General features: G+C 69.1%; 1 long non-coding RNA gene across 1 annotated transcript; it reads right to left on the minus strand.

The window, feature by feature from the left end:
- Positions 1 to 155,187: 155,187 nt before the first annotated feature.
- Positions 155,188 to 155,956, minus strand: LOC129735184 (uncharacterized). Its single transcript, XR_008730603.1, has 3 exons — positions 155,886 to 155,956; positions 155,476 to 155,580; positions 155,188 to 155,214 (listed from the first exon to the last, which is right to left on the minus strand). It is a non-coding gene; the product is annotated as an uncharacterized LOC129735184 (long non-coding RNA).
- Positions 155,957 to 288,358: the final 132,402 nt, after the last annotated feature.

A 288,358-nucleotide genomic window follows, 5' to 3' on the forward strand; every position in this document is an offset into this window, starting at 1 on the left:
CCCGTCGCAGCCCGTCCCAGCTCACCACGGCCCGTCCCAGCCCGTCCCAGCCCACCACAGCCCGTCCCAGCCCACCACAGCCCGTCCCAGCCCACCACAGCCCACCACAGCCCGTCGCCGCCCACCACAGCCCGTCCCAGCCCACCACAGCCCGTCCCAGCCCACCACAGCCCACCACAGCCCGACTCAAGCTCACCAGAACCCACCACGCCCCACCACAGCCCAACACGGCCCGTCCCAGCCCACCACTGCCCACCACAGCCCACCACAGTTCACCACGGCCCAGCCCAGCCCACCACGGCCCGTCTCAGCCCATCCCAGACCACCACAGCCCGTCCCAGCCCACCACAGGGCACCACAGCCCGTCCCAGCCCACCAAAGCCCGTCCCAGCCCACCATATAAAGTACAAGCCCATAGAAGCCCACCACAGCCCGTCCCAGCCCACCACGGCCCGTCCCAGCCCACCACAGCCCACCACAGCCGGTTACAGCTTATCACAGCCCATCCCAGCCCACCACAACCCGTCCCAGCCCACCACAGACCGTCCCAGCCCACCACAACCCGTCTCAGCCCACCACAACCCGTCCCAGACCACCACAACCCACCACAGCCCCTCACAGCCCACCACTGCCCACCACAGCCCACCACAGTTCACCACGGCCCATCCCAGCCCACCACGGCCCGTCTCAGCCCACCACAGCCCGTCCCAGCCCATCCCAGACCACCACAGCCCGTCCCAGCCCACCACAGGCCACCACAGCCCGTCCCAGCCCACCACAGCCCGTCCCAGCCCACCAGAGCCCGTCACAGCCCGTCCCAGCCCACCACAACCCGTCTCAGCCCACCACAACCCGTCCCAGACCACCACAACCCACCACAGCCCCTCACAGCCCACCACTGCCCACCACAGCCCACCACAGTTCACCACGGCCCATCCCAGCCCACCACGGCCCGTCTCAGCCCACCACAGCCCGTCCCAGCCCATCCCAGACCACCACAGCCCGTCCCAGCCCACCACAGGCCACCACAGCCCGTCCCAGCCCACCACAGCCCGTCCCAGCCCACCAGAGCCCGTCACAGCCCGTCCCAGCCCACCATATAAAGTACAAGCCCATAGAAGCCCACCACAGCCCGTCCCAGCCCACCACGGCCCGTCCCAGACCACCACAGCCCACCACAGCCGGTTACAGCTTATCACAGCCCGTCCCAGCCCACCACAACCCGTCCCAGCCCGTCCCAGCCTACCACAGCCCGTCCCAGCCCACCGCAGCCAGTCACAGCTTGTCCCAGCCCACCACAGCCCACCACAGCCTGTCCCAGCCCATCCCAGCCCACGACAGCCCGTCACAGCCCGTCACAGCCCACCACAGCCAGTCCCAGCTTGTCCCAGACCACCACAGCCCGTCCCAGCCCACCACAGCCCGTACCAGCCCACCACATCAAGTACCAGTCCGTCCCAGCGCACCACGGCCCGTCCCAGACCACCACGGCCCGTCCCAGCGCACCACGGCCTGTCTCCACTCACCACAGCACGTACCAGCCTGTCTCAGCCTACCACAGCCCGTCCCCGCCCACCGCAGCCCGTCCCAGCCCACCGCAGCCCACCACAGCCCGTCCCAGCCCGTCTCCGCCCACCACAACCTGTCCTCGCCCACCACAGCCTGTCCCCGCCCAGCAAAATCTCTCCCCGCCCACCACAGCCCATCCCAGCCCACCACAGCTCACCACAAACCACCACAGCCCACCACAGCCCGTCACAGACCGTCCCAGCCCATCCCAGCCCACGACAGCCCGTCACAGCCTGTCCCAGCCCACCACAGCCCATCCCAGCCCACCACAGCCCGTACCAGCCCACCACATCAAGTACCAGTCCGTCCTAGCCCACCACGGCCCGTCCCAGCCCACCACCGCCCGTCTCTGCTCACCACAGAACGTACCAGCCTGTCTCAGCCTACCACAGCCCGTCCCAGCATGTCCCAGCCCACCTCAGCCCGTCCCAGCCCACCGCAGCCCGTCCCAGCGAACCGCAGCCCGTCCCAGCCCAGCGCAGCCCGTCCCAGCCCAGCGCAGCCCATCCCAGCCCACCGCAACCCGTCCCAGCCCATCCCAGACCACCACAGCCCGTCCCGGCTCACCACAGCTCGTCCCGTCCCAACACGGCCGACCACAGCCCATTACGGCCCACCACGGCCCGTCCCAGCCCACCACGGCCCGTCCCAGCCCACCACGGCCCGTCCCAGCCCACCACGGCTGACCACAGCCTGTCCCAGCCCACTACAGCCGCTGCCAGCCCACCACATCCCACCAGAGCCCGTCCCAGCCCACCACGGCCGGTCCCGGCCCACCACGGCCCACCACAGCCCGTCCCAGCCCACCACAACCCGTCCCAGCCCGTCCCAGCCTACCACAGCCCGTCCCAGCCCACCGCAGCCAGTCACAGCTTGTCCCAGCCCACCACAGCCCACCACAGCCTGTCCCAGCCCATCCCAGCCCACGACAGCCCGTCACAGCCCGTCACAGCCCACCACAGCCAGTCCCAGCTTGTCCCAGACCACCACAGCCCGTCCCAGCCCACCACAGCCCGTACCAGCCCACCACATCAAGTACCAGTCCGTCCCAGCGCACCACGGCCCGTCCCAGACCACCACGGCCCGTCCCAGCGCACCACGGCCTGTCTCCACTCACCACAGCACGTACCAGCCTGTCTCAGCCTACCACAGCCCGTCCCCGCCCACCGCAGCCCGTCCCAGCCCACCGCAGCCCGTCCAAGCCCACCGCAGCCCGTCCCAGCCCAGCGCAGCTTGTCCCAGCCCCGCGCAGCCCGTCCCAGCCCAGCGCAGCCCGTGCCAGCCCACCACAGCCCGTGCCAGCACACCACAGCTCATCCCAGCACACCACAGCCCGTCCCAGCCCACCACAGCCCACCACAGCCCGTCCCAGCCCGTCTCCGCCCACCACAACCTGTCCTCGCCCACCACAGCCTGTCCCCGCCCAGCAAAATCTCTCCCCGCCCACCACAGCCCATCCCAGCCCACCACAGCTCACCACAAACCACCACAGCCCACCACAGCCCGTCACAGACCGTCCCAGCCCATCCCAGCCCACGACAGCCCGTCACAGCCTGTCCCAGCCCACCACAGCCCATCCCAGCCCACCACAGCCCGTACCAGCCCACCACATCAAGTACCAGTCCGTCCTAGCCCACCACGGCCCGTCCCAGCCCACCACCGCCCGTCTCTGCTCACCACAGAACGTACCAGCCTGTCTCAGCCTACCACAGCCCGTCCCAGCATGTCCCAGCCCACCTCAGCCCGTCCCAGCCCACCGCAGCCCGTCCCAGCGAACCGCAGCCCGTCCCAGCCCAGCGCAGCCCGTCCCAGCCCAGCGCAGCCCATCCCAGCCCACCGCAACCCGTCCCAGCCCGTCCCAGCCCACCACAGCCCGTCCCGGCTCACCACAGCTCGTCCCGTCCCAACACGGCCGACCACAGCCCATTACGGCCCACCACGGCCCGTCCCAGCCCACCACGGCCCGTCCCAGCCCACCATGGCCCGTCCCAGCCCACCACGGCCCGTCCCAGCCCACCACGGCCCGTTCCAGCCCGTCCCAGCCCACCACAGCCCGTCCCAATTCACCACGGCCCGTCCCAGCCCACCACGGCCTGTCCCAGCGAACCACAGCCCGTCCCAGCCCACCATAGCCAGTCCCAGCCCACCACAGCCCGTCCAAGCCCACCACAGCTCGTGCCTGTCCATCCCAGCCCACCACAGCCCACCACAGCCCGTCCCAGCCAACCAGAAGCAGTCCCAGCCCACCACAACCCGTCCAAGCCCACCACAGGTCGTACCTATCCATCCCAGCCCACCACAGCCCACCACAGCCCGTCCCAGCCAACCAGAGCCAGTCCCAGCCCACCACAACACGTCCAAGCCCACCACAGGTCGTACCTGTCCATCCCAGCCCACCACAGCCCGTGTCAGCCCGTCCCAGACCGTCCCAGCTCACCACAACCCACCACAGCCCGTCCCCGCCCAGCAGAGCCCGTCCCTGCCCAGCACAGCTCGTCCCAGCCTGTCCCAGGCCTTCCCAGCCCACCACAGGCCGTCCCGGCCCACCACAGCCCGGTCCGGCCCACCACGACGCACCACAACCCACCACAACTTGTCCCAGCACACCACAGCCCGTCCTAGCCCACCACAGCCCGTCCCAGCCCACCACAGCCCGTCACAGCCCGTCCCAGCCCGTGCCAACCCGTCCCAGCCCACCACAGCCCGTGCCTACCCACCACAGCCCGTCCTAGCCCACCACAGCCCGTCCCAGCCCACCACAGCCCGTCCCAGCCCACCACAGCCCACCACAGCCCACCACAGCCCGTCTCCGCCCACCACAACCTGTCCTCGCCCACCACAGCCTGTCCCCGCCCAGCAAAATCTCTCCCCGCCCACCAAAGCCAATCCCAGCCCACCAGAGCTCACCACAAACCACCACAGCCCACTACAGCCCGTCCCAGACCATCCCAGCCCATCCCAGCCCACGACAGCCCGTCACAGCCCGTCCCAGCCCACCACAGCCCGTCCCAGCCCACAACAGCCAGTCCCAGCTTGTCCCAGCCCACCACAGCCCGTACCAGCCCACCACATCAAGTACCAGTCCGTCCTAGCCCACCACAGCCCGTCCCAGCCCACCACAGCCCACCACAGCCCGTCGCCGCCCACCACAGCCCGTCCCAGCCCACCACAGCTTGTCCCAGCCCGTCCCAGCCCACCACAGCCCGACTCAAGCTCACCAGAACCCACCACGCCCCACCACAGTTCACCACGGCCCATCCCAGCCCACCACGGCCCGTCTCAGCCCATCCCAGACCACCACAGCCCGTCCCAGCCCACCACAGGCCACCACAGCCCGTCCCAGCCCACCACAGCCCGTCCCAGCCCACCAGAGCCCGTCACAGCCCGTCACAGCCCACCATATAAAGTACAAGCCCATAGAAGCCCACCACAGCCCGTCCAAGCCCACCACAGCCCGTCTCCGCTCACCACAGCACGTACCAGCCTGTCTCAGCCTACCACAGCCCGTCCCAGCATGTCCCAGCCCAGCGCAGCCCGTCCCCGCCCACCGCAGCCCGTCCCAGCCCAGCGCAGCCCGTCCCAGCCCAGCGCAGCCCGTCCCAGACCACCGCAACCCGTCCCAGACCGTCCCAGCCCACCACAGCCCGTCCCGGCTCACCACAGCTCGTCCCGGCTCAGCACAGCTCGTCCCGTCCCAACACGGCCGACCACAGCCCACTACGGCCCACCACAGCCTGTCCCAGCCCACCACAGCCCACCACAGCCCACCACGGCCCGTCCCAGCCCGCCACGGCCCGTCCCAGCCCACCACGGCCCGTCCCAGCTCGCCACGGCCCGTCCCAGCCCGCCACGGCCCGTCCCAGCCCACCACAGCCCGTCCCAGCTCACCACAGACCGTCCCAGCCCACCACTGACCACCACAGTTCATCCCAGCCCACCACAGTTCGTCCCAGCCCGCCACGGCCCGGCCCGGCCCGCCACAGCCCGGCCCAGCCCACCACGTCCCGTCCCGGCCAACCACAGCCTGTCACAGCCCACCGCGGGCTGTCCCAGCCCACCACGGCCCGTCCCAGCTCACCACGGCCCGTCCCAGCCCGTCCCAGCCCGTGAAAGCCCGTCCCAGCTTACAACAGCCCATCACAGCCCACCACGGTCCACCACAGCCCACCACAGCCTGTCCCAGCCCACCATGGCCCATAACAACCCACCATGGCCTGTCCCGGCCCACCACGGCCTGTCCCGGCCTACTACGGCTCGTCCCAGCCCACCACAGCCTACCCCAGCCCACCACAGGCTACTACAACAGACCACAGCCCATCACAGCTCGCCCCAGCCCGGCACAGCTCGTCCCAGCCCTTCCCAGCCCACCACAGCATGTCCCAGGCCCCCACAGCCCACGACAGCCCGTCCCAGCCCACGACAGCCCGTCCCATCCCACGACAGCCCGTCCCAGCCCACCACAGACCACTACAGCACACCACAGCCTACCGCAGCCCGTCACAGCTCGTCCCAGCCCTTCACAGCTCGTCCCAGCCCGTCCCAGCCCACCACGGCCCGTCCCAGCCCACAACAGACCACCACAGTTCGTCCCAGCCCGCCACAACCCGTCCCAAACCGCCACGGCCCGTCCCAGCCCACCATGGCCCGTTCCGGCCCACCACGGCCCGTCCCGGCCCACTACGCCCCGTCCCGGCCCACCACGGCCCGTCCCAGCCCACCACGGCCCGTCCCGGCCCACCACAGCCTTTCCCAGCCCACCACAGCCCGTCCCAGACCACCACAGACCGTCGCAGCTCACCACAGAAAGTCCCAGCCCATCCCAGCCCACCACAACCCGTCCCAGCTTACCACAGCCCACCACAGCCCGTGTCAGCCCGTCCCAGCTCACCACAACCCACCACAGCCCGCTCCAGCCCGCCACAGCCCAACACAGCCCGTCCCAGCCCACCACGGCCCGTCCCAGCTTGTCGCAGCCCACCACAGCGCGTCCCAGCCCACCACAGCCCACCACAGCCAGTCCCAGCCCGTCCCAGCCCACCACAGCCCGTCCTAGCCCATCCCAGCCCACCACGGCCCGTCCCAGCCCACCACAGCACATCACAGCCCGTCCCAGCCCTCCACAGCACACCACAGCCCACTACAGCCCATCCCAGCGCACCACAGCCCGTCCCAGCCCACCACAGCCCACCACAACCCGTCCCAGCCTGTCTCAGCTCATCCCAGCCCACCATAGCCCACCACAGTTTGTCCCAGCCCACCACAGCCCGTCCCAGCCCACCACAGGCCACTACAGCACACCACAGGCCACTACAGCACACCACAGCCCGTCACAGCTCGTCCCAGCCCGTCACAGCTCGTCCCAGCCCTTCCCAGCCCACCACAGCATGTCCCAGGCCCCACAGCCCACGACAGCCCGTCCCAGCCCACGACAGCCCGTCCCAGTCCACGACAGTCCGTCCCAGCCCACCACAGCCCGTCCCAGCCCACCACAACCCGTCCCAGCCCATCACAGACCACTACAGCACACCACAGCCTACCGCAGCCCAACACAGCCCGTCCCAGCCCGGCACAGCTCGTCCCAGCCCACCACGGCCCGTACCAGCCCACCACAGACCACCACAGTTCGTCCCAGTCCTCCACAACCCATCCCAGCCCGCCACGGCCCATCCCAGCCCACCACGGCCCATCCCAGCACACCACGGCCCGGCCCGGCCCACCACGGCCCGTCCCAGCCCACCACAGCCTGTCCCAGCCAAACACAACCCGTCCCAGCCCACCACGGCCCGTCCCGGCCCACCACGGCCCGTCCCGGCCCACCACGGCCTGTCCCAGCCCACCAAGGCCCGTCCCGGCCCACCACGGCCCGGTACGGTCCACCACGGCCTGTCCCGGCCCACCGCAGCCCGTCCCAGCCCACCGCAGCCCGTCCCAGCCCACCGCAGCCCGTCCCAGCCCACCGCAGCTCGTCCCAGCCAACCACAGCCTGTCCCAGCCCACCGCAGCCAATCCCAGCCCGTCCCAGCCCGTCCCAGCCCACCGCAGACCGTCCCAGCCCACCGCAGCCCGTCCCAGCCCACCACAGCCCCTTCCAGCCGTCCCAGCAAATCCCAGCCCACCACAGCCCGTCTCAGCTCACCACAGCGCGTCCCAGGCCACCACACCCACCACAGCCCGTCCCAGCCCATTCCAGCCCACCACAGCCCACCGCAGCCGGTCCCAGCCCACCACAGCCCACCACAGCCCACCACAGCCAGTCCCAACCCACCACAGCCCACCACAGCCCGTCCCGGCCCACCAGAGCCCATCCCGGCTTACCACAGCCCGTCCCGGCCCACCACGGCCCGTCCCGGACCACCACGGCCCGTCCCGGCCCGTCCCAGCCCACAGCCCGTCCCAGCTCACCACATCCCGTCCCAGACCTTGCCAGCCCACCACAGCCCACTACAGACCGTCCCAGCCCGTCCCAGCCCGTCCAAGCCCACCACAGCACGTGCCCACCCACCACAGCCCGTCCCTGTCCACCACATCCTGTCCCAGCCCACCGCAGCCCATCCCAGCCCACCACAGTCGACCACAGCCCGTCCCAACTCACCACAGCCCACCACAGCCCGTCCCGGTCTACCAGAGCCCGTCCCGGATTACCATGGCCCGTCTCAGCGAACCACAGCCCGTCCCAGCACACCACAGCCCGTCCCTAGCCCAACAGAGCCCGTGCCAGCCCATCCCAGCCCGTCCCAGCCCACCACAGCCCGTCCCAGCCCACCACAGCCCGTCCCCGCCCATCCCAGCCCACCACAGACCAGCACAGCCCGTCCCAGCACACCACAGCCCGTCCCAGCCCGTCCCAGCCCGCCGCAGCCCGTCCCAGCCCGCCACAGACCGTCCCAGCCCACCACAGACCGTCCCAGCCCACCACAGACCGTTCCAGACCACCACAGCCCGTCCCCGCCCACCACAGCCCGTCCCATCCCACCACAGCCCGTACCAGCCTACCACAGCCCGTCCCAGCCCACCACAGCCCGTCCCAGCCCACCACAGCCCGTCCCAGCTCGTTCCAGCCCACCACAGCCCGTCTCAAGCTCAGCAGAACCCACCACAGCCCACCACAGCCCGTCCCAGCCCACCACAGCCCACCACAGCCCGTCCCAGCACACCACAGCCCGTCCCAGCCCGTCCCAGCCCGTCCCACCAAACCACAGACCGTCCCAGTCCACCACAGACCGTCCCAGCATGTCCCAGCCCGTCCCAGCCCATCACAGCCCGTTCCAGATCACCACAAACCGTTACAGCCCACCACAGCCCACCACAGCCCTTCCCAGCCTGTCCCAGCTCACTACAGACCGTCACCGCACACCACAGCCCGTCCCAGCCTGTCCCAGCCCACCACAGCCCGTCACCGCCAGCCACAGCCCGTCCCTGCACAACACAGCCCGTCCCAGCCCACCACAGTTCGTCCCAGCCCACCACAACCCGTCCCAGCCGACCACAGAATGTCACAGCCCGCCCCGGCCCACCACAGCCCGTCCCGGCCCACCACAGCCCGTCCCAGCCCACCACAGCCCGTGCCATCCCACCACGGCCCGTCCCAGCTTGTCGCAGCCCACCACAGCGCGTCCCAGCCCACCACAGCCCACCACAGCCAGTCCCAGCCCGTCCCAGCCCACCACAGCCCGTCCCAGCCCGTCCCAGCCCACCACGGCCCGTCCCAGCCCACCACAGCACATCACAGCCCGTCCCAGCCCTCCACAGCACACCACAGCCCACTACAACCCATCCCAGCGCACCACAGCCCGTCCCAGCCCACCACAGCCCACCACAACCCGTCCCAGCCTGTCCCAGCTCATCCCAGCCCACCATAGCCCACCACAGTTTGTCCCAGCCCACCACAGCCCGTCCCAGCCCACCACAGGCCACTACAGCACACCACAGCCCGTCACAGCTCTTCCCAGCCCGTCACAGCCCGTCCCAGCCCTTCCCAGCCCACCACAGTATATCCCAGGCCCCCACAGCCCACGACAGCCCGTCCCAGTCCACGACAGCCCGTCCCAGCACACCACAGACCGTCCCAGTCCACCACAGCCTGTCCCAGCCCATCACAGACCACTACAGCACACCACAGCCTACCGCAGCCCACCACAGCCCGTCCCAGACCGGCACAGCTCGTCCCAGCCCGCCCCAGCCCACCACGACCCGTACCAGCCCACCACAGACCACCACAGTTCGTCCCAGGCCTCCACAACCCATCCCAGCCCGACACGGCCCATCCCAGCCCACCACGGCCCGTCCCAGCTTGTCGCAGCCCACCACAGCCCGCTCCAGCCCGCTCCAGCCCGCCACAGCCCACCACAGCCCGTCCCAGCCGACCACAGCCTGTCCCAGCCGACCACAACCCGTCCCAGCCCACCACGGCCCGTCCCGGCCCACCACGGCCCGTCCCGGCCCACCACGGCCCGTCCCGGCCCACCAAGGCCCGTCCCGGCCCACCACGGCCCGTCCCGGCCCACCACGGCCCGTCCCAGCCCACCGCAGCCCGTCCCAGCCCACCGCAGCCCGTCCGAGCCCACCGCAGCTCGTCCCAGCCCACCGCAGACCGTCCCAGCCCACCGCAGCCAATCCCAGCCCGTCCCAGCCCGTCCCAGCCCACCGCAGACCGTCCCAGCCCACCGCAGACCGTCCCAGCCCACCACAGCCCGTCCCAGCCCGTCCCAGCCCAAGACAGCACGTCCCAGTCCACCATAGCCCGTCCCAGGCCATCACAGCTCGTCCCAGCCCACCACGGCCCACCGCAGCGAGCCACGGCCCACCACAGCCCACCATGGCCCGTCCCAGCCCACCACAGCCTGCCACATCCCACCACGGCCCACCACAGCCCACCCCGTCCCATCCAGGCCCAAAACGGCCCACCACAGCCCACCACGGCCCGTCCCTGCCCACCACGGCCCACCACAGCCCGTCCCGGCCCACCACAGCCCGTCCCAGCCCACCACAGCCAGACCCAGCACACCACAGCCCACCACAGACTGTCCCCGCCCACCACAGCCCGTCCCATCCCGTCCCAGCACACCACAGCCCGTCCCCGCCCGGCACAGCCCGTCCCCGACCACCACAGCCCGTCCCCGCCCGCCACAGCTCGTCCCAGCCCGTCTCAGCCCGTCCCAGCACACCACAGTCCACCACAGCCTGTCCCAGTGACCATAGCCCGTCCCAGACCGCCACAGCCCACCACAGCCCGTTCCGGCCCACCACGGCCCGTCTAGGCCCCCCAAAGACCGTCCCGGCCCACCACCCGTTTCAGCCCACCACAGCCCGTCCCGGCCCACCACAGCCCACCATAGCCCGTCTCAACTCACCACAACCCACCACAGCACACCACAGCCCGTCCCAGGTCACCACAGCCCACCACAGCCCGTCCCGGCCCACCAGTGCCTGTCCCAGCCCACCAGAGCCCGTCCCGGCCCACCACAGCACGTTCCGACCCATAACAGCCTGTCCCAGCCCACCACGACCCACCACGGCCCGTCCCCACCCACCAGGGCCCGTCCCGGCCCACCACGGCCCACCACGGTCCATCCCGGCCAACCACGGCCCATCCCGGCCTACCACAGCCCGTTCCAGCCCACCACAGCCCGTCCCAGCCCACCACACTCCACCACAGCCCGTCCCAGGCCACCACAGCCCATCCCAGCCCACCACGGCCCACCATAGCCCACCACGGCCCGTCCCGGCCCACCACGGCCCACCTCAGCCCGTCCCAAAACGTCCCAGCCCGTCCCAGCCCAGTACAGCCCATTCCAGACCACTAGAGCCCGTCCCAGCCCACCAACGCCCGTCCCCGCCCACCACAGCCCGTCTTCACCCAACAAAACCCCTCCCCGCCCACCACAGCCTGTCCCAGCCCACCACAGCCCGACCCAGCCCATCCCAGCGCGTCCCCGCCCACCACAGCCCGTCCCAGCACACCACAGCCCGTCCCGGACCACGACAGCCCGTCCCAGAACACCACAGCCCATCCCAGCCCACGACAGCCCATCCCAGCCCACCACAGCCCGTCCCGGACCACGACAGCCCGTCCCAGCCCACCACAGCCCGTCCCAGCCCACCACAGCCCGTCCCAGCCCACCACAGCCCGTCCCAGCCCACCACAGCCCGTCCCGGACCACCACAGCCCGTCCCGGACCACCGCGGCCCGTCCCGGACCACCGCGGCCCGTCCCGGACCACCACGGCCCGTCCCAGCCCACGACAGCCCGTCCCGGACCACCGCGGCCCGTCCTGGACCACCGCGGCCCGTCCCGGACCACCGCGGCCCACCAGGGCCCGGCCCGGCCCAGCACAGCCCGTCCCAGCCCACCTGTGTTAGGAAGAATATCTCACCTTCTTCATGTTGGCACCGCCTTTCCCTACGATGTTCTTGTGGAACTGTTTGCAGATGGGGACAGAAATAGAAAAGCTGTTTTCAACCTAAGGGAGAAAGGAAGGGAGAACTGAAGATTACACTGTCGTGGCAAGGGAGGCCCGACTTCAGGAGCTCTGATAAAGGAGCTTTTGAAAACAGACTCAAGGAAGTTCTCTATACGAGGGACTTTTGTAAGACTAAACAAAGGCAAGGACGTTCCCCTATAGCCTTCACATAACAGGTACTACCCCCTGCCTCCATTCAGCCAAAACAGCGCCGACAGCTCCCTCCTCTTGAGGTGTTTTAGCTCTACCCAAGCCAGTAGAGCTCTGCTTTGCCCCAGGGTTATCCAGGCACGTAGAAGGGAAGAGCAGGCAGACCTCCTTACCAGGTCTGCCACCATCTTTTCCATCGCAGCCCACCACAGCCCGTCTCAGCTCACCACAGCTCTTCCCAGCGCACCACAACCACCACGGCCCGTCCCGGCCCGTCCCGGCCCATCACGGCCCACCAGAGCCAGTCCCGGCCCATCCCAGCCTGTCCCGTCCCGTCCCAGCCCGTCCCGTCCCGTCCCAGAACAGCCCGTCCCAGCCTGTCCCGTCCCGTCCCAGCTCGTCCCGTCCCGTCCGAGGCCTTCCCAGCCAACCGCATCTCGTCCCAGCCCATCACAGCTCGTCCCAGCCCGTCCCAGACCACCACAGCCCGTCCCAGCCCATGAAAGCCCGTCCCAGCTTACCACAGCCCATCACAGCCCACCACGGTCCACCACAGCCCACCACAGCCTATCCCAGCCCATCACCGCCCGTCCCAGCCCGCCACGGCCAGTCCCGGCCCGCCATGGCCCGTCCCGGCCCACCACGGCCCTTCCCAGCCCACCACAGCCTGTCCCAGCCCACCGCAGCCCGTCCCAGCCCACCACAGCCCGTCCCATCACACCACAGTCCGACCCAGCCCACCACGGCCCATCACAGCTTGCCACGGCCCAGCCGAGCCCACCACAGCCCGTCCCAGCCCACCACGGCCCGTCCCAGCCCACCACGGCCCGTCCCAGCCCACCACGGCCCGTCCCAACCCGCCACGGCCCATCCCAGCCCGCCACGGCCCGTCCCAGCCCGCCACAGTTTGTCCCAGCCTACCACAGCCCGTCCCAGATCACCACAGCCCGTCCCAGGCCACCACAGCCCACCACAGTTCATCCCAGCCCACCACAGTTCGTCCCAGCCCGCCACGGCCCGTCCCGGCCCACCACGGCCCGTCCCGGCCCACCACGGCCCGTCCCAGCTCACCACGGCCTGTCCCAGCCCGCCACGGGCTGTCCCAGCCGACCACGGCCCGTCCCAGCTCACCACGGCCCGTCCCAGACCGTCCCAGCCCACGACAACCCGTCCCAGCCCACGAAAGCCCGTCCGAGCTTACCACATCCCGTCCCAGCTTACCACAGCCCATCACAGCCCACCACGGTCCACCAGAGCCCACCACAGACCACCACAGTTCGTCCCAGTCCTCCACAACCCGTCCCAGCCCGCCACAACCCGTCCCAGCCCACGACGGCCCATCCCAGCCCACCACAGACCGTCCCAGCCCACCACAGACCGTTCCAGACCACCACAGCCCGCCCCCGCCCACCACAGCGCGTCCCCGCCCACCACAGCCCGTCCCAGCCCACCACAGCCCGTCCCAGCTCGTTCCAGCCCACCACAGCCCGTCTCAAGCTCAACAGAACCCACCACAGCCCACCACAGCCCGTCCCAGCCCGTCCCAGACAACCACAGCCCACCACAGCCCGTCCCAGCACACCACAGCCCGTCCCAGTCCGTCCCAGCCCGTCCCACCAAACCACAGACCGTCCCAGTCCACCACAGACCGTCCCAGCATGTCCCAGCCCGTCCCAGCCCATCACAGCCCGTTCCAGATCACCACAAACCGTTCCAGCCCACCACAGCCCACCACAGCCCTTCCCAGCCTGTCCCAGCTCACTACAGACCGTCACCGCACACCACAGCCCTTCCCAGCCTGTCCCAGCCCACCACAGCCTGTCACCGCCAGCCACAGCCCGTCCCTGCACAACACAGCCCGTCCCAGCCCACCACAGCCCGTCCCAGCCCACCACAGAATGTCACAGCCCGCCCCGGCGCACCACAGCCCGTCCCGGCCCACCACAGCCCGTCACAGAATGTCCCAGCCCACCACAGAATGTCCCAGCCCACCACAGCCCGTCTCCGCCCACCACAGCCCGTCCCAGCCCACCACAGCCCATCCCCGCCCACCACAGTTCATCCCCCGCCCACCACAGCCCGTCCCGGCCCACCACAGCCCGTTCCAGACCACCAGAGCCTGTCCCAGCCCACCACAGAATGTCCCAGGCCACCACAGCCTCTCTCAGCCTATCCCAGCCTGTCCCAGCCCACCACAGCCCGTCCCAGCCCACCACAGCCCACCACAGCCCGTCCCAGCCCGTCCCAGCACACCACAGCACGTCCCAGCCCGTCCCAGCCCATCGCAGCCCGTCACAGCCCACCACAGCCTGTCCCAGCACACCACAGACCGTCCCTGTCCACCAGAGCCCACCACAGCCCGTCCCAGCCCGTCCCAGCCCACCACAGCCCGTCCCAGCACACCACAGCCCATCCCAGCCCGTCCCAGCCCATCCCAGCCCGTCGCAGCCCATCCCAGCCCGTCCCAGCACACCACAGACTGTCCCAGTCCACCTCAGACCGTCCCAGCATGTCCCAGCCCATCCCAGCCCGTTCCAGACCACCACAGCCCGTTCCAGCCCACCACAGCCACCGCAGCCCTTCCCAGCCTGTCCCAGCTCACCACAGACCGTCACCGCCCACCACAGACCGTCACCGCCCACCACAGCCCGTCCCAGCCCACCACACCCCATCCCTGCTCCTCCCAGCCCGTCCCAGCCCACCACAGAATGTCCCAGCCCACCACAGACCGTCCCAGGCCGTCTCCGCCCACCACAGCCCGTCTCCGCCCACCACAGCCCGTCCCCGCAAACCACAGCTTGTCCCAGCCCACCACAGCCCGTCCCAGCCCAACCACAGCTCGTTCCAGACCACCAGAGCCCACCACAGCCCACCACAGAATGTCCCAGGCCACCACAGCCTGTCTCAGCCTATCCCAGCCTGTCCCAGCCCGTCCCAGCCCGTCCCAGCCCACAGCAGCCCGTCCCAGCCAACCACAGCCCGTCCCAGCCCACCACAGCCCGTCCCAACCTGTCCCAGCCCGTCCCCGCCCACCACAGCCCGTCCCAGCCCACCACAGACTGTCCCAGCCGACCACAGACCGGCCCACCACAGCCCGTCCCAGCCCACCACAGCCCGTCCCAGCACACCACAGCCCGTCCCAGCCCGTCCCAGCCCAACACAGCACGTCCCAGTCCACCATAGCCTGTCCCAGCCCATCACAGCACGTCCCAGCCCACCACGGCCCACCGCAGCGAGCCACGGCCCACCACAGCCCACCACGGCCCGTCCCAGCCCACCACAGCCTGCCACATCCCACCACGGCCCACCACAGCCCACCCCTTCCCATCCAGGCCCAAAACGGCCCACCAGAGCCCACCACGGCCCGTCCCTGCCCACCACGGCCCACCACAGCCCATCACAGCCCACCACAGCCCGTCCCAGCTTACCACAGCCCACCACAGACCGTCCCAGCCCACCACAGCCCGTCCCAGCCCCTCCCAGCCCGTCTCAGCCCACCACAGCCTGTCCCAGGCTGTCCCAGCTCGTCCAAGCCTGTCCCAGACCCCCAGAGCCCGTCGCAGCCCACCACAGCCCGTCACAGCCCGTCCCAGCTCTCCACAACCCACCGCAGCCCGTCCCAGCCCACCACAGCCCGTCCCAGCCCACCACGGCCCACAAAAGCCCACCACAGCCCACCACGGCCCACAGCAGCCCGTCCCAGCCCACCACAAGCCGTCCTAGCCCACCACAGACCTCCAGAGCCCGTCTCAGCTCACCACAGCCTATCCCAGCCCACCACGGCCCACCACAGCACACCACGGCCCACCGCAGCCTATCCCAACCCGTCCCAGCCCACCACGGCCCGTCCCAGCCCACCACGGCCCGTCCCAGCCCACCACGGCCCGTCCCAGCCCGTCCCAGCCCACGACAGCCCGTCCCAGCCCACGACAGCCCGTCCCAGCCCACCGCAACCCGTCCCAGCCCACCACAGACCACCACAGGTCACCACAGCCCACCACCGGTCACCACAGCCCACCACAGGTCACCACAGCCTGTTTCAGCCCACCACGGCAAACCACGGCCCGTCCCAGCACAACACGGCCCGCCATGGCCCACCACAGCTCGTCCCAGATAAACACGGCGCACCACAGCCCACCACGGCCCGTCCCGTCCCACCACAGCCCGTCCCAGCACACCACAGCCCACCACAGCCCATCACAGCCCACCACAGACCGTCCCAGCTTACCACAGCCCACCACAGCCCGTCCCAGCTCACCACAGCCCACTATGGCCCACCACAGCCCGTCCCAGCCCACCACAGTCCGTAACAGCACACCACAGCCCGTCCCAGCTCGTCCCAGACCACCACAGCCTCTCACAGCACACCACAGCCCGTAACAGCCCACCACAGCAAGTACCAGCCCGTCCCAGCCCACCACGGCCCGTCTCAGCCCACCACGGCCCGTCTCAGCTCACCACAACCCGTCCCAGACGACCACAGCCCGTCCCAGCCCACCACAGCCCACCACAGCCCGTCCCAGCCCACCAGAGCCCGTCCCAGCCCACCAGAGCCCGTCCCAGCCTGTTTCAGCCCACCACGGCTAACCACGGCCTGTCCAGGCCCACCACGGCCAACCACGGTCCACCATGGCCCACCAGAGCACACCACGGCCCACCACGGCCCTTCCCAGTCCACCACAGCCCACCACAGCCTGTCCCAGCCCACCACGGCCCGTCGCAGCCCACCACGGCCCGTCCCAGCCCACCACGGCCCGTCCCAGCCCACCACGGCCCATCACAGCCCACCACAGTTCACCACAGCCCGTCCTAGCCCAGCACGGCCCGTCCCAGCCCACCACGGACCACCACGGCCCATCTCAGCCCACCACAGCCTGTCCAAGCCCAGCACAGCCCTCCACAACCCGTAACAGCCCGTCCCAACCCTCCACAGCTCATCCCAGCCTACCACAGCCCGTCACAGCCCAACACAGCTTATCCCAGCCCAGCGCAGCCCGTCCCAGCCCACCGCAGCCCGTCCTAGCCCACCGAAACCCGTCCCAGCCCACCGCAACCCGTCCCAGCCCACCACAGCCCACCACCGGTCACCACAGCCCACCACAGGTCACCACAGCCTGTTTCAGCCCACCACGGCAAACCACGGCCCGTCCCAGCCCACCACGGCCCGCCATGGCCCACCACAGCTCGTCCCAGATAAACACGGCGCACCACAGCCCACCACGGCCCGTCCCGGCCCACCACAGCCCGTCCCAGCACACCACAGACCACCACAGCCCATCACAGCCCACGACAGCACGTCCCAGCTTACCACAGCCCACCACAGACCGTCCCAGCTTACCACAGCCCACCACAGACCGTCCCAGCCCACCACAGACCGTCCCAGCCCACCACAGCCCGTCCCAGCCCACCACAACCGACCACAGCCCACCACAGCCCACCACGGCCGACCACAGCCCACCACGGCAGACCACAGCCCACCACGGCCCATCCAAGCCCACCATGGCCCATCCAAGCCCACCACGGTCCACCACGGCACGTCCCAGCCCACCACAGAGCACCACAGCCCGTCCCAGCCCGTCCCAGCCCACCACAGTATGTCCCAGACCACCACAGCCCGTCCCAGCCCACCACAGCCCGTCCCAGCCCACCACGGTCCACCACGGCACGTCCCAGCCCACCACAGAGCACCACAGCCCGTCCCAGCCCGTCCCAGCCCACCACAGTATGTCCCAGACCACCAGAGCCCGTCCCAGCCCACCACAGCCCGTCCCAGCCCACCACAGCCCACCACGCCCTGTGCCAACCCACCAGAGCCCGTCCCAGACCACAAGAGGTCGTCCCAGCCCTCCACTAACCCACCAAAGCCCGTCCCCGCCCACCACAGCCCGTCCCAGCCAACCACAGCGCACCACAGCCTGTCCCAACCCACCTGAGCCCGTCCCAGCTTACCACAGCCCACCACAGCCCGTCACAGCCCGTCCCAGCCCACCAGAGGTCGTCCCAGCTCACCACAACCCACCACAGCCCTTCCCAGCCCGTCCCAGCCCACCACAGCCCGTCCCAGCCCACCACGGCCGCCGCAGACCATCAGAGCCCGTCCCAGCCCACCACAATCCCGTCCCAGCCCACTATAGCCTGTCCCAGCCTACCACAACCCGTTCTAGCTCACCACAACCCACCACAGTGCACCATAGCCCACCACAGCCCACCACAGCGCACCAGAGTCTGTCCCGGCCCACCAGAGCCTGTCCCAGCCCACCACAGCCCGTCCCAGCCCACCGCAGCCCGCCACGGCCCGTCCCAGCCCACCACAGCCCATTCCAGACCACCAGAGCACTTCCCAGTTCACCACAGCATGTCCCAGCACACCACAGCCCACCACAGCACGTCCAATTTCACCACAGCCCGTCTTAGCTCACCACAACCCACCACAGCCCGTCCCAGCCCACCGCAGCCTATCCCAACCCGTCCCAGCCCACCACGGCCCGTCCCAGCCCACCATGGCCCGTCCCAGCCCGTCCCAGCCCACGACAGCCCGTCCCAGCCCACGACAGTCCGTCCCAGCCCACCACAGCCCACCAGAGCCCACCAGAGCCCACCACAGCTCGTCCCAGCCCACCACAGCCCACAAGAGCTTGTCACAGACCACCACAGCCCGTCCCAGCCCACCACAGCCCACTACGGCCCACCACAGCCCGTCCCAGCCCAACACAGCCCGTCCCAGCCCAACACAGCCCGTCCCAGCCCACCACAGCCTGTCCCAGCTCGTCCCAGACCACCACAGCCTCTCACAGCACACCACAGCCCGTAACAGCCCACCACAGCAAGTACCAGCCCGTCCCAGCCAACCACGGCCCGAATCAGCCCACCACGGCCCGTCTCAGCTCACCACAACCCGTCCCAGACGACCACAGCCCGTCCCAGCCCACCACAGCCCACCACAGCCCGTCCCAGCCCACCACGGCCCACCACAGACCGTCCCAGCTTACCACAGCCCACCACAGCCCGTCCCAGCCCACCACAGCCCGTCCCAGCCCACCAGAGCCCGTCCCAGCCCACCAGAGCCCGTCCCAGCCTGTTTCAGCCCAGCACGGCTAACCACGGCCTGTCCCGGCCCACCACGGCCAACCACGGTCCACCATGGCCCACCAGAGCACACCACGGCCCACCACGGCCCATCACAGCCCACCACAGACTGTCCCAGCCGACCACAGACCGGCCCACAACAGCCCGTCCCAGCCCACCAGAGCCCGTCCCAGCCTGTTTCAGCCCAGCACGGCTAACCACGGCCTGTCCCGGCCCACCACGGCCAACCACGGTCCACCATGGCCCACCAGAGCACACCACGGCCCGTCCCAGCCCACCACAGACTGTCCCAGCCGACCACAGACCGGCCCACCACAGCCCGTCCCAGCCCACCACAGACTGTCCCAGCCCACCACAGACCGTCACAGCCTGTCCCAGCCCACCACAGCCCGTCCCAGCACACCACAGCCCGTCCCAGCACACCACAGCCCGTCCCAGCCCGTCCCAGCCCAACACAGCACGTCCCAGTCCACCATAGCCTGTCCCAGCCCATCACAGCACGTCCCAGCCCACCACGGCCCACCGCAGCGAGCCACGGCTCACCACAGCCCACCACGGCCCGTCCCAGCCCACCACAGCCTGCCACATCCCACCACGGCCCACCACAGCCCACCCCTTCCCATCCAGGCCCAAAACGGCCCACCAGAGCCCACCACGGCCCGTCCCTGCCCACCACGGCCCACCACAGCCCATCACAGCCCACCACAGCCCGTCCCAGCTTACCACAGCCCACCACAGACCGTCCCAGCCCACCACAGCCCGTCCCAGCCCCTCCCAGCCCGTCTCAGCCCACCACAGCCTGTCCCAGGCTGTCCCAGCTCGTCCAAGCCTGTCCCAGACCCCCAGAGCCCGTCGCAGCCCACCACAGCCCGTCACAGCCCGTCCCAGCTCTCCACAACCCACCGCAGCCCGTCCCAGCCCACCACAGCCCGTCCCAGCCCACCACGGCCCACAAAAGCCCACCACAGCCCACCACGGCCCACCACAGCCCGTCCCAGCCCACCACAAGCCGTCCTAGCCCACCACAGACCTCCAGAGCCCGTCTCAGCTCACCACAGCCTATCCCAGCCCACCACGGCCCACCACAGCACCCCACGGCCCACCGCAGCCTATCCCAACCCGTCCCAGCCCACCACGGCCCGTCCCAGCCCACCACGGCCCGTCCCAGCCCACCACGGCCCGTCCCAGCCCGTCCCAGCCCACGACAGCCCGTCCCAGCCCACCGCAACCCGTCCCAGCCCACCACAGACCACCACAGGTCACCACAGCCCACCACCGGTCACCACAGCCCACCACAGGTCACCACAGCCTGTTTCAGCCCACCACGGCAAACCACGGCCCGTCCCAGCACAACACGGCCCGCCATGGCCCACCACAGCTCGTCCCAGATAAACACGGCGCACCACAGCCCACCACGGCCCGTCCCGGCCCACCACAGCCCGTCCCAGCACACCACAGCCCACCACAGCCCATCACAGCCCACCACAGACCGTCCCAGCTTACCACAGCCCACCACAGCCAGTCCCAGCCCACCACAGCCCACTATGGCCCACCACAGCCCGTCCCAGCCCACCACAGCCCGTAACAGCACACCACAGCCCGTCCCAGCTCGTCCCAGACCACCACAGCCTCTCACAGCACACCACAGCCCGTAACAGCCCACCACAGCAAGTACCAGCCCGTCCCAGCCCACCACGGCCCGTCTCAGCCCACCACGGCCCGTCTCAGCTCACCAGAACCCGTCCCAGACGACCACAGCCCGTCCCAGCCCACCACAGCCCACCACAGCCCGTCCCAGCCCACCAGAGCCCGTCCCAGCCCACCAGAGCCCGTCCCAGCCTGTTTCAGCACACCACGGCTAACCACGGCCTGTCCCGGCCCACCACGGCCAACCACGGTCCACCATGGCCCAACAGAGCACACCACGGCCCACCACGGCCCTTCCCAGTCCACCACAGCCCACCACAGCCTGTCCCAGCCCACCACAGCCCGTCGCAGCCCACCACGGCCCGTCCCAGCCCACCACGGCCCGTCCCAGCCCACCACGGCCCGTCCCAGCCCACCACGGCCCATCACAGCCCACCACAGTTCACCACAGCCCGTCCTAGCCCAGCACGGCCCGTCCCAGCCAACCACGGACCACCACGGCCCATCTCAGCCCACCACAGCCTGTCCAAGCCCAGCACAGCCCTCCACAACCCTCCACAGCCCGTCCCAACCCTCCACAGCTCATCCCAGCCTACCACAGCCCGTCACAGCCCAACACAGCTTATCCCAGCCCAGCGCAGCCCGTCCCAGCCCACCGCAGCCCGTCCTAGCCCACCGAAACCCGTCCCAGCCCACCGCAACCCGTCCCAGCCCACCACAGCCCACCACAGGTCACCACAGCCCACCACCGGTCACCACAGCCCACCACAGCTCACCACAGCCTGTTTCAGCCCACCACGGCAAACCACGGCCCGTCCCAGCCCACCACGGCCCGCCATGGCCCACCACAGCTCGTCCCAGATAAACACGGCGCACCACAGCCCACCACGGCCCGTCCCGGCCCACCACAGCCCGTCCCAGCACACCACAGCCCACCACAGCCCATCACAGCCCACCACAGCCCGTCCCAGCTTACCACAGCCCACCACAGACCGTCCCAGCTTACCACAGCCCACCACAGACCGTCCCAGCCCACCACAGACCGTCCCAGCCCACCACAGACCGTCCCAGCCCACCACAGCCCGTCCCAGCCCACCACAACCGACCACAGCCCACCACAGCCCACCACGGCCGACCACAGCCCACCACGGCAGACCACAGCCCACCACGGCCCATCCAAGCCCACCATGGCCCATCCAAGCCCACCACGGTCCACCACGGCACGTCCCAGCCCACCACAGAGCACCACAGCCCGTCCCAGCCCGTCCCAGCCCACCACAGTATGTCCCAGACCACCACAGCCCGTCCCAGCCCACCACAGCCCGTCCCAGCCCACCACGGTCCACCACGGCACGTCCCAGCCCACCACAGAGCACCACAGCCCGTCCCAGCCCGTCCCAGCCCACCACAGTATGTCCCAGACCACCAGAGCCCGTCCCAGCCCACCACAGCCCGTCCCAGCCCACCACAGCCCACCACAGTATGTCCCAGACCACCAGAGCCCGTCCCAGCCCACCACAGCCCGTCCCAGCCCACCACAGCCCACCATGCCCTGTGCCAACCCACCAGAGCCCGTCCCAGACCACAAGAGGTCGTCCCAGCCCTCCACTAACCCACCAAAGCCCGTCCCCGCCCACCACAGCCCATCCCAGCCAACCACAGCGCACCACAGCCTGTCCCAACCCACCTGAGCCCGTCCCAGCTTACCACAGCCCACCACAGCCCGTCACAGCCCGTCCCAGCCCACCAGAGGTCGTCCCAGCTCACCACAACCCACCACAGCCCTTCCCAGCCCGTCCCAGCCCACCACAGCCCGTCCCAGCCCACCACGGCCGCCGCAGACCATCAGAGCCCGTCCCAGCCCACCACAATCCCGTCCCAGCCCACTATAGCAAGTACCAGCCTACCACAACCCGTTCTAGCTCACCACAACCCACCACAGTGCACCATAGCCCACCACAGCCCACCACAGCCCACCACGGCCCGTCCCAGCCCACCACGGCCCGTCCCAGCCCACCAGAGCCCGTCCCAGCCTGTTTCAGCCCAGCACGGCTAACCACGGCCTGTCCCGGCCCACCACGGCCAACCACGGTCCACCATGGCCCACCAGAGCACACCACGGCCCTCCACGGCCCGTCCCAGCCCACCACAGACTGTCCCAGCCGACCACAGACCGGCCCACCACAGCCCGTCCCAGCCCACCAGAGCCCGTCCCAGCCTGTTTCAGCCCAGCACGGCTAACCACGGCCTGTCCCGGCCCACCACGGCCAACCACGGTCCACCATGGCCCACCAGAGCACACCACGGCCCACCACAGCCCGTCCCAGCCCACCACAGACTGTCCCAGCCGACCACAGACCGGCCCACCACAGCCCGTCCCAGCCCACCACAGACTGTCCCAGCCCACCACAGACCGTCACAGCCTGTCCCAGCCCACCACAGACCGTCCCAGCCCACCACAGCCCGTCCCAGCACACCACAGCCCGTCCCAGCCCACCACAGTATGTCCCAGACCACCAGAGCCCGTCCCAGCCCACCACAGCACGTCCCAGTCCACCATAGCCTGTCCCAGCCCATCACAGCACGTCCCAGCCCACCACGGCCCACCGCAGCGAGCCACGGCCCACCACAGCCCACCACGGCCCGTCCCAGCCCACCACAGCCTGCCACATCCCACCACGGCCCACCACAGCCCACCCCTTCCCATCCAGGCCCAAAACGGCCCACCAGAGCCCACCACGGCCCGTCCCTGCCCACCACGGCCCACCACAGCCCATCACAGCCCACCACAGCCCGTCCCAGCTTACCACAGCCCACCACAGACCGTCCCAGCCCACCACAGCCCGTCCCAGCCCCTCCCAGCCCGTCTCAGCCCACGACAGCCTGTCCCAGCCTGTCCCAGCTCGTCCAAGCCTGTCCCAGACCCCCAGAGCCCGTCGCAGCCCACCACAGCCCGTCACAGCCCGTCCCAGCTCTCCACAACCCACCGCAGCCCGTCCCAGCCCACCACAGCCCGTCCCAGCCCACCACGGCCCACAAAAGCCCACCACAGCCCACCACGGCCCACAGCAGCCCGTCCCAGCCCACCACAAGCCGTCCTAGCCCACCACAGACCTCCAGAGCCCGTCTCAGCTCACCACAGCCTATCCCAGCCCACCACGGCCCACCACAGCACACCACGGCCCACCGCAGCCTATCCCAACCCGTCCCAGCCCACCACGGCCCGTCCCAGCCCACCACGGCCCGTCCCAGCCCGTCCCAGCCCACGACAGCCCGTCCCAGCCCACCGCAACCCGTCCCAGCCCACCACAGACCACCACAGGTCACCACAGCCCACCACCGGTCACCACAGCCCACCACAGGTCACCACAGCCTGTTTCAGCCCACCACGGCAAACCACGGCCCGTCCCAGCACACCACGGCCCGCCATGGCCCACTACAGCTCGTCCCAGATAAACACGGCGCACCACAGCCCACCACGGCCCGTCCCGGCCCACCACAGCCCGTCCCAGCACACCACGACCCACCACAGCCGGTTACAGCTTATCACAGCCCGTCCCAGCCCAACACAGGCCGTCTCTGCTCACCACCAGAGCCCGTCCCAGCCCACCACGGCCCGTCCCAGCCCACCACGGCTCTCCACAGCTCTCCATAGCCCAGTCCAATCCTCCACAGCCCGTCCCAGCCCAACACAGCTTATCCCAGCCCACCACAGCCCGTCCCCGCCCACCACAGCCCGTCCCCACCCACCACAGCCCGTCCCCGACCACCACAGCCCGTCCCCGCCCACCACAGCCCGTCCCAGCCCACCACAGCCCGTCCCAGCCCACCACAGCCTACCACAGCACGTCCCGGCCCACCAGAGCCAGTCCCAGCCCACCACAGCCCGTCCCAGCGCGTCCCAGCCCATCTCAGCTCACCACAACCCACCACAGCCCGTCCCAGCCCTTCCCAGCCCACCACAGCACGTCCCAGCCCACCACAGAGCATCCCAGCCCACCACAGCCCGTTTCAGCCCACCACAGCCCCCCAAAGCTTGTCCCAGCCCACCAGAGCCCGTCCCAGCCCACCACAGCCCACCACAGCTTGTCCCAGCACACCACAGTCCGTCCCAGCCCACCGCAGCCCGTCCCAGGACACCACAGTCCGTCCCAGCCCACCACAGCCCGTCCCAGCCCAACACAGCCCACCAGAGCCCGTCCCAACCCACCACAGCTCGTCCCAGCCCACCACAGCCCACCAAAGCACGTCCCCGCTCACCACACCCCGTCCCCGCTCACCACAGCCCGTCCCCGCCCACCACAGCCCGTCCCCGCCCACCACAACTTGTCCCCGCCCACCACAACTTGTCCCCACCCACTACGGCCCTTCCCGGCCCACCACGGCCCGTCCCAGCCAACCAAGACCGGTCCCGGCCCACCACGGCATGTCCCAACCCACCACGGCCCAGCCCAGCCCACCACAACCCACCACAGCCCATTACAGCTTACCACAGCCCGTCCCAACCCACCACAGCCTTTTCCAGCCCACCACAGACCGTGCCCGCCCACCACAGCACATCCAAGCCTGTCCCAGCCCACCACAACCTGTCCCAGCCCATCTCAGCCCGTCCCAGCCCACCAGAACTCGTCCCAGCCCACCACAGCTCGTCCCAGCCCACCACAGCCCGTCCCAGCCCACCAAAGCCCGTTCCAGCCCACCACAGCCCACCAAAGCCCGTCCCAGCCCACCAAAGCCTGTTCCAGCCCACCACAGCCCATCAAAGCCCGTCCCCGCCCACCAAAGCCCGTCCCCGCCCACCACAACCCGTCACTGCCCACCACAACCCGTCCAAGGCGTCCCAGCCCGTCCCAGCCCATGTCAGCTCGTCCCAGCCCACCACAACTCGTCCCAGCCCACCACAGCCCGTCCCACCCTGTCCCAGCCCACCACAGCCCGTCCCAGCCCACCACAGGCCACTACAGCACACCACAGCCTACGGCAGACCACCACAGCCCGTCACAGCTCGTCCCAACCCATCACAGCCCGTCACAGCCCGTCTCAGCCCACCACAGCCCGTCCCAGCCAAACACAGTCCGTCCCAGCCCACCACAGCCTGTCCCAGCCAACAACAGACCATTCCAGACCAGCAGAGCCTGTCCCTGCCCACCAGAGCCTGTCCCCGCCCACCACAGCCCTTTCCCGCCCACCACAGCCCGTCCCCGCCCACCACGGCCCATCCCCGCCAACCACGGCCCGTCCCAGCCCACCACGGCCCATCCCAGCCCACCACGGCCCGTCCCAGCCCACCACGGCCCGTCCCAGCTCACCACAGCTCGTCCCAGCCCACCGCAGCCCATCCCAGCTCACCACAGCCCGTCCCAGCCCGTGCCAGCCCACCACAGCCCACTACAGACCGTCCCAGCACTTCCCAGCCCGTCCCAGCCCACCACAGCCCATTCCAGACCACCAGAGCCCGTCCCCACCGACCACAGCTTGTCCCGGCCCACCACAGCCCGCCCCGGCCCTACACAGCCCGGCCTGGCCCACCACAGCCCGCCCCGGCACACCACAGCCCGTCCCAGCACACCACAGCCCGTCCCAGCCCACCACAGCTTCTCCCAGCCCACCACAGCTTGTCCCAGCCCACTAAGTCCCACCACAGCCCACCACAGCACACCACAGTTCACCGCGGCCCACCACGGCACGTCCCAGCCCACCATAGCCCGTCTCAGCTCACCACAGCCTGTCCCAGCCCACCACGGCCCACCGCAGCCCGTCCCAGCCCACCACGGCCCGTCCCAGCCCACCACGGCCCGTCCCAGCTAGTGCCAGCCAATACCAGTCCACCACAGCCCGTGCCAGCCTGTCTCAGCCCACCACAGCCCGTCCCAGCCCACCACAGCCCACCACAGCCCGTCCCAGCCCGCCACAGGCCACTACAGCACACCACAGGCTACCGTAGACCACCACAGCCCGTCCCAGCCCACCACAGCCCGTCCCGTCCCACCACAGCCCACCACAGCCCGTCCCAGCCCGCCACAGCCCGTCCCAGCCCACCACAGCCCACCATAGCCCAATACAGCCCACCACAGCCCGTCCCAGCCCATCTCAGCTCACCACAACCCACCACAACCCGTCCAAGCCCACCACAGCCCATTACAGCTCGTTCCAGCCCGTTCCAGCCCAGCAGACCCCTTTCCAGCCCACCAGAGCCCACCAAAGCACTTCCCCGCCCAACACAGCCCGTCCCCGCTCACCACAGCACGTCCCAGCCCACCACAGCCCTTCCCTGCTCACCACAGCCTGTCCCCGCCCACCACAGCCCGTTTCAGCCCACCACAGCCCACCACAGCTTGTCCCAGCCCACCAGAGCCCGTCCCAGCCCACCAGAGCCCACCACAGCTTGTCCCAGCCCACCACAGTCCGTCCCAGCCCACCGCAGCCCGTCCCAGCCCACCACAGTCCGTCCCAGCCCACCACAGCCCGTCCCAGCCCACCACAGCTCGTCCCAGCCCACCACAGCCCACCAAAGCCCGTCCCCGCTCACCACACCCCGTCCCCGCCCACCACAGCCCGTCCCTGCCCACCACAACTTGTCCCCGCCCACCACAACTTGTCCCCACCCACTACGGCCCTTCCCGGCCCACCATGGCCCGTCCCAGCCAACCAAGACCGGTCCCGGTCCACCACGGCACGTCCGAACCCACCACGGCCCAGCCCAGCCCACCACAACTCACCACAGCCCATTACAGCTTACCACAGCCCGTCCCAACCCACCACAGCCTGTTCCAGCCCACCACAGACCGTGCCCGCCCACCACAGCACATCCAAGCCCGTCCCAGCCCACCACAACCCGTCCCAGCCCATCTCAGCCCGTCCCAGCCCACCAGAACTCGTCCCAGCCCACCACAGCTCGTCCCAGCCCACCACAGCCCGTCCCAGCCCACCACAGCCCGTCCCAGCCCATCTCAGCTCACCACAACCCACCACAGCCCGTCCCAGCCCTTCCCAGCCCACCACAGCACGTCCCAGCCCACCACAGCGCATCCCAGCCCACCACAGCGCATCCCAACCCACCACAGCCCGTTTCAGCCCACCACAGCCCACCACAGCTTGTCCCAGCCCACCAGAGCCCGTCCCAGCCCACCAGAGCCCACCACAGCTTGTCCCAGCCCACCACAGTCCGTCCACGCCCACCGCAGCCCGTCCCAGGACACCACAGTCCGTCCCAGCCCACCACAGCCCGTCCCAGCCCACCACAGCCCGTCCCAGCCCACCACAGCTCGTCCCAGCCCACCACAGCCCGTCCCAGCACACCACAGCCTACAACAGCACGTCCCGGCCCACCAAAGCCCGTCCCAGCCCACTACGGTCCACCACGGCCAGTCCAGGCCCATCACCGCCCATCCCGGCCCACCATGGTCCGTCCCGGCCCACCGCGGCCCACCTCAGCCCACCACAGCCCTTCCCAGCCCACCACTGCCCGTCCCAGCCCACCACTGCCCGTCCCAGCTCGTCCCAGCCCACCACAAGCCTTCCCAGCCCCTCCCAGACCCCCAGAGCCGGCCCAGCCCGTTTCAGCCCCTCCCAGACCGTCTCAGCTCACCACACCCCACCACAGCCCTCCCCAGCCCACCACGGCCTGTTCCAGCCCAGCAGAGGCCGTCCCAGTCCACCAGAGCCCGTCCCAACCTACCACAGCTTGTCGCGGCCCACCATAGCCCGTCCCAGCCCACCACAGCCCGTCCCAGCCCACTGCGACCCGTCCCAGCCCACCACAGCCCGTCTTAGCCCGACCCAGCCCCCCACAGCCCGTCCCAACCCACCACAGTTCACCACGGCCCGTCCCAGCCCAAAACGGCCCACCACGGCTCACCACAGCCCGTCCCGGCCCACCGCAGCCCGCCCCGGCCCACCGCAGCCCGCCCCGGCCCACCACGGCTCGCGACAGCCCGCCCCAGCCCACCACGGCTTGCCCCGGCTCACGACAGCCAGCCCCAGCCCACCACGGCTCGCCCCGGCTCACGACAGCCCGTCCCAGCCCACCACAGCCCGCCCCAGCCCACCACGGCCCGCCCCAGCCCGCCCCGGCCCACGACAGCCCGCCCCGGCCCACGACAGCCCGCCCCGGCCCACGACAGCCCGCCCCGGACCACGACAGCCCGCCCCGGACCACGACAGCCCGCCCCGGACCACGACAGCCCGTCCCAGCCCACGACAGCCCGTCCCGGACCACCGCGGCCCGTCCCGGACCACCGCGGCCCACCACGGCCCGTCCCGGCCTAGCACAGCCCGTCCCAGCCCACCTGTGTTAGGAACAATATCTCACCTTCTTGATTTTGGCACCGCCTTTCCCTACGATGTTCTTGTGGAACTGTTTGCAGATGGGGACAGAAATAGAAAAGCTGTTTTCAACCTAAGGGAGAAAGGAAGGGAGAACTGAAGATTACACTGTCGTGGCAAGGGAGGCCCGACTTCAGGAGCTCTGATAAACGAGCTTTTGAAAACAGGCTTAGACCCAAGGAAGTTCTCTATACGAGGGACTTTTGTAAGACTAAACAAAGGCAAGGACGTTCCCCTATAGCCTTCCCATAACAGGTACTACCCCCTGCCTCCATTCAGCCAAAACAGCGCCGACAGCTCCCTCCTCTTGAGGTGTTTTAGCTCTACCCAAGCCAGTAGAGCTCTGCTTTGCCCCAGGGTTATCCAGGCACGTAGAAGGGAAGAGCAGGCAGACCTCCTTACCAGGTCTGCCACCATCTTTTCCATCGCAGCCCACCACAGCCCGTCTCAGCTCACCACAGCCCTTCCCAGCCCTCCACACCCACCACAGCCCGTCCCACCCCACCACGGCCCATCCCGGCCCGTCCCGGCCCACCAGAGCCAGTCCCGGCCCATCCCAGCCCGTCTCGTCCCGTCCCAGCTCGTCCCGTCCCACCACAGCCCGTCCCGTCCCAGCCCACCACAACCCGTCCCGTCCCTTCCCAGCACAGCCCGTCCCAGCCTGTCCCGTCCCGTCGCAGCTCGTCCCGTCCCGTCCCAGGCCTTCCCAGCCCACCGCAGCCCGTCCCAGCCCGTCACAGCTCGTCCCAGCCCGTCCCAGGCCTTCCCAGCCCACCCCAACCCGTCCCCGCCCACCGCAGCCCGTCCCCGCCCACCACAACCCGTCCCCGCCCACCGCAGCCCTTCCCCGCCCACCGCAGCCCTTCCCCGCCCACCGCAGCCCGTCCCCACCCACCGCAGGGCGTCCCCGCCCACCGCAGGCCGTCCCCGCCCACCGCAGCCCGTCCCAGCCCACCGCAGCCCGTCCCAGCCCACCTTAGCTCGTCCCAGCCCACCACAGCCAGTCCCAGCCCGTCCCAACCCACCGCAGCCCGTCCCAGTCCACCGCAGCCCGTCCCAGCCAACCACAGCCCCTTCCAGCCGTCCCAGCAAATCCCAGCCCACCACAGCCCGTCTCAGTTCACCACAGCGCGTCCCAGTCCACCACACCCACCACAGCCCGTCCCAGCCCAATCCAGCCCACCACACAACACCGCAGCCGGTCCCAGCCCACCACACACAACCGCAGCCCGTCCCAGCCCACCACAGCCCGTCCCACCACACCAGAGTCCGTCCCAGCCCACCACGGCCCGTCCCAGCCCGTCACGGCCCGTCCCACCACACCAGAGTCCGTCCCAGCCCACCACGGCCCGTCCCAGCCCGTCACGGCCCGTCCCAACCTGCCACGGCCCGTCCCAATCCACCACGGCCCGTCCCAGCTCGCCACGGCCCGTCCCGGCCCGCCACGGCCCGTCCCAGCCCACCACAGCCCGTCCCAGCTCACCACAGCCCGTCCCAGCCCACCACTGACCACCACAGTTCATCCCAGCCCACCACAGTTCGTCCCAGCCCGCCACGGCCCGTCCCAGCCCACCACGGCCCACCACGGCCCGTCCCAGCCCACGAAAGCCCGTCCCAGCCCACGAAAGCCCGTCCCAGCTTACCACGGCCCGTCCCAGCTTACCACGGCCCATCACAGCCCACCACGGTCCACCACAGCCTGTCCCAGCCCACCACAGCCCTTCCCAGCCCACCACGGCCCGTCCCGGCCTACTACGGCTTGTCCCAGCCCACCACAGCCTACCCCAGCCCACCAGAGCCCGTCCCAGCCCACCACCGCCCGTCCCAGCTCACCACGGCCCGTCCCAGCACGTCCCAGCCCACCACAGCCCGTCCCAGCCCACCACAGCCTGTCCCAGCCCACCACAGCCCGTCCCAGCCCACCACAGCCCGTCCCAGCTGTCCACAGGCCACTACAGCACACCACAGGCCACTACAACACACCACAGCCCGTCACAGCTCGTCCCAGCCCTTCCCAGCCCACCCCAGCATGCCCCAGGACCCCACAGACCACGACAGCCCATCCCAGCCCAAGACAGCCCGTCCCAGCCCACCACAGCCCGTCCCAGCCCACCACAGCCCGTCCCAGCCCACCACAGACCACTACAGAACACCACAGACCACTACAGAACACCACAGCCTACCGCAGCCCACCACAGCCCGTCCCAGCTCGTCCAAGCTAGTCCCCGCCCACCACAGCCCGTCCCAGGCCTTCCCAGCCCACCACAGCCCGTCCCGGACCACGACAGCCCATCCCGGACCTACCACAACCCGTCCCCGACCACCACAGCAGGTCCAAGCCCACCACAGCCTGTCCCAGTCCACCACAGACCGTCCCAGCTCTCCACAGCTCTCCATAGCCCGTCCCAATCCTCCACAGCCCATCCCAGCCTAATACAGCCCGTCCCAGCCCAACACAGCTTATCCCAGCCCACCACAGCCCGTCTCAGCTCACCACAGCCTGTCCCAGCCCACCACGGCCCACCACAGCCCGTCCCAGCTAAACACAGTCTGTCCCAGCCCGTCCCAGCCCACCACACTCACCACAACTCGTCCCAGACCGTTCCAGCACAGCACAGCCCATCCAAGCCCACCACAGCCCGTCCCAGCTCACCACAGCCCACCACATCTGGTCATAGCCCAACACAGCCTGTCCCAGCCCATCCCAGCCCACGACAGCCCGTCACAGCCTGTCCCAGCCCACCACAGCCCGTCCCAGCCCACCACCGCTTTTCCCAGCTTGTCCCAGCCCACCGCAGCCCGTCCCAGCCCACCGCAGCCCGTCCCAGCCCACCACATCAAGTACCAGTCCGTCCCAGCCCACCACAGCCCGTCCCAGCCGTCCCAGCAAATCCCAGCCCACCACAGCCCGTCTCAGCTCACCACAGCCCGTCCCTACCCACCACAGCGCGTCCCAACCCACCACAGCCCACCACAGCCCTTCAGAACCCACCACAGCCCACCACAGCCCGTCCCAGCCCACCACAGCTCGTCCCAGGCCACCACAGACCACCACAGCCCACCACAGCACGCCTCAGCCAACTACAGCCCGTCCCAGCCCACCACAGCCCGTCCCAGCCCACCACAGCCCACCACAGCTTGTCCCAGACCACCACAGCCCGTCCCAGCCCACCATAACCAACCACAGCCTATCCCAGCCCATCCCAGCCCACCACAGCCCGTCCCATCACACCACAGCCCACCACAGCCCGTCCCAGCCAACCACGGCCCGTCCCAGCCCACCACAGCCCGTCCCAGCCCACCACGGCCCACCACGGCCCATCCGGGCCCAACACAGCCCACCAAGGCGCACCACAGCCCATCCCAGCCCATTACAGCATGTCGCAGACCACCAAATCCCATCTCAGCCCACCACAGCCCATCCCAGCCCACCACAACCGACCACAGCCCACCACAGCCCACCACGGCCGACCACAGCCCACCACGGCCGACCACAGCCCACCACGGCCGACCACAGCCCACCACGGCCCATCCAAGCCCACCACGGTCCACCACGGCACGTCCCAGCCCACCACAGAGCACCACAGCCTGTCCCAGCCCGTCCCAGCCCACCACAGTATGTCCCAGACCACCACAGCCCGTCCCAGCCCACCACAGCCCACCACGCCCCGTGCCAACCCACCAGAGCCCGTCCCAGCTCACCACAGCCCACCACAGCCCGTCCCAGACCACCAGAGGTCGTCCCAGCCCACCACTAACCCACCAAAGCCCGTCCCCGCCCACCACAGCCCGTCCCGGCCAACCACAGCCCACCACAGCCCGTCCCAACCCACCTGAGCCCGTCCCAACTTACCACATCCCGTCCCAGCTTACCACAGCCCATCACAGCCCACCGCGGTCCACCACAGCCCACCACAGCCCGTCCCAGCCCACCACGGCCCATAACAACCCACCACGGCCCGTCCCGGCCCACCACGGCCTGTCCCGGCGTACTACGGCACATCCCAGCCCACCACAGCCTGTCCCAGCCATCCAGAGCCCGTCCCAGCCCACCACGGCCCGTCCCAGCTCACCACGGCCCGTCCCAGCCCGTCCCAGCCCACCGCAGCACGTCCTAGACCACCAAAGCCCGTCCCAGCCAACCGCAGCCCGTCCCAGCCCACCGCAGCCCGTCCCAGCCAACCGCAGCCCGTCCCAGCCCACCGCAGCCCGTCCCAGCCCGTCCCAGCCCACCGCAGCCCGTCCCAGCCGTCCCAGCAAATCCCAGCCCACCACAGCTAGTCTCAGCTCACCACAGCGCGTCCCAGTCCACCACACCCACCACAGCCCGTCCCAGGCCATTCCAGCCCACCACAGCCCACCGCAGCCAGTCCCTGCCCACCACAGCCTCCGCAGACGGTCCCAGGCCACCATACCCCACCGCAGCCTATCCCAGCCCACCACAGCCCGTCCCACCACACCAGAGTCCGTCCCAGCCCACCAGGGCCCGTCACAGCTTACCACGGCCCACCACGGCTTGCCACGGCCCATCCCAGCCCACCACAGCCCTTCCCAGCCAACCACGGCCCACCACAGCCTGTCACGGCCCGTCCCAGACCGTCCCAGCCCACCACAGCCCGTCCCAGCCCACCAGAGCCCGTCCCAGCCCGTCTCAGCTCACCACAGCCCGTCCCACCCCACCACAGCCCACCAGAGGCCGTCCCAGACCACCACAGCCCGTCCCAGCCCACCACAGTGCGTCCCCACCCAACACTGCCCGTCCCAGCCCCTCCCAGCCCGTCTCAGCCCACCACAGCCTGTCCCAGCCTGTCCCAGCTCGTCCAAGCCTGTCCCAGACCCCCAGAGCCCGTCGCAGCCCACCACAGCCCGTCACAGCCCGTCCCAGCTCTCCACAACCCACCACAGCCCTTCCCAGCCCGTCCCAGCCCACCACAGCCCGTCCCAGCCCACCACGGCCCACGAAAGCCCACCACAGCCCACCACGGCCCACCACAGCCCGTCCCAGCCCACCACAAGCCGTCCCAGCCCACCACAGCCTATCCCAGCCCACCATGTCCCACCACAGCACACCACGGCCCACCGCAGCCTATCCCAACCCGTCCCAGCCCACCACGGCCCGTCCCAGCCCACCACGGCCCGTCCCAGCCCACCACGGCCCGTCCCAGCCCGTCCCAGCGCACGACAGCCCGTCCCAGCCCACCACAGTTGGTCCCAGCCCATCAGGGCCCACCAGAGCCCACCACAGCTCGTCCGAGCCCACCACAGCCCACAAGAGCTTGTCGCAGACCACCACAGCCCGTCCCAGCCCACCACAGCCCACTACGGCCCACCACAGCCCGTCCCAGCCCACCACAGCCCGTCCCAGCCCACCACAGCCCGTCCCAGCTCGTCCCAGACCACCACAGCCTCTCACAGCACACCACAGCCCGTAACAGCCCACCACAGCAAGTACCAGCCCGTCCCAGCCCACCACGGCCCGTCTCAGCCCACCACGGCCCGTCTCAGCCCACCACGGCCCGTCTCAGCTCACCACAACCCGTCCCAGACGACCACAGCCCGTCCCAGCCCACCACAGCCCACCATAGCCCGTCCCAGCCCATCACAGCCCGTCCCAGCCCACCAGAGATGGTCCCAGCCTGTTTCAGCCCAGCACGGCTAACCACGGCCTGTGCCGGCCCACCACGGCCAACCACGGTCCACCACAGCCCGTCCCAGCTCACCACAGCCCGTCCCAGCGCACCACAGCCCATCCCAGCCCGTCCCAGCCCACCACAGCCCGTCCCAGCCCACCACAGCCCACTACGGCCCACCACAGCCCGTCCCAGCCCACCACAGCTTGTCCCAGCCCACCACAGCCCGTCCCAGCCCACCACAGCCCACCACAGCCCGTCCCAGCCCACCACGGCCCGTCTCAGCCCACCACGGCCCGTCTCAGCCCACCACGGCCCGTCTCAGCTCACCACAACCCGTCCCAGACGACCACAGCTCGTCCCAGCCCACCACAGCCCACCACAGCCCGTCCCAGCCCACCAAAGCCCGTCCCAGCCCACCAAAGCCCGTCCCAGCCCAGCACAGACCGTCCCAGCCTGTTTCAGCCCACCACGGCTAACCACGGCCTGTCCCGGCCCACCACGGCCAACCACGGTCCACCATGGCCCACCAGAGCCCACCACGGCCCACCACGGCCCTTCCCAGTCCACCACAGCCCACCACGGCCTGTCCCAGCCCACCACGGCCCGTCCCAGTCCACCACGGCCCACCCCAGCCCACCACGGCCCGTCCCAGCCCACCACGGCCCGTCCCAGCCCACCACGGCCCATCACAGCCCACCACAGTTCACCACAGCCCGTCCTAGCCCAGCACGGCCCGTCCCAGCCCACCACGGACCACCACGGCCCATCTCAGCCCACCACAGCCTGTCCAAGCCCAGCACAGCCCTCCACAACCCTCCACAGCCCGTCCCAACCCTCCACAGCTCATCCCAGCCTACCACAGCCCGTCGCAGCCCAACACATCTTATCCCAGCCCAGCGCAGCCCGTCCCAGCCCACCGCAGCCCGTCCTAGCCCACCGAAACCCGTCCCAGCCCACCGCAACCCGTCCCAGCCCACCACTGCCCACCACGGCCGACCACAGCCCACCACGGCAGACCACAGCCCACCACGGCCCATCCAAGCCCACCACGGCCCATCCAAGCCCACCACGGTCCACCACGGCACGTCCCAGCCCACCACAGAGCACCACAGCCTGTCCCAGCCCGTCGCAGCCCACCACAGTATGTCCCAGACCACCAGAGCCCGTCCCAGCCCACCACAGCCCATCCCAGCCCACCACAGCCCACCACGCCCCGTGCCAACCCACCAGAGCCCGTCCCAGCTCACCACAGCCCACCACAGCCCGTCCCAGACCACAAGAGGTCGTCCCAGCCCACCACTAACCCACCAAAGCCCGTCCCCGCCCACCACAGCCCGTCCCAGCCAACCACAGCGCACCACAACCTGTCCCAACCCACCTGAGCCCGTCCCAGCTTACCACAGCCCACCACAGTCCGTCACAGCCCGTCCCAGCCCACAAGAGGTCGTCCCAGCTCACCACAACCCACCACAGCCCTTCCCAGCCCGTCCCAGCCCACCACGGCCGCCGCAGACCATCAGAGCCCGTCCCAGCCCACCACAATCCCGTCCCAGCCCACTATAGCCCGTCCCAGCCCACCACAACCCGTTCTAGCTCACCGCAACCCACCACAGCGCACCATAGCCCACCACAGCCCACCACAGCGCACCAGAGTCTGTCCCGGCCCACCAGAGCCTGTCCCAGACCACCGCAGCCCGTCCCAGCCCACCGCAGCCCGCCACGGCCCGTCCCAGCCCACCACAGCCCATTCCAGACCACCAGAGCCCTTCCCAGTTCACCACAGCCCACCACAGCCCGTCCAATTTCACCACAGCCCGTCTCAGCTCACCACAACCCACCACAGCCCGTCCCAGCCCACCGCAGCCTATCCCAACCCGTCCCAGCCCACCACGGCCCGTCCCAGCCCACCACAGCCCTTCCCAGCCCACCACGGCCCGTCCCAGCCCGTCCCAGCCCACGACAGCCCGTCCCAGCCCACGACAGTCCGTCCCAGCCCACCAGAGCCCAGAAGAGCTTGTCACAGACCACCACAGCCCGTCCCAGCCCACCACAGCCCACCACAGCCCATCACAGCCCACCACAGCCCGTCCCAGCCCACCACAGCCCGTCCCAGCCCACCACTGCCCGTCCCAGCCCACCACTGCCCGTCCCAGCCCGTCCCAGCTCGTCCCAACCCACCACAACCCGTCCCAGCCCACCACAGCCCACCACAGCCCACCACAGCCCACCACAGCCCACCGCAGCCCATCCCAGCCCACCACGGCCCGACCCAGCCCGTGCCAACCCGTCACAACACACCACAGCCCACCACAGCCCACCAAAGCTCGTCCCAGCACACCACTGCCCACCACAGCCCATCACAGCCCACCACAGCCCGTCCCAGCTTACCACAGCCCACACCAGACCGTCCCAGCCCACCACAGACCGTCCCAGCCCACCACAGCCCACTACGGCCCACCACAGCCCGTCCCAGCCCACCACAGCCCGTCCCAGCCCACCACAGCCCGTCCCAGCCCACCACAGCTCGTCCCAGCCCACCACAGCCCACCACCGGTCACCACAGCCCACCACAGGTCACCACAGCCTGTTTCAGCCCACCACGGCAAACCACGGCCCGTCCCAGCCCACCACGGCCCGCCATGGCCCACCACAGCTCGTCCCAGATAAACACAGCGCACCACAGCCCACCACGGCCCGTCCCGGCCCACCACAGCCCGTCCCAGCTTACCACAGCCCACCACAGACCGTCCCAGCCCACCACGGCCCGTCCCAGCCCACCACAGCCCGTCCCAGCCCACCACAGCCCACCACAGTCCGTCCCGGCCCACTACAACTCGTCCCAGCCCACCACAGCCCACCACAGCCCGTCCCAGCCCACCACAGCCCGTCCCTGAGCACCACAGCCCGTCCCAGCCCACCACGGCCCGTCCCAGCCCACCACAGCCCACCACAGCCCGTCCCAGCCCACCACAGCCCACCGCAGCCCGTCTCAGCCCACCACAGCCCGTCTCAGCCCACCACAGCCCACCCAGCCCTTCCCAGCCCACCAGAGGCCGTCCCAGCCCACCACAGCCCAATACAGCACACCACAGCCCGTCACAGCCCATCAGAGGCCACCAGAGCTTGTCCCGGCCCACCAGAGTCCGTCCCAAGCCACCACGGCCCGTCCCAGCCCACGACAATTGACCACAGGCCGTCCCAGCCCACCACGGCCCATCCCAGCCCACCACAGACCACCACAGCCCGTCCCAAACCACCACAGCCCTTCCCAGCCCACCACAGCCCACCACAGTCTGTCCCAGCCCAGTACAACTCGTCCCAGCCCACCACAGCCCACCACAGCCCATCCCAGCCCACCACAGCCCGTCCCTGAGCACCACAGCCCGTCCCAGCCCACCACGGCCCGTCCCAGCCCACCACGGCCCATCCCAGCCCACCACGGCCCGTCCCCGCCCACCACAGCCCGTCCCAGCCCACCACGGCCCGTCCCAGCCCACCACGGCCCGTCTCAGCCCACCACGGCCCGTCCCAGCCCACCACTAGCCCGTCCCAGCCCACCACAGCCCGTCCCAGCCCGTCCCAGCCCACCACAGCCCATCCCAGCCCACCACAGGCCGTCCCCGCCCATTACAGCCCATCCCAGCCCGTCCCAGACCACCACAGCCCGTCTCAAGCTCACCAGAACCTACCACAGCCCACCACAGCCCGTCCCAGACCACCACGGCCCACCACAGCCCACCACGGCCCGTCCCAGCCCACCACGGCCCGACCAAGCCCACCACGGCCCGAACAAGCCAACCACGGCCCGAACAAGCCCACCACGGCTCGTAGCGGCCTACCACAGCCCGTCGCGGCCCACCACGGCCCACAGCGGTCCGTCCCGGCCAACCACGGTCCGTCGCAGCCGACCATGGCCCACCTCAGCCCACCACGGCCCTTCCCAGCCAACCACGGCCCGTCCCAGCCCACCACAGCCCGTCCCAGCCCACCACAGCCCACCACAGCCTGTCCCAGCCCACCACAGAACCCGCCTCAACCCAAAACAGCTCTTCCCAGGCCACCACAGCCCGTCCCAGGCCACCACAGCCCGTCCCAGCCCACCACAGCCCGTCCCAGCCAGTGTCAGAACGTACCAGCCCACCACAGCCCGTGCCAGCCCGTCCCAGCTCGTCCCAGCCCACCACAGCCCGTCCCAGCTTGTCCCAGCCCACCACAGCCCGTCCCAGCTCGTCCCAGCCCACCACAGCCAGTCCCCGTCGACCACAGCCCGTCCCAGCCCACCACGGCCCGTCTCAGCCCACAACGGCCCGTCCCAGCCCACCACGGCCCGTCTCAGCCCACAACGGCCCGTCCCAGCCCACCACGGCGCGTCCCAGCCCACCACGGCCCGTCCCAGCCCACCACGGCCCGAAACAGCCCACCACGGCCCGAACAAGCCCTGCACGGCCCGAACAAGCCCAGCACGGCCCGAACAAGCCCAGCACGGCCCCAACAAGCCCACCACGGCTCGTAGCGGCCCACCACAGCCCGTCGCGGCCCACCACGGCCCACAGCGGTCCATCCCGGCCAACCACGGTCCGTCGCAGCCCACCATGGCCCACCTCAGCCCACCACGGCCCTTCCCAGCACACCACAGCCCGTCCCAGCCCGTCCCAGCCCACCACAGCCCGCCCCAGCCCACCACAACCCACCACAGCCTATCCCAGCCCACCAGAACCCGCCTCAACCCAAAACAGCTCTTCCCAGGCCACCACAGCCCGTCCAAGCCCACCACAGCCCGTCCCAGCCCACCACAGCCCGTCCCAGCCAGTGTCAGACCGTACCAGCCCACCACAGCCCACCACAGCCCGTCCCAGCCCACCACAGCCCACCGCAGCCCGTCCCAGCCCACCACAGCCCGTCCCAGCTCGTCCCAGCCCACCACAGCCCGTCCCAGCTCGTCCCAGCCCACCACAGCCCGTCCCAGCTCGTCCCAGCCCACCACAGCTGGTCCCAGCCTGTCCCAGCCCACCACAGCCCGTCCCAGCCCACCACAGCCCGTCTCAGCCCACCACAGCCCACCACAGCCCACCGCAGCCCGTCCCAGCCCACCGCAGCCCGTCCCAGCCCACCGAAGCCCGTCCCAGCCCACCGCAGCCCGTCCAAGCCGTCCCAGCAAATCCCAGCCCACCATAGCCCGTCTCAGCTCACCACAGCGCGTCCCAGTCCACCACACCCACCACAGCGCATCCCAGCCCATTCCAGCTCACCACAGCCCACCGCAGCCAGTCCCAGCCCACCACAGCCCACCGCAGCCGGTCCCAGCCCACCACACCCCACCGCAGCCCATCCCAGCCGACCACAGCCCGTCCCACTACACCAGAGTCCGTCCCAGCCCACCACGGCCCGTCACAGCTTACCACGGCCCACCACGGCTTGCCACGGCCCATCCCAGCCCACCACAGCCCGTCCCAGCCAACCACGGCCCACCACAGCCCGTCCCAGCCCAGCGCAGCCCGTCCCAGCCCAGCGCAGCCCGTGCCAGCCCACCACAGCCCGTCCCAGCACACCACAGCTCGTCCCAGCACACCACAGCCCGTCCCAGCCCACCACAGCCCGTCCCAGCCCACCACAGCCCACCACAGCCCGTCCCAGCCCACCACAGCCCGTGCCTACCCACCACAGCCCGTCCTAGCCCACCACAGCCCGTGCCAGCACACCACAGCCCGTGCCAGCACACCACAGCCCGTCCCAGCACACCACAGCCCGTCCCAGCCCACCACAGCCCGTCCCAGCCCACCACAGCCCGTCTCCGCCCACCACAACCTGTCCTCGCCCACCACAACCTGTCCCCGCCCAGCAAAATCTCTCCCCGCCCACCAAAGCCAATCCCAGCCCACCACAGCTCACCACAAACCACCACAGCCCACTACAGCCCGTCCGCAGACAATCCCAGCCCATCCCAGCCCACGACAGCCCGTCACGGCCCGTCCCAGCCCACAACAGCCAGTCTCAGCTTGTCCCAGACCACCACAGCCCGTCCCAGCCCACCACAGCCCGTACCAGCCCACCACATCAAGTACCAGTCCGTCCTAGCCCACCACGGCCCGTCCAAGCCCACCACAGCCCGTCTCCGCTCACCACAGCACGTACCAGCCTGTCTCAGCCTACCACAGCCCGTCCCAGCATGTCCCAGCCCACCGCAGCCCGTCCCAGCCCATCACAGCTCGCCCCAGCCCGTCACAGCTCGTCCCAGCCCTTCCCAGCCCACCACAGCATGTCCCAGGCCCCCACAGCCCACGACAGCCCGTCCCAGCCCACGACAGCCCGTCCCATCCCACGACAGCCCGTCCCAGCCCACCACAGCCCACTACAGCACACCACAGACTACCGCAGCCCACCACAGCCCGTCCCAGCCCGTCACAGCTCGTCACAGCTCGTCCCAGCCCGTCCCAGCCCACCACGGCCCGTCCCAGCCCACAACAGACCACCACAGTTCGTCCCAGCCCGCCACAACCCGTCCCAAACCGCCACGGCCCGTCCCAGCCCACCATGGCCCGTCCCGGCCCACCACGGCCCGTCCCGGCCCACTACGCCCCGTCCCGGCCCACCACGGCCCGTCCCGGCCCACCACGGCCCGTCCCGGCCCACCACAGCCCGTTCCAGCCCACCACAGACCGTCGCAGCCCACCACAGAAAGTACCAGCCCATCCCAGCCAACCACAACCCGTCCCAGCTTACCACAGCCCACCACAGCCCGTGTCAGCCCGTCCCAGCTCACCACAACCCACCACAGCCCGCTCCAGCCCGCCACAGCCCGTACCAGCCCACCACAGCCCGTCCCAGCCCACCACAGCCCGTGCCATCCCACCACGGTCGTCCCAGCTTGTCGCAGCCCACCACAGCGCGTCCCAGCCCACCACAGCCAACCACAGCCAGTCCCAGCCCGTCCCAGCCCACCACAGCCCGTTCCAGATCACCACAAACCGTTCCAGCCCACCACAGCCCACCACAGCCCTTCCCAGCCTGTCCCAGCTCACTACAGACCATCACCGCACACCACAGCCCTTCCCAGCCTGTCCCAGCCCACCACAGCCCGTCACCGCCAGCAACAGCCCGTCCCTGCACAACACAGCCCATCCCAGCCCACCACAGCCCGTCCCAGCCCACCACAGCCCACCACAGAATGTCACAGCCCGCCCCGGCCCACCACAGCCCGTCCCGGCCCACCACAGCCCGTCCCAGCCCACCACAGCCCGTCACAGAATGTCCCGGCCCACCACAGCCCGTCACAGAATGTCCCAGCCCACCACAGCCCGTCCCAGCACACCACAGCCCGTCCCGGACCACCGCGGCCCGTCCCGGACCACCGCGGCCCGTCCCAGCCCACGACAGCCCGTCCCGGACCACCGCGGCCCGTCCCGGACCACCGCGGCCCACCAGGGCCCGGCCCGGCCCAGCACAGCCCGTCCCAGCCCACCTGTCTTAGGAACAATATCTCACCTTCTTCATGTTGGCACCGCCTTTCCCTACGATGTTCTTGTGGAACTGTTTGCAGATGGGGACAGAAATAGAAAAGCTGTTTTCAACCTAAGGGAGAAAGGAAGGGAGAACTGAAGATTACACTGTCGTGGCAAGGGAGGCCCGACTTCAGGAGCTCTGATAAAGGAGCTTTTGAAAACAGACTCAAGGAAGTTCTCTATACGAGGGACTTTTGTAAGACTAAACAAAGGCAAGGACGTTCCCCTATAGCCTTCACATAACAGGTACTACCCCCTGCCTCCATTCAGCCAAAACAGCGCCGACAGCTCCCTCCTCTTGAGGTGTTTTAGCTCTACCCAAGCCAGTAGAGCTCTGCTTTTCCCCAGGGTTATCCAGGCACGTAGAAGGGAAGAGCAGGCAGACCTCCTTACCAGGTCTGCCACCATCTTTTCCATCGCAGCCCACCACAGCTCGTCTCAGCTCACCACAGCTCTTCCCAGCGCACCACAACCACCACGGCCCGGCCCGGCCCATCACGGCCCACCAGAGCCAGTCCCGGTCATCCCAGCCTGTCCCATCCCGTCCCAGCCCGTCCCGTCCCGTCCCAGAACAGCCCGTCCCAGCCTGTCGCGTCCCGTCCCAGCTCGTCCCGTCCCGTCCCAGGCCTTCCCAGCCCACCGCAGCCCGTCCCAGCCCGTCACAGCTCGTCCCAGCCCGTCCCAGCCCACGACAGCCCGTCCCAGCTCATGAAAGCCCGTCCCAGCTTACCACATCCCGTCCCAGCTTACCACAGCCCATCACAGCCCACCACGGTCCACCACAGCCCACCACAGCCTGTCCCAGCCCACCATGGCCCGTCCCAGTCCACCACGGCCCGTCCCGGCCCGCCATGGCCCGTCCCAGCCCACCACGGCCCGTCCCAGCCCACCCCAGCCTGTCCCAGCCCACCACAGCCCGTCCCAGCCCACCACAGCCCGTCCCAGCCCACCACAGCCCGTCCCATCACACCACAGTCCGACCCAGCCCACCACGGCCCATCACAGCTTACCACGGCCCACCACGGCTTGCCACGGCCCAGCCCAGCCCACCACGGCCCGTCCCAGCCCACCACGGCCCGTCCCAGCCCGCCACGGCCCGTCCCAACCCGCCACAGTTTGTCCCAGCCCGCCACAGTTTGTCCCAGCCTACCACAGCCCATCCCAAATCACCACAGCCCGTCCCAGCCCACCACAGACCACCACAACCCGTCCCAGCTCGCCACGGCCCGTCCCAGCCCACCACGGCCCGTCCTGGCCCACCACGGCCCGGCCCGGCCCACCACGGCCCATCCCAGCCCACCACAGCCTGTCCCAGCCCACCACAGCCTGTCCCAGCCAAACACAGCCTTTCCCGGCCCACCACGGCCCGGCCCGGCCCACCACGGCCCACCACAGCCCGCCACAGTTTGTCCCAGCCTACCACAGCCCGTCCCAGATCACCACAGCCCGTCCCAGCCCACCACAGCCCACCACAGTTCGTCCCAGCCCGCCACGGCCCGTCCCGGCCCACCACGGCCCGTCCCGGCCCACCACGGCCCGTCCCAGCTCACCACAGCCCGTCCCAGCCCACGACAACCCGTCCCTGCCCATGAAAGCCCGTCCCAGCTTACCACATCCCGTCCCAGCTTACCACAGCCCATCACAGCACACCACGGTCCACCACAGCCCACCACAGCCCGTCCCAGCCCACCACGGCCCATAACAACCCACCACGGCCCGTCGCGGCCCATCACGGCTCGTCCCAGCTTACAACGGCTCGTCCCAGCCCACCACAGCCTGTCCAAGCCCACCAGAGCCCGTCCCAGCCCACCACAGCCCGTCCCAGCCCACCACAGCCCGCCCCAGCCCATCCCAGCCCACCCGGCCCGTCCCAGCCCACCACGGCACACTACAGCCCGTCCCAGCCCTCCACAGCCCACCACAGCCCACTACAGCCCGTCCCAGCCCACTACAGCCTGTCCCAGCCCACCACAGCCCATCCCAGCCCACCACAGCCCGTCTCAGCCCTTCCCAGCCTGTCCCAGCTCATCCCAGCCCACCACAGCCCACCACAGTTTGTCCCAGCCCACCACAGCCCGTCCCAGCCCACCACAGGCCACTACAGCATACCACAGGCCACTACAACACACCACAGCCCGTCACAGCTCGTCCCAGCTCGTCACAGCACGTTCCAGCCCACCACAGCCCACCCCAGCGTGTCCCAGGCCCCCACAGCCCACGACAGCTCTTCCCAGCCCACGACAGCCCATCCCAGCCCACCACAGCCCGTCCCAGCCCACCACAGACCACTACAGAACACCACAGACCACTACAGAGCACCACAGCCTACCGCAATCCACCACAGCCCGTCCCAGCTCGTCCCAGCCCATCCCCGCCCACCACAGCCCGTCCCCGCCCACCACAGCCCGTCCCAGCTCGTCCCAGCCCGTCCCAGGCCTTCCCAGCCCACCACAGCGCGTCCCGGACCACGACAGCCCGTCCCGGACCTACCACAACCCGTCCCCGACCACCACAGCAGGTCCAAGCCCACCACAGCCTGTCCCAGCCCACCACAGACCGTCCCAGCTCTCCACAGCTCTCCATAGCCCGTCCCAATCCTCCACAGCCTGTCCCAGCCTAACACAGCCCGTCCCAGCCCAACACAGCTTATCCCAGCCCACCACAGCCCGTCCCAGCCCACCACAGCCCGTCCCAGCCCACCACAGCCCCACCCAGCCCATCACAGGCCACTACAGCACACCACAGCCTAGCGCAGACCACCACATCCCGTCCCACCCCGTCACAGCTCGTCCCAGCCCGACACAGCCCACCACAGCCCGTCTCAGCTCACCACAGCCTGTCCCAGCCCACCACGGCCCACCACAGCCCGTCCCAGCTAAACACAGTCCGTCCCAGCCCGTCCCAGCCCACCACACTCACCACAACTCGTCCCAGACCGTTCCAGCACAGCACAGCCCATCCAAGCCCACCACAGCCCGTCCCAGCCCACCATAGCTGTTCTAGCCCGTCCCAGCCCACCACAGCCCTTCCCAGCCCCCCACAGCCCACCACAGCCCCTCCCAGCCCTACACAGGCCGTCCCAGCCCGTCCCAGCCCACCACAGTGTGTCCAAGTCCGTCCCAGCCCACCAGAGCCCGTGCCAGCCCTCCACAGCCCACCAGAGCCTGTCCCGGCCCACCCCGGCCCATCACAGCCCGTCTCAGCTCATCACAGCTCGTCCCAACCCACCACAGCCCGTCCCAGCCCACCAGAGCCCGTCCCAGCCCACCACAACCAACCACAGCCCGTCCCCATCCCACCACAGCCCGTTCCAGCCCACCCCAGCCTGTCCCAGCCCACCACAGCCCGTCCCAGCCCACCACAGGCCACTACAGCATACCACAGGCCACTACAACACACCACAGCCCGTCACAGCTCGTCCCAGCTCGTCACAGCACGTCCCAGCCCACCACAGCCCACCCCAGCATGTCCCAGGCCCCCACAGCCCACGACAGCTCTTCCCAGCCCACGACAGCCCATCCCAGCCCACCACAGCCCGTCCCAGCCCACCACAGACCACTACAGAACACCACAGACCACTACAGAGCACCACAGCCTACCGCAATCCACCACAGCCCGTCCCAGCTCGTCCCAGCCCATCCCCGCCCACCACAGCCCGTCCCAGCTCGTCCCAGCCCGTCCCAGGCCTTCCCAGCCCACCACAGCGCATCCCGGACCACGACAGCCCATCCCGGACCTACCACAACCCGTCCCCGACCACCAGAGCCCGTCCCAGCCCACCGCAACCAACCACAGCCCGTCCCCATCCCACCACAGCCTGTCCCAGCCCACCACAGCCCGTTCCAGCCCACCCCAGCCTGTCCCAGCCCACCACAGCCCGTCCCAGCCCACCACAGCCCGTCCCAGCCCACCACAGGCCACTACAGCATACCACAGGCCACTACAACACACCACAGCCCGTCACAGCTCGTCCCAGCTCGTCACAGCACGTCCCAGCCCACCACAGCCCACCCCAGCGTGTCCCAGGCCCCCACAGCCCACGACAGCCCTTCCCAGCCCACGACAGCCCATCCCAGCCCACCACAGCCCGTCCCAGCCCACCACAGACCACTACAGAACACCACAGACCACTACAGAGCACCACAGCCTACCGCAATCCACCACAGCCCGTCCCAGCTCGTCCCAGCCCATCCCCGCCCACCACAGCCCGTCCCCGCCCACCACAGCCCGTCCCAGCTCGTCCCAGCCCGTCCCAGGCCTTCCCAGCCCACCACAGCGCGTCCCGGACCACGACAGCCCGTCCCGGACCTACCACAACCCGTCCCCGACCACCACAGCAGGTCCAAGCCCACCACAGCCTGTCCCAGCCCACCACAGACCGTCCCAGCTCTCCACAGCTCTCCATAGCCCGTCCCAATCCTCCACATCCTGTCCCAGCCTAACACAGCCCGTCCCAGCCCAACACAGCTTATCCCAGCCCACCACAGCCCGTCCCAGCCCACCACAGCCCGTCCCAGCCCACCACAGCCCGTCCCAGCCCACCACAGCCCCACCCAGCCCATCACAGGCCACTACAGCACACCACAGCCTAGCGCAGACCACCACAGCCCGTCCCACCCCGTCACAGCTCGTCCCAGCCCGACACAGCCCACCACAGCCCGTCTCAGCTCACCACAGCCTGTCCCAGCCCACCACGGCCCACCACAGCCCGTCCCAGCTAAACACAGTCCGTCCCAGCCCGTCCCAGCCCACCACACTCACCACAACTCGTCCCAGACCGTTCCAGCACAGCACAGCCCATCCAAGCCCACCACAGCCCGTCCCAGCCCACCATAGCTGTTCTAGCCCGTCCCAGCCCACCACAGCCCTTCCCAGCCCCCCACAGCCCACCACAGCCCCTCCCAGCCCTACACAGGCCGTCCCAGCCCGTCCCAGCCCACCACAGTGCGTCCAAGTCCGTCCCAGCCCACCAGAGCCCGTGCCAGCCCTCCACAGCCCACCAGAGCCTGTCCCGGCCCACCCCGGCCCATCACAGCCCGTCTCAGCTCATCACAGCTCGTCCCAACCCACCACAGCCCGTCCCAGCCCACCAGAGCCCGTCCCAGCCCACCACAACCAACCACAGCCCGTCCCCATCCCACCACAGCCTGTCCCAGCCCACCACAGCCCGTTCCAGCCCACCCCAGCCTGTCCCAGCCCACCACAGCCCGTCCCAGCCCACCACAGGCCACTACAGCATACCACAGGCCACTACAACACACCACAGCCCGTCACAGCTCGTCCCAGCTCGTCACAGCACGTCCCAGCCCACCACAGCCCACCCCAGCATGTCCCAGGCCCCCACAGCCCACGACAGCTCTTCCCAGCCCACGACAGCCCATCCCAGCCCACCACAGCCCGTCCCAGCCCACCACAGACCACTACAGAACACCACAGACCACTACAGAGCACCACAGCCTACCGCAATCCACCACAGCCCGTCCCAGCTCGTCCCAGCCCATCCCCGCCCACCACAGCCCGTCCCAGCTCGTCCCAGCCCGTCCCAGGCCTTCCCAGCCCACCACAGCGCGTCCCGGACCACGACAGCCCATCCCGGACCTACCACAACCCGTCCCCGACCACCAGAGCCCGTCCCAGCCCACCAGAGCCCGTCCCAGCCCACCGCAACCAACCACAGCCCGTCCCCATCCCACCACAGCCTGTCCCAGCCCACCACAGCCCGTTCCAGCCCACCCCAGCCTGTCCCAGCCCACCACAGCCCGTCCCAGCCCACCACAGGCCACTACAGCATACCACAGGCCACTACAACACACCACAGCCCGTCACAGCTCGTCCCAGCTCGTCACAGCCCACCCCAGCCCACCACAGCCCACCCCAGCATGTCCCAGGCCCCCACAGCCCACGACAGCTCTTCCCAGCCCACGACAGCCCATCCCAGCCCACCACAGCCCGTCCCAGCCCACCACAGACCACTACAGAACACCACAGACCACTACAGAGCACCACAGCCTACCGCAATCCACCACAGCCCGTCCCAGCTCGTCCCAGCCCATCCCCGCCCACCACAGCCCGTCCCCGCCCACCACAGCCCGTCCCAGCTCGTCCCAGCCCGTCCCAGGCCTTCCCAGCCCACCACAGCGCGTCCCGGACCACGACAGCCCGTCCCGGACCTACCACAACCCGTCCCCGACCACCACAGCAGGTCCAAGCCCACCACAGCCTGTCCCAGCCCACCACAGCCCGTCCCAGCTCGTCCCAGCCCGTCCCAGGCCTTCCCAGCCCACCACAGCGCATCCCGGACCACGACAGCCCATCCCGGACCTACCACAACCCGTCCCCGACCACCAGAGCCCGTCCCAGCCCACCGCAACCAACCACAGCCCGTCCCCATCCCACCACAGCCTGTCCCAGCCCACCACAGCCCGTTCCAGCCCACCCCAGCCTGTCCCAGCCCACCACAGCCCGTCCCAGCCCACCACAGGCCACTACAGCATACCACAGGCCACTACAACACACCACAGCCCGTCACAGCTCGTCCCAGCTCGTCACAGCACGTCCCAGCCCACCACAGCCCACCCCAGCGTGTCCCAGGCCCCCACAGCCCACGACAGCCCTTCCCAGCCCACGACAGCCCATCCCAGCCCACCACAGCCCGTCCCAGCCCACCACAGACCACTACAGAACACCACAGACCACTACAGAGCACCACAGCCTACCGCAATCCACCACAGCCCGTCCCAGCTCGTCCCAGCCCATCCCCGCCCACCACAGCCCGTCCCCGCCCACCACAGCCCGTCCCAGCTCGTCCCAGCCCGTCCCAGGCCTTCCCAGCCCACCACAGCGCGTCCCGGACCACGACAGCCCGTCCCGGACCTACCACAACCCGTCCCCGACCACCACAGCAGGTCCAAGCCCACCACAGCCTGTCCCAGCCCACCACAGACCGTCCCAGCTCTCCACAGCTCTCCATAGCCCGTCCCAATCTTCCACATCCTGTCCCAGCCTAACACAGCCCGTCCCAGCCCAACACAGCTTATCCCAGCCCACCACAGCCCGTCCCAGCCCACCACAGCCCGTCCCAGCCCACCACAGCCCGTCCCAGCCCACCACAGCCCCACCCAGCCCATCACAGGCCACTACAGCACACCACAGCCTAGCGCAGACCACCACAGCCCGTCCCACCCCGTCACAGCTCGTCCCAGCCCGACACAGCCCACCACAGCCCGTCTCAGCTCACCACAGCCTGTCCCAGCCCACCACGGCCCACCACAGCCCGTCCCAGCTAAACACAGTCCGTCCCAGCCCGTCCCAGCCCACCACACTCACCACAACTCGTCCCAGACCGTTCCAGCACAGCACAGCCCATCCAAGCCCACCACAGCCCGTCCCAGCCCACCATAGCTGTTCTAGCCCGTCCCAGCCCACCACAGCCCTTCCCAGCCCCCCACAGCCCACCACAGCCCCTCCCAGCCCTACACAGGCCGTCCCAGCCCGTCCCAGCCCACCACAGTGCGTCCAAGTCCGTCCCAGCCCACCAGAGCCCGTGCCAGCCCTCCACAGCCCACCAGAGCCTGTCCCGGCCCACCCCGGCCCATCACAGCCCGTCTCAGCTCATCACAGCTCGTCCCAACCCACCACAGCCCGTCCCAGCCCACCAGAGCCCGTCCCAGCCCACCACAACCAACCACAGCCCGTCCCCATCCCACCACAGCCTGTCCCAGCCCACCACAGCCCGTTCCAGCCCACCCCAGCCTGTCCCAGCCCACCACAGCCCGTCCCAGCCCACCACAGGCCACTACAGCATACCACAGGCCACTACAACACACCACAGCCCGTCACAGCTCGTCCCAGCTCGTCACAGCACGTCCCAGCCCACCACAGCCCACCCCAGCATGTCCCAGGCCCCCACAGCCCACGACAGCTCTTCCCAGCCCACGACAGCCCATCCCAGCCCACCACAGCCCGTCCCAGCCCACCACAGACCACTACAGAACACCACAGACCACTACAGAGCACCACAGCCTACCGCAATCCACCACAGCCCGTCCCAGCTCGTCCCAGCCCATCCCCGCCCACCACAGCCCGTCCCAGCTCGTCCCAGCCCGTCCCAGGCCTTCCCAGCCCACCACAGCGCGTCCCGGACCACGACAGCCCATCCCGGACCTACCACAACCCGTCCCCGACCACCAGAGCCCGTCCCAGCCCACCAGAGCCCGTCCCAGCCCACCGCAACCAACCACAGCCCGTCCCCATCCCACCACAGCCTGTCCCAGCCCACCACAGCCCGTTCCAGCCCACCCCAGCCTGTCCCAGCCCACCACAGCCCGTCCCAGCCCACCACAGGCCACTACAGCATACCACAGGCCACTACAACACACCACAGCCCGTCACAGCTCGTCCCAGCTCGTCACAGCCCACCCCAGCCCACCACAGCCCACCCCAGCATGTCCCAGGCCCCCACAGCCCACGACAGCTCTTCCCAGCCCACGACAGCCCATCCCAGCCCACCACAGCCCGTCCCAGCCCACCACAGACCACTACAGAACACCACAGACCACTACAGAGCACCACAGCCTACCGCAATCCACCACAGCCCGTCCCAGCTCGTCCCAGCCCATCCCCGCCCACCACAGCCCGTCCCCGCCCACCACAGCCCGTCCCAGCTCGTCCCAGCCCGTCCCAGGCCTTCCCAGCCCACCACAGCGCGTCCCGGACCACGACAGCCCGTCCCGGACCTACCACAACCCGTCCCCGACCACCACAGCAGGTCCAAGCCCACCACAGCCTGTCCCAGCCCACCACAGACCGTCCCAGCTCTCCACAGCTCTCCATAGCCCGTCCCAATCCTCCACAGCCTGTCCCAGCCTAACACAGCCCGTCCCAGCCCAACACAGCTTATCCCAGCCCACCACAGCCCGTCCCAGCCCACCACAGCCCGTCCCAGCCCACCACAGCCCGTCCCAGCCCACCACAGCCCGTCCCAGCCCACCACAGCCCCACCCAGCCCATCACAGGCCACTACAGCACACCACAGCCTACCGCAGACCACCACAGCCCGTCCCACCCCGTCACAGCTCGTCCCAGCCCGACACAGCCCACCACAGCCCGTCTCAGCTCACCACAGCCTGTCCCAGCCCACCACGGCCCACCACAGCCCGTCCCAGCTAAACACAGTCCGTCCCAGCCCGTCCCAGCCCACCACACTCACCACAACTCGTCCCAGACCGTTCCAGCACAGCACAGCCCATCCAAGCCCACCACAGCCCGTCCCAGCCCACCATAGCTGTTCTAGCCCGTCCCAGCCCACCACAGCCCTTCCCAGCCCCCCACAGCCCACCACAGCCCCTCCCAGCCCTACACAGGCCGTCCCAGCCCGTCCCAGCCCACCACAGTGCGTCCAAGTCCGTCCCAGCCCACCAGAGCCCGTGCCAGCCCTCCACAGCCCACCAGAGCCTGTCCCGGCCCACCCCGGCCCATCACAGCCCGTCTCAGCTCATCACAGCTCGTCCCAACCCACCACAGCCCGTCCCAGCCCACCAGAGCCCGTCCCAGCCCACCACAACCAACCACAGCCCGTCCCCATCCCACCACAGCCTGTCCCAGCCCACCACAGCCCGTTCCAGCCCACCCCAGCCTGTCCCAGCCCACCACAGCCCGTCCCAGCCCACCACAGCCCGTCCCAGCCCACCACAGCCCCACCCAGCCCATCACAGGCCACTACAGCACACCACAGCCTACCGCAGACCACCACAGCCCGTCCCACCCCGTCACAGCTCGTCCCAGCCCGACACAGCCCACCACAGCCCGTCTCAGCTCACCACAGCCTGTCCCAGCCCACCACGGCCCACCACAGCCCGTCCCAGCTAAACACAGTCCGTCCCAGCCCGTCCCAGCCCACCACACTCACCACAACTCGTCCCAGACCGTTCCAGCACAGCACAGCCCATCCAAGCCCACCACAGCCCGTCCCAGCCCACCATAGCTGTTCTAGCCCGTCCCAGCCCACCACAGCCCTTCCCAGCCCCCCACAGCCCACCACAGCCCCTCCCAGCCCTACACAGGCCTTCCCAGCCCGTCCCAGCCCACCACAGTACGTCCAAGTCTGTCCCAGCCCACCAGAGCCCGTCCCAGCCCTCCACAGCCCACCAGAGCCTGTCCCGGCCCACCACGGCCCATCACAGCCCGTCTCAGCTCATCACAGCTCGTCCCAGCCCACCACAGCCCGTGCCAACCCGTCCCAGCCCGTCCCAGCCCACCACAACCAACCACAGCCCGTCCCCATCCCACCACAGCCTGTCCCAGCCCACCACAGCCCGTTCCAGCCCACCCCAGCCTGTCCCAGCCCACCGCAGCCTGTCCCAGCCCACCATGGCACACCACAGCCCACCACAGCCCGTCCCAGACCACCACAGCCCACCATGGCTTACCACGGCCCACCACAGCCTGTCCCAGCCCATCCCAGACCACCACAGCCCGTCACAGCCCGTCCCAGCCCACCACATAAAGTACCAGACCATAGAAGCCCACCACAGCCCGTCCCAGCCCACCACGGCCCGTCAAGGCCCACCCCAGCCCACCAAAGCCCACCACAGCCCATCTCAGCTCACCACAACCCGTACCAGACCACCACAGCCCACCACAGCCGGTTACAGCTTATCACAGCCCATCCCAGCCCACCACAGCCCGTCCCAGCCCACCACAGACCGTCCCAGCCCACCACAGCCGACCATGGCTTACCACGGATCACCACAGCCTGTCCCAGCCCATCCCAGACCACCACAGCCCGTCCCAGCCCACCACGGCCCGTCCGAGCCCACCCCAGCCCACCAAAGCCCACCACAGCCCATCTCAGCTCACCACAACCCGTACCAGACCACCACAGCCGGTTACAGCTTATCAGAGCCCATCCCAGCCCACCACAGCCCGTCCCAGCCCACCACGACCCGTCCCAGACCGCCACGGCCCGTCCCAGACCGCCACGGCCCGTCCCAGACCGCCACGGCCCGTCCCAGCCTACCACAGCCCGTCCCAGATCACCACAGCCCGTCCCAGGCCACCACAGCCCACCACAGTTCATCCCAGCCCACCACAGTTCGTCCCAGCCCGCCACGGCCCGTCCCGGCCCACCACGGCCCGTCCCGGCCCACCACGGCCCGTCCCAGCTCACCACAGCCTGTCCCAGCCCGCCACGGGCTGTCCCAGCCGACCACGGCCCGTCCCAGCTTACCACGGCCCGTCCCAGACCGTCCCAGCCCACGACAACCCGTCCCAGCCCACCACGAAAGCCCGTCCCAGCTTACCACATCCCGTCCCAGCTTACCACAGCCCATCACAGCCCACCACGGTCCACCACAGCCCACCACAGACCACCACAGTTCGTCCCAGTCCTCCACAACCCATCCCAGCCTGCCACGGCCCGTCGCAGCCCACGACGGCCCGTCCCGGCCCACCACGGCCCGTCCCAGCCCACCACAGCCTGTCCCAGCAAAACACAGCCTTTCCCGGCCCACCACGGCCCGTCCCGGCCCACCACTGCCCGTCCCAGCCCGCCACAGTTTGTCCCAGCCTACCACAGCCCGTCCCAGCTCACCACAGCCCGTCCCAGCTCACCACAGCCCGTCCCAGCCCACGACAACCCGTCCCAGCTTACCACATCCCGTCCCAGCTTACCACAGCCCATCACAGCACACCACGGTCCACCACAGCCCACCACAGCCCGTCCCAGCCCACCACGGCCCATAACAACCCACCACGGCCCGTCGCGGCCCATCACGGCCCGTCCCAGCTTACAACGGCTCGTCCCAGCCCACCACAGCCTGTCCAAGCCCACCAGAGCCCGTCCCAGCCCACCACAGCCCGTCCCAGCCCACCACAGCCCGCCCCAGCCCATCCCACCACGGCACACTACAGCCCGTCCCAGCCCTCCACAGCCCACCACAGCCCACTACAGCCCGTCCCAGCCCACTACAGCCTATCCCAGCCCACCACAGCCCATCCCAGCCCACCACAGCCCGTCTCAGCCCTTCCCAGCCTGTCCCAGCTCATCCCAGCCCACCACAGCCCACCACAGTTTGTCCCAGCCCACCACAGCCCGTCCCAGCCCACCACAGGCCACTACAGCATACCACAGGCCACTACAACACACCACAGCCCGTCACAGCTCGTCCCAGCTCGTCACAGCACGTCCCAGCCCACCACAGCCCACCCCAGCGTGTCCCAGGCCCCCACAGCCCACGACAGCCCTTCCCAGCCCACCACAGCCCATCCCAGCCCACCACAGCCCGTCCCAGCCCACCACAGACCACTACAGAACACCACAGACCACTACAGAGCACCACAGCCTACCGCAATCCACCACAGCCCGTCCCAGCTCGTCCCAGCCCATCCCCGCCCACCACAGCCCGTCCCCGCCCACCACAGCCCGTCCCAGCTCGTCCCAGCCCGTCCCAGGCCTTCCCAGCCCACCACAGCGCGTCCCGGACCACGACAGCCCGTCCCGGACCTACCACAACCCGTCCCCGACCACCACAGCAGGTCCAAGCCCACCACAGCCTGTCCCAGCCCACCACAGACCGTCCCAGCTCTCCACAGCTCTCCATAGCCCGTCCCAATCCTCCACATCCTGTCCCAGCCTAACACAGCCCGTCCCAGCCCAACACAGCTTATCCCAGCCCACCACAGCCCGTCCCAGCCCACCACAGCCCGTCCCAGCCCACCACAGCCCGTCCCAGCCCACCACAGCCCCACCCAGCCCATCACAGGCCACTACAGCACACCACAGCCTAGCGCAGACCACCACAGCCCGTCCCACCCCGTCACAGCTCGTCCCAGCCTGTCCCAGCCCACCACAGCCCGTCTCAGCTCACCACAGCCTGTCCCAGCCCACCACGGCCCACCACAGCCCGTCCCAGCTAAACACAGTCCGTCCCAGCCCGTCCCAGCCCACCACACTCACCACAACTCGTCCCAGACCGTTCCAGCACAGCACAGCCCATCCAAGCCCACCACAGCCCGTCCCAGCCCACCATAGCTGTTCTAGCCCGTCCCAGCCCACCACAGCCCTTCCCAGCCCCCCACAGCCCACCACAGCCCCTCCCAGCCCTACACAGGCCGTCCCAGCCCGTCCCAGCCCACCACAGTGCGTCCAAGTCCGTCCCAGCCCACCAGAGCCCGTGCCAGCCCTCCACAGCCCACCAGAGCCTGTCCCGGCCCACCCCGGCCCATCACAGCCCGTCTCAGCTCATCACAGCTCGTCCCAACCCACCACAGCCCGTCCCAGCCCACCAGAGCCCGTCCCAGCCCACCACAACCAACCACAGCCCGTCCCCATCCCACCACAGCCTGTCCCAGCCCACCACAGCCCGTTCCAGCCCACCCCAGCCTGTCCCAGCCCACCACAGCCCGTCCCAGCCCACCACAGGCCACTACAGCATACCACAGGCCACTACAACACACCACAGCCCGTCACAGCTCGTCCCAGCTCGTCACAGCACGTCCCAGCCCACCACAGCCCACCCCAGCATGTCCCAGGCCCCCACAGCCCACGACAGCTCTTCCCAGCCCACGACAGCCCATCCCAGCCCACCACAGCCCGTCCCAGCCCACCACAGACCACTACAGAACACCACAGACCACTACAGAGCACCACAGCCTACCGCAATCCACCACAGCCCGTCCCAGCTCGTCCCAGCCCATCCCCGCCCACCACAGCCCGTCCCAGCTCGTCCCAGCCCGTCCCAGGCCTTCCCAGCCCACCACAGCGCGTCCCGGACCACGACAGCCCATCCCGGACCTACCACAACCCGTCCCCGACCACCAGAGCCCGTCCCAGCCCACCAGAGCCCGTCCCAGCCCACCGCAACCAACCACAGCCCGTCCCCATCCCACCACAGCCTGTCCCAGCCCACCACAGCCCGTTCCAGCCCACCCCAGCCTGTCCCAGCCCACCACAGCCCGTCCCAGCCCACCACAGGCCACTACAGCATACCACAGGCCACTACAACACACCACAGCCCGTCACAGCTCGTCCCAGCTCGTCACAGCCCACCCCAGCCCACCACAGCCCACCCCAGCATGTCCCAGGCCCCCACAGCCCACGACAGCTCTTCCCAGCCCACGACAGCCCATCCCAGCCCACCACAGCCCGTCCCAGCCCACCACAGACCACTACAGAACACCACAGACCACTACAGAGCACCACAGCCTACCGCAATCCACCACAGCCCGTCCCAGCTCGTCCCAGCCCATCCCCGCCCACCACAGCCCGTCCCCGCCCACCACAGCCCGTCCCAGCTCGTCCCAGCCCGTCCCAGGCCTTCCCAGCCCACCACAGCGCGTCCCGGACCACGACAGCCCGTCCCGGACCTACCACAACCCGTCCCCGACCACCACAGCAGGTCCAAGCCCACCACAGCCTGTCCCAGCCCACCACAGACCGTCCCAGCTCTCCACAGCTCTCCATAGCCCGTCCCAATCCTCCACAGCCTGTCCCAGCCTAACACAGCCCGTCCCAGCCCAACACAGCTTATCCCAGCCCACCACAGCCCGTCCCAGCCCACCACAGCCCGTCCCAGCCCACCACAGCTCGTCCCAGCCCATCACAGGCCACTACAGCACACCACAGCCTACCGCAGACCACCACAGCCCGTCCCACCCCGTCACAGCTCGTCCCAGCCCGACACAGCCCACCACAGCCCGTCTCAGCTCACCACAGCCTGTCCCAGCCCACCACAGCCCACCACAGCCCGTCCCAGCTAAACACAGTCCGTCCCAGCCCGTCCCAGCCCACCACACTCACCACAACTCGTCCCAGACCGTTCCAGCACAGCACAGCCCATCCAAGCCCACCACAGCCCGTCCCAGCCCACCATAGCTGTTCTAGCCCGTCCCAGCCCACCACAGCCCTTCCCAGCCCCCCACAGCCCACCACAGCCCCTCCCAGCCCTACACAGGCCGTCCCAGCCCGTCCCAGCCCACCACAGTGCGTCCAAGTCCGTCCCAGCCCACCAGAGCCCGTGCCAGCCCTCCACAGCCCACCAGAGCCTGTCCCGGCCCACCCCGGCCCATCACAGCCCGTCTCAGCTCATCACAGCTCGTCCCAACCCACCACAGCCCGTCCCAGCCCACCAGAGCCCGTCCCAGCCCACCACAACCAACCACAGCCCGTCCCCATCCCACCACAGCCTGTCCCAGCCCACCACAGCCCGTTCCAGCCCACCCCAGCCTGTCCCAGCCCACCACAGCCCGTCCCAGCCCACCACAGCCCGTCCCAGCCCACCACAGCCCGTCCCAGCCCACCACAGCCCCACCCAGCCCATCACAGGCCACTACAGCACACCACAGCCTACCGCAGACCACCACAGCCCGTCCCACCCCGTCACAGCTCGTCCCAGCCCGACACAGCCCACCACAGCCCGTCTCAGCTCACCACAGCCTGTCCCAGCCCACCACGGCCCACCACAGCCCGTCCCAGCTAAACACAGTCCGTCCCAGCCCGTCCCAGCCCACCACACTCACCACAACTCGTCCCAGACCGTTCCAGCACAGCACAGCCCATCCAAGCCCACCACAGCCCGTCCCAGCCCACCATAGCTGTTCTAGCCCGTCCCAGCCCACCACAGCCCTTCCCAGCCCCCCACAGCCCACCACAGCCCCTCCCAGCCCTACACAGGCCGTCCCAGCCCGTCCCAGCCCACCACAGTACGTCCAAGTCTGTCCCAGCCCACCAGAGCCCGTCCCAGCCCTCCACAGCCCACCAGAGCCTGTCCCGGCCCACCACGGCCCATCACAGCCCGTCTCAGCTCATCACAGCTCGTCCCAGCCCACCACAGCCCGTGCCAACCCGTCCCAGCCCGTCCCAGCCCACCACAACCAACCACAGCCCGTCCCCATCCCACCACAGCCTGTCCCAGCCCACCACAGCCCGTTCCAGCCCACCCCAGCCTGTCCCAGCCCACCGCAGCCTGTCCCAGCCCACCACGGCCCACCACAGCCTGTCCCAGCCCATCCCAGACCACCACAGCCCGTCACAGCCCGTCCCAGCCCACCACATAAAGTACCAGACCATAGAAGCCCACCACAGCCCGTCCCAGCCCACCACGGCCCGTCAAGGCCCACCCCAGCCCACCAAAGCCCACCACAGCCCATCTCAGCTCACCACAACCCGTACCAGACCACCACAGCCCACCACAGCCGGTTACAGCTTATCACAGCCCATCCCAGCCCACCACAGCCCGTCCCAGCCCACCACAGACCGTCCCAGCCCACCACAGCCGACCATGGCTTACCACGGATCACCACAGCCTGTCCCAGCCCATCCCAGACCACCACAGCCCGTCCCAGCCCACCACGGCCCGTCCGAGCCCACCCCAGCCCACCAAAGCCCACCACAGCCCATCTCAGCTCACCACAACCCGTACCAGACCACCACAGCCGGTTACAGCTTATCAGAGCCCATCCCAGCCCACCACAGCCCGTCCCAGCCCACCACGACCCGTCCCAGACCGCCACGGCCCGTCCCAGACCGCCACGGCCCGTCCCAGCCCGCCACGGCCCGTCCCAGCCTACCACAGCCCGTCCCAGATCACCACAGCCCGTCCCAGGCCACCACAGCCCACCACAGTTCATCCCAGCCCACCACAGTTCGTCCCAGCCCGCCACGGCCCGTCCCGGCCCACCACGGCCCGTCCCGGCCCACCACGGCCCGTCCCAGCTCACCACAGCCTGTCCCAGCCCGCCACGGGCTGTCCCAGCCGACCACGGCCCGTCCCAGCTTACCACGGCCCGTCCCAGACCGTCCCAGCCCACGACAACCCGTCCCAGCCCACCACGAAAGCCCGTCCCAGCTTACCACATCCCGTCCCAGCTTACCACAGCCCATCACAGCCCACCACGGTCCACCACAGCCCACCACAGACCACCACAGTTCGTCCCAGTCCTCCACAACCCATCCCAGCCCGCCACGGCCCGTCGCAGCCCACGACGGCCCGTCCCGGCCCACCACGGCCCGTCCCGGCCCACCACGGCCCGTCCCAGCCCACCACAGCCTGTCCCAGCCAAACACAGCCTGTCCCAGCAAAACACAGCCTTTCCCGGCCCACCACGGCCCGTCCCGGCCCACCACTGCCCGTCCCAGCCCGCCACAGTTTGTCCCAGCCTACCACAGCCCGTCCCAGCTCACCACAGCCCGTCCCAGCCCACGACAACCCGTCCCAGCTTACCACATCCCGTCCCAGCTTACCACAGCCCATCACAGCACACCACGGTCCACCACAGCCCACCACAGCCCGTCCCAGCCCACCACGGCCCATAACAACCCACCACGGCCCGTCGCGGCCCATCACGGCCCGTCCCAGCTTACAACGGCTCGTCCCAGCCCACCACAGCCTGTCCAAGCCCACCAGAGCCCGTCCCAGCCCACCACAGCCCGTCCCAGCCCACCACAGCCCGCCCCAGCCCATCCCAGCCCACCCGGCCCGTCCCAGCCCACCACGGCACACTACAGCCCGTCCCAGCCCTCCACAGCCCACCACAGCCCACTACAGCCCGTCCCAGCCCACTACAGCCTATCCCAGCCCACCACAGCCCATCCCAGCCCACCACAGCCCATCTCAGCCCTTCCCAGCCTGTCCCAGCTCATCCCAGCCCACCACAGCCCACCACAGTTTGTCCCAGCCCACCACAGCCCGTCCCAGCCCACCACAGGCCACTACAGCATACCACAGGCCACTACAACACACCACAGCCCGTCACAGCTCGTCCCAGCTCGTCACAGCACGTCCCAGCCCACCACAGCCCACCCCAGCGTGTCCCAGGCCCCCACAGCCCACGACAGCCCTTCCCAGCCCACCACAGCCCATCCCAGCCCACCACAGCCCGTCCCAGCCCACCACAGACCACTACAGAACACCACAGACCACTACAGAGCACCACAGCCTACCGCAATCCACCACAGCCCGTCCCAGCTCGTCCCAGCCCATCCCCGCCCACCACAGCCCGTCCCCGCCCACCACAGCCCGTCCCAGCTCGTCCCAGCCCGTCCCAGGCCTTCCCAGCCCACCACAGCGCGTCCCGGACCACGACAGCCCGTCCCGGACCTACCACAACCCGTCCCCGACCACCACAGCAGGTCCAAGCCCACCACAGCCTGTCCCAGCCCACCACAGCCCGTCCCAGCTCTCCACAGCTCTCCATAGCCCGTCCCAATCCTCCACAGCCTGTCCCAGCCTAACACAGCCCGTCCCAGCCCAACACAGCTTATCCCAGCCCACCACAGCCCGTCCCAGCCCACCACAGCCCGTCCCAGCCCACCACAGCCCCACCCAGCCCATCACAGGCCACTACAGCACACCACAGCCTAGCGCAGACCACCACATCCCGTCCCACCCCGTCACAGCTCGTCCCAGCCCGACACAGCCCACCACAGCCCGTCTCAGCTCACCACAGCCTGTCCAAGCCCACCACGGCCCACCACAGCCTGTCCCAGCTAAACACAGTCCGTCCCAGCCCGTCCCAGCCCACCACACTCACCACAACTCGTCCCAGACCGTTCCAGCACAGCACAGCCCATCCAAGCCCACCACAGCCCGTCCCAGCCCACCATAGCTGTTCTAGCCCGTCCCAGCCCACCACAGCCCTTCCCAGCCCCCCACAGCCCACCACAGCCCCTCCCAGCCCTACACAGGCCGTCCCAGCCCGTCCCAGCCCACCACAGTGCGTCCAAGTCCGTCCCAGCCCACCAGAGCCCGTGCCAGCCCTCCACAGCCCACCAGAGCCTGTCCCGGCCCACCCCGGCCCGTCACAGCCCGTCTCAGCTCATCACAGCTCGTCCCAACCCACCACAGCCCGTCCCAGCCCACCACAACCAACCACAGCCCGTCCCCATCCCACCACAGCCTGTCCCAGCCCACCACAGCCCGTTCCAGCCCACCCCAGCCTGTCCCAGCCCACCACAGCCCGTCCCAGCCCACCACAGGCCACTACAGCATACCACAGGCCACTACAACACACCACAGCCCGTCACAGCTCGTCCCAGCTCGTCACAGCACGTCCCAGCCCACCACAGCCCACCCCAGCATGTCCCAGGCCCCCACAGCCCACGACAGCTCTTCCCAGCCCACGACAGCCCATCCCAGCCCACCACAGCCCGTCCCAGCCCACCACAGACCACTACAGAACACCACAGACCACTACAGAGCACCACAGCCTACCGCAATCCACCACAGCCCGTCCCAGCTCGTCCCAGCCCATCCCCGCCCACCACAGCCCGTCCCAGCTCGTCCCAGCCCGTCCCAGGCCTTCCCAGCCCACCACAGCGCGTCCCGGACCACGACAGCCCATCCCGGACCTACCACAACCCGTCCCCGACCACCAGAGCCCGTCCCAGCCCACCAGAGCCCGTCCCAGCCCACCGCAACCAACCACAGCCCGTCCCCATCCCACCACAGCCTGTCCCAGCCCACCACAGCCCGTTCCAGCCCACCCCAGCCTGTCCCAGCCCACCACAGCCCGTCCCAGCCCACCACAGGCCACTACAGCATACCACAGGCCACTACAACACACCACAGCCCGTCACAGCTCGTCCCAGCTCGTCACAGCCCACCCCAGCCCACCACAGCCCACCCCAGCATGTCCCAGGCCCCCACAGCCCACGACAGCTCTTCCCAGCCCACGACAGCCCATCCCAGCCCACCACAGCCCGTCCCAGCCCACCACAGACCACTACAGAACACCACAGACCACTACAGAGCACCACAGCCTACCGCAATCCACCACAGCCCGTCCCAGCTCGTCCCAGCCCATCCCCGCCCACCACAGCCCGTCCCCGCCCACCACAGCCCGTCCCAGCTCGTCCCAGCCCGTCCCAGGCCTTCCCAGCCCACCACAGCGCGTCCCGGACCACGACAGCCCGTCCCGGACCTACCACAACCCGTCCCCGACCACCACAGCAGGTCCAAGCCCACCACAGCCTGTCCCAGCCCACCACAGACCGTCCCAGCTCTCCACAGCTCTCCATAGCCCGTCCCAATCCTCCACAGCCTGTCCCAGCCTAACACAGCCCGTCCCAGCCCAACACAGCTTATCCCAGCCCACCACAGCCCGTCCCAGCCCACCACAGCCCGTCCCAGCCCACCACAGCTCGTCCCAGCCCATCACAGGCCACTACAGCACACCACAGCCTACCGCAGACCACCACAGCCCGTCCCACCCCGTCACAGCTCGTCCCAGCCCGACACAGCCCACCACAGCCCGTCTCAGCTCACCACAGCCTGTCCCAGCCCACCACGGCCCACCACAGCCCGTCCCAGCTAAACACAGTCCGTCCCAGCCCGTCCCAGCCCACCACACTCACCACAACTCGTCCCAGACCGTTCCAGCACAGCACAGCCCATCCAAGCCCACCACAGCCCGTCCCAGCCCACCATAGCTGTTCTAGCCCGTCCCAGCCCACCACAGCCCTTCCCAGCCCCCCACAGCCCACCACAGCCCCTCCCAGCCCTACACAGGCCGTCCCAGCCCGTCCCAGCCCACCACAGTGCGTCCAAGTCCGTCCCAGCCCACCAGAGCCCGTGCCAGCCCTCCACAGCCCACCAGAGCCTGTCCCGGCCCACCCCGGCCCATCACAGCCCGTCTCAGCTCATCACAGCTCGTCCCAACCCACCACAGCCCGTCCCAGCCCACCAGAGCCCGTCCCAGCCCACCACAACCAACCACAGCCCGTCCCCATCCCACCACAGCCTGTCCCAGCCCACCACAGCCCGTTCCAGCCCACCCCAGCCTGTCCCAGCCCACCACAGCCCGTCCCAGCCCACCACAGCCCGTCCCAGCCCACCACAGCCCGTCCCAGCCCACCACAGCCCCACCCAGCCCATCACAGGCCACTACAGCACACCACAGCCTACCGCAGACCACCACAGCCCGTCCCACCCCGTCACAGCTCGTCCCAGCCCGACACAGCCCACCACAGCCCGTCTCAGCTCACCACAGCCTGTCCCAGCCCACCACGGCCCACCACAGCCCGTCCCAGCTAAACACAGTCCGTCCCAGCCCGTCCCAGCCCACCACACTCACCACAACTCGTCCCAGACCGTTCCAGCACAGCACAGCCCATCCAAGCCCACCACAGCCCGTCCCAGCCCACCATAGCTGTTCTAGCCCGTCCCAGCCCACCACAGCCCTTCCCAGCCCCCCACAGCCCACCACAGCCCCTCCCAGCCCTACACAGGCCGTCCCAGCCCGTCCCAGCCCACCACAGTACGTCCAAGTCTGTCCCAGCCCACCAGAGCCCGTCCCAGCCCTCCACAGCCCACCAGAGCCTGTCCCGGCCCACCACGGCCCATCACAGCCCGTCTCAGCTCATCACAGCTCGTCCCAGCCCACCACAGCCCGTGCCAACCCGTCCCAGCCCGTCCCAGCCCACCACAACCAACCACAGCCCGTCCCCATCCCACCACAGCCTGTCCCAGCCCACCACAGCCCGTTCCAGCCCACCCCAGCCTGTCCCAGCCCACCGCAGCCTGTCCCAGCCCACCACGGCCCACCACAGCCTGTCCCAGCCCATCCCAGACCACCACAGCCCGTCACAGCCCGTCCCAGCCCACCACATAAAGTACCAGACCATAGAAGCCCACCACAGCCCGTCCCAGCCCACCACGGCCCGTCAAGGCCCACCCCAGCCCACCAAAGCCCACCACAGCCCATCTCAGCTCACCACAACCCGTACCAGACCACCACAGCCCACCACAGCCGGTTACAGCTTATCACAGCCCATCCCAGCCCACCACAGCCCGTCCCAGCCCACCACAGACCGTCCCAGCCCACCACAGCCGACCATGGCTTACCACGGATCACCACAGCCTGTCCCAGCCCATCCCAGACCACCACAGCCCGTCCCAGCCCACCACGGCCCGTCCGAGCCCACCCCAGCCCACCAAAGCCCACCACAGCCCATCTCAGCTCACCACAACCCGTACCAGACCACCACAGCCGGTTACAGCTTATCAGAGCCCATCCCAGCCCACCACAGCCCGTCCCAGCCCACCACGACCCGTCCCAGACCGCCACGGCCCGTCCCAGACCGCCACGGCCCGTCCCAGCCCGCCACGGCCCGTCCCAGCCTACCACAGCCCGTCCCAGATCACCACAGCCCGTCCCAGGCCACCACAGCCCACCACAGTTCATCCCAGCCCACCACAGTTCGTCCCAGCCCGCCACGGCCCGTCCCGGCCCACCACGGCCCGTCCCGGCCCACCACGGCCCGTCCCAGCTCACCACAGCCTGTCCCAGCCCGCCACGGGCTGTCCCAGCCGACCACGGCCCGTCCCAGCTTACCACGGCCCGTCCCAGACCGTCCCAGCCCACGACAACCCGTCCCAGCCCACCACGAAAGCCCGTCCCAGCTTACCACATCCCGTCCCAGCTTACCACAGCCCATCACAGCCCACCACGGTCCACCACAGCCCACCACAGACCACCACAGTTCGTCCCAGTCCTCCACAACCCATCCCAGCCCGCCACGGCCCGTCGCAGCCCACGACGGCCCGTCCCGGCCCACCACGGCCCGTCCCGGCCCACCACGGCCCGTCCCAGCCCACCACAGCCTGTCCCAGCCAAACACAGCCTGTCCCAGCAAAACACAGCCTTTCCCGGCCCACCACGGCCCGTCCCGGCCCACCACTGCCCGTCCCAGCCCGCCACAGTTTGTCCCAGCCTACCACAGCCCGTCCCAGCTCACCACAGCCCGTCCCAGCCCACGACAACCCGTCCCAGCTTACCACATCCCGTCCCAGCTTACCACAGCCCATCACAGCACACCACGGTCCACCACAGCCCACCACAGCCCGTCCCAGCCCACCACGGCCCATAACAACCCACCACGGCCCGTCGCGGCCCATCACGGCCCGTCCCAGCTTACAACGGCTCGTCCCAGCCCACCACAGCCTGTCCAAGCCCACCAGAGCCCGTCCCAGCCCACCACAGCCCGTCCCAGCCCACCACAGCCCGCCCCAGCCCATCCCAGCCCACCCGGCCCGTCCCAGCCCACCACGGCACACTACAGCCCGTCCCAGCCCTCCACAGCCCACCACAGCCCACTACAGCCCGTCCCAGCCCACTACAGCCTATCCCAGCCCACCACAGCCCATCCCAGCCCACCACAGCCCATCTCAGCCCTTCCCAGCCTGTCCCAGCTCATCCCAGCCCACCACAGCCCACCACAGTTTGTCCCAGCCCACCACAGCCCGTCCCAGCCCACCACAGGCCACTACAGCATACCACAGGCCACTACAACACACCACAGCCCGTCACAGCTCGTCCCAGCTCGTCACAGCACGTCCCAGCCCACCACAGCCCACCCCAGCGTGTCCCAGGCCCCCACAGCCCACGACAGCCCTTCCCAGCCCACCACAGCCCATCCCAGCCCACCACAGCCCGTCCCAGCCCACCACAGACCACTACAGAACACCACAGACCACTACAGAGCACCACAGCCTACCGCAATCCACCACAGCCCGTCCCAGCTCGTCCCAGCCCATCCCCGCCCACCACAGCCCGTCCCCGCCCACCACAGCCCGTCCCAGCTCGTCCCAGCCCGTCCCAGGCCTTCCCAGCCCACCACAGCGCGTCCCGGACCACGACAGCCCGTCCCGGACCTACCACAACCCGTCCCCGACCACCACAGCAGGTCCAAGCCCACCACAGCCTGTCCCAGCCCACCACAGCCCGTCCCAGCTCTCCACAGCTCTCCATAGCCCGTCCCAATCCTCCACAGCCTGTCCCAGCCTAACACAGCCCGTCCCAGCCCAACACAGCTTATCCCAGCCCACCACAGCCCGTCCCAGCCCACCACAGCCCGTCCCAGCCCACCACAGCCCGTCCCAGCCCACCACAGCCCCACCCAGCCCATCACAGGCCACTACAGCACACCACAGCCTAGCGCAGACCACCACATCCCGTCCCACCCCGTCACAGCTCGTCCCAGCCCGACACAGCCCACCACAGCCCGTCTCAGCTCACCACAGCCTGTCCAAGCCCACCACGGCCCACCACAGCCTGTCCCAGCTAAACACAGTCCGTCCCAGCCCGTCCCAGCCCACCACACTCACCACAACTCGTCCCAGACCGTTCCAGCACAGCACAGCCCATCCAAGCCCACCACAGCCCGTCCCAGCCCACCATAGCTGTTCTAGCCCGTCCCAGCCCACCACAGCCCTTCCCAGCCCCCCACAGCCCACCACAGCCCCTCCCAGCCCTACACAGGCCGTCCCAGCCCGTCCCAGCCCACCACAGTGCGTCCAAGTCCGTCCCAGCCCACCAGAGCCCGTGCCAGCCCTCCACAGCCCACCAGAGCCTGTCCCGGCCCACCCCGGCCCGTCACAGCCCGTCTCAGCTCATCACAGCTCGTCCCAACCCACCACAGCCCGTCCCAGCCCACCACAACCAACCACAGCCCGTCCCCATCCCACCACAGCCTGTCCCAGCCCACCACAGCCCGTTCCAGCCCACCCCAGCCTGTCCCAGCCCACCACAGCCCGTCCCAGCCCACCACAGGCCACTACAGCATACCACAGGCCACTACAACACACCACAGCCCGTCACAGCTCGTCCCAGCTCGTCACAGCACGTCCCAGCCCACCACAGCCCACCCCAGCATGTCCCAGGCCCCCACAGCCCACGACAGCTCTTCCCAGCCCACGACAGCCCATCCCAGCCCACCACAGCCCGTCCCAGCCCACCACAGACCACTACAGAACACCACAGACCACTACAGAACACCACAGCCTACCGCAATCCACCACAGCCCGTCCCAGCTCGTCCCAGCCCATCCCCGCCCACCACAGCCCGTCCCAGATCACCACAGCCCGTCCCAGGCCTTCCCAGCCCACCACAGCGCGTCCCGGACCACGACAGCCCGTCCCGGACCTACCACAACCCGTCCCCGACCACCAGAGCCCGTCCCAGCCCACCACAACCAACCACAGCCCGTCCCCATCCCACCACAGCCTGTCCCAGCCCACCACAGCCCGTTCCAGCCCACCCCAGCCTGTCCCAGCCCACCACAGCCCGTCCCAGCCCACCACAGGCCACTACAGCATACCACAGGCCACTACAACACACCACAGCCCGTCACAGCTCGTCCCAGCTCGTCACAGCACGTCCCAGCCCACCACAGCCCACCCCAGCATGTCCCAGGCCCCCACAGCCCACGACAGCCCTTCCCAGCCCACGACAGCCCATCCCAGCCCACCACAGCCCGTCCCAGCCCACCACAGACCACTACAGAACACCACAGACCACTACAGAGCACCACAGCCTACCGCAATCCACCACAGCCCGTCCCAGCTCGTCCCAGCCCATCCCCGCCCACCACAGCCCGTCCCAGATCACCACAGCCCGTCCCAGGCCTTCCCAGCCCACCACAGCGCGTCCCGGACCACGACAGCCCGTCCTGGACCTACCACAACCCGTCCCCGACCACCAGAGCCCGTCCCAGCCCACCAGAGCCCGTCCCAGCCCACCACAACCAACCACAGCCCGTCCCCATCCCACCACAGCCTGTCCCAGCCCACCACAGCCCGTTCCAGCCCACCCCAGCCTGTCCCAGCCCACCACAGCCCGTCCCAGCCCACCACAGGCCACTACAGCATACCACAGGCCACTACAACACACCACAGCCCGTCACAGCTCGTCCCAGCTCGTCACAGCCCACCCCAGCCCACCACAGCCCACCCCAGCATGTCCCAGGCCCCCACAGCCCACGACAGCTCTTCCCAGCCCACGACAGCCCATCCCAGCCCACCACAGCCCGTCCCAGCCCACCACAGACCACTACAGAACACCACAGACCACTACAGAGCACCACAGCCTACCGCAATCCACCACAGCCCGTCCCAGCTCGTCCCAGCCCATCCCCGCCCACCACAGCCCGTCCCCGCCCACCACAGCCCGTCCCAGCTCGTCCCAGCCCGTCCCAGGCCTTCCCAGCCCACCACAGCGCGTCCCAGACCACGACAGCCCGTCCCGGACCTACCACAACCCGTCCCCGACCACCACAGCAGGTCCAAGCCCACCACAGCCTGTCCCAGCCCACCACAGACCGTCCCAGCTCTCCACAGCTCTCCATAGCCCGTCCCAATCCTCCACAGCCTGTCCCAGCCTAACACAGCCCGTCCCAGCCCAACACAGCTTATCCCAGCCCACCACAGCCCGTCCCAGCCCACCACAGCCCGTCCCAGCCCACCACAGCCCGTCCCAGCCCACCACAGCCCCACCCAGCCCATCACAGGCCACTACAGCACACCACAGCCTAGCGCAGACCACCACAGCCCGTCCCACCCCGTCACAGCTCGTCCCAGCCCGACACAGCCCACCACAGCCCGTCTCAGCTCACCACAGCCTGTCCCAGCCCACCACGGCCCACCACAGCCCGTCCCAGCTAAACACAGTCCGTCCCAGCCCGTCCCAGCCCACCACACTCACCACAACTCGTCCCAGACCGTTCCAGCACAGCACAGCCCATCCAAGCCCACCACAGCCCGTCCCAGCCCACCATAGCTGTTCTAGCCCGTCCCAGCCCACCACAGCCCTTCCCAGCCCCCCACAGCCCACCACAGCCCCTCCCAGCCCTACACAGGCCGTCCCAGCCCGTCCCAGCCCACCACAGTACGTCCAAGTCTGTCCCAGCCCACCAGAGCCCGTCCCAGCCCTCCACAGCCCACCAGAGCCTGTCCCGGCCCACCACGGCCCATCACAGCCCGTCTCAGCTCATCACAGCTCGTCCCAGCCCACCACAGCCCGTGCCAACCCGTCCCAGCCCGTCCCAGCCCACCACAACCAACCACAGCCCGTCCCCATCCCACCACAGCCTGTCCCAGCCCACCACAGCCCGTTCCAGCCCACCCCAGCCTGTCCCAGCCCACCGCAGCCTGTCCCAGCCCACCATGGCACACCACAGCCCACCACAGCCCGTCCCAGACCACCACAGCCCACCATGGCTTACCACGGCCCACCACAGCCTGTCCCAGCCCATCCCAGACCACCACAGCCCGTCACAGCCCGTCCCAGCCCACCACATAAAGTACCAGACCATAGAAGCCCACCACAGCCCGTCCCAGCCCACCACGGCCCGTCAAGGCCCACCCCAGCCCACCAAAGCCCACCACAGCCCATCTCAGCTCACCACAACCCGTACCAGACCACCACAGCCCACCACAGCCGGTTACAGCTTATCACAGCCCATCCCAGCCCACCACAGCCCGTCCCAGCCCACCACAGACCGTCCCAGCCCACCACAGCCGACCATGGCTTACCACGGATCACCACAGCCTGTCCCAGCCCATCCCAGACCACCACAGCCCGTCCCAGCCCACCACGGCCCGTCCGAGCCCACCCCAGCCCACCAAAGCCCACCACAGCCCATCTCAGCTCACCACAACCCGTACCAGACCACCACAGCCGGTTACAGCTTATCAGAGCCCATCCCAGCCCACCACAGCCCGTCCCAGCCCACCACGACCCGTCCCAGACCGCCACGGCCCGTCCCAGCCCGCCACGGCCCGTCCCAGACCGCCACGGCCCGTCCCAGCCTACCACAGCCCGTCCCAGATCACCACAGCCCGTCCCAGGCCACCACAGCCCACCACAGTTCATCCCAGCCCACCACAGTTCGTCCCAGCCCGCCACGGCCCGTCCCGGCCCACCACGGCCCGTCCCGGCCCACCACGGCCCGTCCCAGCTCACCACAGCTTGTCCCAGCCCGCCACGGGCTGTCCCAGCCGACCACGGCCCGTCCCAGCTTACCACGGCCCGTCCCAGACCGTCCCAGCCCACGACAACCCGTCCCACCCCACGAAAGCCCGTCCCAGCTTACCACATCCCGTCCCAGCTTACCACAGCCCATCACAGCCCACCACGGTCCACCACAGCCCACCACAGACCACCACAGTTCGTCCCAGTCCTCCACAACCCATCCCAGCCCGCCACGGCCCGTCGCAGCCCACGACGGCCCGTCCCGGCCCACCACGGCCCGTCCCGGCCCACCACGGCCCGTCCCAGCCCACCACAGCCTGTCCCAGCCAAACACAGCCTGTCCCAGCAAAACACAGCCTTTCCCGGCCCACCACGGCCCGTCCCGGCCCACCACTGCCCGTCCCAGCCCGCCACAGTTTGTCCCAGCCTACCACAGCCCGTCCCAGCTCACCACAGCCCGTCCCAGCTCACCACAGCCCGTCCCAGCCCACGACAACCCGTCCCAGCTTACCACATCCCGTCCCAGCTTACCACAGCCCATCACAGCACACCACGGTCCACCACAGCCCACCACAGCCCGTCCCAGCCCACCACGGCCCATAACAACCCACCACGGCCCGTCGCGGCCCATCACGGCCCGTCCCAGCTTACAACGGCTCGTCCCAGCCCACCACAGCCTGTCCAAGCCCACCAGAGCCCGTCCCAGCCCACCACAGCCCGTCCCAGCCCACCACAGCCCGCCCCAGCCCATCCCAGCCCACCCGGCCCGTCCCAGCCCACCACGGCACACTACAGCCCGTCCCAGCCCACCACAGCCCACTACAGCCCGTCCCAGCCCACTACAGCCTGTCCCAGCCCACCACAGCCCATCCCAGCCCACCACAGCCCGTCTCAGCCCTTCCCAGCCTGTCCCAGCTCATCCCAGCCCACCACAGCCCACCACAGTTTGTCCCAGCCCACCACAGCCCGTCCCAGCCCACCACAGGCCACTACAGCATACCACAGGCCACTACAACACACCACAGCCCGTCACAGCTCGTCCCAGCTCGTCACAGCACGTCCCAGCCCACCACAGCCCACCCCAGCGTGTCCCAGGCCCCCACAGCCCACGACAGCCCTTCCCAGCCCACCACAGCCCATCCCAGCCCACCACAGCCCGTCCCAGCCCACCACAGACCACTACAGAACACCACAGACCACTACAGAGCACCACAGCCTACCGCAATCCACCACAGCCCGTCCCAGCTCGTCCCAGCCCATCCCCGCCCACCACAGCCCGTCCCCGCCCACCACAGCCCGTCCCAGCTCGTCCCAGCCCGTCCCAGGCCTTCCCAGCCCACCACAGCGCGTCCCGGACCACGACAGCCCGTCCCGGACCTACCACAACCCGTCCCCGACCACCACAGCAGGTCCAAGCCCACCACAGCCTGTCCCAGCCCACCACAGACCGTCCCAGCTCTCCACAGCTCTCCATAGCCCGTCCCAATCCTCCACAGCCTGTCCCAGCCTAACACAGCCCGTCCCAGCCCAACACAGCTTATCCCAGCCCACCACAGCCCGTCCCAGCCCACCACAGCCCGTCCCAGCCCACCACAGCCCGTCCCAGCCCACCACAGGCCACTACAGCACACCACAGCCTAGCGCAGACCACCACATCCCGTCCCACCCCGTCACAGCTCGTCCCAGCCCGACACAGCCCACCACAGCCCGTCTCAGCTCACCACAGCCTGTCCAAGCCCACCACGGCCCACCACAGCCTGTCCCAGCTAAACACAGTCCGTCCCAGCCCGTCCCAGCCCACCACACTCACCACAACTCGTCCCAGACCGTTCCAGCACAGCACAGCCCATCCAAGCCCACCACAGCCCGTCCCAGCCCACCATAGCTGTTCTAGCCCGTCCCAGCCCACCACAGCCCTTCCCAGCCCCCCACAGCCCACCACAGCCCCTCCCAGCCCTACACAGGCCGTCCCAGCCCGTCCCAGCCCACCACAGTGCGTCCAAGTCCGTCCCAGCCCACCAGAGCCCGTGCCAGCCCTCCACAGCCCACCAGAGCCTGTCCCGGCCCACCCCGGCCCATCACAGCCCGTCTCAGCTCATCACAGCTCGTCCCAACCCACCACAGCCCGTCCCAGCCCACCACAACCAACCACAGCCCGTCCCCATCCCACCACAGCCTGTCCCAGCCCACCACAGCCCGTTCCAGCCCACCCCAGCCTGTCCCAGCCCACCACAGCCCGTCCCAGCCCACCACAGGCCACTACAGCATACCACAGGCCACTACAACACACCACAGCCCGTCACAGCTCGTCCCAGCTCGTCACAGCACGTCCCAGCCCACCACAGCCCACCCCAGCATGTCCCAGGCCCCCACAGCCCACGACAGCTCTTCCCAGCCCACGACAGCCCATCCCAGCCCACCACAGCCCGTCCCAGCCCACCACAGACCACTACAGAACACCACAGACCACTACAGAGCACCACAGCCTACCGCAATCCACCACAGCCCGTCCCAGCTCGTCCCAGCCCATCCCCGCCCACCACAGCCCGTCCCAGATCACCACAGCCCGTCCCAGGCCTTCCCAGCCCACCACAGCGCGTCCCGGACCACGACAGCCCGTCCCGGACCTACCACAACCCGTCCCCGACCACCACAGCCCGTCCCAGCCCACCAGAGCCCGTCCCAGCCCACCACAACCAACCACAGCCCGTCCCCATCCCACCACAGCCTGTCCCAGCCCACCACAGCCCGTTCCAGCCCACCCCAGCCTGTCCCAACCCACCACAGCCCGTCCCAGCCCACCACAGGCCACTACAGCATACCACAGGCCACTACAACACACCACAGCCCGTCACAGCTCGTCCCAGCTCGTCACAGCACGTCCCAGCCCACCACAGCCCACCCCAGCATGTCCCAGGCCCCCACAGCCCACGACAGCCCTTCCCAGCCCACCACAGCCCATCCCAGCCCACCACAGCCCGTCCCAGCCCACCACAGACCACTACAGAACACCACAGACCACTACAGAGCACCACAGCCTACCGCAATCCACCACAGCCCGTCCCAGCTCGTCCCAGCCCATCCCCGCCCACCACAGCCCGTCCCAGCTCGTCCCAGCCCGTCCCAGGCCTTCCCAGCCCACCACAGCGCGTCCCGGACCACGACAGCCCATCCCGGACCTACCACAACCCGTCCCCGACCACCAGAGCCCGTCCCAGCCCACCAGAGCCCGTCCCAGCCCACCACAACCAACCACAGCCCGTCCCCATCCCACCACAGCCTGTCCCAGCCCACCACAGCCCGTTCCAGCCCACCCCAGCCTGTCCCAGCCCACCACAGCCCGTCCCAGCCCACCACAGGCCACTACAGCATACCACAGGCCACTACAACACACCACAGCCCGTCACAGCTCGTCCCAGCTCGTCACAGCCCACCCCAGCCCACCACAGCCCACCCCAGCATGTCCCAGGCCCCCACAGCCCACGACAGCTCTTCCCAGCCCACGACAGCCCATCCCAGCCCACCACAGCCCGTCCCAGCCCACCACAGACCACTACAGAACACCACAGACCACTACAGAGCACCACAGCCTACCGCAATCCACCACAGCCCGTCCCAGCTCGTCCCAGCCCATCCCCGCCCACCACAGCCCGTCCCCGCCCACCACAGCCCGTCCCAGCTCGTCCCAGCCCGTCCCAGGCCTTCCCAGCCCACCACAGCGCGTCCCAGACCACGACAGCCCGTCCCGGACCTACCACAACCCGTCCCCGACCACCACAGCAGGTCCAAGCCCACCACAGCCTGTCCCAGCCCACCACAGACCGTCCCAGCTCTCCACAGCTCTCCATAGCCCGTCCCAATCCTCCACAGCCCGTCCCAGCCCAACACAGCCCGTCCCAGCCCATCACAGCCCGTCCCAGCCCACCACAGCCCGTCCCAGCCCACCACAGCCCGTCCCAGCCCACCACAGCCCCACCCAGCCCATCACAGGCCACTACAGCACACCACGGCCTAGCGCAGACCACCACAGCCCGTCCCACCCCGTCACAGCTCGTCCCAGCCCGACACAGCCCACCACAGCCCGTCTCAGCTCACCACAGCCTGTCCCAGCCCACCACGGCCCACCACAGCCCGTCCCAGCTAAACACAGTCCGTCCCAGCCCGTCCCAGCCCACCACACTCACCACAACTCGTCCCAGACCGTTCCAGCACAGCACAGCACATCCAAGCCCACCACAGCCCGTCCCAGCCCACCATAGCTGTTCTAGCCCGTCCCAGCCCACCACAGCCCTTCCCAGCCCCCCACAGCCCACCACAGCCCCTCCCAGCCCTACACAGGCCGTCCCAGCCCGTCCCAGCCCACCACAGTACGTCCAAGTCTGTCCCAGCCCACCAGAGCCCGTCCCAGCCCTCCACAGCCCACCAGAGCCTGTCCCGGCCCACCACGGCCCATCACAGCCCGTCTCAGCTCATCACAGCTCGTCCCAGCCCACCACAGCCCGTGCCAACCCGTCCCAGCCCGTCCCAGCCCACCACAACCAACCACAGCCCGTCCCCATCCCACCACAGCCTGTCCCAGCCCACCACAGCCCGTTCCAGCCCACCCCAGCCTGTCCCAGCCCACCGCAGCCTGTCCCAGCCCACCATGGCACACCACAGCCCACCACAGCCCGTCCCAGACCACCACAGCCCACCATGGCTTACCACGGCCCACCACAGCCTGTCCCAGCCCATCCCAGACCACCACAGCCCGTCACAGCCCGTCCCAGCCCACCACATAAAGTACCAGACCATAGAAGCCCACCACAGCCCGTCCCAGCCCACCACGGCCCGTCAAGGCCCACCCCAGCCCACCAAAGCCCACCACAGCCCATCTCAGCTCACCACAACCCGTACCAGACCACCACAGCCCACCACAGCCGGTTACAGCTTATCACAGCCCATCCCAGCCCACCACAGCCCGTCCCAGCCCACCACAGACCGTCCCAGCCCACCACAGCCGACCATGGCTTACCACGGATCACCACAGCCTGTCCCAGCCCATCCCAGACCACCACAGCCCGTCCCAGCCCACCACGGCCCGTCCGAGCCCACCCCAGCCCACCAAAGCCCACCACAGCCCATCTCAGCTCACCACAACCCGTACCAGACCACCACAGCCGGTTACAGCTTATCAGAGCCCATCCCAGCCCACCACAGCCCGTCCCAGCCCACCACGACCCGTCCCAGCCCGCCACGGCCCGTCCCAGACCGCCACGGCCCGTCCCAGACCGCCACGGCCCGTCCCAGCCTACCACAGCCCGTCCCAGCCTACCACAGCCCGTCCCAGATCACCACAGCCCGTCCCAGGCCACCACAGCCCACCACAGTTCATCCCAGCCCACCACAGTTCGTCCCAGCCCGCCACGGCCCGTCCCGGCCCACCACGGCCCGTCCCGGCCCACCACGGCCCGTCCCAGCTCACCACAGCTTGTCCCAGCCCGCCACGGGCTGTCCCAGCCGACCACGGCCCGTCCCAGCTTACCACGGCCCGTCCCAGACCGTCCCAGCCCACGACAACCCGTCCCACCCCACGAAAGCCCGTCCCAGCTTACCACATCCCGTCCCAGCTTACCACAGCCCATCACAGCCCACCACGGTCCACCACAGCCCACCACAGACCACCACAGTTCGTCCCAGTCCTCCACAACCCATCCCAGCCCGCCACGGCCCGTCGCAGCCCACGACAGCCCGTCCCGGCCCACCACGGCCCGTCCCGGCCCACCACGGCCCGTCCCGGCCCACCACGGCCCGTCCCGGCCCACCACGGCCCGTCCCAGCCAAACACAGCCTGTCCCAGCAAAACACAGCCTTTCCCGGCCCACCACGGCCCGTCCCGGCCCACCACGGCCCGTCCCGGCCCACCACTGCCCGTCCCAGCCCGCCACAGTTTGTCCCAGATCACCACAGCCCCTCCCAGCCCACCACAGACCACCACAGTTCATCCCAGCCCACTACAGTTCGTCCCAGCCCGCCACGGCCCGTCCCGGCCGACCACGGCCCGTCCCAGCTCACCACAGCCTGTCCCAGCCCACCACAGCCCACGACAACCCGTCCCAGCCCATGAAAGCCCGTCCCAGCTTACCACATCCCGTCCCAGCTTACCACAGCCCATCACAGCCCACCACGGTCCACCACAGCCCACCACAGACCGTCCCAGCCCACCACGGCCCGTCGCGGCCCATCACGGCCCGTCCCAGCTTACAACGGCTCGTCCCAGCCCACCACAGCCTGTCCAAGCCCACCAGAGCCCGTCCCAGCCCACCACAGCCCGTCCCAGCCCACCACAGACCATTCCAGACCACCACATCCCGTGCCCGCCCACCACAACCCGTCCCAGCCTGTCTCAGCTCATCCCAGCCCACCATAGCCCACCACAGTTTGTCCCAGCCCACCACAGCCCGTCCCAGCCCACCACAGGCCACTACAGCATACCACAGGCCACTACAACACACCACAGCCCGTCACAGCTCGTCCCAGCTCGTCACAGCACGTCCCAGCCCACCACAGCCCACCCCAGCCTGTCCCAGCCCACCACAGCCCGTCCCAGCTCTCCACAGCTCTCCATAGCCCGTCCCAATCCTCCACAGCCTGTCCCAGCCTAACACAGCCCGTCCCAGCCCAACACAGCTTATCCCAGCCCACCACAGCCCGTCCCAGCCCACCACAGCCCGTCCCAGCCCACCACATCCCCACCCAGCCCACCACAGCCCGTCCCAGCCCACCACAGCTCGTCCCAGCCCATCACAGGCCACTACAGCACACCACAGCCTAGCGCAGACCACCACAGCCCGTCCCACCCCATCACAGCTCGTACCAGCCCGACACAGCCCACCACAGCCCGTCTCAGCTCACCACAGCCTGTCCCAGCCCACCACAACCAACCACAGCCCGTCCCCATCCCACCACAGCCTGTCCCAGCCCACCACAGCCCGTTCCAGCCCACCACAGCCCTTTCCAGCCCACCACAGCCTGTCCCAGCCCACCATGGCACACCACAGCCCACCACAGCCCGTCCCAGCCCACCACAGCCCACCATGGTTTACCACGGCCCACCACAGCCTGTCCCAGCCCATCCCAGACCACCACAGCCCGTCACAGGCCGTCCCAGCCCACCACATAAAGTACCAGCCCATAGAAGCCCACCACAGCCCGTCCCAGCCCACCACGGCCCGTCCGAGCCCACCCCAGCCCACCAAAGCCCACCACAGCCCATCTCAGCTCACCACAACCCGTACCAGACCACCACAGCCCACCACAGCCGGTTACAGCTTATCACAGCCCATCCCAGCCCACCACAGCCTGTCCCAGACCAACACGACCCGTCCCAGCCCGCCACGGCCCGTCCCAGCCCGCCACGGCCCGTCCCAGCCCTCCACGGCCCGTCCCAGCCCTCCACGGCCCGTCCCAGCGCGCCACGGCCCGTCCCAGCCCGCCACGGCCCGTCCCAGCCCGCCACGGCCCGTCCCAGCCCGCCACAGTTTGTCCCAGCCTGCCACAACCCGTCCCAGATCACCACAGCCCGTCCCAGGCCACCACAGCCCACCACAGTTCATCCCAGCCCACCACAGTTCGTCCCAGCCCGCCACGGCCCGTCCCGGCCCACCACGGCCCGTCCCAGCTCACCACAGCCTGTCCCAGCCCGCCACGGGCTGTCCCAGCCGACCACGGCCCGTCCCAGCTCACCACGGCCCGTCCCAGACCATCCCAGCCCACGACAACCCGTCCCAGCCCACGAAAGCCCGTCCCAGCTAACCACATCCCGTCCCAGCTTACCACAGCCCATCACAGCCCACCACGGTCCACCACAGCCCACCACAGACCACCACAGTTCGTCCCAGTCCTCCACAACCCGTCCCAGCCCACGACGGCCCGTCCCTGCCCACCACGGCCCGTCCCGGCCCACCACGGCCCGTCCCAGCCCACCACAGCCCGTCCCAGCCAAACACAGCCTGTCCCAGCCAAACACAGCCTTTCCCGGCCCACCACGGCCCGTCCCGGCCCACCACGGCCCGTCCCAGCCCGCCACAGTTTGTCCCAGCCTACCACAGCCCGTCCCAGATCACCACAGCCCGTCCCAGCCCACCACAGACCACCACAGTTCATCCCAGCCCACCACAGTTCGTCCCAGCCCGCCACGGCCCGTCCCGGCCCACCACGGCCCGTCCCGGCCCACCACGGGCCGTCCCAGCTCACCACGGCCTGTCCTAGCCCACCACAGCCCACGACAACCCGTCCCAGCTCATGAAAGCCCGTCCCAGCTTACCACATCCCGTCCCAGCTTACCACAGCCCATCACAGCACACCACGGTCCACCACAGCCCACCACAGCCCGTCCCAGCCCACCACGGCCCATAACAACCCACCACGGCCCGTCACGGCCCATCACGGCCCGTCCCAGCTTACAACGGCTCGTCCCAGCCCACCACAGCCTGTCCAAGCCCACCAGAGCCCGTCCCAGCCCACCACAGCCCGTCCCAGCCCACCACGGCCCGTCCCAGCCCACCACGGCCCCTCCCAGCCCACCACAGCCCGTCCCAGCACACCACAGCCCGTCCCAGCCCACCACAGCCCGCCCCAGCCCACCACAGCCCGCCCCAGCCCACCACAGCCCGTCCCAGCCCATCCCAGCCCACCCGGCCCGTCCCAGCCCACCACGGCACACTACAGCCCGTCGCAGCCCTCCACAGCCCACCACAGCCCACTACAGCCCGTCCCAGCCCACCACAGCCCGTCCCAGCCCACCACAGCCCGTCTCAGCCCGTCCCAGCCTGTCCCAGCTCATCCCAGCCCACCACAGCCCACCACAGTTTGTCCCAGCCCACCACAGCCCGTCCCAGCCCACCACAGGCCACTACAGCATACCACAGGCCACTACAGCACACCACAGCCCGTCCCAGCTCGTCACAGCACGTCCCAGCCCACCACAGCCCACCCCAGCCTGTCCCAGCCCACCACAGACCGTCCCAGCTCTCCACAGTTCTCCATAGCCCGTCCCAATCCTCCACAGCCCATCCCAGCCTAACACAGCCTGTCCCAGCCCAACACAGCTTATCCCAGCCCACCACAGCCCGTCCCAGCCCACCACAGCCCACCACAGCCCCACCCAGCCCATCACAGGCCACTACAGCACACCACAGCCTAGCGCAGACCACCACAGCCCGTCCCACCCCGTCACAGCTCGTCCCAGCCCGACACAGCCCACCACAGCCCGTCTCAGCTCACCACAGCCTGTCCCAGCCCACCACGGCCCACCACAGCCCGTCCCAGCTAAACACAGTCCGTCCCAGCCCGTCCCAGCCCACCACACTCACCACAACTCGTCCCAGACCGTTCCAGCACAGCACAGCCCATCCAAGCCCACCACAGCCCGTCCCAGCCCACCATAGCTGTTCTAGCCCGTCCCAGCCCACCACAGCCCTTCCCAGCCCCCCACTGCCCACCACAGCCCCTCCCAGCCCTACACAGGCCGTCCCAGCCCGTCCCAGCCCACCACAGTGCGTCCAAGTCCGTCCCAGCCCACCAGAGCCCGTCCCAGCCCTCCACAGCCCACCAGAGCCTGTCCCGGCCCACCCCGGCCCATCACAGCCCGTCTCAGCTCATCACAGCTCGTCCCAGCCCACCACAGCCCGTCCCAGCCCACCACAGCTCGTCCCAGCCCACCCCAGCCTGTCCCAGCCCACCGCAGCCTGTCCCAGCCCACCATGGCACACCACAGCCCACCACAGCCCGTCCCAGACCACCACAGCCCACCATGGCTTACCACGGCCCACCGCAGCCTGTCCCAGCCCATCCCAGACCACCACAGCCCGTCACAGGCCGTCCCAGCCCACCACATAAAGTACCAGCCCATAGAAGCCCACCACAGCCCGTCCCAGCCCACCACGGCCCGTCCGAGCCCACCCCAGCCCACCAAAGCCCACCACAGCCCATCTCAGCTCACCACAACCCGTACCAGACCACCACAGCCCACCACAGCCGGTTACAGCTTATCACAGCCCAGCCCAGCCCACCACAGCCCGTCCCAGCCCGCCACAGCCCGTCCCAGCCCGCCACGACCCGTCCCAGCCCGCCACGGCCCGTCCCAGCCCTCCACGGCTCGTCCCAGCCCGCCACAGTTTGTCCCAGCCTACCACAGCCCGTCCCGGATCACCACAGCCCGTCCCAGCCCACCACAGACCACCACAGTTCATCCCAGCCCACCACAGTTTGTCCCAGCCCGCCACGGCCCATCCCGGCCCACCACAGCCCGGCCCGGCCCACCACGGCCCGTCCCAGCTCACCACAGCCTGTCCCAGCCAAACAGAGCCTGTCCCAGCCCACCACGGCCCGTCGCAGACCGTCCCAGCCCACGACAACCCATCCCAGCCCACGAAAGCCCGTCCCAGCTTACCACATCCCGTCCCAGCTTACCACAGCCCATCACAGCCCACCACGGTCCACCACAGCCCACCACAGACCGTCCCAGCCCACCACGGCCCACAACAACCCACCACGGCCCGTCGTGGCCCACCACGGCCCGTCCCAGCCTACTACGGCTCGTCCCAGCCCACCACAGCCTGTCCAAGCCCACCACGGCCCGTCCCAGCCCACCACGGCCCGTCCCAGCCCACCACGGCCCGTCCCAGCCCACCACGGCCCGTCCCAGCCCACCACGGCCCGTCCCAGCCCACCACAGCCCGTCCCAGCCCACCACAGCCCGTTCCAGCCCACCACAGCCCTTTCCAGCCCACCGCAGCCTGTCCCAGCTTACCATGGCACACCACAGCCACCACAGCCCGTCCCAGACCACCACAGCCCACCATGGCTTACCACGGCCCACCACAGCCTGTCCCAGCCCATCCCAGACCACCACAGCCCGTCACAGCCCACCACATAAAGTACCAGACCATAGAAGCCCACCACAGCCCGTCCCAGCCCACCACGGCCCGTCCGAGCCCACCCCAGCCCACCAAAGCCCACCACAGCCCATCCCAGCTCACCACAGCCCGTACCAGACCACCACAGCCCACCACAGCCGGTTACAGCTTATCAGAGCCCATCCCAGCCCACCACAGCCCGTCCCAGCCCACCACAGACCGTCCCGGACCTACCAGAACCCGTCCCTGACCACCACAGCAGGTCCAAGCCCACCACAGCCCGTCCCAGCCCACCACAGCCTGTCCCAACCAACCACAGCCCATTCCAACCCTTCCCAACCCACCACAGCCGGTTTGAGACCACCAGAGCCCGTCCCCGCCCACCACAGCCCGTCCCCGCCCACCACAGCCCGTCCCAGCTCGTCCCAGCCCGTCCCAGGCCTTCCCAGCCCACCACAGCGCGTCCCGGACCACGACAGCCCATCCCGGACCTACCACAACCCGTCCCCGACCACCACAGCAGGTCCAAGCCCACCACAGCCTGTGCCAACCCACCACACACCGTGCCAGCCCACCACAGCCCATTCCAGCCCTTCCCAGCCCACCACAGCCCGGTCCATACCACCAGAGCCCGTCCCAGCCCACCACGGCCCGTCCCAGCCCACCACAGACCACCACAGTTCGTCCCAGCCCGCCACAACCCGTCCCAGCCCACCACAGCCCGTCCCGGCCCACCACGGCCCGTCCCGGCCCACCACGGCCCGTCCCGGCCCACCACGGCCCGTCCCAGGCCACCACGGCCCGTCCCAGGCCACCACGGCCCGTCCCAGGCCACCACAGACCACCACAGTTCGTCCCAGTCCGCCACAACCAGTCCCAGCCCACCACAACCCGTCCCAGCTCGCCACAGCCCGTCCTGGCCCACCGCGGCCCGTCCCGGCTCACCACAGCCCGTTCCAGACCACCACAGACCGTCGCAGCTCACCACAGAAAGTCCCAGCCCGTCACAGAACACCACAACCCGTCACCGCCCACCACAGCCCTTCCAAGGCGTCCCAGCCCGTCCCAGCCCACCACAACCATCCACAGCCCGTCCCCGTCCCAGCCCACCACAGCCCACCACAGCCCGTCCCAGCCCACCACAGCCGACCATGGCTTACCACGGCCCACCACAGCCTCTCCCAGCCCATCCCAGACCACCACAGCCCGTCCCAGCCCACCACAGGCCACCACAGCCCGTCCCAGGTCACCACAGGCCACCACAGCCCGTCCCGGCCCACCACAGCCCGTCCCAGGTCACCACAGGCCACCACAGCCCGTCCCGGCCCACCAAAGCTTGTCCCAGCTCATACCAGCCAACCACAGCCCGTCACAGCCCGTCCCAGCCCACCACATAAAGTACCAGCCCATAGAAGCCCACCACAGCGCGTCCCAGCCCACCACAGCCCGTCCCGGACCTACCAGAACCCGTCCCTGACCACCACAGCAGGTCTAAGCCCACCACAGCCCGTCCCAGCCCACCACAGCCTGTCCCAACCCACCAAAGCCCATTCCAGCCCTTCCCAACCCATCACAGCCTGTTTGAGACCACCAGAGCCCGTCCCAGCCCAGAACAGCCCGTCCCAGCCCACCACAGCCCGTCCCAGCCCACCACAGCCCGTCCCAGCCCACCACAGCCCGTCCCAGCCCACCACAGCCCGTCCCAGCACACCACAGCCCGTCCCAGCACACCACAGCCCGTCCCAGCACACCACAGCCCGTCCCAGCACGGCCCAGCACACCACAGCCCGTCCAAGCCCACCACAGCCTGTCCCCGCCCACCATAGCCCGTGCCCGCCCACCACAGCCCGTCCCAGCCCACCACAGCCCGTCCCCGCCCACCACAGCCCGTCCCCGCCCACCACAGCCCGTCCCAGCCCATCACAGCCCGTCCCAGCTCGTTCCAGACAACCAGAACTCGTCTCAGCCCGTCCCAGCCCACCACAGCCCGTCTCAAGCTCAGCAGAACCCACCACAGCCCACCACAGCCCGTCCCAGCCCGTCCCAGACCACCACAGCCCGTCCCAGCACACCACAGCACGTACCAGCCCGTCCCAGCCCACCACAGCCCGTCCCAGCCCCTCCCAGCCCACCACAGCCCACCACAGCTCGTCCCAGCCCACCACAGCCCGTCCCAGCCCACCACAGCTCGTCCCAGCCCACCACAGCCCACCACAGCCTGTCCCAGCCCACGACAGCCCGTCACAGCCCGTCCCAGCCCACCACAGCCCGTCCCAGCCCACCACAGCCCGTCCCAGCCCACCACAGCCCGTCCCAGCCCACCACAGCCCGTCCCAGCCCACCACAGCCCGTCCCAGCCCACCACAGCCCGTCCCAGCCCACCACAGCCCGTCCCAGCACACCACAGCCCGTCCCAGCACGGCCCAGCACACCACAGCCCATCCAAGCCCACCACAGCCCGTCCCAGGCCACCACAGCCCGTCCCAGCCCACCACAGCTCGTCCCAGCCCACCACAGCTCGTCCCAGCCCACCACAGCTCGTCCCAGCCCACCACAGCCCGTCCCAGCCCGTCCCAGCCCACCAGAGCCCGTCCCAGCCCGTCCCAGCCCACCACAGCCCGTCTCAAGCTCACCAGAACCCACCACAGCCCACCACAGCCTGTCCCAGACCATCACAGCCCACCACAGCCCATCCCAGCCCACCACGGCCCACCACAGCCCACCACGGGCCATCTCAGACCACCATGACCTGTTCCAGGCCACCACGGCCCACCACAGCCCATCCCTTCCCATACCGGCTCAAAACGGCTCACCACGGCCCACCACAGCCCACCACGGTTCACTACGGCCCGTCCCAGCCCACCACGCCCCACCACAGCCCATCCCTGCCCACCACAGCCCGTCCCAGCACACCACAGACCATCCCAGTCCACCACACACCGTCCCAGCATGTCCCAGCCTGTCCCAACCCACCACAGCCTGTTCCAGACCACCACAGCCCGTCCCAGCCCACCACAGCCCGTCCCCGCCCGTCCTAGCCCACCACAGACCAGCACAGCCCGTCCCAGCCCACCACAGACCAGCACAGCCCGTCCCAGCCCACCACAGCCCGTCCCAGCACACCACAGCCCGTCCAAGCCCACTACAGACCGTCCCAGCCCACCACACACCATTCCAGACGACCACAGCCCGTCCCCGCCCACCACAGCCCGTTCCAGGCCACCACAGCACGTCCCAGCTCGTTCCAGACCACCAGAACTCGTCTCAGCCCGTCCCAGCCCACCACAGCCCGTCTCAAGCTCATCAGAACCCACCACAGCCCACCACAGCCTGTCCCGGCCCGTCCCAGCCCACCACGGCCCGTCCCAGCCCACCACGGCCCATCCCAGCCCACCACGGCCCATCCCAGCCCACCACGGCCCGTCCCAGCCCGTCCCAGCCCACCACGGACCATAACAACCCACCACGGCCCGTCCCGGCCTACTACGCCTCGTCTCAGCCCACCACAGCCCGTCCCAGCCCACCACGGCCCGTCCCAGCCCGTCCCAGCCCACCACAGCCCGTCCCAGCCCCCCACAGCCCTCCACAGCCAGTCCCAGCCCGTCCCAACCCGCCCCAGCCCACCATGGCCCGTCCCAGCCCACCACGACCCGTCCCAGCCCACCACGGCTCTCCACACCTCTCCATAGCCCGGTCCAATCCTCCACAGCCCGTCCCAGCCCAACACAGCCCGTCCCAGCCCACCACAGCCCGTCCCCGCCCACCACAGCCCGTCCCCACCCACCACAGCCCGTCCCAGCCGTCCCAGCAAATCTCAGCCCACCACAGCCCGTCTCAGCTCACTACAGCGCGTCCCAGTCCACCACACCCACCACAGCCCGTCCCCGCCCACCACAGCCCGTCCCCGCCCACCACAGGCCACTACAGCACACCACAGCCTACCGCAGACCACCACAGCCCGTCCCACCCCGTCCCAGCCCGTCCCAGCCCACCACACGCACCACAACTCATCCCAGACCGTTCCAGCACGGCACAGCCCATTCCAGCCCACCGCATCCCGTCCCAGCTCACCACAGCCCACCGCAGCCGGTCCCAGCCCACCACAGCCCACCGCAGCTGGTCCCAGCCCACCACAGCCCACCGCAGCCGGTCCCAGCCCACCACAGCCCATCCCAGCACACCACAGCACGTCCCAGCACACCACAGCCCACCAGGGCCTGTCCCATCCCAACACGGCCCACCGCAGCCCGTCTCAGTTCATCACAGTCCGTCCCAGCCAACCACAGCCCGTACCAGCCCACCACAACCAACCACGGCCCGTCCCTGCCCACCACAGTCCGTCCCCGTCCCACCACAGCCCACCACGGCCCGTCCCAGCCCATCACGGCACACCACAGCCCACCACGGCGCGTCCCAGCCCACCACGGCCCGTCCCAGCCCACCACGGCACACCACAGCCCACCACGGCACACCACAGCACACCACAGCCCACCACGGCACACCACAGCACACCACAGCACACCACGGCACACCACGGCCCGTCCCAGCCCATCACGGCACACCACAGCCCACCACGGCCCGTCCCAGCCCATCACGGCACACCACAGCCCACCACGGCCCGTCCCAGCCCACCACATCAAGTACCCGGCCCGTCCCAGCCCACCCCGGCCCGTCCCAGCCCACCCCGGCCTGTCCCAGCCCACCACAGCACACCACAGCCGGTTACAGCCTGTCCCAGCCCGTCCCGGCCCACCGCGGCCCGTCCCGGCTCACCTGTGTTAGGAACAGTATCTCACCTTCTTGATTTTGGCACCTCCTTTCGCTATGATGTTCTTGTGGAACTGTTTGCAGATGGGGACAGAAATAGAAAAGCTGTTTTCAACCTAAGGGAGAAAGGAAGGGAGACATGAAGTTTACACTGTCGTGGCAAGGGAGGCCCGACTTCAGGAGCTCTGATAAACGAGCTTTTGAAAACAGGCTTAGACCCAAGGAAGTTCTCTATACGAGGGACTTTTGTAAGACTAAACAAAGGCAAGGACGTTCCCCTATAGCCTTCCCATAACAGGTACTATCCCCCTGCCTCCATTCAGCCAAAACAGAGCTGACAGCTCCCTCCTCTTGAGGTGTTTTAGCTCTACCCAAGCCAGTAGAGCTCTGCTTTGCCCCAGGGTTATCCAGGCACGTAGGAGGGAAGAGCAGGCAGAAGACCTCCTTACCAGGTCTGCCACCATCTTTTGCATGTACTCGGTGCACTTCTCCACCTCGTTTTTGGGACCTCGGAGTTGGACGATGTCACTCTTGTGTGCAGGGTCTGGGAAGCTGATGATAACCTGCAGGAGCGGTCATTTCTAGTTAGCTCAAGCAAAAGCAAGAACCCTTGTGTCAGACACATGCAAAGGTTGGGGGGATCCTACTCATGCCCTTTTCCCATTCAGAAACGGGGAACCGTGTTAGCGGCCTCTGGCTAAAAGAACTATCTTCTCAGACACTTGCGCTACAGAGCCACTAAAGTTACGACTTCTGTGACGACAGGCCTACTACCCATGTAGGAAATATCCCCTCTGGATTCCTCCTCTCCTACAAAGCCTTACCTCTGGGAATTGCTCCCGGATTTCCCAGACCCGCTCAGCCTTCTGCCCAATGATGGTCCGGTGGAATTTCTGCTCAACGATTAGGTCCGCAGCGTGTTCATTTTCCTGATGGGAACAGAGGGCACACTGAGTGTTCAGCCGGAGAGCCATCTACTTTGACTTAGCGGTTTGCTGCCCGACGGTTTACTTGCCAGCACTGTCCCTCTTTTCTCCAGACAAAATTCACTCTGCGTTGACAGAGAAAGGCTACCCGAGGGAACAGGGGAAGACATTTGTGAAGAGGAACTTGCACTTGTCATGAGATCCAAGTGCTCGGTGGGCAAGGGGCACACACTCGCACCAGAAGGTTACAAGGGAACACGAGAGCGCAAACCCTGCAGTCTCCCAAACATCACGTCCTACCCACTCACCATACGGGAAGCGAGTTCCAACAGCTCATTCTTGGCCTGTGGGACCCCCTGTGGGTCTCCTTCCATTCTGATCGGGTTGCTCTTCTCGTTGTCCGGGGGAATGCGCACAGACACCTTGTACAGATCCTTCATCCTGTTAACTTCGAGGCAAGGACTGTGGTGACGCCATCTGCTAGGCAAAGACCTGGAAGCAAGGCACCTTGATTATCACTGCTCAGAGGCTGTTGAAGAAGTAAAGCCGCCTCTGGGAAGGGCTCAGCGGGGTAGGGTTGAGACAGGGGAAATTGCCTCTTCCCCCTGGAGTTCACTGAGAGCAGACCTGTGCCACACGAGAGCCTGTCCAAGTAAATACCGTGGCATCTACAGAGCCCATTGTTCCCTTGTCAGAGCGAGGCGTGTTTCTTCCCCAAACAGTATCACATTTAGAGCAGAGGATAATCGTTCCTTTCTACCCCAAACTCTTGGCTGGGGTCACGTTGCAGTGCTATCAAACTAGCAGACCGCAACAAGGCTTTACCGTTGACCATATTCTACTGCCGGTGCTGTAGCACCTTCCTCCAGAGGCCAGACCACACTGCTCCTCCTCCAGCTGACACCCTCTCCCACAAGCCACAGGGCTATTTAACCCCTTAGCGGGAACCAGCTACACCTGCATGTCATCCACGTCAATCAACCCACTGCCTCTGAGGCAAGGCCACAGCTGCGTGTTATCAATGCTAATCAACCCACCGCCTTCATTCCTCTACAGGGAGAAGCTCACCAAGCACATTTCCACCACCCACAACTGGCTGCTAAAATGTCATTCGCACAGAGAAGTAATTCCACTACTGTTCAGGCTCCCAAGGTACTTTCACCCGTTAAAGCCATCGCAAGGCCTCACGGCCCATTTCTCTCCTTGTACCACCACCACTCCAGGAAAGCAGAGGAAACGTGATGGAGACAGCACACTGGGTGAGCTACAGAGCCCCTGATACCATCTACTAAACACGAAGAGTGTGAGCATGGGAAGGACTAGAAAGGCACTCCACTTACCGTTTAGCTGCGTTCTTGCCAATGAGGTGTCGGTGGAATTGGTGGTCAGCCTTGATTATTGCGTAATCCATCCCGTGGATCTAAAAAGAATTATATTTTTATATCTATATCTATATATGTATGTATGTCCACTATTATATATTATATTATATAGGGCCAGGTAGGACAGGCCACCGCTTCTGTCTCGTGCCCTAAGTAACTGCCTACTGCCAGTATTGGCACTGACTCACCAGCGGTCAGCTACAAGCACTTCTGCTCTTAAGCAGAGCACAAGCATTCCTCTGCTTTGAGAAGAGAGCATTGTGCTCATGAAACATCGAAAAGACTCACTTCTATGCCTCTCCAGCTATAACCAAGAGAATCCTTCCTTCTCCGCACCAAAAAAATTAATGCTGACTTTTCAAGGATGCTATGGATGACCAAGGGGTGTCATCCACCTGCCACACAATTTGTCTCCTGCAAGTTCGATTAAGCATGCCAAGACATCCTATGGATGTGACAAACACCTCATCACCTCTGCTCTGTTGCCCCTTCTTCCCCCAGTTTCTTACTGGAACTAGTAACTGCAGCTCACCAGTTCCTTGAGCACGGCTTCAATCTGTTCCTGAGCCACATGCACATCTTCTGTAGGTCCTTCCAAAGTGATGTTATCCTCTCCTCCAGTGAATTTGATGTGAACCTTGAGGTGAAGGACAATGAATCTCTTCAGAATTTGCCAAGATCCAAGCCAGGCCAATGCTTTTGGTCAGGCCTACACCATCGATCCCTGCCACCGAGAGATGTGCTCCTTCCCAAAAAGCCCAGACCAAATCCCCACAATTTTACAAGTCAGAAACTTAACAATTTCGGCCATATGGCAGTGCCTAGAGCCCAAGGCTCTGGTGCCGTCCCGGTTTCTGCAAGGGCTTTGGAGAAGTTTACTCATCTAGCCTTTATCTAGATACCGTCTAACTCCCCAGGGAGAAGCCTTGCTGCACTCGCCATTTCCAGGTATCCTACTACATCAGTTCTCAAAACAGCACCACATAAAGCTTCCTTGGAAGGGCTCAACCCATGACAATAACATAGGAGGAGCACTGTTTGCAGCAGTAAAAGAGAGGGTTCCCTTGAACAGCAAAGATCTGTGTCATTTCCCCCTGGTTTTACCCACGCTAGAATACACCTCTCTCTTTCGTGACGAGTGATCTGGACTAAACCTTTTTCTACGCCGGGGGTGCTAAGCTAACCAGCTCACCCATACCTTTGGCATCTGCTGAGTTATTTTGGCCAGGTTCTGTCCTTTCTTTCTAATAATGAAACGATGAAGCCAAGAGGGGGCAGAGACCGAGGAGACGGTAAAACTGTTGGCCTGAGAGACAGAAAAACAGAGAAGCTGTTTGATGGACAAACCACAGCACACCACAGCAAGTCCCAGCCCACCACAGCCCGTCCCAGCCACCCACAGCCCGTCCCAGCCCGTCCCAGCTCACCACAGCCCATCCCAGCCCACCACAGCTCACCACAGCCCGTCCAGGACCACCACAGTCCGTTCCAGCCCACCACAGCCTGTCCCCGCCCAACACAGCCCGTCCCAGACCACCACAGCCCGTCCCAGCCCCTCCCAGCCCGTCTCAGCCCGTCCCAGCCTGTCCCAGCCTGTCCCAGCCCACCACAGCCCGTCGCAGCCCACCACAGCCCGTCACAGCTCTCCACAACCCACCACAGCCCGTCCCAGCCCGTCCTCGCCCACCACAGCCCGTCCCAGCCCACCACAGCCCACGAAAGACCACCACGGCCCACCACAGTTCACCACAGCTTGTCCCAGCCAACCACAGCCCTCCAGAGCCCGTCTCAGCTCACCACAGCCTGTCCCAGCCAACCACAGCCCACCGCAGCCCATCCCAGCCCACCACGGCCGGTCCCAGCCCGTGCCAACCCGTCACAACCCACCACAGCCCACCACAGCCCTTCAGAACCCACCACAGCCCACCACAGACCGTCCCAGCCCACCACAGACCACCACAGCCCACCACAGCCCGTGCCAGCCTACCACAGCCCGCCTCAGCCCACTACAGCCCGTCCCAGCCCACCACAGCCCGTCCCAGCCCACCACAGCCCACCACAGCTTGTCCCAGACCACCACAGCTCCTCCCAGCCCACCATAACCAACCACAGCCTATCCCAGCCGATCCCAGCCCACCACAGCCCGTCCCATCACACCATAGCCCACCACAGCCCGTCCCAGCCAACCACGGCCCGTCCCAGCACACCACAGCCCGTCCCAGCCCACCACGGCCCATCCGGGCCCAACACAGCCCACCAAGGCGCACCACAGCCCATCCCAGCCCATTACAGCCTGTCCCAGACCACCACATCCCATCTCAGCCCACCACAGCCCGTCCCAGCCCACCACAACCGACCACAGCCCACCACAGCCCACCACGGCCGACCACAGCCCACCACGGCCCATCCAAGCCCACCACGGCCCATCCAAGCCCACCACGGTCCACCACGGCACGTCCCAGCCCACCACAGAGCACCACAGCCCGTCCCAGCCCGTCCCAGCACACCACAGTATGTCCCAGACCACCAGAGCTTGTCCCAGCCCACCAAAGCCCGTCTCAGCCCACCACAGCCTGTCCCAGCCTGTTCCAGCTTGTCCAAGCCTGTCCCAGACCCCCAGAGCCCGTCGCAGCCCAACACAGCCCGTCACAGCCCGTCCCAGCTCTCCACAACCCACCGCAGCCCGTCCCAGCCCACCACAGCCCGTCCCAGCCCACCACGGCCCACAAAAGCCCACCACAGCCCACCACGGCCCACCACAGCCCGTCCCAGCCCACCACAAGCCGTCCTAGCCCACCACAGACCTCCAGAGCCCGTCTCAGCTCACCACAGCCTATCCCAGCCCACCACGGCCCACCACAGCACACCACGGCCCACCGCAGCCTATCCCAACCCGTCCCAGCCCACCACGGCCCGTCCCAGCCCACCACGGCCCGTCCCAGCCCGTCCCAGCCCACCACAGCTCGTCCCAGCCCACCACAGCCCACAAGAGCTTGTCACAGACCACCACAGCCCGTCCCAGCCCACCACAGCCCACTACGGCCCACCACAGCCCGTCCCAGCCCACCACAGCCCGTCCCAGCCCACCACAGCCCGTCCCAGCTCGTCCCAGACCACCACAGCCTCTCACAGCACACCACAGCCCGTAACAGCCCACCACAGCAAGTACCAGCCCGTCCCAGCCCACCACGGCCCGTCTCAGCTCACCACAACCCGTCCCAGACGACCACAGCCCGTCCCAGCCCACCACAGCCCACCACAGCCCGTCCCAGCCCACCACGGCCCGTCCCAGCCCACCACATCCCGTCCCAGCCCACCAGAGCCCGTCCCAGCCTGTTTCAGCCCACCACGGCTAACCACGGCCTGTGCCGGCCCACCACGGCCAACCACGGTCCACCATGGCCCACCAGAGCACACCACGGCCCACCACGGCCCTTCCCAGTCCACCACAGCCCACCACAGCCTGTCCCAGCCCACCACGGCCCGTCCCAGCCCACCACGGCCCGTCCCAGCCCACCACGGCCCGTCCCAGCCCACCACGGCCCATCACAGCCCACCACAGTTCACCACAGCCCGTCCTAGCCCAGCACGGCCCGTCCCAGCCCACCACGGACCACCACGGCCCATCTCAGCCCACCACAGCCTGTCCAAGCCCAGCACAGCCCTCCACAACCCTCCACAGCCCGTCCCAACCCTCCACAGCTCATCCCAGCCTACCACAGCCCGTCGCAGCCCAACACAGCTTATCCCAGCCCACCGCAGCCCGTCCCAGCCCACCGCAGCCCGTCCTAGCCCACCGAAACCCGTCCCAGCCCACCACAGCCTGTCCCAGCCTGTCCCAGCTTGTCCAAGCCTGTCCCAGACCCCCAGAGCCCGTCGCAGCCCAACACAGCCCGTCACAGCCCGTCCCAGCTCTCCACAACCCACCGCAGCCCGTCCCAGCCCACCACAGCCCGTCCCAGCCCACCACGGCCCACAAAAGCCCACCACAGCCCACCACGGCCCACCACAGCCCGTCCCAGCCCACCACAAGCCGTCCTAGCCCACCACAGACCTCCAGAGCCCGTCTCAGCTCACCACAGCCTATCCCAGCCCACCACGGCCCACCACAGCACACCACAGCCCACCGCAGCCTATCCCAACCCGTCCCAGCCCACCACGGCCCGTCCCAGCCCACCACGGCCCGTCCCAGCCCGTCCCAGCCCACCACAGCTCGTCCCAGCCCACCACAGCCCACAAGAGCTTGTCACAGACCACCACAGCCCGTCCCAGCCCACCACAGCCCACTACGGCCCACCACAGCCCGTCCCAGCCCACCACAGCCCGTCCCAGCCCACCACAGCCTGTCCCAGCTCGTCCCAGACCACCACAGCCTCTCACAGCACACCACAGCCCGTAACAGCCCACCACAGCAAGTACCAGCCCGTCCCAGCCCACCACGGCCCGTCTCAGCCCACCACGGCCCGTCTCAGCTCACCACAACCCGTCCCAGACGACCACAGCCCGTCCCAGCCCACCACAGCCCACCACAGCCCGTCCCAGCCCACCACGGCCCGTCCCAGCCCACCACATCCCGTCCCAGCCCACCAGAGCCCGTCCCAGCCTGTTTCAGCCCACCACGGCTAACCACGGCCTGTGCCGGCCCACCACGGCCAACCACGGTCCACCATGGCCCACCAGAGCACACCACGGCCCACCACGGCCCTTCCCAGTCCACCACAGCCCACCACAGCCTGTCCCAGCCCACCACGGCCCGTCCCAGCCCACCACGGCCCGTCCCAGCCCACCACGGCCCGTCCCAGCCCACCACGGCCCATCACAGCCCACCACAGTTCACCACAGCCCGTCCTAGCCCAGCACGGCTCGTCCCAGCCCACCACGGACCACCACGGCCCATCTCAGCCCACCACAGCCTGTCCAAGCCCAGCACAGCCCTCCACAACCCTCCACAGCCCGTCCCAACCCTCCACAGCTCATCCCAGCCTACCACAGCCCGTCGCAGCCCAACACAGCTTATCCCAGCCCACCGCAGCCCGTCCCAGCCCACCGCAGCCCGTCCTAGCCCACCGAAACCCGTCCCAGCCCACCACAGCCCGTCCCAGCCCACTACAGCCCACCACAGCACACCACAGCTCGTCCCAGCTCACCACAGCCCACCACAGCCCGTCCCAGCTCACCACAGCCCGTCACAGCCCGTCCCAGCCCGTCCCAGCCCACCACAGCCTGTCCAAGCCCATCACAGCCTGTCCCAGCCCGTCCCATTCCACCACACCGAGTCCCAGCCCACCACAGCCCATCCCAGCACGTCCCAGCCCGTCCCAGCCCGTCCCAGCTCGTCCCAGCCCGTCCCAGACCACCAGAGCCCCTCCCAGCCAACCACAGGCCGTCACAGCCCATCCCAGCTCTCCACAACCCAGCACAGCTCGTCCCAGCCCACCATAGCCCGTCTCAGCCCACCACAACCCGTCCTAGCCCACCACAGCCCGTCCCAGCTTACCAAAGCTCACCACAGCCCGTCGCAGCCCACCACAACCCGTCGCAGCCCACCACAACCCGTCCCAGCCCACCACAGCCCGTCCCCGCCCACCACAGCCCGTCCAAGGCCATCCCAGCCCACCACAACCCGTCCCAGACCACCAGAGCCCGTCGCAGCCCACCACAGGCCGTCACAGCCCATCCCAGCTCTCCACAACCCACCACAGCTCGTCCCAGCACACCACAGACCGTCCCAGCCCGTCCCCGCCCACCACAGCCCGTCCCAGCCCACCGCAGCCCACCACAGCCCATCCCAGCCCATCCCATTCCACCACGGCCCGTCCCAGCCCACCACAGCCCATTGCGGCCCGTCCCAGCCAACCGCGGCCCGTCCCAGCCCACCACGGCCCACCACAGCCTGTCCCAGCCCACCACAGCCCGTCCCTACACACCGCAGCCCACCACAGCCCGTCCCAGCCCACCACGACCCGTCCCAGCCCACCACGGCCCGTCCCAGCCCACCACAGCCCGTCCCAGCCCACCACGGCCGCCGCAGACCATCAGAGCCCGTCCCAGCCCACCACAATCCCGTCCCAGCCCACTATAGCCCGTCCCAGCCAAACCACAACCTGTTCTAGCTCACCACAACCCACCACAGCGCACCATAGCCCACCACAGCCCACCACAGCGCACCAGAGTCTGTCCCGGCCCACCAGAGCCTGTCCCAGCCCACCGCAGCCCGTCCCAGCCCACCGCAGCCCATTCCAGACCACCAGAGCCCTTCCCAGTTCACCACAGCATGTCCCAGCACACCACAGCCCACCACAGCTCGTCCAATTTCACGACAGCCCGTCTCAGCTCACCACAACCCACCACAGCCCGTCCCAGCCCACCACAGCCCACCACAGCCAGTCGCAGCCCACCACAGCCCGTCCCAGCCCACCACGGCCCACGAAAGCCCACCACAGCCCACCACGGCCCACCACAGCCCGTCCCAGCCCACCACAGCCCGTCCCAGCCCACCACAGCTTGTCCCAGACCACCACAGCTCCTCCCAGCCCACCATAACCAACCACAGCCTATCCCAGCCGATCCCAGCCCACCACAGCCCGTCCCATCACACCATAGCCCACCACAGCCCGTCCCAGCCAACCACGGCCCGTCCCAGCACACCACAGCCCGTCCCAGCCCACCACGGCCCATCCGGGCCCAACACAGCCCACCAAGGCGCACCACAGCCCATCCCAGCCCATTACAGCCTGTCCCAGACCACCACATCCCATCTCAGCCCACCACAGCCCGTCCCAGCCCACCACAACCGACCACAGCCCACCACAGCCCACCACGGCCGACCACAGCCCACCACGGCCCATCCAAGCCCACCACGGCCCATCCAAGCCCACCACGGTCCACCACGGCACGTCCCAGCCCACCACAGAGCACCACAGCCCGTCCCAGCCCGTCCCAGCACACCACAGTATGTCCCAGACCACCAGAGCTTGTCCCAGCCCACCAAAGCCCGTCTCAGCCCACCACAGCCTGTCCCAGCCTGTTCCAGCTTGTCCAAGCCTGTCCCAGACCCCCAGAGCCCGTCGCAGCCCAACACAGCCCGTCACAGCCCGTCCCAGCTCTCCACAACCCACCGCAGCCCGTCCCAGCCCACCACAGCCCGTCCCAGCCCACCACGGCCCACAAAAGCCCACCACAGCCCACCACGGCCCACCACAGCCCGTCCCAGCCCACCACAAGCCGTCCTAGCCCACCACAGACCTCCAGAGCCCGTCTCAGCTCACCACAGCCTATCCCAGCCCACCACGGCCCACCACAGCACACCACGGCCCACCGCAGCCTATCCCAACCCGTCCCAGCCCACCACGGCCCGTCCCAGCCCACCACGGCCCGTCCCAGCCCGTCCCAGCCCACCACAGCTCGTCCCAGCCCACCACAGCCCACAAGAGCTTGTCACAGACCACCACAGCCCGTCCCAGCCCACCACAGCCCACTACGGCCCACCACAGCCCGTCCCAGCCCACCACAGCCCGTCCCAGCCCACCACAGCCCGTCCCAGCTCGTCCCAGACCACCACAGCCTCTCACAGCACACCACAGCCCGTAACAGCCCACCACAGCAAGTACCAGCCCGTCCCAGCCCACCACGGCCCGTCTCAGCTCACCACAACCCGTCCCAGACGACCACAGCCCGTCCCAGCCCACCACAGCCCACCACAGCCCGTCCCAGCCCACCACGGCCCGTCCCAGCCCACCACATCCCGTCCCAGCCCACCAGAGCCCGTCCCAGCCTGTTTCAGCCCACCACGGCTAACCACGGCCTGTGCCGGCCCACCACGGCCAACCACGGTCCACCATGGCCCACCAGAGCACACCACGGCCCACCACGGCCCTTCCCAGTCCACCACAGCCCACCACAGCCTGTCCCAGCCCACCACGGCCCGTCCCAGCCCACCACGGCCCGTCCCAGCCCACCACGGCCCGTCCCAGCCCACCACGGCCCATCACAGCCCACCACAGTTCACCACAGCCCGTCCTAGCCCAGCACGGCCCGTCCCAGCCCACCACGGACCACCACGGCCCATCTCAGCCCACCACAGCCTGTCCAAGCCCAGCACAGCCCTCCACAACCCTCCACAGCCCGTCCCAACCCTCCACAGCTCATCCCAGCCTACCACAGCCCGTCGCAGCCCAACACAGCTTATCCCAGCCCACCGCAGCCCGTCCCAGCCCACCGCAGCCCGTCCTAGCCCACCGAAACCCGTCCCAGCCCACCACAGCCTGTCCCAGCCTGTCCCAGCTTGTCCAAGCCTGTCCCAGACCCCCAGAGCCCGTCGCAGCCCAACACAGCCCGTCACAGCCCGTCCCAGCTCTCCACAACCCACCGCAGCCCGTCCCAGCCCACCACAGCCCGTCCCAGCCCACCACGGCCCACAAAAGCCCACCACAGCCCACCACGGCCCACCACAGCCCGTCCCAGCCCACCACAAGCCGTCCTAGCCCACCACAGACCTCCAGAGCCCGTCTCAGCTCACCACAGCCTATCCCAGCCCACCACGGCCCACCACAGCACACCACAGCCCACCGCAGCCTATCCCAACCCGTCCCAGCCCACCACGGCCCGTCCCAGCCCACCACGGCCCGTCCCAGCCCGTCCCAGCCCACCACAGCTCGTCCCAGCCCACCACAGCCCACAAGAGCTTGTCACAGACCACCACAGCCCGTCCCAGCCCACCACAGCCCACTACGGCCCACCACAGCCCGTCCCAGCCCACCACAGCCCGTCCCAGCCCACCACAGCCTGTCCCAGCTCGTCCCAGACCACCACAGCCTCTCACAGCACACCACAGCCCGTAACAGCCCACCACAGCAAGTACCAGCCCGTCCCAGCCCACCACGGCCCGTCTCAGCCCACCACGGCCCGTCTCAGCTCACCACAACCCGTCCCAGACGACCACAGCCCGTCCCAGCCCACCACAGCCCACCACAGCCCGTCCCAGCCCACCACGGCCCGTCCCAGCCCACCACATCCCGTCCCAGCCCACCAGAGCCCGTCCCAGCCTGTTTCAGCCCACCACGGCTAACCACGGCCTGTGCCGGCCCACCACGGCCAACCACGGTCCACCATGGCCCACCAGAGCACACCACGGCCCACCACGGCCCTTCCCAGTCCACCACAGCCCACCACAGCCTGTCCCAGCCCACCACGGCCCGTCCCAGCCCACCACGGCCCGTCCCAGCCCACCACGGCCCGTCCCAGCCCACCACGGCCCATCACAGCCCACCACAGTTCACCACAGCCCGTCCTAGCCCAGCACGGCTCGTCCCAGCCCACCACGGACCACCACGGCCCATCTCAGCCCACCACAGCCTGTCCAAGCCCAGCACAGCCCTCCACAACCCTCCACAGCCCGTCCCAACCCTCCACAGCTCATCCCAGCCTACCACAGCCCGTCGCAGCCCAACACAGCTTATCCCAGCCCACCGCAGCCCGTCCCAGCCCACCGCAGCCCGTCCTAGCCCACCGAAACCCGTCCCAGCCCACCACAGCCCGTCCCAGCCCACTACAGCCCACCACAGCACACCACAGCTCGTCCCAGCTCACCACAGCCCACCACAGCCCGTCCCAGCTCACCACAGCCCGTCACAGCCCGTCCCAGCCCGTCCCAGCCCACCACAGCCTGTCCAAGCCCATCACAGCCTGTCCCAGCCCGTCCCATTCCACCACACCGAGTCCCAGCCCACCACAGCCCATCCCAGCACGTCCCAGCCCGTCCCAGCCCGTCCCAGCTCGTCCCAGCCCGTCCCAGACCACCAGAGCCCCTCCCAGCCAACCACAGGCCGTCACAGCCCATCCCAGCTCTCCACAACCCAGCACAGCTCGTCCCAGCCCACCATAGCCCGTCTCAGCCCACCACAACCCGTCCTAGCCCACCACAGCCCGTCCCAGCTTACCAAAGCTCACCACAGCCCGTCGCAGCCCACCACAACCCGTCCCAGCCCACCACAGCCCGTCCCCGCCCACCACAGCCCGTCCAAGGCCATCCCAGCCCACCACAACCCGTCCCAGACCACCAGAGCCCGTCGCAGCCCACCACAGGCCGTCACAGCCCATCCCAGCTCTCCACAACCCACCACAGCTCGTCCCAGCACACCACAGACCGTCCCAGCCCGTCCCCGCCCACCACAGCCCGTCCCAGCCCACCGCAGCCCACCACAGCCCATCCCAGCCCATCCCATTCCACCACGGCCCGTCCCAGCCCACCACAGCCCATTGCGGCCCGTCCCAGCCAACCGCGGCCCGTCCCAGCCCACCACGGCCCACCACAGCCTGTCCCAGCCCACCACAGCCCGTCCCTACACACCGCAGCCCACCACAGCCCGTCCCAGCCCACCACGACCCGTCCCAGCCCACCACGGCCCGTCCCAGCCCACCACAGCCCGTCCCAGCCCACCACGGCCGCCGCAGACCATCAGAGCCCGTCCCAGCCCACCACAATCCCGTCCCAGCCCACTATAGCCCGTCCCAGCCAAACCACAACCTGTTCTAGCTCACCACAACCCACCACAGCGCACCATAGCCCACCACAGCCCACCACAGCGCACCAGAGTCTGTCCCGGCCCACCAGAGCCTGTCCCAGCCCACCGCAGCCCGTCCCAGCCCACCGCAGCCCATTCCAGACCACCAGAGCCCTTCCCAGTTCACCACAGCATGTCCCAGCACACCACAGCCCACCACAGCTCGTCCAATTTCACGACAGCCCGTCTCAGCTCACCACAACCCACCACAGCCCGTCCCAGCCCACCACAGCCCACCACAGCCAGTCGCAGCCCACCACAGCCCGTCCCAGCCCACCACGGCCCACGAAAGCCCACCACAGCCCACCACGGCCCACCACAGCCCGTCCCAGCCCACCACAAGCCGTCCCAGCCCACCACAAGCCGTCCCAGCCCACCACAGCCCTCCAAAGCCCGTCTCAGCTCACCACAGCCTATCCCAGCCCACCACGGCCCAGCACAGCACACCACGGCCCACCGTAGCCTATCCCAACCCGTCCCAGCCCACCACGGCCCGTCCCAGCCCACCACGGCCCACCACAGCCTGTCCCAGCCCACCACAGCCCGTCCCTACACACCGCAGCCCACCACAGCCCGTCCCAGCCCACCACGACCCGTCCCAGCCCACCACGGCCCGTCCCAGCCCACCACAGCCCGTCCCAGCCCACCACGGCCGCCGCAGACCATCAGAGCCTGTCCCAGCCCACCACAATCCCGTCCCAGCCCACTATAGCCCGTCCCAGCCAAACCACAACCTGTTCTAGCTCACCACAACCCACCACAGCGCACCATAGCCCACCACAGCCCACCACAGCGCACCAGAGTCTGTCCCGGCCCACCAGAGCCTGTCCCAGCCCACCGCAGCCCGTCCCAGCCCACCGCAGCCCATTCCAGACCACCAGAGCCCTTCCCAGTTCACCACAGCATGTCCCAGCACACCACAGCCCACCACAGCTCGTCCAATTTCACGACAGCCCGTCTCAGCTCACCACAACCCACCACAGCCCGTCCCAGCCCACCACAGCCAGTCGCAGCCCACCACAGCCCGTCCCAGCCCACCACGGCCCACGAAAGCCCACCACAGCCCACCACGGCCCACCACAGCCCGTCCCAGCCCACCACAAGCCGTCCCAGCCCACCACAAGCCGTCCCAGCCCACCACAGCCCTCCAAAGCCCGTCTCAGCTCACCACAGCCTATCCCAGCCCACCACGGCCCAGCACAGCACACCACGGCCCACCGTAGCCTATCCCAACCCGTCCCAGCCCACCACGGCCCGTCCCAGCCCACCACGGCCCGTCCCAGCCCGTCCCAGCCCACGACAGCCCGTCCCAGCCCACCACAGCCCGTCCCAGCCCACCAGAGCCCACCAGAGCCCACCACAGCTCGTCCCAGCTCACCACAGCCCACCACAGACCGTCCCAGCTCACCACAGCCCGTCACAGCCCGTCCCAGCCCGTCCCAGCCCGTCCCAGCCCACCACAGCCTGTCCCAGCCCGTCCCATTCCACCACACCGAGTCCCAGCCCACCACAGCCCGTCCCAGCACGTCCCAGCCCGTCCCAGCCCGTCCCAGCCTGTTCCTGCACACCACAGCCCGTCCCAGCACACCACAGCTTGTCCCAGCCCACCACAGCCCACCAGAGCCCACCACAGCTCGTCCCAGCCCACCACAGCCCACAAGAGCTTGTCACAGACCACCACAGCCCGTCCCAGCCCACCACAGCCCACTACGGCCCACCACAGCCCGTCCCAGCCCAACACAGCCCGTCCCAGCCCACCACAGCCCGTCCCAGCCCACCACAGCCTGTCCCAGCTCGTCCCAGACCACCACAGCCTCTCACAGCACACCACAGCCCGTAACAGCCCACCACAGCAAGTACCAGCCCGTCCCAGCCCACCACGGCCCGTCTCAGCCCACCACGGCCCGTCTCAGCTCACCACAACCCGTCCCAGACGACCACAGCCCGTACCAGCCCACAACAGCCCATCCCAGCCCACCACGGCCCGTCCCAGCCCACCACAGCTTGTCCCAGCCCGTCCCAGCCCACCACATCCCGTCCCAGCCCACCACAGCCCGTCCCAGCCTGTTTCAGCCCACCACGGCTAACCACGGCCTGTCCCGGCCCACCACGGCCAACCACGGTCCACCATGGCCCACCACAGCCCTTCCCAGTCCACCACAGCCCACCACAGCCTGTCCCAGCCCACCACGGCCCGTCCCAGCCCACCACGGCCCGTCCCAGCCCACCACGGCCCGTCCCAGCCCACCACGGCCCATCACAGCCCACCACAGTTCACCACAGCCCGTCCTAGCCCAGCACGGCCCGTCCCAGCCCACCACGGACCACCACGGCCCATCTCAGCCCACCACAGCCTGTCCAAGCCCAGCACAGCCCTCCACAACCCTCCACAGCCCGTCCCAACCCTCCACAGCTCATCCCAGCCTACCACAGCCCGTCGCAGCCCAACACAGCTTATCCCAGCCCACCGAAACCCGTCCCAGCCCACCGCAACCCACCACAGGTCACCACAGCCCACCACCGGTCACCACAGCCTGTTTCAGCCCACCACGGCAAACCACGGCCCGTCCCAGCCCACCACAGCCCGCCATGACCCACCACAGCTCGTCCCAGATAAACACGGCGCACCACAGCCCACCACGGCCTGTCCCGGCCCACCACAGCCCGTCCCAGCACACCACAGCCCACCACAGCCCATCACAGCCCACCACAGCCCGTCCCAGCTATACCACAGCCCACCACAGACCGTCCCAGCCCACCACAGCCCGTCCCAGCCCCTCCCAGCCCGTCTCAGCCCACCACAGCCTGTCCCAGCCTGTCCCAGCTCGTCCAAGCCTGTCCCAGACCCCCAGAGCCCGTCGCAGCCCACCACAGCCCGTCACAGCCCGTCCCAGCTCTCCACAACCCACCGCAGCCCGTCCCAGCCCACCACAGCCCGTCCCAGCCCACCACGGCCCACAAAAGCCCACCACAGCCCACCACAGCCCGTCCCAGCACAGCACAGGCCGTCCTAGCCCACCACAGACCTCCAGAGCCCATCTCAGCTCACCACAGCCTATCCCAGCCCACCACGGCCCACTGCAGCCTATCCCAACCTGTCCCAGCCCACCACGGCCCGTCCCAGCCCACCATGGCCCGTCCCAGCCCACCACGGCCCGTCCCAGCCCACCACGGCCCGTCCCAGCCCGTCCCAGCCCACGACAGCCCGTCCCAGCCCACGACAGCCCGTCCCAGCCCACCAGAGCCCACCAGAGCCCACCAGAGCTCGTCCCAGCCCACAACAGCCCACAAGAGCTTGTCACAGACCACCACAGCCCGTCCCAGCCCACCACAGCCCACTACGGCCCACCACAGCCCGTCCCAGCCCACCACAGCCCGTCCCAGCTCGCCCCAGACCACCACAGCCTCTCACAGCACACCACAGCCCGTAACAGCCCACCACAGCAAGTACCAGCCCGTCCCAGCCCACCACAACCTGTCTCAGCCCACCATGGCCCGTCTCAGCCCACCACGGCCCGTCCCAGCCCACCACAGCATGTCCCAGCCCACCACAGCCCGTCCCAGCACACCACAGCCTGTCCCAGCCCACCACAGCCCGTCCCAGCCCACCACGTCCGACCACAGCCCACCACGGCCCACCACAACCCACCACGGCTTACCACAGCCCACCACAGTTCACCACGGCACACCACGGCACGTCATAGCCCACCACAGCCTGTCCCAGCCCACCACGGCCCACCGCATCCCGTCCCAGCCCACCACAGCCCGTCCCAGACCACCACAGCCCGTCCCAGGCCTCCACAGCCCGTCTCAGCCCACCACAGCCCACCACAGCTTGTCCCAGCCCACCACAGTCCGTCCCAGCCCACCACAGCATATCCCAGCACACCACAGCCCATCCCAGCCCTTCCCAGCCCGTCCCAGCCCGTCCCAGCCCACCACAGCCCGTCCCAGCCCACCACAGCTTATCCCAGCACACCACAGCCTACCACAGCACGTCCCGGCCCACCAGAGCCAGTCCCAGCCCACCACAGCCCATCCCAGCCAACCACAGCCCGTCCCAGCCCACCACAGCCCGTCCCAGCCCTTCCCAGCCCACCACAGCACGTCCCAGCCCACCACAGCGCATCCCAGCCCACCACAGCGCGTCCCAGCCCACCACAGCGCATCCCAGCCCACCACAGCGCATCCCAGCCCACCACAGCCCACCACAGCTTGTCCCAGCCCACCAGAGCCCGTCCCAGCCCACCACAGCCCGTCCCAGCCCACTAGAGCCCACCACAGCTTGTCCCAGCACACCACAGTCCGTCCCAGCCCACCACAGCCCGTCCCAGGACACCACAGTCCGTCCCAGCCCACCACAGCCCGTCCCAGCCCACCACAGCCCACCACAGCCCACCACAGCCCACCACAGCCCGTCCCAGCCCACCACAGCTCGTCCCAGCCCACCACAGCACACCACACCCCGTCCCCGCCCACCACAGCCCATCCCCGCCCACCACAGCCCGTCCCTGCCCACCACAACTTGTCCCCGCCCACCACAACTTGTCCCCACCCACTACGGCCCTTCCCGGCCCACCACGGCCTGTCCCAGCCAACCAAGACCGGTCCCGGCCCACTACGGCACGTCCCAACCCACCACGGCCCAGCCCAGCCCACCACAACCCACCACAGCCCATTACAGCTTACCACAGCCCGTCCCAACCCACCACAGCCTGTTCCAGCCCACCACAGACCGTGCCCGCCCACCACAGCACACCCAAGCCCGTCCCAGCCCACCACAACCCGTCCCAGCCCACCACAACCCGTCACCGTCCACCACAGCCCGTCCAAGGCGTCCCAGCCCGTCCCAGCCCATCTCAGCCCGTCCCAGCCCACCAGAACTCGTCCCAGCCCACCACAGCTCGTCCCAGCCCACCACAGCCCGTCCCAGCCCACCAAAGCCCGTCCCCGCCCACCAAAGCCCGTCCCCGCCCACCACAACCCGTCACCGCCCACCACAACCCGTCCAAGGTGTCCCAGCCCGTCACAGCCCATGTCAGCCCGTCCCAGCCCACCACAACTCGTCCCAGCCCACCACAGCCCGTCCCAGCCTGTCCCAGTCCATTGCGGCCCACCACGGCCCACCACAGCCCGTCCCAGCCCACCACAATTCGTCCCAGTGCACCACAGCGCGTCCCAGCCCACCATAGCCCGTCCCGGCACACCACAGCCCATCCCGTCCCACCACAGCCCGTCCCGTCCCACCACAGCCCGTCCCGTCCCACCACAGCCCGTCCCGTCCCACCACAGCCCGTCCCAGCCCACCACAGCCCGTCCCAGCCCACCACAGGCTACAATAGACCACCACAGGCTACCGTAGACCACCACAGCCCGTCCCAGCCCACCACAGCCCGTCCCAGCCTGCTACAGCCCGTCCCAGCCCGCCACAGCCCAATACAGCCCACCACAGCCCAATACAGCCCACCACAGCCCGTCTCAGCTCACCACAACCCACCACAGCCCGTCCAAGCCCACCACAGCCCATTACAGCTTACCACAGCCCGTCCCAGCCCACCAGACCCCGTTCCAGCCCACCAGAGCCCACCAAAGCCCGTCCCCGCCCACCACAGCCCGTCCCCGCTCACCACAGCCCGTCCCAGCCCGTCCCAGGCCACCACAGCCCTTCCCTGCTCACCACAGCCTGTCCCCGCCCACCACAACTTGTCCCCGCCCACTACAGCCCGGCCCGGCATGGCACACCAAGGCTGGTCCTGGCCCACCACAGCCCGTCCCAGCCCTTCCCAGCCCACCGCAGCGCGTCCCAGCCCACCACAGCGCGTCCCAGCCCACCACAGCGCGTCCCAGCCCACCACAGCCCGTCCCAGCCCACCACAGCCCGTCCCAGCCCACCACTGCCCGTCCCAGCCCACCACTGCCCGTCGCAGCCCACCACTGCCCGTCCCAGCCCGTCCCAGCTCGTCCCAGCCCACCACACGCCTTCCCAGCCCCTCCCAGACCCCCAGAGCCGGCCCAGCCCGTTTCAGCCCCTCCCAGACCGTCTCAGCTCACCACACCCCACCACAGCCCATCCCAGCCCACCACGGCCTGTTCCAGCCCACCAGAGCCCGTCCCAGTCCACCAGAGCCCGTCCCAACCTACCACAGCTTGTCCCGGCCCACCATAGCCCATCCCGGCCCACCACAGCCCGTCCCGGCCCACCAGAGCCCGTCTCAGCACACCACAGCCTGTCCGGGCTCACCGCAGCCCGTCCCGTCCAACCACAGCCCACCACAGCCCGTCCCAGCCCACCACAGCCCGTCCCAGACCACCACAGCCTCTCACAGCACACCACAGCCCGTAACAGCCCACCACAGCAAGTACCAGCCCATCCCAGCCCACCACGGCCCGTCTCAGCCCACCACAGCCCGTCCCAGCCTGCTACAGCCCGTCCCAGCCCGCCACAGCCCAATACAGCCCACCACAGCCCAATACAGCCCACCACAGCCCGTCTCAGCTCACCACAACCCACCACAGCCCGTCCAAGCCCACCACAGCCCATTACAGCTTACCACAGCCCGTCCCAGCCCACCAGACCCCGTTCCAGCCCACCAGAGCCCACCAAAGCCCGTCCCCGCCCATCACAGCCCGTCCCCGCTCACCACAGCCCGTCCCAGCCCGTCCCAGGCCACCACAGCCCTTCCCTGCTCACCACAGCCTGTCCCCGCCCACCACAACTTGTCCCCGCACACTACAGCCCGGCCCGGCCCACCACGGCCCGTCATGGCCAACCAAGGCCGGTCCTGGCCCACCAGAGCCCGTCCCAGCCCTTCCCAGCCCACCGCAGCGCGTCCCAGCCCACCACAGCCTGTCCCAGCCCACCACAGCCCGTCCCAGCACACCACAGCGCGTCCCAGCTCACCACAGCCCGTCCCAGCCCACCACAGCCCGTCCCAGCCCACCACAGCCTACAACAGCACGTCCCGACCCACCAAAGCCCGTCCCAGCCCACTACGGTCCACCACGGCCCGTCCAGGCCCATCATCGCCCGCCACGGCCCACCATGGTCCGTCCCGGCCCACCGCGGCCCACCTCAGCCCACCACTGCCCGTCCCAGCCCACCACAGGCCACTACAGCACACCACAGGCTACCGTAGACCACCACAGCCCATCCCAGCCCACCACAGCCTGTCCCGTCCCACCACAGCCCACCACAGCCCGTCCCAGCCCGCCACAGCCCGTCCCAGCCCACCACAGCCCACCATAGCCCAATACAGCCCACCACAGCCCGTCCCAGCCCGTCCCAGCCCATCTCAGCTCACCACAACCCACCACAGCCCGTCCAAGCCCACCACAGCCCATTACAGCTTACCACAGCCCGTCCCAGCCCACCAGAGCCCGTTCCAGCCCACCAGAGCCCACCAAAGCCCGTCCCCGCCCACCACAGCCCGTCCCAGCCAAGAACAGACCATTCCAGACCAGCAGAGCCTGTCCCTGCCCAACAGAGACTGTCCCCGCCCACCACAGCCCTTTCCCGCCCACCACAGCCCGTCCCCGCCCACCACGGCCCGTCCCTGCCCACCACGGCCCGTCTCAGCCCACCACGGCCTGTCCCAGCCCACCACAACCCATCCCAGCCCACCACTGCCCGTCCCAGCTCACCACGGCCCGTCCCAGCTCACCACGGCCCGTCCCAGCTCACCACAGCTCGTCCCAGCCCACCACAGCCCATCCCAGCTCACCACAGCACGTCCCAGCCCGTGCCAGCCCACGACAGCCCACTACAGACCGTCCCAGCACTTCCCAGCCCGTCCCAGCCCACCACAGCCCATTCCAGACCACCAGAGCCCGTCCCCACCGGCCACAGCTCGTCCCGGCCCACCACAGCCCGCCCCGGCCCTACACACCCTGGCCTGGCCCACCACAGCCCGCCCCGGCCCACCACAGCCCGTCCCAGCCCACCACAGCTTCTCCCAGCCCACCACAGCTTGTCCCAGCCCACTAAGTCCCACCACAGCCCACCACAGCACACCACAGTTCACCACGGCCCACCACGGCACGTCCCAGCCCACCATAGCCCGTCTCAGCTCACCACAGCCTGTCCCAGCCCACCACGGCCCACCACAGCCCGTCCCAGCCCACCACGGCCCGTCCCAGCCCACCACAGCCCGTCACCGCCCACCACAACCCGTCCAAGGTGTCCCAGCCCGTCCCAGCCCATGTCAGCCCGTCTCAGCCCACCACAACTCGTCCCAGCCCACCACAGCCCGTCCCAGCCTGTCCCAGTCCATTGCGGCCCACCACGGCCCACCACAGCCCGTCCCAGCCCACCACAATTCGTCCCAGTGCACCACAGCGCGTCCCAGCCCACCATAGCCCGTCCCGGCACACCACAGCCCATCCCGTCCCACCACAGCCCGTCCCGTCCCACCACAGCCCGTCCCGGCCCACCATAGGCCATCCCGGCCCACCACAGCCCGTCCCGGCCCACCAGAGCCCGTCTCAGCACACCACAGCCTGTCCTGGCTCACCGCAGCCCGTCCCGTCCAACCACAGCCCACCACAGCCCGTCCCAGCCCACCACAGCCCGTCCCAGCCCACCACAGGCCACTACAGCACACCACAGGCTACTGTAGACCACCACAGCCCGTCCCAGCCCACCACAGCCTGTCCCGTCCCACCACAGCCCACCACAGCCCGTCCCAGCCCGTCCCAGCCCATCTCAGCTCACCACAACCCACCACAGCCCGTCCAAGCCCACCACAGTGCATCCCAGCCCACCACAGCCCAATACAGCCCACCACAGCCCACCACAGCTTGTCCCAGCCCACCAGAGCCCGTCCCAGCCCACCACAGCTCATCCCAGCCAACCAGAGCCCACCACAGCTTGTCCCAGCCCACCACAGTCCGTCCCAGCCCACCGCAGCCCGTCCCAGGACACCACAGTCCGTCCCAGCCCACCACAGCCCGTCCCAGCCCACCACAGCCCACCACAGCCAACCACAGCCCGTCCCAGCCCTTCCCAGCCCACCACAGCGCGTCCCAGCCCACCAGAGCGCATCCCAGCCCACCACAGCCCGTCCCAGCCCACCAGAGCCCACCACAGCTTGTCCCAGCCCACCGCAGTCCGTCCCAGCCCACCACAGCCCGTCCCAGGACACCACAGTCCGTCCCAGCCCACCACAGCCCGTCCCAGCCCACCACAGCCCACCACAGCCCACCACAGCCCGTCCCAGCCCACCACAGCCCACCACACCCCGTCCCCGCCCACCACAGCCCATCCCCGCCCACCACAGCCCATCCCCGCCCACCACAGCCCGTCCCTGCCCACCACAACTTGTCCCCGCCCACCACAACTTGTCCCCACCCACTACGGCCCTTCCCGGCCCACCACGGCCTGTCCCAGCCAACCAAGACCGGTCCCGGCCCACCACGGCACGTCCCAACCCACCACGGCCCAGCCCAGCCCACCACAACCCACCACAGCCCATTACAGCTTACCACAGCCCGTCCCAACCCACCACAGCCTGTTCCAGCCCACCACAGACCGTGCCCGCCCACCACAGCACACCCAAGCCCGTCCCAGCCCACCACAACCCGTCCCAGCCCACCACAACCCGTCACCGTCCACCACAGCCCGTCCAAGGCGTCCCAGCCCGTCCCAGCCCATCTCAGCCCGTCCCAGCCCACCAGAACTCGTCCCAGCCCACCACAGCTCGTCCCAGCCCACCACAGCCCGTCCCAGCCCACCAAAGCCCGTCCCCGCCCACCAAAGCCCGTCCCCGCCCACCACAACCCGTCACCGCCCACCACAACCCGTCCAAGGTGTCCCAGCCCGTCACAGCCCATGTCAGCCCGTCCCAGCCCACCACAACTCGTCCCAGCCCACCACAGCCCGTCCCAGCCTGTCCCAGTCCATTGCGGCCCACCACGGCCCACCACAGCCCGTCCCAGCCCACCACAATTCGTCCCAGTGCACCACAGCGCGTCCCAGCCCACCATAGCCCGTCCCGGCACACCACAGCCCATCCCGTCCCACCACAGCCCGTCCCGTCCCACCACAGCCCGTCCCGTCCCGCCACAGCCCGTCCCAGCCCACCACAGCCCGTCTCAGCACACCACAGCCCGTCCCAGCCCACCACAGCCCGTCCCAGCCCACCACAGGCTACCGTAGATCACCACAGCCCGTCCCAGCCCACCACAGCCCGTCCCAGCCTGCTACAGCCCGTCCCAGCCCGCCACAGCCCAATACAGCCCACCACAGCCCAATACAGCCCACCACAGCCCGTCTCAGCTCACCACAACCCACCACAGCCCGTCCAAGCCCACCACAGCCCATTACAGCTTACCACAGCCCGTCCCAGCCCACCAGACCCCGTTCCAGCCCACCAGAGCCCACCAAAGCCCGTCCCCGCCCACCACAGCCCGTCCCCGCTCACCACAGCCCGTCCCAGCCCGTCCCAGGCCACCACAGCCCTTCCCTGCTCACCACAGCCTGTCCCCGCCAACCACAACTTGTCCCCGCCCACTACAGCCCGGCCCGGCATGGCACACCAAGGCTGGTCCTGGCCCACCACAGCCCGTCCCAGCCCTTCCCAGCCCACCGCAGTGTGTCCCAGCCCACCACAGCGCGTCCCAGCCCACCACAGCGCGTCCCAGCCCACCACAGCCCGTCCCAGCCCACCACAGCGCGTCCCAGCCCACCACAGCGCGTCCCAGCCCACCACTGCCCGTCCCAGCCCACCACTGCCCGTCCCAGCCCACCACTGCCCGTCCCAGCTCGTCCCAGCCCACCACACGCCTTCCCAGCCCCTCCCAGACCCCCAGAGCCGGCCCAGCCCGTTTCAGCCCCTCCCAGACCGTCTCAGCTCACCACACCCCACCACAGCCCATCCCAGCCCACCACGGCCTGTTCCAGCCCACCAGAGCCTGTCCCAGTCCACCAGAGCCCGTCCCAACCTACCACAGCTTGTCCCGGCCCACCATAGCCCATCCCGGCCCACCACAGCCCGTCCCGGCCCACCAGAGCCCGTCTCAGCACACCACAGCCTGTCCTGGCTCACCGCAGCCCGTCCCGTCCAACCACAGCCCACCACAGCCCGTCCCAGCCCACCACAGCCCGTCCCAGCCCACCACAGGCCACTACAGCACAACACAGGCTACTGTAGACCACCACAGCCCGTCCCAGCCCACCACAGCCTGTCCCGTCCCACCACAGCCCACCACAGCCCTTCCCAGCCCGTCCCACCCCATCTCAGCTCACCACAACCCACCACAGCCCGTCCAAGCCCACCACAGCGCATCCCAGCCCACCACAGCCCGTTCCAGCCCACCACAGCCCACCACAGCGCGTCCCAGCCCACCAGAGCCCGTCCCAGCCAACCACAGCTCATCCCAGCCCACCAGAGCCCACCACAGCTTGTCCCAGCCCACCACAGTCCGTCCCAGCCCACCACAGCCCGTCCCAGGACACCACAGTCCGTCCCAGCCCACCACAGCCCGTCCCAGCCCACCACAGCCCACCACAGCCAACCACAGCCCGTCCCAGCCCACCACAGCCCGTCCCAGCCCTTCCCAGCCCACCACAGCGCGTCCCAGCCCACCACAGCGCGTCCCAGCCCACCACAGCCCGTCCCAGCCCACCAGAGCCCACCACAGCTTGTCCCAGCCCACCGCAGTCCGTCCCAGCCCACCGCAGCCCGTCCCAGGACACCACAGTCAGTCCCAGCCCACCACAGCCCGTCCCAGCCCACCACAGCCCACCAAAGCCCGTCCCTGCTCACCACAATTCGTCCCAGTGCACCACAGCGCGTCCCAGCCCACCACAGCCCATCCCGTCCCACCACAGCCCGTCCCGGCCCACCAGAGCCCGTCTCAGCACACCACAGCCCGTCCTGGCTCACCACAGCCCGTCCCAGCCCACCACAGGCCACTACAGCACACCACAGGCTACCGTAGACCACCACAGCCCGTCCCCGCCCACCACAGCCCGTCCCGTCCCACCACAGCCCACCACAGCCGGTCCCAGCCTGCCACAGCCCGTCCCAGCCCGCCACAGCCCAATACAGCCCACCACAGCCCAATACAGCCCACCAGACCCTGTTCCAGCCCACCAGAGCCCACCAAAGCCCGTCCCCGCCCACCACAGCCCGTCCCCGCTCACCACAGCCCGTCCCAGCCCGTCCCAGGCCACCACAGCCCTTCCCTGCTCACCACAGCCTGTCCCCGCCCACCACAACTTGTCCCCGCCCACTACAGCCCAGCCCGGCATGGCCAACCAAGGCTGGTCCTGGCCCACCACAGCCCGTCCCAGCCCTTCCCAGCCCACCGCAGCGTGTCCCAGCCCACCACAGCGCGTCCCAGCCCACCACAGCGCGTCCCAGCCCACCACAGCCCGTCCCAGCCCACCACAGCCCGTCCCAGCCCACCACTGCCCGTCCCAGCCCACCACTGCCCGTCCCAGCCCACCACAGCCCGTCCCCGCCCACCATAGCCCGTCCCAGCCCACCACAGCCCGTCCCAGCTCGTTCCAGACCACCAGAACTCGTCTCAGCCCGTCCCAGCCCACCACAGCCTGTCTCAAGCTCAGCAGAACCCACCACAGCCCGTCCCAGCCCACCACAGCCCGTCCCAGCCCACCACAGCATGTCCCAGCCCACCACAGCCCGTCCCAGCCCACCACAGCCCGTCCCAGCCCGTCCCAGCCATTCCCAGCCCGTCCCAGCCCGTCCCAGCCCAACTCAGCCCATCCCAGCACACCACAGCCCATCACAGCCCAACACAGCCCGTCCCAACCCGTCCCAGCCCACCGGAGCCTGTCCCAGCCCGTCCCAGCCCACCACGGCCCGTCCCAGCCCACCACGGCCCACCACAGCCCACCACAGTTCACCACGGGCCATCTCAGCCCTCCATGACCTGTCCCAGCCCACCATGACCTGTCCCAGCCCACCACAGCCCACCACAGCCCATCCCTTCCCATACCGGCTCAAAACGGCCCACCACGGCCCACCACAGCCCACCACGGTTCACCACGGCCCGTCCCAGCCCACCACGCCCCACCACAGCCAATCCCTGCCCACCACAGCCCGTCCCAGCACACCACAGACCATCCCAGTCCACCACACACCGTCCCAGCATGTCCCAGCCTGTCCCAACCCACCACAGCCTGTCCCAACCCACCACAGCCCGTCCCAACCCCGCCACAGCCCGTCCCACCACACCACAGCCCGTCCCTAGCCCGCCACAGCCAGTCCCTAGCCCGCCACAGCCCGTCCCAGCCCACCACAGCCCGTCCCAGCCCACCACAGCCCGTCCTCGCCCACCACAGCCCGTCCCAGCCCACCACAGCCCACGAAAGCCCACCACGTCCCACCACAGTTCACCACAGCCCGTCCCAGCCCACCACAGCCTTCCAGAGCCCGTCTCAGCTCACCACAGCCTGTCCCAGCCCACCACAGCCCACCGCAGCCCATCCCAGCCCACCACGGCCCGTCCCAGCCCGTGCCAACCCGTCACAACACACCACAGCCCACCACAGCCCGTCCCTACCCACCACAGCGTGTCCCAACCCACCACAGCCCACCACAGCCCTTCAGAACCCACCACAGCCCACCACAGCCCGTCCCAGCCCACCACAGACCACCACAGCCCACCACAGCCCGTGCCAGCCCACCACAGCCCGCCTCAGCCCACTACAGCCCATCCCAGCCCACCACAGCCCGTCCCAGCCCACCACAGCCCACCACAGCTTGTCCCAGACCACCACAGCTCTTCCCAGCCCACCATAACCAACCACAGCCTATCCCAGCCGATCCCAGCCCACCACAGCCCGTCCCATCACACCACAGCCCACCACAGCCCGTCCCAGCCAACCACGGCCCGTCCCAGCCCACCACAGCCCGTCCCAGCCCATCACGGCCCACCACGGCCCATCCGGGCCCAACACAGCCCACCAAGGCGCACCACAGCCCATCCCAGCCCATTACAGCATGTCCCAGACCACCACATCCCATCTCAGCCCACCACAGCCCGTCCCAGCCCACCACAACCGACCACAGCCCACCACAGCCCACCACGGCCGACCACAGCCCACCACGGCAGACCACAGCCCACCACGGCCCATCCAAGCCCACCACGGCCCATCCAAGCCTACCACGGTCCACCACGGCACGTCCCAGCCCACCACAGAGCACCACAGCCCGTCCCAGCCCGTCCCAGCCCACCACAGTATGTCCCAGCCCACCAGAGCCCGTCCCAGCCCACCACAGCCCGTCTCAGCCCACCACAGCCTGTCCCAGGCTGTCCCAGCTCGTCCCAGCCTGTCCCAGACCCCCAGAGCCCGTCGCAGCCCAACACAGCCCGTCACAGCCCGTCCCAGCTCTCCACAACCCACCGCAGCTCGTCCCAGCCCACCACAGCCCGTCCCAGCCCACCACAGCCCACAAAAGCCCACCACAGCCCACCACGGCCCACCACAGCCCGTCCCAGCCCACCACAAGCCGCCCTAGCCCACCACAGACATCCACAGCCCGTCTCAGCTCACCACAGCCTATCCCAGCCCACCACGGCCCACCACAGCACACCACGGCCCACCGCAGCCTATCCCAACTCGTCCCAGCCCACCACGGCCCGTCCCAGCCCACCACAGCCCGTCCCAGCCCACCACGGCCCGTCCCAGCCCGTCCCAGCCAACGACAGCCCGTCCCAGCCCACCAGAGCCCACCAGAGCCCACCACAGCCCGTCCCAGCCCACCACAGCCGGTCCCAGCCCACCACAGCCCGTCCCAGCCCACCACAGCCCGTCCCAGCCCACCACGGCCCACAAAAGCCCACCACAGCCCACCACGGCCCACCACAGCCCGTCCCAGCCCACCACAAGCCGTCCTAGCCCACCACAGACCTCCAGAGCCCGTCTCAGCCCACCACAGCCTATCCCAGCCCACCACGGCCCACCACAGCACACCACGGCCCACCGCAGCCTATCCCAACCCGTCCCAGCCCACCACGGCCTGTCCCGGCCCACCACGGCCAACCACGGTCAACCATGGCCCAACAGAGCACACCACGGCCCACCACGGCACTTCCCAGTCCACCACAGCCCACCACAGCCTGTCCCAGCCCACCACGGCCCGTCCCAGCCCACCACGGCCCGTCGCAGCCCACCACGGCCCATCACAGCCCACCACAGTTCACCACAGCCCATCCTAGCCCAGCACGGCCCGTCCCAGCCCACCACGGACCACCACGGCCCATCTCAGCCCACCACAGCCTGTCCAAGCCCAGCACAGCCCTCCACAACCCTCCACAGCCCGTCCCAACCCTCCACAGCTCATCCCAGCCTACCACAGCCCGTCACAGCCCAACACAGCTTATCCCAGCCCACCGCAACCCGTCCCAGCCCACCGCAGCCCTACCCAGCACACCACAGGCCACCACAGGTCACCACAGCCCACCACCGGTCACCACAGCCCACCACAGGTCACCACAGCCTGTTTCAGCCCACCACGGCAAACCATGGCCCGTCCCAGCCCACCACGGCCCGCCATGGCCCACCACAGCTCGTCCCAGATAAACAAGGCGCACCACAGCCCACCACGGCCCGTCCCGGCCCACCACAGCCCGTCGCAGCACACCACAGCCCACCACAGCCCATCACAGCCCACCACAGCCCGTCCCAGCTTACCACAGCCCACCACAGACCGTCCCAGCCCACCACAGACCGTCCCAGCCCCTCCCAGCCCGTCTCAGCCCACCACAGCCTGTCCCAGCTCGTCCAAGCCTGTCCCAGACCCCCAGAGCCCGTCGCAGCCCACCACAGCCCGTCACAGCCCGTCCCAGCTCTCCACAACCCACCGCAGCCCGTCCCAGCCCACCACAGCCCGTCCCAGCCCACCACGGCCCACAAAAGCCCACCACAGCCCACCACGGCCCACCACAGCCCGTCCCAGCCCACCACAAGCCGTCCTAGCCCACCACAGACCTCCAGAGCCCGTCTCAGCTCACCACAGCCTATCCCAGCCCACCACGGCCCACCACAGCACACCACGGCCCACCGCAGCCTATCCCAACCCGTCCCAGCCCACCACGGCCTGTCCCAGCCCACCACGGCCCGTCCCAGCCCACCACGGCCCGTCCCAGCCCGTCCCAGCCCACGACAGCCCGTCCCAGCCCACGACAGCCCGTCCCAGCCCACCAGAGCCCACCAGAGCCCACCACAGCTCGTCCCAGCCCACCACAGCCCACAAGAGCTTGTCACAGACCACCACAGCCCGTCCCAGCCCACCACAGCCCACTACGGCCCACCACAGCCCGTCCCAGCCCACCACAGCCTGTCCCAGCTCGTCCCAGACCACCACAGCCTCTCACAGCACATCACAGCCCGTAACAGCCCACCACAGCAAGTACCAGCCCGTCCCAGCCCACCACGGCCCGTCTCAGCCCACCACGGCCCGTCTCAGCTCACCACAACCCGTCCCAGACGACCACAGCCCGTCCCAGCCCACCACAGCCCACCACAGCCCGTCCCAGCCCACCACGGCCCGTCCCAGCCCACCACAGCCCGTCCCAGCCCACCAGAGCCCGTCCCAGCCTGTTTCAGCCCACCACGGCTAACCACGGCCTGTCCCGGCCCACCACGGCCAACCACGGTCCACCATGGCCCACCAGAGCACACCACGGCCCACCACGGCCCTTCCCAGTCCACCACAGCCCACCACAGCCTGTCCCAGCCCACCACGGCCCGTCCCAGCCCACCACGGCCCATCCCAGCCCACCACGGCCCGTCCCAGCCCACCACAGCCCATCACAGCCCACCACAGTTCACCACAGCCCGTCCTAGCCCAGCACGGCCCGTCCCAGCCCACCACGGACCACCACGGCCCATCTCAGCCCACCACAGCCTGTCCAAGCCCAGCACAGCCCTCCACAACCCTCCACAGCACGTCCCAACCCTCCACAGCTCATCCCAGCCTACCACAGCCCGTCGCAGCCCAACACAGCTTATCCCAGCCCACCGCAGCCCGTCCCAGCCCACCGCAGCCCGTCCTAGCCCACCGAAACCCGTCCCAGCCCACCGCAACCCGTCCCAGCCCACCACAGCCCACCACAGGTCACCACAGCCCACCACCGGTCACCACAGCCCACCACCGGTCACCACAGCCTGTTTCAGCCCACCATGGAAAACCACGGCCCGTCCCAGCCCACCACGGCCCACCATGGCCCACCACAGCTCGTCCCAGCTAAACAAGGCGCACCACAGCCCACCACGGCCCGTCCCGGCCCACCACAGCCCGTCCCAGCTTACCACAGCCCACCACAGCCCGTCCCAGCCCACCACAGCCCGTCCCAGCTTACCACAGCCCACCACAGACCGTCCCAGCCCACCACAGACCGTCCCAGCCCACCACAGCCCGTCCCAGCCAACCACTGCCCGTCCCAGCCGGTCCCAGCCCGTCCCAACCCTCCAAAGCCCGTCCCAGCACACCACAGCCCACCACAGCCCATCACAGCCCACCACAGCCCGTCCCAGCTTACCACAGCCCACACCAGACCGTCCCAGCCCACCACAGACCACCACAGCCCACCACTGCCCGTCCCAGCCCACCACTGCCCGTTCCAGCCCGTCCCAGCCCGTCCCAACCCACCACAGCCCGTCCCAGCCCACCACAGCCCACCACAGCCCACCGCAGCCAATCCCAGCCCACCACGGCCCGTCCCAGCCCGTGCCAACCCGTCACAGCACACCACAGCCCACCACAGCCTGTCCCAGCCCACCACAGCGTGTCTCAACCCACCACAGCCCACCACAGCCCGTCCCAGCCCACCACAGCACGTCCCAGCTCACCACAGACCACCACAGCCCACCACTGCCCGTGAAGCCCACCACAGCCCGCCCCAGCCCACCACAGCCCGTCCCAGCCCACCACAGCCCACCACAGCTTGTCCCAGACCACCACAGCTCTTCCCAGCCCACCATAACCAACCACAGCCTATCCCAGCCGATCCCAGCCCACCACAGCCCGTCCCATCACACCACAGCCCACCACAGCCCGTCCCAGCCAACCACGGCCCGCCACAGCCCACCACAGCCCGTCCCAGCCCACCACGGCCCACCACAGCCCACCACGGCCCATCCGGGCCCAACACACCCCACCAAGGCGCACCACAGCCCATCCCAGCCCATTACAGCCTGTCCCACACCACCACATCCCATCTCAGCCCACCACAGCCCGTCCCAGCCCACCACAACCGACCACAGCCCACCACAGCCCACCACGGCCGACCACAGCCCACCACGGCAGACCACAGCCCACCACGGCCCATCCAAGCCCACCACGGCCCATCCAAGCCCACCACGGTCCACCACGGCACGTCCCAGCCCACCACAGAGCACCAGAGCCCGTCCCAGCCCGTCCCAGCCCACCACAGTATGTCCCAGCCCACCAGAGCCCGTCCCAGCCCACCACAGCCCGTCCCAGCCCACCACAGCCCACCACGCCCTGTGCCAACCCACCAGAGCCCGTCCCAGCTCACCACAGCCCACCACAGCCCGTCCCAGACCACAAGAGGTCGTCCCAGCCCACCACTAACCCACCAAAGCCCGTCCCCGCCCACCACAGCCCGTCCCAGCCCACCACAGCACACCACGCCCCGTGCCAACACACCAGAGCCCGTCCCAGCCCACCACAGCCTGTCCCAGCCCGTCACAGCCCACCAGAGGTCGTCCCAGCTCACCACAACCCACCACAGCCCTTCCCAGCCCGTCCCAGACCACCACAGCCCGTCCCAGCCCACCACGGCCGCCGCAGACCATCAGAGCCCGTCCCAGCCCACCACAATCCCGTCCCAGCCCACTATAGCCCGTCCCAGCCCACCACAACCCGTTCTAGCTCACCACAACCCACCACAGCGCACCATAGCCCACCACAGCCCACCACAGCGCACCAGAGCCTGTCCCAGCCCACCACAGCCCGTCCCAGCCCACCACAGCCCATTCCAGACCACCAGAGCCCTTCCCAGTTCACCACAGCATGTCCCAGCACACCACAGCCCACCACAGCCCGTCCAATTTCACCACAGCCCGTCTCAGCTCACCTCAACCCACCACAGCCCGTCCCAGCACACCGCAGCCTATCCCAACCCGTCCCAGCCCACCACGGCCCGTCCCAGCCCACCACGGCCCGTCCCAGCCCACTACGGCCCGTCCCAGCCCACGACAGTCCGTCCAAGCCCACCAGAGCCCACCAGAGCCCACCACAGCTCGTCCCAGCCCACCACAGCCCACAAGAGCTTGTCACAGACCACCACAGCCCGTCCCAGCCCACCACAGCCCACTACGGCCCACCACAGCCCTCCAGAGCCCACCACAGCCCGTCCCAGCCCACCACAGCCCGTCCCAGCTCGTCCCAGACCACCACAGCCCGTCCCAGACCACAAGAGGTCGTCCCAGCCCACCACAGCCCACCACGGCCCGTCCCAGCCCACCACATCCCGTCCCAGCCCACCAGAGCCCGTCCCAGCCTGTTTCAGCCCACCACGGCTAACCACGGCCTGTCCCGGCCCACCACGGCCAACCACGGTCCACCATGGCCCACCAGAGCACACCACGGCCCACCACCGCCCTTCCCACTCCACCACAGCCCACCACGGCCCGTCCCAGCCCACCACGGCCCACCCCAGCCCACCACGGCCAGTCCCAGCCCACCACGGCCCGTCCCAGCCCACCACGGCCCATCACAGCCCACCACAGTTCACCACAGCCCGTCCCAGCCCACCACAGCCCGTCCCAGCCCACCGCAGCCCGTCCCAGCCCACCGCAGCCCGTCCCAGCTCGTCCCAGACCACCACAGCCTCTCACAGCACACCACACCCCGTAACAGCCCACCACAGCAAGTACCAGCCCGTCTCAGCCCACCACGGCCCATCTCAGCCCACCACGGCCCGTCTCAGCTCACCACAACCCGTCCCAGACGACCACAGCCCGTCCCAGCCCACCACAGCCCACCACAGCCCGTCCCAGCCCACCACGGCCCGTCTCAGCTCACCACAACCCGTCCCAGACGACCACAGCCCGTCCTAGCCCACCACAGCCCACCACAGCCCGTCCCAGCCCACCACAGCCCGTCCCAGCCTTTCCCGGCCCACCACGGCCAACCACGGTCCACCATGGCCCACCAGAGCACACCACGGCCCACCACGGCCCTTCTCAGTCCACCACAGCCCACCACAGCCTGTCCCAGCCCACCACGGCCCGTCCCAGCCCACCACGGCCCGTCCCAGCCCACCACAGCCCATCACAGCCCACCACAGTTCACCACAGCCCGTCCTAGCCCAGCACAGCCCGTCCCAGCCCACCACGGACCACCACGGCCCATCTCAGCCCACCACAGCCTGTCCAAGCCCAGCACAGCCCTCCACAACCCTCCACAGCCCGTCCCAACCCTCCACAGCTCATCCCAGCCTACCACAGCTCGTCGCAGCCCAACACAGCTTATCCCAGCCCACCGCAGCCCGTCCCAGCCCACCGCAGCCCGTCCTAGCCCACCGAAACCCGTCCCAGCCCACCGCAACCCGTCCCAGCACACCACAGCCCACCACAGCCCATCCCAGCCCACCACAACCCGTCCCAGCTTACCACAGCCCACCACAGACCGTCCCAGCCCACCACAGACCGTCCCAGCCCACCACTGCCCGTCCCAGCCCACCACTGCCCGTCCCAGCCCGTCCCAGCCCGTCCCAACGCACCAAAGCCCGTCCCAGCACACCACAGCCCACCACAGCCCATCACAGCCCACCACAGCCTGTCCCAGCTTACCACAGCCCACACCAGACCATCCCAGCCCACCACAGCCCGTCCCAGCCCACCACTGCCCGTCCCAGATCACCACAGCCCGTCCCAGATCACCACAGCCCGTCCTAGCCCAGCACAGCCCGTCCCAGCCCACCACGGACCACCACGGCCCATCTCAGCCCACCACAGCCTGTCCAAGCCCAGCACAGCCCTCCACAACCCTCCACAGCCCGTCCCAACCCTCCACAGCTCATCCCAGCCTACGACAGCCCGTCGCAGCCCAACACAACTTATCCCAGCCCACCGCAGCCCGTCCCAGCCCACCGCAGCCCGTCCTAGCCCACCGAAACCCGTCCCAGCCCACCGCAACCCGTCCCAGCACACCACAGCCCACCACAGCCCATCCCAGCCCACCACAGCCCGTCCCAGCTTACCACAGCCCACCACAGACCGTCCCAGCCCACCACTGCCCGTCCCAGCCCACCACTGCCCGTCCCAGCCCACCACTGCCCGTCCCAGCCCGTCCCAGCCCGTCCCAACGCACCAAAGCCCGTCCCAGCACACCACAGCCCACCACAGCCCATCACAGCCCACCACAGCCTGTCCCAGCTTACCACAGCCCACACCAGACCATCCCAGCCCACCACAGCCCGTCCCAGCCCACCACTGCCCGTCCCAGCCCACCACTGCCCGTCCCAGCCCGTCCCAGCCCGTCCCAACCCACCACAGCCCGTCACAACACACCACAGCCCACCACAGCCCACCGCAGCCCATCCCAGCCCACCACGGCCCGACCCAGCCCGTGCCAACCCGTCACAACACACCACAGCCCACCACAGCCCACCACAGCCCGTGCCAGCCCACCACAGCCCGTCCCAGCACACCACAGCCCACCACAGCTTGTCCCAGACCACCACAGCTCTTCCCAGCCCACCATAACCAACCACAGCCTATCCCAGCCGATCCCAGCCCACCACAGCCCGTCCCATCACACCACAGCCCACCACAGCCCGTCCCAGCCAACCACGGCCCGTCCCAGCCCACCACAGCCCGTCCCAGCCCACCACGGCCCACTACAGCCCACCACGGCCCATCCGGGCCTAACACAGCCCACCAAGGCGCACCACAGCCCATCCCAGCCCATTACAGCCTGTCCCAGACCACCACATCCCATCTCAGCCCACCACAGCCCGTCCCAGCCCACCACAACCGACCACAGCCCACCACAGCACACCACGGCCGACCACAGCCCACCACGGCCGACCACAGCCCACCACGGCCCATCCAAGCCCACCACGGCCCATCCAAGCCCACCACGGTCCACCACAGCACGTCCCAGCCCACCACAGAGCACCACAGCCCGTCCCAGCCCACCACAGTATGTCCCAGACCACCAGAGCCCGTCCCAGCCCACCACAGCCCGTCCCAGCCCACCACAGCCCACCACGCCCCGTGCCAACCCACCAGAGCCCGTCCCAGCTCACCACAGCCCACCACAGCCTGTCCCAGACCACAAGAGGTCGTCCCAGCCCTCCACTAACCCACCAAAGCCCGTCCCCGCCCACCACAGCCCGTCCCAGCCAACCACAGCGCACCACAGCCTGCCCCAACCCACCTGAGCCTGTCCCAGCTTACCACAGCCCACCACAGCCCGTCACAGCCCGTCACAGCCCACCAGAGGTCGTCCCAGCTCACCACAACCCACCACAGCCCTTCCCAGCCCGTCCCAGACCACCACGGCCGCCGCAGACCATCAGAGCCCGTCCCAGCCCACCACAATCCCGTCCCAGCCCACTATAGCCCGTCCCAGCCCACCACAACCCGTTCTAGCTCACCACAACCCACCACAGCGCACCATAGCCCACCACAGCCCACCACAGCGCACCAGAGTCTGTCCCGGCCCACCAGAGCCTGTCCCAGCCCACCACAGCCCGTCCCAGCCCACCGCAGCCCGCCACGGCCCGTCCCAGCCCACCACAGCCCATTCCAGACCACCAGAGCCCTTCCCAGTTCACCACAGCCCACCACAGCCCGTCCAATTTCACCACAGCCCGTCTCAGCTCACCACAACCCACCACAGCCCGTCCCAGCCCACCACAGCCTATCCCAACCCGTCCCAGCCCACCACGGCCCGTCCCAGCCCACCACGGCCCATCCCAGCCCGTCCCAGCCCACGACAGCCCGTCCCAGCCCACGACAGTCCGTCCCAGCCCACCACAGCAAGTACCAGCCCGTCCCAGCCCACCACAGCTCGTCCCAGCCCACCACAGCCCACAAGAGCTTGTCACAGACCACCACAGCCCGTCCCAGCCCACCACAGCCCACTACGGCCCACCACAGCCCGTCCCAGCCCACCACAGCCCGTCCCAGCCCACCACAGCCCGTCCCAGTACCTCCCAGACCACCACAGCCCGTCCCAGCCCACCACAGCCCGTCCCAGCCCACCACAGCAAGTACCAGCCCGTCCCAGCCCACCACAGCCCGTCCCAGCCCACCACGGCCCGTCCCAGCCCACCACAGCCCGTCCCAGCCCACCACAGCCCGTCCCAGCCTGTTTCAGCCCACCACGGCTAACCACGGCCTGTCCCGGCCCACCACGGCCAACCACGGTCCACCATGGCCCACCAGAGCACACCACGGCCCACCACGGCCCTTCCCAGTCCACCACAGCCCACCACGGCCCGTCCCAGCCCACCACGGCCCGTCCCAGCCCACCACGGCCCACCCCAGCCCACCACGGCCCGTCCCAGCCCACCACGGCCCGTCCCAGCCCACCACGGCCCGTCCCAGCCCACCACGGCCCATCACAGCCCACCACAGTTCACCACAGCCCGTCCTAGCCCAGCACGGCCCGTCCCAGCCCACCACGGACCACCACGGCCCATCTCAGCCCACCACAGCCTGTCCAAGCCCAGCACAGCCCTCCACAACCCTCCACAGCCCGTCCCAACCCTCCACAGCTCATCCCAGCCTACCACAGCCCGTCGCAGCCCAACACAGCTTATCCCAGCCCACCGAAACCCGTCCCAGCCCACCGCAACCCGTCCCAGCCCACCACAGCCCACCACAGGTCACCACAGCCCACCACCGGTCACCACAGCCCAACACAGGTCACCACAGCCTGTTTCAGCCCACCACGGCAAACCACGGCCCGTCCCAGCCCACCACGGCCCGTCCCAGCCCACCACAGCTCGTCCCAGATAAACACGGCGCACCACAGCCCACCACGGCCCGGCCCGGCCCACCACAGCCCGTCACAGCCCGTCCCAGCTCTCCACAACCCACCGCAGCCCGTCCCAGCCCACCACAGCCTGTCCCAGCCCACCACGGCCCACAAAAGCCCACCACAGCCCACCACGGCCCACCACTGCCCGTCCCAGCCCACCACAGCCCGTCCTAGCCCACCACAGACATCCACAGCCCGTCTCAGCCCACCACAGCCTATCCCAGCCCACCACGGCCCACCACAGCACACCACGGCCCACCGCAGCCTATCCCAACCTGTCCCAGCCCACCACGGCCTGTCCCGGCCCACCACAGCCAACCACGGTCAACCATGGCCCAACAGAGCACACCACGGCCCACCACGGCCCTTCCCAGTCCACCACAGCCCACCACAGCCTGTCCCAGCCCACCACGGCCCGTCCCAGCCCACCACGGCCCGTCGCAGCCCACCACGGCCCGTCCCAGCCCACCACGGCCCATCCCAGCCCACCACGGCCCATCACAGCCCACCACAGTTCACCACAGCCCGTCCTAGCCCAGCACGGCCCGTCCCAGCCAACCACGGACCACCACGGCCCATCTCAGCCCACCACAGCCTGTCCAAGCCCAGCACAGCCCTCCACAACCCTCCACAGCCCGTCCCAACCCTCCACAGCTCATCCCAGCCTACCACAGCCCGTCGCAGCCCAACACAGCTTATCCCAGCCCACCGCAGCCCGTCCCAGCCCACCGCAGCCCGTCCTAGCCCACCGAAACCCGTCCCAGCCCACCGCAACCCGTCCCAGCCCACCACAGCCCACCACAGGTCACCACAGCCCACCACCGGTCACCACAGCCCACCACCGGTCACCACAGCCTGTTTCAGCCCACCACGGCAAACCACGGCCCGTCCCAGCCCACCACGGCCCGCCATGGCCCACCACAGCTCGTCCCAGATAAACACGGCGCACCACAGCCCACCACGGCCCGTCCTGGCCCACCACAGCTTGTCCCAGCTTACCACAGCCCACCACAGACCGTCCCAGCCCACCACAGCCCGTCCCAGCTTACCACAGCCCACCACAGACCGTCCCAGCCCACCACAGCCCGTCCCAGCCCACCACAGCCCGTCCCAGCCCACCACAGCCCGTCCCAGCCCACCACTGCCCGTCCCAGCCCGTCCCAACCCTCCAAAGCCCGTCCCAGCACACCACAGCCCACCACAGCCCATCACAGCCCACCACAGCCCGTCCGAGCTTACCTCAGCCCACACCAGACCGTCCCAGCCCACCACAGACCGTCCCAGCCCCCCACAGCCCGTCCCAGCCCACCACAGCCCACCGCAGCCCATCGCAGCCCACCACGGCCCGTCCCAGCCCGTGCCAACCCGTCACAACACACCACAGCCCACCACAGCCCGTCCCTACCCACCACAGCGTGTCCCAACCCACCACAGCCCACCACAGCCCTTCAGAACCCACCACAGCCCACCAAAGCCCGTCCCCGCCCACCACAGCCCGTCCCAGCCAACCACAGCGCACCACAGCCCGTCCCAACCCACCTGAGCCCGTCCCAGCTTACCACAGCCCACCACAGCCCGTCACAGCCCGTCCTAGCCCACCAGAGGTCGCCCCAGCTCACCACAACCCACCACAGCCCTTCTTAGCCCGTCCCAGCCCACCACAGCCCGTCCCAGCTTACCACAGCCCACCACAGACCGTCCCAGCCCACCACAGCCCGTCCAAGGCCATCCCAGCCCGTCTCAGCCCACCACAGCCTGTCCCAGCTTGTCCCAGCTCGTCCAAGCCTGTCCCAGACCCCCAGAGCCCGTCGCAGCCCACCACAGCCCGTCCCAGCCCGTCCCAACCCACCAAAGCCCGTCCCAGCACACCACAGCCCACCACAGCCCATCACAGCCCACCACAGCCCGTCCCAGCCCCTCCCAGCCCGTCTCAGCCCACCACAGCCTGTCCCAGCCTGTCCCAGCTCGTCCAAGCCTGTCCCAGACCCCCAGAGCTTGTCGCAGGCCACCACAGCCCGTCACAGCCCGTCCCAGCTCTCCACAACCCACCGCAGCCTGTCCCAGCCCACCACAGCCCGTCCCAGCCCACCACGGCCCACGAAAGCCCACCACAGCCCACCACAGCCCGTCCCAGCCCACCACAAGCCGTCCTAGCCCACCACAGACCTCCAGAGCCCGTCCCCGCCCACCACAGCCTGTCCCAGCGCACGACAGCCCGTCCCAGCCCACCACAGCCCGTCCCAGCCCACCACAGCCCCTCCCAGCCCCCCACAGACAATCCCAGCACACCACAGCCCGTCCCAGCTTACCACAGCCCACCACAGCCCGTCCTGGCCCACTACAACTCGTCCCAGCCCACAACAGCCGACCACAGCCCGTCCCAGCCCACCACAGCCCGTTCCTGAGCACCACAGCCCGTCCCAGCCCACCACAGCCCGTCCCAGCCCACCACAGACCACCACAGCCCGTCCCAAACCACCACAGCCCGTCCCAGCCCACCACAGCCCACCACAGTCCGTCCCGGCCCACTACAACTCGTCCCAGCCCACCACAGCCCGTCCCATCCCACCACAGCCCGTCCCTGAGCACCACAGCCCGTCCCAGCCCACCACGGCCCATCCCAGCCCACCACAGCCCGTCCCAGCCCACCACATCCCGTCCCAGCCCACCACAGCCCACCACAGCCCGACTCAGCCCACCACAGCCCGTCTCAGCCCACCACAGCACACCACAGACCGTCCCAGCCCACCAGAGCCCGTCCCAGCTTACCACAGCCTACCACAGCCCGTCTCAGCCCACCACAGCCCGTCCCGGCCCACTACAACTCGTCCCAGCCCACCACACGCCACCAAAGCCCACCCAGCCCGTCCCAGCCCACCACAGGCCGTCCAAGCCCACCACAGCCCAATACAGCACACCACAGCCCGTCACAGCCCGTCAGAGGCCACCAGAGCTTGTCCCGGCCCACCAGAGTACATCCCAAGCCACCACGGCCCGTCCCAGCCCACGACGACTGACCACAGGCCGTCCCAGCCCACCATGGCCCGTCCCAGCCCACCACAGCCCGTCCCAGCCCACCACAGACCACCACAGCCCGTCCCAAACCACCACAGCGCTTCCCAGCCCACCACAGCCCACCACAGTCTGTCCCAGCCCAATACAACTCGTCCCAGCCCACCACAGCCCACCACAGCCCATCCCAGCCCACCACAGCCCGTCCCTGAGCACCACAGCCCGTCCCAGCCCACCACGGCCCGTCCCAGCCCACCACGGCCCATCCCAGCCCACCACGGCCCGTCCCCGCCCACCACAGCCCGTCTCAGCCCGTCCCAGCCCGTCCCAGCCCACCACGGCCCATCCCAGCCCACCACGGCCCGTCTCAGCCCACCACAGCCTGTCCCTGAGCACCACAGCCCGTCCCAGCCCACCACGGCCCATCCCAGCCCACCACGGCCCGTCCCAGCCCACCACAGCCCGTCCCAGCCCACCACGGCCCGTCCCAGCCCACCACGGCCCGTCTCAGCCCACCACAGCCCATCTCAGCCCACCACAGCACACCACAGACCGTCCCAGCCCACCAGAGCCCGTCCCAGCTTACCACAGCCCACCACAGCCCGTCTCAGCCCACCACAGCCCGTCCCGGCCCACTACAACTCGTCCCAGCCCACCACACGCCACCACAGCCCACCCAGCCCGTCCCAGCCCACCACAGGCCGTCCCAGCCCACCACAGCCCAATACAGCACACCACAGCCCGTCACAGCCCGTCAGAGGCCACCAGAGCTTGTCCCGGCCCACCAGAGTCCGTCCCAAGCCACCACGGCCCGTTCCAGCCCACGACGACTGACCACAGGCCGTCCCAGCCCACCACGGCCCGTCCCAGCCCACCACAGCCCGTCTCAGCCCACCACAGCCCGTCCCAGCCCACCGCAGCCCGTCCCAGCCCAGCGCAGCCCGTCCCAGCATACCACAGCCCGTCAAACCGTCCCAGCAAATCCCAGCCCTCCATAGCCCGTCTCAGCTCACCACAGCGCGTCCCAGTCCTCCACACCCACCACAGCCCATCCCAGCCCATTCCAGCCCACCACAGCCCGTCCCAGCTCACCACAGCCCACCGCAGCCGGTCCCGGCCCACCACACCCCACCGCAGCCCGTCCCACAGAGCCCGTCCCACCACACCAGAGTCCGTCCCAGCCCACCACAGCCCGTCCCAGCCAACCACGGCCCACCACAGCCCGCCACGGCCCGTCCCAGCCCGCCACGGCCTGTCGCAGCCCGTCTCAGCTCACCACGGCCCGTCCCAGCCCGTCCCAGCCCACCACAGCCCGTCCCAACCCACCACAGCCCGTCCCAGACCACCACAGCCCGTCCCAGCCCACCACAGCCCACCACAGCCCGTCGCCGCCCACCACAGCCCGTCCCAGCCCACCACAGCTTGTCCCAGCCCGTCCCAGCCCACCACAGCCCGACTCAAGCTCACCAGAACCCACCACATCCCACCACAGCCCAACACGGCCCGTCCCAGCCCACCACTGCCCACCACAGCCCACCACAGTTCACCACGGCCCATCCCAGCCCACCACGGCCCGTCTCAGCCCACCACAGCCCGTCCCAGCCCATCCCAGACCACCACAGCCCGTCCCAGCCCACCACAGGCCACCACAGCCCGTCCCAGCCCACCACAGCCCGTCCCAGCCCACCAGAGCCCGTCACAGCCCGTCCCAGCCCACCATATAAAGTACAAGCCCATAGAAGCCCACCACAGCCCGTCCCAGCCCACCACGGCCCGTCCCAGACCACCACAGCCCACCACAGCCGGTTACAGCTTATCACAGCCCATCCCAGCCCACCACAACCCGTCCCAGCCCACCACAACCCACCACAGCCCGTCCCAGCCCACCACAACCCGTCCCAGCCCGTCCCAGCCTACCACAGCCCGTCCCAGCCCACCGCAGCCAGTCACAGCTTGTCCCAGCCCACCACAGCCCACCACAGCCTGTCCCAGCCCATCCCAGCCCACGACAGCCCGTCACAGCCCGTCACAGCCCACCACAGCCAGTCCCAGCTTGTCCCAGACCACCACAGCCCGTCCCAGCCCACCACAGCCCGTACCAGCCCACCACATCAAGTACCAGTCCGTCCCAGCGCACCACGGCCTGTCTCCACTCACCACAGCACGTACCAGCCTGTCTCAGCCTACCACAGCCCGTCCCCGCCCACCGCAGCCCGTCCCAGCCCACCGCAGCCCGTCCAAGCCCACCGCAGCCCGTCCCAGCCCAGCGCAGCTTGTCCCAGCCCCGCGCAGCCTGTCCCAGCCCAGCGCAGCCCGTGCCAGCCCACCACAGCCCGTGCCAGCACACTACAGCTCGTCCCAGCACACCACAGCCCGTCCCAGCCCACCACAGCCCACCACAGCCCGTCCCAGCCCGTCTCCGCCCACCACAACCTGTCCTCGCCCACCACAGCCTGTCCCCGCCCAGCAAAATCTCTCCCCGCCCACCACAGCCCATCCCAGCCCACCACAGCTCACCACAAACCACCACAGCCCACCACAGCCCGTCACAGACCGTCCCAGCCCATCCCAGCCCACGACAGCCCGTCACAGCCTGTCCCAGCCCACCACAGCCCATCCCAGCCCACCACAGCCCGTACCAGCCCACCACATCAAGTACCAGTCCGTCCTAGCCCACCACGGCCCGTCCCAGCCCACCACCGCCCGTCTCTGCTCACCACAGAACGTACCAGCCTGTCTCAGCCTACCACAGCCCGTCCCAGCATGTCCCAGCCCACCGCAGCCCGTCCCAGCCCACCGCAGCCCGTCCCAGCAAACCGCAGCCCGTCCCAGCCCAGCGCAGCCCGTCCCAGCCCAGCGCAGCCCATCCCAGCCCACCGCAACCCGTCCCAGCCCGTCCCAGCCCACCACAGCCCGTCCCGGCTCACCACAGCTCGTCCCGTCCCAACACGGCCGACCACAGCCCATTACGGCCCACCACAGCCTGTCCCAGCCCACCACGGCCCGTCCCAGCCCACCACGGCCCGTCCCAGCCCACCACGGCCCGTCCCAGCCCGTCCCAGCCCACCACAGCCCGTCCCAATTCACCACGGCCCGTCCCAGCCCACCACGGCCTGTCCCAGCGAACCACAGCCCGTCCCAGCCCACCATAGCCAGTCCCAGCCCACCACAGCCCGTCCAAGCCCACCACAGCTCGTGCCTGTCCATCCCAGCCCACCACAGCCCACCACCGCCCGTACCAGCCAACCAGAAGCAGTCCCAGCCCACCACAACCCGTCCAAGCCCACCACAGGTCGTACCTATCCATCCCAGCCCACCACAGCCCACCACAGCCCGTCCCAGCCAACCAGAGCCAGTCCCAGCCCACCACAACACATCCAAGCCCACCACAGGTCGTACCTGTCCATCCCAGCCCACCACAGCCCGTGTCAGCCTGTCCCAGCCCGTCCCAGCTCACCACAACCCACCACAGCCCGTCCCCGCCCAGCAGAGCCCGTCCCTGCCCAGCACAGCTCGTCCCAGCCTGTCCCAGGCCTTCCCAGCCCACCACAGGCGGTCCCGGCCCACCACAGCCCGGTCCGGCCCACCACGACGCACCACAACCCACCACAACTTGTCCCAGCACACCACAGCCCGTCCTAGCCCCCCACAGCCCGTTCCAGCCCACCACAGCCCGTCACAGCCCGTCACAGCCCGTGCCAACCCGTCCCAGCCCGTCCCAGCCCACCACAGCCCGTGCCTACCCACCACAGCCCGTCTTAGCACACCACAGCCCGTCCCAGCACACCACAGCCCGTCCCAGCCCACCACAGCCCACCACAGCCCGTCTCCGCCCACCACAACCTGTCCTCGCCCACCACAGCCTGTCCCCGCCCAGCAAAATCTCTCCCCGCCCACCAAAGCCAATCCCAGCCCACCACAGCTCACCACAAACCACCACAGCCCACTACAGCCCGTCCCAGACCATCCCAGCCCATCCCAGCCCACGACAGCCCGTCACAGCCCGTCCCAGCCCACCACAGCCCGTCCCAGCCCACCACAGCCCGGCCCAGCCCACCACAGCCCGTCCCAGCCCACCACAGCCCGTCTCCGCCCACCACAACCTGTCCTCGCCCACCACAGCCTGTCCCCGCCCAGCAAAATCTCTCCCCGCCCACCAAAGCCAATCCCAGCCCACCACAGCTCACCACAAACCACCACAGCCCACTACAGCCCGTCCCAGACCATCCCAGCCCATCCCAGCCCACGACAGCCCGTCACAGCCCGTCCCAGCCCACCACAGCCCGTCCCAGCCCACCACAGCCCGGCCCAGCCCACCACAGCCCGTCCCAGCCCACCACAGCCCGTCCCAGCTCACCACAGCCCGTCCCAGCCCACCACTGACCACCACAGTTCATCCCAGCCCACCACAGTTCGTCCCAGCCCGCCACGGCCCGGCCCGGCCCGCCACAGCCCGGCCCAGCCCACCACGTCCCATCCCGGCCAACCACAGCCTGTCACAGCCCCTCCCAGCCCCTGTCAGCCCACCACAGCCCATCCCAGCTCACCACAACCCACCACAGCCCTCTCCAGCCCGCCACAGCCCACCACAGCCCGTCCCAGCCCACCACGGCCCGTCCCAGCTTGTCGCAGCCCACCACAGCGCGTCCCAGCCCACCACAGCCCACCACAGCCAGTCCCAGCCCGTCCCAGCCCACCACAGCCCGTCCTAGCCCATCCCAGCCCTCCACGGCCCGTCCCAGCCCACCACAGCACATCACAGCCCGTCCCAGCCCTCCACAGCACACCACAGCCCACTACAGCCCATCCCAGCGCACCACAGCCCGTCCCAGCCCACCACAGCCCACCACAACCCGTCCCAGCCTGTCTCAGCTCATCCCAGCCCACCATAGCCCACCACAGTTTGTCCCAGCCCACCACAGCCCGTCCCAGCCCACCACAGGCCACTACAGCACACCACAGGCCACTACAGCACACCACAGCCCGTCACAGCTCGTCCCAGCCCGTCACAGCTCGTCCCAGCCCTTCCCAGCCCACCACAGCATGTCCCAGGCCCCCACAGCCCACGACAGCCCGTCCCAGCCCACGACAGCCCGTCCCAGCCCATGACAGTCGGTCCCAGCCCACCACAACCCGTCCCAGCCCATCACAGACCACTACAGCACACCACAGCCTACCGCAGCCCACCACAGCCCGTCCCAGCCCGGCACAGCTCGTCCCAGCCCACCACGGCCCGTACCAGCCCACCACAGACCACCACAGTTCGTCCCAGTCCTCCACAACCCATCCCAGCCCGCCACGGCCCATCCCAGCCCACCACGGCCCATCCCGGCACACCACGGCCCGGCCCGTCCCACCACGGCCCGTCCCAGCCCACCACAGCCTGTCCCAGCCAAACACAACCCGTCCCAGCCCACCACGGCCCGGCCCGGCCCACCACGGCCCGTCCCGGCCCACCACGGCCTGTCCCAGCCCACCAAGGCCCGTCCCGGCCCACCACGGCCCGGTCCGGTCCACCACGGCCTGTCCCGGCCCACCACGGCCCAGCCCAGCCCACCGCAGCCCGTCCCAGCCCACCGCAGCCCGTCCCAGCCCACCGCAGCCCGTCCCAGCCCACCGCAGCTCGTCCCAGCCAACCACAGCCTGTCCCAGCCCACCGCAGCCAATCCCAGCCCGTCCCAGCCCGTCCCAGCCCACCGCAGACCGTCCCAGCCCACCGCAGCCCGTCCCAGCCCACCACAGCCCCTTCCAGCCGTCCCAGCAAATCCCAGCCCACCACAGCCCGTCTCAGCTCACCACAGCGCGTCCCAGGCCACCACACCCACCACAGCCCGTCCCAGCCCATTCCAGCCCACCACAGCCCACCGCAGCCGGTCCCAGCCCACCACAGCCCACCACAGCCCACCACAGCCAGTCCCAACCCACCACAGCCCACCACAGCCCGTCCCGGCCCACCAGAGCCCATCCCGGCTTACCACAGCCCGTCCCGGCCCACCACGGCCCGTTCCGGCCCACCACGGCCCGTCCCGCCCCGTCCCAGCCCACAGCCCGTCCCAGCTCACCACATCCCGTCCCAGACCTTGCCAGCCCACCACAGCCCACTACAGACCGTCCCAGCCCGTCCCAGCCCGTCCAAGCCCACCACAGCACGTCCCCACCCACCACAGCCCGTCCCTGTCCACCACATCCCGTCCCAGCCCACCGCAGCCCATCCCAGCCCACCACAGTCGACCACAGCCCGTCCCAACTCACCACAGCCCACCACAGCCCGTCCCGGTCTACCAGAGCCCGTCCCGGATTACCATGGCCCGTCCCAGCGAACCACAGCCCGTCCCAGCACACCACAGCCCGTCCCTAGCCCAACAGAGCCCGTCCCAGACCGTCCCAGCCCATCCCAGCCCGTCCCAGCCCACCACAGCCCGTCCCAGCCCACCACAGGCCACTACAGCACACCACAGGCCACTACAGCACACCACAGCCCGTCACAGCTCGTCCCAGCCCGTCACAGCTCGTCCCAGCCCTTCCCAGCCCACCACAGCATGTCCCAGGCCCCCACAGCCCACGACAGCCCGTCCCAGCCCACGACAGCCCGTCCCAGCCCACGACAGTCCGTCCCAGCCCACCACAACCCGTCCCAGCCCATCACAGACCACTACAGCACACCACAGCCTACCGCAGCCCACCACAGCCCGTCCCAGCCCGGCACAGCTCGTCCCAGCCCACCACGGCCCGTACCAGCCCACCACAGACCACCACAGTTCGTCCCAGTCCTCCACAACCCATCCCAGCCCGCCACGGCCCATCCCAGCCCACCACGGCCCATCCCGGCACACCACGGCCCGGCCCGTCCCACCACGGCCCGTCCCAGCCCACCACAGCCTGTCCCAGCCAAACACAACCCGTCCCAGCCCACCACGGCCCGGCCCGGCCCACCACGGCCCGTCCCGGCCCACCACGGCCTGTCCCAGCCCACCAAGGCCCGTCCCGGCCCACCACGGCCCGGTCCGGTCCACCACGGCCTGTCCCGGCCCACCACGGCCCATCCCAGCCCACCGCAGCCCGTCCCAGCCCACCGCAGCCCGTCCCAGCCCACCGCAGCCCGTCCCAGCCCACCGCAGCTCGTCCCAGCCAACCACAGCCTGTCCCAGCCCACCGCAGCCAATCCCAGCCCGTCCCAGCCCGTCCCAGCCCACCGCAGACCGTCCCAGCCCACCGCAGCCCGTCCCAGCCCACCACAGCCCCTTCCAGCCGTCCCAGCAAATCCCAGCCCACCACAGCCCGTCTCAGCTCACCACAGCGCGTCCCAGGCCACCACACCCACCACAGCCCGTCCCAGCCCATTCCAGCCCACCACAGCCCACCGCAGCCGGTCCCAGCCCACCACAGCCCACCACAGCCCACCACAGCCAGTCCCAACCCACCACAGCCCACCACAGCCCGTCCCGGCCCACCAGAGCCCATCCCGGCTTACCACAGCCCGTCCCGGCCCACCACGGCCCGTTCCGGCCCACCACGGCCCGTCCCGCCCCGTCCCAGCCCACAGCCCGTCCCAGCTCACCACATCCCGTCCCAGACCTTGCCAGCCCACCACAGCCCACTACAGACCGTCCCAGCCCGTCCCAGCCCGTCCAAGCCCACCACAGCACGTGCCCACCCACCACAGCCCGTCCCTGTCCACCACATCCCATACCAGCCCACCACGGTCGACCACAGCCCGTCCCAACTCACCACAGCCCACCACAGCCCGTCCCGGTCTACCAGAGCCCGTCCCGGATTACCATGGCCCGTCCCAGCGAACCACAGCCCGTCCCAGCACACCACAGCCCGTCCCTAGCCCAACAGAGCCCGTCCCAGCCCGTGCCAGCCCATCCCAGCCCGTCCCAGCCCACCACAGCCCGTCCCAGCCCACCACAGCCCGTCCCCGCCCGTCCCAGCCCACCACAGACCAGCACAGCCCGTCCCAGCACACCACAGCCCGTCCCAGCCCGTCCCAGCCCGCCGCAGCCCGTCCCAGCCCACCACAGACCGTCCCAGCCCACCACAGACCGTCCCAGCCCACCACAGACCGTTCCAGACCACCACAGACCGTCCCGGCCCACCACAGCTCGTCCCATCCCACCACAGCCCGTACCAGCCCACCACAGCCCGTCCCAGCCCACCACAGCCCGTCCCAGCTCGTTCCAGCCCACCACAGCCCGTCTCAAGCTCAGCAGAACCCACCACAGCCCACCACAGCCCGTCCCAGCCCACCACAGCCCACCACAGCCCGTACCAGCACACCACAGCCCGTCCCAGCCCGTCCCAGCCCGTCCCACCAAACCACAGACCGTCCCAGTCCACCACAGACCGTCCCAGCATGTCCCAGCCCGTCCCAGCCCATCACAGCCCGTTCCAGATCACCACAAACCGTTCCAGCCCACCACAGCCCACCACAGACCTTCCCAGCCTGTCCCAGCTCACTACAGACCGTCACCGCACACCACAGCCCGTCCCAGCCTGTCCCAGCCCACCACAGCCCGTCACCGCCAGCCACAGCCCGTCCCTGCACAACACAGCCCGTCCCAGCCCACCACAGTTCGTCCCAGCCCACCACAGCCCGTCCCAGCCCACCACAGAATGTCACAGCCCGCCCCGGCCCACCACAGCCCGTCCCGGCCCACCACAGCCCGTCCCAGCCTACCACAGCCCGTGCCATCCGACCACGGCCCATCCCAGCTTGTCGCAGCCCACCACAGTGCGTCCCAGCCCACCACAACCCACCACAGCCAGTCCCAGCCCACCACAGCCCGTCCCAGCCCGTCCCAGCCCACCACGGCCCGTCCCAGCCCACCACAGCACATCACAGCCCGTCCCAGCCCTCCACAGCACACCACAGCCCACTACAACCCATCCCAGCGCACCACAGCCCGTCCCAGCCCACCACAGCCCACCACAACCCGTCCCAGCCTGTCCCAGCTCATCCCAGCCCACCATAGCCCACCACAGTTTGTCCCAGCCCACCACAGCCCGTCCCAGCCCACCACAGGCCACTACAGCACACCACAGCCTGTTACAGCTCTTCCCAGCCCGTCACAGCTCGTCCCAGCCCTTCCCAGCCCACCACAGCATGTCCCAGGCCCCCACAGCCCACGACAGCCCGTCCCAGCCCACGACAGCCCGTCCCAGCACCCCACAGACCGTCCCAGTCCACCACAGCCCGTCCCAGCCCATCACAGACCACTACAGCACACCACAGCCTACCGCAGCTCACCACAGCCCGTCCCAGACCGGCACAGCTCGTCCCAGCCCACCACAGCCTGTCCCAGCCCACCGCAGCCAATCCCAGCCCGTCCCAGCCCGTCCCAGCCCACCGCAGATCGTCCCAGCCCACCGCAGACCGTCCCAGCCCACCACAGCCCGTCCCAGCCCGTCCCAGCCCAACACAGCACGTCCCAGTCCACCATAGCCCGTCCCAGCCCATCACAGCACGTCCCAGCCCACCACGGCCCACCGCAGCGAGCCACGGCCCACCACAGCCCACCACGGCCCGTCCCAGCCCACCACAGCCTGCCACATCCCACCACGGCCCACCACAGCCCACCCCTTCCCATCCAGGCCCAAAACGGCCCACCACAGCCCACCACGGCCCGTCCCTGCCCACCACGGCCCACCACAGCCCGTCCCGGCCCACCACAGCCCGTCCCAGCCCACCAACGCCCGTCCCCGCCCACCACAGCCCGTCCTCACCCAACAAAACCCCTCCCCGCCCACCACAGCCTGTCCCAGCCCACCACAGCCCGACCCAGCCCATCCCAGCGCGTCCCCGCCCACCACAGCCCGTCCCAGCACACCATAGCCCGTCCCGGACCACGACAGCCCGTCCCAGAACACCACAGCCCATCCCAGCCCACGACAGCCCATCCCAGCCCACCACAGCCCGTCCCGGACCACGACAGCCCGTCCCAGCCCACCACAGCCCGTCCCAGCCCACCACAGCCCGTCCCAGCACACCACAGCCCGTCCCGGACCACCGCGGCCCGTCCCGGACCACCGCGGCCCGTCCCAGCCCACGACAGCCCGTCCCGGACCACCGCGGCCCGTCCTGGACCACCGCGGCCCGTCCCGGACCACCGCGGCCCACCAGGGCCCGGCCCGGCCCAGCACAGCCCGTCCCAGCCCACCTGTGTTAGGAAGAATATCTCACCTTCTTCATGTTGGCACCTCCTTTCCCTACGATGTTCTTGTGGAACTGTTTGCAGATGGGGACAGAAATAGAAAAGCTGTTTTCAACCTAAGGGAGAAAGGAAGGGAGAACTGAAGATTACACTGTCGTGGCAAGGGAGGCCCGACTTCAGGAGCTCTGATAAACGAGCTTTTGAAAACAGACTCAAGGAAGTTCTCTATACGAGGGACTTTTGTAAGACTAAACAAAGGCAAGGACGTTCCCCTATAGCCTTCACATAACAGGTACTACCCCCTGCCTCCATTCAGCCAAAACAGCGCCGACAGCTCCCTCCTCTTGAGGTGTTTTAGCTCTACCCAAGCCAGTAGAGCTCTGCTTTGCCCCAGGGTTATCCAGGCACGTAGAAGGGAAGAGCAGGCAGACCTCCTTACCAGGTCTGCCACCATCTTTTCCATCGCAGCCCACCACAGCCCGTCTCAGCTCACCACAGCTCTTCCCAGCGCACCACAACCACCACGGCCCGGCCCGGCCCGGCCCGGCCCATCACGGCCCACCAGAGCCAGTCCCGGCCCATCCCAGCCTGTCCCGTCCCGTCCCAGCCCGTCCCGTCCCGTCCCAGAACAGCCCGTCCCAGCCTGTCCCGTCCCGTCCCAGCTCGTCCCGTCCCGTCCGAGGCCTTCCCAGCCCACCGCATCTCGTCCCAGCCCGTCACAGCTCGTCCCAGCTCACCACAGCCCACGACAGCCCGTCCCAGCCCATGAAAGCCCGTCCCAGCTTACCACATCCCGTCCCAGCTTACCACAGCCCATCACAGCCCACCACGGTCCACCACAGCCCACCACAGCCTATCCCAGCCCACCATGGCCCGTCCCAGCCCGCCACGGCCAGTCCCGGCCCGCCATGGCCCGTCCCGGCCCACCACGGCCTGTCCCAGCCCACCACGGCCTGTCCCAGCCCACCGCAGCCCGTCCCAGCCCACCACAGCCCGTCCCATCACACCACAGTCCGACCCAGCCCACCACGGCCCATCACAGCTTGCCACGGCCCAGCCCAGCCCACCACAGCCCGTCCCAGCCCACCACGGCCCGTCCCAGCCCACCACGGCCCGTCCCAACCCGCCACGGCCCGTCCCAGCCCGCCACGGCCCGTCCCAGCCCGCCACAGTTTGTCCCAGCCTACCACAGCCCGTCCCAGATCACCACAGCCCGTCCCAGGCCACCACAGCCCACCACAGTTCATCCCAGCCCACCACAGTTCGTCCCAGCTAGCCACGGCCCGTCCCGGCCCACCACGGCCCGTCCCGGCCCACCACGGCCCGTCCCAGCTCACCACGGCCTGTCCCAGCCCGCCACGGGCTGTCCCAGCCGACCACGGCCCGTCCCAGCTCACCACGGCCCGTCCCAGCCCGTCCCAGCCCACGACAACCCGTCCCAGCCCACGAAAGCCCGTCCGAGCTTACCACATCCCGTCCCAGCTTACCACAGCCCATCACAGCCCACCACGGTCCACCAGAGCCCACCACAGACCACCACAGTTCGTCCCAGTCCTCCACAACCCGTCCCAGCCCACCACAACCCGTCCCAGCCCACGACGGCCCATCCCAGCCCACCACAGACCGTCCCAGCCCACCACAGACCGTTCCAGACCACCACAGCCCGCCCCCGCCCACCACAGCCCGTCCCAGCCCACCACAGCCCGTCCCAGCTCGTTCCAGCCCACCACAGCCCGTCTCAAGCACAACAGAACCCACCACAGCCCACCACAGCCCGTCCCAGCCCGTCCCAGACCACCACAGCCCACCACAGCCCGTACCAGCACACCACAGCCCGTCCCAGCCCGTCCCAGCCCGTCCCACCAAACCACAGACCGTCCCAGTCCACCACAGACCGTCCCAGCATGTCCCAGCCTGTCCCAGCCCATCACAGCCCGTTCCAGATCACCACAAACCGTTCCAGCCCACCACAGCCCACCACAGCCCTTCCCAGCCTGTCCCAGCTCACTACAGACCGTCACCACACACCACAGCCCTTCCCAGCCTGTCCCAGCCCACCACAGCCCGTCACCGCCAGCCACAGCCCGTCCCTGCACAACACAGCCCGTCCCAGCCCACCACAGCCCGTCCCAGCCCGTCCCAGCCCACCACAGAATGTCACAGCCCGCCCCGGCGCACCACAGCCCGTCCCGGCCCACCACAGCCCGTCACAGAATGTCCCAGCCCACCACAGAATGTCCCAGCCCACCACAGACCGTCACAGCCCACCACAGCCCGTCCCAGCCCACCACAACCCGTCTCCGCCCACCACAACCCGTCTCCGCCCACCACAGCCCATCCCCGCCCACCACAGTTCATCCCCGCCCACCACAGCCCGTCCCGGCCCACCACAGCCCGTTCCAGACCACCAGAGCCCGTCCCAGCCCACCACAGAATGTCCCAGGCCACCACAGCCTGTCTCAGCCTATCCCAGCCTGTCCCAGCCCACCACAGCCCGTCCCAGCCCACCACAGCCCACCACAGCCCGTCCCAGCCCGTCCCAGCACACCACAGCACGTCCCAGCCCGTCCCAGCCCATCGCAGCCCGTCACAGCCCACCACAGCCTGTCCCAGCACACCACAGACCGTCCCTGTCCACCAGAGCCCACCACAGCCCGTCCCAGCCCGTCCCAGCCCACCACAGCCCGTCCCAGCACACCACAGCCCGTCCCAGCACACCACAGCCCATCCCAGCCCGTCCCAGCCCATCCCAGCCCGTCGCAGCCCATCCCAGCCCGTCCCAGCACACCACAGACTGTCCCAGTCCACCTCAGACCGTCCCAGCATGTCCCAGCCCATCCCAGCCCATCCCAGCCCGTTCCAGACCACCACAGCCCGTTCCAGCCCACCACAGCCACCGCAGCCCTTCCCAGCCTGTCCCAGCTCACCACAGACCGTCACCGCCCACCACAGCCCGTCCCAGCCCACCACACCCCATCCCTGCTCCTCCCAGCCCGTCCCAGCCCACCACAGAATGTCCCAGCCCACCACAGACCGTCCCAGGCCGTCTCCGCCCACCACCAGCCCGTCTCCGCCCACCACAGCCCGTCCCCGCAAACCACAGCTCGTCCCAGCCCACCACAGCCCGTCCCAGCCCAACCACAGCTCGTTCCAGACCACCAGAGCCCACCACAGCCCACCACAGAATGTCCCAGGCCACCACAGCCTGTCTCAGCCTATCCCAGCCTGTCCCAGCCCGTCCCCAGCCCGTCCCAGCACACAGCAGCCCGTCCCAGCCAACCACAGCCCGTCCCAGCCCACCACAGCCCGTCCCAGCTGACCACAGCCTGTCCCAGCCCGTCCCCAGCCCACCACAGCCCGTCCCAGCCCACCACAGACTGTCCCAGCCGACCACAGACCGGCCCCACCACAGCCCGTCCCAGCCCACCACAGACTGTCCCAGCCCACCACAGACCGTCACAGCCTGTCCCAGCCCACACACAGACCGTCCCAGGCCACCACAGCCCGTCCCAGCACACCACAGCCCGTCCCAGCCCGTCCCAGCCCACCATAGCCTGTCCCAGCCCATCACAGCACGTCCCAGCCCACCACGGCCCACCGCAAGCGAGCCACGGCCCACCACAGCCCACCACGGCCCGTCCCAGCCCACCACAGCCTGCCACATCCCACCACGGCCCCACCACAGCCCACCCCTTCCCATCCAGGCCCAAAACGGCCCACCAGAGCCCACCACGGCCCGTCCCTGCCCACCACGGCCCACCACAGCCCATCACAGCCCACCACAGCCCGTCCCAGCTTACCACAGCCCACCACAGACCGTCCCAGCCCACCACAGCCCGTCCCAGCCCCTCCCCAGCCCGTCTCAGCCCACCACAGCCTGTCCAGCCCTGTCCCAGCTCGTCCAAGCCTGTCCCAGACCCCCAGAGCCCGCCGCAGCCCACCACAGCCCGTCACAGCCCGTCCCAGCTCTCACAACCCACCGCAGCCCGTCCCAGCCCACCACAGCCCGTCCCAGCCCACCACGGCCCACAAAAGCCCACCACAGCCCACCACGGCCCACAACAGCCCGTCCCAGCCCACCACAAGCCGTCCTAGCCCACCACAGACCTCCAGAGCCCGTCTCAGCTCACCACAGCCTATCCCAGCCCACCACGGCCCACCACAGCACACCATGGCCCACCGCAGCCTATCCCAACCCGTCCCAGCCCACCACGGCCCGTCCCAGCCCACCACGGCCCGTCCCAGCCCGTCCCAGCCCACGACAGCCCGTCCCAGCCCACCGCAACCCGTCCCAGCCCACCACAGACCACCACAGGTCACCACAGCCCACCACCGGTCACCACAGCCCACCACAGGTCACCACAGCCTGTTTCAGCCCACCACGGCAAACCACGGCCCGTCCCAGCACACCACGGCCCGCCATGGCCCACCACAGCTCGTCCCAGATAAACACGGCGCACCACAGCCCACCACGGCCCGTCCCGGCCCACCACAGCCCGTCCCAGCACACCACAGCCCACCACAGCCCATCACAGCCCACCACAGACCGTCCCAGCTTACCACAGCCCACCACAGCCCGTCCCAGCCCACCACAGCCCACTATGGCCCACCACAGCCCGTCCCAGCCCACCACAGCCCGTAACAGCACACCACAGCCCGTCCCAGCTCGTCCCAGACCACCACAGCCTCTCACAGCACACCACAGCCCGTAACAGCCCACCACAGCAAGTACCAGCCCGTCCCAGCCCACCACGGCCCGTCTCAGCCCACCACGGCCCGTCTCAGCTCACCAGAACCCGTCCCAGACGACCACAGCCCGTCCCAGCCCACCACAGCCCACCACAGCCCGTCCCAGCCCACCAGAGCCCGTCCCAGCCCACCAGAGCCCGTCCCAGCCTGTTTCAGCCCACCACGGCTAACCACGGCCTGTCCCGGCCCACCACGGTCCACCATGGCCCAACAGAGCACACCACGGCCCACCACGGCCCTTCCCAGTCCACCACAGCCCACCACAGCCTGTCCCAGCCCACCACGGCCCGTCGCAGCCCACCACGGCCCGTCCCAGCCCACCACGGCCCGTCCCAGCCCACCACGGCCCATCACAGCCCACCACAGTTCACCACAGCCCGTCCTAGCCCAGCACGGCCCGTCCCAGCCCACCACGGACCACCACGGCCCATCTCAGCCCACCACAGCCTGTCCAAGCCCAGCACAGCCCTCCACAACCCTCCACAGCCCGTCCCAACCCTCCACAGCTCATCCCAGCCTACCACAGCCCGTCACAGCCCAACACATCTTATCCCAGCCCAGCGCAGCCCGTCCCAGCCCACCGCAGCCCGTCCTAGCCCACCGAAACCCGTCCCAGCCCACCGCAACCCGTCCCAGCCCACCACAGCCCACCACAGGTCACCACAGCCCACCACAGGTCACCACAGCCTGTTTCAGCCCACCACGGCAAACCACGGCCCGTCCCAGCCCACCACGGTCCGCCATGGCCCACCACAGCTCGTCCCAGATAAACACGGCGCACCACAGCCCACCACGGCCCGTCCCGGCCCACCACAGCCCGTCCCAGCACACCACAGCCCACCACAGCCCATCACAGCCCACCACAGCCCGTCCCAGCTTACCACAGCCCACCACAGACCGTCCCAGCCCACCACAGCCCACCACAGACCGTCCCAGCCCACCACAGACCGTCCCAGCTCACCACAGCCCACGACAGCCCACCACAACCGACCACAGCCCACCACAGCCCACCACGCCGACCACAGCCCACCACGGCAGACCACAGCCCACCACGGCCCATCCAAGCCCACCATGGCCCATCCAAGCCCACCACGGTCCACCACGGCACGTCCCAGCCCACCACAGAGCACCACAGCCCGTCCCAGCCCGTCCCAGCCCACCACAGTATGTCCCAGCCCACCACAGCCCGTCCAGCCCACCACAGCCCGTCCCAGCCCACCACGGTCCACCACGGCACGTCCCAGCCCACCACAGAGCACCACAGCCCGTCCCAGCCCGTCCCAGCCCACCACAGTATGTCCCAGACCACCAGAGCCCGTCCCAGCCCACCACAGCCCGTCCCAGCCCACCACAGCCCACCACGCCCTGTGCCAACCCACCAGAGCCCGTCCCAGACCACAAGAAGTCGTCCCAGCCCTCCACTAACCCACCAAAGCCCGTCCCCGCCAACCACAGCGCACCACAGCCTGTCCCAACCCACCTGAGCCCGTCCCAGCTTACCACAGCCCACCACAGCCCGTCACAGCCCGTCCCAGCCCACCAGAGGTCGTCCCAGCTCACCACAACCCACCACAGCCCTTCCCAGCCCGTCCCAGCCCACCACAGCCCGTCCCAGCCCACCACGGCCGCCGCAGACCATCAGAGCCCGTCCCAGCCCACCACAATCCCGTCCCAGCCCACTATAGCCCGTCCCAGCCTACCACAACCCGTTCTAGCTCACCACAACCCACCACAGTGCACCATAGCCCCACCACAGCCCACCACAGCGCACCAGAGTCTGTCCCGGCCCACCAGAGCCTGTCCCAGCCCACCACAGCCCGTCCCAGCCCACCGCAGCCCGCCACGGCCCGTCCCAGCCCACCACAGCCCATTCCAGACCACCAGAGCACTTCCCAGTTCACCACAGCATGTCCCAGCACACCACAGCCCACCACAGCACGTCCAATTTCACACAGCCCGTCTTAGCTCACCACAACCCACCACAGCCCGTCCCAGCCCACCGCAGCCTATCCCAACCCGTCCCAGCCCACCACGGCCCGTCCCAGCCCACCATGGCCCGTCCCAGCCCACGACAGCCCGTCCCAGCCCACGACAGTCCGTCCCAGCCACCACAGCCCACCAGAGCCCACCAGAGCCCACCACAGCTCGTCCCAGGCCACCACAGCCCACAAGAGCTTGTCACAGACCACCACAGCCCGTCCCAGCCCACCACAGCCCACTACGGCCCACCACAGCCCGTCCCAGCCCACCACAGCCCCGTCCCAGCCCACCACAGCCCGTTCCAGCCCACCACAGCAAGTACCAGCCCGTCCCAGCCCACCACGGCCCGTCTCAGCCCACCACGGCCCGTCTCAGCTCACCACAACCCGTCCCAGACGACCACAGCCCGTCCCAGCCCACCACAGCCCACCACAGCCCGTCCCAGCCCACCAGAGCCCGTCCCAGCCCACCAGAGCCCGTCCCAGCCTGTTTCAGCCCACCACGGCTAACCACGGCCTGTCCCGGCCCACCACGGCCAACCACGGTCCACCATGGCCCACCAGAGCACACCACGGCCCACCACGGCCCTTCCCAGTCCACCACAGCCCACCACAGCCTGTCCCAGCCCACCACAGCCCGTCGCAGCCCACCACGGCCCGTCCCAGCCCACCACGGCCCGTCCCAGCCCACCACGGCCCGTCCCAGCCCACCACGGCCCATCACAGCCCACCACAGTTCACCACAGCCCGTCCTAGCCCAGCACGGCCCGTCCCAGCCCACCACGGACCACCACGGCCCATCTCAGCCCACCACAGCCTGTCCAAGCCCAGCACAGCCCTCCACAACCCTCCACAGCCCGTCCCAACCCTCCACAGCTCATCCCAGCCTACCACAGCCCGTCACAGCCCAACACAGCTTATCCCAGCCCTCCACAGCCCGTCCAGCCCACCGCAGCCCGTCCTAGCCCACCGAAACCCGTCCCAGCCCACCGCAACCCGTCCCAGCCCACCACAGCCCACCAAAGGTCACCACAGCCCACCACCGGTCACCACAGCCCACCACAGGTCACCACAGCCTGTTTCAGCCACCACGGCAAACCACGGCCCGTCCCAGCCCACCACGGCCCGCCATGGCCCACCACAGCTCGTCCCAGATAAACACGGCGCACCACAGCCCACCACGGCCCGTCCCGGCCCACCACAGCCCGTCCCAGCACACCACAGCCCACCACAGCCCATCACAGCCCACCACAGCCCGTCCCAGCTTACCACAGCCCACCACAGACCGTCCCAGCTTACCACAGCCCACCACAGACCGTCCCCAGCCCACCACAGACCGTCCCAGCCCACCACAGCCCGTCCCAGCCCACCACAACCGACCACAGCCCACCACAGCCCACCACGGCCGACCACAGCCCACCACGGCAGACCACAGCCCACCACGGCCCATCCAAGCCCACCATGGCCCATCCAAGCCCACCACGGTCCACCACGGCACGTCCCAGCCCACCACAGAGCACCACAGCCCGTCCCAGCCCGTCCCAGCCCACCACAGTATGTCCCAGACCACCACAGCCCGTCCCAGCCCACCACAGCCCGTCCCAGCCCACCACGGTCCACCACGGCACGTCCCAGCCCACCACAGAGCACCACAGCCCGTCCCAGCCCGTCCCAGCCCACCACAGTATGTCCCAGACCACCAGAGCCCGTCCCAGCCCACCACAGCCCGTCCCAGCCCACCACGCCCTGTGCCAACCCACCAGAGCCCGTCCCAGACCACAAGAGGTCGTCCCAGCCCTCCACTAACCCACCAAAGCCCGTCCCCGCCCACCACAGCCCATCCCAGCCAACCACAGCGCACCACAGCCTGTCCCAACCCACCTGAGCCCATCCCAGCTTACCACAGCCCACCACAGCCCGTCCCAGCCCGTCACAGCCCACCAGAGGTCGTCCCAGCTCACCACAACCCACCACAGCCCTTCCCAGCCCGTCCCAGCCCACCACAGCCCGTCCCAGCCCACCACGGCCGCCGCAGACCATCAGAGCCCGTCCCAGCCCACCACAATCCCGTCCCAGCCCACTATAGCCCGTCCCAGCCTACCACAACCCGTTCTAGCTCACCACAACCCACCACAGTGCACCATAGCCCACCACAGCCCACCACAGCGCACCAGAGCCTGTCCCAGCCCACCACAGCCCGTCCCAGCCCACCGCAGCCCGCCACGGCCCGTCCCAGCCCACCACAGCCCATTCCAGACCACCAGAGCACTTCCCAGTTCACCACAGCATGTCCCAGCACACCACAGCCCACCACAGCACGTCCAATTTCACCACAGCCCGTCTTAGCTCACCACAACCCACCACAGCCCGTCCCAGCCCACCGCAGCCTATCCCAACCCGTCCCAGCCCACCACGGCCCGTCCCAGCCCACCATGGCCCGTCCCAGCCCACCATGGGCCCGTCCCAGCCCGTCCCAGCCCACGACAGCCCGTCCCAGCCCATGACAGTCCGTCCCAGCCCACCACAGCCCAACAGAGCCCACCAGAGCCCACCACAGCTCGTCCCAGCCCACCACAGCCCACAAGAGCTTGTCACAGACCACCCACAGCCCATCCCAGCCCACCACAGCCCACTACGGCCCACCACAGCCCGTCCCAGCCCACCACAGCCCGTCCCAGCCCACCACAGCCTGTCCCAGCTCGTCCCAGACCACCACAGCCTCTCACAGCACACCACAGCCCGTAACAGCCCACCACAGCAAGTACCAGCCCGTCCCAGCCCACCACGGCCCGTCTCAGCCACCACGGCCCGTCTCAGCTCACCACAACCCGTCCCAGACGACCACAGCCCGTCCCAGCCCACCACAGCCCACCACGGCCCGTCCCAGCCCACCACGGCCCGTCCCAGCCCACCAGAGCCCGTCCAGCCTGTTTCAGCCCAGCACGGCTAACCACGGCCTGTCCCGGCCCACCACGGCCAACCACGGTCCACCATGGCCCACCAGAGCACACCACGGCCCACCACGGCCCGTCCCAGCCCACCACAGACTGTCCCAGCCGACCACAGACCGGCCCACCACAGCCCGTCCCAGCCCACCACAGACTGTCCCAGCCCACCACAGACCGTCACAGCCTGTCCCAGCCCACCACAGACCGTCCCAGGCCACCACAGCCCGTCCCAGCACACCACAGCCCGTCCCAGCCCGTCCCAGCCCAACACAGCACGTCCCAGTCCACCATAGCCTGTCCCAGCCCATCACAGCACGTCCCAGCCCACCACGGCCCACCGCAGCGAGCCACGGCCCACCACAGCCCACCACGGCCCGTCCCAGCCCACCACAGCCTGCCACATCCCACCACGGCCCACCACAGCCCACCCCTTCCCATCCAGGCCCAAAACGGCCCACCAGAGCCCACCACGGCCCGTCCCTGCCCACCACGGCCCACCACAGCCCATCACAGCCCACCACAGCCCGTCCCAGCTTACCACAGCCCACCACAGACCGTCCCAGCCCACCACAGCCCGTCCCAGCCCCTCCCAGCCCGTCTCAGCCCACCACAGCCTGTCCCAGCCTGTCCCAGCTCGTCCAAGCCTGTCCCAGACCCCCAGAGCCCGTCGCAGCCCACCACAGCCCGTCACAGCCCGTCCCAGCTCTCCACAACCCACCGCAGCCCGTCCCAGCCCACCACGGCCCACAAAAGCCCACCACAGCCCACCACGGCCCACAACAGCCCGTCCCAGCCCACCACAAGCCGTCCTAGCCCACCACAGACCTCCAGAGCCCGTCTCAGCTCACCACAGCCTATCCCAGCCCACCACGGCCCACCACAGCACACCACGGCCCACCGCAGCCTATCCCAACCCGTCCCAGCCCACCACGGCCCGTCCCAGCCCACCACGGCCCGTCCCAGCCCACCACGGCCCGTCCCAGCCCGTCCCAGCCCACGACAGCCCGTCCCAGCCCACCGCAACCCGTCCCAGCCCACCACAGACCACCACAGCCCACCACCGGTCACCACAGCCCACCACAGGTCACCACAGCCTGTTTCAGCCCACCACGGCAAACCACGGCCCGTCCCAGCCCACCACGGCCCGCCATGGCCCACCACAGCTCGTCCCAGATAAACACGGCGCACCACAGCCCACCACGGCCCGTCCCGGCCCACCACAGCCCGTCCCAGCACACCACAGCCCACCACAGCCCATCACAGCCCACCACAGCCCTTCCCAGCTTACCACAGCCCACCACAGACCGTCCCAGCTTACCACAGCCCACCACAGACCGTCCCAGCCCACCACAGACCGTCCCAGCCCACCACAGACCGTCCCAGCCCACCACAACCGACCACAGGCCACCACAGCCCACCACGGCAGACCACAGCCCACCACGGCCCATCCAAGCCCACCATGGCCCATCCAAGCCCACCACAGTCCACCACGGCACGTCCCAGCCCACCACAGAGCACTACAGCCCGTCCCAGCCCGTCCCAGCCCACCACAGTATGTCCCAGACCACCAGAGCCCGTCCCAGCCCACCACAGCCCGTCCCAGCCCACCACAGCCCACCACACCCTGTGCCAACCCACCAGAGCCCGTCCCAGACCACAAGAGGTCGTCCCAGCCCTCCACTAACCCACCAAAGCCCGTCCCCGCCCACCACAGCCCGTCCCAGCCAACCACAGCGCACCACAGCCTGTCCCAACCCACCTGAGCCCGTCCCAGCTTACCACAGCCCACCACAGCCCGTCACAGCCCGTCCCAGCCCACCAGAGGTCGTCCCAGCTCACCACAACCCACCACAGCCCTTCCCAGCCCGTCCCAACCCTTCCCAGCCCGTCCCAGCCCACCACGGCCGCCGCAGACCATCAGAGCCCGTCCCAGCCCACCACAATCCCGTCCCAGCCCACTATAGCCCGTCCCAGCCTACCACAACCCGTTCTAGCTCACCACAACCCACCACAGTGCACCATAGCCCACCACAGCCCACCACAGCGCACCAGAGTCTGTCCCGGCCCACCAGAGCCTGTCCCAGCCCACCACAGCCCGTCCCAGCCCACCGCAGCCCGCCACGGCCCGTCCCAGCCCACCACAGCCCATTCCAGACCACCAGAGCACTTCCCAGTTCACCACAGCATGTCCCAGCACACCACAGCCCACCACAGCACGTCCAATTTCACCACAGCCCGTCTTAGCTCACCACAACCCACCACAGCCCGTCCCAGCCCACCACAGCCCGTTCCAGACCACCACAGCCTGTCCCAGCCCGTCCCAGCCCGTCCCAGCCCACCACAGCCCGTCTCAAGCTCACCAGAACCCACCACAGCCCATCACGACCCGCCACAGCCCACCACGGCCCGTCCCAGCTTACCACGGCCCACCACAGCCAACGCCTTCCCATCCCGGCCCAAAACGGCCCACCACGGTTTACCACGGCCCGTCCCAGCCCACCACGGCCCACCACAGCCCGTCACAGCCCACCACGGCCCGTCCCCGCCCACCACAGCTTGTCCCAGCCCACAACGGCCCGTCCCAGCCCACCACGGCCCGACCCAGCCCACCACGGCCCACCACAGCCCGTCCTCGCCCACCACAGCTTGTCCCAGCCCACAACAGCCCGTCCCAGCCCACCACGGCCCACCACAGCCCGTCCCAGCCCACCGCATCCCGTCCCAGCCCACCGCAGCCCGTCCCAGCCCGTCCCAGCCCACCACAGCCCGTCCCATTCCACCACGGCCCGTCCCAGCCCACCACAGCCCGTCCCAGCCCACCACAGCCCGTCCCAGCACGTCCCCGCCCACCACAGGCCGTCCCCACCCACCACAGCCCATCCCTGCCCACCACAGCCCATCCCCGCCCACCACAGCTCGTCCCAGCCCGTCCCAGCACACCACAGCACGTCCCAGCACACCACAGCCCGTCCCAGCCCACCACAGCCCGTCCCAGCCCACCACAGCCCGTCCCAGCCCACCACAGCCCGTCCCAGCCCACCACAGCCCGTCCCAGCCCACCACAGCCCGTCCCAGCCCACCACAGCCCGTCCCAGCCCACCACAGCCCGTCCCAGCCCACCACGACTCGTCCCAGCCCTCCACGGCCCACCACAGCCCACCCCTTCCCATCCCGGACCAAAACGACCCACCACGATCCACCACAGTCCACCACGGCCCACCACAATTCACCACGGCCCGTCCCAGCCCACCACGGGCTACCACAGCTCATCCCAGCAAACCACAGCCCGTCCCAGCCCACCACAGCCCGTCCCACCCCGTCCCAGGCCGTCCCAGCCCTCCGCAGCCCGTCCCAGCCCACCACAGCCCATTGCAGCACATCACAGCTCGTTCCTGACCACCACAGCCCGTCCCAGCCCGTCCCAGCCCACCTCAAGCTCACCAGAACCCACCACAGCCCACCACAGCCCGTCCCAGCCCACCACGGCCTGTCCCAGCCCACCACGGCCACCACGGCCTGTCCCAGCACACCACAGCCCGTCCCAGCCCGCCACAGCCCGTCCCAGCCCGTACCAGACCACCACAGCCCGTGCCAGCCCACCACAGCCCACCACAGCTTGTCCCAGCCCACCACATCTTATACCCGCCTACCACAGCCCGTCCCAGGCCACCACAGCTTGTCGCAGCTCACCAAAGCCCGTCCCAGCTCACCAGAGACCGTCCCAGCCCACCATGGCCCGTCCCAGGCCACCACAGCCCGTTCCAGCTCAACAAAGCCTTTCCCAGCCCACCACAATTTGTCCCAGCTCACTACAGACCACCACAGCCCGTCCCAGACCGACACAGCTCATCCCAGCCCACCAAGGCCTGTCCCCGCCTGCCACGCCCCGCCACGGCCTGCCACGGCCCACCAGAGCCCACCACGGCCCGTCCCAGCCCGCCACGGCCCGTCCCAGCCCATCCCAGCCCGTCCCAGCCTGCCACAGCCCATCCCAGCCCACCACAGCCCGTCCCAGCCCGCCACATTTAGTCCCAGCCCGCAACACCGCACCACAGCCCGTCCCAGCCCGCCACAGCCCACCACAGCCCATCCCACCTCACCAAAGGCGACCACAGCCCACCACAGCCCGTCCCAGACCACCACAACCCGTCCCAGCCCACCACGGCCCGTCCCAGCCCACCACGGCCCGTCCCAGCCCACCACGGCCCGCCTCAGACCGTCCCAGCCCGCCTCAGACCGTCCCAGCCCGCCTCAGACCGTCCCAGCCCACCACAGCTTATCTCAGCCCGTCCCAGCCCACCACAGCCCGTCCCAGCTCACCAATGGCGACCACAGCCCACCACAGCCCGTCCCTGACCACCACAACCCGTCCCAGCCCACCACGGCCCGTCCCAGCCCACCACGGCCCATCCCAGCACACCACGGCCACCACGGCCTGTCCCAGCACACCACAGCCCGTCCCAGCCCGCCACAGCCCGTCCCAGCCCGTACCAGACCACCACAGCCCGTGCCAGCCCACCACAGCCCACCACAGCTTGTCCCAGCCCACCACATCTTATACCCGCCTACCACAGCCCGTCCCAGGCCACCACAGCTTGTCGCAGCTCACCAAAGCCCGTCCCAGCTCACCAGAGACCGTCCCAGCCCACCATGGCCCGTCCCAGGCCACCACAGCCCGTTCCAGCTCAACAAAGCCTTTCCCAGCCCACCACAATTTGTCCCAGCTCACTACAGACCACCACAGCCCGTCCCAGACCGACACAGCTCATCCCAGCCCACCAAGGCCTGTCCCCGCCTGCCACGCCCCGCCACGGCCTGCCACGGCCCACCAGAGCCCACCACGGCCCGTCCCAGCCCGCCACGGCCCGTCCCAGCCCATCCCAGCCCGTCCCAGCCTGCCACAGCCCATCCCAGCCCACCACAGTCCGTCCCAGCCCGCCACATTTAGTCCCAGCCCGCAACACCGCACCACAGCCCGTCCCAGCCCGCCACAGCCCACCACAGCCCATCCCACCTCACCAAAGGCGACCACAGCCCACCACAGCCCGTCCCAGACCACCACAACCCGTCCCAGCCCACCACGGCCCGTCCCAGCCCACCACGGCCCGTCCCAGCCCACCACGGCCCGCCTCAGACCGTCCCAGCCCGCCTCAGACCGTCCCAGCCCGCCTCAGACCGTCCCAGCCCACCACAGCTTATCTCAGCCCGTCCCAGCCCACCACAGCCCGTCCCAGCTCACCAATGGCGACCACAGCCCACCACAGCCCGTCCCTGACCACCACAACCCGTCCCAGCCCACCACGGCCCGTCCCAGCCCACCACGGCCCATCCCAGCACACCACGGCCCGCCTCAGACCGTCCCAGCCCACCACAGCCCATCCCAGCTTACAACAGCCCACCACGGCCCGGCCCGGCCCGCCACGGCCCGTCCGAGCCCACCACGGCCCGTCCCAGCCCGCCGCGGCCCGTCCCAGCCCACCACGGCCTGTCCCAGCCCACCGTGGCCCGTCCCAGCACACCACAGCCCGTCTCAAGCTCACCAGAACCCACCGCGGCCCGCCACGACCCACCACAGCCCACCAGAGCCCACCACGGCCCGCCACTACCCACCACGGCCCACCACTGCTCGTCCCAGCCAACCACAGCCCACCACGGCGCACCACAACCCACCACAGCCTGTCCCAGCCCACCACTGCCCGTCTCAGCCCGTCCCAGCCCACCACAGCCCTTCCCAGCCCGCCAAAGCCCTCCACAGCACACCACAGCCCGTCCCAGCCACCCACAGCCCACCACGGCCCGTCCCGGCCTGCCACGGCCCACCACGTCCCGCCACGGCCCACCACAGCCTGTCCCAGGCACCACAGCCCATCCCAGACTACCACAGCCCATCCCAGTGCACCACGGTCTGCCAGAACCCGCCATACCCCGCCACAGCCCGTCCCAGCCCGCCACAGCTCGTCCCAGCTCGCCACAGCCCGTCCCAGCCCACAACAGCCCGTCCCAGCCCACAACAGCCCACCACAGCCCGTCCCAGCCCACCACAAACCATCCCAGCCTACCACAGCCCGTCCCAGCCCAGTACAGCCTGCAACGGTCCACCACGGCCTGCCACAGCCACGGCCCATCACAGCCCGACACAGCCCGACACAGCTTACCACAGCCCATCACAGCCCATCCCAGCCCACCACAGCTTGTCCCAGCCCACTACAGCCCTCCACAGCTTGTCCCAGCCCACCACAGCCCGTCGCAGCCCACCACAGCCCGTCCCAGCCCACCACAGCCCTCCACAACACGTCCCAGCCCACCACGGTCCACCACAGCCGCCACGGCCCACCACAGCCTACCACGGCCCACCATAGCCAACCACTGCCTGTCCCTGCCCACCACGGCCTGCCACAGCCCGCCACAGCCCGTCCCATCCCGCCACAGACTGTCCCAGCCCACCAAAGCCCGCCCCAGCCCGCCACAGCTAGTCCCAGCCCACCACAGCCCGTCCCAGCCCGTCCCAGGCCACCACAGCCTGTCGCAGCTCACCGAAGCCCGTCCCACCTCTACGACAGCCCGTCCCAGCCCACCACAGCCCACCACGGCCCACCACGGCCCACCACTGCAAGCCACGGACCATTACAGCCCGCCACAGCTAGTCCCAGCCCATCACAGCCCACCACAGCCCACCACAGCGCTTCACAGCCCTCCACAGCACTCCACAGCCCGTCCCAGCCCACCACGGCCCACCACAACCCACCACAGCCCAGCACGGCCCGCCAAGGCCCACCACAGCCCACCACGGCACGCCACGGCCCACCACTGCCCGCCACGGCCTACCACGGCCCACCATGGCCCGTCACAGCCCATCCCAGCTCGCCACAGCCCGCAACAGCCCACCACAGACCGTCCCAGCCTACCACAGCTTATCCCAGCCCACCACAGCCCAACAAAGTCCACCACAGCCCTTCACAGCCCACCACAGCCCGTCCCAGCCCACCACAGCCCGTCCCAGCCCACCACAGCCCGTCCCAGCCCACCACAGCCCGTCCCAGCCCACCACAGCCCGTCCCAGCCCAACACAGCCCGTCCCGGCCCACCACGGCCCGTCACGGCCCACCACGGCCTGCCACAGCCCACCACAGCCCTCCACAGCTCTCCACAGCCCTCCACAGCCCTCCACAGCCCAGCACGGCCCACCACGGCCCGCCAAGACCCACCACAGCCCACCACGGCCCACCACAGCCCACCACGGCCCACCACGGCCCACCAATGTCCGGCCCGGCCCGTCACTGCCCACCACGGCACACCACGGCCTACCACAACCCACCACAGCCCGCCAGACCCCAACATAGCCCGTCACAGTCCGTCCCAGACCGCCACAGCAAGTCTTGGCATGCCACAGCCCATCCAAGACCGCCACAGCCCGTCCCAGCCCACCACAGCCCACCACAGCCCAAAACAGCCCGTCCCAGCCCACCACACCTTATCCCAGCCCATCACAGCCCGTGCCAGCCCGTCCCAGGCCACCAGAGCCTGTCGCAGCTCACCAAAGCCCGTCCCACCTCACCACAGCCAACCACGGCCCACCACGGCCCACTACGGCACACCACTGCCATCCACAGCCCATTACAGCCCGCCACGGCCCACCACGGCCCGTCACAGCCCACCACAGCCCGTCCCAGCCCACCACAGCCCGTCCCAGCCCACCACAGCCCGTCATAGCCCACCACAGCCCGTCCCAGCCCAAAACAGATGGTCCCAGCCAACCACAGCCCGTCCCAGCCCACCACAGATTGTCCCAGCCAAGCGCAGCCCGTCCCAGCCCACCACAGCCCGTCCCAGCCCGTCCCAGACCACCAGAACTCGTCTCAGCCCGTCCCAGCCCACCACAGCCCGTCCCAGCCCACCACAGCCCGTCCCAGCCCACCACAGCCCGTCCCAGCCCATCCCAGCCCGTCCCAGCCCATCCCAGCCCACCACAGCCCGTCCCAGCCCATCCCAGCCCGTCGCAGCCCATCCCAGCCCGTCGCAGCACACCACAGACCGTCCCAGCATGTCCCAGCCCGTCCCAGCCCATCACAGCCCGTTCCAGACCACCACAGCCCGTTCCAGCCCACCACAGCCCACCACAGCCCTTCCCAGCCTGTCCCAGCTCACTACAACCGTCACCGAACACCACAGCCCTTCCCAGCCTCTCCCAGCCCACCACAGCCCGTCACCGCCAGCCACAGCCCGTCCCCGCACAACACAGTCCATCCCAGCCCGTCCCAGCCCACCACAGAATGTCCCAGCCCGTCCCAGCCCGTCCCGGCCCACCACAGCCCGTCCCGGCCCACCACAGCCCATCCCGGCCCACCACAGCCCATCCCGGCCCACCACAGCCCATCCCGGCCCACCACAGCCCACCACAGAATGTCCCAGCCCACCACAGAATGTCCCAGCCCACCACAGAATGTCCCAGCCCACCACAGCCCGGCCTAGCTCACCACAGACCGTCCCAGTCCACCACAACCCGTCTCCGCCCACCACAGCCCATCCCCGCCCACCACAGTTCATCCCCACCCACCACAGCCCGTCCCGGCCCACCACAGCCCGTTCCAGACCACCAGAGCCCGTCCCAGCCCACCACAGAATGTCCCAGGCCACCACAGCCTGTCTCAGCCTATCCCAGCCTGTCCCAGCCCACCACAGCCCGTCCCAGCCCACCACAGCCCACCACAGCCCGTCCCAGCCCATCCCAGCCCACCACGGCCCGTCTCCGCCCACCACGGCCCGTCCCAGCCCACCACGGCCCACCAGAGCCCGTCCCAGCCCACCACGGCCCGTCCCAGCCCACCACAGTTCACCACGGGCCATCTCAGCCCACCATGACCTGTCCCAGCCCACCACGGCCCTCCACAGCCCATCCCTTCCCATACCAGCTCAAAACAGCCCACCACGGCCCACCACAGCCCACCACGGTTCACCACGGCCCGTCCCAGCCCACCACGCCCCACCACAGCCCGTCCCTGCCCACCACGGCCCGTCCCTGCCCACCACGGCCCGTCCCGGCCCACCACGGCCCGTCCCGGCCCACCACGGCCCGTCCCGGCCCGTCCCGGCCCACCACGGCCCGTCCCGGCCCGTCCCGGCCCACCACGGCCCATCCTGGCCCACCACGGCCCACCACGGCCCGTCCCGGCTCACCTGTGTTAGGAACAGTATCTCACCTTCTGGATTTTGGCACCTCCTTTCGCTATGATGTTCTTGTGGAACTGTTTGCAGATGGGGACAGAAATAGAAAAGCTGTTTTCAACCTAAGGGAGAAAGGAAGGGAGACATGAAGTTTACACTGTCGTGGCAAGGGAGGCCCGACTTCAGGAGCTCTGATAAACGAGCTTTTGAAAACAGGCTTAGACCCAAGGAAGTTCTCTATACGAGGGACTTTTGTAAGACTAAACAAAGGCAAGGACGTTCCCCTATAGCCTTCCCATAACAGGTACTATCCCCCTGCCTCCATTCAGCCAAAACAGCGCCGACAGCTCCCTCCTCTTGAGGTGTTTTAGCTCTACCCAAGCCAGTAGAGCTCTGCTTTGCCCCAGGGTTATCCAGGCACGTAGGAGGGAAGAGCAGGCAGAAGACCTCCTTACCAGGTCTGCCACCATCTTTTGCATGTACTCGGTGCACTTCTCCACCTCGTTTTTGGGACCTCGGAGTTGGACGATGTCACTCTTGTGTGCAGGGTCTGGGAAGTTGATGATAACCTGCAGGAGCGGTCATTTCTAGTTAGCTCAAGCAAAAGCAAGAACCCTTGTGTCAGACACATGCAAAGGTTGGGGGGATCCTACTCATGCCCTTTTCCCATTCAGAAACGGGGAACCGTGTTAGCGGCCTCTGGCTAAAAGAACTATCTTCTCAGACACTTGCGCTACAGAGCCACTAAAGTTACGACTTCTGTGACGACAGGCCTACTACCCATGTAGGAAATATCCCCTCTGGATTCCTCCTCTCCTACAAAGCCTTACCTCTGGGAATTGCTCCCGGATTTCCCAGACCCGCTCAGCCTTCTGCCCAATGATGGTCCGGTGGAATTTCTGCTCAACGATTAGGTCCGCAGCGTGTTCATTTTCCTGATGGGAACAGAGGGCACACTGAGTGTTCAGCCGGAGAGCCATCTACTTTGACTTAGCGGTTTGCTGCCCGACGGTTTACTTGCCAGCACTGTCCCTCTTTTCTCCAGACAAAATTCACTCTGTGTTGACAGAGAAAGGCTACCCGAGGGAACAGGGGAAGACATTTGTGAAGAGGAACTTGCACTTGTCATGAGATCCAAGTGCTCCGTGGGCAAGGGGCACACACTCGCACCAGAAGGTTACAAGGGAACACGAGAGCGCAAACCCTGCAGTCTCCCAAACATCACGTCCTACCCACTCACCATACGGGAAGCGAGTTCCAGCAGCTCTTTCTTGGCCTGTGGGACCCCCTGTGGGTCTCCTTCAATTCTGATCGGGTTGCTCTTCTCGTTGTCCGGGGGAATGCGCACAGACACCTTGTACAGATCCGTCATCCTGTTCACTTCGAGGCAAGGACTGTGGTGACGCCATCTGCTAGGCAAAGACCTGGAAGCAAGGCACCTTGATTATCACTGCTCAGAGGCTGTTGAAGAAGTAAAGCCGCCTCTGGGAAGGGCTCAGCGGGGTAGGGTTGAGACAGGGGAAATTGCCTCTTCCCCCTGGAGTTCACTGAGAGCAGACCTGTGCCACACGAGAGCCTGTCCAAGTAAATACCGTGGCATCTACAGAGCCCATTGTTCCCTTGTCAGAGCGAGGCGTGTTTCTTCCCCAAACAGTATCACATTTAGAGCAGAGGATAATCGTTCCTTTCTACCCCAAACTCTTGGCTGGGGTCACGTTGCAGTGCTATCAAACTAGCAGACCGCAACAAGGCTTTACCGTTGACCATATTCTACTGCCGGTGCTGTAGCGCCTTCCTCCAGAGGCCAGACCACACTGCTCCTCCTCCAGCTGACACCCTCTCCCACAAGCCACAGGGCTATTTAACCCCTTAGCGGGAACCAGCTACACCTGCACGTCATCCACGTCAATCAACCCACTGCCTCTGAGGCAAGGCCACAGCTGCGTGTTATCAATGCTAATCAACCCACCGCCTTCATTCCTCTACAGGGAGAAGCTCACCAAGCACATTTCCACCACCCACAACTGGCTGCTAAAATGTCATTCGCACAGAGAAGTAATTCCACTACTGTTCAGGCTCCCAAGGTACTTTCACACGTTAAAGCCATCGCAAGGCCTCACGGCCCATTTCTCTCCTTGTACCACCACCACTCCAGGAAAGCAGAGGAAACGTGATGGAGACAGCACACTGGGTGAGCTACAGAGCCCCTGATACCATCTACTAAACACGAAGAGTGTGAGCATGGGAAGGACTAGAAAGGCACTCCACTTACCGTTTAGCTGCGTTCTTGCCAATGAGGTGTCGGTGGAATTGGTGGTCAGCCTTGATTATTGCGTAATCCATCCCGTGGATCTAAAAAGAATTATATTTTTATATCTATATCTATATATGTATGTATGTCCAATATTATATATTATATTATATAGGGCCAGGTAGGACAGGCCACCGCTTCTGTCTCGTGCCCTAAGTAACTGCCTACTGCCAGTATTGGCACTGACTCACCAGCGGTCAGCTACAAGCACTTCTGCTCTTAAGCAGAGCACAAGCATTCCTCTGCTTTGAGAAGAGAGCATTGTGCTCATGAAACATTGAAAAGACTCACTTCTACGCCTCTCCAGCTATAACCAAGAGAATCCTTCCTTCTCCGCACCAAAAAAATTAATGCTGACTTTTCAAGGATGCTATGGATGACCAAGGGGTGTCATCCACCTGCCACACAATTTGTCTCCTGCAAGTTTGATTAAGCATGCCAAGACATCCTATGGATGTGACAAACACCTCATCACCTCTGCTCTGTTGCCCCTTCTTCCCCCAGTTTCTTACTGGAACTAGTAACTGCAGCTCACCAGTTCCTTGAGCACGGCTTCAATCTGTTCCTGAGCCACATGCACATCTTCTGTAGGTCCTTCCAAAGTGATGTTATCCTCTCCTCCAGTGAATTTGATGTGAACCTTGAGGTGAAGGACAATGAATCTCTTCAGAATTTGCCAAGATCCAAGCCAGGCCAATGCTTTTGGTCAGGCCTACACCATCGATCCCTGCCACTGAGAGATGTGCTCCTTCCCAAAAAGCCCAGACCAAATCCCCACAATTTTACAAGTCAGAAACTTAACAATTTCGGCCATATGGCAGTGCCTAGAGCCCAAGGCTCTGGTGCCGTCCCGGTTTCTGCAAGGGCTTTGGAGAAGTTTACTCATTTAGCCTTTATCTAGATACCGTCTAACTCCCCAGGGAGAAGCCTTGCTGCACTCGCCATTTCCAGGTATCCTACTACATCAGTTCTCAAAACAGCACCACATAAAGCTTCCTTGGAAGGGCTCAACCCATGACAATAACATAGGAGGAGCAGTGTTTGCAGCAGTAAAAGAGAGGGTTCCCTTGAACGGCAAAGATCTGTGTCATTTCCCCCTGGTTTTACCCACGCTAGAATACACCTCTCTCTTTCGTGACGAGTGATCTGGACTAAACCTTTTTCTACGCCGGGGGTGCTAAGCTAACCAGCTCACCCATACCTTTGGCATCTGCTGAGTTATTTTGGCCAGGTTCTGTCCTTTCTTTCTAATAATGAAACGATGAAGCCAAGAGGGGGCAGAGACCGAGGAGACGGTAAAACTGTTGGCCTGAGAGACAGAAAAACAGAGAAGCTGTTTGATGGACAAACCACAGCACACCACAGCAAGTCCCAGCCCACCACAGCCCGTCCCAGCCACCCACAGCCCGTCCCAGCCCGTCCCAGCTCACCACAGCCCATCCCAGCCCACCAGAGCCCACCAGAGCCCGTCCAGGACCACCACAGTCGGTTCCAGCCCACCAGAGCCCGTCGAAGCCCACCACAGCCCGTCCAAGCCCACCACAGCCCGTGCCATCCCGTCCCAGTCCGTGCCAGCTCGTTCCAGCCCGTGCCAGCTCGTGCCAGCCCGTGCCAGCCCGTGCCAGCCCGTCCCAGCTCACCACAGCCCACCACAGCCCGTCACAGCCCACCACAACCCTTCACAGCCTGTCCCAGCATACCACAGATTATCCCAGCCCACCACAGCCCGTCACAGCCCACCACAGCCTGTCCTAGCATACCACAGCCCACCACAGCCCGTCCCAGCCACCCACGGCCCACCACGTCCCGCCACAGCCCACCATGGCACGCCACAGCCCGTCACAGCCCATCACAGACTATCCCGGCCCGCCAAATCCCCTCCCAGCCCGCCACAGCTAGTGCCAGCCCACCACAGCCCGCCAAAGCCTGTCCCAGACCACCACAGCCCGTCCCAGCCCACCACAGCGCACCACTCCCCACTGCAGCCCGCCAAGGCCCACCACAGCCCACCACGGCACACCACAGCCCGCCACGACCCACCACGGCCTGCCAGAGCCCACCACGGCCCGTCACAAACCGTCCCAGCCCACCACAGCTTGTCCCTACCCACCACAGCCCGTCCTAGCCTGCCACAGACCATCCCAGCCCGCCACAGCTAATCCCAGCCCACCACAGCCCTCCACAGCCCGCCACTGCCCACCACAGCCCACCACAACCCTTCACAGCCCGTCCCAGCCCACCGCGGCCCGCCACGGCCCACCACAGCCCGCCAATGCCCACCAAAGCCCACCACTGCACGTCCCGGCCCGCCACGGCCCACCACGACCCACCACGGCCCACCAGAGCCCACCACAGCCCACCACGGCCCGCCACTACCCACCACGGCCTACCACAGCTCGTGCCAGCCAACCACAGCCCACCACGGCCCGCCAAGGCCCACCACAACCCACCACAGCCTGTCCCAACCCACCACTGCCCGTCTCAGCCCGTCCCAGCCCACCACAGCCCTTCCCAGCCCACTACAGCCCTCCACAGCACACCACAGCCCGTCCCAGCCACCCACAGCCCACCACGGCCCGTCCCGGCCTGCCACGGCCCACCACGGCCCGTCTCAGCTCACCACAGCCCGTCCCAGCCCACCACAGCCCGTCCCAGCCCACCACAGCCCGTCCCAGCCCGTCCCAACCCACCACAGCCCGTCCCAGCCCACCACAGCCCGTCCCAGCCCACCACAGCCCGTCCCAGCCCTCCACAGCCCGTCCCAGCCCACCACAGCCCGTCCTAGCCCACCACAGACTGTCCCAGCCCACCACAGACCGTTCCAGCCCACCACAGCCACCAAAGCCCGTCTAAGCTCACCAGAACTCACCACAGGCCACCACGGCCCGTTCCAGCCCACCACGGCCCACCACGGCCATTTCCAGCCCACCAAGGCCCGTCGCAGCCCACCACGGCCCGTCCCAGCCCGTCCCAGCCAACGACAGTCCGTCCCAGCCCACCACAGCCCACCACAGCCCGTCCCAGCCCACCACAGCCCGTCCCTGAAGCACTACAGCCCGTCCCAGCCCACCACAACCCGTGCCAGCCCACCACAGCCCGTCCAAGCCCACCACAGACCACCACAGACCGCCCCAGCCCACCACGGCCCATCCCAGCCCACCACAACCCGTCCCAGCCCACCACAGCCCGTCCCAGCCCACCACAGCACACCACAGCCCACCACAGTACGTCTCAGCCCACACCAGCACGTCCCAGCCTGTCCCAGCCTGTTCCACACGACCACAGCCCACCATAGCCCGTCCCAGCTCATCCCAGCCCACCACAGCCTGTCCAAGCCCACCACAGCCCACCACAGCCAGTGCCAGCCCACCACAGATTGTCCCAGCCCACCACAGCCCGTCCCGGCCCACCACAGCCCACCACCGACTGTCCCAGCCCACCAAAGCCCATCCCAGTTTACCACAGCCCACCACAGCCGGTCCCCGCCCACCAGGGCCCGTCCCCGCCTAACACAGCCCACCACGGCCCACCTCAGACCACCACAGCCCGTCCCAGCCCACCACAGCCCGTCCCAGCCCACCACAGCCCGTCCCAGCCCACCACAGCCCGTCCCTGCCCACCACAACTTGTCCCCGCCCACTACGGCCCTTCCCGGCCCACCACGGCCCTTCCCGGCCCACCACGGACCGTCCCGGCCAACCACGGCCCGTCCCGGCCAACCAAGACCGGTCCCGGCCCACCACGGCCCGTCCTAACACACCACGGCCCAGCCCAGCCCACCACAACCCACCACAGCCCATTACAGCTTACCAGAGCCCGTCCCAACCCACCACAGCCCGTTCCAGCCCACCACGGACCGTGCCCGCCCACCACAGCCCGTCCCCGACCACCACAGCACGTCCAAGCCCGTCCCAGCCCACCACAACCCGTCAACGCCCACCACAACCCGTCACCGCCCACCACAACCCGTCTAAGGCGTCCCAGCCCATCTCAGCCCGTCCCAGCCCACCAGAACTCGTCCCAGCCCACCACAGCTCGTCCCAGCCCACTACAGCCCACCACAGCCCGTCCGAGCCCACCACAGCCCGTCCCAGCCTGTCCCAGCCCACCACAGCCCGTCCCAGCCCGTCCCAGCGCGTCCCAGCCCGTCCCGGCCCACCACAGCCCGACCCAGCCCGTCCCAGCTCACCACATCCCGTCATAGCCCCCCACAGCTCACCACAGTTCACCACGGCCCGTCCCAGCCCAGAACGGCCCACCACGGCACACCACAGCCCGTCCCAGCCCACCACTGCCCGACCCGGACCACAACATCCCGTCCCAGCCCACCGCAATTCGTCCCAGCCCACCACGGCCCGTCCAAGCCCACCATGGCCCGTCCCAGCCCACCACGGCGCGTCCCAGCCCACCACAGCCCGTCCCAGCCCATGCCAGCCCATCCCAGCCCACCACAGCCCGTCCCAGCCCACCACAGCCTACAACAGCACGTCCCGGCCCACCAAAGCCCGTCCCAGCCCACTACGGTCCACCACGGCCCGTCCAGGCCCATCACCGCCCGTCCCGGCCCACCATGGTCCGTCCCGGCCCACCGCGGCCCACCTCAGCCCACCACAGCCCGTCCCAGCCCACCACTGCCCGTCCCAGCCCACCACAGCCTGTCCCAGCCCACCACAGCCCGTCCCAGCCCACCACAGCACGTCCCAGCCCGTCCCAGCTCGTCCCAGTCCACCACAGCCCGTCCCAGCCCACCACGGCCCGTTCCAACCCACCAGAGCACGTCCCAGCCCACCACAGCCTGACCCAGCCTATCCCAGCCCACCACAGCCCGTCCCAGCCTGTCCCAGCTCACCACATCCCACCACAGCCCGTCCCAGCCCACCACAGCCCGACCCGGACCACGACATCCCGTCCCAGCCCACCACAATTCGTCCCAGCGCACCACGGCCCGTCCCAGCCCACCACGGCCCGTCCCAGCCCACCACGGCCCGTCCCAGCCAAACACGGCCCGTCCCAGGCCACCACAGCCCACCCCAGCACGTGCCAGCCAATACCAGCCCACCACAGCCCGTGCCAGCCTGTCCCAGCCCACCACAGCCCACTACGGCCCACCACAGCCCGTCCCAGCCTACCAGAGCCCACCACAACCCGTCCCATTCCACCAGAGCCCACCACAGCTTGTCCCAGCCCACCACAGCCCGTCCCAGCCCACCACAGCTTACCACAGACCGTCCCAGCCCACCAGAGCCCGTCCCAGCTACCACAGCCCACCACAGCCTGTCCCAGCCTGTCCCAGCCCTCCACAGCCCGTCCCAGCCCACCACAGCACACCACAGCCCACCACAGTACGTCTCAGCCCACCACAGCACGTCCCAGCCTGTCCCAGCCCGTTCCACACGACCATAGCCCACCACAGCCCATCCCAGCCCACCACAGCCTGTCCAAGCCCACCACAGCCCACCACAGCCCGTCCCAGCCCACCACAGCCCGTCCCAGCCCACCACAGCCCGTCCCAGCACACGACAGCCCGTCCCAGCCCTCCACAACCCATCCCAGCACACCACAGCCTACCACAGCACGTCCCGGCCCACCAGAGCCCGTCCCAGCCCACCACAGCCCATCCCAGCCAACCACAGCCCATCGCAGACCACCACAGCCCGTCCCAGCCCTTCCCAGCCCACCACAGCGCGTCCCAGCACACCACACGCGTCTCAGCCCACCACAGCCCGTCCCAGCCCACCACAGCCCGTCCCAGCCCACCACAGCCTACAACAGCACGTCCCAGCCCACCAGAGCCCGTCCCAGCCCACTACGGTCCACCACGGCCCGTCCAGGCCCATCACCGCCCGTCCCGGCCCGCCATGGTCCGTCCCGGCCCACCGCGGCCCACCTCAGCCCACCACAGCCCGTCCCAGCCCACCACAGCCCGTCCCAGCCAACCACAGCCCGTCCCAGCCCACCACTGCCCGTCCCAGCCCACCACAGCCCGTCCCAGCCCGTCCCAGCTCGTCCCAGCCCACCACAAGCCTTCCCAGCCCGTCCCAGACCCCCAGAGCCAACCCAGCCCGTTTCAGCCCCTCCCAGACCGTCTCAGCTCACCACACCCCACCACAGCCCATCTCAGCCCACCACGGCCTGTTCCAGCCCACCAGAGCCCGTCCCAGTCCACCAGAGCCCGTCCCAACCTACCACAGCTTGTCCCGGCCCACCACAGCCCGTCCCAGCCCACCACAGCCCGACCCGGATCACGACATCCCGTCCCAGCCCACCACAATTCGTCCCAGTGCACCACAGCGCGTCCCAGCCCACCTGAGCCCGTCCCAGTCCACCACAGCCCGTCCCGTCCCACCACAGCCCGTCCCGGCGCACCAGAGCCCGTCTCAGCACACCACAGCCCGTCCAGGCTCACCACAGCCCGTCCCGTCCCACCACAGCCCACCACAGCCGGTCCCAGCCCACCACAGGCCACTACAGCACACCACAGGCTACCGTAGACCACCACAGCCCGTCCCAGCCCACCACAGCTCGTCCCAGCCCACCACAGCCCGCCACAGCTCGTCCCAGCCCGCCACAGCCCACCATAGCCCAATACAGCCCACCACAGCCCGTCCCAGCCCGTCCCAGCCCATCTCAGCTCACCACAACCCACCACAGCCCATCCAAGCCCACCACAGCCCATTACAGCTTACCACAGCCCGTCCCAGCCCACCAGAGCCCGTTCCAGCCCACCAGAGCCCACCAAAGCCTGTCCCCGCCCACCACAGCCCGTCCCCGCTCACCACAGCCCGTCCCAGCCCGTCCCAGGCCACCACAGCCCTTCCCTGCTCACCACAGCTTGTCCCCGCCCACCACAACTTGACCCGGCCCACCACGGCCCGTCACGGCCAACCAAGGCCAGTCCTGGCCCACCACGGCCCCTCCCAGCCCACCACAGCTTGTCCCAGCCCACCACGTTTGACCACAGCCCACCGTGGCTTACCACAGCCCACCACAGTTCACCACGGCCCACCACGGCACGTCATAGCCCACCACAGCCTGTCCCAGCACACCACGGCCCACCACAGCCCACCACGGCCCACCGCATCCCGTCCCAGCCCACCGCATCCCGTCCCAGCCCACCACAGCCCGTCCCAGCCCACCACAGCCCGTCCCAGCCCGTCACAGCTCATCCCAGCCCATCACAGCTGGTCCCAGCCCACCACAGCCCGTCCCAGCCCACCACGGCCCGTCCCTGATTACCACTAACCGTCCCGGCCCACCACTGCCCGTCCCGGCCCACCACGGCCCATCCCAGCACACCACGGCCCGTCCCTAGCCCACCACAGCCCACCACGACAGATCTCAACCCACCACAGCCCTCCACAGCTCTCCACAGCCCGTCCCAACCCACCACAGACTGTCTCAGCTCATCACAACACAACACAGCGCACCAGAGCCCGTCCCAACCCACCACACCCCGGCCCAGCCCACCACATCGTGTCCCAGCCCACCACAGCCGGTCTCAACACACCACAGCCTGTCCCAGCCCACCACAACCCACCACAGCCAAACACGGCCCACCACAGCCCGTCCCAGCCCACCACAACCCGTCCCAGCCCACCACAGCCCGTCCCAGCCCACCACAGGCCACTACAGCACACCACAGCCTACCGCAGACCACCACGGCCCGTCTCAGCCCACCACGGCCCGTCTCAGTTAACCACAACCCGTCCCAGACGACCACAGCCCGTCCCAGCCCATCACAGCCCACCATAGCCCGTCCCAGCCCACCACATCCCGTCCCAGCCCACCAGAGCCCGTCCCAGCCTGTTTCAGCCCACCACGGCTAACCACGGCCTGTGCCGGCCCACCACGGCCAACCACGGTCCACCACAGCCCGTCCCAGCTCACCACAGCCCGTCCCAGCGCACCACAGCCCGTCCCAGTCCATACCAGCACGTCCCAGCCCACCACGGCCCGTCCCAGCCCACCACGGCCCACTACGGCCCGTCCCAGCCCGTCCGAGCCCACCACAGCCCGTCCCAGACCACCAGAGCTCATCCCAGCCCGTCCCAGCCAACCACAGCCCGTCTCAAGCTCACCAGAACCCACCACAGCCCACCATAGGCCGTCTCAGACCACCACGGCCCACCACAGCCCACCGCGGGCTCTCCCAGCCCACCACGGCCCACCACAGCGAACCACGGCCCACCACAGCCCACCACGGCCCGTCCCAGCTCACCACGACCTGTCCCAGCCCACCACAGACCACCACAGCCCACCCCTTCCCATCCCGGCCCACCACGGTTCACCACGGCCCGTCCCCGCCCACCACGGCCCACCACAGCCCGTCCCAGCCCACCACAGCCAGTCCCAGCCCACCACAGCCCGTCCCAGCACACCACAGCCCATCACAGCCCGTCCCAGCCCGTCCCAGCCCACCACAGCTCGTCCCAGCCCGTCCCAGCCCACCACAACCCATCTCAAGCTCACAAGAACCCACCAAAGCCCACCACAGCCTGTCCCAGACCACCACGGCCCACCACAGCCCACCACGGCCCGTCCCAGCCAACCACGGCCCACCACAGCCTACCACAGTTCACCATGGGCCGTCTCAGCCCACCATGACCTGTCCCAGCCCACCACGGCCCAACACAGACCATCCCTTCCCATACCGGCCCAAAACGGCCCACGACGGCCCACCACAGCCCACCATGGCCCGTCCCAGCCCACCACGCCCCACCACAGCCCACCACAGCCTGTCCCAGCCCACCACAGCCCGTCCCAGCCAACCACAGCCCATCTCAAGCTCACAAGAACCCACCAAAGCCCACCACAGCCTGTCCCAGACCACCACGGCCCACCACAGCCCACCACGGCCCGTCCCAGCCAACCACGGCCTACCACAGCCCACCACGGCTCGTCCCAGCTCACCACGACCTGTCCCAGCCCACCACAGCCCACCACAGCCCACCTCTTCCCATCCCGGCCCACCACGGTTCACCACGGCCCGTCCCCGCCCACCACGGCCCACCACAGCCCGTCCCAGCCCACCACAGCCCGTCCCAGCCCACCACAGCCCGTCCCAGCACACCACAGCCCATCACAGCCCACCACAGCCCGTCCCAGCCCGTCCCAGCCCACCACAACCCATCTCAAGCTCACAAGAACCCACCAAAGCCCACCACAGCCTGTCCCAGACCACCACGGCCCACCACGGCCCGTCCCAGCCCACCACGGCCCGTCCCAGCCCACCACGGCCCACCACAGCCCACCACAGTTCACCACGGGCCATCTCAGCCCTCCATGACCTGTCCCAGCCCACCATGACCTGTCCCAGCCCACCACGGCCCAACACAGACCATCCCTTCCCATACCGGCCCAAAAAGGCCCACGACGGCCCACCACGGCCCGTCCCAGCCCACCACGCCCCACCACAGGCCACCACAGCCCACCACAGCCTGTCCCAGCCCGTCCCAGCTCGTCCCCGAACACCACAGCCCGTCCCAGCACACCACAGCCCGTCCCAGCACACCACAGCCCGTCCCAGCACACCACAGCCCACCACGCCCCGTCCCAACCCACCAGAGCCTGTCCCAGCTCACCACAGCCCACCACAGCCCGTCCCAGCACACCACAGCCCGTCCCAGCACACCACAGCCCGTCCCAGCACACCACAGCCCACCACGCCCCGTCCCAACCCACCAGAGCCTGTCCCAGCTCACCACAGCCCACCACAGCCCGTCCCAGACCACCACAGCCCGTCCCAGCCCGTCCCAGCCAACCACAGCCTGTCCCGTCCCAGCCGACCACAACCCGTCCCATCCCTTCCCAGCACAGCCCGTCACAGCCTGTCCCGTCCCGTCCCAGCCCGTCCCATCCCGTCCCGTCCCAGCGCACCACAGCCTGTCCCAGCCCACCACGGCCCACCACGGCCCATCCCAGCCCACCACGGCCCGTCCCAGCCCACCACAGCCCGTCCCAGCCCACCACAGCACACCACAGCCCATCCTAGCCCACCACAGCCCGTCCCAGCCCGTCCCAGGCCACAACAGCCCGTCCCTGCCCACCACAGCCCGTCCCAGCCCGTTCCAGACCACCAGAACCCGTCCCAGCCCGTCCCAGACCACCACAGCCCGACTCAAGCTCACCAGAACCCACCACATCCCACCACAGCCCAACACGGCCCGTCCCAGCCCACCACTGCCCACCACAGCCCACCACAGTTCACCACGGCCCATCCCAGCCCACCACGGCCCGTCTCAGCCCACCACAGCCCGTCCCAGCCCACCACAGCCCGTCCCAGCCCGTCCCAGCCCACCACAGGCCGTCCCTGCCCATTACAGCCCACCACAGCCCGTCCCAGACCACCACAGCCCGTCTCAATCTCACCAGAACCCACCACAGCCCACCACAGCCCGTCCCAGACCACCACAGCCCACCACAGCCCACCACGTCCCGTCCTAGCCCACCACGGCCCGCCACAGCCCACCAGGGCCCACCACATCCCGTCCCAGCCCACCACAGCCCATCCCAGGCCACCACAGCCCGTCCCAGGCCACCACAGCCCGACCAAGCCCACCACGGCCCACCACGGCCCATCCCAGCCCACCACGGCCCACCACAGCCCACCACGGTTCACCACGGCCCGTCCCCGCCCACCATGGCCCACTGCAGCCCGTCCCAGCCCACCACAGCCCGTCCCAGCTCACCACAGCCAGTCCCAACCCACCGCAGCCCGTCCCAGCCCACCACGGCCCACAAAAGCCCACCACAGCCCACCACAAGCCGTCCTAGCCCACCACAGACCTCCAGAGCCCGTCTCAGCTCACCACAGCCTATCCCAGCCCACCACGGCCCACCGTAGCCTATCCCAACCCGTCCCAGCCCACCACGGCCCGTCCCAGCCCACCACGGCCCGTCGCAGCCCACCACGGCCCGTCCCAGCCCGTCCCAGCCAACGACAGTCCGTCCCAGCCCACCACAGCCCACCACAGCTCGTCCCAGCCCACCAGAGCCCGTCCCAGCCCACCAGAGCCTGTCCCAGCCTGTTTCAGCCCACCACGGCTAACCACGGCCTGTCCCGGCCCACCACGGCCAACCACGGTCCACCATGGCCCACCAGAGCACACCACGGCCCACCACGGCCCTTCCCAGTCCACCACAGCCCACCACAGCCTGTCCCAGCCCACCACGGCCCGTCCCAGCCCACCACGGCCCGTCCCAGCCCACCACAGCCTGTCCCAGCACACCACAGCCCATCACAGCCCACCACAGCCCGTCCCAGCCCGTCCCAGCCCACCACAGCCCGTCCCAGCCCGTCCCAGCCCACCACAACCCATCTCAAGCTCACAAGAACCCACCAAAGCCCACCACAGCCTGTCCCAGACCACCACGGCCCACCACAGCCCACCACGGCCCGTCCCCGCCCACCACGGCCCACCACAGCCTGCCCCAGCCCACCACAGCCAGTCCCAGCCCACCACAGCCCGTCCCAGCACACCACAGCCCATCACAGCCCACCACAGCCCGTCCCAGCCCACCACAGCCCGTCCCAGCCCGTCCCAGCCCACCACAACCCATCTCAAGCTCACAAGAACCCACCAAAGCCCACCACAGCCTGTCCCAGACCACCACGGCCCACCACAGCACACCACGGCCCGTCCCAGCCAACCACGGCCCACGACAGCCTACCACAGTTCACCACGGGCCGTCTCAGCCCACCATGACCTGTCCCAGCCCACCACAGCCCAACACAGACCATCCCTTCCCATACCGGCCCAAAACGGCCCACGACGGCCCACCACAGCCCACCACGGCCCGTCCCAGCCCACCACGCCCCACCACAGCCCACCACAGCCTGTCCCAGCCCAACACAGCCCGTCCCCGCCCACCACAGCCCATCCCAGCCCGTCCCAGCTCGTCCCCGAACACCACAGCCCGTCCCAGCACACCACAGCCCGTCCCAGCACACCACAGCCCGTCCCAGCACACCACAGCCCGTCCCAGCACACCACAGCCTACCACGCCCTGTCCCAACCCACCAGAGCCCGTCCCAGCTCACCACAGCCCACCACAGCCCGTCCCAGACCACCACAGCCCGTCCCAGCCCGTCCCAGCCAACCACAGCCCGTCCCGTCCCAGCCCACCACAACCCGTCCCGTCCCTTCCCAGCACAGCCCGTCCCAGCCTGTCCCGTCCCGTCCCAGCCCGTCCCATCCCATCCCGTCCCGTCCCAGCCCACCACGGCCCATCCCAGCCCTCCACAGCCCGTCCCAGCCCACCACAGCACACCACAGCCCATCCTAGCCCACCACAGCCCGTCCCAGCCCGTCCCAGGCCACAACAGCCCGTCCCTGCCCACCACAGCCCGTCCCAGCCCGTTCCAGACCACCAGAACCCGTCCCAGCCCGTCCGAGCCCACCACAGCCCGACTCAAACTCACCAGAACCCACCACATCCCACCACAGCCCAACACGGCCCGTCCCAGCCCACCACTGCCCACCACAGCCCACCACAGTTCACCACGGCCCATCCCAGCCCACCACGGCCCGTCTCAGCCCACCACAGCCCGTCCCAGCCCACCACAGCCCGTCCCAGCCCGTCCCAGCCCACCACAGGCCGTCCCTGCCCATTACAGCCCACCACAGCCCGTCCCAGACCACCACAGCCCGTCTCAATCTCACCAGAACCCACCACAGCCCACCACAGCCCGTCCCAGACCACCACGGCCCACCACAGCCCACCACGTCCCGTCCTAGCCCACCACGGCCCGCCACAGCCCACCACGGCCCACCACATCCCGTCCCAGCCCACCACAGCCCATCCCAGGCCACCACAGCCCGTCCCAGGCAACCACGGCCCGACCGAGCCCACCACGGCCCACCACAGCCCACCACGGCCCACCACAGCCCACCACGGCCCGTCCCAGCCCACCACGGCCCACCACAGCCCACCACGGCCCATCCCGGCCCAAAACGGCCCACCACAGCCCACCACGGTTCACCACGGCCCGTCCCCGCCCACCACAGCCCGTCCCAGCCCGTCCCAGCCCACCACAGCTCGTCCCAGCCCGTCCCAGCTCACCACAGCCAGTCCCAGCCCAGCACAGCCAGTCCCAGCCCACCACAGCCCGTCCCAGCCCGTCCCAGCCCACCACTGCCAGTCCCAGCCTGTCCCAGTTTACCACAGCCCGTCCCAGACCACCACGGCCCACCACAGCCCACAACGGCCCGTCCCAGCACACCACGGCCCACCACAGCCCACCACAGCCCAACACAGTTCACCACAGCCCGTCCCAGCCAACCACGGCCCAGCACACCCCACCATGGTTCACCACAGCCCGTCCCAGCTCACCAAAGCCCATCCCATCACACCACAGCCCACCAGAGCCCGTCCCAGCCCACCACAGCCCGTCCCAGTCCACCACAGCCCGTCCCAGCCCACCACGGCCCGTCCCAGCCCACTACGGCCCGTCCCAGTCCATCAGGACCCATCCCAGACCACCACGGCCCACCATAGCCCACAACGGCCCGTCCCCGCCCACCACAGCCCGTCCCAGCACACCACAGCGCGTCCCAGCAAACCACAGCCCGTCCCAGCACACCACAGCACGTCCCCGCCCTCCCCAGGCCGTCCCAGCACACTACAACTCGTCCCAGCCCGTCCCAGCCCGTCCCAGCCCACGACAGCTCGTCCCAGCACACCACAGCATGTCCCATCCCACCACAGCCCGTCCCAGCCCACCACAGCCCAACACAGCCCGTCCCAGCCCACCACAGCCTGCCCCAGCCCACCACAGCCCATTGCAGCACATCACAGCTCGTTCCAGATCATCAGATCCCGTCCCAGCCCGTCCCAGCCCACCACTGCCCATCTCAAGCTCACAAGAACCCACCAAAGCCCACCACAGCCTGTCCAAGACGACCACGGCCCACCACAGCCCACCACGGCTCGTCCCAGCTCACCACGACCTGTCCCAGCCCACCACAGACCACCACAGCCCACCCCTTCCCATACCGGCCCACCACGGTTCACCACGGCCCGTCCCCGCCCACCACGGCCCACCACAGCCCGTCCCAGCCCACCACAGCCAGTCCCAGCCCACCACAGCCCGTCCCAGCACACCACAGCCCATCACAGCCCACCACAGCCCGTCCCAGCCCGTCCCAGCCCACCACAGCCCGTCCCAGCCCACCACAACCCATCTCAAGCTCACAAGAACCCACCAAAGCCCACCACAGCCTGTCCCAGACCACCACGGCCCACCACAGCCCACCACGGCCCGTCCCAGCCAACCACGGCCCACCACGGCCCACCACAGCCCACCACGGCTCGTCCCAGCTCACCACGACCTGTCCCAGCCCACCACAGACCACCACAGCCCACCCCTTCCCATCCCGGCCCACCACGGTTCACCACGGCCCGTCCCGGCCCACCACGGCCCACCACAGCCCGTCCCAGCCCACCACAGCCCGTCCCAGCACACCACAGCCCATCACAGCCCACCACAGCCCGTCCCAGCCCGTCCCAGCCCACCACAGCCCGTCCCAGCCCGTCCCAGCCCACCACAACCCATCTCAAGCTCACAAGAACCCACCAAAGCCCACCACAGCCTGTCCCAGACCACCACGGCCCACCACAGCCCACCACGGCCCGTCCCAGCCAGCCACGGCCCACGACAGCCTACCACAGTTCACCACGGGCCGTCTCAGCCCACCATGACCTGTCCCAGCCCACCACGGCCCAACACAGACCATCCCTTCCCATATCGGCCCAAAAAGGCCCACGACGGCCCACCACAGCCCACCACGGCCCGTCCCAGCCCACCACGCCCCACCACAGGCCACCACAGCCCACCACAGCCTGTCCCAGCCCAACACAGCCCGTCCCCGCCCACCACAGCCCATCCCAGCCCGTCCCAGCTCGTCCCCGAACACCACAGCCCGTCCCAGCACACCACAGCCCGTCCCAGCACACCACAGCCCGTCCCAGCACACCACAGCCCATCCCAGCACACCACAGCCCACCACGCCCCGTCCCAACCCACCAGAGCCTGTCCCAGCTCACCACAGCCCACCACAGCCCGTCCCAGACCACCACAGCCCGTCCCAGCCCGTCCCAGCCAACCACAGCCTGTCCCGTCCCAGCCGACCACAACCCGTCCCATCCCTTCCCAGCACAGCCCGTCACAGCCTGTCCCGTCCCGTCCCAGCCCGTCCCATCCCGTCCCGTCCCAGCGCACCACAGCCTGTCCCGGCCCACCACGGCCCATCCCAGCCCACCACGGCCCGTCCCAGCCCACCACAGCCCGTCCCAGCCCACCACAGCACACCACAGCCCATCCTAGCCCACCACAGCCCGTCCCAGCCCGTCCCAGGCCACAACAGCCCGTCCCTGCCCACCACAGCCCGTCCCAGCCCGTTCCAGACCACCAGAACCCGTCCCAGCCCGTCCCAGACCACCACAGCCCGACTCAAGCTCACCAGAACCCACCACATCCCACCACAGCCCAACACGGCCCGTCCCAGCCCACCACTGCCCACCACAGCCCACCACAGTTCACCACGGCCCATCCCAGCCCACCACGGCCCGTCTCAGCCCACCACAGCCCGTCCCAGACCGTCCCAGCCCACCACAGGCCGTCCCTGCCCATTACAGCCCACCACAGCCCGTCCCAGACCACCACAGCCCGTCTCAATCTCACCAGAACCCACCACAGCCCACCACAGCCCGTCCCAGACCACCACAGCCCACCACAGCCCACCACGTCCCGTCCTAGCCAACCACGGCCCGCCAAAGCCCACCACGGCCCACCACATCCCGTCCCAGCCCACCACAGCCCATCCCAGCCCACCACAGCCCGTCCCAGGCCACCACAGCCCGACCAAGCCCACCACGGCCCACCACGGCCCATCCCAGCCCACCACGGCCCACCACAGCCCACCCCTTCCCATCCCGGCCCAAAACGGCCCACCACAGCCCACCACGGTTCACCACGGCCCGTCCCCGCCCACCATGGCCCACCACAGCCCGTCCCAGCCCACCACAGCCCGTCCCAGCTCACCACAGCCAGTCCCAACCCACCGCAGCCCGTCCCAGCCCACCACAGCCCGTCCCAGCCCACCACGGCCCACAAAAGCCCACCACAGCCCACCACGGCCCACCACAGCCCGTCCCAGCCCACCACAAGCCGTCCTAGCCCACCACAGACCTCCAGAGCCCGTCTCAGCTCACCACAGCCTATCCCAGCCCACCACGGCCCACCACAGCACACCAGGGCCCACCGCAGCCTATCCCAACCCGTCCCAGCCCACCACGGCACGTCCCAGCCCGTCCCAGCCAACGACAGTCCGTCCCAGCCCACCACAGCCCACCACAGCCCGTCCCAGCCCACCAGAGCCCGTCCCAGCCTGTTTCAGCCCACCACGGCTAACCACGGCCTGTCCCGGCCCACCACGGCCAACCACGGTCCACCATGGCCCACCAGAGCACACCACGGCCCACCACGGCCCTTCCCAGTCCACCACAGCCCACCACAGCCTGTCCCAGCCCACCACGGCCCGTCGCAGCCCACCACGGCCCGTCCCAGCCCACCACAGCCAGTCCCAGCCCACCACAGCCCGTCCCAGCACACCACAGCCCATCACAGCCCACCACAGCCCACCACGGCCCGTCTCAGCCCACCACAGCCCGTCCCAGCCGGTCCCAGCCCACCACAACCCATCTCAAGCTCACAAGAACCCACCAAAGCCCACCACAGCCTGTCCCAGACCACCACGGCCCACCACAGCCCACCACGTCCCGTCCCAGCCAACCACGGCCCACCACAGCCCACCAGGGCTCGTCCCAGCTCACCACGACCTGTCCCAGACCACCACAGACCACCACAGCCCACCCCTTCCCATCCCGGCCCACCACGGTTCACCACGGCCCGTCCCCACCCACCACGGCCCACCACAGCCCGTCCCAGCCCACCACAGCCAGTCCCAGCCCACCACAGCCTGTCCCAGCACACCACAGCCCATCACAGCCCACCACAGCCCGTCCCAGCCCACCACAGCCCGTCCCAGCCCGTCCCAGCCCACCACAACCCATCTCAAGCTCACAAGAACCCACCAAAGCCCACCACAGCCTGTCCCAGACCACCACGGCCCACCACAGCCCACCACGGCCCGTCCCAGCCAACCACGGCCCACCACGGCCTACCACAGTTCACAACGGGCCGTCTCAGCCCACCATGACCTGTCCCAGCCCACCACGGCCCAACACAGACCATCCCTTCCCATACCGGCCCAAAAAGGCCCACGACGGCCCACCACAGCCCACCACGGCCCGTCCCAGCCCACCACGCCCCACCACAGGCCACCACAGCCCACCACAGCCTGTCCCAGCCCAACACAGCCCGTCCCCGCCCACCACAGCCCATCCCAGCCCGTCCCAGCTCGTCCCCGAACACCACAGCCCGTCCCAGCACACCACAGCCCGTCCCAGCACACCACAGCCCGTCCCAGCACACCACAGTCCGTCCCAGCACACCACAGCCCACCACGCCCCGTCCCAACCCACCAGAGCCTGTCCCAGCTCACCACAGCCCACCACAGCCCGTCCCAGACCACCACAGCCCGTCCCAGCCCGTCCCAGCCAACCACAGCCTGTCCCGTCCCAGCCGACCACAACCCGTCCCATCCCTTCCCAGCACAGCCCGTCACAGCCTGTCCCGTCCCGTCCCAGCCCGTCCCATCCCGTCCCGTCCCAGCGCACCACAGCCTGTCCCAGCCCACCACGGCCCACCACGGCCCATCCCAGCCCACCACGGCCCGTCCCAGCCCACCACAGCACACCACAGCCCATCCTAGCCCACCACAGCCCGTCCCAGCCCGTCCCAGGCCACAACAGCCCGTCCCTGCCCACCACAGCCCGTCCCAGCCCGTTCCAGACCACCAGAACCCGTCCCAGCCCGTCCCAGACCACCACAGCCCGACTCAAGCTCACCAGAACCCACCACATCCCACCACAGCCCAACACGGCCCGTCCCAGCCCACCACTGCCCACCACAGCCCACCACAGTTCACCACGGCCCATCCCAGCCCACCACGGCCCGTCTCAGCCCACCACAGCCCGTCCCAGCCCACCACAGCCCGTCCCAGCCCATCCCAGCCCACCACAGGCCGTCCCTGCCCATTACAGCCCACCACAGCCCGTCCCAGACCACCACAGCCCGTCTCAATCTCACCAGAACCCACCACAGCCCGTCCCAGACCACCACAGCCCACCACGTCCCGTCCTAGCCCACCACGGCCCGCCACAGCCCACCACGGCCCACCACATCCCGTCCCAGCCCACCACAGCCCATCCCAGGCCACCACAGCCCGTCCCAGGCCACCACAGCCCGACCAAGCCCACCACGGTCCACCACGGCCCATCCCAGCCCACCACGGCCCACCACAGCCCACCCCTTCCCATCCCGGCCCAAAACGGCCCACCACAGCCCACCACGGTTCACCACGGCCCGTCCCCGCCCACCATGGCCCACTGCAGCCCGTCCCAGCCCACCACAGCCCGTCCCAGCTCACCACAGCCAGTCCCAACCCACCGCAGCCCGTCCCAGCCCACCACAGCCCGTCCCAGCCCACCACGGCCCACGAAAGCCCACCACAGCCCACCACGGCCCACCACAGCCCGTCCCAGCCCACCACAAGCCGTCCTAGCCCACCACAGACCTCCAGAGCCCGTCTCAGCTCACCACAGCCTATCCCAGCCCACCACGGCCCACCACAGCACACCACGGCCCACCGCAGCCTATCCCAACCCGTCCCAGCCCACCACGGCCCGTCCCAGCCCACCACGGCCCGTCGCAGCCAACCACGGCCCGTCCCAGCCCGTCCCAGCAAACGACAGTCCGTCCCAGCCCACCACAGCCCACCACAGCCCGTCCCAGCCCACCAGAGCCCGTCCCAGCCCACCAGAGCCCGTCCCAGCCTGTTTCAGCCCACCACGGCCAACCACGGCCTGTCCCGGCCCACCACGGCCAACCACGGTCCACCATGGCCCACCAGAGCACACCACGGCCCACCACGGCCCTTCCCAGTCCACCACAGCCCACCACAGCCTGTCCCAGCCCACCACGGCCCACCACAGCCCACCACGGCCCGTCCCAGCCCACCACAGCCAGTCCCAGCCCACCACAGCCCGTCCCAGCACACCACAGCCCATCACAGCCCACCACAGCCCGTCCCAGCCCGTCCCAGCCCACCACAGCCCGTCCCAGCCCGTCCCAGCCCACCACAACCCATCTCAAGCTCACAAGAACCCACCAAAGGCCACCACAGCCTGTCCCAGACCACCACGGCCCACCACGGCCCATCCCCGCCCACCACGGCCCACCACAGCCCGTCCCAGCCCACCACAGCCAGTCCCAGCCCACCACAGCCCGTCCCAGCACACCACAGCCCATCACAGCCCACCACAGCCCGTCCCAGCCCACCACAGCCCGTCCCAGCCCACCACAACCCATCTCAAGCTCACAAGAACCCACCAAAGCCCACCACAGCCTGTCCCAGACCACCACGGCCCACCACAGCCCACCACGGCCCGTCCCAGCCAACTACGGCCCACGACAGCCTACCACAGTTCACCACGGGCCGTCTCAGCCCACCATGACCTGTCCCAGCCCACCACGGCCCAACACAGACCATCCCTTCCCATACCGGCCCAAAACGGCCCACGACGGCCCACCACAGCCCACCACGGCCCGTCCCAGCCCACCACAGCCCGCCACGGCCCGTCCCAGCCCACCACGGCCCGCCATGGCCCACCACAGCTCGTCCCAGATAAACACGGCACACCACAGCCCACCACGGCCCGTCCCGGCCCACCACAGCCCGTCCCAGCACACCACAGCCCACCACAGCCCATCACAGCCCACAACAGCCCGTCCCAGCTTACCACAGCCCACAACAGACCGTCCCAGCCCACCACAGCCCGTCCCAGCCCACCACAGCCCGTCCCAGCCCACCACTGCCCGTCCCAGCCCACCACAGCCCATCCCAGCCCGTCCCAGCCCGTCCCAACCCACCACAGCCCGTCCCAGCCCACCACAGCCCACCACAGCCCACCGCAGCCCATCCCAGCCCACCACGGCCCGACCCAGCCCGTGCCAACCCGTCACAACACACCACAGCCCACCACAGCCCACCAATGCCAGTCCCAGCACACCACAGCCCACCACAGCCCATCACAGCCCACCACAGCCCGTCCCAGCTTACCACAGCCCACAACAGACCGTCCCAGCCCACCACAGCCCGTCCCAGCCCACCACAGCCCGTCCCAGCCCACCACAGCCCGTCCCAGCCCACCACTGCCCGTCCCAGCCCGTCCCAGCCCGTCCCAACCCACCACAGCCCGTCCCAGCCCACCACAGCCCACCACAGCCCACCGCAGCCCATCCCAGCCCACCACGGCCCGTCCCAGCACGTGCCAACCCGTCACAACACACCACAGCCCACCACAGCCCGTCCCTACCCACCACAGCGTGTCCCAACCCACCACAGCCCACCACTAGCCCTTCAGAAACCACCACAGCCCACCACAGCCCGTCCCACCCCACCACAACCGACCACAGCCCACCACAGCCCACCACAGCCGACCACAGCCCACCACGGCAGACCACAGCCCACCACGGCCCATCCAAGCCCACCACGGCCCATCCAAGCCCACCACGGTCCACCACGGCACGTCCCAGCCCACCACAGAGCACCACAGCCCGTCCCAGCCCATCCCAGCCCACCACAGTATGTCCCAGACCACCAGAGCCCGTCCCAGCCCACCACGCCCCGTGCCAACCCACCAGAGCCCGTCCCAGCTCACCACAGCCCACCACAGCCCGACCCAGACCACAAGAGGTCGTCCCAGCCCACCACTAACCCACCAAAGCCTGTCCCTGCCCACCACAGCCCGTCCCAGCCAACCACAGCGCACCACAGCCCGTCCCAACCCACCTGAGCCCGTCCCAGCTTACCACAGCCCACCACAGCCCGTCACAGCCCGTCCTAGCCCACCAGAGGTCGCCCCAGCTCACCACAACCCACCACAGCCCTTCTTAGCCCGTCCCAGCCCACCACAATCCCGTCCCAGCCCACTATAGCCCGTCCCAGCCCACCACAACCCGTTCTAGCTCACCACAACCCACCACAGCGCACCATAGCCCACCACAGCGCACCAGAGTCTGTCCCGGCCCACCAGAGCCTGTCCCAGCCAACCACAGCCCGTCCCAGCCCACCGCAGCCCGCCACGGCCCGTCCCAGCCCACCACAGCCCATTCCAGACCACCGAGCCCTTCCCAGTTCACCACAGCATGTCCCAGCACACTACAACCCACCACAGCCCGTCCCAGCCCACCGCAGCCTATCCCAACCCGTCCCAGCCCAGCGCAGCCCGTCCCAGCCCACCACGGCCCGTCCCAGCCCACCACGGCCTGTCCCAGCCCGTCCCAGCCCACGACAGCCCGTCCCAGCCCACCACAGACCACCAGAGCCCACCACAGCTCGTCCCAGCCCACCACAGCCCACAAGAGCTTGTCACAGACCACCACAGCCCGTCCCAGCCCACCACAGCCCACTATGGCCCACCACAGCCCGTCCCAGGCCACCACAGCCCGTCCCAGCCCACCACAGCGCCTCCCAGCCCACCACAGCCCGTCCCAGCTCGTCCCAGACCACCACAGCCTCTCACAGCACACCACAGCCCGTAACAGCCCACCACAGCAAGTACCAGCCCGTCCCAGCCCACCACGGCACGTCTCAGACCACCACGGCCCGTCTCAGCCCACCACGGCCCGTCTCAGCTCACCACAACCCGTCCCAGATGACCACAGCCCATCCCAGCCCACCACAGCCCGTCCCAGCCCACCAGAGCCCGTCCCAGCCCACCAGAGCCCGTCCCAGCCTGTTTCAGCCCACCACGGCTAACCACGGCCTGTCCCGGCCCACCACGGCCAACCACGGTCCACCATGGCCCACCAGAGCACACCACGGCCCACCACGGCCCTTCCCAGTCCACCACAGCCCACCACAGCCTGTCCCAGCCCACCACGGCCCGTCCCAGCCCACCACGGCCCGTCGCAGCCCACCACGGCCCGTCCCAGCCCACCACGGCCCGTCCCAGCCCACCACGGCCCATCACGGCCCACCACAGTTCACCACAGCCCGTCCTAGCCCAGCACGGCCCGTCCCAGCCCACCACGGACCACCACGGCCCATCTCAGCCCACCACAGCCTGTCCAAGCCCAGCACAGCCCTCCACAACCCTCCACAGCCCGTCCCAACCCTCCACAGCTCATCCCAGCCTACCACAGCCCGTCGCAGCCCAACACAGCTTATCCCAGCCCACCGAAACCCGTCCCAGCCCACCGCAACCCGTCCCAGCCCACCACAGCCCACCACAGGTCACCACAGCCCACCACCGGTCACCACAGCCCAACACAGGTCACCACAGCCTGTTTCAGCCCACCACGGCAAACCACGGCCCGTCCCAGCCCTCCACGGCCCGTCCCAGCCCACCACAGCTCGTCCCAGATAAACACGGCGCACCACAGCCCACCACAGCCCGTCCCGGCCCACCACAGCCCGTCCCAGCACACCACAGCCCACCACAGCCCATCACAGCCCACCACAGCCCGTCCCAGCTTACCACAGCCCACCACAGACTGTCCCAGCCCACCACAGCCCATCCCAGCCCCTCCCAGCCCGTCCCAGCCTGTCCCAGCTCGTCCAAGCCTGTCCCAGACCCCCAGAGCCCGTCGCAGCCCACCACAGCCCGTCACAGCCCGTCCCAGCTCTCCACAACCCACCGCAGCCCGTCCCAGCCCACCACAGCCCGTCCCAGCCCACCACGGCCCACGAAAGCCCACCACAGCCCACCACGGCTCACCACAGCCCGTCCCAGCCCACCACAAGCCGTCCTAGCCCACCACAGACCTCCAGAGCCCGTCTCAGCTCACCACAGCCTATCCCAGCCCACCACGGCCCACCGCAGCCTATCCCAACCCGTCCCAGCCCACCACGGCCCGTCCCAGCCCACCACGGCCCGTCCCAGCCCACCACGGCCCGTCGCAGCCCGCCACGGCCCGTCCCAGCCCACCACGGCCCATCACAGCCCACCACAGTTCACCACAGCCCGTCCTAGCCCAGCACGGCCCGTCCCAGCCCACCACGGACCATCTCAGCCCACCACAGCCTGTCCAAGCCCAGCACAGCCCTCCACAACCCTCCACAGCCCGTCCCAACCCTCCACAGCTCATCCCAGCCTACCACAGCCCGTCGCAGCCCAACACAGCTTATCCCAGCCCACCGAAACCCGTCCCAGCCCACCGCAAACCGTCCCAGCCCACCACAGCCCACCACAGGTCACCACAGCCCACCACAGGTCACCACAGCCTGTTTCAGCCCACCACGGCAAACCACGGCCCGTCCCAGCCCACCACGGCCCGCCATGGCTCACCACAGCTCGTCCCAGATAAACACGGTGCACCACAGCCCACCACAGCCCGTCCCGGCCCACCACAGCCCGTCCCAGCACACCACAGCCCACCACAGCCCGTCCCAGCTTACCACAGCCCACCACAGACCGTCCCAGCCCACCACAGCCCGTCCCAGCCCCTCCCAGCCCGTCTCAGCCCACCACAGCCTGTCCCAGCCTGTCCCAGCTCGTCCAAGCCTGTCCCAGACCCCCAGAGCCCGTCGCAGCCCACCACAGCCCGTCACAGCCCGTCCCAGCTCTCCACAACCCACCGCAGCCCGTCCCAGCCCACCACAGCCCGTCCCAGCCCACCACGGCCCACAAAAGCCAATCACAGCCCACCACGGCCCACCACAGCCCGTCCCAGCCCACCACAAGCCGTCCTAGCCCACCACAGACCTCCAGAGCCCGTCTCAGCTCACCACAGCCTATCCCAGCCCACCACGGCCCACCACAGCACACCACGGCCCACCGCAGCCTATCCCAACCCGTCCCAGCCCACCACGGCCCGTCCCAGCCCACCACGGTCCGTCCCAGCCCACCACGGCCCATCCCAGCCCGTCCTAGCCCACGACAGCCCGTCCCAGCCCACCAGAGCCCACCACGGCCCACCACAGCACACCACGGCCCACCGCAGCCTATCCCAACCCGTCCCAGCCCACCACGGCCCGTCCCAGCCCACCACTGCCCGTCCCAGCCCAGCACGGCCCGTCCCAGCCCACCACATCCCGTCCCAGCCCACCACAGCCCGTCCCAGCCTGTTTCAGCCCAGCACGGCTAACCACGGCGTGTCCCGGCCCACCACGGCCAACCACGGTCCACCATGGCCCACCAGAGCACACCACGGCCCACCACAACCCTTCCCAGTCCACCACAGCCCACCACAGCCTGTCCCAGCCCACCACGGCCCGTCCCAGCCCACCACGGCCCGTCCCAGCCCACCACGGCCCATCACAGCCCACCACAGTTCACCACAGCCCGTCCTAGCCCAGCACGGCCCGTCCCAGCCCACCACGGACCACCACGGCCCATCTCAGCCCACCACAGCCTGTCCAAGCCCAGCACAGCCCTCCACAACCCTCCACAGCCCGTCCCAACCCTCCACAGCTCATCCCAGCCTACCACAGCCCGTCGCAGCCCAACACAGCTTATCCCAGCCCACCGAAACCCGTCCCAGCCCACCGCAACCCGTCCCAGCCCACCACAGCCCACCACAGGTCACCACAGCCCACCACCGGTCACCACAGCCCACCACAGGTCACCACAGCCTGTTTCAGCCCACCACGGCAAACCACGGCCCGTCCCAGCCCTCCACGGCCCGTCCCAGCCCTCCACGGCCCGTCCCAGCCCACCACAGCTCGTCCCAGATAAACACGGCGCACCACAGCCCACCACAGCCCGTCCCGGCCCACCACAGCCCGTCCCAGCACACCACAGCCCACCACAGCCCGTCCCAGCTTACCACAGCCCACCACAGACCGTCCCAGCCCACCACAGCCCGTCCCAGCCCCTCCCAGCCCGTCTCAGCCCACCACAGCCTGTCCCAGCCTTTCCCAGCTCGTCCAAGCCTGTCCCAGACCCCCAGAGCCCGTCACAGCCCACCACAGCCCGTCACAGCCCGTCACAGCTCTCCACAACCCACCGCAGCCCGTCCCAGCCCACCACAGCCCGCCATGGCCCACCACAGCTCGTCCCAGATAAACACGGCACACCACAGCCCACCACGGCCCGTCCCGGCCCACCACAGCCCGTCCCAGCACACCACAGCCCACCACCGGTCACCACAGACCAACACAGGTCACCACAGCCTGTTTCAGCCCACCACGGCAAACCACGGCCCGTCCCAGCCCACCACGGCCCGCCATGGCCCACCACAGCTCGTCCCAGATAAACACGGCGCACCACAGCCCACCACGGACCGTCCCGGCCCACCACAGCCCGTCCCAGCACACCACAGCCCACCACAGCCCATCACAGCCCACCACAGCCCGTCCCAGCTTACCACAGCCCACACCAGACCGTCCCAGCCCACCACAGACCGTCCCAGCCCACCACAGCCCGTCCCAGCCCACCACTGCCCGTCCCAGCCCACCACTGCCCGTCCCAGCCCGTCCCAGCCCGTCCCAACCCTCCAAAGCCCGTCCCAGCACACCACAGCCCATCACAGCCCATCACAGCCCACCACAGCCCGTCCCAGCTTACCACAGCCCACACCAGACCGTCCCAGCCCACCACAGACCGTCTCAGCCCACCACAGCCCGTCCCAGCCCACCACAGCCCGTCCCAGCCCACCACTGCTTGTTCCAGCCCGTCCCAGCCCGTCCCAACCCACCACAGCCCATCCCAGCCCACCACAGCCCACCACAGCCCACCGCAGCCCATCCCAGCCCACCACGGCCCGTCCCAGCCCGTGCCAACCCGTCACAACACACCACAGCCCACCACAGCCCGTCCCTACCCACCACAGCGTGTCCCAACCCACCACAGCCCACCACAGCCCTTCAGAACCCACCACAGCCCACCACAGCCCGTCCCAGCCCACCACAGCACGTCCCAGGCCACCACAGACCACCACAGCCCACCACAGCCCGTGAAGCCCACCACAGCCCGCCTCAGCCCACTACAGCCCGTCCCAGCCCACCACAGCCCGTCCCAGCCCACCACAGCCCACCACAGCTTGTCCCAGACCACCACAGCTCTTCCCAGCCCACCATAACCAACCACAGCCTATCCCAGCCGATCCCAGCCCGTCCCATCACACCACAGCCCACCACAGCCCGTCCCAGCCAACCACGGCCCGTCCCAGCCCACCACAGCCCGTCCCAGCCCACCACGGCCCACCACAGCCCACCACGGCCCATCCGGGCCCAACACAGCCCACCAAGGCGCACCACAGCCCATCCCAGCCCTTTACAGCCTGTCCCAGACCACCACATCCCATCTCAGCCCACCACAGCCCGTCCCAGCCCACCACAACCGACCACAGCCCACCACAGCCCACCACGGCCGACCACAGCCCACCACGGCAGACCACAGCCCACCACGGCCCATCCAAGCCCACCACGGCCCATCCAAGCCCACCACGGTCCACCACGGCACGTCCCAGCCCACCACAGAGCACCACAGCCCGTCCCAGCCCGTCCCAGCCCACCACAGTATGTCCCAGCCCACCAGAGCCCGTCCCAGCCCACCACAGCCCGTCCCAGCCCACCACAGCCCACCACGCCCCGTGCCAACCCACCAGAGCCCGTCCCAGCTCACCACAGCCCACCACAGCCCGTCCCAGACCACAAGAGGTCGTCCCAGCCCACCACTAACCCACCAAAGCCCGTCCCCGCCCACCACAGCCCGTCCCAGCCAACCACAGCGCACCACAGCCTGCCCCAACCCACCTGAGCCCGTCCCAGCTTACCACAGCCCACCACAGCCCGTCACAGCCCGTCCCAGCCCACCAGAGGTCGTCCCAGCTCACCACAACCCACCACAGCCCTTCCCAGCCCATCCCAGCCCACCACAGCCCGTCCCAGCCCACCACGGCCGCCGCAGACCATCAGAGCCCGTCCCAGCCCACCACAATCCCGTCCCAGCCTACCACAACCCGTTCTAGCTCACCACAACCCACCACAGCGCACCATAGCCCACCACAGCGCACCAGAGTCTGTCCCGGCCCACCAGAGCCTGTCCCAGCCCACCACAGCCCGTCCCAGACCACCGCAGCACGCCACGGCCCGTCCCAGCCCACCACAGCCCATTCCAGACCACCAGAGCCCTTCCCAGTTCACCACAGCCCACCACAGCCCGTCCAATTTCACCACAGCCCGTCTCAGCTCACCACAACCCACCACAGCCCGTCCCAGCCCACCGCAGCCTATCCCAACCCGTCCCAGCCCACCACGGCCCGTCCCAGCCCACCACGGCCCGTCCCAGCCCGTCCCAGCCCACGACAGCCCGTCCCAGCCCACGACAGTCCGTCCCAGCCCACCAGAGCCCACCAGAGCCCACCACAGCTCGTCCCAGCCCACCACAGCCCACAAGAGCTTGTCACAGACCACCACAGCCCGTCCCAGCCCACCACAGCCCACTACGGCCCACTACAGCCCGTCCTAGCCCACCACAGCCCGTCCCAGCCCACCACAGCCCGTCCCAGCCCACCACAGCCCGTCCCAGCTCGTCCCAGACCACCACAGCCTCTCACAGCACACCACAGCCCGTAACAGCCCACCACAGCAAGTACCAGCCCGTCCCAGCCCACCAAGGCCCATCTCAGCCCACCACGGCCCGTCCCAGCCCACCACAACCCGTCCCAGCCCACCACGGCCCGTCCCAGCCCACCACAGCCCGTCCCAGCCCACCACAGCCCGTCCCAGCCTGTTTCAGCCCAGCACGGCTAACCACAGCCTGTCCCGGCCCACCACGGCCAACCACGGTCAACCATGGCCCACCAGAGCACACCACGGCCCACCACGGCCCTTCCCAGTCCACCACAGCCCACCACGGCCTGTCCCAGCCCACCACGGCCCGTCCCAGCCCACCACGGCCAGTCCCAGCCCACCACGGCCCACCCCAGCCCAGCACGGCCCATCACAGCCCACCACAGTTCACCACAGCCCGTCCTAGCCCAGCACGGCCCGTCCCAGCCCACCACGGACCACCACGGCCCATCTCAGCCCACCACAGCCTGTCCAAGCCCAGCACAGCCCTCCACAACCCTCCACAGCCCGTCCCAACCCTCCACAGCTCATCCCAGCCTACCACAGCCCGTCGCAGCCCAACACAGCTTATCCCAGCCCACCGAAACCCGTCCCAGCCCACCGCAACCCGTCCCAGCCCACCACAGCCCACCACAGGTCACCACAGCCCACCACCGGTCACCACAGACCAACACAGGTCACCACAGCCTGTTTCAGCCCACCACGGCAAACCACGGCCCGTCCCAGCCCACCACGGCCCGCCATGGCCCACCACAGCTCGTCCCAGATAAACACGGCGCACCACAGCCCACCACGGCCCGTCCCGGCCCACCACAGCCCGTCACAGCCCGTCCCAGCTCTCCACAACCCACCGCAGCCCGTCCCAGCCCACCACAGCCCGTCCCAGCCCACCACGGCCCACGAAAGCCCGCCACACCCCACCACGGCCCACCACAGCCCGTCCCAGCCCACCACAAGCCGTCCTAGCCCACCACAGACCTCCAGAGCCCGTCTCAGCTCACCACAGCCTATCCCAGCCCACCATGGCCCACCACAGCACACCACGGCCCACCGCAGCCTATCCCAACCCGTCCCAGCCCACCACGGCCCGTCCCAGCCCACCACGGCCCGTCCCAGCCCCTCCCAGCCCACGACAGCCCGTCCCAGCCCACCACAGCCCGTCCCAGCCCACCACAGCCCGTCCCAGCCCAGCAGAGCCCACCAGAGCACACCACAGCTCGTCCCAGCCCACCACAGCCCACAAGAGCTTGTCACAGACCACCACAGCCCGTCCCAGCCCACCACAGCACACTACGGCCCACCACAGCCCGTCCCAGCCCACCACAAGCCGTCCTAGCCCACCACAGACCTCCAGAGCCCGTCTCAGCTCACCACAGCCTATCCCAGCCCACCACGGCCCACCACAGCACACCACGGCCCACCGCAGCCTATCCCAACCCGTCCCAGCCCACCACGGCACGTCTCAGACCACCACGGCCCGTCCCAGCCCACCACGGCCCGTCCCAGCCCGTCCCAGCCAACGACAGTCCGTCCCAGCCCACCACAGCCCACCACAGCCCGTCCCAGCCCACCAGAGCCCGTCCCAGCCCACCAGAGCCCGTCCCAGCCTGTTTCAGCCCAGCACGGCTAACCACGGCCTGTCCCGGCCCACCACGGCCAACCACAGTCCACCATGGCCCACCAGAGCACACCACGGCCCACCACGGCCCTTCCCAGTCCACCACGGCCCACCACAGCCTGTCCCAGCCCACCACGGCCCGTCGCAGCCCACCACGGCCCGTCCCAGCCCACCACGGCCCATCACAGCCCACCACAGTTCACCACAGCCTGTCCTAGCCCAGCACGGCCCGTCCCAGCCCACCACGGACCACCACGGCCCATCTCAGCCCACCACAGCCTGTCCAAGCCCAGCACAGCCCTCCACAACCCTCCACAGCCCGTCCCAACCCTCCACAGCTCATCCCAGCCTACCACAGCCCGTCGCAGCCCAACACAGCTTATCCCAGCCCACCGCAGCCCGTCCCAGCCCACCGCAGCCCGTCCTAGCCCACCGAAACCCGTCCCAGCCCACCACAGCCCACCACCGGTCACCACAGCCCACCACAGGTCACCACAGCCCACCACAGGTCACCACAGCCTGTTTCAGCCAACCACGGCAAACCACGGCCCGTCCCAGCCCACCACGGCCCGCCATGGCCCACCACAGCTCGTCCCAGATAAACACGGCACACCACAGCCCACCACGGCCCGTCCCGGCCCACCACAGCCCGTCCCAGCACACCACAGCCCACCACAGCCCATCACAGCCCACAACAGCCCGTCCCAGCTTACCACAGCCCACACCAGACCGTCCCAGCCCACCACAGCCCGTCCCAGCCCACCACAGCCCGTCCCAGCCCACCACTGCCCGTCCCAGCCCACCACTGCCCGTCCCAGCCCGTCCCAGCCCGTCCCAACCCACCACAGCCCGTCCCAGCCCACCACAGCCCACCACAGCCCACCGCAGCCCATCCCAGCCCACCACGGCCCGACCCAGCCCTTGCCAACCCGTCACAACACACCACAGCCCACCACAGCCCATCACAGCCCACCAGAGCCCGTCCCAGCTTACCACAGCCCACACCAGACCGTCCCAGCCCACCACAGACCGTCCCGGCCCACCACAGCCCGTCCCAGCCCACCACTGCCCGTCCCAGCCCACCACTGCCCGTCCCAGCCCGTCCCAACCCACCACAGCCCGTCCCAGCCCACCACAGCCCACCACAGCCCACCGCAGCCCATCCCAGCCCACCACGGCCCGTCCCAGCCCGTGCCAACCCGTCACAACACACCACAGCCCACCACAGCCCGTCCCTACCCACCACAGCGTGTCCCAACCCACCACAGCCCACCACAGCCCGTCCCACCCCACCACAACCGACCACAGCCCACCACAGCCCACCACAGCCGACCACAGCCCACCACGGCAGACCACAGCCCACCACGGCCCATCCAAGCCCACCACGGCCCATCCAAGCCCACCACGGTCCACCACGGCACGTCCCAGCCCACCACAGAGCACCACAGCCCGTCCCAGCCCGTCCCAGCCCACCACAGTATGTCCCAGACCACCAGAGCCCGTCCCAGCCCACCACAGCCCGTCCCAGCCCACCACAGCCCACCACGCCCCGTGCCAACCCACCAGAGCCCGTCCCAGCTCACCACAGCCCACCACAGCCCGACCCAGACCACAAGAGGTCGTCCCAGCCCACCACTAACCCACCAAAGCCCGTCCCCGCCCACCACAGCCCGTCCCAGCCAACCACAGCGCACCACAGCCCGTCCCAACCCACCTGAGCCCGTCCCAGCTTACCACAGCCCACCACAGCCCGTCACAGCCCGTCCTAGCCCACCAGAGGTCGCCCCAGCTCACCACAACCCACCACAGCCCTTCTTAGCCCGTCCCAGCCCACCACAATCCCGTCCCAGCCCACTATAGCCCGTCCAAGCCCACCACAACCCGTTCTAGCTCACCACAACCCACCACAGCGCACCATAGCCCACCACAGCCCACCACAGCGCACCAGAGTCTGTCCCGGCCCACCAGAGCCTGTCCCAGCCCACCACAGCCCGACCCAGCCCACCGCAGCCCGCCACAGCCCGTCCCAGCCCACCACAGCCCATTCCAGACCACCAGTGCCCTTCCCAGTTCACCACAGCATGTCCCAGCACACCACAACCCACCACAGCCCGTCCCAGCCCACCGCAGCCTATCCCAACCCGTCCCAGCCCAGCGCAGCCCGTCCCAGCCCACCACGGCCCGTCCCAGCCCACCACAGCCCGTCCCAGCCCACGACAGCCCGTCCCAGCCCACCACAGCCCACCAGAGCCCACCACAGCTCGTCCCAGCCCACCACAGCCCACAAGAGCTTGTCACAGACCACCACAGCCCGTCCCAGCCCACCACAGCCCACTACGGCCCACCACAGCCCTTCCCAGCCCACCACAGCCCGTCCCAGCCCACCACAGCCCGTCCCAGCTCGTCCCAGACCACCACAGCCTCTCACAGCACACCACAGCCCGTAACAGCCCACCACAGCAAGTACCAGCCCGTCCCAGCCCACCACGGCACGTCTCAGACCACCACGGCCCGTCCCAGCCCACCACGGCCCGTCTCAGCTCACCACAACCCGTCCCAGATGACCATAGCCCATCCCAGCCCACCACAGCCCACCACAGCCCGTCCCAGCCCACCACAGCCCGTCCCAGCCCACCACAGCCCGTCCCAGCCCACCACAGCCCGTCCCAGCCCACCAGAGCCCGTCCCAGCCTGTTTCAGCCCACCACGGCTAACCACGGCCTGTCCCGGCCCACCACGGCCAACCACGGTCCACCATGGCCCACCAGAGCACACCACGGCCCACCACGGCCCTTCCCAGTCCACCACAGCCCACCACAGCCTGTCCCAGCCCACCACGGCCCGTCCCAGCCCACCACGGCCCACCCCAGCCCACCACGGCCCGTCGCAGCCCACCACGGCCCATCACAGCCCACCACAGTTCACCACAGCCCGTCCTAGCCCAGCACGGCCCGTCCCAGCCCACCACAGCCTGTCCAAGCCCAGCACAGCCCTCCACAACCCTCCACAGCCCATCCCAACCCTCCACAGGTCATCCCAGCCTACCACAGCCCGTCGCAGCCCAACACAGCTTATCCCAGCCCACCGAAACCCGTCCCAGCCCACCGCAACCCGTCCCAGCCCACCACAGCCCACCACAGGTCACCACAGCCCACCACCGGTCACCACAGCCCACCACAGGTCACCACAGCCTGTTTCAGCCCACCACGGCAAACCACGGCCCGTCCCAGCCCTCCACGGCGCGTCCCAGCCCACCACAGCTCGTCCCAGATAAACACGGCGCACCACAGCCCACCACGGCCCGTCCCGGCCCACCACAGCCCTTCCCAGGACACCACAGCCCACCACAGCCCATCACAGCCCACCACAGCCCGTCCCAGCTTACCACAGCCCACCACAGACCGTCCCAGCCCACCACAGCCCGTCCCAGCCCCTCCCAGCCCGTCTCAGCCCACCACAGCCTGTCCCAGCCTGTCCCAGCTCGTCCAAGCCTGTCCCAGACCCCCAGAGCCCGTCGCAGCCCACCACAGCCCGTCACAGCCCGTCCCAGCTCTCCACAACCCACCGCAGCCCGTCCCAGCCCACCACAGCCCGTCCCAGCCCACCACGGCCCACGAAAGCCAATCACAGCCCACCACGGCCCACCACAGCCCGTCCCAGCCCACCACAAGCCGTCCTAGCCCACCACAGACCTCCAGAGCCCGTCTCAGCTCACCACAGCCTATCCCAGCCCACCACGGCCCACCACAGCACACCACGGCCCACCACAGCCTATCCCAACCCGTCCCAGCCCACCACGGCCCGTCCCAGCCCACCACGGACCACCACGGCCCATCTCAGCCCACCACAGCCTGTCCAAGCCCAGCACAGCCCTCCACAACCCTCCACAGCCCGTCCCAACCCTCCACAGCTCATCCCAGCCTACCACAGCCCGTCGCAGCCCAACACAGCTTATCCCAGCCCACCGAAACCCGTCCCAGCCCACCGCAACCCGTCCCAGCCCACCACAGCCCACCACAGGTCACCACAGCCCACCACCGGTCACCACAGCCCAACACAGGTCACCACAGCCTGTTTCAGCCCACCACGGCAAACCACGGCCCGTCCCAGCCCTCCACGGCCCGTCCCAGCCCTCCACGGCCCGTCCCAGCCCACCACAGCTCGTCCCAGATAAACACGGCGCACCACAGCCCACCACAGCCCGTCCCGGCCCACCACAGCCCGTCCCAGCACACCACAGCCCACCACAGCCCATCACAGCCCACCACAGCCCGTCCCAGCTTACCACAGCCCACCACAGACCGTCCCAGCCCACCACAGCCCGTCCCAGCCCCTCCCAGCCCGTCTCAGCCCACCACAGCCTGTCCCAGCCTGTCCCAGCTCGTCCAAGCCTGTCCCAGACCACCAGAGCCCGTCACAGCCCACCACAGCCCGTCACAGCCCGTCACAGCTCTCCACAACCCACCGCAGCCCGTCCCAGCCCACCACAGCCCGTCCCAGCCCACCACGGCCCACGAAAGCCCACCACAGCCCACCACGGCCCACCACAGCCCGTCCCAGCCCACCACAAGCCGTCCTAGCCCACCACAGACCTCCAGAGCCCGTCTCAGCTCACCACAGCCTATCCCAGCCCACCACGGCCCACCGCAGCCTATCCCAACCCGTCCCAGCCCACCACGGCCCGTCCCAGCCCACCACGGCCCGTCCCAGCCCACCACGGCCCGTCGCAGCCCACCACGGCCCGTCCCAGCCCACCACGGCCCATCACGGCCCACCACAGTTCACCACAGCCCGTCCTAGCCCAGCACGGCCCGTCCCAGCCCACCACGGACCATTTCCTGCCCACCACAGCCTGTCCAAGCCCAGCACAGCCCTCCACAACCCTCCACAGCCCGTCCCAACCCTCCACAGCTCATCCCAGCCTACCACATCCCGTCGCAGCCCAACACAGCTTATCCCAGCCCACCGAAACCCGTCCCAGCCCACCGCAACCCGTCCCAGCCCACCACAGCCCACCACCGGTCACCACAGCCCACCACAGGTCACCACAGCCTGTTTCAGCCCACCACGGCAAACCACGGCCCGTCCCAGCCCACCACGGCCCGCCATGGCCCACCACAGCTCGTCCCAGATAAACACGGCGCACCACAGCCCACCACGGCCTGTCCCGGCCCACCACAGCCCGTCCCAGCACACCACAGCCCACCACAGCCCATCACAGCCCACCACAGCCCGTCCCAGCTTACCACAGCCCACCACAGACCGTCCCAGCCCACCACAGCCCGTCCCAGCCCCTCCCAGCCCGTCTCAGCCCACCACAGCCTGTCCCAGCCTGTCCCAGCTCGTCCAAGCCTGTCCCAGACCACCAGAGCCCGTCACAGCCCACCACAGCCCGTCACAGCCCGTCCCAGCTCTCCACAATCCACCGCAGCCCGTCCCAGCCCACCACAGCCCGTCCCAGCCCACCACGGCCCACGAAAGCCAATCACAGCCCACCACGGCCCACCACAGCCCGTCCCAGCCCACCACAAGCCGTCCTAGCCCACCACAGACCTCCAGAGCCCGTCTCAGCTCACCACAGCCTATCCCAGCCCACCACGGCCCACCACAGTACACCACGGCCCACCGCAGCCTATCCCAACCCGTCCCAGCCCACCACGGCCCGTCCCAGCCCACCACGGCCCATCCCAGCCCGTCCTAGCCCACGACAGCCCACCAGAGCGCACCACAGCACACCACGGCCCACCGCAGCCTATCCCAACCCGTCCCAGCCCACCACGGCCCGTCCCAGCCCACCACAGCCCGTCCCAGCCCACCACATCCCGTCCCAGCCCACCAGAGCCCGTCCCAGCCTGTTTCAGCCCACCACGGCTAACCACGGCCTGTCCCGGCCCACCACGGCCAACCATGGTCCACCATGGCCCACCAGAGCACACCACGGCCCACCACGGCCCTTCCCAGTCCACCACAGCCCACCACAGCCTGTCCCAGCCCACCACGGCCCGTCCCAGCCCACCACGGCCCGTCCCAGCCCACCACGGCCCATCACGGCCCACCACAGTTCACCACAGCCCGTCCTAGCCCAGCACGGCCCGTCCCAGCCCACCACGGACCACCACGGCCCATCTCAGCCCACCACAGCCTGTCCAAGCCCAGCACAGCCCTCCACAACCCTCCACAGCCCGTCCCAACCCTCCACAGCTCATCCCAGCCTACCACAGCCCACCGCAGCCCAACACAGCTTATCCCAGCCCACCGAAACCCGTCCCAGCCCACCGCAACCCGTCCCAGCCCACCACAGCCCACCACAGGTCACCACAACCCACCACCGGTCACCACAGCCCACCACAGGTCACCACAGCCTGTTTCAGCCCACCACGGTAAACCACGGCCCGTCACAGCCCACCACAGCCCGTCACAGCCCGTCACAGCTCTCCACAACCCACCGCAGCCCGTCCCAGCCCACCACAGCCCGCCATGGCCCACCACAGCTCGTCCCAGATAAACACGGCGCACCACTAGCCCACCACGGCCCGTCCCGGCCCACCACAGCCCGTCCCAGCACAGGTCACCACAGCCCACCACCGGTCACCACAGCCCACCACAGGTCACCACAGCCTGTTTCAGCCCACCACGGCCCACCACAGCCCACCACAGTTCACCACAGCCCGTCCTAGCCCAGCACGGCCCGTCCCAGCCCACCACGGACCACCACGGCCCATCTCAGCCCACCACAGCCTGTCCAAGCCCAGCACAGCCCTCCACAACCCTCCACAGCCCGTCCCAACCCTCCACAGCTCATCCCAGCCTACCACAGCCCGTCGCAGCCCAACACAGCTTATCCCAGCCCACCGAAACCCGTCCCAGCCCACCGCAACCCGTCCCAGCCCACCACAGCCCACCACAGGTCACCACAGCCCACCACCGGTCACCACAGCCCACCACAGGTCACCACAGCCTGTTTCAGCCCACCACGGCAAACCACGGCCCGTCCCAGCCCTCCACGGCCCGTCCCAGCCCTCCACGGCCCGTCCCAGCCCACCACAGCTCGTCCCAGATAAACACGGCGCACCACAGCCCACCACAGCCCGTCCCGGCCCACCACAGCCCGTCCCAGCACACCACAGCCCACCACAGCCCGTCCCAGCTTACCACAGCCCACCACAGACCGTCCCAGCCCACCACAGCCCGTCCCAGCCCCTCCCAGCCCGTCTCAGCCCACCACAGCCTGTCCCAGCCTTTCCCAGCTCGTCCAAGCCTGTCCCAGACCCCCAGAGCCCGTCACAGCCCACCACAGCCCGTCACAGCCCGTCACAGCTCTCCACAACCCACCGCAGCCCGTCCCAGCCCACCACAGCCCGCCATGGCCCACCACAGCTCGTCCCAGATAAACACGGCACACCACAGCCCACCACGGCCCGTCCCGGCCCACCACAGCCCGTCCCAGCACACCACAGCCAACCACCGGTCACCACAGCCCACCACAGGTCACCACAGCCTGTTTCAGCCCACCACGGCAAACCACGGCCCGTCCCAGCCCACCACGGCCCGCCATGGCCCACCACAGCTCGTCCCAGATAAACACGGCGCACCACAGCCCACCACGGACCGTCCCGGCCCACCACAGCCCGTCCCAGCACACCACAGCCCACCACAGCCCATCACAGCCCACCACAGCCCGTCCCAGCTTACCACAGCCCACACCAGACCGTCCCAGCCCACCACAGACCGTCCCAGTCCACCACAGCCAGTCCCAGCCCACCACTGCCCGTCCCAGCCCACCACTGCCCGTCCCAGCCCGTCCCAGCCCGTCCCAACCCTCCAAAGCCCGTCCCAGCACACCACAGCCCATCACAGCCCATCACAGCCCACCACAGCCCGTCCCAGCTTACCACAGCCCACACCAGACCGTCCCAGCCCACCACAGACCGTCTCAGCCCACCACAGCCCGTCCCAGCCCACCACAGCCCGTCCCAGCCCACCACTGCTTGTTCCAGCCCGTCCCAGCCCGTCCCAACCCACCACAGCCCGTCCCAGCCCACCACAGCCCACCGCAGCCCATCCCAGCCCACCACGGCCCGTCCCAGCCCGTGCCAACCCGTCACAACACACCACAGCCCACCACAGCCCGTCCCTACCCACCACAGCGTGTCCCAACCCACCACAGCCCACCACAGCCCTTCAGAACCCACCACAGCCCACCACAGCCCGTCCCAGCCCACCACAGCACGTCCCAGGCCACCACAGACCACCACAGCCCACCACAGCCCGTGAAGCCCACCACAGCCCGCCTCAGCCCACTACAGCCCGTCCCAGCCCACCACAGCCCGTCCCAGCCCACCACAGCCCACCACAGCTTGTCCCAGACCACCACAGCTCTTCCCAGCCCACCATAACCAACCACAGCCTATCCCAGCCGATCCCAGCCCGTCCCATCACACCACAGCCCACCACAGCCCGTCCCAGCCAACCACAGACCACCACAGCCCACCACAGCCCGTGAAGCCCACCACAGCCCGCCTCAGCCCACCACAGCCCGTCCCAGCCAACCACGGCCCGTCCCAGCCCACCACAGCCCGTCCCAGCCCACCACGGCCCACCACAGCCCACCACGGCCCATCCGGGCCCAACACAGCCCACCAAGGCGCACCACAGCCCATCCCAGCCCTTTACAGCCTGTCCCAGACCACCACATCCCATCTCAGCCCACCACAGCCCGTCCCAGCCCACCACAACCGACCACAGCCCACCACAGCCCACCACGGCCGACCACAGCCCACCACGGCAGACCACAGCCCACCACGGCCCATCCAAGCCCACCACGGCCCATCCAAGCCCACCACGGTCCACCACGGCACGTCCTAGCCCACCACAGAGCACCACAGCCCGTCCCAGCCCGTCCCAGCCCACCACAGTATGTCCCAGCCCACCAGAGCCCGTCCCAGCCCACCACAGCCCGTCCCAGCCCACCACAGCCCACCACGCCCCGTGCCAACCCACCAGAGCCCGTCCCAGCTCACCACAGCCCACCACAGCCCGTCCCAGACCACAAGAGGTCGTCCCAGCCCACCACTAACCCACCAAAGCCCGTCCCCGCCCACCACAGCCCGTCCCAGCCAACCACAGCGCACCACAGCCCGTCCCAACCCACCTGAGCCCGTCCCAGCTTACCACAGCCCACCACAGCCCGTCACAGCCCGTCCCAGCCCACCAGAGGTCGTCCCAGCTCACCACAACCCACCACAGCCCTTCCCAGCCCATCCCAGCCCACCACAGCCCGTCCCAGCCCACCACGGCCGCCGCAGACCATCAGAGCCCGTCCCAGCCCACCACAATCCCGTCCCAGCCTACCACAACCCGTTCTAGCTCACCACAACCCACCACAGCGCACCATAGCCCACCACAGCGCACCAGAGTCTGTCCCGGCCCACCAGAGCCTGTCCCAGCCCACCACAGCCCGTCCCAGACCACCGCAGCACGCCACGGCCCGTCCCAGCCCACCACAGCCCATTCCAGACCACCAGAGCCCTTCCCAGTTCACCACAGCCCACCACAGCCCGTCCAATTTCACCACAGCCCGTCTCAGCTCACCACAACCCACCACAGCCCGTCCCAGCCCACCGCAGCCTATCCCAACCCGTCCCAGCCCACCACGGCCCGTCCCAGCCCACCACGGCCCGTCCCAGCCCGTCCCAGCCCACGACAGCCCGTCCCAGCCCACGACAGTCCGTCCCAGCCCACCAGAGCCCACCAGAGCCCACCACAGCTCGTCCCAGCCCACCACAGCCCACAAGAGCTTGTCACAGACCACCACAGCCCGTCCCAGCCCACCACAGCCCACTACGGCCCACTACAGCCCGTCCTAGCCCACCACAGCCCGTCCCAGCCCACCACAGCCCGTCCCAGCCCACCACAGCCCGTCCCAGCTCGTCCCAGACCACCACAGCCTCTCACAGCACACCACAGCCCGTAACAGCCCACCACAGCAAGTACCAGCCCGTCCCAGCCCACCAAGGCCCATCTCAGCCCACCACGGCCCGTCCCAGCCCACCACGGCCCGTCCCAGCCCACCACAGCCCGTCCCAGCCCACCACAGCCCGTCCCAGCCTGTTTCAGCCCAGCACGGCTAACCACAGCCTGTCCCGGCCCACCACGGCCAACCACGGTCAACCATGGCCCACCAGAGCACACCACGGCCCACCACGGCCCTTCCCAGTCCACCACAGCCCACCACGGCCTGTCCCAGCCCACCACGGCCCGTCCCAGCCCACCACGGCCAGTCCCAGCCCACCACGGCCCACCCCAGCCCAGCACGGCCCATCACAGCCCACCACAGTTCACCACAGCCCGTCCTAGCCCAGCACGGCCCGTCCCAGCCCACCACGGACCACCACGGCCCATCTCAGCCCACCACAGCCTGTCCAAGCCCAGCACAGCCCTCCACAACCCTCCACAGCCCGTCCCAACCCTCCACAGCTCATCCCAGCCTACCACAGCCCGTCGCAGCCCAACACAGCTTATCCCAGCCCACCGAAACCCGTCCCAGCCCACCGCAACCCGTCCCAGCCCACCACAGCCCACCACAGGTCACCACAGCCCACCACCGGTCACCACAGCCCACCACAGGTCACCACAGCCTGTTTCAGCCCACCACGGCAAACCACGGCCCGTCCCAGCCCACCACGGCCCGCCATGGCCCACCACAGCTCGTCCCAGATAAACACGGCGCACCACAGCCCACCACGGCCCGTCCCGGCCCACCACAGCCCGTCACAGCCCGTCCCAGCTCTCCACAACCCACCGCAGCCCGTCCCAGCCCACCACAGCCCGTCCCAGCCCACCACGGCCCACGAAAGCCCGCCACACCCCACCACGGCCCACCACAGCCCGTCCCAGCCCACCACAAGCCGTCCTAGCCCACCACAGACCTCCAGAGCCCGTCTCAGCTCACCACAGCCTATCCCAGCCCACCATGGCCCACCACAGCACACCACGGCCCACCGCAGCCTATCCCAACCCGTCCCAGCCCACCACGGCCCGTCCCAGCCCACCACGGCCCGTCCCAGCCCCTCCCAGCCCACGACAGCCCGTCCCAGCCCACCACAGCCCGTCCCAGCCCACCACAGCCCGTCCCAGCCCAGCAGAGCCCACCAGAGCACACCACAGCTCGTCCCAGCCCACCACAGCCCACAAGAGCTTGTCACAGACCACCACAGCCCGTCCCAGCCCACCACAGCACACTACGGCCCACCACAGCCCGTCCCAGCCCACCACAAGCCGTCCTAGCCCACCACAGACCTCCAGAGCCCGTCTCAGCTCACCACAGCCTATCCCAGCCCACCACGGCCCACCACAGCACACCACGGCCCACCGCAGCCTATCCCAACCCGTCCCAGCCCACCACGGCACGTCTCAGACCACCACGGCCCGTCCCAGCCCACCACGGCCCGTCCCAGCCCGTCCCAGCCAACGACAGTCCGTCCCAGCCCACCACAGCCCACCACAGCCCGTCCCAGCCCACCAGAGCCCGTCCCAGCCCACCAGAGCCCGTCCCAGCCTGTTTCAGCCCAGCACGGCTAACCACGGCCTGTCCCGGCCCACCACGGCCAACCACGGTCCACCATGGCCCACCAGAGCACACCACGGCCCACCACGGCCCTTCCCAGTCCACCACGGCCCACCACAGCCTGTCCCAGCCCACCACGGCCCGTCGCAGCCCACCACGGCCCGTCCCAGCCCACCACGGCCCATCACAGCCCACCACAGTTCACCACAGCCCGTCCTAGCCCAGCACGGCCCGTCCCAGCCCACCATGGACCACCACGGCCCATCTCAGCCCACCACAGCCTGTCCAAGCCCAGCACAGCCCTCCACAACCCTCCACAGCCCGTCCCAACCCTCCACAGCTCATCCCAGCCTACCACAGCCCGTCGCAGCCCAACACAGCTTATCCCAGCCCACCGCAGCCCGTCCCAGCCCACCGCAGCCCGTCCTAGCCCACCGAAACCCGTCCCAGCCCACCACAGCCAACCACCGGTCACCACAGCCCACCACAGGTCACCACAGCCCACCACAGGTCACCACAGCCTGTTTCAGCCAACCACGGCAAACCACGGCCCGTCCCAGCCCACCACGGCCCGCCATGGCCCACCACAGCTCGTCCCAGATAAACACGGCACACCACAGCCCACCACGGCCCGTCCCGGCCCACCACAGCCCGTCCCAGCACACCACAGCCCACCACAGCCCATCACAGCCCACAACAGCCCGTCCCAGCTTACCACAGCCCACACCAGACCGTCCCAGCCCACCACAGCCCGTCCCAGCCCACCACAGCCCGTCCCAGCCCACCACTGCCCGTCCCAGCCCACCACTGCCCGTCCCAGCCCGTCCCAGCCCGTCCCAACCCACCACAGCCCGTCCCAGCCCACCACAGCCCACCACAGCCCACCGCAGCCCATCCCAGCCCACCACGGCCCGACCCAGCCCTTGCCAACCCGTCACAACACACCACAGCCCACCACAGCCCATCACAGCCCACCAGAGCCCGTCCCAGCTTACCACAGCCCACACCAGACCGTCCCAGCCCACCACAGACCGTCCCAGCCCACCACAGCCCGTCCCAGCCCACCACAGCCCGTCCCAGCCCACCACTGCCCGTCCCAGCCCACCACTGCCCGTCCCAGCCCGTCCCAACCCACCACAGCCCGTCCCAGCCCACCACAGCCCACCACAGCCCACCGCAGCCCATCCCAGCCCACCACGGCCCGTCCCAGCCCGTGCCAACCCGTCACAACACACCACAGCCCACCACAGCCCGTCCCTACCCACCACAGCGTGTCCCAACCCACCACAGCCCACCACAGCCCGTCCCACCCCACCACAACCGACCACAGCCCACCACAGCCCACCACAGCCGACCACAGCCCACCACGGCAGACCACAGCCCACCACGGCCCATCCAAGCCCACCACGGCCCATCCAAGCCCACCACGGTCCACCACGGCACGTCCCAGCCCACCACAGAGCACCACAGCCCGTCCCAGCCCGTCCCAGCCCACCACAGTATGTCCCAGACCACCAGAGCCCGTCCCAGCCCACCACAGCCCGTCCCAGCCCACCACAGCCCACCACGCCCCGTGCCAACCCACCAGAGCCCGTCCCAGCTCACCACAGCCCACCACAGCCCGACCCAGACCACAAGAGGTCGTCCCAGCCCACCACTAACCCACCAAAGCCCGTCCCCGCCCACCACAGCCCGTCCCAGCCAACCACAGCGCACCACAGCCCGTCCCAACCCACCTGAGCCCGTCCCAGCTTACCACAGCCCACCACAGCCCGTCACAGCCCGTCCTAGCCCACCAGAGGTCGCCCCAGCTCACCACAACCCACCACAGCCCTTCTTAGCCCGTCCCAGCCCACCACAATCCCGTCCCAGCCCACTATAGCCCGTCCAAGCCCACCACAACCCGTTCTAGCTCACCACAACCCACCACAGCGCACCATAGCCCACCACAGCCCACCACAGCGCACCAGAGTCTGTCCCGGCCCACCAGAGCCTGTCCCAGCCCACCACAGCCCGACCCAGCCCACCGCAGCCCGCCACAGCCCGTCCCAGCCCACCACAGCCCATTCCAGACCACCAGAGCCCTTCCCAGTTCACCACAGCATGTCCCAGCACACCACAACCCACCACAGCCCGTCCCAGCCCACCGCAGCCTATCCCAACCCGTCCCAGCCCAGCGCAGCCCGTCCCAGCCCACCACGGCCCGTCCCAGCCCACCACAGCCCGTCCCAGCCCACGACAGCCCGTCCCAGCCCACCACAGCCCACCAGAGCCCACCACAGCTCGTCCCAGCCCACCACAGCCCACAAGAGCTTGTCACAGACCACCACAGCCCGTCCCAGCCCACCACAGCCCACTACGGCCCACCACAGCCCTTCCCAGCCCACCACAGCCCGTCCCAGCCCACCACAGCCCGTCCCAGCTCGTCCCAGACCACCACAGCCTCTCACAGCACACCACAGCCCGTAACAGCCCACCACAGCAAGTACCAGCCCGTCCCAGCCCACCACGGCACGTCTCAGACCACCACGGCCCGTCCCAGCCCACCACGGCCCGTCTCAGCTCACCACAACCCGTCCCAGATGACCATAGCCCATCCCAGCCCAACACAGCCCACCACAGCCTGTCCCAGCCCACCACAGCCCGTCCCAGCCCACCACAGCCCGTCCCAGCCCACCACAGCCCGTCCCAGCCCACCAGAGCCCGTCCCAGCCTGTTTCAGCCCACCACGGCTAACCACGGCCTGTCCCGGCCCACCACGGCCAACCACGGTCCACCATGGCCCACCAGAGCACACCACGGCCCACCACGGCCCTTCCCAGTCCACCACAGCCCACCACAGCCTGTCCCAGCCCACCACGGCCCGTCCCAGCCCACCACGGCCCACCCCAGCCCACCACGGCCCGTCGCAGCCCACCACGGCCCATCACAGCCCACCACGGCCCATCACAGCCCACCACAGTTCACCACAGCCCGTCCTAGCCCAGCACGGCCCGTCCCAGCCCACCACAGCCTGTCCAAGCCCAGCACAGCCCTCCACAACCCTCCACAGCCCATCCCAACCCTCCACAGGTCATCCCAGCCTACCACAGCCCGTCGCAGCCCAACACAGCTTATCCCAGCCCACCGAAACCCGTCCCAGCCCACCGCAACCCGTCCCAGCCCACCACAGCCCACCACAGGTCACCACAGCCCACCACCGGTCACCACAGCCCAACACAGGTCACCACAGCCTGTTTCAGCCCACCACGGCAAACCACGGCCCGTCCCAGCCCTCCACGGCGCGTCCCAGCCCACCACAGCTCGTCCCAGATAAACACGGCGCACCACAGCCCACCACGGCCCGTCCCGGCCCACCACAGCCCTTCCCAGCACACCACAGCCCACCACAGCCCATCACAGCCCACCACAGCCCGTCCCAGCTTACCACAGCCCACCACAGCCCGTCCCAGCCCACCACAGCCCGTCCCAGCCCCTCCCAGCCCGTCTCAGCCCACCACAGCCTGTCCCAGCCTGTCCCAGCTCGTCCAAGCCTGTCCCAGACCCCCAGAGCCCGTCGCAGCCCACCACAGCCCGTCACAGCCCGTCCCAGCTCTCCACAACCCACCGCAGCCCGTCCCAGCCCACCACAGCCCGTCCCAGCCCACCACGGCCCACGAAAGCCAATCACAGCCCACCACGGCCCACCACAGCCCGTCCCAGCCCACCACAAGCCGTCCTAGCCCACCACAGACCTCCAGAGCCCGTCTCAGCTCACCACAGCCTATCCCAGCCCACCACGGCCCACCACAGCACACCACGGCCCACCACAGCCTATCCCAACCCGTCCCAGCCCACCACGGCCCGTCCCAGCCCACCACGGACCACCACGGCCCATCTCAGCCCACCACAGCCTGTCCAAGCCCAGCACAGCCCTCCACAACCCTCCACAGCCCGTCCCAACCCTCCACAGCTCATCCCAGCCTACCACAGCCCGTCGCAGCCCAACACAGCTTATCCCAGCCCACCGAAACCCGTCCCAGCCCACCGCAACCCGTCCCAGCCCACCACAGCCCACCACAGGTCACCACAGCCCACCACCGGTCACCACAGCCCACCACAGGTCACCACAGCCTGTTTCAGCCCACCACGGCAAACCACGGCCCGTCCCAGCCCTCCACGGCCCGTCCCAGCCCACCACGGCCCGTCCCAGCCCACCACAGCTCGTCCCAGATAAACACGGCGCACCACAGCCCACCACAGCCCGTCCCGGCCCACCACAGCCCGTCCCAGCACACCACAGCCCACCACAGCCCATCACAGCCCACCACAGCCCGTCCCAGCTTACCACAGCCCACCACAGACCGTCCCAGCCCACCACAGACCGTCCCAGCCCCTCCCAGCCCGTCTCAGCCCACCACAGCCTGTCCCAGCCTGTCCCAGCTCGTCCAAGCCTGTCCCAGACCCCCAGAGCCCGTCACAGCCCACCACAGCCCGTCACAGCCCGTCACAGCTCTCCACAACCCACCGCAGCCCGTCCCAGCCCACCACAGCCCGTCCCAGCCCACCACGGCCCACGAAAGCCCACCACAGCCCACCACGGCCCACCACAGCCCGTCCCAGCCCACCACAAGCCGTCCTAGCCCACCACAGACCTCCAGAGCCCGTCTCAGCTCACCACAGCCTATCCCAGCCCACCACGGCCCACCGCAGCCTATCCCAACCCGTCCCAGCCCACCACGGCCCGTCCCAGCCCACCACGGCCCGTCCCAGCCCACCACGGCCCGTCGCAGCCCACCACGGCCCGTCCCAGCCCACCACGGCCCATCACAGCCCACCACAGTTCACCACAGCCCGTCCTAGCCCAGCACGGCCCGTCCCAGCCCACCACGGACCATTTCCTGCCCACCACAGCCTGTCCAAGCCCAGCACAGCCCTCCACAACCCTCCACAGCCCGTCCCAACCCTCCACAGCTCATCCCAGCCTACCACATCCCGTCGCAGCCCAACACAGCTTATCCCAGCCCACCGAAACCCGTCCCAGCCCACCGCAACCCGTCCCAGCCCACCACAGCCCACCACCGGTCACCACAGCCCACCACAGGTCACCACAGCCTGTTTCAGCCCACCACGGCAAACCACGGCCCGTCCCAGCCCACCACGGCCCGCCATGGCCCACCACAGCTCATCCCAGATAAACACGGCGCACCACAGCCCACCACGGCCCGTCCCGGCCCACCACAGCCCGTCCCAGCACACCACAGCCCACCACAGCCCATCACAGCCCACCACAGCCCGTCCCAGCTTACCACAGCCCACCACAGACCGTCCCAGCCCACCACAGCCCGTCCCAGCCCCTCCCAGCCCGTCTCAGCCCACCACAGCCTGTCCCAGCCTGTCCCAGCTCGTCCAAGCCTGTCCCAGACCACCAGAGCCCGTCACAGCCCACCACAGCCCGTCACAGCCCGTCCCAGCTCTCCACAATCCACCGCAGCCCGTCCCAGCCCACCACAGCCCGTCCCAGCCCACCACGGCCCACGAAAGCCAATCACAGCCCACCACGGCCCACCACAGCCCGTCCCAGCCCACCACAAGCCGTCCTAGCCCACCACAGACCTCCAGAGCCCGTCTCAGCTCACCACAGCCTATCCCAGCCCACCACGGCCCACCACAGTACACCACGGCCCACCGCAGCCTATCCCAACCCGTCCCAGCCCACCACGGCCCGTCCCAGCCCACCACGGCCCATCCCAGCCCGTCCTAGCCCACGACAGCCCACCAGAGCGCACCACAGCACACCACGGCCCACCGCAGCCTATCCCAACCCGTCCCAGCCCACCACGGCCCGTCCCAGCCCACCACAGCCCGTCCCAGCCCACCACATCCCGTCCCAGCCCACCAGAGCCCGTCCCAGCCTGTTTCAGCCCACCACGGCTAACCACGGCCTGTCCCGGCCCACCACGGCCAACCATGGTCCACCATGGCCCACCAGAGCACACCACGGCCCACCACGGCCCTTCCCAGTCCACCACAGCCCACCACAGCCTGTCCCAGCCCACCACGGCCCGTCCCAGCCCACCACGGCCCGTCCCAGCCCACCACGGCCCATCACGGCCCACCACAGTTCACCACAGCCCGTCCTAGCCCAGCACGGCCCGTCCCAGCCCACCACGGACCACCACGGCCCATCTCAGCCCACCACAGCCTGTCCAAGCCCAGCACAGCCCTCCACAACCCTCCACAGCCCGTCCCAACCCTCCACAGCTCATCCCAGCCTACCACAGCCCACCGCAGCCCAACACAGCTTATCCCAGCCCACCGAAACCCGTCCCAGCCCACCGCAACCCGTCCCAGCCCACCACAGCCCACCACAGGTCACCACAACCCACCACCGGTCACCACAGCCCACCACAGGTCACCACAGCCTGTTTCAGCCCACCACGGTAAACCACGGCCCGTCACAGCCCACCACAGCCCGTCACAGCCCGTCACAGCTCTCCACAACCCACCGCAGCCCGTCCCAGCCCACCACAGCCCGCCATGGCCCACCACAGCTCGTCCCAGATAAACACGGCGCACCACAGCCCACCACGGCCCGTCCCGGCCCACCACAGCCCGTCCCAGCACAGGTCACCACAGCCCACCACCGGTCACCACAGCCCACCACAGGTCACCACAGCCTGTTTCAGCCCACCACGGCAAACCACGGCCCGTCCCAGCCCACCACGGCCCGCCATGGCCCACCACAGCTCGTCCCAGATAAACACGGCGCACCACAGCCCACCACGGCGCGTCCCGGCCCACCACAGCCCGTCCCAGCACACCACAGCCCACCACAGCCCATCACAGCCCACCACAGCCCGTCCCAGCTTACCACAGCCCACACCAGACCGTCCCAGCCCACCACAGACCGTCCCAGCCCACCACAGCCCGTCCCAGCCCACCACTGCCCGTCCCAGCCCACCACTGCCCGTCCCAGCCCACCACTGCCCGTCCCAGCCCGTCCCAGCCCGTCCCAACCCTCCAAAGCCCGTCCCAGCACACCACAGCCCATCACAGTCCACCACAGCCCACCACAGCCTGTCCCAGCCCACCACGGCCCGTCCCAGCCCACCACGGCCCGTCCCAGCCCACCACGGCCCATCACGGCCCACCACAGTTCACCACAGCCCGTCCTAGCCCAGCACGGCCCGTCCCAGCCCACCACGGACCACCACGGCCCATCTCAGCCCACCACAGCCTGTCCAAGCCCAGCACAGCCCTCCACAACCCTCCACAGCCCGTCCCAACCCTCCACAGCTCATCCCAGCCTACCACAGCCCACCGCAGCCCAACACAGCTTATCCCAGCCCACCGAAACCCGTCCCAGCCCACCGCAACCCGTCCCAGCCCACCACAGCCCACCACAGGTCACCACAACCCACCACCGGTCACCACAGCCCACCACGGCCCACCACAGTTCACCACAGCCCGTCCTAGCCCAGCACGGCCCGTCCCAGCCCACCACGGACCACCACGGCCCATCTCAGCCCACCACAGCCTGTCCAAGCCCAGCACAGCCCTCCACAACCCTCCACAGCCCGTCCCAACCCTCCACAGCTCATCCCAGCCTACCACAGCCCACCGCAGCCCAACACAGCTTATCCCAGCCCACCGAAACCCGTCCCAGCCCACCGCAACCCGTCCCAGCCCACCACAGCCCACCACAGGTCACCACAACCCACCACCGGTCACCACAGCCCACCACAGGTCACCACAGCCTGTTTCAGCCCACCACGGCAAACCACGGCCCGTCCCAGCCCACCACGGCCCGCCATGGCCCACCACAGCTCGTCCCAGATAAACACGGTGCACCACAGCCCACCACAGCCCGTCCCGGCCCACCACAGCCCGTCCCAGCACACCACAGCCCACCACAGGTCACCACAGCCCACCACAGGTCACCACAGCCTGTTTCAGCCCAGCACGGCAAACCACGGCCCGTCCCAGCCCACCACGGCCCGCCATGGCCCACCACAGCTCGTCCCAGATAAACACGGCGCACCACAGCCCACCACGGCGCGTCCCGGCCCACCACAGCCCGTCCGAGCACACCACAGCCCACCACAGCCCGTCCCAGCCCACCACAGCCCGTCCCAGCTTACCACAGCCCACACCAGACCGTCCCAGCCCACCACAGACCGTCCCAGCCCACCACAGACAGTCCCAGCCCACCACTGCCCGTCCCAGCCCACCACTGCCCGTCCCAGCCCGTCCCAGCCCGTCCCAACCCTCCAAAGCCCGTCCCAGCACACCACAGCCCATCACAGCCCATCACAGCCCACCACAGCCCGTCCCAGCTTACCACAGCCCACACCAGATCGTCCCAGCCCACCACAGACCGTCTCAGCCCACCACAGCCCGTCCCAGCCCACCACAGCCCGTCCCAGCCCACCACTGCTTGTTCCAGCCCGTCCCAGCCCATCCCAACCCACCACAGCCCGTCCCAGCCCACCACAGCCCACCACAGCCCACCGCAGCCCATCCCAGCCCACCACGGCCCGTCCCAGCCCGTGCCAACCCGTCACAACACACCACAGCCCACCACAGCCCGTCCCTACCCACCACAGCGTGTCCCAACCCACCACAGCCCACCACAGCCCTTCAGAACCCACCACAGCCCACCACAGCCCGTCCCAGCCCACCACAGCACGTCCCAGGCCACCACAGACCACCACAGCCCACCACAGCCCGTGAAGCCCACCACAGCCCGCCTCAGCCCACTACAGCCCGTCCCAGCCCACCACAGCCCGTCCCAGCCCACCACAGCCCACCACAGCTTGTCCCAGACCACCACAGCTCTTCCCAGCCCACCATAACCAACCACAGCCTATCCCAGCCGATCCCAGCCTACCACAGCCCGTCCCATCACACCACAGCCCACCACAGCCCGTCCCAGCCAACCACGGCCCGTCCCAGCCCACCACAGCCCGTCCCAGCCCACCACGGCCCACCACAGCCCACCACGGCCCATCCGGGCCCAACACAGCCCACCAAGGCGCACCACAGCCCATCCCAGCCCATTACAGCCTGTCCCAGACCACCACATCCCATCTCAGCCCACCACAGCCCGTCCCAGCCCACCACAGCCCACCACGGCCGACCACAGCCCACCACGGCAGACCACAGCCCACCACGGCCCATCCAAGCCCACCACGGCCCATCCAAGCCCACCACGGTCCACCACGGCACGTCCCAGCCCACCACAGAGCACCACAGCCCGTCCCAGCCCGTCCCAGCCCACCACAGTATGTCCCAGAGCACCAGAGCCCGTCCCAGCCCACCACAGCCCGTCCCAGCCCACCACAGCCCACCACGCCCCGTGCCAACCCACCAGAGCCCGTCCCAGCTCACCACAGCCCACCACAGCCCGTCCCAGACCACAAGAGGTCGTCCCAGCCCACCACTAACCCACCAAAGCCCGTCCCCGCCCACCACAGCCCGTCCCAGCCAACCACAGCGCACCACAGCCTGCCCCAACCCACCTGAGCCCGTCCCAGCTTACCACAGCCCACCACAGCCCGTCACAGCCCGTCCCAGCCCACCAGAGGTCGTCCCAGCTCACCACAACCCACCACAGCCCTTCCCAGCCCGTCCCAGCCCACCACAGCCCGTCCCAGCCCACCACGGCCGCCGCAGACCATCAGAGCCCGTCCCAGCCCACCACAATCCCGTCCCAGCCCACTATAGCCCGTCCCAGCCAACCACAACCCGTTCTAGCTCACCACAACCCACCACAGCGCACCATAGCCCACCACAGCCCACCACAGCGCACCAGAGTCTGTCCCGGCCCACCAGAGCCTGTCCCAGCCCACCACAGCCCGTCCCAGCCCACCGCAGCCCGCCACGGCACGTCCCAGCCCACTACAGCCCATTCCAGACCACCAGAGCCCTTCCCAGTTCACCACAGCCCACCACAGCCCGTCCAATTTCACCACAGCCCGTCTCAGCTCACCACAACCCACCACAGCCCGTCCCAGCCCACCGCAGCCTATCCCAACCCGTCCCAGCCCACCACGGCCCGTCCCAGCCCACCACGGCCCTTCCCAGCCCGTCCCAGCCCACGACAGCCCGTCCCAGCCCACCACAGTCCGTCCCAGCCCACCAGAGCCCACCAGAGCACACCACAGCTCGTCCCAGCCCACCACAGCCCACAAGAGCTTGTCACAGACCACCACAGCCCGTCCCAGCCCACCACAGCCCACTACGGCCCACCACAGCCCGTCCTAGCCCACCACAGCCCGTCCCAGCCCACCACAGCCCGTCCCAGCCCACCACTGCCCGTCCCAGCCCACCACTGCCCGTCCCAACCCACCACAGCCCGTCCCAGCCCACCACATCCCACCACAGCCCACCGCAGCCCATCCCAGCCCACCACGGCCCGTCCCAGCCCGTGCCAACCCGTCACAACACACCACAGCCCACCACAGCCCGTCCCTACCCACCACAGCGTGTCCCAACCCACCACAGCCCACCACAGCCCTTCAGAACCCACCACAGCCCACCACAGCCCGTCCCAGCCCACCACAGCACGTCCCAGCCCACCACAGACCACCACAGCCCGTGCCAGCCCACCACAGCCCGCCTCAGCCCACTACAGCCCGTCCCAGCCCAACACAGCCCGTCCCAGCCCACCACAGCCCACCACAGCTTGTCCCAGACCACCACAGCTCTTCCCAGCCCACCATAACCAACCACAGCCTATCCCAGCCGATCCCAGCCCACCACAGCCCGTCCCATCACACCACAGCCCACCACTGCCCGTCCCAGCCAACCACGGCCCGTCCCAGCAGACCACAGCCCGTCCCAGCCCACCACGGCCCACCACAGCCCACCACGGCCCATCCGGGCCCAACACAGCCCACCAAGGCGCACCACAGCCCATCCCAGCCCTTTACAGCCTGTCCCAGACCACCACATCCCATCTCAGCCCACCACAGCCCGTCCCAGCCCACCACAACCGACCACAGCCCACCACAGCCCACCACGGCCGACCACAGCCCACCACGGCAGACCACAGCCCACCACGGCCCATCCAAGCCCACCACGGCCCATCCAAGCCCACCACGGTCCACCACGGCACGTCCCAGCCCACCACAGAGCACCACAGCCCGTCCCAGCCCGTCCCAGCCCACCACAGTATGTCCCAGACCACCAGAGCCCGTCCCAGCCCACCACAGCCCGTCCCAGCCCACCACAGCCCACCACGCCCCGTGCCAACCCACCAGAGCCCGTCCCAGCTCACCACAGCCCACCACAGCCCGTCCCAGATCACAAGAGGTCGTCCCAGCCCACCACTAACCCACCAAAGCCCGTCCCCGCCCACCACAGCCCGTCCCAGCCAACCACAGCGCACCACAGCCTGCCCCAACCCACCTGAGCCCGTCCTAGCTTACCACAGCCCACCACAGCCCGTCACAGCCCGTCCCAGCCCACCAGAGGTCGTCCCAGCTCACCACAACCCACCACAGCCCTTCCCAGCCCGTCCCAGCCCACCACAGCCCGTCCCAGCCCACCACGGCCGCCGCAGACCATCAGAGCCCGTCCCAGCCCACCACAATCCCGTCCCAGCCCACTATAGCCCGTCCCAGCCAACCACAACCCGTTCTAGCTCACCACAACCCACCACAGCGCACCATAGCCCACCACAGCCCACCACAGCGCACCAGAGTCTGTCCCGGCCCACCAGAGCCCGTCCCAGCCCACCGCAGCCCGCCACGGCCCGTCCCAGCCCACCACAGCCCATTCCAGACCACCAGAGCCCTTCCCAGTTCATCACAGCCCACCACAGCCCGTCCAATTTCACCACAGCCCGTCTCAGCACACCACAACCCACCACAGCCTGTCCCAGCCCACCGCAGCCTATCCCAACCCGTCCCAGCCCACCACGGCCCGTCCCAGCCCGTCCCAGCCCACGACAGCTCGTCCCAGCCCACCACAGCCCACCAGAGCCCACCACAGCTCGTCCCAGCCCACCACAGCCCACAAGAGCTTGTCACAGACCACCACAGCCCGTCCCAGCCCACCACAGCCCACTACGGCCCACCACAGCCCGTCCTAGCCCACCACAGCCCGTCCCAGCCCACCACAGCGTGTCCCAGCCCACCACAGCCCGTCCCAGCTCGTCCCAGACCACCACAGCCTCTCACAGCACACCACAGCCCGTAACAGCCCACCACAGCAAGTACCAGCCCGTCCCAGCCCACCAAGGCCCGTCTCAGCCCACCACGGCCCGTCCCAGCCCACCACAACCCGTCCCAGCCCACCACGGCCCGTCCCAGCCCACCACATCCCGTCCCAGCCCACCACACCCCGTCCCAGCCTGTTTCAGCCCACCACGGCTAACCACGGCCTGTCCCGGCCCACCACGGCCAACCACGGTCCACCATGGCCCACCAGAGCACACCACGGCCCACCACGGCCCTTCCCAGTCCACCACAGCCCACCACGGCCTGTCCCAGCCCACCACGGCCCGTCCCAGCCCACCACGGCCCACCCCAGCCCACCACAGCCCGTCCCAGCCCACCACAGCCCGTCCCAGCCCACCACGGCCCATCACAGCCCACCACAGTTCACCACAGCCCGTCCTAGCCCAGCACAGCCCGTCCCAGCCCACCACGGACCACCACGGCCCATCTCAGCCCACCACAGCCTGTCCAAGCCCAGCACAGCCCTCCACAACCCTCCACAGCCCGTCCCAACCCTCCACAGCTCATCCCAGCCTACCACAGCCCGTCGCAGCCCAACACAGCTTATCCCAGCCCACCGAAACCCGTCCCAGCCCACCGCAACCCGTCCCAGCCCACCACAGGTCACCACAGCCCACCACCGGTCACCACAGACCAACACAGGTCACCACAGCCTGTTTCAGCCCACCACGGCAAACCACGGCCCGTCCCAGCCCACCACGGCCCGCCATGGCCCACCACAGCTCGTCCCAGATAAACACGGCGCACCACAGCCCACCACGGCCCGTCCCGGCCCACCACAGCCCGTCACAGCCCGTCCCAGCTCTCCACAACCCACCGCAGCCCGTCCCAGCCCACCACAGCCCGTCCCAGCCCACCACGGCCCACGAAAGCCCGCCACACCCCACCACGGCCCACCACAGCCCGTCCCAGCCCACCACAAGCCGTCCTAGCCCACCACAGACCTCCAGAGCCCGTCTCAGCTCACCACAGCCTATCCCAGCCCACCATGGCCCACCACAGCACACCACGGCCCACCGCAGCCTATCCCAACCCGTCCCAGCCCACCACGGCCCGTCCCAGCCCACCACGGCCCGTCCCAGCCCACCACGGCCCGTCCCAGACCACCACAGCCCACGACAGCCCGTCCCAATTCACCACAGCCCGTCCCAGCCCACCACAGCCCGTCCCAGCCCAGCAGAGCCCACCAGAGCACACCACAGCTCGTCCCAGCCCACCACAGCCCACAAGAGCTTGTCACAGACCACCACAGCCCGTCCCAGCCCACCACAGCCCACTACGGCCCACCACAGCCCGTCCCAGCCCACCACAGCCCGTCCCAGCCCACCACAGCCCGTCCCAGCTCGTCCCAGACCACCACAGCCTCTCACAGCACACCACAGGCCGTAACAACCCACCACAGCAAATACCAGCCCGTCCCAGCCCACCACGGCCCGTCTCAGCCCACCACGGCCCGTCTCAGCTCACCACAACCCGTCCCAGACGACCACAGCCCGTCCCAGCCCACCACAGCCCACCACAGCCCGTCCCAGCCCACCACAGCCCGTCCCAGCCCACCAGAGCCCGTCCCAGCCAACCACAGCCCGTCCCAACCCACCTGAGCCCGTCCCAGCTTACCACAGCCCACCACAGCCCGTCACAGCCCGTCCTAGCCCACCAGAGGTCGCCCCAGCTCACCACAACCCACCACAGCCCTTCTTAGCCCGTCCCAGCCCACCACAGCCCGTCCCAGCTTACCACAGCCCGCCACAGACCGTCCCAGCCCACCACAGCCCGTCCCAGCCCCTCCCAGCCCGTCTCAGCCCACCACAGCCTGTCCCAGCTCGTCCAAGCCTGTCCCAGACCCCCAGAGCCCGTCGCAGCCCACCACAGCCCGTCACAGCCCGTCCCAGCTCTCCACAACCCACCGCAGCCCGTCCCAGCCCACCACAGCCCGTCCCAGCCCACCACGGCCCACGAAAGCCCACCACAGCCCACCACGGCCCACCACAGCCCGTCCCAGCCCACCACAAGCCGTCCTAGCCCACCACAGACCTCCAGAGCCCATCTCAGCTCACCACAGCCTATCCCAGCCCACCACGGCCCACCACAGCACACCACGGCCCACCGCAGCCTATCCCAACCCGTCCCAGCCCACCACGGCCCGTCCCAGCCCACCACGGCCCGTCCCAGCCCACCACGGCCGGTCCCAGCCCGTCCCAGCCCACGACAGCCCGTCCCAGCCCACCAGAGCCCACCAGAGCCCACCACAGCTCGTCCCAGCCCACCACAGCCCACAAGAGCTTGTCACAGACCACCACAGCCCGTCCCAGCCCACCACAGCCCACTACGGCCCACCACAGCCCGTCTCAGCTCACCACAGCCTATCCCAGCCCACCACGGCCCACCACAGCACACCACGGCCCACCGCAGCCTATCCCAACCCGTCCCAGCCCACCACGGCCCGTCCCAGCCCACCACGGCCCGTCCCAGCCCACCACGGCCCGTCCCAGCCCGTCCCAGCCCACGACAGCCCGTTCCAGCCCACCAGAGCCCACCAGAGCCCACCACAGCTCGTCTCAGCCCACCACAGCCCACAAGAGCTTGTCACAGACCACTACAGCCCGTCCCAGCTCACCACAGCCCACTACAGCCCACCACAGCCCGTCCCAGCCCACCACAGCCTCTCCCAGCCCACCACAACCAACCACAGCCCGTCCCCATCCAACCACAGCCTGTCCCAGCCCACCACAGCCCGTCCCAGCCCACCACAGCCCGTCCCAGCCCACCACATCCCGTCCCAGCCCACCAGAGCCCGTCCCAGCCTGTTTCAGCCCACCACGGCTAACCACGGCCTGTCCCGGCCCACCACGGCCAACCACGGTCCACCATGGCCCACCAGAGCACACCACGGCCCACCACGGCCCTTCCCAGTCCACCACAGCCCACCACAGCCTGTCCCAGCCCACCACGGCCCGTCCCAGCCCACCACGGCCCACTCCAGCCCACCACGGCCCGTCCCAGCCCACCACGGCCCGCCATGGCCCACCACAGCTCGTCCCAGATAAACACGGCGCACCACAGCCCAGCACGGCCCGTCCCAGCCCACCACAGCCCGTCCCAGCACACCACAGCCCACCACAGCCCATCACAGCCCACCACAGCCCGTCCCAGCTTACCACAGCCCACCACAGACCGTCCCAGCCCACCACAGCCCGTCCCAGCCCACCACAGCCCGTCCCAGTCCACCACTGCCCGTCCCAGCCCACCACTGCCCGTCGCAGTCCACCACTGCCCGTCCCAGCCCGTCCCAATGCACCAAAGCCCGTCCCAGCACACCACAGCCCACCACAGCCCATCACAGCCCGTCCCAGCCCGTCCCAACCCACCACAGCCCGTCCCAGCCCGTCCCAGCCCACCACAGCCCGTCCCAGCCCACCACAGCCCGTCCCAGCCCGTCCCAACCCACCACAGCCCGTCCCAGACCACCACAGCCCGTCCCAGCCCACCACAGCCCATCCCAGCCCACCACGGCCCGACCCAGCCCGTCCCAGCCCACGACAGCCTGTCCCAGCCCACCAGAGCCCACCAGAGCCCACCACAGCTCGTCTCAGCCCACCACAGCCCACAAGAGCTTGTCACAGACCACTACAGCCCGTCCCAGCCCACCACAGCCCACTACAGCCCACCACAGCCCGTCCCAGCACACCACAGCCCGTCCCAGCCCACCACAGCCCGTCCCAGCTCCTCCCAGACCACCACAGCCTCTCACAGCACACCACAGCCCGTAACAGCCCACCACAGCAAGTACCAGCCCGTCCCAGCCCACCACGGCCCGTCTCAGCCCACCACGGCCCGTCTCAGCTCACCACAACCCGTCCCAGCCCACCACAGCCCGTCCCAGCCCACCACAGCCCGTCCCAGCCCACCACAGCCCGTCCCAGCCCACCAGAGCCCGTCCCAGCCCACCAGAGCCCGTCCCAGCCTGTTTCAGCCCACCACGGCTAACCACGGCCTGTCCCGGCCCACCACGGCCAACCACGGTCCACCATGGCCCACCAGAGCACACCGCGGCCCACCACGGCCCTTCCCAGTCCACCACAGCCCACCACAGCCTGTCCCAGCCCACCACGGCCCGTCCCAGCCCACCACGGCCCGTCGCAGCCCACCACGGCACCGTCCCAGCCCACCACGGCCCGTCCCAGCCCACCAGAGCCCGTCCCAGCCCACCACGGCCCATCACAGCCCACCACAGTTCACCACAGCCCGTCCTAGCCCAGCACGGCCCGTCCCAGCCCACCACGGACCACCACGGCCCATCTCAGCCCATCACAGCCTGTCCAAGCCCAGCACAGCCCTCCACAACCCTCCACAGCTCATCCCAGCCTACCACAGCCCGTCGCAGCCCAACACAGCTTATCCCAGCCCACCGCAGCCCGTCCCAGCCCACCGCAACCCGTCCCAGCCCACCACAGCCTACCACAGGTCACCACAGCTCACCACAGGTCACCACAGCCTGTTTCAGCCCCACCAAGGCCACCACGGCCCGTCCCGGCCCATCACAGCCCGTCCCAGCACACCACAGCCCACCACAGCCCATCACAGCCCACCACAGCCCTTCCCAGCTTACCACAGCCCACCACGGACCGTCCCAGCCCACCACAGCCCGTCCCAGCCCACCACTGCCCGTCTCAGTCCACCACTGCCCGTCCCCAGCCCGTCCCAGCCCGTCCCAACGCACCAAAGCCCGACCCAGCACACCACAGCCCACCACAAGCCCATCACAGCCCACCACAGCCCGTCCCAGCTTACCACAGCCCACACCAGACCGTCCCAGCCCACCCACAGACCGTACCAGCCCACCACAGCCCGTCCCAGCCTACCACAGCCCGTCCCCAGCCCGTCCCAACCCCCACAGCCCGTCCCAGCCCACCACAGCCCGTCCCAGCCCACCACAGCCCACCACAGACCGTCCCAGCCCACCACGGCCCCGTCCCAGCCCCACCACAGCCCGTCCCAGCCCACCAGAGCCCGTCCCAGCCTGTTTCAGCTCAGCACGGCTAACCACGGCCTGTCCCGGCCCACCACGGCCAACCACGGTCCACCATGGCCCACCAGAGCACACCACGGCCCACCACGGCCCTTCCAGTCCACCACAGCCCACCACAGCCTGTCCCAGCCCACCACGGCCCACTCCAGCCCACCACGGCCCGTCCCAGCCCACCACGGCCCGCCATGGCCCACCACAGCTCGTCCCAGATAAACACGGCGCACCACAGCCCAGCACGGCCCGTCCCAGCCCACCACAGCCCGTCCCAGCACACCACAGCCCACCACAGCCCATCACAGCCCACCACAATTCGTCCCAGCTTACCACAGCCCACCACAGCCCGTCCCAGCCCACCACAGCCCGTCCCAGCCCACCACAGCCCGTCCCAGCCCACCACTGCCCGTCCCAGCCCACCACTTGCCCGTCCCAGTCCACCACTGCCCGTCCCAGCCCGTCCCAATGCACCAAAGCCCGTCCCAGCACACCACAGCCCACCACAGCCCATCACAGCCCGTCCCAGCCCGTCCCAACCCACCACAGCCCGTCCCAGCCCGTCCCAGCCCACCACAGCCCGTCCCAGCCCACCACAGCCCGTCCCAGCCCGTCCCAACCCACCCACAGCCCGTCCCAGACCACCACAGCCCGTCCCAGCCCACCACAGCCCATCCCAGCCCACCACGGCCTGACCCAGCCCGTGCCAACCCGTCACAACACACCACAGCCCACCACAGCCCACCAAAGCCCGTCCCAGCACACAACAGCCCACCACAGCCCATCACAGCCCACCAACAGCCCGTCCAGCTTACCACAGCCCACACCAGACCGTCCCAGCCCACACCACAGACCATCCCAGCCCACCACAGCCCGTCCCAGCCCACCACTGCCCGTCCCAGCCCACCACTGCCCGTCCCAGCTCACCACTGCCCGTCCCAGCCCGTCCCAGCCCGTCCCAGCCCACCACAGCCCACCGCAGCCCATCCCAGCCCACCACAGACCGTCCCAGTCCGTGCCAACCCGTCACAACACACCACAGCACACCACAGCCCGTCCCTACCCACCACAGCCCACCACAGCCCTTCAGAACCCACCACAGCCCACCACAGCCCGTCCCAGCCCACCACAGCACGTCCCAGGCCACCACAGACCACCACAGCCCACCACAGCCCGTGCCAGCCCACCACAGCCTGCCTCAGCCCACTACAGCCCGTCCCAGCCCACCACAGCCCACCACAGCTTGTCCCAGACCACCACAGCTCTTCCCAGCCCACCATAACCAACCACAGCCTATCCCAGCCAATCCCAGCCCACCACAGCCCGTCCCATCACACCACAGCCCACCACTGCCCGTCCCAGCCAACCACGGCCCGTCCCAGCCCACCACAGCCCGTCCAAGCCCACCACGGCCCACCACAGCCCACCACGGCCCATCCGGGCCCAACACAGCCCACCAAGGCGCACCACAGCCCATCCCAGCCCATTACAACCTGTCCCAGACCACCACATCCCATCTCAGCCCACAACAGCCCGTCCCAGCCCACCACAACCGACCACAGCCCACCACAGCCCACCACGGCCGACCACAGCCCACCACGGCAGACCACAGCCCACCACGGCCCATCCAAGCCCACCATGGCCCATCCAAGCCCACCACGGTCCACCACGGCACGTCCCAGCCCACCACAGAGCACCACAGCCCGTCCCAGCCCGTCCCAGCCCACCACAGTATGTCCCAGACCACCAGAGCCCGTCCCAGCCCACCACAGCCCGTCCCAGCCCACCACAGCCCACCACGCCCCGTGCCAACCCACCAGAGCCCGTCCCAGCTCACCACAGCCCACCACAGCCCGACCCAGACCACAAGAGGTCGTCCCAGCCCACCACTAACCCACCAAAGCCCGTCCCCGCCCACCAAAGCCCGTCCCAGCCAACCACAGCGCACCAAAGCCCGTCCCAACCCACCTGAGCCCGTCCCAGCTTACCACAGCCCACCACAACCCGTCACAGCCCGTCCTAGCCCACCAGAGGTCGCCCCAGCTCACCACAACCCACCACAGCCCTTCTTAGCCCGTCCCAGCCCACCACAGCCCGTCCCAGCTTATCACAGCCCACCACAGACCGTCCCAGCCCACCACAGCCCGTCCCAGCCCCTCCCAGCCCGTCTCAGCCCACCACAGACTGTCCCAGCCTGTCCCAGCTCGTCCAAGCCTGTCCCAGACCCCCAGAGCCCGTCGCAGCCCACCACAGCCCGTCACAGCCCGTCCCAGCTCTCCACAACCCACCGCAGCCCGTCCCAGCCCACCACAGCCCGTCACAGCCCACCACGGCCCACCACAGCCCGTCCCAGCCCACCACAAGCCGTCCTAGCCCACCACAGACCTCCAGAGCCCGTCTCAGCTCACCACAACCTATCCCAGCCCACCACGGCCCACCACAGCACACCACGGCCCACCGCAGCCTATCCCAACCCGTCCCAGCCCACCACGGCCCGTCCCAGCCCACCACGGCCCGTCCCAGCCCACCACGGCCCGTCCCAGCCCACGACAGCCCGTCCCAGCCCACCAGAGCCCACCAGAGCCCACCACAGCTCGTCCCAGCCCACCACAGCCCACAAGAGATTGTCACAGACCACCACAGCCCGTCCCAGCCCACCACAGCCCACTACGGCCCACCACAGCCCGTCTCAGCTCACCACAGCCTATCCCAGCCCACCACAGCCCACCACAGCCCACCACGGCCCATCCGGGCCCAACACAGCCCACCAAGGCGCACCACAGCCCATCCCAGCCCATTACAGCCTGTCCCAGACAACCACATCCCATCTCAGCCCACAACAGCCCGTCCCAGCCCACCACAACCGACCACAGCCCACCACAGCCCACCACGGCCGACCACAGCCCACCACGGCAGACCACAGCCCACCACGGCCCATCCAAGCCCACCACGGCCCATCCAAGCCCACCACGGTCCACCACGGCACGTCCCAGCCCACCACAGAGCACCACAGCCCGTCCCAGCCCGTCCCAGCCCACCACAGTATGTCCCAGACCACCAGAGCCCGTCCCAGCCCACCACAGCCCGTCCCAGCCCACCACAGCCCACCACGCCCCGTGCCAACCCACCAGAGCCCGTCCCAGCTCATCACAGCCCACCACAGCCCGACCCAGACCACAAGAGGTCGTCCCAGCCCACCACTAACCCACCAAAGCCCGTCCCCGCCCACCACAGCCCGTCCCAGCCAACCACAGCGCACCACAGCCCGTCCCAACCCACCTGAGCCCGTCCCAGCTTACCACAGCCCACCACAGCCCGTCACAGCCCGTCCTAGCCCACCAGAGGTCGCCCCAGCTCACCACAACCCACCACAGCCCTTCTTAGCCCGTCCCAGCCCACCACAGCCCGTCCCAGCTTACCACAGCCCACCACAGACCGTCCCAGCCCACCACAGCCCGTCCAAGGCCATCCCAGCCCGTTCTAGCCCACCACAGCCTGTCCCAGCTTGTCCCAGCTCGTCCAAGCCTGTCCCAGACCCCCACAGCCCGTCGCAGCCCACCACAGCCCGTCACAGCCCGTCCCAGCTCTCCACAACCCACCGCAGCCCGTCCCAGCCCACCACAGCCCGTCCCAGCCCACCACGGCCCACGAAAGCCCACCACAGCCCACCACGGCCCACCACAGCCCATCCCAGCCCACCACAAGCCGTCCTAGCCCACCACAGACCTCCAGAGCCCGTCTCAGCTCACCACAGCCTATCCCAGCCCACCACGGCCCACCACAGCACACCACGGCCCACCGCAGCCTATCCCAACCCGTCCCAGCCCACCACGACCCGTCCCAGCCCACCACGGCCCGTCCCAGCCCACCACGGCCCGTCCCAGCCCGTCCCAGCCCACGACAGCCCGTCCCAGCCCACCAGAGCCCACCAGAGCCCACCACAGCTCGTCCCAGCCCACCACAGCCCACAAGAGCTTGTCACAGACCACCACAGCCCGTCCCAGCCCACCACAGCCCGTCTCAGCTCACCACAGCCTATCCCAGCCCACCACGGCCCACCACAGCACACCACGGCCCACCGCAGCCTATCCCAACCCGTCCCAGCCCACCACGGCCCGTCCCAGCCCACCACGGCCCGTCCCAGCCCACCACGGCCCGTCCCAGCCCGTCCCAGCCCACGACAGCCCGTCCCAGCCCACCAGAGCCCACCACAGCTCGTCCCAGCCCGTCCCAGCCCACAAGAGCTTGTCACAGACCACCACAGCCCGTCCCAGCCCACCACAGCCCACTACGGCCCACCACAGCCCGTCCCAGCCCACCACAGCCCGTCCCAGCCCACCACAGCCCGTCCCAGCCCACCACAGCCCGTCCCAGCTCGTCCCAGACCACCACAGCCTCTCACAGCACACCACAGCCCGTAACAGCCCACCACAGCAAGTACCAGCCCGTCCCAGCCCACCACGGCCCGTCTCAGCTCACCACAGCCCGTCCCAGCCCACCACAGCCCACCACAGCCCGTCCCAGCCCACCACAGCAAGTACCAGCCCACCACAGCAAGTACCAGCTTACCACAGCCCGTCCCAGCCCACCAGAGCCCGTCCCAGCCCACCAGAGCCCGTCCCAGCCTGTTTCAGCCCACCACGGCTAACCACGGCCTGTCCCGGCCCACCACGGCCAACCACGGTCCACCATGGCCCACCAGAGCACACCACGGCCCACCACGGCCCTTCCCAGTCCACCACAGCCCACCACAGCCTGTCCCAGCCCACCACGGCCCGTCCCAGCCCACCACGGCCCGTCGCAGCCCACCACGGCCCGTCCCAGCTCACCACGGCCCGTCCCAGCCCACCACGGCCCATCACAGCCCACCACAGTTCACCACAGCCCGTCCTAGCCCAGCACGGCCCGTCCCAGCCCACCACGGACCACCACGGCCCATCTCAGCCCACCACAGCCTGTCCAAGCCCAGCACAGCCCTCCACAACCCTCCACAGCCCGTCCCAACCCTCCACAGCTCATCCCAGCCTACCACAGCCCGTCGCAGCCCAACACAGCTTATCCCAGCCCACCGCAGCCCGTCCCAGCCCACCGCAGCCCGTCCTAGCCCACTGAAACCCGTCCCAGCCCACCACAGCCCGTCCCAGCCCACCACGGCCCACGAAAGCCAATCACAGCCCACCACGGCCCACCACAGCCCGTCCCAGCCCACCACAAGCCGTCCTAGCCCACCACAGACCTCCAGAGCCCGTCTCAGCTCACCACAGCCTATCCCAGCCCACCACGGCCCACCACAGCACACCACGGCCCACCACAGCCTATCCCAACCCGTCCCAGCCCACCACGGCCCGTCCCAGCCCACCACGGACCACCACGGCCCATCTCAGCCCACCACAGCCTGTCCAAGCCCAGCACAGCCCTCCACAACCCTCCACAGCCCGTCCCAACCCTCCACAGCTCATCCCAGCCTACCACAGCCCGTCGCAGCCCAACACAGCTTATCCCAGCCCACCGAAACCCGTCCCAGCCCACCGCAACCCGTCCCAGCCCACCACAGCCCACCACAGGTCACCACAGCCCACCACCGGTCACCACAGCCCACCACAGGTCACCACAGCCTGTTTCAGCCCACCACGGCAAACCACGGCCCGTCCCAGCCCTCCACGGCCCGTCCCAGCCCACCACGGCCCGTCCCAGCCCACCACAGCTCGTCCCAGATAAACACGGCGCACCACAGCCCACCACAGCCCGTCCCGGCCCACCACAGCCCGTCCCAGCACACCACAGCCCACCACAGCCCATCACAGCCCACCACAGCCCGTCCCAGCTTACCACAGCCCACCACAGACCGTCCCAGCCCACCACAGCCCGTCCCAGCCCCTCCCAGCCCGTCTCAGCCCACCACAGCCTGTCCCAGCCTGTCCCAGCTCGTCCAAGCCTGTCCCAGACCCCCAGAGCCCGTCACAGCCCACCACAGCCCGTCACAGCCCACCACGGCCCACCACAGCCCGTCCCAGCCCACCACAAGCCGTCCTAGCCCACCACAGACCTCCAGAGCCCGTCTCAGCTCACCACAACCTATCCCAGCCCACCACGGCCCACCACAGCACACCACGGCCCACCGCAGCCTATCCCAACCCGTCCCAGCCCACCACGGCCCGTCCCAGCCCACCACGGCCCGTCCCAGCCCACCACGGCCCGTCCCAGCCCACGACAGCCCGTCCCAGCCCACCAGAGCCCACCAGAGCCCACCACAGCTCGTCCCAGCCCACCACAGCCCACAAGAGATTGTCACAGACCACCACAGCCCGTCCCAGCCCACCACAGCCCACTACGGCCCACCACAGCCCGTCTCAGCTCACCACAGCCTATCCCAGCCCACCACAGCCCACCACAGCCCACCACGGCCCATCCGGGCCCAACACAGCCCACCAAGGCGCACCACAGCCCATCCCAGCCCATTACAGCCTGTCCCAGACAACCACATCCCATCTCAGCCCACAACAGCCCGTCCCAGCCCACCACAACCGACCACAGCCCACCACAGCCCACCACGGCCGACCACAGCCCACCACGGCAGACCACAGCCCACCACGGCCCATCCAAGCCCACCACGGCCCATCCAAGCCCACCACGGTCCACCACGGCACGTCCCAGCCCACCACAGAGCACCACAGCCCGTCCCAGCCCGTCCCAGCCCACCACAGTATGTCCCAGACCACCAGAGCCCGTCCCAGCCCACCACAGCCCGTCCCAGCCCACCACAGCCCACCACGCCCCGTGCCAACCCACCAGAGCCCGTCCCAGCTCATCACAGCCCACCACAGCCCGACCCAGACCACAAGAGGTCGTCCCAGCCCACCACTAACCCACCAAAGCCCGTCCCCGCCCACCACAGCCCGTCCCAGCCAACCACAGCGCACCACAGCCCGTCCCAACCCACCTGAGCCCGTCCCAGCTTACCACAGCCCACCACAGCCCGTCACAGCCCGTCCTAGCCCACCAGAGGTCGCCCCAGCTCACCACAACCCACCACAGCCCTTCTTAGCCCGTCCCAGCCCACCACAGCCCGTCCCAGCTTACCACAGCCCACCACAGACCGTCCCAGCCCACCACAGCCCGTCCAAGGCCATCCCAGCCCGTTCTAGCCCACCACAGCCTGTCCCAGCTTGTCCCAGCTCGTCCAAGCCTGTCCCAGACCCCCACAGCCCGTCGCAGCCCACCACAGCCCGTCACAGCCCGTCCCAGCTCTCCACAACCCACCGCAGCCCGTCCCAGCCCACCACAGCCCGTCCCAGCCCACCACGGCCCACGAAAGCCCACCACAGCCCACCACGGCCCACCACAGCCCATCCCAGCCCACCACAAGCCGTCCTAGCCCACCACAGACCTCCAGAGCCCGTCTCAGCTCACCACAGCCTATCCCAGCCCACCACGGCCCACCACAGCACACCACGGCCCACCGCAGCCTATCCCAACCCGTCCCAGCCCACCACGACCCGTCCCAGCCCACCACGGCCCGTCCCAGCCCACCACGGCCCGTCCCAGCCCGTCCCAGCCCACGACAGCCCGTCCCAGCCCACCAGAGCCCACCAGAGCCCACCACAGCTCGTCCCAGCCCACCACAGCCCACAAGAGCTTGTCACAGACCACCACAGCCCGTCCCAGCCCACCACAGCCCGTCTCAGCTCACCACAGCCTATCCCAGCCCACCACGGCCCACCACAGCACACCACGGCCCACCGCAGCCTATCCCAACCCGTCCCAGCCCACCACGGCCCGTCCCAGCCCACCACGGCCCGTCCCAGCCCACCACGGCCCGTCCCAGCCCGTCCCAGCCCACGACAGCCCGTCCCAGCCCACCAGAGCCCACCACAGCTCGTCCCAGCCCGTCCCAGCCCACAAGAGCTTGTCACAGACCACCACAGCCCGTCCCAGCCCACCACAGCCCACTACGGCCCACCACAGCCCGTCCCAGCCCACCACAGCCCGTCCCAGCCCACCACAGCCCGTCCCAGCCCACCACAGCCCGTCCCAGCTCGTCCCAGACCACCACAGCCTCTCACAGCACACCACAGCCCGTAACAGCCCACCACAGCAAGTACCAGCCCGTCCCAGCCCACCACGGCCCGTCTCAGCTCACCACAGCCCGTCCCAGCCCACCACAGCCCACCACAGCCCGTCCCAGCCCACCACAGCAAGTACCAGCCCACCACAGCAAGTACCAGCTTACCACAGCCCGTCCCAGCCCACCAGAGCCCGTCCCAGCCCACCAGAGCCCGTCCCAGCCTGTTTCAGCCCACCACGGCTAACCACGGCCTGTCCCGGCCCACCACGGCCAACCACGGTCCACCATGGCCCACCAGAGCACACCACGGCCCACCACGGCCCTTCCCAGTCCACCACAGCCCACCACAGCCTGTCCCAGCCCACCACGGCCCGTCCCAGCCCACCACGGCCCGTCGCAGCCCACCACGGCCCGTCCCAGCTCACCACGGCCCGTCCCAGCCCACCACGGCCCATCACAGCCCACCACAGTTCACCACAGCCCGTCCTAGCCCAGCACGGCCCGTCCCAGCCCACCACGGACCACCACGGCCCATCTCAGCCCACCACAGCCTGTCCAAGCCCAGCACAGCCCTCCACAACCCTCCACAGCCCGTCCCAACCCTCCACAGCTCATCCCAGCCTACCACAGCCCGTCGCAGCCCAACACAGCTTATCCCAGCCCACCGCAGCCCGTCCCAGCCCACCGCAGCCCGTCCTAGCCCACTGAAACCCGTCCCAGCCCACCACAGCCCGTCCCAGCCCACCACGGCCCACGAAAGCCAATCACAGCCCACCACGGCCCACCACAGCCCGTCCCAGCCCACCACAAGCCGTCCTAGCCCACCACAGACCTCCAGAGCCCGTCTCAGCTCACCACAGCCTATCCCAGCCCACCACGGCCCACCACAGCACACCACGGCCCACCACAGCCTATCCCAACCCGTCCCAGCCCACCACGGCCCGTCCCAGCCCACCACGGACCACCACGGCCCATCTCAGCCCACCACAGCCTGTCCAAGCCCAGCACAGCCCTCCACAACCCTCCACAGCCCGTCCCAACCCTCCACAGCTCATCCCAGCCTACCACAGCCCGTCGCAGCCCAACACAGCTTATCCCAGCCCACCGAAACCCGTCCCAGCCCACCGCAACCCGTCCCAGCCCACCACAGCCCACCACAGGTCACCACAGCCCACCACCGGTCACCACAGCCCACCACAGGTCACCACAGCCTGTTTCAGCCCACCACGGCAAACCACGGCCCGTCCCAGCCCTCCACGGCCCGTCCCAGCCCACCACGGCCCGTCCCAGCCCACCACAGCTCGTCCCAGATAAACACGGCGCACCACAGCCCACCACAGCCCGTCCCGGCCCACCACAGCCCGTCCCAGCACACCACAGCCCACCACAGCCCATCACAGCCCACCACAGCCCGTCCCAGCTTACCACAGCCCACCACAGACCGTCCCAGCCCACCACAGCCCGTCCCAGCCCCTCCCAGCCCGTCTCAGCCCACCACAGCCTGTCCCAGCCTGTCCCAGCTCGTCCAAGCCTGTCCCAGACCCCCAGAGCCCGTCACAGCCCACCACAGCCCGTCACAGCCCGTCACAGCTCTCCACAACCCACCGCAGCCCGTCCCAGCCCACCACAGCCCGTCCCAGCCCACCACGGCCCACGAAAGCCCACCACAGCCCACCACGGCCCACCACAGCCCGTCCCAGCCCACCACAAGCCGTCCTAGCCCACCACAGACCTCCAGAGCCCGTCTCAGCTCACCACAGCCTATCCCAGCCCACCACGGCCCACCGCAGCCTATCCCAACCCGTCCCAGCCCACCACGGCCCGTCCCAGCCCACCACGGCCCGTCCCAGCCCACCACGGCCCGTCCCAGCCCACCACGGCCCGTCCCAGCCCACCACGGCCCATCACAGCCCACCACAGTTCACCACAGCCCGTCCTAGCCCAGCACGGCCCGTCCCAGCCCACCACGGACCATTTCCTGCCCACCACAGCCTGTCCAAGCCCAGCACAGCCCTCCACAACCCTCCACAGCCCGTCCCAACCCTCCACAGCTCATCCCAGCCTACCACATCCCGTCGCAGCCCAACACAGCTTATCCCAGCCCACCGAAACCCGTCCCAGCCCACCGCAACCCGTCCCAGCCCACCACAGCCCACCACCGGTCACCACAGCCCACCACAGGTCACCACAGCCTGTTTCAGCCCACCACGGCAAACCACGGCCCGTCCCAGCCCACCACGGCCCGCCATGGCCCACCACAGCTCATCCCAGATAAACACGGCGCACTACAGCCCACCACGGCCCGTCCCGGCCCACCACAGCCCGTCCCAGCACACCACAGCCCACCACAGCCCATCACAGCCCACCACAGCCCGTCCCAGCTTACCACAGCCCACCACAGACCGTCCCAGCCCACCACAGCCCGTCCCAGCCCCTCCCAGCCCGTCTCAGCCCACCACAGCCTGTCCCAGCCTGTCCCAGCTCGTCCAAGCCTGTCCCAGACCACCAGAGCCCGTCACAGCCCACCACAGCCCGTCACAGCCCGTCCCAGCTCTCCACAATCCACCGCAGCCCGTCCCAGCCCACCACAGCCCGTCCCAGCCCACCACGGCCCACGAAAGCCAATCACAGCCCACCACGGCCCACCACAGCCCGTCCCAGCCCACCACAAGCCGTCCTAGCCCACCACAGACCTCCAGAGCCCGTCTCAGCTCACCACAGCCTATCCCAGCCCACCACGGCCCACCACAGTACACCACGGCCCACCGCAGCCTATCCCAACCCGTCCCAGCCCACCACGGCCCGTCCCAGCCCACCACGGCCCATCCCAGCCCGTCCTAGCCCACGACAGCCCACCAGAGCGCACCACAGCACACCACGGCCCACCGCAGCCTATCCCAACCCGTCCCAGCCCACCACGGCCCGTCCCAGCCCACCACAGCCCGTCCCAGCCCACCACATCCCGTCCCAGCCCACCAGAGCCCGTCCCAGCCTGTTTCAGCCCACCACGGCTAACCACGGCCTGTCCCGGCCCACCACGGCCAACCATGGTCCACCATGGCCCACCAGAGCACACCACGGCCCACCACGGCCCTTCCCAGTCCACCACAGCCCACCACAGCCTGTCCCAGCCCACCACGGCCCGTCCCAGCCCACCACGGCCCGTCCCAGCCCACCACGGCCCATCACGGCCCACCACAGTTCACCACAGCCCGTCCTAGCCCAGCACGGCCCGTCCCAGCCCACCACGGACCACCACGGCCCATCTCAGCCCACCACAGCCTGTCCAAGCCCAGCACAGCCCTCCACAACCCTCCACAGCCCGTCCCAACCCTCCACAGCTCATCCCAGCCTACCACAGCCCACCGCAGCCCAACACAGCTTATCCCAGCCCACCGAAACCCGTCCCAGCCCACCGCAACCCGTCCCAGCCCACCACAGCCCACCACAGGTCACCACAACCCACCACCGGTCACCACAGCCCACCACAGGTCACCACAGCCTGTTTCAGCCCACCACGGCAAACCACGGCCCGTCCCAGCCCACCACGGCCCGCCATGGCCCACCACAGCTCGTCCCAGATAAACACGGTGCACCACAGCCCACCACAGCCCGTCCCGGCCCACCACAGCCCGTCCCAGCACACCACAGCCCACCACAGGTCACCACAGCCCACCACAGGTCACCACAGCCTGTTTCAGCCCAGCACGGCAAACCACGGCCCGTCCCAGCCCACCACGGCCCGCCATGGCCCACCACAGCTCGTCCCAGATAAACACGGCGCACCACAGCCCACCACGGCGCGTCCCGGCCCACCACAGCCCGTCCGAGCACACCACAGCCCACCACAGCCCGTCCCAGCCCACCACAGCCCGTCCCAGCTTACCACAGCCCACACCAGACCGTCCCAGCCCACCACAGACCGTCCCAGCCCACCACAGACAGTCCCAGCCCACCACTGCCCGTCCCAGCCCACCACTGCCCGTCCCAGCCCGTCCCAGCCCGTCCCAACCCTCCAAAGCCCGTCCCAGCACACCACAGCCCATCACAGCCCATCACAGCCCACCACAGCCCGTCCCAGCTTACCACAGCCCACACCAGATCGTCCCAGCCCACCACAGACCGTCTCAGCCCACCACAGCCCGTCCCAGCCCACCACAGCCCGTCCCAGCCCACCACTGCTTGTTCCAGCCCGTCCCAGCCCATCCCAACCCACCACAGCCCGTCCCAGCCCACCACAGCCCACCACAGCCCACCGCAGCCCATCCCAGCCCACCACGGCCCGTCCCAGCCCGTGCCAACCCGTCACAACACACCACAGCCCACCACAGCCCGTCCCTACCCACCACAGCGTGTCCCAACCCACCACAGCCCACCACAGCCCTTCAGAACCCACCACAGCCCACCACAGCCCGTCCCAGCCCACCACAGCACGTCCCAGGCCACCACAGACCACCACAGCCCACCACAGCCCGTGAAGCCCACCACAGCCCGCCTCAGCCCACTACAGCCCGTCCCAGCCCACCACAGCCCGTCCCAGCCCACCACAGCCCACCACAGCTTGTCCCAGACCACCACAGCTCTTCCCAGCCCACCATAACCAACCACAGCCTATCCCAGCCGATCCCAGCCCACCACAGCCCGTCCCATCACACCACAGCCCACCACAGCCCGTCCCAGCCAACCACGGCCCGTCCCAGCCCACCACAGCCCGTCCCAGCCCACCACGGCCCACCACAGCCCACCACGGCCCATCCGGGCCCAACACAGCCCACCAAGGCGCACCACAGCCCATCCCAGCCCATTACAGCCTGTCCCAGACCACCACATCCCATCTCAGCCCACCACAGCCCGTCCCAGCCCACCACAGCCCACCACGGCCGACCACAGCCCACCACGGCAGACCACAGCCCACCACGGCCCATCCAAGCCCACCACGGCCCATCCAAGCCCACCACGGCCCGTCCCAGCCCACCACGGCCCTTCCCAGCCCGTCCCAGCCCACGACAGCCCGTCCCAGCCCACCACAGTCCGTCCCAGCCCACCAGAGCCCACCAGAGCACACCACAGCTCGTCCCAGCCCACCACAGCCCACAAGAGCTTGTCACAGACCACCACAGCCCGTCCCAGCCCACCACAGCCCACTACGGCCCACCACAGCCCGTCCTAGCCCACCACAGCCCGTCCCAGCCCACCACAGCCCGTCCCAGCCCACCACTGCCCGTCCCAGCCCACCACTGCCCGTCCCAACCCACCACAGCCCGTCCCAGCCCACCACAGCCCACCACAGCCCACCGCAGCCCATCCCAGCCCACCACGGCCCGTCCCAGCCCGTGCCAACCCGTCACAACACACCACAGCCCACCACAGCCCGTCCCTACCCACCACAGCGTGTCCCAACCCACCACAGCCCACCACAGCCCTTCAGAACCCACCACAGCCCACCACAGCCCGTCCCAGCCCACCACAGCACGTCCCAGCCCACCACAGACCACCACAGCCCGTGCCAGCCCACCACAGCCCGCCTCAGCCCACTACAGCCCGTCCCAGCCCAACACAGCCCGTCCCAGCCCACCACAGCCCACCACAGCTTGTCCCAGACCACCACAGCTCTTCCCAGCCCACCATAACCAACCACAGCCTATCCCAGCCGATCCCAGCCCACCACAGCCCGTCCCATCACACCACAGCCCACCACTGCCCGTCCCAGCCAACCACGGCCCGTCCCAGCAGACCACAGCCCGTCCCAGCCCACCACGGCCCACCACAGCCCACCACGGCCCATCCGGGCCCAACACAGCCCACCAAGGCGCACCACAGCCCATCCCAGCCCTTTACAGCCTGTCCCAGACCACCACATCCCATCTCAGCCCACCACAGCCCGTCCCAGCCCACCACAACCGACCACAGCCCACCACAGCCCACCACGGCCGACCACAGCCCACCACGGCAGACCACAGCCCACCACGGCCCATCCAAGCCCACCACGGCCCATCCAAGCCCACCACGGTCCACCACGGCACGTCCCAGCCCACCACAGAGCACCACAGCCCGTCCCAGCCCGTCCCAGCCCACCACAGTATGTCCCAGACCACCAGAGCCCGTCCCAGCCCACCACAGCCCGTCCCAGCCCACCACAGCCCACCACGCCCCGTGCCAACCCACCAGAGCCCGTCCCAGCTCACCACAGCCCACCACAGCCCGTCCCAGATCACAAGAGGTCGTCCCAGCCCACCACTAACCCACCAAAGCCCGTCCCCGCCCACCACAGCCCGTCCCAGCCAACCACAGCGCACCACAGCCTGCCCCAACCCACCTGAGCCCGTCCTAGCTTACCACAGCCCACCACAGCCCGTCACAGCCCGTCCCAGCCCACCAGAGGTCGTCCCAGCTCACCACAACCCACCACAGCCCTTCCCAGCCCGTCCCAGCCCACCACAGCCCGTCCCAGCCCACCACGGCCGCCGCAGACCATCAGAGCCCGTCCCAGCCCACCACAATCCCGTCCCAGCCCACTATAGCCCGTCCCAGCCCACCACAACCCGTTCTAGCTCACCACAACCCACCACAGCGCACCATAGCCCACCACAGCCCACCACAGCGCACCAGAGTCTGTCCCGGCCCACCAGAGCCCGTCCCAGCCCACCGCAGCCCGCCACGGCCCGTCCCAGCCCACCACAGCCCATTCCAGACCACCAGAGCCCTTCCCAGTTCATCACAGCCCACCACAGCCCGTCCAATTTCACCACAGCCCGTCTCAGCACACCACAACCCACCACAGCCTGTCCCAGCCCACCGCAGCCTATCCCAACCCGTCCCAGCCCACCACGGCCCGTCCCAGCCCGTCCCAGCCCACGACAGCTCGTCCCAGCCCACCACAGCCCACCAGAGCCCACCACAGCTCGTCCCAGCCCACCACAGCCCACAAGAGCTTGTCACAGACCACCACAGCCCGTCCCAGCCCACCACAGCCCACTACGGCCCACCACAGCCCGTCCTAGCCCACCACAGCCCGTCCCAGCCCACCACAGCGTGTCCCAGCCCACCACAGCCCGTCCCAGCTCGTCCCAGACCACCACAGCCTCTCACAGCACACCACAGCCCGTAACAGCCCACCACAGCAAGTACCAGCCCGTCCCAGCCCACCAAGGCCCGTCTCAGCCCACCACGGCCCGTCCCAGCCCACCACAACCCGTCCCAGCCCACCACGGCCCGTCCCAGGGCACCACATCCCGTCCCAGCCCACCACACCCCGTCCCAGCCTGTTTCAGCCCACCACGGCTAACCACGGCCTGTCCCGGCCCACCACGGCCAACCACGGTCCACCATGGCCCACCAGAGCACACCACGGCCCACCACGGCCCTTCCCAGTCCACCACAGCCCACCACGGCCTGTCCCAGCCCACCACGGCCCGTCCCAGCCCACCACGGCCCACCCCAGCCCACCACAGCCCGTCCCAGCCCACCACAGCCCGTCCCAGCCCACCACGGCCCATCACAGCCCACCACAGTTCACCACAGCCCGTCCTAGCCCAGCACAGCCCGTCCCAGCCCACCACGGACCACCACGGCCCATCTCAGCCCACCACAGCCTGTCCAAGCCCAGCACAGCCCTCCACAACCCTCCACAGCCCGTCCCAACCCTCCACAGCTCATCCCAGCCTACCACAGCCCGTCGCAGCCCAACACAGCTTATCCCAGCCCACCGAAACCCGTCCCAGCCCACCGCAACCCGTCCCAGCCCACCACAGCCCACCACAGGTCACCACAGCCCACCACCGGTCACCACAGACCAACACAGGTCACCACAGCCTGTTTCAGCCCACCACGGCAAACCACGGCCCGTCCCAGCCCACCACGGCCCGCCATGGCCCACCACAGCTCGTCCCAGATAAACACGGCGCACCACAGCCCACCACGGCCCGTCCCGGCCCACCACAGCCCGTCACAGCCCGTCCCAGCTCTCCACAACCCACCGCAGCCCGTCCCAGCCCACCACAGCCCGTCCCAGCCCACCACGGCCCACGAAAGCCCGCCACACCCCACCACGGCCCACCACAGCCCGTCCCAGCCCACCACAAGCCGTCCTAGCCCACCACAGACCTCCAGAGCCCGTCTCAGCTCACCACAGCCTATCCCAGCCCACCATGGCCCACCACAGCACACCACGGCCCACCGCAGCCTATCCCAACCCGTCCCAGCCCACCACGGCCCGTCCCAGCCCACCACGGCCCGTCCCAGCCCACCACGGCCCGTCCCAGACCACCACAGCCCACGACAGCCCGTCCCAATTCACCACAGCCCGTCCCAGCCCACCACAGCCCGTCCCAGCCCAGCAGAGCCCACCAGAGCACACCACAGCTCGTCCCAGCCCACCACAGCCCACAAGAGCTTGTCACAGACCACCACAGCCCGTCCCAGCCCACCACAGCCCACTACGGCCCACCACAGCCCGTCCCAGCCCACCACAGCCCGTCCCAGCCCACCACAGCCCGTCCCAGCTCGTCCCAGACCACCACAGCCTCTCACAGCACACCACAGGCCGTAACAACCCACCACAGCAAATACCAGCCCGTCCCAGCCCACCACGGCCCGTCTCAGCCCACCACGGCCCGTCTCAGCTCACCACAACCCGTCCCAGACGACCACAGCCCGTCCCAGCCCACCACAGCCCACCACAGCCCGTCCCAGCCCACCACAGCCCGTCCCAGCCCACCAGAGCCCGTCCCAGCCAACCACAGCCCGTCCCAACCCACCTGAGCCCGTCCCAGCTTACCACAGCCCACCACAGCCCGTCACAGCCCGTCCTAGCCCACCAGAGGTCGCCCCAGCTCACCACAACCCACCACAGCCCTTCTTAGCCCGTCCCAGCCCACCACAGCCCGTCCCAGCTTACCACAGCCCGCCACAGACCGTCCCAGCCCACCACAGCCCGTCCCAGCCCCTCCCAGCCCGTCTCAGCCCACCACAGCCTGTCCCAGCTCGTCCAAGCCTGTCCCAGACCCCCAGAGCCCGTCGCAGCCCACCACAGCCCGTCACAGCCCGTCCCAGCTCTCCACAACCCACCGCAGCCCGTCCCAGCCCACCACAGCCCGTCCCAGCCCACCACGGCCCACGAAAGCCCACCACAGCCCACCACGGCCCACCACAGCCCGTCCCAGCCCACCACAAGCCGTCCTAGCCCACCACAGACCTCCAGAGCCCATCTCAGCTCACCACAGCCTATCCCAGCCCACCACGGCCCACCACAGCACACCACGGCCCACCGCAGCCTATCCCAACCCGTCCCAGCCCACCACGGCCCGTCCCAGCCCACCACGGCCCGTCCCAGCCCACCACGGCCCGTCCCAGCCCGTCCCAGCCCACGACAGCCCGTCCCAGCCCACGACAGCCCGTCCCAGCCCACCAGAGCCCACCAGAGCCCACCACAGCTCGTCCCAGCCCACCACAGCCCACAAGAGCTTGTCACAGACCACCACAGCCCGTCCCAGCCCACCACAGCCCACTACGGCCCACCACAGCCCGTCTCAGCTCACCACAGCCTATCCCAGCCCACCACGGCCCACCACAGCACACCACGGCCCACCGCAGCCTATCCCAACCCGTCCCAGCCCACCACGGCCCGTCCCAGCCCACCACGGCCCGTCCCAGCCCACCACGGCCCGTCCCAGCCCGTCCCAGCCCACGACAGCCCGTTCCAGCCCACCAGAGCCCACCAGAGCCCACCACAGCTCGTCTCAGCCCACCACAGCCCACAAGAGCTTGTCACAGACCACTACAGCCCGTCCCAGCTCACCACAGCCCACTACAGCCCACCACAGCCCGTCCCAGCCCACCACAGCCTCTCCCAGCCCACCACAACCAACCACAGCCCGTCCCCATCCAACCACAGCCTGTCCCAGCCCACCACAGCCCGTCCCAGCCCACCACAGCCCGTCCCAGCCCACCACATCCCGTCCCAGCCCACCAGAGCCCGTCCCAGCCTGTTTCAGCCCACCACGGCTAACCACGGCCTGTCCCGGCCCACCACGGCCAACCACGGTCCACCATGGCCCACCAGAGCACACCACGGCCCACCACGGCCCTTCCCAGTCCACCACAGCCCACCACAGCCTGTCCCAGCCCACCACGGCCCGTCCCAGCCCACCACGGCCCACTCCAGCCCACCACGGCCCGTCCCAGCCCACCACGGCCCGCCATGGCCCACCACAGCTCGTCCCAGATAAACACGGCGCACCACAGCCCAGCACGGCCCGTCCCAGCCCACCACAGCCCGTCCCAGCACACCACAGCCCACCACAGCCCATCACAGCCCACCACAGCCCGTCCCAGCTTACCACAGCCCACCACAGACCGTCCCAGCCCACCACAGCCCGTCCCAGCCCACCACAGCCCGTCCCAGTCCACCACTGCCCGTCCCAGCCCACCACTGCCCGTCGCAGTCCACCACTGCCCGTCCCAGCCCGTCCCAATGCACCAAAGCCCGTCCCAGCACACCACAGCCCACCACAGCCCATCACAGCCCGTCCCAGCCCGTCCCAACCCACCACAGCCCGTCCCAGCCCGTCCCAGCCCACCACAGCCCGTCCCAGCCCACCACAGCCCGTCCCAGCCCGTCCCAACCCACCACAGCCCGTCCCAGACCACCACAGCCCGTCCCAGCCCACCACAGCCCATCCCAGCCCACCACGGCCCGACCCAGCCCGTCCCAGCCCACGACAGCCTGTCCCAGCCCACCAGAGCCCACCAGAGCCCACCACAGCTCGTCTCAGCCCACCACAGCCCACAAGAGCTTGTCACAGACCACTACAGCCCGTCCCAGCCCACCACAGCCCACTACAGCCCACCACAGCCCGTCCCAGCACACCACAGCCCGTCCCAGCCCACCACAGCCCGTCCCAGCTCCTCCCAGACCACCACAGCCTCTCACAGCACACCACAGCCCGTAACAGCCCACCACAGCAAGTACCAGCCCGTCCCAGCCCACCACGGCCCGTCTCAGCCCACCACGGCCCGTCTCAGCTCACCACAACCCGTCCCAGCCCACCACAGCCCGTCCCAGCCCACCACAGCCCGTCCCAGCCCACCACAGCCCGTCCCAGCCCACCAGAGCCCGTCCCAGCCCACCAGAGCCCGTCCCAGCCTGTTTCAGCCCACCACGGCTAACCACGGCCTGTCCCGGCCCACCACGGCCAACCACGGTCCACCATGGCCCACCAGAGCACACCGCGGCCCACCACGGCCCTTCCCAGTCCACCACAGCCCACCACAGCCTGTCCCAGCCCACCACGGCCCGTCCCAGCCCACCACGGCCCGTCGCAGCCCACCACGGCCCGTCCCAGCCCACCACGGCCCGTCCCAGCCCACCAGAGCCCGTCCCAGCCCACCACGGCCCATCACAGCCCACCACAGTTCACCACAGCCCGTCCTAGCCCAGCACGGCCCGTCCCAGCCCACCACGGACCACCACGGCCCATCTCAGCCCATCACAGCCTGTCCAAGCCCAGCACAGCCCTCCACAACCCTCCACAGCTCATCCCAGCCTACCACAGCCCGTCGCAGCCCAACACAGCTTATCCCAGCCCACCGCAGCCCGTCCCAGCCCACCGCAACCCGTCCCAGCCCACCACAGCCTACCACAGGTCACCACAGCTCACCACAGGTCACCACAGCCTGTTTCAGCCCACCACAGGCCACCACGGCCCGTCCCGGCCCATCACAGCCCGTCCCAGCACACCACAGCCCACCACAGCCCATCACAGCCCACCACAGCCCTTCCCAGCTTACCACAGCCCACCACGGACCGTCCCAGCCCACCACAGCCCGTCCCAGCCCACCACTGCCCGTCTCAGTCCACCACTGCCCGTCCCAGCCCGTCCCAGCCCGTCCCAACGCACCAAAGCCCGACCCAGCACACCACAGCCCACCACAGCCCATCACAGCCCACCACAGCCCGTCCCAGCTTACCACAGCCCACACCAGACCGTCCCAGCCCACCACAGACCGTACCAGCCCACCACAGCCCGTCCCAGCCTACCACAGCCCGTCCCAGCCCGTCCCAACCCCCCACAGCCCGTCCCAGCCCACCACAGCCCGTCCCAGCCCACCACAGCCCACCACAGCCCGTCCCAGCCCACCACGGCCCGTCCCAGCCCACCACAGCCCGTCCCAGCCCACCAGAGCCCGTCCCAGCCTGTTTCAGCTCAGCACGGCTAACCACGGCCTGTCCCGGCCCACCACGGCCAACCACGGTCCACCATGGCCCACCAGAGCACACCACGGCCCACCACGGCCCTTCCCAGTCCACCACAGCCCACCACAGCCTGTCCCAGCCCACCACGGCCCACTCCAGCCCACCACGGCCCGTCCCAGCCCACCACGGCCCGCCATGGCCCACCACAGCTCGTCCCAGATAAACACGGCGCACCACAGCCCAGCACGGCCCGTCCCAGCCCACCACAGCCCGTCCCAGCACACCACAGCCCACCACAGCCCATCACAGCCCACCACAATTCGTCCCAGCTTACCACAGCCCACCACAGCCCGTCCCAGCCCACCACAGCCCGTCCCAGCCCACCACAGCCCGTCCCAGCCCACCACTGCCCGTCCCAGCCCACCACTGCCCGTCCCAGTCCACCACTGCCCGTCCCAGCCCGTCCCAATGCACCAAAGCCCGTCCCAGCACACCACAGCCCACCACAGCCCATCACAGCCCGTCCCAGCCCGTCCCAACCCACCACAGCCCGTCCCAGCCCGTCCCAGCCCACCACAGCCCGTCCCAGCCCACCACAGCCCGTCCCAGCCCGTCCCAACCCACCACAGCCCGTCCCAGACCACCACAGCCCGTCCCAGCCCACCACAGCCCATCCCAGCCCACCACGGCCTGACCCAGCCCGTGCCAACCCGTCACAACACACCACAGCCCACCACAGCCCACCAAAGCCCGTCCCAGCACACAACAGCCCACCACAGCCCATCACAGCCCACCACAGCCCGTCCCAGCTTACCACAGCCCACACCAGACCGTCCCAGCCCACCACAGACCATCCCAGCCCACCACAGCCCGTCCCAGCCCACCACTGCCCGTCCCAGCCCACCACTGCCCGTCCCAGCTCACCACTGCCCGTCCCAGCCCGTCCCAGCCCGTCCCAGCCCACCACAGCCCACCGCAGCCCATCCCAGCCCACCACAGACCGTCCCAGTCCGTGCCAACCCGTCACAACACACCACAGCACACCACAGCCCGTCCCTACCCACCACAGCGTGTCCCAACCCACCACAGCCCACCACAGCCCTTCAGAACCCACCACAGCCCACCACAGCCCGTCCCAGCCCACCACAGCACGTCCCAGGCCACCACAGACCACCACAGCCCACCACAGCCCGTGCCAGCCCACCACAGCCTGCCTCAGCCCACTACAGCCCGTCCCAGCCCACCACAGCCCACCACAGCTTGTCCCAGACCACCACAGCTCTTCCCAGCCCACCATAACCAACCACAGCCTATCCCAGCCGATCCCAGCCCACCACAGCCCGTCCCATCACACCACAGCCCACCACTGCCCGTCCCAGCCAACCACGGCCCGTCCCAGCCCACCACAGCCCGTCCAAGCCCACCACGGCCCACCACAGCCCACCACGGCCCATCCGGGCCCAACACAGCCCACCAAGGCGCACCACAGCCCATCCCAGCCCATTACAACCTGTCCCAGACCACCACATCCCATCTCAGCCCACAACAGCCCGTCCCAGCCCACCACAACCGACCACAGCCCACCACAGCCCACCACGGCCGACCACAGCCCACCACGGCCGACCACAGCCCACCACGGCCCATCCAAGCCCACCATGGCCCATCCAAGCCCACCACGGTCCACCACGGCACGTCCCAGCCCACCACAGAGCACCACAGCCCGTCCCAGCCCGTCCCAGCCCACCACAGTATGTCCCAGACCACCAGAGCCCGTCCCAGCCCACCACAGCCCGTCCCAGCCCACCACAGCCCACCACGCCCCGTGCCAACCCACCAGAGCCCGTCCCAGCTCACCACAGCCCACCACAGCCCGACCCAGACCACAAGAGGTCGTCCCAGCCCACCACTAACCCACCAAAGCCCGTCCCCGCCCACCAAAGCCCGTCCCAGCCAACCACAGCGCACCAAAGCCCGTCCCAACCCACCTGAGCCCGTCCCAGCTTACCACAGCCCACCACAACCCGTCACAGCCCGTCCTAGCCCACCAGAGGTCGCCCCAGCTCACCACAACCCACCACAGCCCTTCTTAGCCCGTCCCAGCCCACCACAGCCCGTCCCAGCTTATCACAGCCCACCACAGACCGTCCCAGCCCACCACAGCCCGTCCCAGCCCCTCCCAGCCCGTCTCAGCCCACCACAGACTGTCCCAGCCTGTCCCAGCTCGTCCAAGCCTGTCCCAGACCCCCAGAGCCCGTCGCAGCCCACCACAGCCCGTCACAGCCCGTCCCAGCTCTCCACAACCCACCGCAGCCCGTCCCAGCCCACCACAGCCCGTCACAGCCCACCACGGCCCACCACAGCCCGTCCCAGCCCACCACAAGCCGTCCTAGCCCACCACAGACCTCCAGAGCCCGTCTCAGCTCACCACAACCTATCCCAGCCCACCACGGCCCACCACAGCACACCACGGCCCACCGCAGCCTATCCCAACCCGTCCCAGCCCACCACGGCCCGTCCCAGCCCACCACGGCCCGTCCCAGCCCACCACGGCCCGTCCCAGCCCACGACAGCCCGTCCCAGCCCACCAGAGCCCACCAGAGCCCACCACAGCTCGTCCCAGCCCACCACAGCCCACAAGAGATTGTCACAGACCACCACAGCCCGTCCCAGCCCACCACAGCCCACTACGGCCCACCACAGCCCGTCTCAGCTCACCACAGCCTATCCCAGCCCACCACAGCCCACCACAGCCCACCACGGCCCATCCGGGCCCAACACAGCCCACCAAGGCGCACCACAGCCCATCCCAGCCCATTACAGCCTGTCCCAGACAACCACATCCCATCTCAGCCCACAACAGCCCGTCCCAGCCCACCACAACCGACCACAGCCCACCACAGCCCACCACGGCCGACCACAGCCCACCACGGCAGACCACAGCCCACCACGGCCCATCCAAGCCCACCACGGCCCATCCAAGCCCACCACGGTCCACCACGGCACGTCCCAGCCCACCACAGAGCACCACAGCCCGTCCCAGCCCGTCCCAGCCCACCACAGTATGTCCCAGACCACCAGAGCCCGTCCCAGCCCACCACAGCCCGTCCCAGCCCACCACAGCCCACCACGCCCCGTGCCAACCCACCAGAGCCCGTCCCAGCTCATCACAGCCCACCACAGCCCGACCCAGACCACAAGAGGTCGTCCCAGCCCACCACTAACCCACCAAAGCCCGTCCCCGCCCACCACAGCCCGTCCCAGCCAACCACAGCGCACCACAGCCCGTCCCAACCCACCTGAGCCCGTCCCAGCTTACCACAGCCCACCACAGCCCGTCACAGCCCGTCCTAGCCCACCAGAGGTCGCCCCAGCTCACCACAACCCACCACAGCCCTTCTTAGCCCGTCCCAGCCCACCACAGCCCGTCCCAGCTTACCACAGCCCACCACAGACCGTCCCAGCCCACCACAGCCCGTCCAAGGCCATCCCAGCCCGTTCTAGCCCACCACAGCCTGTCCCAGCTTGTCCCAGCTCGTCCAAGCCTGTCCCAGACCCCCACAGCCCGTCGCAGCCCACCACAGCCCGTCACAGCCCGTCCCAGCTCTCCACAACCCACCGCAGCCCGTCCCAGCCCACCACAGCCCGTCCCAGCCCACCACGGCCCACGAAAGCCCACCACAGCCCACCACGGCCCACCACAGCCCATCCCAGCCCACCACAAGCCGTCCTAGCCCACCACAGACCTCCAGAGCCCGTCTCAGCTCACCACAGCCTATCCCAGCCCACCACGGCCCACCACAGCACACCACGGCCCACCGCAGCCTATCCCAACCCGTCCCAGCCCACCACGACCCGTCCCAGCCCACCACGGCCCGTCCCAGCCCACCACGGCCCATCCCAGCCCGTCCCAGCCCACGACAGCCCGTCCCAGCCCACCAGAGCCCACCAGAGCCCACCACAGCTCGTCCCAGCCCACCACAGCCCACAAGAGCTTGTCACAGACCACCACAGCCCGTCCCAGCCCACCACAGCCCGTCTCAGCTCACCACAGCCTATCCCAGCCCACCACGGCCCACCACAGCACACCACGGCCCACCGCAGCCTATCCCAACCCGTCCCAGCCCACCACGGCCCGTCCCAGCCCACCACGGCCCGTCCCAGCCCACCACGGCCCGTCCCAGCCCGTCCCAGCCCACGACAGCCCGTCCCAGCCCACCAGAGCCCACCACAGCTCGTCCCAGCCCGTCCCAGCCCACAAGAGCTTGTCACAGACCACCACAGCCCGTCCCAGCCCACCACAGCCCACTACGGCCCACCACAGCCCGTCCCAGCCCACCACAGCCCGTCCCAGCCCACCACAGCCCGTCCCAGCCCACCACAGCCCGTCCCAGCTCGTCCCAGACCACCACAGCCTCTCACAGCACACCACAGCCCGTAACAGCCCACCACAGCAAGTACCAGCCCGTCCCAGCCCACCACGGCCCGTCTCAGCTCACCACAGCCCGTCCCAGCCCACCACAGCCCACCACAGCCCGTCCCAGCCCACCACAGCAAGTACCAGCCCACCACAGCAAGTACCAGCCCACCACAGCCCGTCCCAGCCCACCAGAGCCCGTCCCTGCCCACCACAGCACGTCCCCGCCGACCACAGCCCACCACAGCCCACCACAGCCCACCACAGTGCATCCCAGCCTGTCCCAGCCCACCACAGCCCATCACAGCACGTCCCAGCTCGTCCCAGCCAACCACAGCTTGTCCCAGCCCACCATAGCCCGTCCCAGCTGACCACAATCCACCATAGCCTGTCCCAGCCCGGCCTAGCCCACCACAGCCCGTCCCCGCCAACCACAGCCCGTCCCCGCCCACCACGGCCCATCACAGCCCACCACAGTTCACCACAGCCCGTCCTAGCCCAGCACGGCCCGTCCCAGCCCACCACGGACCACCACGGCCCATCTCAGCCCACCACAGCCTGTCCAAGCCCAGCACAGCCCTCCACAACCCTCCACAGCCCGTCCCAACCCTTCACAGCTCATCCCAGCCTACCACAGCCCGTCGCAGCCCAACACAGCTTATCCCAGCCCACCGCAGCCCGTCCTAGCCCACCGAAACCCGTCCCAGCCCACCGCAACCCGTCCCAGCCCACCACAGCCCACCACAGGTCACCACAGCCCACCACCGGTCACCACAGCCCACCACAGGTCACCACAGCCTGTTTCAGCCCACCACGGCAAACCACGGCCCGTCCCAGCCCACCACGGCCCGCCATGGCCCACCACAGCTCGTCCCAGATAAACACGGCGCACCACAGCCCACCACGGCCCGGCCCAGCCCACCACAGCCCGTCCCAGCACACCACAGCCCACCACAGCCCGTCCCAGCTTACCACAGCCCACCACTGCCCGTCCCAGCCCACCACAGACTGTCCCAGCCCACCACAGCCCGTCCCAGACAACCACTGCCCGTCCCAACCCACCACTGCCCATCCCAGCCCGTCCCAGCCCGTCCCAACCCACCACAGCCCGTCCCAGCCCACCACAGCCCACCACAGGCCACCGCAGGCCATCCCAGCCCAAAACAGACGGTCCCAGCCAACCACAGCCCGTCGAGCCCACCACAGCCCGTCCCGGCCCTCCACAGCCCGTCCCAGCCCACCACTAGACCTCCAGAGCCCGTCTCAGCTCACCACAGCCTATCCTAGCCCACCACGGCCCACCACAGCACACCACGGCCCACCGCAGCCTATCCCAACCCGTCCCAGCCCACCACGGCCCGTCCCAGCCCACCACGGCCCGTCCCAGCCCGTCCCAGCCCACGACAGCCCGTCCCAGCCCACGACAGCCCGTCCCAGCCCACCAGAGCCCACCAGAGCCCACCACAGCCCGTCCCAGCCCACCACAGCCCACTACGGCCCACCACAGCCCGTCCCAGCCCACCACAGCCCGTCCCAGCTTACCACAGCCCGTCCCAGCTCGTCCCAGACCACCACAGCCTCTCACAGCACACCACAGCCCGTAACAGCCCACCACAGCAAGTAGCAGCCCGTCCCAGCCCACCACGGCCCGTCTCAGCCCACCACGGCCCGTCTCAGCCCACCACGGCCCGTCTCAGCTCACCACAACCCGTCCCAGACGACCACAGCAAGTACCAGCCCACCACAGCCCGTCCCAGCCCACCACAGCCCGTCCCAGCCCACCAGAGCCTGTCCCAGCCTGTTTCAGCCCAGCACGGCTAACCACGGCCTGTCCCGGCCCACCACGGCCAACCACGGTCCACCATGGCCCACCAGAGCACACCACGGCCCACCACGGCCCTTCCCAGTCCACCACAGCCCACCACAGCCTGTCCCAGCCCACCACGGCCCGTCCCAGCCCACCACGGCCCGTCGCAGCCCACCACGGCCCGTCCCAGCCCACCACGGCCCGTCCCAGCCCACCACGGCCCGTCCCAGCACACCACAGCCCGTCCCAGCCCACCACAGCCCGTCCCAGCACACCACAGCCCGTCCCAGCCCACCACAGCCCGTCCCAGCACACCACAGCCCGTCCCAGCACACCACAGCCCGTCCCAGCACACCACAGCCCGTCCCAGCACACCACAGCCCATCCCAGCACACCACAGCCCGTCCCAGCCCACCACAGCCCGTCCCAGCCCACCACAGCCTGTCCCAGCAAACCACAGACCGTCCCTGTCCACCACAGCCCACCACAGCCCACCACAGCCCACCACAGCCCGTCCCAGCACACCACAGCCCATCCCAGCCCGTCCCAAACCACCACAGCCCGTCCCAGCACACCACAGACCGTCCCAGCATGTCCCAGCCCATCCCAGCCCGTTCCAGACCACCACAGCCCGTTCCAGCCCACCACAGCCACCGCAGCCCTTCCCAGCCTGTCCCAGCTCACCACAGACCGTCACCGCCCACCACAGCCCGTCTCTGCTCCTCCCAGCCCGTCCCAGCCCACCACAGAATGTCCCAGCCCACCACAGACCGTCCCAGGCCGTCTCCGCCCACCACAGCCCGTCTCCGCCCACCACAGCCCGTCCCCGCCCACCACAGCCCGTCCCCGCCCACCACAGCTTCTCCCAGCCCACCACAGCCCGTCCCAGCCCGTCCCAGCCCAACCACAGCTCGTTCCAGACCACCAGAGCCCACCACAGCACACCATAGAATGTCCCAGGCCACCACAGCCTGTCTCAGCCTATCCCAGCCTGTCCCAGCCCGTCCCAGCCCGTCCCAGCCCACAGCAGCCCGTCCCAGCCAACCACAGCCCGTCCCAGCCCACCACAGCCCGTCCCAGCCCACCACAGCCCGTCCCAGCCTGTCCCAGCCCGTCCCCGCCCACCACAGCCCGTCCCAGCCCACCACAGACCGGCCCACCACAGCCCGTCCCAGCCCACCACAGCCCGTCCCAGCCCGTCCCAGCCCGTCCCACCAAACCACAGACCGTCCCAGTCCACCACAGACCGTCCCAGCATGTCCCAGCCCGTCCCAGCCCATCACAGCCCGTTCCAGATCAACACAAACCGTTCCAGCGCACCACAGCCCACCACAGCCCTTCCCAGCCTGTCCCAGCTCACTACAGACCGTCACCGCACACCACAGCCCTTCCCAGCCTGTCCCAGCCCACCACAGCCCGTCACCGCCAGCCACAGCCCGTCCCTGCACAACACAGCCCGTCCCAGCACACCACAGCCCGTCCCAGCCCGTCCCAGCCCACCACAGAATGTCACAGCCCGCCCCGGCCCACCACAGACCGTCCCGGCCCACCACAGCCCGTCACAGAATGTCCCAGCCCACCACAGAATGTCCCAGCCCACCACAACCCGTCTCCACCCACCACAACCCGTCTCCGCCCACCACAACCCGTCTCCGCCCACCACAGTTCATCACCGCCCACCACAGCCCGTCCCGGCCCACCACAGCCCGTTCCAGACAACCAGAGCCCATCCCAGCCCACCACAGAATGTCCCAGGCCACCACAGCCTGTCTCAGCCTATCCCAGCCTGTCCCAGCCCACCACAGCCCGTCCCAGCCCACCACAGCCTGTCCCAGCCCGTCCCAGCCCAGCACAGCCCGTCCCAGCCCACCACAGCCCGTCCCAGCCCGTCCCAGCCCATCCCAGCCCTTCCCAAACCACCACAGCCCGTTCCAGCCCACCACAGCCACCGCAGCCCTTCCCAGCCTGTCCCAGCTCACCACAGACCGTCACCGCCCACCACAGCCCGTCACCGCCCACCACAGCCTGTCCCAGGCCACCACAGACCGTCTCTGCTCCTCCCAGCCCGTCCCAGCCCACCACAGAATGTCCCAGCCCACCACAGACCGTCCCAGGCCGTCTCCGCTCACCACAGCCCATCCCCGCCCACCACAGCCCGTCCCCGCCCACCACAGCCCGTCCCCGCAAACCACAGCTTGTCCCAGCCCACCACAGCCCGTCCCAGCCCGTCCCAGCCCAACCACAGCTCGTTTCAGACCACCAGAGCCCACCACAGCCCACCACAGAATGTCCCAGGCCACCACAGCCTGTCTCAACCTATCCCAGCCTGTCCCAGCCCGTCCCAGCCCACAGCAGCCCGTCCCAGCCAACCACAGCCCGTCCCAGCCCACCACAGCCCGTCCCAGCCGACCACAGCCCGTCCCAGCCTGTCCCAGCCCGTCCCCGCCCACCACAGCCCGTCCCAGCCCACCACAGCCCGTCCCAGCCCACCACAGATCGGCCCACCACAGCCCGTCCCAGCCCACCACAGACCGTCACAGCCTGTCCCAGCCCACCACAGCCCGTCCCAGCACACCACAGCCCGTCCCAGCCCGTCCCAGCCCAACACAGCACGTCCCAATCCACCATAGCCCGTCCCAGCCCACCGCAGCCCGTCCCCGCCCACCGCAGCCCGTCCCCGCCCACCGCAGCCTGTCCTCGCACACCGCAGCCTGTCCTCGCACACCGCAGCCCGTCCCCGCCCACCACAGCCCGTCCCGGCCCACCACAGCCCGTCCCAGCCCACCACGGCCCGTCCCAGACCGTCCCAGCCCGTCCCAGCCCACCGCAGCCTGTCCCAGCCCACCACAGCTCGTCGCAGCCCACCACAGCCCATCGCAGCCCACCACAGCCCGTCGCAGCTCACCACAGCCCGTCGCAGCCCACCACAGCCCGTACCAGCCTGTCTCAGCCTACAACAGCCCGTCCCCGCACACCGCAGCCCGTCCCCGCCCACCGCAGCCCGTCCCCGCCCACCGCAGCCCGTCCCAACCCAGCGCAGCCCGTCCCAGCCCAGCGCAGCCCGTCCCAGCCCATCTCAGCTCACCACAACCTGTCCCTGACCACCACAGCCCACCACAGCCGGTTACAGTTTATCACAGCCTGTCCCAGCCCACCACATGAAGTACCAACCCACCACAGCCCGTCCCCGCCCACCGCAGCCCGTCCCCGCCCACCGCAGCCCATCCCAGACAACCACTGCCCGTCCCAGCCCACCGCAGCCCGTCCCGGCTCACCGCAGCTCGTCCCGGCCCAACACGGCCCACCACAGCCCACTACGGCCCACCACAGCCTGTCCCAGCCCACCACGGCCCGTCCCAGCCCACCACGGCTCGTCCCAGACCGTCCCAGCCCGTCCCAGCCCACCGCAGCCTGTCCCAGCCCACCACAGCCCGTCCCAGCCCACTACAGACCGTCCCAGCACGTCCCAACCCGTCTCAGCACGTGCCAGCCTGTCCCAGCCCACCACAGCCCATTCCAGACCACCAAAGCCCGTCCCTGCCCACCACAGCCCGTCCCCGCCCACCAGAGCCCGTCCCAGCCCACCGCGGCCCGTCCCAGCCCACCGTAGCCCGTCCCAGCCCACTGCGGCCCGTCCCAGCCCACCGCGGCCCGTCCCAGCCCACTACAGACCGTCCCAGCACGTCCCAACCCGTCTCAGCATGTGCCAGCCTGTCCCAGCCCACCACAGCCCACTCCAGACCACCAAAGCCCGTCCCTGCCCACCACAGCCCGTCCCCGCCCACCACAGCCCGTCCCCGCCCACCAGAGCCCATCCCCGCCCACCACAGCCTGTCCTAGCCCACCACAGCCCGTCCCAGTCCCTCCCAGCTCGTCCCAGCCCACCACAGCTGGTCACAGCCCACCACAGCCTATCCTAACCCATCCCAGCCCATGACAGCCCGTCACAGCCCGTCCCAGCCCACCACAGCCAGTCCCAGCTTGTCCCAGCCCACCACAGCCCGTCCCACCCCACCACATCAAGTACCAGTCCGTCCCAGCCCACCACGGCCCGTCCCAGCCCACCGCAGCCCATCTCCGCTCACCACAGCACGTACCAGCCTTTCTCAGCCTACCACAGCCTGTCCCCGCCCAGCGCAGCCCGTCCCAGCCCAGCGCAGCCCGTCCCAGCCCAGCGCAGCCCGTCCCAGCCCAGCGCAGCCCGTCCCAGACCACCGCAACCCGTCCCAGCCCGTCCCAGCCCACCACAGCCCGTCCCGGCTCACCACAGCTCGTCCCGGCCCACCACGGCCCACCACAGCCCACTAAGGCCCACCACAGCCCACTAAGGAACACCACAGCCTGTCCCAGCCCACCACGGCCCGTCTTAGCCCTCCACGGCCCGTCCCCGCCCACCACAGCCCTCCACAGCCCACCACAGCCCGTCCCTGCCTACCACAGCCCGTCCCCGCCCACCACAGCCTGTCCCAGCCCACCACAGTTCACCACGGGCCATCTCAGACCACCATGACTTGTCCCAGCCCACCACGGCCCACCACAGCCCATCCCTTCCCATACCGGCCCAAAACGGCCCACCACGGCCCACCACAGCCCACCACGGTTCACCACGGCCCGTCCCAGCCCACCATGCCCCACCACAGCCCGTCCCAGCTCACCACAGCCCGTTCCAGCCCACCACAGCCCGTCCCAGCCCACCACGGCCCGTCCCAGCCCGTCCGAGCCCACCACAGCCTGTCCCAGACCACCAGAGCTCGTCCCAGCCTGTCCCAGCCCACCACAGCCCGTCTCAAGCTCACCAGAACCCACCACAGCCCACCATAGCCCGTAGCAGACCACCACGGCCCACCACAGATAACCACGGCCCGTCCCAGCCCACCACGGCCCACCACAGCGAACCACGTCCCACCACGGCCCGTCCCAGCCCACCACGGCCCGTCCCAGCCCACCACGGCCCACCACAGCCCACCCCTTCCCATCCCGGCCCAAAACGGCCCACCACGGCTCACCACGGCCCGTCCCCGCCCACCACGGCCCACCACAGCCCGTCCCAGCCCACCACAGCCCATGCCAGCCCGTCCCATCCAGTCCCAGCTCGTCCCAGCCCGTCCCAGCCCACCACAGCCAGTCCCAGCCCACCACAGCCAGTCCCATTCCACAATAGCCCGTCCCAGCCTGTCCCAGCCTGTCCCAGCCCGTCCCAGCCCGTCCCAGCCCGTCCCAGTTTACCACAGCCCGTCCCAGCCCACTACAGCCCGTCCCAGCTTACCACAGCCCGTCCCAGCTCGCCACAGCTTGTTCCAGCCCGCCACAGCCCACCACGGTCCGCCACAGCCCACCACGGCCCACCACAGCCCACCCCTTCCCATCCCGGCCCAAAACGGCCCACCACGGCGCACCACAATTCACCACAGCCCGTCCCAGCCCACCACAGCCCGTCCCAGCCCACCACATAAAGTACCAGCCCATAGAAGCCCACCACAGCCCGTCCCAGCCCGTCCCAGCCCTCCACAGCCCGTCCCAGCCCGTCCCAGCCCACGAAAGCCTGTCCCAGCTTACCACGGCCCGTCCCAGCCCACCACAGCTCTCCACAGCCCGTCCCAATCCTCCACAGCCCACCAGAGCCTGTCCCGGCCAACCACGGCCCATCACAGCCCGTCCCAGCCCACCACAGCCCGTCCCAGCTCGTCCCAGACCACCACAGCCCGTCCCAGCCCACCACAGCCCGTACCAGCCCACCACATCAAGTACCAGTCCGTCCCAGCCCACCACGGGCCGTCCCAGCCCACCACGACCCGTCTCCGCTCACCACAGCCCGTACCAGCCTGTCTCAGCCTACAACAGCCCGTCCCCGCCCACCGCAGCCCGTCCCCACCCACCGCAGCCCGTCCCCGCCCACCGCAGCCCGTCCCCGCCCACCGCAGCCCGTCCCCGCCCACCGCAGCCCGTCCCAGCCCACAAAAGCCCATCACAGCCCATCTCAGCTCACCACAACCTGTCCCAGACCACCACAGCCCACCACAGCCGGTTACAGCTTATCACAGCCCGTCCCCGCCCACCGCAGCCCGTCCCAGCCCGTCTCAGCCCGTCCAAGCCCGTACCAGCACACCACAGCCCGTCCCAGCACACCACGGCCCGTCCCAGCCCGTCCCCGCCAACCGCAGCCCGTCCCAGCCCACCGCAGCCCGTCCCGGCCCACCACAGCCCGTCCCGACTCACCGCAGCTCGTCCCGGCCCAACACGGCCCACCACAGCCCACTACGGCCCACCACAGCCTGTCCCAGCCCACCACGGCCCGTCCCAGCCCGTCCCAGCCCAACGCAGCCCGTCCCCGCCCACCGCAGCCCGTCCCCGCCCACCGCAGCCCGTCCCCGCCCACCGCAGCCCGTCCCAGCCCACTGCAGCCCGTCCCAGCCCACCACAGCCCGTAACAGCCCACCACAGCCCACCAAAGCCCACTACGGCCCACCACAGCCTGTCCCAGCCCACCACGGTCCGTCCCAGCCCACCACGGCCCGTCCCAGCCCACCACGGCCCGTCCCAGCCCACCACGGCCCGTCCCAGCCCACCACGGCCCACCACAGCCAGTCCCAGCTCGACCCAGCCCACCACGGCCCGTCCCAGCCCACCACAGCCCACCACAGCCGGTTACAGCTTATCACAGCCCGTCCCAGCCCAACACAGGCTGTCTCCGCTCACCACCAGAGCCCGTCCCAGCCCACCACGGCCCGTCCCAGCCCACCACGGCCCGTCCCAGCCCACCACAGCTCTCCACAGCTCGTCCTAATCTTTCACAGCCCGTCCCAGCCCTCCACAGCCCACCAGAGCCTGTCCCGGACCACCACGGCCCATCACAGCCCGTCCCAGCCCACCACAGCCCGTCCCAGCCCACCACAGCCAGTCCCAGCTCGTCCCATCACACCACAGCCCACCAGAGCCGGTCCCAGCCCACCACAGCCCGTCCCAGCACACCACAGCCCGTCCCAGCCCATCCCAGCACGTCGCAGCCCACCACAGCCCGTCCCAGCACACCACAGAATGTCCCAGCACACCACAGACCGTCCCAGCATGTCCCAGCCCATCCCAGCCCATCCCAGCCCGTTCCAGACCACCACAGCCTGTTCCAGCCCACCACAGCCCACCACAGCCCTTTCCACCCTGTCCCAGCTCACCACAACCGTCACCGCACACCACAGCCCTTCCCAGCCTCTCCCAGCCCACCACAGCCCGTCACCGCCAGCCACAGCCCGTCCCCACACAACACAGCCCGTCCCAGCCCACCACAGCCCGTCCCAGCCCACCACAGCCCGTCCCAGCCCACCACAGCCCGTCCCAGCCCACCACAGCCCGTCCCAGCACACCACAGCCCGCCCCGGCCCACCACAGCCCGCCCCGGCCCACCACAGCCCGTCCCGGCCCACCACAGCCCGTCCCGGCCCACCACAGCCCGTCCCGGCCCACCACAGCCCGTCCCGGCCCACCACAGAACGTCCCAGCCCAGCACAGCCCATCCCAGCACACCACAGACCGTCCCAGTCCACCACAACCCGTCTCCGCCCACAACAGCCCATCCCCGCCCACCACAGTTCATCCCCGCCCACCACAGCCCGTTCCAGACCACCAGAGCCCGTCCCAGCCCACCACAGAATGTCCCAGGCCACCACAGCCTGTCTCAGCCTATCCCAGCCTGTCCCAGCCCACCACAGCCCGTCCCAGCCCACCACAGCCCGTCCCAGCACACCACAGCCCGTCCCAGCACACCACAGCCTGTGCCAGCCCACCACAGCCCGTCCCAGCCCACCACAGCCCACCAGAGCCCGTCCCAGTCCGTCCCAGCAAACCACGGCCCGTCCCAGCCCACCACGGCCCACCACAGCCCACCACAGTTCACCACGGGCCATCTCAGCCCACCATGACCTGTCCCAGCCCACCACGGCCCACCACAGCCCATCCCTTCCCATACCGGCTCAAATCGGCCCACCACGGCCCACCACAGCCCACCACGGTTCACCACGGCCCACCACAGCCCACCACGCCCCACCACAGCCCATCCCTGCCCACCACAGCCCATCCCTAGCCCACCACAGCCTGTGCCAGCCCGTCCCAGCCCACCACAGCCCGTCCCAGCCCGTCCCAGCCCACCACAGACCAGCACAGCCCGTCCTAGCACACCACAGCCCGTCCCAGCCAACCACGGCCCGTCCCAGCCCACCACAGCCCGTCCCAGCCCACCACAGCCCGTCCCAGCCCACCACAGCCCGTCCCAGCCCGTCCAAGCCCACCACAGCCCGTCCCAGCCCACCACAGCCCGTCCCAGCCCACCACAGCCCGTCCCAGCCCACCACAGCCCGTTCCAGCACACCACAGCCCGTCCCAGCACACCACAGCCCACCAGAGCCTGTCCCAGCCCTTCCCAGCCCACCACGGCCCGTCCCAGCCCACCACGGCCCACCACAGCCCACCACAGTTCACCACGAGCCATCTCAGCCCTCCATGACCTGTCCCAGCCCACCATGACCTGTCCCAGCCCACCACGGCCCACCACAGCCCATCCCTTCCCATACTGGCTCAAAACGGCCCACCACGGCCCACCACAGCCCACCACGGCCCGTCCCAGCCCACCACGCCCCACCACAGCCCATCCCTGCCCACCACAGCCCGTCCCAGCACACCACAGACCATCCCAGCCCAACACACAGCGTCCCAATATGTCCCAGCCTGTCCCAACCCACCACAGCCCGTCCCCGCCCACCACAGCTCGTCCCAGCCCACCACAGCCCGTCCCAGCCCACCACGGCCCGTCCCAGCCCACCACGGCCCGTCCCAGCCCGCCACAGCCCGTCCCAGCCCGTCCCAGCCCACCACAGCCCGTCCCCGCCCGTCCCAGCCCACCACAGACCAGCACAGCCCGTCCCAGCACACCACAGACCAGCACAGCCCGCCCCAGCCCGTCCCAGCCCACCACAGACCGTCCCAGCCCACCACAGACCGTCCCAGCACACCACAGACTGTTCCAGACCACCACGGCCCGTCCCAGCCCACCACGGCCCGTCCCAGCACACCACGGCCCGTCCCACACGGCCCAGCCCGTCGCAGCCCACCACAGCCCGTCCCAGCACACCACAGCCCGTCCCATCACGGCCCAGTCCACCACAGCCTGTCCCAGCACACCACAGCCCGTCCCAGCACACCACAGCACATTGCAGCACACCACAGCCCGTCCCAGCACACCACAGCCCGTCCCAGCACACCACAGCCCGTCCCAGCACACCACAGCCCGTCCCAGCACGGCCCAGCACACCACAGCCCGTCCCAGCCCACCACAGCCCGTTCCAGCCCGTCCCCGCCCACCAAAGCCCGTCCCCGCCCACCACAGCCCGTCACCGCCCACCACAGCCCGTCGCAGCCCACCACGGCCCATCCCAGCCCACCACAGTTCTCCACGGGCCGTCTCAGCCCACCATGACCTGTCCCAGCCCAACACGGCCCACCACAGCCCATCCCTTCCCATACCGGCGCAAAACGGCCCACCACAGCCCACCACGGCCCATACCAGCCCACCACGGCCCACCACAGTCCACCACAGTTCACCACGGGCCATCTCAGACCACCACGCCCCACCACAGACCATCCCAGTCCACCACACACCGTCCCAGCATGTCCCAGCCTGTCCCAACCCACCACAGCCTGTTCCAGACCACCACAGCCCGTCCCAGCACACCACAGCCCGTCCCTAGCCCACCACAGTCCGTCCCTAGCCCACCAAAGCCCGTCCCAGCCCACCACAGCCCGTCCCCGCCCGTCCCAGCCCACCACAGACCAGCACAGCCCCTCCCAGCCCGTCGCAGCCTGCCGCAGCCCGTCCCAGCCCACCACAGACCGTCCCAGCCAACCACAGACCGTTCCAGACCACCACAGCCCGTCCCAGCACGTCCCAGCACACCACAGCCCGTCCCAGCCCACCACAGCCCATCACAGCCCGTCCCAGCCCACAACAGAGCCCGTCCCAGCCCACCACAGCCCGTCTCAAGCTCACCAGAACCCACCACAGCCCACCACAGCCTGTCCCAGACCACCACGGCCCACCACAGCCCACCACGGCCCATCCCAGCCCACCACAGTTCACCACGGGCCGTCTCAGCCCACCATGACCTGTCCCAGCCCACCACGGCCCACCACAGCCCATGCCTTCCCATACCGGCGCAAAACGGCCCACCACGGCCCATACCAGCCCACCACAGCCCACCACAGCCCACCACAGTTCACCACGGGCCATCTCAGACCACCACGCCCCACCACAGACCATCCCAGTCCACCACACACCGCCCAGCATGTCCCAGCCTGTCCCAACCCACCACAGCCTGTTCCAGACCACCACAGCCCGTCCCAGCACACCACAGCCCGTCCCTAGCCCACCACAGTCCGTCCCTAGCCCACCACAGTCCGTCATACCCCACCACAGCCCGTCCCCCGCCCGTCCCAGCCCACCACAGACCGTCCCAGCCAACCACAGACCGTTCCAGACCACCACAGCCCGTCCCCGCCCACCATAGCCCGTGCCAGCCCACCACAGCCCGTCCCAGTCCACCACGGCCCGTCCCAGCTTGCCACAGCCCGTCCCAGCCCACCAGGACCCTTCCTAGCCCACCACGGCCCACCATAGCCCACCACGGCCCGTCCCCGCCCACCACAGCCCGTCCCAGCACGTCCCAGCACACCACAGCCCGTCCCAGCTCACCACAGGCCACCAGAGCCCGTCCCAGCCCGTCCCAGCCCACAACAGAGCCCGTCCCAGCCCACCACAGCCCATTGCAGCACATCACAGCTCGTTCCAGACCACCAGAGCCCGTCCCAGCCCGTCCCAGCCCACCACAACCCATCTCAAGCTCACAAGAACCCACCAAAGCCCACCACAGCCTGTCCCAGACCACCACGGCCCACCACAGCCCACCACGGCCTGTCCCAGCCCACCACGGCCCACCACAGCCCACCACAGTTCACCATGGGCCGTCTCAGCCCACCATGACCTGTCCCAGCCCACCACGGCCCAACATAGACCATCCCTTCCCATACCGGCCCAAAACGGCCCACCACGGCCCACCACAGCCCACCACGGCCCGTCCCAGCCCACCACGCCCCACCACAGCCCGTCCCACCACACCACAGCCCGTTCCAGCCCACCACAGCCCCTCCCAGTCCATCCCAGCACGTCCCAGCCCACCACGGCCCGTCCCAGCCCACCACGGCCCACCACAGCCCGTCCCCCCCGTCCGAGCCCACCACAGCCTGTCCCAAACCACCAGAGCTCGTCCCAGCCTGTCCCAGCCCACCACAGCCCATCTCAAGCTCACCAGAACCCACCACAGCCCACCATAGCCCGTACCAGACCACCACGGCCCACCACAGATAACCACGGCCCGTCCCAGCCCACCACGACCTGTCCCAGCCCACCACGGACCACCACAGCCCACCCCTTCCCATCCCGGCCCAAAACGGCCCAACACGGCCCACCACGGTTCACCACGGCCCGTCCCCGCCCACCACGGCCCACCACAGCCCGTCCCAGCCCACCACAGCCCATCCCAGCCCGTCCCATCCAGTCCCAGCTCGTCCCAGCCCGTCCCAGCCCACCATAGCCAGTCCCAGCCCACCACAGCCAGTCCCATTCCACAATAGCCCGTCCCAGCCTGTCCCAGCCCGTCCCAACCCGTCCCAGTTTAACACAGCCCGTCCCAGCCCACCACAGCCCGTCCCAGCTTACCACAGCCCGTCCCAGCTCGCCACAGCTTGTTCCAGCCCGCCACAGCCCACCACGGTCCGCCACAGCCCATCACAGCCCGTCCCAGCCCACCACGACCTGTCCCAGCCAAGCACGGCCCACCACAGCCCACCCCTTCCCATCCCGGCCGAAAACGGCCCACCACGGCGCACCACAATTCACCACGGCCCGTCCCCGCCCACCACGGCCCACCACAGCCCGTCCCAGCCCACCACAGCCCTTCCCAGCCCACCACAGCCAATCCCAGCTCATCCCACCCCGTCCCAGCTAACCACAGTCAGTCCCAGCCCAACACAGCCCGTTACAGCTTACCACAGCCCGTCCCAGCCCACCAAAGCCCGTCCCAGCCCACCACAGCCCGTCCCAGCCCACCACAGCCCGTCCCAGCCCACTACAGCCCGTCCCAGCCCACCACAGCCCCACCCAGCCCATCACAGGCCACTACAGCACACCACAGCCTAGCGCAGACCACCACAGCCCGTCCCACCCCGTCACAGCTCGTACCAGCCCGACACAGCCCACCACAGCCCGTCTCAGCTCACCACAGCCTGTCCCAGCCCACCACGGCCCACCACAGCCCGTCCCAGCCCACCACACTGACCACAACTCGTTCCAGACCGTTCCAGCACAGCACAGCCCATCCAAGCCCACCACAGCCCGTCCCAGCCAACCATAGCCCACCACAGCCCGTCCCAGCCCCCCACAGCCCCTCCCAGCCCTACACAGGCCGTCCCAGCCCGTCCCATCCCACCACAGTGCGTCCATGTCTGTCCCAGCCCACCAGAGCCCGTCCCAGCCCACCAGAGCCCGTACCAGCCCTCCACAGCCCACCAGAGCCTGTCCCGGCCCACCCCGGCCCATCACAGCCCGTCCCAGCCCACCACAGCCCGTCCCAGCCCAAAACATCCGTCCCAGCCCAACACAGCCCGTCCCAGTTTACCACAGCCCACCACAGCCCGTGTCAGCCCGTCCCAGCTCACCACAACCCACCACAGCCCGCTCCAGCTGGCCATAGCCCGTACCAGCCCACCACAGCCCGTCCCCGCCCACCACAGCCCGTCCCAGCACTTCCCAGTACACCGCAGCCCGCCCCAGCCCACCGCAGCCCGCCCCAGCCCACCGCAGCCCGTCCCAGCCCACCGCAGCCCGTCCCAGCCGTCCCAGCAAATCCCAGCCCACCACAGCCCGTCCCAGATCACCACAGACCACCACAGTTCGTCCCAGCCCGCCACAGTTCGTCCCGACCCGCCACGGCTTGTCCCGGCCCCCCACGGCCCGTCGCAGCCCACCACGGCCCGTCCCAGCCCACCACATCAAGTACCGGCCCGTCCCAGCCCACCCCGGCCCATCACAGCCCGTCTCAGTTCATCACAGTCCGTCCCAGCCAACCACAGCCCGTCCCAGCTCACCACAACCAACCACAGCCCGTCCCTGCCCACCACAACCCACCACGGCCCATCCCAGCCCATCACGGCACACCACAGCCCACCACGGCCCGTCCCAGCCCACCACGGCCCGTCCCAGCCCACCACGGCACACCACAGCCCAGCACGGCCCGTCCCAGCCCAGCACGGCCCGTCCCAGCCCACCACGGCTTTTCCCGGCCCGTCCCAGCCCACCACGGCCCGTCCCAGCCCACCCCGGCCCGTCCCAGCCTACCCCGGCCCGTCCCAGCCCACCACATCAAGTACCGGCCCGTCCCAGCCCACCCCGGCCCGTCCCACCCCACCACAGCACACCACAGCCAGTTACAGCCTGTCCCAGCCCGTCCCGGCCCACCACGGCCCGTGCCGGCTCACCTGTGTTAGGAACAGTATCTCACCTTCTGGATTTTGGCACCTCCTTTCGCTATGATGTTCTTGTGGAACTGTTTGCAGATGGGGACAGAAATAGAAAAGCTGTTTTCAACCTAAGGGAGAAAGGAAGGGAGACATGAAGTTTACACTGTCGTGGCAAGGGAGGCCCAACTTCAGGAGCTCTGATAAACGAGCTTTTGAAAACAGGCTTAGACCCAGGGAAGTTCTCTATACGAGGGACTTTTGTAAGACTAAACAAAGGCAAGGACGTTCCCCTATAGCCTTCCCATAACAGGTACTATCCCCCTGCCTCCATTCAGCCAAAACAGCGCCGACAGCTCCCTCCTCTTGAGGTGTTTTAGCTCTACCCAAGCCAGTAGAGCTCTGCTTTGCCCCAGGGTTATCCAGGCACGTAGGAGGGAAGAGCAGGCAGAAGACCTCCTTACCAGGTCTGCCACCATCTTTTGCATGTACTCGGTGCACTTCTCCACCTCGTTTTTGGGACCTCGGAGTTGGACGATGTCACTCTTGTGTGCAGGGTCTGGGAAGTTGATGATAACCTGCAGGAGCGGTCATTTCTAGTTAGCTCAAGCAAAAGCAAGAACCCTTGTGTCAGACACATGCAAAGGTTGGGGGGATCCTACTCATGCCCTTTTCCCATTCAGAAACGGGGAACCGTGTTAGCGGCCTCTGGCTAAAAGAACTATCTTCTCAAGACACTTGCGCTACAGAGCCACTAAAGTTACGACTTCTGTGACGACAGGCCTACTACCCATGTAGGAAATAACCCCTCTGGATTCCTCCTCTCCTACAAAGCCTTACCTCTGGGAATTGCTCCCGGATTTCCCAGACCCGCTCAGCCTTCTGCCCAATGATGGTCCGGTGGAATTTCTGCTCAACGATTAGGTCCGCAGCGTGTTCATTTTCCTGATGGGAACAGAGGGCACACTGAGTGTTCAGCCGGAGAGCCATCTACTTTGACTTAGCGGTTTGCTGCCCGACGGTTTACTTGCCAGCACTGTCCCTCTTTTCTCCAGACAAAATTCACTCTGCGTTGACAGAGAAAGGCTACCCGAGGGAACAGGGGAAGACATTTGTGAAGAGGAACTTGCACTTGTCATGAGATCCAAGTGCTCGGTGGGCAAGGGGCACACACTCGCACCAGAAGGTTACAAGGGAACACGAGACCGCAAACCCTGCAGTCTCCCAAACATCACGTCCTACCCACTCACCATACGGGAAGCGAGTTCCAGCAGCTCTTTCTTGGCCTGTGGGACCCCCTGTGGGTCTCCTTCCATTCTGATCGGGTTGCTCTTCTCGTTGTCCGGGGGAATGCGCACAGACACCTTGTACAGATCCTTCATCCTGTTAACTTCGAGGCAAGGACTGTGGTGATGCCATCTGCTAGGCAAAGACCTGGAAGCAAGGCACCTTGATTATCACTGCTCAGAGGCTGTTGAAGAAGTAAAGCCGCCTCTGGGAAGGGCTCGGTGGGGTAGGGTTGAGACAGGGGAAATTGCCTCTTCCCCCTGGAGTTCAGTGAGAGCAGACCTGTGCCACACGAGAGCCTGTCCAAGTAAATACCGTGGCATCTACAGAGCCCATTGTTCCCTTGTCAGAGCGAGGCGTGTTTCTTCCCCAAACAGTATCACATTTAGAGCAGAGGACAATCGTTCCTTTCTACCCCAAACTCTTGGCTGGGGTCACGTTGCAGTGCTATCAAACTAGCAGACCGCAACAAGGCTTTACCGTTGACCATATTCTACTGCCGGTGCTGTAGCGCCTTCCTCCAGAGGCCAGACCACACTGCTCCTCCTCCAGCTGACACCCTCTCCCACAAGCCACAGGGCTATTTAACCCCTTAGCGGGAACCAGCTACACCTGCACGTCATCCACGTCAATCAACCCACTGCCTCTGAGGCAAGGCCACAGCTGCGTGTTATCAATGCTAATCAACCCACCGCCTTCATTCCTCTACAGGGAGAAGCTCACCAAGCACATTTCCACCACCCACAACTGGCTGCTAAAATGTCATTCGCACAGAGAAGTAATTCCACTACTGTTCAGGCTCCCAAGGTACTTTCACACGTTAAAGCCATCGCAAGGCCTCACGGCCCATTTCTCTCCTTGTACCACCACCACTCCAGGAAAGCAGAGGAAACGTGATGGAGACAGCACACTGGGTGAGCTACAGAGCCCCTGATACCATCTACTAAACACGAAGAGTGTGAGCATGGGAAGGACTAGAAAGGCACTCCACTTACCGTTTAGCTGCGTTCTTGCCAATGAGGGGTCGGTGGAATTGGTGGTCAGCCTTGATTATTGCGTAATCCATCCCGTGGATCTAAAAAGAATTATATTTTTATATCTATATCTATATCTATATATGTATGTATGTCCAATATTATATATTATATTATATAGGGCCAGGTAGGACAGGCCACCGCTTCTGTCTCGTGCCCTAAGTAACTGCCTACTGCCAGTATTGGCACTGACTCACCAGCGGTCAGCTACAAGCACTTCTGCTCTTAAGCAGAGCACAAGCATTCCTCTGCTTTGAGAAGAGAGCATTGTGCTCATGAAACATTGAAAAGACTCACTTCTATGCCTCTCCAGCTATAACAAAGAGAATCCTTCCTTCTCCGCACCAAAAAAATTAATGCTGACTTTTCAAGGATGCTATGGATGACCAAGGGGTGTCATCCACCTACCACACAATTTGTCTCCTGCAAGTTCGATTAAGCATGCCAAGACATCCTATGGATGTGACAAACACCTCATCACCTCTGCTCTGTTGCCCCTTCTTCCCCCAGTTTCTTACTGGAACTAGTAACTGCAGCTCACCAGTTCCTTGAGCATGGCTTCAATCGGTTCCTGAGCCACATGCACATCTTCTGTAGGTCCTTCCAAAGTGATGTTATCCTCTCCTCCAGTGAATTTGATGTGAACCTTGAGGTGAAGGACAATGAATCTCTTCAGAATTTGCCAAGATCCAAGCCAGGCCAATGCTTTTGGTCAGGCCTACACCATCGATCCCTGCCACTGAGAGATGTGCTCCTTCCCAAAAAGCCCAGACCAAATCCCCACAATTTTACAAGTCAGAAACTTAACAATTTCGGCCATATGGCAGTGCCTAGAGCCCAAGGCTCTGGTGCCGTCCCGGTTTCTGCAAGGGCTTTGGAGAAGTTTACTCATCTAGCCTTTATCTAGATACCGTCTAACTCCCCGGGGAGAAGCCTTGCTGCACTCGCCATTTCCAGGTATCCTACTACATCAGTTCTCAAAACAGCACCACATAAAGCTTCCTTGGAAGGGCTCAACCCATGACAATAACATAGGAGGAGCAGTGTTTGCAGCAGTAAAAGAGAGGGTTCCCTTGAACGGCAAAGATCTGTGTCATTTCCCCCTGGTTTTACCCACGCTAGAATACACCTCTCTCTTTCGTGACGAGTGATCTGGACTAAACCTTTTTCTACGCCGGGGGTGCTAAGCTAACCAGCTCACCCATACCTTTGGCATCTGCTGAGTTATTTTGGCCAGGTTCTGTCCTTTCTTTCCAATAATGAAACGATGAAGCCAAGAGGGGGCAGAGACCGAGGAGACGGTAAAACTGTTGGCCTGACAGACAGAAAAACAGAGAAGCTGTTTGATGGACAAACCACAGCCCACCACAGCAAGTCCCAGCCCACCACAGGCCGTCCCAGCCACCCACAGCCCGTCCCAGCCCGTCCCAGCTCACCACAGCCCATCCCAGCCCACCACAGCCCACCAGAGCCCGTCCAGGACCACCACAGTCCGTTCCAGCCCACCACAGCCTGTCCCCGCCCAACACAGCCCGTCCCAGACCACCACAGCCCGTCCCAGCCCCTCCCAGCCCGTCTCAGCCCACCACAGCCCGTCCCAGCCCGTCCCAGACCACCAGAGCCCGTCGCAGCCCACCACAGCCCGTCAGAGCCCGTCACAGCTCTCCACAACCCACCACAGCCCGTCCCAGCCCGTCCTCGCCCACCACAGCCCGTCCCAGCCCACCACAGCCCACCACAGTTCACCACAGCCCGTCCCAGCCCACCACAGCCCTCCAGAGCCCGTCTCAGCTCACCACAGCCTGTCCCAGCCCACCACAGCCCACCGCAGCCCATCCCAGCACACCACGGCCCGTCCCAGCCCGTGCCAACCCGTCACAACACACCACAGCCCACCACAGCCCATCCCTACCCACCACAGCATGTCCCAACCCACCACAGCCCACCACAGCCCTTCAGAACCCACCACAGCCCACCACAGCCCGTCCCAGCCCACCACAGACCACCACAGCCCACCACAGCCCGTGCCAGCCCACCACAGCCCGCCTCAGCCCACTACAGCCCGTCCCAGCCCACCACAGCCCGTCCCAGCCCACCACAGCCCACCACAGCTTGTCCCAGACCACCACAGCTCTTCCCAGCCCACCATAACCAACCACAGCCTATCCCAGCCGATCCCAGCCCACCACAGCCCGTCCCATCACACCACAGCCCACCACAGCCCGTCCCAGCCAACCACGGCCCGTCCCAGCCCACCACAGCCCGTCCCAGCCCACCACGGCCCACCACAGCCCACCACGGCCCATCCGGGCCCAACACAGCCCACCAAGGCGCACCACAGCCCATCCCAGCCCATTACAGCCTGTCCCAGACCACCACATCCCATCTCAGCCCACCACAGCCCGTCCCAGCCCACCACAGCCCACCACGGCCGACCACAGCCCACCACGGCAGACCACAGCCCACCACGGCCCATCCAAGCCCACCACGGCCCATCCAAGCCCACCACGGTCCACCACGGCACGTCCCAGCCCACCACAGAGCACCACAGCCCGTCCCAGCCCGTCCCAGCCCACCACAGTATGTCCCAGACCACCAGAGCCCGTCCCAGCCCACCAATGCCCGTCCCAGCCCACCACAGCCCACCACGCCCCGTGCCAACCCACCAGAGCCCGTCCCAGCTCACCACAGCCCACCACAGCCCGTCCCAGACCACAAGAGGTCGTCCCAGCCCACCACTAACCCACCAAAGCCCGTCCCGGCCCACCACAGCCCGTCCCAGCCAACCACAGCGCACCACAGCCGGTCCCAACCCACCTGAGCCCGTCCCAGCTTACCACAGCCCACCACAGCCCGTCACAGCCCGTCCCAGCCCACCAGAGGTCGTCCCAGCTCACCACAACCCACCACAGCCCTTCCCAGCCCGTCCCAGCCCACCACAGCCCGTCCCAGCCCACCACGGCCGCCGCAGACCATCAGAGCCCGTCCCAGCCCACCACAATCCCGTCCCAGCCCACTATAGCCCGTCCCAGCCCACCACAACCCGTTCTAGCTCACCACAACCCACCACAGCGCACCATAGCCCACCACAGCCCACCACAGCGCACCAGAGTCTGTCCCGGCCCACCAGAGCCTGTCCCAGCCCACCACAGCCCGTCCCAGCCCACCGCAGCCCGCCACGGCCCGTCCCAGCCCACCACAGCCCATTCCAGACCACCAGAGCCCTTCCCAGTTCACCACAGCATGTCCCAGCACACCACAGCCCACCACAGCCCGTCCAAATTCACCACAGCCCGTCTCAGCTCACCACAACCCACCACAGCCCGTCCCAGCCCACCGCAGCCTATCCCAACCCGTCCCAGCCCACCACGGCCCGTCCCAGCCCGTCCCAGCCCACCACAGCCCGTCCCAGCCCACGACAGTATGTCCCAGCCCACCACAGCCCACAAGAGCTTGTCACAGACCACCACAGCCCGTCCCAGCCCACCACAGCCCACTACGGCCCACCACAGCCCGTCCCAGCACACCACAGCCCGTCCCAGCTCGTCCCAGACCACTACAGCCTCTCACAGCACACCACAGCCCGTAACAGCCCACCACAGCAAGTACCAGCCCATCCCAGCCCACCACGGCCCGTCTCAGCCCACCACGGCCCGTCTCAGCCCACCACGGCCGGTCCCAGCCTGTTTCAGCCCACCACGGCTAACCACGGCCTGTCCCGGCCCTCCACGGCCAACCACGGTCCACCATGGCCCACCAGAGCACACCACGGCCCACCACGGCCCTTCCCAGTCCACCACAGCCCACCACAGCCTGTCCCAGCCCACCACGGCCTGTCCCAGCCCACCACGGCCCACCCCAGCCCACCACGGCCCGTCGCAGCCCACCACGGCCCGTCCCAGCCCACCACGGCCCATCACAGCCCACCACAGTTCACCACAGCCCGTCCTAGCCCAGCACGGCCCGTCCCAGCCCACCACGGACCACCACGGCCCATCTCAGCCCACCACAGCCTGTCCAAGCCCAGCACAGCCCTCCACAACCCTCCACAGCCCGTCCCAACCCTCCACAGCTCATCCCAGCCTACCACAGCCCGTTGCAGCCCAACACAGCTTATCCCAGCCCACCGCAGCCCGTCCCAGCCCACCGCAGCCCGTCCTAGCCCACCGAAACCCATCCCAGCCCACCACAGCCCGTCCCAGCCCACCACAGCCCACCACAGGTCACCACAGCCCACCACCGGTCACCACAGCCCAACACAGGTCACCACAGCCTGTTTCAGCCCACCACGGCAAACCACGGCCCGTCCCAGCCCACCACGGCCCGCCATGGCCCACCACAGCTCGTCCCAGATAAACACGGCGCACCACAGCCCACCACGGCCCGTCCCGGCCCACCACAGCCCGTCCCACCTTACCACAGCCCACCACAGACCGTCCCAGCCCACCACAGCCCGTCCCAGCCCCTCCCAGCCCGTCTCAGCCCACCACAGCCTGTCCCAGCCTGTCCCAGCTCGTCCAAGCCTGTCCCAGACCCTTAGAGCCCGTCGCAGCCCACCACAGCCCGTCACAGCCCGTCACAGCTCTCCACAACCCACCGCAGCCCGTCCCAGCCCACCACGGCCCACGAAAGCCCACCACAGCCCACCACGGCCCGTCCCAGCCCACCACAAGCCGTCCTAGCCCACCACAGACCTCCAGAGCCCGTCTCAGCTCACCACAGCCTATCCCAGCTCACCACGGCCCACCACAGCACACCACGGCCCACCGCAGCCTATCCCAACCCGTCCCAGCCCACCACGGCCCGTCCCAGCCCACCACGGCACGTCCCAGCCCACCACAGCGCGTCCCAGCCCACCACAGCCCACCACAGGTCACCACAGCCCACCACAGCCTCTCACAGCACACCACAGCCCGTAACAGCCCACCACAGCAAGTACCAGCCCGTCCCAGCCCACCACGGCACGTCTCAGACCACCACGGCCCGTCTCAGACCACCACGGCTCGTCTCAGCCCACCACGGCCCGTCTCAGCTCACCACAACCCGTCCCAGATGACCACAGCCCATCCCAGCCCACCACAGCCCACCACAGACCGTCCCAGCCCACCACAGCCCGTCCCAGCCCACCACATCCCGTCCCAGCCCACCAGAGCCCGTCCCAGCCTGTTTCAGCCCACCACGGCTAACCACGGCCTGTCCCGGCCCACCACGGCCAACCACGGTCCACCATGGCCCACCAGAGCACACCACGGCCCACCACGGCCCTTCCCAGTCCACCACAGCCCACCACAGCCTGTCCCAGCCCACCATGGCCCGTCCCAGCCCACCACGGCCCGTCCCAGCCCACCACGGCCCACCCCAGCCCACCACGGCCCGTCGCAGCCCACCACGGCCCGTCCCAGCCCACCACGGCCCATCACAGCCCACCACAGTTCACCACAGCCCGTCCTAGCCCAGCACGGCCCGTCCCAGCCCACCACGGACCACCACGGCCCATCTCAGCCCACCACAGCCTGTCCAAGCCCAGCACAGCCCTCCACAACCCTCCACAGCCCGTCCCAACCCTCCACAGCTCATCCCAGCCTACCACAGCCCGTCGCAGCCCAACACAGCTTATCCCAGCCCACCGCAGCCCGTCCCAGCCCACCGCAGCCCGTCCTAGCCCACCGCAACCCGTCCCAGCCCACCGCAACCCGTCCCAGCCCACCACAGCCCACCACAGGTCACCACAGCCCACCACCGGTCACCACAGCCCAACACAGGTCACCACAGCCTGTTTCAGCCCACCACGGCAAACTACGGCCCGTCCCAGCCCACCACGGCCCGCCATGGCCCACCACAGCTCGTCCCAGATAAACAAGGCGCACCACAGCCCACCACGGCCCGTCCCGGCCCACCACAGCCCGTCCCAGCACACCACAGCCCACCACAGCCCACCACAGCCCGTCCCAGCTTACCACAGCCCACCACAGACCGTCCCAGCCCACCACAGCCCGTCCCAGCCCACCACTGCCCGTCCCAGCCCGTCCCAGCCCATCCCAACCCACCAAAGCCCGTCCCAGAACACCACAGCCCACCACAGCCCACCACAGCCCACCACAGCCCGTCCCAGCTTACCACAGCCCACCACAGCCCGTCCCAGCCCACCACAGCCCGTCCCAGCACACCACAGCCCGTCCCAGCCCACCACAGACCATCCCAGCCCATCACTGCCCGTCCCAGCCCGTCCCAGCCCGTCCCAACCCACCACATCCCGTCCCAGCCCACCACAGCCCGTCCCAACCTGTTTCAGCCCACCACGGCTAACCACGGCCTGTCCCGGCCCACCACGGCCAACCACGGTCCACCATGGCCCACCAGAGCACACCACGGCCCACCACGGCCCTTCCCAGTCCACCACAGCCCACCACAGCCTGTCCCAGCCCACCACGGCCCGTCCCAGCCCACCACGGCCCACCCCAGCCCACCACGGCCCGTCGCAGCCCACCACGGCCCGTCCCAGCCCACCACGGCCCATCACAGCCCACCACAGTTCACCACAGCCCGTTCTAGCCCAGCACGGCCCGTCCCAGCCCACCACGGACCACCACGGCCCATCTCAGCCCACCACAGCCTGTCCAAGCCCAGCACAGCCCTCCACAACCCTCCACAGCCCGTCCCAACCCTCCACAGCTCATCCCAGCCTACCACAGCCCATTGCAGCCCAACACAGCTTATCCCAGCCCACCGCAGCCCGTCCCAGCCCACCGCAGCCCGTCCTAGCCCACCGAAACCCGTCCCAGCCCACCGCAGCCCACCACAGGTCACCACAGCCCACCACCGGTCACCACAGCCCAACACAGGTCACCACAGCCTGTTTCAGCCCACCACGGCAAACTACGGCCCGTCCCAGCCCACCACGGCCCGCCATGGCCCACCACAGCTCATCCCAGATAAACAAGGCGCACCACAGCCCACCACGGCCCGTCCCGGCCCACCACAGCCCGTCCCAGCACACCACAGCCCACCACAGCCCACCACAGCCCGTCCCAGCTTACCACAGCCCACCACAGACCGTCCCAGCCCACCACAGCCCGTCCCAGCCCACCACTGCCCGTCCCAGCCCGTCCCAGCCCATCCCAACCCACCAAAGCCCGTCCCAGAACACCACAGCCCACCACAGCCCACCACAGCCCACCACAGCCCGTCCCAGCTTACCACAGCCCACCACAGCCCGTCCCAGCCCACCACAGCCCGTCCCAGCACACCACAGCCCGTCCCAGCCCACCACAGACCATCCCAGCCCATCACTGCCCGTCCCAGCCCGTCCCAGCCCGTCCCAACCCACCACATCCCGTCCCAGCCCACCACAGCCCGTCCCAGCCTGTTTCAGCCCACCACGGCTAACCACGGCCTGTCCCGGCCCACCACGGCCAACCACGGTCCACCATGGCCCACCAGAGCACACCACGGCCCACCACGGCCCTTCCCAGTCCACCACAGCCCACCACAGCCTGTCCCAGCCCACCACGGCCCGTCCCAGCCCACCACGGCCCACCCCAGCCCACCACGGCCCGTCGCAGCCCACCACGGCCCGTCCCAGCCCACCACGGCCCATCACAGCCCACCACAGTTCACCACAGCCCGTCCTAGCCCAGCACGGCCCGTCCCAGCCCACCACGGACCACCACGGCCCATCTCAGCCCACCACAGCCTGTCCAAGCCCAGCACAGCCCTCCACAACCCTCCACAGCCCGTCCCAACCCTCCACAGCTCATCCCAGCCTACCACAGCCCGTTGCAGCCCAACACAGCTTATCCCAGCCCACCGCAGCCCGTCCCAGCCCACCGCAGCCCGTCCTAGCCCACCGAAACCCGTCCCAGCCCACCACAGCCCGTCCCAGCCCACCACAGCCCACCACAGGTCACCACAGCCCACCACCGGTCACCACACCCCACCACAGGTCACCACAGCCTGTTTCAGCCCACCACGGTAAACCACGGCCCGTCCCAGCCCACCATGGCCCGCCATGGCCCACCACAGCTCGTCCCAGATAAACACAGCACACCACAGCCCACCATAGCCCATCACAGCCCACCACAGCCCATCCCAGCTTACCACAGCCCACCACAGCCCGTCCCAGCCCACCACAGACCGTCCCAGCCCACCACAGCCCGTCCCAGCCTACCACTGCCCGTCCCAGCCCACCACTGCCCGTCCCAGCCCGTCCCAACCCACCAAAGCCCGTCCCAGCACACCACAGCCCACCACAGCCCATCACAGCCCACCACAGCCCGTCCCAGCCCACCACAGCCCGTCCCAGCCCACCACTGCCCGTCCAAGCCCACCACTGCCCGTCCAAGCCCACCACTGCCCGTCCCAGACCGTCCCAGCTGGTCCCAACCCACCACAGCCCATCCCTTCCCATACCGGCTCAAAACGGCCCACCACGGCCCACCGCAGCCCACCACGGTTCACCACGGCCCGTCCCAGCCCACCACGCCCCACCACAGACCATCCCAGTCCACCACAGCCCGTCCCAGCATGTCCCAGACTGTCCCAACCCACCACAGCCTGTTACAGACCACCACAGCCCGTCCCAGCCCACCACAGCCCGTCCCAGCACACCACAGCCCGTCCCTAGCCCACCACAGCCCGTCCCAGCCAACCACAGCCCGCCCCAGCCCACCACAGCCCATCCCAGCCCACCACGGCCCACCACAGCCCACCACGGCCCATCCGGGCCCAACACAGCCCACCAAGGCGCACCACAGCCCTTCCCAGCCCACCACAGCCCGTCCCAGCCCACCACGGCCGACCACAGCCCACCACGGCCGACCACAGCCCACCACGGCCCATCCAAGCCCACCACGGCCCATCCAAGCCCACCACGGTCCACCACGGCACGTCCCAGCCCACCACAGCCCACCACAGCCCGTCCCAGCCCACCACAGCCCGTCCCAGCTCGTCCCAGACCACCACAGCCTCTCACAGCACACCACAGCCCGTCCCAGTCCACCACAGCCCACCACGCCCCGTGCCAACCCACCGGAGCCCGTCCCAGCTCACCACAGCCCACCACAGCCCACCACAGCCCACCAGAGCTCGTCCCAGCCCACCACAACCCACCACAGCCCGTCCCAGCCCACCACAGCCGGACCCAGCCCGTCCCAGCCTACCACGGCCGCCGCAGACTACCAGAGCCCATCACAGGCCACCACAGCCCGTCCCAGCACACCACAGCCCGTCTCAGCTCACCACAACCCACCACAGCCCACCACAGCCCGTCCCAGCCCACCACAGCCCGTCCCCACCCAACACAGCCCGTCCCAGCCCCTCCCAGCCAGTGTCAGCCCACCACAGCCTGTCCCAGCTCGTCCAAGCCTGTCCCAGACCCCCAGAGCCCGTCGCAGCCCACCACAGCCCGTCACAGCCCGTCCCAGCTCTCCACAACCCACCACAGCCCGTCCCAGCCCACAACAGCCCGTCCCAGCCCACCACGGCCCACGAAAGCCCACCACGGCCCACCACAGCCCGTCCCAGCCCACCACAAGCCGTCCCAGCCCACCACAAGCCGTCCCAGCCCACCACAGACCTCCAGAGCCCGTCTCAGCTCACCACAGCCTATCCCAGCCCACCACGGCCCACCACAGCACACCATGGCCCACCGCAGCCTATCCCAACCCGTCCCAGCCCACCACGGCCCGTCCCAGCCCACCACGGCCCGTCCCAGCCCGTCCCAGCCCACGACAGCCCGTCCCAGCCCACGACAGCCCGTCCCAGCCCACCAGAGCCCACCAGAGCCCACCACAGCCCGTCCCAGCCCACCACAGCCCACAAGAGCTTGTCACAGACCACCACAGCCCGTCCCAGCCCACCACAGCCCACTACGGCCCACCACAGCCCGTCCCAGCCCACCACAGCCCGTCCCAGCCCACCACAGCCCGTCCCAGCTCGTCCCAGATCACCACAGCCTCTCACAGCCCGTCACAGCCCATCACAGCCCGTCACAGCCCGTCACAGCCTGTCACGGCCCACCACAGCCCACCACAGCCCACCACAGCCCGTCCCAGCACACCACAGCCCGTCACAGCCCTTCCCACCCCGTCCCAGCCCACCACAGCCTGTCCCAGCCCATCACAGCCTGTCCCAGCCCGTCCCATTCCACCACATCGAGTCCCAGCCCACCACAGCCCGTCCCAGCACGTCCCAGCCCGTCCCAGCCCGTCCCAGCTCGTCCCAGCCCGTCCCAGACCACCAGAGCCCGTCCCAGCCAACCACAGGCCGTCACAGCCCATCCGAGCTCTCCACAACCCACCACAGCTCGTCCCAGCCCACCATAGCCCGTCCCAGCCCACCACAGCCCGTCCCAGCCCACCACGGCCCACGAAAGCCCACCACAGCCCACCACGGCCCACCACAGCCCGTCCCAGCCCACCACAAGCCGTCCCAGCCCACCACAGCCCTCCAGAGCCCGTGTCAGCTCACCACAGCCTATCCCAGCCCACCACGGCCCACCACAGCACACCACGGCCCACCGCAGCCTATCCCAACCCGTCCCAGCCCACCACGGCCCGTCCCAGCCCACCACGGCCCGTCCAAGCCAACCACGGCCCGTCCCAGCCCGTCCCAGCCCACGACAGCCCGTCCCAGCCCACGACAGCCCGTCCCAGCCCACCAGAGCCCACCAGAGCCCACCACAGCTCGTCCCAGCCCACCACAGCCCACAAGAGCTTGTCACAGACCACCACAGCCCGTCCCAGCCCACCACAGCCCGTCCCAGCCCACCACAGCCCGTTCCAGACCACCAGAGCCCGTCCCAGCCCACCACAGAATGTCCCAGGCCACCACAGCCTGTCTCAGCCTATCCCAGCCTGTCCCAGCCCACCACAGCCCGTCCCAGCCCACCACAGCCCGTCCCAGCACACCACAGCCCGTCCCAGCACACCACAGCCTGTGCCAGCCCACCACAGCCCGTCCCAGCACACCACAGCCTGTGCCAGCCCACCACAGCCCGTCCCAGCCCACCACAGCCCACCAGAGCCCGTCCCAGTCCGTCCCAGCAAACCACGGCCCGTCCCAGCCCACCACGGCCCACCACAGCCCACCACAGTTCACCACGGGCCATCTCAGCCCACCATGACCTGTCCCAGCCCACCACGGCCCACCACAGCCCATCCCTTCCCATACCGGCTCAAATCGGCCTACCACGGCCCACCACAGCCCACCACGGTTCACCACGGCCCACCACAGCACACCACGGCCCACCGCAGCCTATCCCAACCCGTCCCAGCCCACCACGGCCCGTCCCAGCCCACCACGGCCCGTCCCAGCCCACCACGGCCCGTCCCAGCCCGTCCCAGCCCACGACAGCCCGTCCCAGCCCACCAGAGCCCACCAGAGCCCACCACAGCTCGTCCCAGCCCACCACAGCCCACAAGAGCTTGTCACAGACCACCACAGCCCGTCCCAGCCCACCACAGCCCGTCCCAGCCCACCACAGCCCGTCCCAGCCCACCACAGACCTCCAGAGCCCGTCTCAGCTCACCACAGCCTATCCCAGCCCACCACGGCCCACCACAGCACACCACGGCCCACCGCAGCCTATCCCAACCCGTCCCAGCCCACCACGGCCCGTCACAGCCCGTCCCAGCTCTCCACAACCCACCACAGCCCGTCCCAGCCCACCACGGCCCACCACAGCCCGTCCCAGCCCACCATAAGCCGTCCCAGCCCACCACAGCCCTCCAGAGCCCGTCTCAGCTCACCACAGCCTATCCCAGCCCACCACGGCCCACCACAGCACACCACGGCCCACCGCAGCCTATCCCAACCCGTCCCAGCCCACCATGGCCCGTCCCAGCCCACCACGGCCCGTCCCAGCCCACCACGGCCCGTCCCAGCCCGTCCCAGCCCACGACAGCCCGTCCCAGCCCACCAAAGCCCACCAGAGCCCACCACAGCCTGTCCAAGCCCAGCACAGCCCTCCACAACCCTCCACAGCCCGTCCCAACCCTCCACAGCTCATCCCAGCCTACCACAGCCCGTCGCAGCCCAACACAGCTTATCCCAGCCCACCGCAGCCCGTCCCAGCCCACCGCAGCCTGTCCTAGCCCACCGAAACCCGTCCCAGCCCACCGCAACCCGTCCCAGCCCACCACAGCCCACCACAGGTCACCACAGCCCACCACCGGTCACCACAGCCCACCACCAGTCACCACAGCCCACCACAGGTCACCACAACCTGTTTCAGCCCACCACGGCAAACCACGGCCCGTCCCAGCCCACCACGGCCCGCAATGGCCCACCACAGCTCGTCCCAGATAAACACGGCGCACCACAGCCCACCACGGCCCGTCCCGGCCCACCACAGCCCTTCCCAGCACACCACAGCCCACCACAGCCCATCACAGCCCACCACAGTCCGTCCCAGCTTACCACAGCCCACCACAGACCGTCCCAGCCCACCACAGCCCGTCCCAGCCCACCACAGCCTGACCCAGCCCACCACTGCCCGTCCCAGCCCGTCCCAGCCCACCACAGCCCGTCCCAGCCCTCCACAGCCCGTCCCAGCCCTCCACAGCCCACCACAGCCCGTCCCAGGTCACCACAGCCCGTCCCAGCCTACCACAGCCCACCACGGCTCACCACGGCCCACTACGGCCCACCACGGCCAACGACGGCCCGCCACAGCCCACCACAGACTGTCCCGGCCCGCCAAAGCCCATCCCAGCCTGCCACAGCCCGACCCAGCCCACCAGAGCCTGTCACAGCCCACCACAGCCCGTCCCGGCCCACCACAGCTCGTCCCTGACCACAACAGCCCGTACCAGCCCACCACAACCCACCACAGACCGTCCCAACCCACCATAGCCCGTCTAAGCTCACCATAACCCACCACAGCCCACCACAGCCCGTCCCGGCCCACCAGAACTCGTCCCAGCCCACCACAGGCCGTCCCGGCCCACCACGGCTGACCACAGCCCGTCCCAGCCCAGCGCAGCCCGTGCCAGCACACCACAGCTCGTCCCAGCACACCACAGCCCGTCCCAGCCCACCACAGCCCACCACAGCCCGTCCCAGCCCGTCTCCGCCCACCACAACCTGTCCTCGCCCACCACAGCCTGTCCCCGCCCAGCAAAATCTCTCCCCGCCCACCACAGCCCATCCCAGCCCACCACAGCTCACCACAAACCACCACAGCCCACCACAGCCCGTCCCAGACCATCCCAGCCCATCCCAGCCCACGACAGCCCGTCACAGCCCGTCCCAGCCCACAAAAGCCAGTCCCAGCTCGTCCCAGCCCACCACAGCCCGTACCAGCCCACCACATTAAGTACCAGTCCATCCTAGCCCACCACGGCCCGTCTCTGCTCACCACAGCACGTACCAGCCTGTCTCAGCCTACCACAGCCCGTCCCAGCATGTCCCAGCCCACCGCAGCCCGTCCCAGCCCACCGCAGCCCGTCCAAGCCCACCTCAGCCCGTCCCAGCCCACCTCAGCCCGTCCCAGCCCAGCGCAGCCCGTTCCAGCCCAGCGCAGCCCGTCCCAGCCCACCGCAACCCGTCCCAGCCCGTCCCGGCCCACCACAGCCCGTCCCGGCTCACCACAGCTCGTCCCGGCCCAACACGGCCAACCACAGCCCACTACGGCCCACCACAGCCCGTCCCAGCCCACCACAGCCCACCACAGTTCGTCCCAGTCCTCCACAACCCGTCCCAGCCCGCCACGGCCCGTCCCAGCCCACCACGGCCCGGCCCGGCCAACCACGGCCCGGCCCGTCCCACCACGGCCCGTCCCAGCCCACCACAGCCTTTCCCAGCCAAACACAACCCGTCCCGGCCCACCAAGGCCCGGCCCGGCCCACCACGGCCTGTCCCAGCCCACCAAGGCCCGTCCCGGCCCACCAAGGCCCGTCCCGGCCCACCACAGCCCACCATAGCCAGTCCCAGCCCACCACAGCCCGTCCAAGCCCACCACAGCTCGTGCCTGTCCATCCCAGCCCACCAAAGCCCACCACAGCCCGTCCCAGCCCGTCCCAACCAGAAGCAGTCCCAGCCCACCACAACCCGTCCAAGCCCACCACAGCCCGTCCCAGCCCATTCCAGCCCACCACAGCCCACCGCAGCCGGTCCCAGCCCACCACAGCCCACCACAGCCAGTCCCAACCCACCACAGCACACCACAGCCCGTCCCGGCCCACCAGAGCCCATCCCGGCTTACCACAGCCCGTGCCGGCCCACCACGGCCCATCCCGGCCCACCACAGCCCGTCCCAGCCCACCATAAGCCGTCCCAGCCCACCACAGACCTCCAGAGCCCGTCTCAGCTCACCACAGCCTATCCCAGCCCACCACGGCCCACCACAGCACACCACGGCCCACCGCAGCCTATCCCAACCCATCCCTGCCCACCACGGCCCGTCCCAGCCCACCACGGCCCGTCCCAGCCAACCACGGCCCGTCCCAGCCCGTCCCAGCCCACGACAGCCCGTCCCAGCCCACGACAGCCCGTCCCAGCCCACCAGAGCCCACCAGAGCCCACTACAGCTCGTCCCAGCCCACCACAGCCCACAAGAGCTTGTCACAGACCACCACAGCCCGTCCCAGCCCACCACAGCCAACTACGGCCCACCACAGCCCGTCCCAGCCCACCACAGCCCGTCCCAGCCCACCACAGCCCGTCCAATTTCACCATAGCCCGTCTCAGCTCACCACAACCCACCACAGCCCGTCCCAGCCCACCGCAGCCTATCCCAACCCGTCCCAGCCCACGACAGTCCGTCCCAGCCCACCACGGCCCGTCCCAGCCCACCACGGCCCATCACGGCCCGTCCCAGCCCACGACAGCCCGTCCCAGCTTACCACAGCCCACCAGAGCCCACCACAGCTCGTCCCAGCCCACCACAGCCCATAAGAGCTTGTCACAGACCACCACAGCCCGTCCCAGCCCACCACAGCCCACTACGGCCCACCACAGCCCGTCCCAGCCCACCACAGCCCGTCCCAGCTCGTCCCAGACCACCACAGCCTCTCACAGCCCGTCACAGCCCGTCACAGCCCGTCACGGCCCGTCACGGCCCACCACAGCCCACCACAGCCCACCACAGCCCACCACAGCCCGTCCCAGCCCACCACGGACCGTCCAAGCCCACCACAGCCCATCCCAGCCCACCACAGCCCGTCCCAGCCCACCACAGCCCGTCCCAGCCCACCACAGCCCACCACAGCACACCACAGCCCACCATAGCCCGTCCCAGCCCACCACAAGCCGTCCTAGCCCACCACAGACCTCCAGAGCCCGTCTCAGCTCACCACAGCCTATTCCAGCCCACCACGGCCCACCACAGCACACCACGGCCCACCGCAGCCTATCCCAACCCGTCCCAGCCCACCACGGCCCGTCCCAGCCCACCATGGCCCGTCCCAGCCCACCACGGCCCGTCCCAGCCCACCACGGCCCGTCCCAGCCCACCACGGTTCGTCCCAGCCTGTCCCAGCCCACGACAGCCCGTCCCAGCCCACGACAGTCCGTCCCAGCCCACCAGAGCCCACCAGAGCCCACCACAGCTCGTCCCAGCCCACCACAGCCCACAAGAGCTTGTCACAGACCACCACAGCCCGTCCCAGCCCACCACAGCCCACTACGGCCCACCACAGCCCGTCCCAGCCCACCACAGCCCGTCCCAGCCCACCACAGCCCGTCCCAGCTCGTCCCAGACCACCACAGCCTCTCACAGCACAGCACAGCCCGTAACAGCCCACCACAGCAAGTACCAGCCCGTCCCAGCCCACCACAGCCCGTCCCAGCCCACCACAGACCGTCCCAGCCCACCACAGCGCGTCCCAGCCCACCACAGCCCACTACGGCCCACCACAGCCCGTCCCAGCCCACCACAGCCCGTCCCAGCCCTCCACAGCCCACCACAGCCCGTCCCAGGTCACCACAGCCCGTCCCAGCCTACCACAGCCCACCACGGCTCACCACGGCCCACTACGACCCACAACGGCCAACGACGGCCCGCCACAGCCCGCCACAGACTGTCCCGGCCCGCCAAAGCCCATCCCAGTCTGCCACAGCCCGACCCAGCCCACCACAGCCTGTCACAGCCCACCACAGCCCGTCCCGGCCCACCACAGCCCGTCCCTGACCACAACAGCCCGTCCCAGCCCACCACAACCCACCACAGACCGTCCCAACCCACCACAGACCGTCTAAGCTCACCATAACCCACCACAGCCCACCACAGCCCGTCCCGGCCCACCACAACTCGTCCCAGCCCACCACAGGCCGTCCCGGCCCACCACAGCCCGTCCCGGCCCACAACAGCCCGTCACAGCCCACAACAGCCCGTCCTAGCCCGGCATAGCCCGTCCCAGCTCGGCACAGCCCACCACAGCCCGGCAAGGCCCACCACAGACCGTCCCAGCCTTTCCCAGCCCTTCCCAGCCCGTCCTAGCCCACCACAGCCCGGCACAGCCCACCACAGCCCACCACAGCCCACCAGAGCCCGTCCCGGCCCACCAGAGCCCGCCCCGAGCAACCACGGCCCGTCCCAGCCCACCACGGCTGACCACAGCCTGTCCCAGCCCACCACGGCCGGTCCCGGCCCACCACGGCCCACCACAGCCCGTCCCAGCACATCACAGCCTGTCCCAGCACACCACAGCCCGTCCCGGCCCAACACGGCCGACCACAGCCCACTACGGCCCACCACAGCCCGTCCCAGCCCACCACGGCCCGTCGCAGCCCACCACGGCCCGTCCCAGCCCACCACGGCCCGTCCCAGCCCACCTCAGCCCACCACAGCCCGTCCCAGCCCACCACAGCCCGTCCCAATTCACCACGGCCCGTCCCAGCCCACCACGGCCTGTCCCAGCGAACCACAGCCCGTCCCAGCCCACCACAGCCCACCATAGCCAGTCCCAGCCCACCACAGCCCGTCCCAGCTCGTCCCAGACCACCACAGCCTCTCACAGCCCGTCACAGCCCGTCACAGCCCACCACAGCCCATCACGGCCCGTCACGGCCCACCACAGCCCACCACAGCCCACCACAGCCCACCACAGCCCACCACAGCCCGTCCCAGCCCACCACGGCCCGTCCAAGCCCACCACAGCCCATCCCAGCCCACCACAGCCCGTCCCAGCCCACCACAGCCCGTCCCAGCCCACCACAGCCCACCACAGCACACCACAGCCCACCATAGCCCGTCCCAGCCCACCACAAGCCGTCCTAGCCCACCACAGACCTCCAGAGCCCGTCTCAGCTCACCAGAGCCTATCCCAGCCCACCACGGCCCACCACAGCACACCACGGCCCACCGCAGCCTATCCCAACCCGTCCCGGCCCACCACGGCCCGGCCCGGCCCACCACGGCCTGTCCCAGCCCACCAAGGCCCGTCCCGGCCCACCAAGGCCCGTCCCGGCCCACCACAGCCCACCATAGCCAGTCCCAGCCCACCACAGCCCGTCCAAGCCCACCACAGCTCGTGCCTGTCCATCCCAGCCCACCAAAGCCCACCACAGCCCGTCCCAGCCCGTCCCAACCAGAAGCAGTCCCAGCCCACCACAACCCGTCCAAGCCCACCACAGCCCGTCCCAGCCCATTCCAGCCCACCACAGCCCACCGCAGCCGGTCCCAGCCCACCACAGCCCACCACAGCCAGTCCCAACCCACCACAGCACACCACAGCCCGTCCCGGCCCACCAGAGCCCATCCCGGCTTACCACAGCCCGTGCCGGCCCACCACGGCCCATCCCGGCCCACCACAGCCCGTCCCAGCCCACCATAAGCCGTCCCAGCCCACCACAGACCTCCAGAGCCCGTCTCAGCTCACCACAGCCTATCCCAGCCCACCACGGCCCACCACAGCACACCACGGCCCACCGCAGCCTATCCCAACCCATCCCTGCCCACCACGGCCCGTCCCAGCCCACCACGGCCCGTCCCAGCCAACCACGGCCCGTCCCAGCCCGTCCCAGCCCACGACAGCCCGTCCCAGCCCACGACAGCCCGTCCCAGCCCACCAGAGCCCACCAGAGCCCACTACAGCTCGTCCCAGCCCACCACAGCCCACAAGAGCTTGTCACAGACCACCACAGCCCGTCCCAGCCCACCACAGCCAACTACGGCCCACCACAGCCCGTCCCAGCCCACCACAGCCCGTCCCAGCCCACCACAGCCCGTCCAATTTCACCATAGCCCGTCTCAGCTCACCACAACCCACCACAGCCCGTCCCAGCCCACCGCAGCCTATCCCAACCCGTCCCAGCCCACGACAGTCCGTCCCAGCCCACCACGGCCCGTCCCAGCCCACCACGGCCCATCACGGCCCGTCCCAGCCCACGACAGCCCGTCCCAGCCCACCAAAGCCCACCAGAGCCCACCACAGCTCGTCCCAGCCCACGACAGCCCGTCACAGCCTGTCCCAGCCCACCACAGCCCGTCCCAGCCCACCACAGCCCGTACCAGCCCACCACATCAAGTACCAGTCCGTCCTAGCCCACCACGGCCCGTCCCAGCCCACCACCGCCCATCTCTGCTCACCACAGAACGTACTAGCCTGTCTCAGCCTACCACAGCCCGTCCCAGCATGTCCCAGCCCACCGCAGCCCGTCCCAGCCCACCGCAGCCCGTCCCAGCAAACCGCAGCCCGTCCCAGCCCAGCGCAGCCCGTCCCAGCCCAGCGCAGCCCGTCCCAGCCCAGCGCAGCCCATCCCAGCCCACCGCAACCCGTCCCAGCCCGTCCCAGCCCACCACAGCCCGTCCCAGCTCACCACAGCTCGTCCCGTCCCAACACGGCCGACCACAGCCCATTACGGCCCACCACAGCCTGTCCCAGCCCACCACGGCCCGTCCCAGCCCACCACGGCCCGTCCCAGCCCACCACGGCCCGTCCCAGCCCACCACGGCCCGTCCCAGCCCGTCCCAGCCCACCACAGCCCGTCCCAATTCACCACGGCCCGTCCCAGCCCACCACGGCCTGTCCCAGCGAACCACAGCCCGTCCCAGCCCACCATAGCCAGTCCCAGCCCACCACAGCCCGTCCAAGCCCACCACAGCTCGTGCCTGTCCATCCCAGCCCACCACAGCCCACCACAGCCCGTCCCAGCCAACCAGAAGCAGTCCCAGCCCACCACAACCCGTCCAAGCCCACCACAGGTCGTACCTATCCATCACAGCCCACCACAGCCCACCACAGCCCGTCCCAGCCAACCAGAGCCAGTCCCAGCCCACCACAACACGTCCAAGCCCACCACAGGTCGTACCTGTCCATCCCAGCCCACCACAGCCCGTGTCAGCCCGTCCCAGACCGTCCCAGCTCACCACAACCCACCACAGCCCGTCCCCGCCCAGCAGAGCCCGTCCCTGCCCAGCACAGCTCGTCCCAGCCTGTCCCAGGCCTTCCCAGCCCACCACAGGCCGTCCCAGCCCACCACAGCCCTGTCCGGCCCACCACGACGCACCACAACCCACCACAACTTGTCCCAGCACACCACAGCCCGTCCTAGCCCCCCACAGCCCGTCCCAGCCCACCACAGCCCGTCACAGCCCGTCCCAGCCCGTGCCAACCCGTCCCAGCCCGTCCCAGCCCACCACAGCCCGTGCCTACCCACCACAGCCCGTCCTAGCCCACCACAGCCCGTCCCAGCCCACCACAGCCCGTCCCAGCCCACCACAGCCCACCACAGCCCGTCTCCGCCCACCACAACCTGTCCTCGCCCACCACAGCCTGTCCCCGCCCAGCAAAATCTCTCCCCGCCCACCAAAGCCAATCCCAGCCCACCACAGCTCACCACAAACCACCACAGCCCACTACAGCCCGTCCCAGACCATCCCAGCCCATCCCAGCCCACGACAGCCCGTCCCAGCCCACAACAGCCAGTCCCAGCTTGTCCCAGCCCACCACAGCCCGTCCCAGCCCACCACAGCCCGTCCCAGCTCACCACAGCCCGTCCCAGCCCACCACTGACCACCACAGTTCATCCCAGCCCACCACAGTTCGTCCCAGCCCGCCACGGCCCGGCCCGGCCCGCCACAGCCCGGCCCAGCCCACCACGTCCCGTCCCGGCCAACCACAGCCTGTCACAGCCTCTCCCAGCCCCTGTCAGCCCACCACAGCCCGTCCCAGCTTACCACAGCCCACCACAGACCGTCCCAGCCAACCACAGACCGTCCCAGCCCCTCCCAGCCCGTCTCAGCCCACCACAGCCTGTCCCAGGCTGTCCCAGCTCGTCCAAGCCTGTCCCAGACCCCCAGAGCCCACCACAGCCCACCACAGCCCGTCACAGCCCGTCCCAGCTCTCCACAACCCACCGCAGCCCGTCCCAGCCCACCACAGCCCGTCCCAGCCCACCACGGCCCACAAAAGCCCACCACAGCCCGTCCCAGCCCACCACAAGCCGTCCTAGCCCACCACAGACCTCCAGAGCCCGTCCCCGCCCACCACAGCCCGTCCCAGCACACCACAGCCCGTCCCAGCCCACCACAGCCCGTCCCAGCCCACCACAGCCCCTCCCAGCCCCCCACAGACAATCCCAGCACACCACAGCCCGTCCCAGCTTACCACAGCCCACCACAGCCCGTCCTGGCCCACTACAACTCGTCCCAGCCCACCACAGCCGACCACAGCCCGTCCCAGCCCACCACAGCCCGTTCCTGAGCACCACAGCCCGTCCCAGCCCACCACAGCCCGTCCCAGCCCACCACAGACCACCACAGCCCGTCCCAAACCACCACAGCCCGTCCCAGCCCACCACAGCCCACCACAGTCCGTCCCGGCCCACTACAACTCGTCCCAGCCCACCACAGCCCGTCCCTGAGCACCACAGCCCGTCCCAGCCCACCACGGCCCAGCCCAGCCCACCACAGCCCGTCCCAGCCCACCACAGCCCGTCCCAGCCCACCACAGCCCACCACAGCCCGTCTCAGCCCAGCACAGCCCGTCTCAGCCCACCACAGCACACCACAGACCGTCCCAGCCCACCAGAGCCCGTCCCAGCTTACCACAGCCCACCACAGCCCGTCTCAGCCCACCACAGCCCGTCCCGGCCCACTACGACTCGTCCCAGCCCACCACACGCCACCACAGCCCACCCAGCCCGTCCCAGCCCACCACAGGCCGTCCAAGCCCACCACAGCCCAATACAGCACACCACAGCCCGTCACAGCCCGTCAGAGGCCACCAGAGCTTGTCCCGGCCCACCAGAGTCCATCCCAAGCCACCAAGGCCCGTCCCAGCCCACGACGACTGACCACAGGCCGTCCCAGCCCACCACGGCCCGTCCCAGCCCACCACAGCCCGTCCCAGCCCACCACAGACCACCACAGCCCGTCCCAAACCACCACAGCCCTTCCCAGCCCACCACAGCCCACCACAGTCTGTCCCAGCCCAGTACAACTCGTCCCAACCCACCACAGCCCACCACAGCCCATCCCAGCCCACCACAGCCCGTCCCTGAGCACCACAGCCCGTCCCAGCCCACCACGGCCCGTCCCAGCCCACCACGGCCCATCCCAGCCCACCACAGCCCGTCCCCGCCCACCACAGCCCATCCCAGCCCGTCCCAGCCCGTCCCAGCCCACCACGGCCCATCCCAGCCCACCACGGCCCGTCTCAGCCCACCACAGCCCGTCCCTGAGCACCACAGCCCGTCCCAGCCCACCACGGCCCGTCCCAGCCCACCACGGCCCATCCCAGCCCACCACGGCCCGTCCCAGCCCACCACGGCCCGTCCCCGCCCACCACGGCCAGTCCCAGCCCACCACAGCCCGTCCCAGCCCACCACGGCCCATCCCAGCCCACCACGGCCCGTCTCAGCACAGCACGGCCCGTCCCAGCCCACCACTAGCCCGTCCCAGCCCACCACAGCCCGTCTCAGCCCACCACAGCCCGTCCCGGCCCACTACAACTCGTCCCAGCCCACCACACGCCACCACAGCCCACCCAGCCCGTCCCAGCCCACCACAGGCCGTCCAAGCCCACCACAGCCCAATACAGCACACCACAGCCCGTCACAGCCCGTCAGAGGCCACCAGAGCTTGTCCCGGCCCACCAGAGTCCGTCCCAAGCCACCACGGCCCGTCCCAGCCCACGACGACTGACCACAGGCCGTCCCAGCCCACCACGGCCCGTCCCAGCCCACCACAGCCCACCACAGCCCACCACAGACCACCACAGCCCGTCCCAAACCACCACAGCCCTTCCCAGCCCACCACAGCCCACCACAGTCTGTCCCAGCCCAGTAAAACTCGTCCCAGCCCACCACAGCCCACCACAGCCCATCCCAGCCCACCACAGCCCGTCCCAGCCCACCACAGCCCGTCCCAGCCCACCACAGACCACCACAGCCCGTCCCAAACCACCACAGCCCGTCCCAGCCCACCACAGCCCACCACAGTCCGTCCCGGCCCACTACAACTCGTCCCAGCCCACCACAGCCCGTCCCTGAACACCACAGCCCGTCCCAGCCCACCACGGCCCAGCCCAGCCCACCACAGCCCGTCCCAGCCCACCACAGCCCGTCCCAGCCCACCACAGCCCACCACAGCCCGTCTCAGCCCAGCACAGCCCGTCTCAGCCCACCACAGCACACCACAGACCGTCCCAGCCCACCAGAGCCCGTCCCAGCTTACCACAGCCCACCACAGCCCGTCTCAGCCCACCACAGCCCGTCCCGGCCCACTACGACTCGTCCCAGCCCACCACACGCCACCACAGCCCACCCAGCCCGTCCCAGCCCACCACAGGCCGTCCAAGCCCACCACAGCCCAATACAGCACACCACAGCCCGTCACAGCCCGTCAGAGGCCACCAGAGCTTGTCCCGGCCCACCAGAGTCCATCCCAAGCCACCAAGGCCCGTCCCAGCCCACGACGACTGACCACAGGCCGTCCCAGCCCACCACGGCCCGTCCCAGCCCACCACAGCCCGTCCCAGCCCACCACAGACCACCACAGCCCGTCCCAAACCACCACAGCCCTTCCCAGCCCACCACAGCCCACCACAGTCTGTCCCAGCCCAGTACAACTCGTCCCAACCCACCACAGCCCACCACAGCCCATCCCAGCCCACCACAGCCCGTCCCTGAGCACCACAGCCCGTCCCAGCCCACCACGGCCCGTCCCAGCCCACCACGGCCCATCCCAGCCCACCACAGCCCGTCCCCGCCCACCACAGCCCATCCCAGCCCGTCCCAGCCCGTCCCAGCCCACCACGGCCCATCCCAGCCCACCACGGCCCGTCTCAGCCCACCACAGCCCGTCCCTGAGCACCACAGCCCGTGAAAGCCCGTCCCAGCTTACCACAGCCCATCACAGCCCACCACGGTCCACCACAGCCCACCACAGCCTGTCCCAGCCCACCATGGCCCATAACAACCCACCTGGCCCGTCCCGGCCCACCACGGCCTGTCCCGGCCTACTACGGCTCGTCCCAGCCCACCACAGCCTACCCCAGCCCACCACAGGCCACTACAACAGACCACAGCCCATCACAGCTCGCCCCAGCCCGGCACAGCTCGTCCCAGCCCTTCCCAGCCCACCACAGCATGTCCCAGGCCCCCACAGCCCACGACAGCCCGTCCCAGCCCACGACAGCCCGTCCCATCCCACGACAGCCCGTCCCAGCCCACCACAGACCACTACAGCACACCACAGCCTACCGCAGCCCACCACAGCTCGTCCCAGCCCCTCACAGCTCGTCCCAGCCCGTCCCAGCCCACCACGGCCCGTCCCAGCCCACAACAGACCACCACAGTTCGTCCCAGCCCGCCACAACCCGTCCCAAACCGCCACGGCCCGTCCCAGCCCACCATGGCCCGTTCCGGCCCACCACGGCCCGGCCCGGCCCACTACGCCCCGTCCCGGCCCACCACGGCCCGTCCCGGCCCACCACGGCCCGTCCCGGCCCACCACAGCCTTTCCCAGCCCACCACAGCCCGTCCCAGCCCACCACAACCCGTCCCAGCTTACCACAGCCCACCACAGCCCGTGTCATCCCGTCCCAGCTCACCACAACCCACCACAGCCCGCTCCAGCCCGCCACAGCCCACCACAGCCCGTCCCAGCCCACCACGGCCCGTCCCAGCTTGTCACAGCCCACCACAGCGCGTCCCAGGCCACCACAGCCCACCACAGCCAGTCCCAGCCCGTCCCAGCCCACCACAGCCCGTCCTAGCCCATCCCAGCCCACCACGGCCCGTCCCAGCCCGTCACAGCTCGTCCCAGCCCTCCACAGCACACCACAGCCCACTACAGCCCATCCCAGCGCACCACAGCCCGTCCCAGCCCACCACAGCCCACCACAACCCGTCCCAGCCTGTCTCAGCTCATCCCAGCCCACCATAGCCCACCACAGTTTGTCCCAGCCCACCACAGCCAGTCCCAGCCCACCACAGGCCACTACAGCACACCACAGGCCACTACAGCACACCACAGCCCGTCACAGCTCGTCCCAGCCCGTCACAGCTCGTCCCAGCCCTTCCCAGCCCACCACAGCATGTCCCAGGCCCCCACAGCCCACGACAGCCCGTCCCAGCCCACGACAGCCCGTCCCAGCCCACGACAGTCCGTCCCAGCCCACCACAGCCCGTCCCAGCCCACCACAACCCGTCCCAGCCCATCACAGACCACTACAGCACACCACAGCCTACCGCAGCCCACCACAGCCCGTCCCAGCCCGGCACAGCTCGTCCCAGTCCGTCCCAGCCCACCACGGCCCGAACCAGCCCACCACAGACCACCACAGTTCGTCCCAGTCCTCCACAACCCATCCCAGCCCGCCACGGCCCATCCCAGCCCACCACGGCCCATCCCGTCCCACCACGGCCCGGCCCGTCCCACCACGGCCCTTCCCAGCCCACCACAGCCTGTCCCAGCCAAACACAACCCGTCCCAGCCCACCACGGCCCGTCCCGGCCCACCACGGCCTGTCCCGGCCCACCACGGCCCGTCCCAGCCCACCGCAGCCCGTCCCAGCCCACCGCAGCCCGTCCCAGCCCACCGCAGCTCGTCCCAGCCAACCACAGCCTGTCCCAGCCCACCGCAGCCAATCCCAGCCCGTCCCAGCCCGTCCCAGCCCACCGCAGACTGTCCCAGCCCACCGCAGCCCGTCCCAGCCCACCACAGCCCCTTCCAGCCGTCCCAGCAAATCCCAGCCCACCACAGCCCGTCTCAGCTCACCACAGCGCGTCCCAGGCCACCACACCCACCACAGCCCATCCCAGCCCATTCCAGCCCACCACAGCCCACCGCAGCCGGTCCCAGCCCACCACAGCCCACCACAGCCCACCACAGCCAGTCCCAACCCACCACAGCCCACCACAGCCCGTCCCGGCCCACCAGAGCCCATCCCGGCTTACCACAGCCCGTCCCGGCCCACCACGGCCCGTCCCGGCCCACCACGGCCCGTCCCGCCCCGTCCCAGCCCACAGCCCGTCCCAGCTCACCACATCCCGTCCCAGACCTTGCCAGCCCACCACAGCCCACTACAGACCGTCCCAGCCCGTCCCAGCCCGTCCAAGCCCACCACAGCACGTGCCCACCCACCACAGCCCGTCCCTGTCCACCACATCCCGTCCCAGCCCACCGCAGCCCATCCCAGCCCACCACAGTCGACCACAGCCCGTCCCAACTCACCACAGCCCACCACAGCCCGTCCCGGTCTACCAGAGCCCGTCCGGGATTACCATGGCCCGTCCCAGCGAACCACAGCCCGTCCCAGCACACCACAGCCCGTCCCTAGCCCAACAGAGCCCGTCCCAGCCCGTGCCAGCCCATCCCAGCCCACCACAGCCCGTCCCAGCCCACCACAGGCCGTCCCCGCCCGTCCCAGCCCACCACAGACCAGCACAGCCCATCCCAGCACACCACAGCCCACCACAGCCCGTCCCAGCCCGCCGCAGCCCGTCCCAGCCCACCACAGACCGTCCCAGCCCACCACAGACCGTCCCAGCCCACCACAGACCGTTCCAGACCACCACAGCCCGTCCCCGCCCACCACAGCCCGTCCCATCCCACCACAGCCCGTACCAGCCTACCACAGCCCGTCCCAGCCCACCACAGCCCGTCCCAGCCCACCACAGCCCGTCCCAGCTCGTTCCAGCCCACCACAGCCCGTCTCAAGCTCAGCAGAACCCACCACAGCCCACCACAGCCCGTCCCAGCCCACCACAGCCCACCACAGCCCGTCCCAGCACACCACAGCCCGTCCCAGCCCGTCCCAGCCCGTCCCACCAAACCACAGACCGTCCCAGTCCACCACAGACCGTCCCAGCATGTCCCAGCCCGTCCCAGCCCATCACAGCCCGTTCCAGATCACCACAAACCGTTCCAGCCCACCACAGCCCACCACAGCCCTTCCCAGCCTGTCCCAGCTCACTACAGACCGTCACCGCACACCACAGCCCGTCCCAGCCTGTCCCAGCCCACCACAGCCCGTCACCGCCAGCCACAGCCCGTCCCTGCACAACACAGCCCGTCCCAGCCCACCACAGTTCGTCCCAGCCCACCATAGCCCGTCCCAGCCCACCACAGAATGTCACATTCCGCCCCGGCCCACCACAGCCCGTCCCGGCCCACCACAGCCCGTCCCAGCCCACCACAGCCCGTGCCATCCCACCACGGCCCGTCCCAGCTTGTCGCAGCCCACCACAGCGCGTCCCAGCCCACCACAGCCCACCACAGCCAGTCCCAGCCCGTCCCAGCCCACCACAGCCCGTCCTAGCCCATCCCAGCCCACCACGGCCCGTCCCAGCCCACCACAGCACATCACAGCCCGTCCCAGCCCTCCACAGCACACCACAGCCCACTACAGCCCATCCCAGCGCACCACAGCCCGTCCCAGCCCACCACAGCCCACCACAACCCGTCCCAGCCTGTCCCAGCTCATCCCAGCCCACCATAGCCCACCACAGTTTGTCCCAGCCCACCACAGCCCGTCCCAGCCCACCACAGGCCACTACAGCACACCACAGGCCACTACAGCACACCACAGCCCGTCACAGCTCTTCCCAGCCCGTCACAGCTCGTCCCAGCCCTTCCCAGCCCACCACAGCATGTCCCAGGCCCCCACAGCCCACGACAGCCCGTCCCAGCCCACGACAGCCCGTCCCAGCACACCACAGACCGTCCCAGTCCACCACAGCCCGTCCCAGCCCATCACAGACCACTACAGCACACCACAGCCTACCGCAGCCCACCACAGCCCGTCCCAGACCGGCACAGCTCGTCCCAGCCCGCCCCAGCCCACCACGGCCCGTATCAGCCCACCACAGACCACCACAGTTCGTCCCAGTCCTCCACAACCCATCCCAGCCCGCCACGGCCCATCCCAGCCCACCACGGCCCGTCCCAGCCCACCACGGCCCGGCCCGTCCCACCACGGCCCGTCCCAGCCGACCACAGCCTGTCCCAGCCAAACACAACCCGTCCCAGCCCACCACGGCCCGTCCCGGCCCACCACGGCCCGTCCCGGCCCACCACGGCCCGTCCCGGCCCACCACGGCCCGTCCCAGCCCACCGCAGCCCGTCCCAGCCCACCGCAGCCCGTCCGAGCCCACCGCAGCTCGTCCCAGCCCACCACAGCCTGTCCCAGCCCACCGCAGCCAATCCCAGCCCGTCCCAGCCCGTCCCAGCCCACCGCAGACCGTCCCAGCCCACCGCAGCCCGTCCCAGCCCACCACAGCCCGTCCCAGCCCAAGACAGCACGTCCCAGTCCACCATAGCCCGTCCCAGCCCATCACAGCACGTCCCAGCCCACCACGGCCCACCAGAGCCCACCACGGCCCGTCCCAGCCCACCACAGCCTGCCACATCCCACCACGGCCCACCACAGCCCACCCCGTCCCATCCAGGCCCAAAACGGCCCACCACAGCCCACCACGGCCCGTCCCTGCCCACCACGGCCCACCACAGCCCGTCCCGGCCCACCACAGCCCGTCCCAGCCCACCAACGCCCGTCCCCGCCCACCACAGCCCACCACAGACTGTCTCCGCCCACCACAGCCCGTCCCAGCACACCACAGCCCGTCCCCTCCCGGCACAGCCCGTCCCCGACCACCACAGCCCGTCCCCGCCCGCCACAGCTCGTCCCAGCCCGTCTCAGCCCGTCCCAGCACACCACAGTCCACCACAGCCTGTCCCAGTGACCATAGCCCGTCCCAGACCGCCACAGCCCACCACAGCCCACCACGGCCCGTTCCGGCCCACCACGGCCCGTCTAGGCCCCCCAAAGACCGTCCCGGCCCACCACCCGTTTCAGCCCACCACAGCCCGTCCCGGCCCACCATAGCCCGTCTCAACTCACCACAACCCACCACAGCACACCACAGCCCGTCCCAGGTCAACACAGCCCACCACAGCCCGTCCCGGCCCACCAGTGCCTGTCCCAGCCCACCAGAGCCCGTCCCGGCCCACCACAGCACGTTCCGACCCATAACAGCCTGTCCCAGCCCACCACGACCCACCACGGCCCGTCCCCACCCACCAGGGCCCGTCCCGGCCCACCACGGCCCACCACGGTCCATCCCGGCCAACCATGGCCCATCCCGGCCAACCACAGCCTGTTCCAGCCCACGATAGCCCGTCCCAGCCCACCACACTCCACCACAGCCCGTCCCAGGCCACCACAGCCCATCCCAGCCCACCACGGCCCACCATAGCCCACCACAGCCCGTCCCGGCCCACCACGGCCCACCTCAGCCCGTCCCAACACGTCCCAGCCCGTCCCAGCCCAGTACAGCCCATTCCAGACCACTAGAGCCCGTCCCAGCCCACCAACGCCCGTCCCCGCCCACCACAGCCCGTCCTCACCCAACAAAACCCCTCCCCGCCCACCACAGCCTGTCCCAGCCCACCACAGCCCGACCCAGCCCATCCCAGCGCGTCCCCGCCCATCCCAGCGCGTCCCCGCCCACCACAGCCCGTCCCAGCACACCACAGCCCGTCCCGGACCACGACAGCCCGTCCCAGAACACCACAGCCCATCCCAGCCCACGACAGCCCATCCCAGCCCACCACAGCCCATCCCGGACCACGACAGCCCGTCCCAGCACACCACGGCCCGTACCAGCCCACCACAGCCCGTCCCAGCCCACCACAGCCCGTCCCAGCCCACCACAGCCCGTCCCAGCACACCACAGCCCATCCCGGACCACCGCGGCCCGTCCCGGACCACCGCGGCCCGTCCCAGCCCACGACAGCCCATCCCGGACCACCGCGGCCCGTCCTGGACCACCGCGGCCCGTCCCGGACCACCGCGGCCCACCAGGGCCCGGCCCGGCCCAGCACAGCCCGTCCCAGCCCACCTGTGTTAGGAAGAATATCTCACCTTCTTCATGTTGGCACCTCCTTTCCCTACGATGTTCTTGTGGAACTGTTTGCAGATGGGGACAGAAATAGAAAAGCTGTTTTCAACCTAAGGGAGAAAGGAAGGGAGAACTGAAGATTACACTGTCGTGGCAAGGGAGGCCCGACTTCAGGAGCTCTGATAAACGAGCTTTTGAAAACAGACTCAAGGAAGTTCTCTATACGAGGGACTTTTGTAAGACTAAACAAAGGCAAGGACGTTCCCCTATAGCCTTCACATAACAGGTACTATCCCCCTGCCTCCATTCAGCCAAAACAGCGCCGACAGCTCCCTCCTCTTGAGGTGTTTTAGCTCTACCCAAGCCAGTAGAGCTCTGCTTTGCCCCAGGGTTATCCAGGCACGTAGAAGGGAAGAGCAGGCAGACCTCCTTACCAGGTCTGCCACCATCTTTTCCATCGCAGCCCACCACAGCCCGTCTCAGCTCACCACAGCTCTTCCCAGCGCACCACAACCACCACGGCCCGGCCCGGCCCGGCCCATCACGGCCCACCAGAGCCAGTCCCGGCCCATCCCAGCCTGTCCCGTCCCGTCCCAGCCCGTCCCGTCCCGTCCCAGAACAGCCCGTCCCAGCCTGTCCCGTCCCGTCCCAGCTCGTCCCGTCCCGTCCGAGGCCTTCCCAGCCCACCGCATCTCGTCCCAGCCCGTCACAGCTCGTCCCAGCCTGTCCCAGCCCACGACAGCCCGTCCCAGCCCATGAAAGCCCGTCCCAGCTTACCACATCCCGTCCCAGCTTACCACAGCCCATCAAAACCCACCACGGTCCACCACAGCCCACCACAGCCTGTCCCAGCCCACCATGGCCCGTCCCAGCCCGCCACGGCCCGGCCCGGCCCGCCATGGCCCGTCCCGGCCCACCACGGCCCGTCCCAGCCCACCCCAGCCTGTCCCAGCCCACCACAGCCCGTCCCAGCCCACCACAGCCCGTCCCATCACACCACAGTCCGACCCAGCCCACCACGGCCCATCACAGCTTGCCACGGCCCAGCCCAGCCCACCACAGCCCGTCCCAGCCCACCACGGCCCGTCCCAGCCCACCACAGCCCGTCCCAGCCCGCCACGGCCCGTCCCAACCCGCCACGGCCCGTCCCAGCCCGCCACGGCCCGTCCCAGCCCGCCACAGTTTGTCCCAGCCTACCACAGCCCGTCCCAGATCACCACAGCCCGTCCCAGGCCACCACAGCCCACCACAGTTCATCCCAGCCCACCACAGTTCGTCCCAGCCCGCCACGGCCCGTCCTGGCCCACCACGGCCCGTCCCGGCCCACCACGGCACGTCCCAGCTCACCACGGCCTGTCCCAGCCCGCCACGGGCTGTCCCAGCCGACCACGGCCTGTCCCAGCTCACCACGGCCCGTCCCAGCCCGTCCCAGCCCACGACAACCCGTCCCAGCCCACGAAAGCCCGTCCGAGCTTACCACATCCCGTCCCAGCTTACCACAGCCCATCACAGCCCACCACGGTCCACCAGAGCCCACCACAGACCACCACAGTTCGTCCCAGTCCTCCACAACCCGTCCCAGCCCGCCACAACCCGTCCCAGCCCACGACGGCCCATCCCAGCC

The sequence above is a fragment of the Falco cherrug genome, unplaced genomic scaffold, assembly GCF_023634085.1.
Source record: "Falco cherrug isolate bFalChe1 unplaced genomic scaffold, bFalChe1.pri scaffold_45, whole genome shotgun sequence".
NCBI classification, from domain to species: domain Eukaryota; kingdom Metazoa; phylum Chordata; class Aves; order Falconiformes; family Falconidae; genus Falco; species Falco cherrug.